Source organism: Tenrec ecaudatus, chromosome 13, assembly GCF_050624435.1.
Source record: "Tenrec ecaudatus isolate mTenEca1 chromosome 13, mTenEca1.hap1, whole genome shotgun sequence".
Lineage (NCBI taxonomy): Eukaryota > Metazoa > Chordata > Mammalia > Afrosoricida > Tenrecidae > Tenrec > Tenrec ecaudatus.
In genome coordinates, this window is record NC_134542.1 from 67,295,103 (window position 1) to 67,583,460 (window position 288,358).

The 288,358-nt window shown below is 41.4% G+C and overlaps 3 protein-coding genes and 1 pseudogene across 12 annotated transcripts; 2 read left to right on the forward strand and 2 right to left on the reverse strand.

Annotated features, from left to right (window-relative positions):
• Window positions 1-15,349: 15,349 nt before the first annotated feature.
• On the reverse strand, window positions 15,350-16,000 carry LOC142424215 (peptidyl-prolyl cis-trans isomerase A-like). Its single transcript, XM_075529333.1, has one exon. It carries the CDS (start codon window positions 15,876-15,878, stop codon window positions 15,384-15,386), a length of 495 nt encoding a protein of 164 aa, XP_075385448.1. The 5' UTR covers window positions 15,879-16,000; the 3' UTR covers window positions 15,350-15,383.
• Window positions 16,001-18,195: 2,195 nt separating this feature from the next.
• DCAF17 (DDB1 and CUL4 associated factor 17) lies at window positions 18,196-52,127 on the reverse strand. 4 transcript variants are annotated; one of them, XM_075529326.1, is made up of 14 exons: window positions 51,928-52,127; window positions 50,588-50,691; window positions 47,830-47,920; window positions 45,279-45,415; window positions 43,236-43,314; window positions 40,165-40,254; window positions 38,117-38,221; window positions 36,970-37,075; window positions 32,877-33,019; window positions 31,757-31,866; window positions 28,123-28,210; window positions 27,008-27,091; window positions 24,805-24,960; window positions 18,196-23,662 (listed from the first exon to the last, which is right to left on the reverse strand). In XM_075529326.1, the coding sequence occupies exons 3-14, from the start codon at window positions 47,887-47,889 to the stop codon at window positions 23,489-23,491; spliced, it is 1,332 nt and encodes a 443-aa protein (XP_075385441.1). In that variant the 5' UTR covers window positions 47,890-47,920; window positions 50,588-50,691; window positions 51,928-52,127; the 3' UTR covers window positions 18,196-23,488. The 4 variants fall into 4 exon arrangements, with proteins under 4 accessions (XP_075385441.1, XP_075385437.1, XP_075385440.1 ...); XM_075529322.1 differs by lacking the exon at window positions 51,928-52,127 and adding an exon at window positions 51,093-51,428; XM_075529325.1 differs by lacking the exons at window positions 24,805-24,960; window positions 51,928-52,127 and adding an exon at window positions 51,093-51,455.
• METTL8 (methyltransferase 8, tRNA N3-cytidine) lies at window positions 51,731-189,697 on the forward strand. 7 transcript variants are annotated; one of them, XM_075529327.1, is made up of 13 exons: window positions 51,874-52,011; window positions 100,055-100,107; window positions 103,113-103,170; window positions 110,550-110,636; window positions 112,425-112,579; window positions 145,500-145,591; window positions 168,785-169,155; window positions 171,765-171,814; window positions 175,980-176,043; window positions 179,415-179,554; window positions 187,928-188,034; window positions 188,170-188,235; window positions 189,463-189,697. In XM_075529327.1, exons 4-13 carry the CDS (start codon window positions 110,589-110,591, stop codon window positions 189,609-189,611), a joined length of 1,242 nt encoding a protein of 413 aa, XP_075385442.1. In that variant the 5' UTR covers window positions 51,874-52,011; window positions 100,055-100,107; window positions 103,113-103,170; window positions 110,550-110,588; the 3' UTR covers window positions 189,612-189,697. The 7 variants fall into 7 exon arrangements, 6 of the variants coding, with proteins under 6 accessions (XP_075385447.1, XP_075385442.1, XP_075385446.1 ...); XM_075529331.1 differs by having other exon boundaries at window positions 168,899-169,155; XR_012779357.1 differs by lacking the exon at window positions 187,928-188,034.
• On the forward strand, window positions 91,681-92,941 carry LOC142424559 (elongation factor 1-gamma pseudogene; annotated as a pseudogene).
• Window positions 189,698-288,358: the final 98,661 nt, after the last annotated feature.

Consider the following 288,358-nt stretch of genomic DNA (forward strand, 5'->3'; position numbering starts at 1 on the left):
AATGCATGTGGTCAGGTGCACTAGATCTTCTCCGAGTCTCTTCCATCATCCAAGTTGGAAGCAATCAAAGGCAGATGCCAGGTTCTACTTCCATAGAAGGATTCCACCTCTCTGTGGGTTCAAGTTTGTCCTTGCCCTCATTTCTGCCTGTGTTAGGCCGGGTTGACCAGAGAAACGCATCTAGTAACACTCATGTATATGTAAGAAAGAGCTTTATATCAAAGAGTAATTGTATATTGAGAAAACATCCCTGCCCAGCCCAGATTAAGTCCATAAGTCCAATATTAGACCATATGTCTGATACTAGCTCATAAATTCCTCTTTAGACTCACCTACTGCATGCAATGATGCCGAATGCAGGAAGATTACAGACTGGAAGGTGAAAAGTCTTATGGATCCAGAGGTGATGGAAGCATCTCAATGCTGGTGCAGGTCTCCATGTGGATCCTCAAGTTCTCCAAATGTCTCAACAGCAGGTTAGTGAAGCAGAGAGAGAGTGGGTCTGGCCTCCAGTGAACTATTTATCTCTGTTGCTCCTCCAAATGCAGTCATCAAGTTGCAACCTGATGCACAGGCTAAGCTCCACCCCTTCACTCTTAATACCCTCAAGTTGACAGGAGATTATGTAACTATCACAACGCCTTATTCACCTTTCCTTCCTAACTTCAGGCCTGCTAGCTACTGAACAGGCACGTAAGAACTGTCATTTTATATAGACTGCGCTTACACTTGTGCAAAGTCAAATCCCTAAAGAACAATCTATGCTACTATTAATCTGGTTCTCTGATCCAATCCTAATGATTACACAATTCATAACTATTTCCTTAGGACAAATTCCCAGAAGTGTAAAACTAAGTAGACACCATTAACTTCCATATTTCCTTAAATGTTTTTTGTTGAAAAAAATTTATAAATTATCAAGAATACATGATGGAGGGAGGGAAAAATGATGAGATGATACCAAGGGCTCAAGTAGAAAGAAAATATCTTGAAAATGATGATGGCAACAAATGTACAAATGTGCTTGATACAATAGATGGATGTACGGATTATGATTAGCTGTACAAGGCACCATAAATGATTTTTTAAAAGTGTTTTTTGTTATTGTTCAAGTTTTGAGTTTAAGTGGTGCTTATGAAAACTTCCAGCTTATTTTTTTTTTTACAAGTTTAAGAAACTTCAAAATCAGGTGTTTTTGTCTGCATTGTGCCAGGATTTTTTGCCCATTATTTTATTGGGGGCTTTCACAGTTCTTATCACGATCCATCCATCCATCCATTATGTCAAGCACATTTGTACCTTTGTTGCCATCATCATTTTAAAAACATTTGCTTTCTACTTGAGCTCTTGGTATCAGCTCATTTCCCCCTCCCTCATGAACAGTTGATAATTTATTATAAATTATTATTTTTATCATGTCTTACATTACTGTTGTTGATCCCCCTGGGAGGGGGTTATATGTCAATCGTTGTGATTGGTTCCTCCTTTCAACCCCCTACCTTCCCTTTCCCTTCCTGGTATGGCTACTCTCATTCTTGGTCCTCAGGGGCTTATCTGTCCTGGATTCCCTGTGTTTCCAGCTCTTATCTGCACCAGTGTACATGGTAAGTTAGAAGTGGGGTCATGATAATGTGTGTGTTGGGGGCAGCATTAAAGAACAGAGGAAAGGTAAATGTTTCGTCAGTGATATATGCACCCTGGCTGTCTCGTCCCTTCCTTATGACCCTTCTGTGAGGGGATGTCTAACTGTCTACAGATGGGCTTTGGATCTACATTCTGATCACCCTCGTTTGCATCAAAATGGTTTTTTTTGTTTCTGTTTTGGTTCTTCTGATGCCTAATACCTGATCCCAACTATACCTCGTGATCACACAGGCTGATGTGCTTCTTCCACGTGAGCTTGGTTGCTTGTTAGCTAGATTGTGCCAGGATTTTTAATGACAGTGATGACCACTGGACCGGGGTGCTCATGACAGTAGCAAGACTCCAGAAAAAGTAAAATTCAAGGGGAAGTTGCCCAAGGTAGCAAAGTCTCCCGAAGGTAACAAAACCTTTTGGATTCTGTTTTCTGTTAAATGCAAAAATTCTTTAGGTTTCTTCTACTTACATTGGAGTCCTGCCTCAGAGTCCCTCACTGATGGCTGGTTGACCACTGTGGTTCCGACTGTTAGCACTTAACCTATTTGGAGAGCTGCTTTATTCCTGCTTTCTCCATGCCCACGTTTGGCTTACCTGTTGGAACATACAGGCGATGTCATGTAGCATCGTGTACTGAACGATTCAAGGGGGCTTCAAAAGGTTTATGGGAAAACACCCCATTATCTTTTGTTTCCCCCAGAACAGTGAAGGTACCTCAGGTTGGCGCTTCCTCTCAGGGACTCCATTTTTTGCCCTGGTGTTTGCGGTCAGAGCTTTTGGACACTGTGTTCTGTCTGTTGGGCTTGGTATTCACCCATGACCATCAAAAGTGAGGTCTGTTCTCTCAGGGCCTCCCCAGCCTGGTAGGCAGGCTAGCTCTGTTATGAAGTACATGATTATATTCATTGGCCTCAAGGAAAGGCGTTTATTCTCCATGATGTGGGTGGACCAATCCATTTGGTGGAAGGACTCTGTTGCGGGGAGTATTCTATCTCGATGGTTGACATTCTTGTCACCTGGCTTATGGATGGGGGGCATGAGACTGCAGGCATCTCTAGTAGGTCACCTGACCTACAGGTTTTGGATTTTCCAATCCCACTGCCCTGTCCCCAGAAGGTTATTTTGAAAATTGAAACTCAACTTTCTCTCTCTACATGAGTTTGACTCTATGCATTTACAGTTTACTCTTACTGGGTGTGTTTCTCTAGAGAACCCTAAGACAGGACTTCATGACTATAATTTTAAAAGATGAAACAGAGTTGGGTTCAATCAATAATGTACCAAATTAATGATTATAGCTTACCTTCTTAAGGCTTAGCTACAATTAAGTTTATGAATGCTTCAGAGCCTGGGCTAATTTTCCATCATAAAAATGCCATTGGTAAGGGCCATTAACCTTACAGTGCAAAGAGAATAAGATAATCAAATACTGTATATTCTGTTGCCCGTTCTAGCTATGTACATTCAATTCCATGACACCTGATCTATAAGAGGACTTCAGACTTCCATGCTTCATTAAATTAACTTCAAATAAATCATTCATGAGCTTAATGACTAGACTGAACTTTTGGTCAGCAGTAAAAATTAAGATAAAAAAATCGTTGTGAAGCGTGGCTCTTTATGACCCCATTGCCCTTGAGCGACCCTACAGGGCTCAGTAGGACTGCTCTAAAGGGCAGTTTCCAGGGCTATGAATCTTTACAGGAACAGCATGCGCTCACGGAGTGACGGGGGGACGTGAACCACTGACCTTTTGGCTAACACCCAAACAATGTAATAGAGTTCTTGATAGGGGAGGAAATATGATATTCTTCTAACTGTAAACACTTGGGACACTTGCTAGTTCAATATTTCGTCCATTTTGGCTTTAATATTTCAGATGTATTTGAAAAGTTTGATCACCCCCACAAAATTCAACAACTTCTTTTTCAATAGGGTCAGTGAAATATCTGAATTATTACGCTGCATTTACATTTGTGTGTTGCCAAAAATAAACATGGTCTCTCTCTTTTTTATTTTATTTTTTACAAATATTCCATATAGTTTAGTATTTATAAGCAATATTCTTCAGTAAATAGAAATATGTGATCATATAAAATGATACAGTCACTGTGGAAAACAGATTGGCAATTCCTCAAAAAGTTAAATATATACTAACCACCTGACTCAGTAATTCCACTATAGGAATAGACCCCAAGTGTGGAAAGCAAAGATTCAAAAAGATCCCTGTACATCTGTGTTCACAGCAGCATCATTCACAAAAGCCAAAATGTGGAACAGCCCACGTGCCCGGCAGCAGAGGGATGGATAAACGAATGTGGTACAAACACACAAGGTCGTATTGCCTGTAGCTGTCGAATAGATTTTTACTTAAGAGAACCCCATGTGTTAGAGAACCTTTGACCCCATAAGGTTGTCTTAGCTGTAATCTTCACGGACGCAGTTTGCTGAGCTCTTCTTTTACGTATCTGCTCAATGGATGCAAGCTGAAAATATTAGCAGCAGCTACTTTTAGATTGGTAGGCAACCTCAAATGGCTCCCGCCACTTGGGGATCAAAAAGAGTATTAGTCAGCCAGTAAAAGGAATGATGTTCTAATACATGCTTTCCCATGGATGAACCTTGAAAATGTTTTGCTGGTTGATATAAGCCAAACACAAAAGGACAAATATTGTGATTCCACTTCTGGAAAATTCCTAGAGTAAGTGTAAGTGTAGAAACAGAAGTAGATTCGGGGTTACCCTGGGCAAAGAGGAAGGGGGCATAAAGTGTTAATGCTCAGTGGAAACAGTTTGTTTAGGATGATGGTTGTACATTTTGAATATAACGAACTTAAAATGGTTCAAATCAGTCTTAAGTTGTATATGTATGCATTTTACCATAATAAAATCCAGAAAATAAGATAGTCTCACATGGCAATGTATCAAATACCTAAAAATAAGACCAAAGGATAATAATTTTAAAAAGACTAAAGAAATATGTATAAGACCTCTACAGAAAAACTAAAAAATATATTTTTAGGAGCAATTGAAAATGGCCAAAATAAGCAGAGGGATGACCTATGTTGCTGTATCAGAAGACTAAAAATAGTAAAGACGTATTTCTCCCTAAATTTTGAGTTCACACAATCCCAATCAAAATTGCAGGGAGTTAATTTTTATGGAGTTGACAAGATGATTCTAATATATATATATATAGGTCAAGAATATCTGTGATACTTCTGAGAAAGAATGTGCAAGGACATAGTCTATTAGATATTAAGACATTTATAAATCTTTAATAATTAATACAATTTATATTGATGAAAATCCTGAAAAGCAAGCCAATGGAACGGAATAGAGCCCACACGTACTCATAGCCAGCACAGTAGAGCTGCAGGAGAGAAACAGGGTTTCCACGGCTATGCCTTTTATGGATGCAGACCACCACCTCTTCCTCCCATGGAGCAGCTGGTGGGTTCAAAGCACTGACCTTTCAGTTAGCAGCAAAATACTGGAGATGTGTGCCACAGGACCGAGTCCCATATTGACACCTCATTTATGAGAAAAGTGGAATGTATGATGCCAGATGATTCAGATGTTTTATTAAATTCAAAGAGAGAGAGCACTCCCATAATACACCACAAACAAAAATGAATTTCAGGTGGACCGTCGCTCGTAGGTGAAAGATAAGGATCACAGAGAGAAAGGTCCTAAAGAGACCCAGAGTGGGAGGGAGAGGATTTACTTCTGAACACAGTCCATGTCTGTGAGGTCCTGCTAGAACGTGACCCAGTGACACGGGGACATAGCGGCTCAAAATAGTGTCTAGTTCCAAAAAGGAATCTAGACCCCTCCCTGCAATCTTAGACTTGCCAGAAAACATTTACTTCTTTGGTGATCCTGATCATAGGATCAAGGGGCTCCACTGATATGTGATTTCCACATCACTTCTTGACACAGACCAATATCAAATGGGGAATTTTCCACCTGCTTCAACACCTTGGAGATCTGCTCTCTGAAGGGTCTCGCCCCAAACCCCAAACTGAACTCACTGCCATCGAGTTGATTCAGACTCAGAGAGACCCTGTAGGTCCAAGTAGAACTATTCTTGTGGGTTTCCGAAAACTTTTCAGTCTTTTTTTTTAAACTTTTTTTAAAACTTCAGTCTTTTTTATTGGGGGCTCATCCAACTCTTATCATAATCCATCCATCCATCCATCCATCCATGGTGTCAAGCACATTTGTGTATTTGTTGCCATCATCATTCTCAAAACATTTGCTTTCTACTTGAGCCCTTGGTATCAGCCCCTCATTTTTCCCTTCCCTCACTTTCCCCCTCCCTCATGAACCCTTGATAATTTATAGATTATTATTATTTTGTCATATCTTACACTGTCCAATGTCCTCCTTCACCCACTTTTCTGTTGTCCATCCCCCAGAAGCACACCAGCCTGTGTGATCACAAGGTGCTGAAGGGATCAGATATCAAGCATCAAAGAACAAAAAATAATACCATTGTGTGCTCACCTCCCAGATATGATCGCTGAAGACAAATGGGTGCATAAGCAAATGTGGTGAAGAAAGCTGATGGTGTCCAGCTATCAAAAGATACAACATCAGGGGTCTTAAAGGCTTGAAGGTAAATAAGCAGCCATCTAGCTCAGAAGCAACAAAGCCCACATGGAAGAAGCACACCAGCCTGTGCGATCACAAGGTGTCGAAGGGATCAGGTATCAGGCATCAAAGTATAAAAAAAACAAATTGTTGTGAATGAGGGGGAGTGCAGAGTGGGGGACCCAAGACCCATCTGTAGACAACTGGACATCCCCTTACGGAAGGGTCGTGGGGAGGAGACAAGCCAGTCAGGGTGCAGTGTAGCAACAATGAAACATACAACTTTCCTCTATTTCTTTAATGCTTCCCCACACTCCCCTCCCACTATCACGATCCCAATTCTATCTTACAAATCTGGCTAGACCAGAGGATGTTCACTGGTACAGACAGGAACTGGAAACACAGGGAATCCAGGGCGGATGATCCCTTCAGGACCAGTGGTGAGAGTGGCGATACTAGGAAGGTGGCGGGAGGGTGGGGTAGAGAGGGGAACTTACAAGGATCAACATATAACTTTGTAGCCTTGAAGGGATTGAAAAGCCTCTCTGTCCCTGGGGGAAGTTGGTGGCTTCCGATTGCTGACCTCCTGGTTGGCGGCCCAGGGTGCCCCGCGAGTGCTGCTAAAAAGAACGCTCTGCTTCTACATCCCTCCCTCCTTGTACATCTACTGATTCTTCACCACTCACCAAGATAGTTCTCGAAACCTCCAAGATGAAATACGCGTCACCACCATCTCCCGAATGCATTGTCCCTTAAGAATGACTGCACGACAATGCCCTTCTGTCTCTCCCTCAGCTGAATTTACAACAGACAGCTGTAAATCATCACAGTGCTCACTGGCATGGACACGGTCCTGACCAGCTGCCCTCCTTGCCTAACACATACTTTTTAACAGGTGTTAATCGTTGGTCAATGCATTTCGTTTTAGTCCTGTGCCATTCGAAGCACGACAATGAGAAAGGCTGTTCTCAGACAGAACCCTCGGTGAACTCACCGATCAAACACATGCAGCAGCGACAAAGGTTTCCCACCACTGTCAGCTCCCCCCACCATCCAGTCCCCGGTCTTTCCAGCATTGCGATCACCACTGTCCTGTCAGATATGGTTGCTGGTGTCTAAGTACGCATTTTGGAGGGCACTGGTGGGTCTGTCCTTGTGATGACCGAGAAGCATTCTGAGACATGTTGGGGTCGTCAATTAAGTTCAAAATGAGTAGCAGGTATTTACCATGGCTGTTGAAATTCTTAGATTCTAAGACTGAGTTAATAATTGTTCAGAAATTCATAGATGCTCTAACAGCCACTACCTTGCTGTCAGGTTTTTTTAGGGCCGGTATTTAGAAAATAGCAGGAATTATTTCCACAAGATCAGAAGTTAATCTGTAGATTCATGCATGTTTATGGATTGAATGCCGACTAAGAGGCAACTGGATACCTAGGCAACAGCCATTCCTGCTCTCTCACCTCTTAACAAGCCAGCTCATGCAACTAGTCCTGCTTTTCAGGGCGCCCAGTAAAGAAGTTTCTCACATATTTTTACAGCTATTTATTTTTTTTACACATGGACAGCTGTTGACTTGTAGGCTGATTTTATCACCTTTCCAAAGCATTCAATCTTTGTAATTAAAAAAAAAAAGCAAACGTTCTTCTTCCATGTCATGGATTAATGTAGTAACTGAGTTATACAATTATAACCACACAGATGGAATTGTCCCTGTTTTGTAGTCAGACCACGAGTATAGAGGAGAGCAGCCGTGAACCTGCAGGTTTATTTTATTTGGCTATGCAGCTGTAGCTGATAATTAGAACTAGTAGGGCCATTATTTTTAAAAATTGGAATATTTGGTCTAAGGGAGGAGACGAGCCAGTCAAGGTGCGATGTAGCAACGATGAAAAATACAACTTTCCTCTAGTTCCTAAATGCTTCCTCCCCCTCCACTGTCATGATCCGAATTCTACCTTGCAAGTCTGGGTAGACCAGAGGATGTACACTGGTGCAGATAGGAACTGGAAACACAGAATCCAGGGCGGATGATCCCTCCAGGACCAGTGGTGTGAGTGGTGATGCTGGGAGGGTGGAGGGAGAGTGGGTTGGAAAGAGGGAACCGATTACTGGGATTTACATGTTACCTCTTCCCTGGGAGATGGACAGCAGAAAAGCAGATGAAGGGAGACGTCAGACAGGGAAATATATGACAAAATAATAATTTATGGATTGTTAGGGGCTCATAAGGGAGGGGGGAGTGGGGAGGGAGGGGAAAATGAGGACCTGATGCTGAGGGCTTAAGTGGAGAGCAAATGTTTGAGAATGATGAGGGCAATGAATGTACAGATGTGCTTTATACAATTGATGTATTATGGATTGTGATGAGTTGTATGAGCCCCTAATAAAATGATTTTTTAAATCTACTAACAAAAAATTAGAATATTAAACATAAAATCACCATTTCCACCTTCTTAAAAGAAAAAAAATGCTAGAAATACGGGACTTACGCAAAGCATGGATCTCACTGAAGAATGTTACCCCTTGGAGATTGACTTACACTTTACCTAGGGTTGTACTGAGATGGTTCTCCTCTTTACCAAAGAACAGGACCTCCGCAGTCTCAGCAACCAGGAAAGTATATCCCCCTCACCCCCCCCCCCCGGGCAGGGAACAAATGAGCATCTCCTGCCTGGAGGAATCTCACCTGTCCAGGTGACATCATCATCGGCTATACATCTGGATAGAACTCTGAAAGCCTGTACCACCAACATGCTGTGACCCCTGCATCTGGGGACCACATCTCTTTCTCTTTTAAAATTTTTTTACTGTGAACGGAATGCAAGTTAGAGATAGATCATCAGTTTGACATTCAACAGCTCAGACCCAGTTTGCCTGAACACGTACATTGCAATCCCCTCAAGTTCCATTTCTCCTTCTTTCCTGACTCTCTGCACTTTGTCTCTGGGGAAACGCTCTCCTTTCTACCTGAAGTGCTGGATTATTGTAACACGGAGGGGAGTTCAGCTCTAGATCTGAAAGGTGGCTAAGGGCCATACATAGTCTTGGGTTTCCACCACTCCCAATCCAACCAGCCTGGAGGGGACCATCACTTCAAAATGACATAAACATTTCTAATAATACTCCTCTGATTTTGTTTTTGCTTTTTTCTTTCCAGCATTTATAGCATGGTCCTGTTTGATGTAGGTTGGTATCAAAAGAGGGACTGAGACCAACTTTAGTGGCTAGATTAATTTGAGGGAGACATAAGTAAGCTAGAGGATAAAATATGACAATGAAATAAAGAGGATAACAATAGGGCCATCCTTGCTCAGGGAATGGGATTTTGTGGATGAAAATGAAAACTTGTCCCAGGGAGCACATCTGTCCATTGCCCTCTTGATTATAGAAGTATGGCATTTAGATAAGGAAAAGTAGGCAATCCAAAATGGACACACTTAGAATTTCCTGGACCACATATGTCTCACTTTACTCATAACAAGGAGCTCTGTTGCCCTAGTGGGTTATGCACTAAGCTGCTAACCACAAGGTCGGGAGTTCAAAGCCACCAGCTTCTCCTTGAGAGAAAGATGAGGTTGTCTGCTCTCACAAAGATGAAAAGTCTCAGCAACCCAAAGGGGCAGTTCTACTTTGTCCTGTAAGGTAACTATGAGTTGGAATCTACTCGATGGCAATGAGTCTGGAGTTGGTTGCTCATAACAGACTGCATTAGCCCTGTTGTCCAGGCACAATGATTTAGAACGGTTCCTTACATCCTTTCAAGTTCTGCGTGTGGACAATAAATGATATGCTCGCCCCAGCTCTAGCCAAAATGGCAGAGGCATCTGACACAGTCTAGCAGTGACAGTGCTGGATCAGGAATTCTGGTGCTTAAGGGAGACCAAGACGAACTGTGGATCCCGGTGTGTGCCAATGGGATGTTGGCATATTGTGTGGCAGCAGGCTCAGAGAGCTCCGGTCCATCCGAGACTGGCAGCACATTTGCAAGCAGACATTGTGTAAAAGCTGAGGGTTCAGCTGGAGGGGGTTGGAGCTGGGGAAGCCTTTAACTCTCATTGGCTTTGTTCTAATAATAACGAGGAAGCTTGGGAAACCAGCTGTTGGAATGCTTAAAACATTGCAATCCTCTTTGAGCAAGCTTAGCCAGTTGGGTTGCTCTTACAGACAAACCTTAGGAACCTCTGCCTCCAGAGTATATGATTTTTCAGAGAAAAAAATAAAGTGCTCACAATAGAAAGATTCAGAAATTAGTTTCTATTAGAACAAACACCCTTCTAAGAGAAATTAAAAACAACAACAACAACACTTCCAGGGAACCATGAAACTGTTATTGGCAAAAGCGTACATTAAGCTATTTCTTCTGAAAATTCCATTTGAGATATCAATTTATGAGTACATTATGATCTTGGCAGGTAAAGTGTCTCAAATATGAATATTTCCAGTGACTCTCTTTATGAATTTCATTAACTGTATATTTCATCACTTTCATGGTGACCCAAGATATCACAATATATTAAACTTAAATGGGTTCAGGGCAATATTACTAGGATAATTTTATTTATCTTTTCTGTAGGCTTTCTGAACTGAGATAAGATAAGGAGAAGCTGACTCAGAGTTTCTCCAAGGTTATAAATTCCAGGAGAAAAATATTCTTAATGTTAATATTCTTGGCTTCTGGCCCTGGCTTTTGTAGTTTCACCTCTCTCCTGTAAAACATGGAGCAAGGCTATAGAGCTCAAGCACTAGGAATCCAGACAGGATCACGTAGCACCGACAGGCCTAATACTGAGAGTGGACAGGCAGGTTAGTGTACTCTCGACCTACCTGTGATAGTTAAGGTTTATGTCAACTTGGCTGGGCCAGGATTCTTAGTGGTTTGGCATTTAAGACCGACTAATCCGCCATAAGATCTCCGTGAAGGTATGGCCTACTTCCACAGGAAGGAGATGCTGTGGGAAAGCTTGTTTACTTTTTTGCTAGGTCTGGATTTGCATCTGGCTTATAGATCTCTAGTTCCTTTGGACTTGAGTCAACTGTCTGCCATACTGCCTATCAGTTCCAGGAGTCATCAACAGCCTGCCATCTGACCTGCCAGCCTTGGATTCATTTGTTTCTGCTGACACAAGTCTCTCGCCTTCCTGCCAATCTTGTTTATCAGTTCCCAAAGCCACAGGAATTAGAAGCCTCCAGCCTAATACTGACACATGAACTTGCAACTTGCCCGCTTCTACAATTATGTGAACCTTTCCCTCTATATAAATATCTATTTCTATCTATCTATCTATCTATCTATCTATCTATCTATCTATCTATCTATCTATCTATCTATCTATCTAAAAGCTTCACTAGTTTTGTTCCTTTAGAGAACCCAGCCAAAGACCCTACATAAACTGGAAGAATTAGGAACTTGGGGTAGAAATCTGGGGAGATAAATTGGGCAGCCCAGATGCAGGAGCCAATGGATATGCAAATGAAATCCTTTTAGTAACACCAACTCCAAACAAAGAATCTGAAGCATTTAAATTCCCTCACCATGTCAAGACTGCCTGCAATTTACCTTAGGGATTAAGAATAATCTTCTGATGCAGGTTCCACCAGGAAGCCCAATTCTGGTTAGCTTGATAGCATACTGGCAAAGCTAGTACTTGGGATTTTGTTGCTCCTACTGCTACTACAGGGAGCTCTGGTAGCTAATGCTGTGGTTCAGGGGTGCTGTGTATAGGTTTACTGATGGAGGGATGAATGCTTTACTATCCATTGAGTGTAGATAAGGTAGGAAGTATAGATTATGGTATAAATGGTTTAGAGGATTGAGTTCTGAATAGTGGTGAGGAGGATGTTTAAGTTTGTGAGGATTATGTTAGCGGGGTCTTTATTGTAGAGGATGGTCAAGTTTGTGAGGATTATGTTAGATGGGTCTTTACTGTAGAACTATGGTAACTGAATAATGAAGGCTGGATGATCTTTATTTGTTAGTGTTTTTATGTAATTGGACTTATTTGGGGGTGGGCATTAGGCTACTAGAATTAGGGCAGATAATAGTGAAATTAGAAAATAAAACAGAGCTTGACCAAACAGAGTTTTGGCTAGAGGTGAGACTGGAAGCTATTTAGGGGAATAACTGATATTTTTGGTAACTCTTTTTTTTTCTAGCCACGTTAACTCGAGTGGTACAGGGAAAGTTGTGGCTAGCAGTAAGACTTGAAAAAGGAAAAATTGGTACATAATTAGGGAGCAATAACCTGGCAGCATAGTGGGTTATATGTTGGCCTGAGGACTGCCAGGGCAGCAGCTCAAACCCACTGATTGTTGTACTCCTGTACAGATTGTCAGCTTCAGAAACCCTTGAGGGAAGCTCTACTCTGTCTGATAGGGACGTTATGGGGTGGAATCGACTTGAGGACAGTGAGTCCACTACTCCTCCACCGTCTCCTTAGACAAAATGACTGCTCCTTTTTTTTAGAATGTTGACGATGCAGTTCACAGTAGAAGGCAAATATTGGGGCAAATGATCAATCTATGTAAAATGTACATAGATCTTGCACTAAAACTCTGACAGCATAATTTACTGAATCCTGTGTATTAATAGGAGAAAGAAACTTGTGGCAAGGGACCAAAGATGTCTGGAAACTGTGAAGGCGGAAAGTCATTTAAGTGTAATGAATGTGACACTACTAGAGCACACCACAGTATAACTGTGACAGCAATCTTTGTGAATTCATGATTGTGGAACTGACATGTTGTGGTGCAAAAAGGAACTGTCTCGTTTAAAATAGTTAGACATTTGGACTCTCCAGTTGGTTTATCCCAAGACTTCAATGTAATTCATCATAGTAACAGACTGAAAAAGGAAAAAAAGTCACATGGTTGTCGCAATCTATGTATTTTAGAAACACCAACCTTTATTCTCCAGTGAAACTCTCAGAACACTAGAAACAAAAGGGAACATCCTCACCCTCATAAAGGAAATCTATAAAAGACTTACAGCCAATCCTATTCTTAATGATTAGAGGCTGAATGCTCTTGGCTGTGCCGCGGATGATGCGAACTGTTAGTAAACCAGGTTGCTACCTGGAAGGGTGGCAGTTCATCCAAAGGCACACTACTCTGACACACCTGGAGTCACCAGGAGTACTAGAGAAACAAATCATAAAGATGGAAAGTGGATGCTTGTTCAACCTCTGCCACCTGGTAGTTTTACTTCCTTGACTAGCCAGAGGTCAGATATGGCCAGGCAGTTTACTTTGTTGTTTTCTGGAAAGAACATGGGAATTTAACGTTTTGATTAACATATATACTCATGTACATAAGCCGAGTTTTCCGTACATTTTTATGCAGTTTTTTTTGTGGTAAAATTAGGTGCCTCGGCTGATATTCAGGTTGGTTTATACTCAAGTATATATGGTGTTTTGTTTGGTTGCAATCTTTGGTTATTCCTGTTTGAAATGGTGAAAATGAACGTCATTAATATATATTTTGAGCTCAGTGGTGGAAATCACTCCTTGAATTTCTCAGAGACCATGCTGCTTAGTGCAAAGGGCTGACAGGTCAAAATCAGTCAGAGGCCTAAGGTAAGGTGACCAGATGTCTGCGTTTGGCGGGACAGTCCCGATTTTTAACTATTTGTCCCACGGCATTTTAAAAACTCCAGATTTTTGGAAAGAATGCATGACAAGCTAGGGTATACGGTTTTCAGCTGCCATATGGCTATTTCACCAGGATATGAGTTAAATTTATCAGTGGTGTCCCGCTTTACCAATATTAAAATCTGGTCACCTTAGCCTAAGGCCCTATTTTGAATCAATGGAATAGTTTAGATAAGGATTAAGATAAGCTAAATAAGGATTGAATTCAGCTGTTTTAAGAAATGAGTTTAGTATCTGATTCTACTTTGTTTGTACTCATTTCCTCTGCTTATTACTGTTGATATAATGATTGATAGAAATGATTATTGGGAAGCACGAAAATAGAGAGCTTGTAAACTCATTTGTCTCCAGCCATTAAAATTGGAACTTTAAATGGGTTTAGGACACGCCTACAAAGAAGGCTCTGAAAAGCTAAGCCCGTGTCTTCAGTGCTCAGGACATCAGAAGGTGAAAAAACTTGCCTAGTGAGCTGTTGACAGATGGAAGGAAAAAAAAGGAACTCTTTGGAATTTTGAAATTTGAATTAGTTGCTTTTTTTTTTTAGTTGCTTTTGTTAGAAGCTGGAAAAAAAGTCTGGAACCAAGAAGAAAACTCCTCTCTAGGACTGAATTTTAAAGAGAGCCTGTGGGCAGCTTGAAATGCTTGCTAGGTGACCACCTGGATCCACTTGTTGAGTAAAAGTGGGAGAAAAGCAACACTAGAGTGATGGGTTGAATCTGGCCACTGACACCTGTGGACCTGGTTTACAGGAAGTAGAGAAGACTAGAGTGGGTTGACTGGTCTGAAGCTCATGACCTAGAACAAGGGGACTAGGGTAGCTGAGAAATTGTGACAGGACTCATGGTCCAAGGTGAGGCAACCAATGGGCACCCTGGTGATGCTAAGTGAGGCGGTCCACATTGAGTTGACCAGAACCTGGCCAGATGAAGAGAAGATTTTTGAGCCTGTGAACTGGTGCATACTGCTCCTGACTTTATGGAAGGCCTGTCTTGATTTGACTTTGCTTTTGGATGCAGACTCAAAAGGTTCCAACTGGAAGGAAGATTCTTCACATCAACGAATATGATTGTCTCCTCAGAGCACTGGGTTAATGTAAGTGGGCAGAACAGAAATTGGATCCTCCAAATGGGGCATAAAGGCATTAAGTGGGTGGCTTACAAACGTTCACAGGTGAGGGGATATATAGAATTATAGGATTAAGGTGTAGGTGTCACTTAACTGCAATTGTTAGGCATAGAGCATTTTTGTGTTGTTCACTTATAGAATATTGTGTTTAAATGTGGCTTTGGCATATTTTTTATTGTTTATCTTTTATTTCATAATCATAAACTTAACTCTGCTTTCCAGCTGGACTCAGGGGAATAAGGAAAGTCGAAGAGCTGGAGTGAGAGCACAGATGACACGATACTGCAAGCACACGGGGAATAGAAGGGTGGTTTCCCAAGCTACACAGGAATGGTCTGGCGCTTAAGATAAAACAGAAAATTCTGATCACATTTAATTAGAGTTGTCCACAGTCAGCAATGGTGATCTTCTTGCTGGTCTTGCCATTCTTGGACCCACAACGCTCCACGGCTTCCACAATGTTCATGCCTTCTTTCACCTGACCGAAGACCACGTGCTTGCCATCCAACCATTCAGTCTTAGTGGTGCAGATAAAAAACTGGGAACCGTTCGTATTGGGTCCAGCATTTGCCATAGACAGGATGCCAGGGCCTGTGTGCTTCAGGATGAAGTTCTCATCTTCAAATTTCTCTCCATAGATGGACTTGCCACCAGTGCCATTATGGCATGTGAAGTCACCACCCTGGCACATAAACCCTGGAATGATTCTGTGGAAGCAGGAACCTTTGTAACCAAAACCTTTCTCCCCAGTGCTCAGAGCGCGCAAGTTTTCTGCTGTCTTTGGAACTTTGTCTGCAAACAGCTTGAAAGAGACGTGGCCGAGGGGCTCGCCGTCGGCGGCTATATAGAAAAACACAGTAGGGTTGACCATGGCTGGGCACAGCAGGACCAGACAAGACTACAGATTCAGGCGGCAGCATCTGCAAAGCCCTTTGGTATATTTTTAAATTGTATGCATTTTAGTTTTATTCTGTTAGGTACAGATATGATCTTATTGTTTTTTAAAAAAATTATATATGGCTAGAGTTGTGTAAAAGCGTCAAGTTGACAAGGGGTGGTCTGTGGCAGTTTAGTAATCTGTTGTCAACTTGAGACTCTTAAGAGCGAAGGGGTGGAAGTTAGCCTGTCAATCAGGTCTCAGCTTGATGACCTCATTTGAAAGTGCTAAGGCGATAAATAGCTCACTAGAGGCAGGACACAGAGATACTCTGCGAGGCATTCCTGTTGACAGACACATGGAGCTATGCTAGAGCCCTGGAGCTGAAGGAGCCAGCCACACGGAGACCCCTGCCAGTGCTGAGATGCTTCCGCTGCCACTGGATCCACAAGATTTTCCACTCATTGGCCTGTGATCTTTCTGCATTCGGCATCATTGCATGTGTTGTGTGAGTCTGAAGAGGAATTTATAGACTGGTATTGGACATTCGGGCTAATATCGGAGGTATGGACTTGAACTGGATTGGGATGGATGTTTTCTTTTTTTGGGGGGGTGTTTTCTTAACATACAATTACTCTTTGATGTAAGGCTTTCTTATCCACGAATGTCTATGAATTTCTCTAGTCAACCCAGACTAGCACAGATGCCAAATGTCTGATCCCGAGAACAAAAATGAAGATAAATAGGACTTCATAAACATTAGAAACGATTGCTCTTGGAAAGACAATGAAAATGACAAGCCAGATGGAGACAAAATATTTGAAAATCCCCCATCTGGTAAAAGATTTGTATCTAGAACATTAAAAATCCCTTACAATAAGACAACAAAACCAAATTTTAGAAAAGGACAATAGATTTTACTGTATCGCCGAGGGCAAAAAACCATAGATATATCAGATAAACATAGGGAAATATGCCTGATGGGGAAATATAAAGTGAAACTACACTGATGCCACTGCTTGCCTACTCGAATGCCTTACACCAGGTCTGTATGACCATACCAACTATTGGCAAGGAACTAGAACATTGCATTGTAAAGTAGCTTGTTGTTATTTGAGAAAGCAAGTTTGTGTGGATCCTAATGCTTTGTGAAACTCAAATTCAAATACTGTCTCTAAGAAAGAATGACCTCGTTGATAAAAAAGGGTAACCGTATAATCAATAAACAACGAATCATAAAGGAATGATACCAGTGTCTACAAAGACAGAGTTAAAGGTAGCAGAGACATTCCAAAAGCTTTGACTAATTTCTCATTGCTATTGTCTATAAATCTCATGGGATTCTACAGTCATGTTCTGGGTACGGGATTCTACAGTATTACCTCTATAGATGCTGAGCTTTCTTGTTTTCCCAATTATACCTCAAATGGCGATGAGGAAAGGAACTGAACCTACATACTTTGGAACAAACTTTGTAATACTTAAAATTGAGAACCCAAAAAAGAAAGCCAGGGCTGCTAACATTTTGGGCATCTCTAAAACATGAACACTCCATTTGGTATCAAAACATATGTGCCCTAAAACACATGAGTTACTGGGGTTAAATGTAGTACTTTCAGCTTAAAGCACAGATTTACTGGATTTAGAAAGATAAAATTCAAACTTCATAGGTTTAAACTCTAACCTTTCGAGGAGAGTTACTTTCTACTTTTATGCTGATGCTGTATTGATGTGGCTGCTTCTCTGGTGCCAGCTGGCGCAGCTCCTGGAGTCCCACGGAACACTTGCCTGTGGGCCTCCTGAAACCCAGGTGTGTTCTTCAACACCTCTCTCCGTTGAGGAAGTAATCTTTGGTGAGCAACGTGTTCTATATTTGAGAGAGTGACCTAAACTGACTTTAGGTTAATTATAATCACAAAGAAAGAGTGGCCTCATCAGTTTGTGGGGGTAGGATACAGGATAAGGGGTAACTTATGAAAGGCTGCCTGTCCCAAGTAGGAACAATCTGAGTAAAAGGTAGACATCACCACACACCTATCATAAAGACAACACATGGAGAAGACTGACAAGTGCAAATATTGGTAAGATGTGGAGCAACTGGAACTCTCGTACGTTGTGAACAGGAACTTAAATGACACAATCCTTTGGAAAAAAGATCTGACAGCTTCTTTTTAAAATAAACATATACCTATTCTTCCACCCAATGCCACTGCGTTGACTCCAACTCAGTGATCCTAACAACTTAGATATTTATGCAAGGGAAATAAAAGACAGAGGTTTACAACAAGATTTGAACAAGATCATAGCAGCTTTATTCATAATAGTAAAAAAGTAAGTACAGCCCAAGTGTCCACCAACAAAAGAGAAAAACAAATATACAATAGAATATTCAGTAGTAAGGAAGGAAATATTGCTACATGCAAGATGAATAAATCTCAAAAGCACATGCTGAGTGAAAGGAGCATTAGGCTTTGTATAATTTAATTTACATAAAATGTTAAATATGCGAAAGAAAAACAACAACAATAGTGATTTCTTCTGTAAGACAAAGTTTCTATAGAACACAAGGACCAGGAACTGCCTGAGTCTTCCCTGGGATTCTAAATGGTAGACGATTTGTGCAAATATGATGAGAATATAAAAGTTATTCTGGAGGAGGAAGATGCGTTTTATTAAGAGTAATCTATAAATACTGGAGTGTTTTTTACCGCCACAACAGGAGAGTAGCTTTTGGTACCATTTTTACACCACTTCTAACCTTGAATGAAGAGTTCTCTTTTCTATCATGTTTTGAATAAGCCAGCTGTGGCTCAAACATCATTGTCTACAATTTAGACATTCCAGCATGGCTAAAAAGTGCTTATATTTCTATATACCCAATGATGTATATAATTGCAACTCTCTGGTGTAATGGTTGCTACACACTGGGCTGCGATCTACAAGGTTGGCTGTTCAAAACCACCTGCAGCTAAGGAGAAAGGCTGGAATTCTTACGCCAATAACCTATAGGGGCTGCTATGAGCTAGCACTGACTCGACGCAGCAAATTTGGTTTCTGTAAATGTGCTCTCCATGGAATGCAATAATATCTACTACTTCTTGTGAGGTTTGGAGGAAATTTGGCACGTTTCTGTTTAAGAAATCTGGATGTGCCTCCCATTTCTGCACTGATAACTTGTGGGACTTGGGGCAGTAACTTCTGTGAGCTTCCCACTTTCCCACTGTAAGGCCAGGCTGGGAAATAGAAGGTCACTACGTTTTTAGGGTTATTAATATTAAATGAGATTATCCACTTTACACGTATCACAGTCACTAGTAGGAAGAAATGACTCAATAAATACAAGCTACTATTCACAAAGAGAAGGTGTGTGAGGCAGTGTGGAGTACCTTAATTGGTTTATATAGCACAATAGCATCCCCTCACTAGGCAGCTCAAACAGTAACCGTAATAGGATTTAATTTCTTTTCCCCCAGAATTGAGACCTGTCTTTGGAAGTCAAGGTGCAATGAGCTTGTTACACTAAGGAGGTTATAATACCTAGTGAAAGGTAGAGATGTACTTATTATCAACTTCAAAACATCTGAACTTGTGGAGGTAAGTGACTCTGCTTTACTCAACAGTGCGTTAAACATTCAGGACTGTTACTCATTTGTCATGTCACTAGCACCTGTTACCCATAGGTGGGCCTAGAACAGGCGTTCACAAACTACGGCCCATGGGCCACATGTGGCCCGCCGAGGACATTTATCCGGCCCGCCGGGTGTTTTTGCCCCATTTGTTTTTTTACTTCAAAATAAGATATGTGCAATGTGCATAGGAATTTGTTCATAGTTTTTTTTTTTTTTAACTATAGTCCGGCCCTCCAATGGGTCTGAGAGACAGTGAACTGGTCCCCTGTTTAAAAAGTTTGAGGACCCCTGACCTACAATCTCCAAAACTTCCAGGTGTAAGGGGGAGAGGGGTCAATGTAGGGCCATAGGATATTAAGCACCACATTCCTCCTTAACCCCAGGAGAATGAATGAATGAAATGGCTCACACCTGGCAGGTGGCAGAAAAGACAGATGAGAGCCAATGTGGGAAGATGGGAAACCCATAGCCTTTGGGAAACAAGATGTATTCTCTCCTGCTTTGTGTGGTATCGTGAAATCTCCCATATTCTTTGCTATCTTCTGTGTCTTTTGGCATCATCTTCTGTCAACCAGCCTGCTTAACTATCAGTCTGCAACCCCATATAATGTTACAATCATGACAAAGAATGTTATCAATTGGTGCGTAGCTCCTTGTTTGCTATGCTGCTCACAATTGCCTATTGTCCTTTAACACAAGGCACAACTCCCGTCTAGTTCATATGGCACCTGACTGACAGTGTGACCTACTGGGGTTTGACTGTGGTCAGTTCATATCTAGACTCTAAGTAATCTGCTTCCTCTGCTCACCAAAAATGTAGCCGGAAAATCTTAGGTATTTCGCAAGTGTCTTTACGAGCACGTGAGCCCCATGTTTACCATTTCATTAAAAAGAAGGTGATGGCTCGAGAGAGATAGGGACGCTCAGCAAACAGCTTTGAAACAAACTCGACAGAATCGAAGTCTAATGACACCCCTTTCTGAGATTTTCTTGGGAGGGGGAGTAAACACCCTGCTTTTCAGTGGCCCATGTCTGCCGTACAATGGACACAGCATGGGTTTCTTTCCTTCCTCAGGCACCGTCAGGCTGTTCCCTCTTCCTGGACTTCTTTCCCTCAGGACACACACTCACTGGCTGGATGATTTAGAAAGAACTAGAGTGTCACTGAAAGACATGTTGTCAGGAGGGCCGTCTTTCTCTGGACAAGGACATCATAGCTGGACACGTTGAGGATGGATTGCTGCAGTGGCTGCAGCAATGGGCTCAAGGAGGACAATGGGGAGAGGGCACAGAAGCACGCAGTGTTCGGGTCTGTTCTACGGAGGCTGCTATGAGTCACGGCTGACGTCGGGACTCCTTAGAGCAGCAGCAGCAGCAACAATAGCTACTGAAAGTCTGGGGCCTTATCCACTACACCACAGCACTGACTCCTTTGTAATCAGAGTTATTTTTCTAAACTGTCTAGAAATCTTCAGAAATCATATTAAACAATACTTTTAAATATGCCTAAATGAAGAGAAAAATTTCAACTAGTAGATATAAATAACAAGGATATGATTTAATACATGAAGGTAGTTTTATCCATCTTGCTCACAATATAATCATTTCTGCTCTCCCAGTTATTATATAGGATCACATTCAGCAAGATTAATTTTTATCTCATATATTTTCCTTTGTTTTAAAAGGGCAGTAATCCTTCTTTTCTATTTTACAGAAGAGTTTTTGTTTTGTTCCCTTTATTTTTAAATTTGTGGGTCCTGCGACTAATTCTTTAAGGGTTGGAATAACTAACACCTCTCGTTAGCCCTGTTGATCATAAGCTTGAAGTTTATCTGGAAATTGTCAAGGGCAGAACTAAGCAAAAGTCACATCCTTCTAAACAAAGGATCAAGCCCAAACTGGAGGAAAAACAAAAAGATTTTACTATAAATTATCCAAGGGATAATTCTGTATTTTAATTTTCTTAAAAGCGAATCAAATGATTGCTACTACTCTTTCTCTTCTATTTTTGTTATTCTTTTGATACTGAGTCAGAGAAATGTGCTGGACATGTTTGTTGCAAGCAACTGAATTTCTCGAACAGGAAGCACAAAACTGTTTTTTACTTAACATCCTGAAGTATGATTATCTGCACTCAAGGAGCATTCTAAGATCTATTCTAGCAAAGAAAATACTCATGACCCAAGATTTTCTCTAATCAGCCAATTTTCAAGCCAGCAAGAAATGCTCTTGACATGAAAAAAAAATTATCAAGGGTTCATGAGGGAGGAAGAGTGGGGCAGGGGGAGAAATGAGGAGCTGATATCAAGGGCTCAAGTAGAAAGAAAATGTTTTGAAAATGAAGATGGCAACATATGTACAAATGTGCTTGACACAACGGATGTATGGATGGATTGTGATAAGAGCTGTAAGTGCTCCCAAGAAAATGATTTATATATACATAAAAATGCTCTTGAGATTTTATCTATTCTTCTCCAGGGAGTGGAATTTATTCAGTCTGGGGTATCTGTATCTTATAGTTTTAACGTGCTGTAAGACTCACCAAATAGAAGGTGGGTTGGAAAGGGGGAATCGATTACTAGGATCTAACATGTGACCTCCTCCCTGGGGGATGGGCAACAGAAAAGTGGGTGAAGGGAGATGTCGGACAGGGCAAGATATGACAAAATAATAATTTATAAATTATCAAAGGTTCATGAGGGAAGGGGGAACAGGGAGTGAGGGGAAAAATGAGGAGCTGATGCCAGGGGTTTAAGTGGAGAGCAAATGTTTTGAGAATGATGAGGGCAATGAATGTACAAATGTGCTTTACACAACTGATGTATGTATGGATTGTGATAAGAGTTGTATGAGCCCCTAAAAAAATTATTTAAAAAATAAAATAAAACAAAAAAGAGTCATCAAATAAATAGATAAGTGAAATGAGAATAACACCCTTAGATGTACTAAGAGCTAAGCAGGCCTCATACTAGAAAAAATTTCACTTATTCAATGGGAACGTCATTAAAAAAGATAACTTGGAATAATCTTAAAGATAATCTTAACTAAGATAATTTGGGAACTAGAGCCAATTCCTGAGATTCTTTACAAATGTAAAACAAACACACTATTATGGATTGCATTGTGTCCCTTCAAAATGTGTGATGCAAATCCTATACCCCTAAACCTGAGCTAGAATCCCACTTGGGAATATGACTTTCTTCGTTAATTAATGAAACCATGTCAGTGTCAACTATGTCTCAAGGTAATCACTTTTAGGATATAAAATGAATAGCTTAAGTACAGAGGAAGCAAAGTGAACAGAGACAAGAGCCCGCCCCCAGAGTCCAGAGAGAAGGAAGCCTTCTTTTCTTGTCCGAGGGTCAGTGGCCTGAATTTGGACGTCTAGCTTCCTGCACTGCGAGGAAATAAACTCTTTAAGAAAGCCACTCACTCATGGTATTTCAGTAGAGCAGGACCACGAATACTACAATGTATACATGCATGAATAAGGTTTTAACAAATAAAACATGTTGACACATTTTTGGCTCAAATGTATATGCTTTCACATTACAGATCTCATTTTTCATCCTTAAATGAAGCTCAGCATAGAGGATACAGGATATATCTGTCCTTCTTATGTTTACCTATCAAAATAACACGCCACCCTTTAAGATCCACCTTAAACACTTCCACATCAATGATCCTCTAACAATTAAAATTCACTTTCCCCTGTAGTTCACATTTGTATTACTATCTTGCTCGAAGCCCCAAAATGCTAAACTTCATGGGACATCATTTTCTACATCAACCTTTACATAAAAGGAAGCTGTCAACACTTTCTGGAGCAAGAGCTTAAAAAAGAACCAATAGTCACCTAAAGTCAACACAAGACCTGTTCTGGAAAATCCTGGAAGACTTGCCATACACATAATAAAAAATGAAGACTAGGTATAGCTGCTGAGGAGCCTGGCTACAAGTTTCACAAGTTATATTTCAATACTTAAAAGTCTCTCCCCTTTTAACAACTTCTTCTGTGTTCGTGGTTTCTTCGCCTTCTTCCCCTGTGTCACATACCATCTGGTACACATAGCAGCTGAAGACCCTGTTGGGCTTCTGTTCAATGTGCAGCACCAAGTCTCTGTCAAAGTAGACGTCATGGCTATGTGTCTGTAAGGAAAAACAACCCAATGGGATTTCTGTCATGTAATCACATTCACACTGCCACTAGCATGTCAGGGCAACTGTGCCGGGGCTCAGTGATGGAATGCAAATACACACTGAGAAGCAAGGTCTATTTTTTATGGATACGCAGATTATGTATGAGACACCCTGGCACAAAATGGAGCAAATAAAAAGAACCCGAGATCCAGGCATCTGAACCAGGTTCTACAGTCAACACTTCTGTCTCATTATGTGACTTTGGGTAAGCTGCTAAAGCACTCAGATTCTATAGATAAAACCAAACTCATTGCCATCAAGTCAATTCTGACACAGCGTGACTGCTTAGACCCACCTCTGCGAGTTTCTGGGATGGTAACTCTCTAAGGGAGTAGAAAGTCTCATCTCTGTCCCATGCAGTGACTGGTGGTTTTGAACTGCAGCTCTTGTAGTTAGCATGCAATGTGTAACCAATTCACCACAAATGATTCTTGAAATAGCAAGGACTGGGTAAGATACTGGGAAATACACAGTGTATGCTGTTCTTATAACCGTAATATTCTCTTCTTACCAGAAGAGCAAACTAAAACTTCCAAGAAGGCCTGGGATCTCTAATAAGCTTAAACACGATCTTTATTCAATAAGCGGAAATTAATGGCAGTGTACTCTTTTATTTTTAAAAATGTTACTAAACTAATAAGATGGGAGAAAATAAGGTAAGGAATAAGACATCCATCATTAAGGAGGGAAAAGCTTTGTCTTTCTTAAGGTGCATCGATAATGAGGCATCCCATAGGGGAGCAAGTTCTTAGAAGGATTTACTTTGTCCTATCCTGGTGATGTAGTAGTTGCACGTTGGACTCTAACTGCAAGGTCAGCAGTTTGAAATTTCTAGCTACTCTGCAGGAAAAAAGATGAGGCTGGTTCTATTCCCATAAAGAGTCACGTCTCAGAAACCCACAGGGACAGCACTCCTTTCCCTGTCCTATAGGGTTGCTATGCGTTGGAAACGACAGGCAGTGGGTTTTGGTTACAGAATAAGAGACTTCTTCATGTGGTCACTGGCCTGAATCTGGGCCGACACAAACACAGCAGTGTTGATTGCAATATATGTCACCTACAAAGGAAACACTTTAAAACTTTGTACTAACCACATCCCATGATTCCACTAATGGAATGCTTTTAAGCAAAGTTCCGTATTCATTACAGTGAAAATCCAGGTGAGCTTTTCCTTCAGCATCTAGTTGTGTAACGGCTACCACAGAGAGTAAATCCAACTCATCTTCATAGTCCACAATTTTGAAAGTCTCAAGGGACAGGTAGATAAATCAAGATGAAAAAAAAAGAGAGAAAATACAGTTACTCAGTTAGGACAACAGCTACCTCTGCAGTTTATTCTATTATACAAATACAGTGGAAGGAAGAATGAATGGATGGGAAGAAAAATAGCAATGTCTCTAATTGGATGCCCAAGAAACATTTTTGGGGTGAATGTGGGGCAGTGGAAGAAAACACTTTCAAGCACTAGCCTATGAAAATTTAGAGAGCGCTATGACAAACTCAAAGTAGAAATGAAATTCTCTACAATAACAGCAAACCAGAGCTTCTCCTATGTCCAAAGAGGTATTTAACTATTGCTTCTGACATGTGTGGTTGGTCACCTATTGCCAGACAGGACTAAGCAGATGAAGTTCATTTCCTAAGATCTGAAGATGACCCCCTGAGCTCTGAAGATGCTCACACACAAGCATAGGCATTTCAAAAATGACCTAAAGCCCATCATATCCTATTTGTGATGCTGTTTGCTATCAGTTTAAACTCCTTTTTGGTTTACCCTCCCTTAACAACTCCCCAACACACATAGAACAAGCAAAAAAAGGCTGCTGCTTATACTTGAGAGAGAGGATTAGCAATGGCAGTTCAACTCACAAAATAAGGCAGGGACAAAAGAGGTTAGTCAGGAGAGGCAAAGACTCTTTAGAGAAAGCCTGACCCTAGAACTCTGCCTGTGACCCCAGGGGATTCACATGGGAAGCAGATCCATGCCCAGTGCCAGCAGTGGGCCCCGGGAACCGTGGCTCATTGCTTGGTACCACTTAAGGGCAAGCGCAGACGTTTCTCTGAATCACCACGTACTAACTAGTCCACTCGCATTTCGTCAAATCACCTTTCAAATTCTTTTACATTTTCTGCCTTTACTGCCTCAATCCATGGGGAAAAAGTATTATTGTGGCTCCTTTATATTTCCTCTTTTGCACTGTATTTTACTTTGGCCAACTTCAAAGGGTGACTTCTTATTTGAGCATAAATTTAACAGATTTTAGTTACAAACCCTTGAACTTTTCCTTTATAAGCTAAACATTTCTATTTCTTTTCATCTCTTGCTACACAGCATCTTTCACTTATTTGCCACCCATCCAGCCTTAACTATTCTTGCTACTTTCGGTAATTTTAGCATGTTTTTTCTGGAATTTAGTTTTACATACAAAGTATTTTGCTTTGTTCTCAATTGGTTTCTATGGCCAAAAAATGAACAAACATGGATTTTATTTTTTGATAGCAGTCGCATACTAGGCAGGTCACCTTGGACCTATTTTAAAAGTTTTTCAAAGAAAAATACCACATGAATTGACAATTCTTAAAAGAGTATTCCAGCATTTCTATATCCATCCACTCTGACTCACAGTGACCCTTTGGAGGAATGGCCATGTTAACATACACAAAACAGTTATATAGTCTAAATAAACTTAGTTTTGGGGCTAGTGTTTTATTTTAGGCATGATCAATGTTGGCTGGTTTATAATACTTCTCATGCCTCTTCAAAGGAAAAGGATACCTAGGTATAAGATCAGTAACTAATAATGCCAAGTTGAAGATGGAGGTCAAATTAATTTCCCACACCCTGTCGTTTCCTTCTTTCTTGACCTATAAACATTCATACACATATCCGTCTCATTAAAAAAAAGGCAGCCACAATAAAACGATTTAAAATAACAACAAAATAAAACAACAACAAAAAAGGCTAACGCCATAAAGTCAGGACATAACTACTCACGGATTCTCTACCAAGAGATTGCATGGTGTGCATTAATGAAACAATTGAAAATGTTATCGTATTTTTCAAATAATTTCATTCCTATAAACCCTTCTGCAAAGACACTTTTATGAGTAATTTCACTCTGAAAAGAAAGGGTGGTGGAAGTGCACTAGATCAAAGCACCCAGTGCCGCACCCACTCAGTCTGCACTGCAACAGCCGCTCACCCCTCCCTCCTTCAGTCTGGGAAGTCGGCTGCGGAAAACCACAGTGGAAACACACACTGGTTCTGTTTGTTGTTTCTGGTTCAACTGATACCTCTTGTTCTGGGTCATCATCCAGACGGTTAAGGAGTTTTTTGACTACCCGGCCAGAAGCTGTCACAGTGATTAAGTTGTCATCCTATCATACGGAGAAAAAAGAAATAAGTATGACAAAGTTAAATTACATAAAGTCAATGGCAGAGTTCACAAAAACCAAGTTGGTAAAACAACACAAATCCACAAGTCTCTCCTCAATTGAGAAAATCTGGAACCAGATTCCTGATCCTCCATGCTGGTAAAGGAAGCCCTGCTGGTGTAGTGGTTATGCATTGTGTTGCTAACTACAAGGTCAGCAGTTTGAACCACCAACCACTCCTTGGGAGGAAGATGGGGCTTTCTACTCTCATAAAGACTTAGAGTCTCTCAGAAACTTAGAGAGGCAGTTCTACCCTGCTGTCCTATAGGGTGGGTGTGAGTCGGCATTGACTTAACGGCAGTGAGCTTGGTTTGGGTTTTTAAGCTAGTAAATATGCCTTAGCACAGAGCAAGGAAGAAATGGGCATGAGTGGGATTTCCCTCAGCACAATTTCCTTCATGCTTTTAATTTGTGCATGAAAGAATAAGTACATCCTGGAGTCAAAGTCTGACTCATGGTTTTTAAAGATGTATATAAACCCTTACTAAGTTTAAACAACTAATTAGATGCAAATGTTGATAATTCATTAAAAAAAGAAAAGAAACAGAAGATCAGGGAGCAACCCAGAAAGGGAATAAAAGCAAGTAAAAGATAAATTCCATATAACCAACTCTTTTCAAATCTCATGTGTACATGGAATAGGAGACTGGCTATCTATATAGATGGGGCTCTGGTGGTTTAGATGCTTTGGCTGCTAATCACCAGGACAGCAGTTTGAAACCACTAGCCGCGCCTCAGCATAAAGACGGATCTTTCTACTCCTGTAAAGAGTTCTCCCACGGGCCGTTCTACTGTCCTAGGGGTCACTATGAGGTGGCACTGACTAGACGGCAGGGAGTTTGGTTTAGGATGTAAACAAAATGCAGACGTCTATACGGTTCTGATATTCTTTCAGTCACACTCAAAGGCAAACACAACTGTACATATTTTCCGTTAAAATGATAACAAAAGGTTTAAACGTATTCCTGACTTACTCGGTTCTCCCTGTTGGCCAAAATGACAAAATCTTCCGAGATTTGATGTTGGAAACTATTATTTTCTATTTCAGTTAGCTTTAAAACCCTGAAAAGGGAAAAAAAAAAAAAGTATTCTAAGAACCTAAGACTTCAATCTCCAAAAGTGCCTAAGTCAGCCAATAAAAATTATAGTAACACTTACTTATCTTTTCCTCCTGATTCCTCTGCAGTATTTACTTATCTGATCATGTAAATGCCCACAAACTTCTTCAAATTTAGATATTTTTTAAAAAAGAGAAATGTTGAAACAGTGACAAGAAGTACTATTAAAATCGGTAATGAAGCAGCTTGCTCAAAGTTATGTCAAAATTCAAGCTGGTTTAACCAAAGTTACTCTGAAGAACCTTTTCCGCCATTCTGCAGTAGGTCTTCATGTGTCCCCTCCACTGATGGTAATATTTGAATTTCTGAAGAATGAAACGTGGTAGCTGTGAATCATATTTAAAGTTCAGTAGCAGACAGACTGGATCAGCAACTTACCGTACACTAAGAGTGTGCATGGTAGCATAATATTTAAACCACAACTGATTTAGTATTCCTCTCCTTAGGATATTGAAAGATTTGGGATTTCTGAGTGCATATAGCCTTTGAAGATCAGGCTCGCTAATCAAGGGAAAGCACAGTACCTTATTTCCCACCCATACAAATCTGTTCTCAGTAAGAAGCTTCCAAAGCACAATGCTCACAGCCCAGAGCCCTAAGTCAGAAAGAGAGGACTTCGGGGTGAAGTGGGAAAACCAGTCAGCGGTGCTAGCGGCGTGATGTCGGAATATATGGCATTTTAAATAGCTCATCTAGTTACTTCAATTAGGAATAGTTTAAAAACATACCTAACTACCAAGGCCTGGCAAAAGGGTATGCTGAATCCACTCAGCAGATCGTCACTTCCTTAAACTCAGGCTACTCTTATAGACTAAAGCTAAACGCAACATCATTTTTTTAAAGTTATAATCTTATTTCATTAAATTCTTTCATCTGCCTTTAACAGAAACGGAGTGACAGACTAACTATCCTGAAGCATTCAGGACTAAAGTCAGCAGAGATAGCTCTTCTTATGCTACAAATATTTATTGCACTCCACTGTGTGTGAAGCACTGTGCTCACTCAGTGCTGGGCTTCTGGGTGTCAGCAAGGCAGCTTCCTTCCCAGCCATTATGCAGTTTATGACTCAGAGTTAGACAATGAAACAGTCGCATAAATAACCCATTAATTAAAATAGTGGCAGGTGCTTCAGAGAAAGAATGTTCAGGGTGCAATGGATGTCAGATGGAGGAGCTATTCTAACCAGGGTAATGAGGGGAAGTCTACATGAAAAAAAAAAAAGTAAAATTAGGGCATAAAACATGAATAGAAATTAGGCAGAACAGGTGAGGGAGACTGACCCCAAAGAGGAAGGAGCCTTCTGAAAATACAGCAGGAGTGAGAAGCGGGTCTTTGAGATCATATGCTAAGTATGTTAGTCTTTATTTTAACAGAAATGAAAACCTATGAAGAGGTCAGTTGATGAGGTTTTGGGATCTGGCTGCTGAGTGGAAACCCACTTTGAAAGGGCACGAGCAGATTCTGGGAGCCCTGTTGGTGGAACATTACTGCAGTCCAGGCTACGAATGGCAGGAGTCTGATCAACATGACCAAAGTGCACATGGCAGATGTAGCACAAAACATGCCTGTGTGTGTGTCTAAGAATATATGCGTGTGTACACAAATATCAATGAAAGACAAGAAGGCAAGAAGGTGTCAAGAATGATCCCAGATTTTCCATATAAGACTAAATGGGAGGTTTGGGTTAAAGATAACAATTTTGGAGTTTTGGCGAATGTACAATCTTGGAAGCCAAGGTACTAAAGAGAATTATGCAGGATGGGGAGGTACCATGACACAGTCTAAATTGGGTAAGTGATTTTATCCAATAATTATAGGTTGGCTATCAGAGGAAGAAGGTTCCTTGGTGGTGTAGTGAGTTAATCAATGGGCTGCTAATCACAAGATTAATGGTTTGAACCCACCAGCTATTCTGAGGAAGAAGGTGAGGCATCTGTTCCTATACAGATGTACAGTCTTGGAAAGCCGAAAGAGCAGTTGCACTCTGGTCTATCAGATCACTATGAGTTGGGCTGGATTGGAGGGTAGGGAATTTTTGGTTTGGAGAAGGAAGAGTATGAGATGATACTAAGCCAGGTAGATCCACTACAGAGGAAAATGACTCAGGAGACCTGTGCGATCAAGGAACCCATACGAACAGTGCTTCAGGGAAAGAGAGGCCAGCTGTTTAACTTCTGCTGATGCCCTGAACGCAAACTGAGTAACATAAGGTTTACTTTAAACAACCTACTACTTCGGGGGTAAACGCTGTCTTTCAGAAACAAACAAATCATTTCACAATCATTAGTCCTCGAGAATTACTAGTTAAATCCTAATGAGATCGGGCCAATATGTACATCTCCTTTTGCTCATATATCACCCACCAAAGAACGTACTCAAATGTAGTATTTACAAACAACAATGATGAGGCTGAAAAAATCCAGTCAGTTTTTTTAAATGCCAGCTTCAGTGGAAATTCCCTATTTCAAACTAATTATTTACCTAACTGGCTCAATAGTTAGCTGGCAAAATTAGGGAGGCCATATTTGCATATATTTATATAGAAATACACTGAGGTAGTGGATGGACTTCGAGCCTCTGCTCATACCCTCCCTCAATGCAAGAATATTTTGTTCTAACAACCTGGCATTCCATGATGCTCACTCTCCTGACACAATTGCTGAAGGCAAAAATGGGTGCATAAGCAAATGTGGTGAAGAAAGCTGATGGTGCCTGACTATTACAAGATATTGCACCTGGGGTTTTAAAGGCTGAAGTTAAACAAGCAGTCATCTATCAGAGAAGCAACAAGTCTACATGGAAGAAGCACACTTTCCTGTGCAATCATGAGGTATTGAATGGATCAGGTAACAGGCACCAGACAATCCAAAACAAACAAAAAACCGTATTGTTAAGAATGAGGGGGGTTGTAGCAGAGACCCAAAACCCATCTGTAGACAATGGGACGTCCCCTCACAGAAGGGTCACAAGGAAGGGATGAGTCAACCAGGGCACAAAGTAGCACCAATGAAACACACAATATTCCTCTGGTTCCTTGAGGCTTCTTCGCCCCCCTCTATCATGACCCCAGTCCTGCCTTTTACTACGGGCTAGATTGGAGCATGTGCACAGGTACAGATAAAAGAATCCAGGAACAGGAATGGGAGTAGTGATACCAGGAGGGTAGGGGGAAGGTGGGGAGAAACATGGCCACCACCCTCTCATCCCCCAAAGAAACTTATCAAGGGGTTACTAGGGTGGGAGGGGGAGAGGGAGAGAAAATAGATGAGCTGATACCAAGGGATCAATAGAAAGTAAATATTTAGAAAATCATGATGGCAACCTATGTACAAATATGCTTGACACTACTGATGTATGGATTGTTATAAGAGTTGTAAGAGCTCCCCCCCCAAATAATATTTTAATTGAAAAATGCATACATACATGCATACACATAGGGAGGCCAGTAAAAGCTACCAAAACCTACTTGTAACTTAAAGGCAATACTCACTTGACCTGATTTGGGCCAACATGGATTATTCTACCAGAAGCATCGGGATGAAAATAGATCCAGTCAGATTCTAGAGAACAACACTCCATTTCCTGGATCCCATTTTTTGCCTGAGGTGGGGGAATGAAGACAAAGATTAAGAGAAAATCAAATAAAAAATAAGGCAACGTAGAAAAAAAAGTGACAGAAGGATGCACACGATATTATCAAACACCCAACCTAGAGCAGCAGGTTTTCAGGACAGATAAAAGCTTGAATGGAGCCTTAAAAAATAAGCAGAAATACCTAGGAACCCCACCCCCCCAAAAAAAACCAAAACCAAACAAACCAAAACAAGAGCTGCCCTGGAGTTAAATGTAATTGGTGAGCCATGGATGTCCGAGGGGAGCTGTGCTCCCTAGAGTTCTCATGGGCCGGTCTTTGGGGAAGTAGATCACCAGGCCTGCTTTTTAAAACATCTCTGTGTGTACTCAAACCTTTAACCTTTCGGTTATTAGTCAAAAGCATTCACCATTTGTACCGGCCAAGAACTCCAGCTAGAACAGAGCCAGAAAAAGCAACAGCACAGAAGTGCTACACCAGACAGCGTGCATACGCATTCACAGGAGTAGGAGTCAGAACTGAACTGGGAAGTATTTCTAGCCATGATACTGGAGAGGTGCACTGAGGCTTTGTCATAAGGGCTTTCTATGGGATGACAACAATTATTTTTAAATTACAATTTAACATAGTTTCTGTATCTAATCAATGAATTAATTTTAATTTTTATAAGCAGCCCAATTGTTTCTAATAGCAAAGGTAGCATTATTCCACTTTACATAAAAAAATTCAAAGCAATTAAGCATCACTTATAATTATTAAAATTAATGTGTCCATTGTGACATTAACTCCAGATGTCCCTTTAACATAAAACATGTACACACAATGCATAGCTTCCTTTAAGAGAATATCCTCTTAATTATAATACATGATGGAAACATTATCTTGATTTATGTTTAATACTACGTAGCATTACACCGATTCCTGTGGTTTTTATTATTTGCTCACGTTAGAGATGGAGAATAAATCATTTATGACACAAATTGACTATTAAAGAACGTCTTGATTGCTCATGATTTACCAAGGAATTGTCTTTTAGGGCACAAATATGGAAAACTCCTTTCTGTGTCTTCTTGTTAGGTGTGATGATATAATGCCACGGATGGCCACCGATCTGAAACGTATTCTCCAGGGAGCACACCTCAAAGAGCACCGGGGGCGTGTCTGTGGAAATGGGCAAAAGGAACACATTAGCTTCTCCAGTCTGCTGGCCTTGGGCCAGTCATTAACAGAAAACAACCTTATAGAATTTCAGTAATGCCAAATATATTTCAAAGAAACAAAAAAGAGGCTTGTTTGCTAAAAAGAGATCGAGAGAAAGCTAGCAGACAACAAATGCTTAGGCTATGAGTCAACTTTCTAGACATCTGTTTTTAGGATAAGCATGTGTGATCTGCAGCTGTGTTGAGATAAAAAGGAAGCTGAAGGTACTAAGGTGGCAAAAAATGATAAAGCAAACCTAATAAACAGTTTTCATTTACATAACATTTGCTAACTCTAATACTCTGGGTTCGCAACTCTCCTAACAACCTTACTAGAAGTTAAGATCTAATAATTCCTTTAAATGTGTGGAAAAGGCCTTTGATAGCCTGTACCAGTGGTTCTCCACCTTCCTCATGCTGTGACCCTTTAATACAGTTCCTCATGTGGTGGGGACCCCAACCATAACATGATTTTCGTTGCTACTTCATAACTGTCATTTTGCTACTGTTATCAATCAGGTGGCCCCTGTGAAAGGGTCAATAGACCCCCAAAGGGGTTGCGACCTACAGGTTAAGAACTGCTGTCCTGGACTAACAGGTCCTATGAACAGCAAATTCTAAAAGAGTAGTCTTTTGGGAATTCCTATTGTACACGAAATATCAGTCACAATGAATCAACCACGTAGGATAGGACCTCCCACCAAAACAAAATGCCATCAAGTCAATTCTGACTCATCTCGACCTTACAGCACAGGGTAGAACTGCCTCTGAGTTTCCGAGATGGTAACTCTTTACCGGAGGAGAGCTCTCCATCTTTCTCCCTTGGTACAGCGGTGGTTTAGAAAAGATGACCTTTGGGTTAGCTGTTCAACTCCTAACCACAACATTACCCGAACTCTTCATGGGCCTCACACAACAGCCCCGAACAAGTTCACTTTAAGGTAGCTCAACTCAAATGCATCCAGCTAATTCTGAACCCAACTTTTGGTAGAACATACACAAATCTATGCTTAGAGAAATGCACCGGTGACAGCTATGTAGCTTTGGGAAACACATAGTTGGCTGAACAGGTGGCTAATCTATGGCTCCTTTGTCCAGCCTTCTCTAATTTAAACATTAAATCTTTGTGTCTCTGAGCACATCGCTGTGGTAAAGGGGCTTGTCTTTGAGAGACCATGCAAGTAAGACTGACTTGATATCTATGTAGTCTATTATGTCTCTCCATAAAGACAACTTTTCCTTGCTTTCATGCAACGAGGGAAAAGAAGGGAAACACTGACTGGCAAATTGACAGCCTTGAGGAATTAGGGAGAAGGTGAAACATAAATATGCTGAAAGAGAATTTGTGTTTTGTTTTCCTATTCCTTTTATTTTTTTCCAAAGCCATTTTATTGGGAGCTAATACAGATATATCGTCCCAAAAGGGTTATTTAAAAAAAAATCATTTTATTGGGGCTCATACAATTCTTATCACAATCCATACATACATACACCATTGTGTCAACCATACTTGTACATTTGTTGCCATCATCATTCTAAAACATTTGCTTTCTACTTGAGCCCTTGGTATCAGCTCCTCATTCCCCACTCCCATGAACCCTTGATAATTTATAAATTATTATTATTTTGTAAGTCTTACACTGTCTGATGTCTCCCTTGATCCACATGTCTCCCCTTCACCCACTTTTCTGTTGTTTGTCTCCCAGGGAGGGGGCTATATGTAGATCCTTGTAATCAATTTCTACTTTCTACCTCACTTTCTCTCCACCCTCCTCATATCGCCACTCTCACCACTGGACCTGAAGCGTTCATCTGTCCTGGATTCCCTGTTTCCAGTTCCTATCTTTACCAGTGTACATGCTCTGGTCTAGTCAGATTTGTAAGGTAGAATTGGAATCATCATAGGTGGGGGGGGGGGAAGAGGGAGAGAAGCATTTAAGAACTAGAGGGAAGTTGTATGTTTCATCGTTACTATACTGAACCCTGACTGGCTCATCTCCTCCCAGCAAACCTTCTGTAAGGGGATGTTCAGTTGTCTACAGATGCGCTTTGGGTCCCTACTGCACACTCCCACTCAATCACAATGATATGACTTTTTTGTTCTCTGATGCCTGATACCTGATCCTATTGACACCTTGTGATCACATAGTCCAGTGTGCTTCTTCCATGTAGGCTTTGTTGCTTCTGAGCTAGAAGGCTGCTTGTTTATCTTCAAGCCTTTCAGACCTCAGACGCTGTGTCTTTTGATAGCCAGGCACCATCAACTTTCTTCACCACATTTGCTTATGCACTTGCTTTGTCTTTAGTGATCACGTCGTGTTGGGAAGGTGAGCATCATGGCATGCCACTTTAATAGAACAAAGTGTTCTTGCGTTGAGGGAGTACTTGAGTAGAGGCCCAATGTCCATCTGCTACCTTAATAACTAAACCGATAAATATATGCACATATATCTATATCCCTGTCATCATATATTTACATATGTACATGCCTGTCTTTAGACCTCTATAAATGCCCTTTGCCCCTAGTTCTTTCCTCTATTTCCTTTTACTTTCCTCTTATCCTACTATCATGCTCAGCCTTCATTTGGGTTTCAGTAATTCCTCTTGGTTACATTGTCCTTGATCAAGCCCCACCAGCTCTCTTACACCCTACTCACCACCGATTTTGGATCACTTGTTGTTCCCTTGTCCCTGGGTTTATTAACACCACTTCCCAAAAGAGGTATTTTTTAAGTAATAAGAAAAATATGAACACCATAATAGAAAAATAGGCAAATTACTATATATCTTTCTGGGAGTAATAGCCTCATCTTTGCCCTGTAGAGACGCCGGTGGATTCAAACTGCTGACATTGTAGTCAGCAGCCCCACAAATAACCAACTATACCACCAAGGCTCCTAAAATAAGAATTTTCTGCACCTGTCTCGTGACTCGCTTACAAATACAGCTTACAGACATATGTGGGGACCACCTTCATTTGAAACCCAGGGACTGCCTATAGTTTTGAATTTTAAATTACATACACATTTTAAAATTTTGAAGACAAAATTAAAAAGGAAAGCAAACCCCAAAGCTGAAAATAAGTGGAAACAAATAATTCTAATCATGACAAACTGGTAATTACACAGAATAATGATTTCAAGTACACTGACCATATTATTACACTGATTGTACACTTAAAAGACCAAAGGAACTAAAGCAAAATCTTAACCTCACTCCAGACATGTTTTCAGTAGTAACACTGGAATTGAAATTATGAATTAGAGATTAAAAGATTAATAAAAGTTGTTGGGACATTTTCATAGTTACCAATATTAATAAAAATATAAAGTAAACAAAGGTAAAAATGGTTATATTTGAAATATGATAAAGAACTTGAGTTTTTGTTCTAATGTATTTCCCAGCTGTTTATTGAAAGGGACTAGATGTAAATGAGTACAACCAGGCCACGCATAGTCTCTAATGTCATTCTCTACTAACAAGGCTCTAGGATGGATCTGGGACAAGGAAAATACAAGGCAAACTTGAGAGATATTCTTGTTCCAGAAAGCTTAGGAAAGGAAGTGCTTACAGATCATTTGGGTATGTCCAAATGACCTATTTGATGAAGTTGCCACGGTTCTAATTTGGGTGAATTTGAGAATCATGAAGAATAATAACCACAAGGAGCCTTGGTAGCACTGTGGGTATGGCATTGGACTGCTAACTGCAAGGTCGCCAGTTCAAACTGAGTTCATTGCACAATCTACAGATTTTTGTTGACATCTATTAGATAGAAAGGAATCTGCTGTATTAAAGGTAAAATAAATTGATGCACAATTATAAGAAAAACACTTTGGTGATTGTATTAGGTAACTATTCATATGACCACTTATTTTCTGAAGGTGAAAAGATACTATATAGTAGCCATACCTGTGATTTTAATATTACAAGGAATGCCAAAAGGAGCCTCTCCTACAGTTCCAGTAGTCCCACCCCATCTGCATGCACACCCTAAGTCAAGTTTCTGTTGCATGAACTAAAAACAAAACAAAACACAAATGGTGGCTTTAGCACCTGCTTATTTGCTGTCTGGAGAGAAAAGAAAAAAAAAAGAAGCAAATTCACACGTATGAGGCTAAGTCAAGAAGTATTGTTATGAAATACAGAAACCATTATTAAACAAAAATATCAAAATGTGACATAACCTTCATCTAAGTCTATACTTTTCTGAAAATGTTGCTTTTATTTCTCTAATCCTTTTCTGCAAAGAATTCAGTGCAGTTTTGCCCTCTCCAAGGGCCTCAAAGCGTGCTCAGTGTAAATGAGTTCTGGTAACAAAAGTAAGTGTGAAGGAGAAAGAACCGGGCTGTCGGTGGCTAGGGTATGGCTGCCCATGACATTCTTGTAGGAAAGCTCTTGCTACTCTCAAAGAATGAACAGGTACAAAGACGAGATGGGAAATAAAATTTCCTGGGCACAACTCTCTTGGCCTTTTTCTTACCAATGCAGTTTCGATTTCCTTAAAACTTGTTCATAATAAGCCCCCAATATCATCCTGTGTCCTTTGAGAAAAATTACGATAGGTTTTTTTAGAACCTCCCCCAAAACAGTTACCATCATTTCCTGAGCAGACTTTTCCCTTGAATTGAACTGGCTTAGATCCCTTCAGAAGGCATTGTTTTGATTGGATCCTTTTGTTGAAGGCACACTAACGAGACCAAGACAAGTATGTTACTGAAAGGACTTGTCTGCAAGCAACCACACCACTAATCTTAGAGACATACTGGAGCACGCTTTGTTCAGAATAAACCGTGCATGTACGCACTGGAATCTCAGTAGCAGTACTTGTTGAGTTACACTTGTCTACTTGTATAAGGGAGAAAATGGCTTTATTTGTCCAAAGGCTTTCCTGCTTATCTTCTTAAGGTCTCTTACAAGTTACTTTTTCTACATTTGTACAGTATAGAGCTGAAATCTACAAAATAAGCATTAGGCTCTAAAAGCAAATCACTAAAAATTAGTTCTCAGCCCCCAAACTCAACTTAGTTATAGTATGACAAATTTTTGTTTTCTCTACCTGTTCGGTGATGCCTTGGAAGCTATAGAGTCTGACCAGTCCTGAGCTGTACATCAAAATCAGTATTCCATGAGATAAGGTAGCATCTGTAACGTTCCCGAAAATCTGGGGGGAAAGGTAGATATCACCTGAGAAAAGACCCGAAGGCCAATCCGCTGACTCTTCTCAGTGCCTGTGACACTGCTTCATTTTCAGGTCACCTCTATGCCCTTGGTGCCTAGCCTTACCACTTTAGTTTCGTTTAGCAACCAGAGACTAGGGTGCTATTAGCGGTAAGCGGGGAGCCGCTGGACTCTTCGACTGGCACACAAATGGCAAAGTAGCACATATTCCTCAAAAAGGAGATCGCATTCATTTGTTTATCTCCTTCAGGGCTTTGCCAATACCCATTAATAACAAGCCCGATTCCTCACGCACACAGGAATATGCTGAGTCCACTGAATTCTACGTGAATACTTACTCTACTACATGTATCATACTAGGGATTCATTCTTCATGTTAACATTTCTTTAGGTACTGACATCATTTTTAGCGAATTTAAAGGTGAAAAGATTGGATCAAGGACAATTTTATCACAACCTTCTTCCTGAATTTTGTCCTTAGTCTTATAAAAATCACTCTTTTGATAAAGCAGGCACCAAGCTGAGCTCAAGGAAGTGACTGGCTCACTGTCTGGCCTTTTCTGTCTCAGGGCTATGCACTGGATCCCATCGGGAGTCCCTCTGGAGTTCTGATAAAGAACTTGATTCTGTGCCAATCTTAATATTTAACAAACACCAACAGACAAATATCCATAGCAATAAAGAACTGAGAATGAATTAAAAATCTGTTTATATTTCTACTGACGACAAATTTTTAATTTATTGAAGACTTATTGTCTCAATCAATAGCTTACTGCATTCTAAAACTGGACACTATTATATACGCTTAGTGAAAGCTGTGCTTCAATTGGTAACCGTAATCAAAATTAAATCCCTCAAATGATTACCTTGGCCATGTAAGAATACACAGAAACAATTCATGACTTTGGCTAAGTGTTCCTTCCTGCTGCAGCATGTAGTAAGTATACACAAACACTTAGTTCACAAGCACAGAGAGAAATGGTTTCTCTCGGTCATCTTTCAGAAGAATAAATATGATCTGCATTGACTAGCTCATTCACAGACCCTGGCTCCCTGCTCTGAAAAGAAGGGTTTGTGTGATGACTGCTATACGATCAAGTAGCCACCCTGGGTTCAAACCTCAGCTCTTACTGCCTTCAGGCCTGGGAGAGTTGCTTATCTTCCTGAGTGAGTGAGTTACGTGACAGGGCTTTAAAAGACGTACACAGTGTCTGGCCCAGTACAAATAACAAGTGATGGCTAACATTACTCTTCAGTCTTTCTTCAGTTTAGTAGAGTACGATTATTTCACATCAGCAAGTTTCACTACCTTCATTTTGTTTACTAATGCGAATTACGGGACAATCACGATCTTGTCCTCTAGAATATCTTGGATGTTTAATAAAAGACTAATGCAATCAATACCTATTTTCCCAGAGTAAGTCACAATTTAAAAAAGGAAATTAGAAAATTGTTGGTTTATTTTTTCCAAAGAAATTAATCCCTTCTTAAAAATCAACAACATGTTAACAACAAAACCCCAAACTTGGAAAATGTACACATTAATTAAAAGGCTTATTTACACACCATAAGCCAGGGTTGAACCTATATCTTATCCTGAAAATGAGCATTTTGCCGCAGCTTTTCACTTTTTCTGAATAATCATTCTAACAAGCTTTGCCATCTGCTTTCTGAAAAAAAAAAAAATCTTATTCATTTGTGGTTTTCTGAAACGGTGTTTGCTAGTGACCACAGCAAATCCACACTATCCAGCGCAACGACGTTGAGGAGCACAGGCTCTTCCTACACTATTTTGTTATAAGATAAGCCAGGTCAGCATACTTTTTATGGCCAGGGCACATTCCCGATACACGCATAATTAAATAATGATATTACCTTATTGTCATCAAAATAAATCATGTATTTAACATAGAAACAAGCTCTTACTTTTTTGTTGATCTCCAAAACCCCAATGAGTGAAAAGGGGAGAACACGGAACACAGCGAGGTATAGCAATACAGACTGCTGAACGCCAGCCTGCAAGAAAAGATTGAAATTGCAGGTGGCTCTGAAAAGTCCTGCAACACACTCTTAATGAGTTGAAAATAGCCATCTGTCCTCACATGTGGTGAAAGAGAGGATCTCATGAATTAGAAACATCCATCCTTTGGACTGCAGGAAGGCACACATGTTCACAATGCACTCACTAAGCCATCAGCCATCCAGGGGCGTGCACGTGCACACACACGTACAGCAACAAAAGCGAACCTAACAGTAAACGCTTCTTAGGAGCAAAATGCCTATTGTAAACTGGTGCTCACAGTATCAATAAACCACCAAGCGAAAAGACAGGGAGTCATGGTGCTCAGACCATGATAGACCATAGCACCACAGCAGCATGAGCAGCAGGTCCACGTAAAATGAGGAACATTAATGAAACAGCAGCAACGGAAACTTCAGTGTTTTCTCTATGTGGAATGGAAAGCTCCCTTACTTTGAAGAGCAAGGCCCAATCAAGTTCTTTCCCATCTGAAAAGTTAAATAATCTGTTGTACCTCTCCAGAATGATTTTAAAGATATTTATTAAATTTGTAGTATGAAGGGTGCCTGCTACAGGCGGACTGCTTCCAGAGAAGCCTAGAGATTGGGCCGTCAAGAGCACAACCAATATGGCTACAACTAAAAGTCAGAAAACAAACAAAAACATTCTCTGGGTTAAAGCTCAAAAGATTCTCTTCAAAAGGGGTGAATTTTGACTGAGCAAGATCTTCATGGTATGAATTAAGCTCCTTCCATTCTCCTAAAACCCAGAAGAAAGATAGTTTGTATATCCTCACCAAGAGGTAGTAGTCAGTTGGAGACTGTTGGGAAACATAAGCTAGGATGCCGAGGTCCCACCAGCCTTGTACTAACATGAAAACCAGTTGTCATGGTCAACTCTGACTCACAGCAAGCCTACAGAGGCCCAAACAGTACTCTGCAGCACAGGGTTTTCAATGCTGTTTCTGAAAGTTGAGTCCTATGCCATTTTAATTAGTAGTTAAGTTGGTTAACTGTTGCTCATCCAGATGACAATAGAAAAGCTTGAGTTAATGGTGCTCAGTGGGTTGGTTGGAGTAGAGGTAGGTTGAAGTTCTTGCTCTTTAGGAATCTACATTCTTCAAGAAAGGCAAATGAGACAAGATACTCAGAATTAATTCTCAGAAAATGTTTGACTGCTTTGTTTTACTATTTTGCTGGCTGTGAGGTTTCTCTCACACAAGTGGAGAGGGCGACATAGTAGGTGAGAGAATAAGAAGCCAAGTATTATTAAGAGGGAATGGCCAGGTCAGTCTGTTTCTCTAAGATTTTCATACTTAATAAATCACATCCATACCTTTTCTCTTAGATTCTTAGGATAAAAGGGTGAGAAGCTATCATCTTATTAATGTGATGAAAGCTGTTATATAGGATTCATGAAATAGTTTTAATAAAATATATCCAACAGATCTAGAGCTGAATTAATTAAAGAAAAAAATTCCAGCCTGGAGTAGAAATTCTGAAGATTCCTATGAGCAAAATCTTGAAGGATGCAGGAATCATCAAAAGAAGATGGCATGGATACAGTCACTGCGCCAAAAAGAGCTGGTTGACATCCAACCATATTCCTGGGTTATCCGACTGGGCACATTAAAATTACAAGGGTCCTTAAAAAGTCACGGGGGGACAGCAGAAGAGTGTTAGAGGGAGAAGTGGCCATCTGAGAACTGCTGCTGTGACGACAGAAGAGCACTGCGGAGTGCGGGGGTTTCTCGAGGCTATCCCAGGCAAAGCAAAGAATTTTCCCTTAGAGCCGTGAAAAGAAGTCTTTTAAAAATAATTGCTTTTAGGCACTGAATTTGTAGTTATCTGTTATAACAGCAAGAGAAATCTAATGTAGGTAGTCAGTTCAGAGGGGATAAATACTGGAAAATTTCTGACAAGACAGTGTTGGTGAAGAAAAATGTTGGAATTTGAGTTCAGCTAAAAAGTTAATTTAAAAAAATCAAAACTAAAATACCCACCCAGAAAGTTTACAATGAAAAGTTAAAGAAATAAAATACTTTTTAATTGCCAAACGAACCCTCAAACAAATGTTAAGTGGCCAACTAATGATTTACGTGATCCAGAAGAAGTCCCGAGAGGAGAATGAAAAGCAGGGTTTTCAGTCAGGAGGCACGCTTACTTGGCACAGAGCAGATGGGGGTCCAATGGAGGATTAGCAAGGGAATGCTGGGTGCTGCCATCTCTGTAAGGGTAAGTTAGAGGAACTCCTTAATTGTTCAAGAGGAATCCTAAACTTGTACATGAACTTTACTTGCCAGCTCAGTGTTACAAGAACTTGTGAATTTCTAGAATAGGTAGTATGGCGTAGGGTATAAAGCAGGGACACTGGATTCGAGCCCAGGTTCTCCCACTTACAGCACTACGCCTTTGGATTAAGTTATTCTACCTGTGTGGGTCCCAATTCCTTCACTTATAAAATTGAACACGAATACTACCTACCCTAAGAGTCCTGAGGGTTGAATGAGTTGGGCCCGTAAAGCAAGCACACAGTGCTTGATTATTTTTCGTAAGGGACACTGGTGAGAAAAAGCTGATGTCATTCAATTACAAGTAAACTGCCAAGGTGAGATAGCGAGTAAGCTATTTGTTTTTCTAGATGCCTAGGGCCACAAAGAGGAAAAATCTAAGGGCAGAATCTCTACCTAAAAAAAGAAAAAAAAACAGTGCTCAACATGTTTTTTTCTATTTTAAGGTCACCACCAAGAAAAAAATTACTTGCTATGTACTCATCTAGTCAAAGAACTGGACTAATTTTCAAGTCAAGAAAATCTTAGGTAATTCTTGAAAGAAAAAGAGTGAAAGAAACTACCTACCAACCTCCACACCATGCTTCAGCAGTCAAACACGATCAGTTCCTTAATAACAAATTTATAGACAAATTTCTAAGGACACACAGTCAATCTTGCTTTTATTAAATGCTTAAAGGTTAGTACCTGGCGGGCCACTGCTGAGACTTTGATCTGAGCTGACTTGATAGTAATGACTTCTTGGGGCGTGTCCCAGTTCAAGTACCTTTCAAAATAAAAGGTGCCAACTTTTACTCATTTAGATCACTTTACCTACGCTTATAAATCAAAGTATGAAGAATATTTTACAATGAAAGCTTTTAATTACCTAAGTAATAAAAGCAATGAAGTTTATTTATTAATCTGTCAATCAATAAAAAACTTGAAGCAGCTCCTTTGAATCCCTGTATTGGGTAAGACATACAACGCGAAACCCTTAAGACGCATAGCCCATTGTCCTCGAGTGAGTGTGATTCAGTGCAGGACAGAGGGGGGCTGCCCATAGGGTTCTAGGATGGTGACCTCTCTCTCCTGGATAGATTACGACCTCTGACATTTTGGTTAGCATTTATGCACTTCACCACTGTGCCAAGGAGCCTTGGGACGCTCAGCGCCTAACCAAACGTTCAACAGTTAAAATCCAGCAGCTACTGCTGGACAAAGCTGCGGAAGGCTGCTGTTCTTATGGAAAACGTACAGCCTTGGAAACCCTATGGATTAGTTCTGCCCTGTTCTATAAGGTCGCTGAGTTGGAATCCATCCAACGACAATGGGTTTTATATAGTATTTAAGAGCAAGGCAAAAAGCTTTGCTAGTTATAAAATCATAGAAATCCTTTCAAAACAAAACTATCGCAATAAGAAACTACTGATTCTTGATATATCCTACATCTAGGACGACACACTTCTGAAGACGGTGTTTCCATTCCTCTAGGGTTAAGTAACGGGCTGCTCACTGCAACGTCGGCAGTTCCAACCCACTAGCTGCTCTAAAGGAAAACAATGAGGTTGTATGTTCCCATAAAGATAAACCGTTTCGGAAAGCCCAAGAAGCTGCTCTATTCAGTCATTGTAAGAATTAATTCTGTGGCAGAGAGTTTTAGGGCTTTTTAGCCCCAAAGAATTCTGGGATGTCATCTTCATCCAAATGGCAGTTTGAGTAAGTACCCTTGAGGGACTCAAATCATGCTTCTTTGCAGTGTTCTTAAGAGTTTACAGCAGGGGTCCTCAAACTGCGGCCTGTGAGGATATTCATCCAGGCTCCCAGGTGTTTTTGCCTCTTTTGTTTTTTACTTCAAATAAGATATGTGCAGTGTGCATAGGAATTTGTTCAGTTTTTTTTTTTAGAAACTATAGTCCAGCCCTCCAGCGGGTCTGAGGGACAGTGAACTGGCCCCCTGTTTGAAAAGTGTGAGGCCCCCTGGTTTAAAGAATAAGAAAGAAGTCGGAAAGGACAAGTTTGGGCCTGTAGGCTGCCTACCCAAATCCTTTAGGACAACCTCTGGTGCTCGCAAAGAAGAAGGTGTAGAGCTGGGTTTGAAAAAAATCTCATTTCCTTGCCAATGCAATTTCCAATTTTCTTAAAACTTCTTCATACTAAGCACTCACGGTCACTTTGTGTCCTTTTTGAAACTCTATCAAGATTATCCAGTTGAAACTCCAAAGAAATAAACAATCAGAACCCTCTGAGCTGACTCCTCGGCCTTGAATTTAATTGGCCCAAACTTGGAAGCCACTGTTTTGACTGAAACTTTTTTTTTAAAGGTACCCCAAGAGACTAAGACAAGTGTATGTATATTCACTCCAAAAATTTACCTCTAATTTAAAAACTGTTAATAAAGTTGCACTAGGCATTATGATTGCACTAGGCATTATTTTAGCTAAAAGAGACTACTCTTCAGGAAAACCTAGCAAAAATATATCCTATCTATACAATACTATTTGTAGAATGGTTAACACAAGAGAATTAAAACAAATTTTTTTTTTCATCTGGAAACTACTATAGGTTAGGTACTTGTGAGGGACATACAACGCGATACAAGATCACTTTCTATCCTCGGATCTTCAAGTGTAGTTATGAGGGGAGAAAAAGAGGGCAGATTTATAAACCTGGCTCCCACTGTACACTAAAAGAACTGAAAAGAACTATATAGTTCCTGGGATTCAAGTTTTAACAATAAAGTCTTAATACCTGAAATTGCAATAGGAAGCAAGATATATCTTCTCAAGGACTTTTCCAGTGGCTGTAGATATCCGATGCAGCCAATTATGGGCAGTCAAGGCAATGAGTGAGGATTTATAATCTGATGGACTGGGAAGTAGTTCTCCCTTAAAAAAAAAAAAAGTAAAAACAAAACCACATGGTTAGGAACAATTTACAGCAATCACTGTCCAGGGAAAAGAGTTAACCACTTAAATAGTCACATGAATAAATAAACCAAAGAAGTAATATTAAATGCACAAATAAAGACAAGGAAAGATAAATTAGGGGCAATTATTTTAATAATAAATTAAAATAATTTATGCACAAAACATTCAATGTCTGTATACTGTCTGAATTAATTTCTTATTGCTGTTAATTTATAATTATTATAATTTAATATTAAACACTCAACAACTGTAGTTGTTTTACCATAGTGGGTGCATTAATGCGGCTGTTGTGGCTAACAAAAACAGCTCCATAATGCCAGGTATAAAAAAGCCTGGCAATTAAAATCAACTTCCAGAATACTTGTTCTTTACTTCATGACTCTTTTTCCTATTGATGGGAGTTAAAATGGCCAAAGTACAAATTACCCCATTATTTACACTGGTTCTTCAAGCTCAAATGACAACCTGGAATCCAGAATCAACACAGCCAGACAGGAGCAGATGGACCTGGTTTGATGGGTAGAGATAACCTGTATCACTAGGGAATTACCCCCAGAAAGGGAGAGGACGGCTGCTTGGGTGCTCTGACCCTTGAGGAGCTACCACAAGTGGAAGTCTAAGGCAGGAGGCAAAAAGAGAAGCCAAAAGTTCCACTTTGATTTTGGAATAAAAGGGTAGATCCAAGAGAAAAGCTGAGAAGCTAAAATTCATCTAGGGATTTCTTACACTAAACAAATGAACAGAAGAGGATGAAACTGCAATTACTTCACACGAGGATATACTCCTGAAAATTTGTCTTTCCTTTAAGCTTCAGGGAGAGAAATAGGGCAGTTTTTCTTGTTTTTAAGCTTATTCAGTACTGTCTTACAATGAGGATCCCTGGTGGCATAGGAGGTTCAGTGTTGGTGGTTTGAATCCATCAGCCACTCCACAGGGAAGGTGAGGTCACCTGCTCCTGGACAGCTTCACCGGCTCAGAAACCCTAAGGGCAGTGCTATGTTGTCCCACAGGGTTGCTGAGTCAGAATCGACAAGTGGGTCTTATAATGTTTACAGGTAGTGAAGTAAATGCATTCATTCTATGGCGTCTATCTACACACTTTCAGGGATATATTAAAGTTTAAAAAAGAATGTACTCATTATACCTTGCCTTTTAAAAGAGGGCAGCATTGAAGCAGCATATATAATGGCTTTGAAATATTTTCCGAAACCAAAGTGGCTAGCTACTAATTTAAAAGCGGTTTAACATTGCTATGTTAGCAACAACATGCTTTCTTTTAAGTGGAAAATCTTGCTTCATTTCAGAAGAGAACAAAATGTTTATAGAGAAGCGATTATAGGAATTAGGTGATGAGAAACTTTATTTTTGCAGGTCTGCTCAAATCTTTACTGTTTTAATACGATGTCTTAAAAACTTTTCTCAATTAAATTTGTTTTCACTCTTAATTGAATGGATTTAAAAGGTTGAGAGCCCATCAGAGCACTGCTTCGATGTGTATTTAAGTACAGTACTTTCATGGGATGGTGTCGTGTATATAGTTGCTGGAGGAGTTGGGAGTTATCAAAGGGCAGTGGAAAAACAAGTGTAGGACATGCTGAGTTTTAAAAATACAGCAAATATTTTATAGAATGTTCAATACACTGCTGTGGATGGTGATTGTCATATTTCCCAAATAATGTTTAGCGTTCTGAGAAATGTTGCAGCAAATTAATCAGGCCTTTGAATTAAATATGGTGGTTCTTTAGGAAAAATAGAACACTCTGACACATGTCAAAATAATACTTAAAGATAAAGGCTTTACTTTGAATCTACTATTAAAACCTTTTTTAAAGGTCCTTGTTTTTACAGAAAATTAGTTCCCTACAGCTGCTGCTTTTGTTCTCAGACATTAACTCTCTCCTCATAGAAGGTTCCTTTTTAAATACTAGAAAACTAGATATCTATGTTTTTTCATTTTTTGTTCTCACTGGGATATGTAATACATCAAGTTATAAACTCACTTTTATCAGATTTTTACATTTTCTAGTGTTTTGAGATTTTAAAATGTCATCTAATTTTCAAAATATATTCTTTATGTTGATACATAGTCCCTTACAATAAAAACTACTTCAAGAGGAATAATGACAATCGAAAGATGTTCTCCAAAAAATGAGCCATTAAGTTTTTGAGCCAAATGGATGACTGGTTACACACATGGAGAGTAAGACCCTCTTCACAAACCATGACAAAAGATATGTTCTCTTCTTGATTTCTTGGAAAAATTCTAAAGTCATTATGATATTTCCATTTTGTTCCTTTACTGACTTTATTAATAGTCACCACTTTGAAGCAAAAACTGCTCTAGAAACAAATGTTCTAGAAGCAAATCTTACCACGGGACATTCCCACAATAAAGCATCCTCTATTTTTTCTGATTTGGAACATTTTGGCATTTCATAAAGTTTTCTTGGCTTTGCTGCAACACTAAAGAAAGGAGGAAAAGAAGGGATTATTCTTGATAACCAAAAAAGTATTATCTCAGTTGTGAGTAAATTTTTTTTTCTATTCAGAGATTTCAAATACCAAAAGACAATTTCTTTTGTTCTTCTCTTAACTAAATATAAGGTTGTTTTTTTTAAACCTCATAATTTACTTTATACATCATGAGGGAGGGCACTTGAAAACTATATTAAAATAGTTGTTAACATTATGAAACTACTAAAAATAACCACTTATTGACCCTTTGGTGCATTTCTTTCCAGTTTTTCATTATATGTAAATACCAACTGAACATTTTCCAAAATTGGATCATACTGCATTCTTTCTTTACCTTTGAGATGTAGTATCTTTTTACAGAATTTCATAGACTTCATACACTATGGTTCCATTATTTTTAAACTGAAACTTTGTGGATCAAAAAGGGGCTCAATATTGTATTTACTTTGAGATAAAGAATAGTATCTTACTTTTAATTTACACTTCTTGAATTGCTACATGGATTTCTTTTTTTCCCAGCTGCTATATTGGATCCCTGGTGGCATGTGCTGGGCTGCTTAATCTAAAGGCAGCAGTTAGAAAACAAGAGCCAGCCACTCCTGGTTAGAAAGAAGAAAGTTTCTACTCTCACAAAGAGTTACAACTACATAAACACAGAGGTATTTCTACTCTGTTCTATAGGGTTGCTGTGAGTCAGCATCAATTTGATGGCAGTTAGTTCAGTTTTTGGACATTTTGAAAACAAAATACTATTGAAGAGATACACTTTTCAGGGTGACTCTTCTGGTCATCTTTAATATTCTTTCACTGATTCAAAGGTTTACACCAAAAAGAACTTCACAGGGAAACAAAGCAGTCTCACATGTAATTTTAACCTCTGGAATAAACTTCCCCGTGTGGAATGCTGAAAACGTGCAATATCTAAGACAATTTTGTCAGGAAAAAATATATATAACCAGGAAATCATCGATATGAGCTAAAACGTTTAATTGGTTGAGGAAAAAAAACAACCAGAACAGAGTATCCCTGCTATAAGCAGTTGAGATCATCACATTAAAGTTTTGATCAACTTGTGTATGGTACAAACTATTCAGGGTTTTCTTTTATTTTTTTTCCAGTGTGGATTGGGTTTTTAAAAAAATCATTTTATTAGGGGCTCATACAACTCATCAAAATTCATACATAGATTAATTGTGTAAAGCACATTAGTACATTAATTGCCCTCATCATTCTCATAACATTTGCTCTTCACTTAAGCCCCTGGCATCAGCTCATTTTTTCCCCTCCCTCCCTGCTCCCTTTTCCCTCATGAGCCCTTGATAATTTAAATTATTTTATCCTATCTTGCACTGTCCGACAGCTCCCTTCACCCACTTTTTTGTTGTCTGTCCCCAGGGAGGAGGTCACATGTAGATCCTTGTAATCAGTTCCCCCTTTCCACCCTACCCTCCCTCGGGAATTTCTTAAAAGGGAAAGCTAAATGATGGGTTGTTATTCATTTAATTGGCAAGGTAGTTTGGATAGGTTTATTAAGAGTTCATGTCTGCATTCTATAGGCTAGTTATGGCTCCTCAAATTAGCTAGACTTTTTCCAGAACTGACTTTATCAAAAGTTTTTAACTTCTGTGAAAGGTGAAATAAATTGAGACATTGTTAAAAACTGGACTGTTTATCGTTAGATCACCAGTCAATTATCATTTACTCTAAAAAGTTTCATTAAAATGAGCACTGCTAAATTGGGCAAACTATGAACCGGGCAATACATAATGCTAATTTGGATGTGTATGATAATGGCATCATCACATCACATCATATCTTTGAAAAGGTCCAAGACGTCGGACAGGGCAAGATATGACAAAATAACAGTTTATAAATTATCAAGGGCTCATGAGGGAGGGGGAATTGGGGAGGGAGGGGAAAAAAAGAGGAGGTGATGCCAGGGGCTTAGGTGGAGATTAAATGTTTTGAGAATGATGAGAGCAATGAAATGTACAAATGTGCTTTACACAATTGGTGTAACTATGGATTGTGATAAGAGCTGTATGAGCCCCTAATAAAACGGTATATTTAAAAAAAAGGTCCAGATTCCCACTTTTGCATGATAGCATGAGTTCTGCAGCCATGCTCTTCAGTGAAAGATGGCAGAAATTATTTAAAGACAACCATTTAAAATCTCTAAAGATGGTCCTGGGGCAAATTAAGCATTTGAATAAAATTCATTTAACTTTGGTAAGAATGGCTTATAAAGTTGATTGTAATTTAATATGTAAACGAAGGCACAATGGTATTGTCTTGTCAAATCAGGAATACCAATAAAGAGAGAAATAGTAATAATAAAGTCACTAGAGATTCAACAGTAGATATATTGAATTTGCATTAATGTCGAGGTCTGGTGGTACTGTGGTTATGAATTGGGCTGCTAACCTCAAGGTCAGCAGTTCAAAATACCCAGCAGCTCCATGGAGAAAGGAGGGGGTTTTCTACTGCTGTAGAGTTACTGTCTTGGAAGCATACACAGGTAGTTCTACCCTGTCCTATTGGGTCACTGAATTGGCATCAATTCAATGGTAGTGAGACTGGTTTCGATAGAACGTAGAGGTTTTTTTTTAAAGAGCATTAAATTAAAAATATATAATAGTTCACCCCCAAAATTACCTGCTAACACAGAACCGATAATTATCAAGATATATTCTTCCTCTCTCATAGGCTATTGGCGACCTGGAATGGGTGGTCCAAACATTCTTAAACTTGGTACTTTCCTGAAAGATACATAGATTCACGTTTAGAGGATTCATAAGCCCCTATTGTGCACTTTTTAAGCTGAATAGCTCAATTCACAGTTTATAAAGTAACCTCACGTAGGCTTATCTCAAAACATGACTGTATTTTCGCTTTTTTTCTCACATTGTAATTACTATTAAGTGGGGCGACCAACTTTTAGAATGATTGCCGGAAGACGTGAGAAGTTAATAGGGAAAGGATCTAGAGCCCCGTAATTAGCTACTAACAAATCACCCAGGTTCGGGAATGGATTCCCCTCCCCATCCCAAGCGATTCTTTACAGCGGAGCACTAAGCGCATTAAAAACTGCACCCCGACAGGAAGGGGTACTCTGGCACTCCACTGCTGGTCTCTCTGCTCCCGGCCGGAAGGCGGTCACCTGGCACACCAGCACCCGCAGGATGCCCAGGTTCGTCCTCTGCACCACACCGGCATCGCGCGAGAAGAAGCCCAGCGCCCGGCGGCTCAGCTGGAGGCAGACGTTGGGCTTCCGAGTCCGGCCCATGGAGGCTCGGACGCAGGCCGGGGCTTGAGGCAGCGAGAGAGGGACGGGGTCCGCACTTCCGCTAATGGCAGCGGCTGCTCCCGAGGTCTCTCAAGGCCCACACTCCGGGTCGGGCCTGGAAAAAGCTACCGTGGGCAAAAGGCCGGGGAGCAAGCCGGCGAGGCAATGGAAGGCAGGCTCGGCCCCGCCCCCTCACGTACAGCCCCGCCGCCGGAAACTAGGGCAGGAAAAAAACCTTCCCAGCCTGCTCTCGTGGCGCCTTCAAACACTTCCCGGTTCCAAACCAGGTCGTGAACAAAGCCACACGTCCCTTAGCGCGTGGCCTGTCGGGGACGCTCCCTCACCGGGAAATGTAGTCTAGCGCCTGGTTAGTCTCAGAACTACAATTCCCACAAGTCAGTGGGAGGCAGGGGCGGGAAACGAGCTCTGCCTTAGGCCCCGCCTCCCACTCGCGTGGCTCCGCCTCTACATCTCTCTGCGACCTGTCTCCGCCTCGCGGCCTTGCCCCGCTCTGGAGTCTCCGCCCCCCGGTGCGTGGGTGAGGCTGCGCTGTCACGCGGACGCGCCTTTCCGGGTTTGCACGTGGGCGCTGGGCATAAGTCGGGGGCCTCAGTGCTGGCGCTTCCTAGTCTCGGCTCCCCGAGTGTATCCTGCGCCCAAAGATACCTCCCTCTTACCCCGACACCCACGACGCCTCTCAGGCCCCTACCTTGACTCAGGGTGGTCCGTGCAGGGCGTCAGGAGGCGGCGCCGTGTCGAGCGCGACCCCCAAGGCAGCGCCTTGTGCTCAAAGGTACGCCCGTGGCTTTCCCGTCAGCCACACGCCGGAGGTTGTGGACGAGACTGAGGGTTCAACATTTTGGGAATACAAACGCGATGCTTTTTGTTTTATGAGTTAGCGACGATGGAAGTTGCTGTTTTCCCCACTAAACTAGGATTGAATGACTCAAATTACTCTTTCCAGAGCCCCCCCCTTCCGGCCCCCCGCGTGTCCCCCCACTTCCCGTTTGTGGCCTGCGGGAATGCTGGCTGGTTTTTCGCTAAGAGTTGCATTTTCCTTCCTCTGGCCTCCAGTTTTCCTTCAAGAGAATGAAACAGGAAATGCTTACATTTTTAAAATGTTTACATTTTTTACTGCACTGTCTTTAAGATAGTCCGCTTTGTTTCTGCTAAGTCAAAGGTAATTGATACCTTGTTAATTAGCTCTGCCTGTAGGTTCAAAGATCTCATCCCACTGAAGTTTCAGTAATCTTGTACCAAGTGTGCCCCCTTGTTGTGGCAAAGCCCTTGAAGTGAGGGCTTTGCCTCTCACACGGGAACTTGGCATGCTTATTGCTCATAGGTACCCAACCAACGCTGAATGTCAAGAGGGATTTCGATGGCATCTGATTGGTGGAACAGTAAGGACAGGCCTGGGTTAGTGTGTCTGATCTAGTCACAATGTAAGTGCTTAGTAAAACTCTGCCATCTCTCCAGCATTTCCTTCAGGGCCTAAACTTATGCTGATTTTTCATGACGAATTTACAGCATACTATAGAGTGCTTTGTATATTTTTAGAGAGTGCTACAATAGTCAATTTGCTAATTCATGAATGCAGCTGTCACTGAGGAACTGGGACCCAGAAAAGATAACAGGATTCTCTTTAGTTGAAATGAAATTCAAATCATTACTAGATTGGATTCATCATCTCTCTTCTCTCTCTCCTCCTTCCTCTCCACCCCCACTTGTTTGTCTTCTGTGGTCGGAATCCTACTCTTGATTCGTGATCTCATCTGTCTCATCTCCATTTTCCCTATGTAGTTTAGGGTCTCATTCTTTTACCAAACTTTTAAGCCGCCCACTAACTACTGTCTGTCTCTTAAAACTCCTTCTATTGTCAACCCACTAACTCCCCCTGCCTGCTGTGGAATTGATTCTGGCTTAGAGCAATCTTATTTAGTTTCCAAAGTCGTAAATCTTTAAGGCATCAACGAGCCACAGCTTTCTCCCACAGAACAGCTTGTGGGTTTGAAACATTGACCTTGAGGTTAGCAGTTCAACACTTACCTAATAGCACCATCAGGGCTCTGTCTTAGGTACTTTCAATTCCAACTGTCCATCCTTCTGTCACAGGAACCTGAGTGAAGTTGTGGGTTACTTGTTGGGCTGCTAGCCACAAGATCAACAGTTCAAAACCAACCATTCCTCAGAAGAAGGATAAGGTTTTCCAGTCTCAGAAACCCAAAGGGCAGTTCTGTTTTCTAGTATCGCAATGAGTCAGAATAGACTCAATGGCAATGTGTTTTGTTTAGACCCCGCCATTGAATTTTCCTAAAGCGCAAATCTATTATTTCCCCATTAAGATTTCTCACTGCCTCCTAATTAATCATCCATAACAGTTTTTCTCCCAAACCAGTAGGTTCTCAGGTGCCTCTATTCTTAACTTACAACATTTTCTTTTTTAAAAAAAAAATGTATTGGGGGTTTGTACAACTCTTTTCACAATCCATACATACATCCATCGTGTCAAGCACATTAGTACATTTGTTGCCATCAACATTTTCAAAACATTTTCTTTCTACTTGAGCCCTTGGTATCAGCTCATTTTTTCCCTCCCTTATGAACCCTTGATAATTTATAAATTACTATTTTTTTATGTCTTATACTGACCGATGTCTCCCTTTACCCACTTTTGTGTTGTCCATTCCCCTTGGAGGGGATTATAACTAGATCATTGTGATGGGCTCCCTATGTCTTCCCCATGTATCCCCCACCTTCCTCTTCCCCTCCTGGTATGACTACTCTCAATATTGGTCTTGATGGGGTTTATCTGTCCTGGATTCCCTGTGTTTCGAGCTCTTATCTGTACCAGTGCATATGCCAGATTTGTAAGGTAGAATTGGGGTCATGATAATGGGGGGTAGGGGAAGCATTAAAGAACTAGAGGAAAGTTGTATGTTTCATCAGTGCTATACTGCACCCTGGCTGGCTTGTCTCTTCCTTGTGACTCTACTGGAGTAGAAAGCTCAGTCTTTCTCCTGGGGAGTGGCTAGTGTTTTTGAACTGCTGACCTTGCAGTTAACAGCCCAACTAGTAACCAGTACACCACCAGGGCTCCTTTGGGACTCCCTAGCCCCTCTTCTTTAGCCTACTGTTCAATTCTCTTCAAAATTCACTGCAGGTGTTACTGTAAACTTACAAACTCTTCCTGACTCGTCCATTAGCAGCCTTGTCTCTTCTTTCGTGCTACTCTGCATGCGCTGGCTGTGGCTTTACAGTAGAATTGTCATTTGTCAAAATTATTGGGCAAAATAATAATCCACTGCTGTTTCTGCCAACGAGCTTTAGTAGAAACTGAGCAATAAATGGTTTCTGCAAGCTTAGCCTGCTTCCTAAAACGTGGTTAATGAAAAGGCAGGTTGAATGAATGCATAGCCTACTCTAAAGTCTATTTATTTGTGTGAATCTATTATTGGCAGCTAAGTGCTTGTAGTATCCATTCAGATTTAGCCTGCCCTTATAAGTCAATAAGAAATCACAATATTAAAAAAAAAGAAATCACAATATTAATGTAATCAAATAAATTTAGATATTTAAATTCCTGCTAGTTCTAATATAAAGTAGATACTCCCCATTTGTTGAAGATAAAGTCACAAGAATAGACACTGCCAGTGGCCGTTTAGGATTTGGAAGTGACGTCTCAGTTTGGGCCATAGAATAGGCATTGGTTCTTTTTTCATTTCTGTGTGTATGTGTTGTTATTATAATACTTAGTCAATCTAGCTATGCCATTTTAAAGAAAAGGAAGAGAAAATAGGATTTCAGAGGTTAATAAAAACACTTTTTCCTTCACATACTTTACTTAAAGAAACAGATGAATAGATATATGAAATGCTCACGTTATAAAAGTTGAACATTTATTCAGAGACGTTAAAGAGATTTGAATGAAGTTCACAAGAAGCCATTTAATCATAATGTAGTTATTGTTCATCTGGAGGGTGTTAAGAACTATTTTGGCATAAGATGTAATAGTGAACAGGGTTCACAAAGGCTTTAATAGGGGAGATACATAATTAATAAATAGCTAGCTAGGTAGGAGTCCTTGTATGGTGCAAACATTAATGAGCTTGCTAGCAGGAAGGCTGGTGGTTTGAGTGTGTAGAGAGGCACCCCAGAAGACCTGATGGTCTGCTTCTTAAAAATCCTCTATTGACAGAGCCCTGAAGCACAATTCTACGCTGACACACATGGGATTGCCATGATTTTGGAGTCACCTTGATGAGCATAAGTAACAAGACTCTTGAGTAGTGATGAATGCTGTGAAGAAATAAAATAGGGTGCTGTTCTAGAGAGTAGTTGAGGGACCTGCTTTAGTCAGGGTAGCCAGGGAAGGCTTCTTCAAACCTGTTTCTCTGAGAACATTTTAAACCTTGAACCACATCTGTCCTCAGAAGTCATCTTTAAACAACAGTTTTGCTAACTCCATTGGGGTGGTGGCGTGTTCATTTTGAGCATTATATTTCTTTATAGAATTACTTATATGAGATCAAATTAACAGCAGTACCTGTAAAGCCTAGATGAAGTTTGTTTTTGTGTGCTGTTGAGTTGATTCAGACTCATAGTGACCCTCTGGGACAGAGCAGAACAGCCCTTGGGGGGTTTTACAGGAGCAGATTGCTACGTCTTTTCTTCCACAGAGCTCCGGGTGGGCTCTAGCTGTTTAACTAACAGCCCAGAATATGACAACCATTGTACTACCAAGGCTGCTGCTGCTCCTTTTATTTTTATTTTAAACTATTATGAATTGAGTGAAGGTTTAGAGAACAAATCATCAGTATTTCATTCTACAATTCATACTTTTTTGTTGCTTCGTCTCTTTTACTGCAGTTCCCTGCCTGCAACACCACTCACCCCTCAGTGCTTCTTCTTTTTTTTTTTTAAATTAATTTTTGTTGTTTTTAAAAGTCATTTTATTAGGAGCTCATACAACTCTTTTCACAATCCGTACATACATCATTTGTGTCCAGCATATTCGTACATATGTTGCCATCATCATTCTCAAAACACCTGCTTTCTACTTGAGCCCTTGATATCAGCTCATTTCCCCCCTTTCTCCCCACTCCCCCTTCCCCTGAACCCTGGATAATTTATAAATTATTATTATTTTATCATATCTTACACCATCCGACCTCTCCCTCACCCACTTCTCTGCATCCATCCCCCCAGCAAGGAGGTTATATGTAGATCTTGTCATCTGTTCCCCCCTTTCTCCCTCACCCTCCCTCCACCCTCCCAATATCGCCACTCTCACCACTGATCCTGAGAGGCTCATCTGTCCTGGATTCCCTGTATTTCCAGTTCCTATCTGTGTCCAGTCAGATATGTAAGGTAGACTTGGGATCATGATAGTGGGGGTGAGGAGGGTGGGGAAGCATTTAAGAACTAGAGGAAACTTGTATATTTCATCATTGCTATACTACACTCTGACTGGCTTATCACCTCCCACAGCCCTCTGCAAGGGGATGTCCAATTTCCCCCAGATTGGCCCTTGGTTCCCACTCTGCACTCTCCCTCATTCACAATGCTATGATTTTATTTTATTTTTTGGTCTTTGATGCCTGATACTTGATCCCTTTGATGCCTTGTCATCTCACAGGCTGGTGTGCTTCTTCCATGTGGGCTTTGTTGTTTCTCAGATAGATGACCCCTTGTTTATCTTCCAGCCTATGGGACCCCAGATTTTGTATATTTTGACAGCTGGTCACCATTAGCTTTCTTCACCGCATTTGCCTATGCACCCACCTTGTCTTCAGCGTTTGCGTCAGGGAAGGCTGGTATACTTCTTCCATGTGGGTTTTGTTGTTTTTTACCTAGATGGCCGCCTGATTGTCTTCAAGCCTTAAAGACCCCATATCATTTGACAGTCAGGCACCATCAGCTTTTTTTTTTTAAAACATTTTATTAGGGGCTTATACAACTCTTATCACAATCCATGCATATACATACATCAATTGTATAAAGCACATCTGTGCATTCTTTGCCCTAATCATTTTCTTTTTTTCCCCTCTTTTCTTTTTTTTAACATTTTATTAGAGGCTCATACAACTCTTATCACAATCCACACATATACATACATCAATTGTATAAAGCACATCCCTACATTCTATCCCCTAATCACTCTCAAAGCATTTGCTCTCCACTTAAGCCTTCTGCATCAGGTCCTCTTTTTTTTACCCCTCCTTCCCTGCTCCCCCCTCCCTCATGAGCCCTTGATAATCCACAGATTGTTATTTTGTCATATCTTGCCCTATCCGGAGTCTCCCTTCCCCCCTTCTCTGCCGTCCATCTCCCAGGGAGGAGGTCACATGTGGATCCTTTTAGTCAGTTCCCCCTTTCCAACCCACTCACCCTCCACTCTCCCAGCCTCGCCCAGGCACCATCAGCTTTGTTCACAACTTTTGCTTATGCACCCACTTTGTCCTGAGCGATTGAGTCGGGACAGGCTGGTGTGCTTCTTCCATGTGGGTTTTGTTGTCTCTCAGCTAGATGGCTGCTTGTTTATCTTCAGGTCTTTTAGACTTCAGGTGCTATATCTTTTGGTAGCTGGGCACTGTCAGCTTTCTTCACCACATTTGCTTGTGCACCCATTGTCTTCAGAGATCGTGCCAGGCAGGTGAGCATCTCAGAATGCTGAATTGTTAGAACAAAGTGTTCTTGTTTTGAGGGAGTACTTGTGGATGGGCCCACTGTCCATCTGTTTTCTTAATACTCAACCTATAAATATATGTACACAGATCTACTTCCCCCTCGCCGTATATAAATATATTTACATCTTTATATGCCTGTATTTAAATCTCTATGACTACCCTTTGCCTCCTAGTTCTTTCCTCTATTTCTTTGTACTTTCCTCTCATCCAAGTATCATGTTCTGCCTTCATTTGAGTTTTAGGAATTCTTCTCGGCTACATTGCCCTTGGTCCAGCCCTGCCAGGCCTCCTAAACCCTCCTTGACACTGATTTTGGATCACTTGTTATTCCCTTGTCCCTGGGCTTGTTAACACCCACTTCCTTTCCCCTGCCTCCCCTACCCCATGTCCTCCTGGAACTGTCATCCCATTGTTCTCTCTTCTGACTTGTTTATTCTGCCTCTCCCTTCCAGGTAGACATGCTATGTACTATAACAAGACTGAGTACAACAAAGCAACAACCGAAAGTAAAACAATAACTACAACAACAACACCACACACACGCATACACACATAAACGTATGAATAGTTCAGTTCTGTTTGTTTTCCTTCATGGGTGCTTTCCAGTCAAGTCTGATGGGGCTCCATGCCCTGGCACCGCCTCTATCCCTGGGGACTTCATTGCTCTGCTCCCCTGCTGCTCTGCTGCATGCCCCCCAGAGGCTGGCTTCGGAGTGGTGAGTTCATGGCGGGCACAATTCCTGCCGTGTGTCTCTAGTGTTGTCCTCAATAGTGCTGTGGGTCAATGAGAAATGCTGTGTCCCGGGGTGGGGCTGGCCTTGTAGATATCTCTGTGCATTGCTGTTCTGAGTAGGAACATTGTCTTCAAGGCTTGGTGAGCCAGGATGTGCTTTACTCTTTTCTTTTTTTCTCTCTATCCCTCCTTGTTGACTCCTGTGTGCTCTGACCAGACCAGTCCCTCTTCCCCTCTTCTTGAGCTGTAGCTTCAGTGCTTTCCTCTGAAGTGAATTCTTCTTGGGGGGAGGGTGGTGCTGTACACTTAGTTGGTAATGGGGTCGGCCGCTCAGGCCTCTCTTATCGGTTCCCTGCTTCATGTCAGTGTGTTGCGTTCTTGTCTTGGAGCTCCAGGTTGAAGTCTGGTCCTTCTTTCCCTGTGGAGATACAATCAACAACCTCTCCCTGTGTGGGTTAGTGGCCTGTTCCCCCGGCTACCCATACCTTTTTCCCTCCTCCCTTTTAATAGGCTACCATATGTGTCCCTGAGTTTAGTCTGGCCCCTGCCATATTACCTGGACCTCACCCCAGGGACATATGTGTACAGCCTCTTCTTCCCTCCACCCTTTTGAATTTTTTTGAGCTTATCTCAGCGGACTCATGTAGTATTTGTCCTTTTGTGCTTAGCTTACTTCACTTATCATAATTTCCTCCAGTTCTTCCCATGCGGCGATATGCTTCATGTGTTCATAACTGCTTCTTAGGGATGAGTAATACTCCATTGTATGTAGGTACCAGAGTTTTTTAATCCATTCGTCAGTTGATGGGAATTTGGGCTGTTTCCAACTCCTTGCAATTGTGAACTGCGCTGCGACGAACACTGGGGCACAAATGTCTGGCTGTGGTTTGTTTTTTGTCTCTTCTGGGTATATGCACAGGAGGGGGATTCCCTCAGCGCTTCTTGATGAGAAGTTTCGGGCCGGTTGTTATACTTCAGAGTGGATGTGATGGCAATGTGTGGTTCTTAAGTCTAAGCCAATAGTGATGAGACAACATGGGTAGACCAAAGAACCCTAAACTCACTGCCATCGAGCTGATGCCCACTCATAACAACCCTGTAGGACAGGGTAGAACTGCCCCTGTAAGTTTCTGATACTGTAACTCTTTACAAAAGTAGAAAACCCCATCTTCCTCCTGAAAAGCAGCTGGTGGATTTGAACTACAGACTTTGCGGATTACAGCCCAATGTGTAACCATGGCTCTGACCTGGGTAGAGATAGCAAGAAAGGTGACACAACAAGAATTTAAGCAGTGTCATTGAAAGGTACATGTAGAAATTGTTGAATTTGTTTATGCTCTCCTGTGTGTATTTTCACCCCATATTGTTAAGGCTCTGTCAGACGGCTAGTTGAGTACAGAGTTCCCAAGGCCAAACCAAGTTTGGATTATTCTGAACTGACCAGAAGGGCTATGTGGGGTTTAGTGAGCACAAGGAAAAGGAAGTTGAGAGGCAAGGACAGAGACATGTTGAACTTTGTCGGCCTGGTACAGAAGGGGAGTGATGTGATCTACATTACCTTATAAGATCATTAGGACTATTGAGTGGAGAATGTACTGTGAGGGTTCAAGGATAGAGGCAAGGAGGCAGGTGACTACCACATTGGTCCAGGAAAAATACCCAGACTAGGAAAGTAGTAGGAAAGAAAGAGTAGTGGACAGATTTTGGGATGTATTTTGGAAATAGTTGACAGGACTTCAAATACTTGCCCTGTAGTCGAACATGTTGCAAGAATGGACCTGAAGGATGGAGAAAAGAGAAGCAGCAAATAGAATCACAGTAGAACCAAATGACTAACAAGTACCCTCAAGCTCCCTGGAACAAATGGCAAACAGGACACTGCTGGCTGGCAGGGAGTTGCAGTAGTCCTGGTGACAGTCACCTTAAGATATATATTTTTAAATTATTGAGGCTTTTGACCATAAATTTGGCTCTTATGTTTTTTTCTATGTACTTGTACTTCACTATTTGTCTGAGCATGTAGTAAATACATACATATTCAAAGTCATGAAAGATTTTGAAGAAATCAATAGCAAAGTTTTTAAACCAGTCATCTTGCTTATTAAAATACTTTATTCAAAAGAATGTGTATAGAAAAAATAGCATAATGTATATATATTTTTTAAATCCATTGCTGTTGAGTTGATTCTGACTTATAGCAACCTTATAGGCTAGAGTAGACTACTTCATAGTATTTTCAGGGCTGTAACTTTTATGGATAGGAGCCTGCGTAGCACTGTCAGGTACGCATTGGACTGAAGGTCAGCAGTTCAAGCCCAGCAGCAGCTGCTCCATGGGAGAAAGATGAGGCCACAGTTTGGGGGGTTCCCACTGGTCTATCCAGCTAGTAAACCTAGTCTCTTAGATTTGGGGCTTTGTTCTTTATTTTCCCCCCACTCTGTTAAAACCTTTCTAATGTGATTCTTTTCAAAGCAGTTGGGCGTGGTTACTTGGTGCCGTCTAATTTTGCTCTCAGGGTCCTAGAGGCTGCAGTTTGTGCGGCCCACGAGTTCAATGGACTAAACGTTTCTATATGCTTTTAGATTGTCATCACTGGGAGAGATCTGTAGTTGCACCTTAGTTGCATTAAGGCTGCAACAATGGGCTCAAGCACGGGTACAATTGTGAGGATGGTGCAGGACTGGGCAGCGTTTTGTTCTGTTGTGAATAGGGTCACTATGGGTCAGAACCAACTCAACGGCACCTAAAAAACAACAGTTGTATTGGAGTTGTGTTATATCTATAGATTGCTTTAGGTAGTGTTGACATGGTCACAGTCACATTAAGCCCAATTCATGAGCATGGTATAGTCTTCCATTTATGCAGGGTTTTTGGTTTCTTATAGTAGTATTTTATAGTTTTCACTGTGGAGGCCTTTTCTTTGTTTAGATTTATTCTTAAGTATTTCATCTTTTGAGTGGCTATTGTAAGTTGTATTGTTTTTCTTGATTTCCTTTTCAGAGTGTTTTTTGTTACTATAAAGGAATCTGACTGATATTTATCCATGGATCTGTACTTTTCTTTTTTTGCCAAATCTTTCACTTAGTCCCAACAACTTTCTTGCCTAGGCTTGGGGGGATTTTCTGTGTATCAGATCATATAATCTGAAGAGTGAATTTTACTTCTTTGTATGTATGCCTTGGGTCCTAATGGCTTTCAGCAACAAGCATTTATTATCTCATAGTCCCACAGATTAGAAATCTGGGTTCTCTGTTCAGGTCTCACAAAGCTACAATTTTGTGATTAGCTGGTACTGTCATCCTATATGAGACACGAGGTCCTCTTGTAATCTCACTGGTTGAGAGTAGAATTCTGTTCCTTGTACTTGTAGGACTTAGATCCTTGGTTCCTATAGCTCACCAGCTCTTTCCTGTCACATGGCCCTTTCCACAACATGACAATTTGCTTCTTCAAGGCTAAATGGATTCATATAAAAATAGCCTAATCAAGGGAGTGATTATTCCACCTTTAGGGAGGGGAGAGAGAGAGACACTAGTTCTTTCACATATCAAGTTTATATTCAAGGGGACTTAAAAAAGTTTATGGGACAATGGAATTAAAAGCTCATGGGAATTTTCCATGAAGGTTTTGAAGCCCCCTCGAGCATGATTGGATCTAATTTCTAGTGTGTGTCTTCTGCTCTGTCGTTCTAAATATCTTTCCCTGGCCTAGTTCTATACCATGTAAGTGCTATTGTCTTATAAGACAGTTTGATCTCTGGTAGGGCAAGCCTTCCACATTCTTCTTCTTCAGAAGTATCTTTTTGTTTTGTTTTTTGGCTATTTGCCAAAAACATATTAATATATGTTTTACAATTAGTGTATATTCCATGAATAACCCTACTTTTGATGGGACATTAAATTTGTAAATCAATTTGATGAGAATTGATATCTTTGCTATATCAAATGATCTCCATGCAATTAGATCTTTTAAAAATATCTTAGTGAAGTTTTATGATTCTTCCTTAAAAGATGTATGTATTTTACAGCTTTCTATGTAGTCTATGTATTTATATTGTGTTCACTGTTGTAAATGGAGTATTTTAAAATTAGATTTCCTACATCTAGTATGTAAAAAAATGCAACGAGCTCTTTGTATGCTGATATTTTATTCAGTAACCTTTGACAAACTTTATTTTTTAATTGTTTATTAGGGGCTCTTGCAACTCTTATCACAGTCCATACATACATCAATTGTGTGAAGCACATGTGTACATTCATTGCCCTCATCATTTTCAAAACATTTGCTCTCCACTTAAGCCCTGGAATCAGGTCCTCATTTTTCCCCCTCCCTCCCTGCTCCCCCCTCCCTCATGAACCCTTGATAATTTATAAATTGTATTGTCATATGTTGCCCTGCCTGATGTCTCCCTTCACCTACTTTTCTGTTGTCCGTCCCCCAGGACACATGCAGATCCTTGTAATCTGTTCCCCCTTTCCAACCCACCCTCTCTCTTCCCTCCCAGTATTGCCACTCTCAGCACTGGTCCTAAAGGGATCAACTGCCCTGGATTCCCTGCATTTCCAGTTCCTATCTGTACCAGTGGTAGTCCTCTGTACTAGTCCTCTGCTCTAGCCAGATTTGCAAGGTAGATTTGGGATCATGGTAGTGGAGGGGAGGACGCATTTAGGAACTAGAGGAAAATGGTATGTTTCATCGTTGCTACATCACACCCTGACTGGCTTGACTCCTCCCCGAGACCCTTCTGTAAGGGGATGTCCAGTGGCCTACAAATGAGCTTTGGGTCTCCACCCCGCACTCCCCCCTTATTGACTATGGTAAGATTTTTTGTTCTGATGATGCCTGATACCTGATCCCTTTGATTGCAAACAGGCTGGTGTGCTTCTTCCATGTGGGCTTTGTTGCTTCTGAGCTAGATTGCCACTTGTTTGCCTTTAAGCTTTTAAGACCCCAGACGCTATATCGTTTGATAACCAGGCACCATCAATTTTCTTCACCTCATTTGCCTGTTAACCCGTTTTGTCTTCAGCAGTTGTGTTGGGAAGGTGAGCATCATAGAATGCTGTGTTAGACAGGGTTCTCTAGAGAGAGAAAACCAGATTGCTGATAATTATATATATATTTATATTTTAAATAAAGATAGACATATATATATAACACAAGAAATGAACTGTTAAATTATAAACAGATAGATATACAATACAAGAAATGAACAGTTAAATTATAAAGCAGTACAAATAGCTCAGTGCAACTCACTCCTGTGAGAGAGCTGTGAGACACTGGCAGTCCTCCAAGTCTTGAGGGCCGCCAGGTAGTCCTCTGTAGAGAGAGCTAGGCTATCCCAGCACAGGCAGCAAAACAGCAAGGCAGGTCACCAACTGCCAGGCGCCAGCTCAAGAGATGTAAATTTCAATCGCGTGGTCTTAAAGGGACCTCAACTTACAGTGACACAGTCCACAGGCTAGACATCCCACAGGTCGTGTAGCCTGTAAATTGAGGCACAGAACAGGCAAGGCAGCTGCACATTGGTCTGATGATCAAAGAGCAAGAGACAAGAAAGGCGAGACTCACCAAGCCATTTATCTCTCTGCCCTTCAATTAATCCCACTTGTGTTTATCAGCCAGGCTGGCACAATAAACTATCTCAAATGTCAATTTAATAGAAGAAAGTATTCTTGCATTGAGAGAGCACTTGAGGGGAGGCCCAATGTCCTTCTGCTGCCTTAATACTAAACCTATAAATATGTGCACATAGATCTATTTCCCCATCCTCATATATAAATATATTTGCATATGTACATGTCTTTATCTAGACCTCTATCAATACCCTTTGCCTTCCAGCTCTTTCCTCTATTTCCCTTGACTTTCCTCCTGTCCCACTATCATGCTCAGTCCCCACATGGGTTTCAGCAATTCCTTTGCTTATGTCCCCCTTGATCATGCCCTACCAGGCCTCCTACACCTTCCTCACCACCGATTTGGATCACTTGTTATTTCCTTGTCCCTGGGTTTGTTAACACCACTACCTTTCCCCCCACCCCTCCCTCTCCCATGTCACCCCGGAACTGTCGGTCCTGTTGTTTTCTTTTCCAGATTGTTCATCCAGCCTATCTTATTTAGACAGACCTGTGGAGATAATAGCATGCACTAAAACAAGACAGAGCAAAACCAAGCAACAATAACAACAAACCAATGACAAAACAAAACACAACAAGAAAGAAAAGCTTGTCGTTTTTCAAGGACTATTTGTTGGCCCTTAGAAGTGTTCTCCAGTCCAGTCTGTTGGGGCATCACGCCCTGGCCCCAAAGTCCACCTTCAGCATTCCCTGGGGACCTCGCCGTTCCATTCCCTTGCTGTTCTGTTGCACCCTATTAATGTTTTGCCTTGGTGTGGCGGGATCAGATTGGGTGCAATTCCCACACTGTGTCTCTGGTGTTGTCCCTTATAGGGCTATGGGTCAGTGAGGGGCGTCACGTCTCATCATGGGGCCGGCCAAGTGGTCCTCTCTGTGGACTGGCTGCTGTAATTGGGAACATCGTCCTCATGGCCTTGTGGGCCAGGATGTGCTCCACTCTCTCCTCCTCCCCCTTCATCTGCTCCTGTGTGCTCCAATCAGATATGTCCCTCTCCCAGAGCTGCCGATTCAATGCCCTCCTTTGAAATAAATTCTTCTGGGGGGAGGGGCAGGTGTCCACTTAGCAGCCCCACAGACCTCTCCACTGGTTCCCTTCTCCATGCCAGCATGTTGCATTCACATCTTTGAGTGCTGAGTTGAAGTGTGGTCCCTTTTTCCATGTGGAGATGTAAACAATACCCTCCCATTGGGTGGGTTAGTGCCCTGTGCCCCCACTACCCATTTCTTTTTTCCTTTCCCCACCTCCTTTTTAGTTGTCTACCATGTGTATCCCTGTATTTGGTCTGGTCCCTGCCATATTATCTGGTCCTCACCCCAGGAATGGACAAACTTTCTTTTTCATAGTAAGAATTGTCATTGTATTTTTCAAGGTGAAGGATATGGAAATTCATCCAATTTTTATGCAAATAGTTACAATCTGAACAAATTGTAATAGTTTTCTTGCTTTCTCGTCATCCTTGTACAAGTATTTCTTTGTTTCTTGTGTTGGACAGAGTCAGGGATTGTAGTCATCTTTGTCTGATTCCTGTCTACAAAGGGAATACTGTTCATGTTTCATCATTAACATTGTAGGGTTTTGGTAGCTACTTTTTATCAGGTTGGCAAAATCCTCCTCCATTCCACATTGCTAAAAGTTTTGTTTATTTGACTTTAAATCATAAGCGGATGTTGAATTTTCTCAAATGTTTTGCTCTCTCTCTGTTGAGATGGTCATCTGACTTTCCCCCCTTTAATCCGATAGTGCCATAATTATATAAATATATTTTCTAATGTTCATCAAGTTGGAGTTTATTTAGATAAGTGCTTGTGGTGTGTTTTCTTTTGTGCACACTGTGGGATTTGGACAGCTGCTGACTTTGGGCTCATTCGCTCTCTGGCTCTTGATCTCTGCAGATTTCTTTCTTTTTTGCTGGCTCAGTGGTGCATTTATTATGACACTTGAGAAATGTATTTATCCAATTTTTCAGGTCATTTTATAGCAGAAAGGTTTTTAGGATATCTGGTCCACCAGATTACTTCCTTAATTTGTTGTGGAAATGCTTTCATGATTTAAATGATCACTTACCACCATTTCTGTTTTCTTTTCTTCCTGATTCACAACTACCCCACCCCAGCCAGTCTCCCTGTATACACAGAGAGAGGAAGGAGGCAAAGTTGTATAGTGGAAAAACATGATCACGCCAGGAGTCAAGGGCATGAGGTCTAGTACCCGCATCACCACTCAGTGAGATCTTGAGGAAGACTACTTACTCTCTCTTAGTTTTGTTCAGGGATCTGCTAAGTGGAAACACAGAGGATTGCAGTGAGAATTCCACAGATTTATAAATGTGAATGTGTTATGGAAGTTGTGAGAGGAAGGAATTAGTAGTAGTGATAATTGCGTAGACTCTCTCGTAGGAAATACAACAGGGGTCTTAGGAAGAAGGAAGAGTTAAAAAAAAAAGCAAGAAGTTAATTGGGTGACACACAGGGGATGTTTTTTATGACAGTGAAACTACTTTGTATGCTATTCTTAGAGGTAGACACATGACAGTATACCTTGTCAAAACCCATCTAACTTCATGGCATCAGGAATGAGCCTTAATGTATTAAACTTTTTAAAAAGTTTCTTTAGGACATGGAGGTAGCTTCCTGGAATGAAGTGTAGACTGGAACAAACAAACAACAACAACAAAAAAAAAACAAACCAGTTGTATTATAAATGTATGAAACAACCTTCCTGAAGGTGGTGAACAGAATATGTGCAGGCCTTTGTAACTTGAGAAGTGAGTGTAGTAGTCTAGCACAGTAGTATAGCACAGGCAAAAGGAGCTATATATAAGCACTATACTTTCATTGGCAAAATTACTTTCCATAGGTGTACAAGTAACAATTCTGAAATACATACCCCTCCCCCAAACAAACAAAAAACAACCCAACTCACTGACCTCCAACTCAATACTGATTCATAGAGACCCTTATAAGACAGAGTAGAACTACCCTTCTGAGTTTCTGAGATGGTAATTTTTTACGGGAGTAGGAAGCTTCATCTTTCTTCTGAGGAGCAACTGGTGGTTTCACACTGTTGACCTCACAGTTGGGAGTCAATGTGTAACTACTATACCCACGTATAGGTGTATCTATATGTATGTGTATGTACATATATATGTGTATATATGTGTGTATGTGTATCAGATCAGAGATTTTTCTTGATTCAAATGGCTTCAGAGGTTGACAAATCCAAGATTGGCATATCAGCTGCTGTCTCATGGGGTTGTGGGATCTGGTAAATCCCAAAATTGACAGATAAGGTGACAGGCTACCGTTACACATCTCAAGAACCGGAGGTCAGAGAAGGACAAGTTGGATGCAGGATAAAGAGAGGGAGAGCATTACCAAAACTTTCATGTATGTGGGGGAACCTTCCCCAAATTGGAATTTTTTTCAAAGCTCTGTATTTAATTTTTTTTTTTTTTACAAAATAACCTTTTCAACATCAAAGTACTTTCCATTATACTTAATACATTTGTCAAATCTGCGATTCCATTCTTATACCTAACATGATTCAACTAGTGTGTATACAGCTAAAAACATACTAACTTCCTTTAAATTTTATCACTTATAATAAGTAATAGAATAAGTGAAGGAAGAAAACAAATACTTGCTAATAAGATTCTCAACACAATGGATGGACATGGTGGCTACAAAAATGGGATCAAACATAGCAATGATTATGAAGGTGACTGAGAACCAGGCATTATTTCTTTTATTGTATATTAGTTCCCATTGTCCCATTAATTCCACTCTTTCATTAATGTTTAAAGCACTGTCAAGAGTAAAACAAGGAAGAAATACTAAAACCCTTAGTTACATGGTTGTAGTTGGTCTTTAGAACTACTTCCACCACCCAAGCCATATTCCCTTGGCACTTAGTAAGCACCTCAACCACTGTGTGGTTCTTTGCTTGGTGGCATGACCCACACCTTCATTCCCGAAGGGGCTGAGCCCTTAGAGCCATGTTGGAATTGAGTTGCTGCAGTTTTCCATTGACTTTAATCACATGACCTGGTAATTCTAAGAAGCATCCTAAGGCATCGTCTATATTTCAGACATATTAGTCTTTATCTTTATTATGTAGTATCAGTTTGGTTTCCCCTTGGTAAACAAGATCAGTCACATCAACATTACAGTAACTCCTTTTTGACCCTATTGATCCAGAGGCAAGGAGAGCCCAGAGTGGCCAGGTAGCATTCTTAAGTTCTAGTTCAATGGAATCAGTTTTATGTCTCCTGGTTGGAGCATTCTTCTTTTTGAAACTAAAACCTCTAGACTTACAGAGCATAGGGTCACAGGGACAGTATCAAACATTTTACAGGCGAGTCACTAGCATAATAGTGATGTTTCTCCAATTTCCACCCCTTGATTCCTGGACCTGTGAATCCTGGTTATTGGAGAAACAGCACCATATATTATTGCATACTGATTCAGAGAATATACATCCTCCTGGAGAACATTGCCTGAAATCTGCCATAATTGTATCTTTAGAAGGCCATCCCATTGTTCTATAAAGCTAGCTCCATCAATGGGCTCAGGCATTGGAACAATTGTGAGGACAGCCCAGGACTGGGAAGTGTTCCGTTCTGTTGTTCATTGTGTTGTTGGGTCGAAACCGACTTGATGGCACCTACCAACAACAGTTCCTTCAAGTTGGCAGGGAATGTGATAGGGTTAGTGAATTCCATGGGCACAGGCCCATTAAGTGCATTCCTTTATGTGAGGCAATGCTGTGTGGGATAGCCTGTAAGTCTACCTATGGTAGTTTGGGCAGAAGCATTGCATGCAGAGAAATCAAATCTGTACACAGAGTAGGTGTCTTTTCTCAATAAGAACAAAATACGGTCCTGTTTATGATGGAAGTAACCCAATGCAATCAACCTGCTACCAGATTGCTGGCTGATTGCCTTTAGGAATGGTTCCTATTTAGTGGTCTGTGCTGTGGGAGATTGAGTGCTCAGCAGTGGCTGAAGCAAGGTGGGCTTTAGTGGAAGTCTGTTGCTAAGCCCATGTGACATCCATCTGTGCCACCAGACACATGGCCACTCTGTTCATGAGCCCATTGAGTAATGACAGGAGTGGCTGCGGGAAGATGACGGCTGTTCATCCTCTGTCAACAGCATTACCATGAGACAAAAATACCATCACTTTGGCTTATTCAGAGAGATCTATTTATAAACCTATCCTCAGTTTTCCAACCATGTTCCTTCTAAAATCCCTAACTAGCCAAGTCATTAGCCACAGCATCAGTGTATAGTCACACATCTGACCATCTCTCCTTCAAAGCAAAATGAACCAAGTTTGGGCCAGTGGGAGGATTTCCCTTTACACTATTATTCAAGGAGGTCCTAGAAAAGGCTGCAGTGCTGCCACTGTCCACTTCCAAGAGGTGCCTGCGTATCCTGTAGAACCATCTGTAAACCAGACATGGGTCTTCTTCAATCATGAGACCAAGCAGGCTGAAGGAAGGTATTATGACATGAGTAAGGATCATGGGCATTTGGGTCATTTCCTCTTACAATGTACTTGTACCTTCAGGTCCTGCTTGAGTCCGATCTCCTTTATACAACTCAAGCCGCACAGTGACTTGGTGGCCTATGTCAAGCTTTCAGTCTTTCGGAAAGCCCGTAATAAGCCAAACATGTTTTCTCACAAGGGGAGTAATTATCTACAGAGGATGGTAAAGCATTGCTATAAAATCCTAAGGGTCTGTAATTTGGTGTCCACCAAGGACTCCAAACAGTCCCTCTTCTTGTTTCTGACGCTCCAAGCACCATTGGACCAGCCAAGATCATATGGCCCAGTAGGCAGAATGACTTGCACGGCAGCATAAAACTGTTGCAAAGCCTTCTTATGTTCTGGGTCCCACTCAAAACTAGCAACTTTTCAAATCGCTTGTTAAATAGACCAGAGTAGAATACCCAAATGAAGGATATTTTGCTTAGATCACTGTGACATCTCGTAGAACAGAAAGGCGATCTAGATCCTTGCAGACTAAATTGTGACATAGGTTGGAGAGTTGATAGACCGATGAAGTAAGGCAGTGAAGGTAAACTGCTTATGGTGGAGAAAAAAAGTCATTAATTAGATTAATACCAAAAGATGTGCTTATTTGTTCAAGAGAATGACATCTACGGTTGGAATCACTGCCTGGTTAGGTTTAGGATAATCCATTATAATTCTCCAAGATCCATCTGGTTTTTATTGTTTGTATGTTTGTTTTTACAATGCCAAATAGGCATGTTGAATGGAAATATGGTAAGAAGCACCACCCCTGCATCTTTTAAGTCTTTCATAGTGACAGTAATCTCTCCAATCCCTGCAGGAATGTGATACTGCTTTTGGTTTAGATGCTTCTAGGTATGAGCAGTTCAGATCTCTTCTACTTGGCTTTTCCTAATACCTCAATCCACATATCATGGATCCAATGTGATGACCCACCTTGCTTGTTGAAAGGTAAGGATTTTAAGCACTTCCTGATGAAGATCAAGGATTGCAGCCTTCAATCCGGATTGAAGTTTAATGTAAAGAAAACTAAAATCCTCACAACTAGACCAATAGGTAGCATCATGGTAAACGGAGAAAAGGTAGAAGTTGTCAAGGATTTGTCTTGCTTGGATCTGCAATCAATGGTCATGGAAGCAGCAGTCAAGAGATCAAAAGATGCATTGCATTAGGTCAATCTGATGCCCCAAACTTTAGAGTGTTGAAAAGCAAAATGTTACTCTGAGGACTAAGGTGTGGCTGACCCAAGCCATGGTATTTTCAATAGCTTCATGCATATGAAGGCTGGACATTGAATCAAGAAGAACGAAGAGAATGCATTTGCACTGTGGTGCTTTAGAAGAATGTTGAAAGTACCATGGCCTGCTGAAAGGACAAACTGGTCTGTATTAGAAGAAGTATGGCTAGGGTGTGCCTTGGAAGCAAGGATGGTGAGATTTTGTCTTACATGCTTTGGACATGTTGTGAGGAGAGACCAATCCCTGAAGGAGGATGTCATATTTGGTAAAGTGGAGGGGCAGCAAATAAGAGGAAGGCCCTCAACAAGATGGATAGACACAGCAGCTGCATCAGTGGGCTCAGGCACAGGAACCATTGGGAGGACGGCACAGGACTAGGCAGTGTTCGGTTCTGTTGTACACAGGGCGGCTATGCGTCACGCCGACTTGATGGCACCTAGCAACAACAACAAAAACAGCAAGAACAATGAATTGTTTCCATGTCGTTGATTTTCTTCATTCTGTTTGCTTTGGGATGGGGAGAGACCAGTAGTTATACCTTATATAGTTTCCCATAAGCTTTTAAGACTACAGTTACTACTTAAGTAAGTAGGGTGTAGAACATTTTCTTTGTAGACTATGCTATGCCAATTGACCCTGAGGTCCTCTTAGAATATGGTCCTGAGCCTCTATGCCCAGTAACTCTTTATCTCCAGGTATTTGGTATGGCCAAGATGTTTTTATAATTTGACCCCTGTATGCTATTCTATATTCATGAATATATTTACAATCCATATAAAAGCATATGTAGAAAAATTCTCTGTGAAGCCTATATATATTCTTGAGTGTAGTCCTATTTGCTTTTTCACATTCACATAGCTCATGTTTCTATGTGTCTACTTGTAGATTATTATTACTGTTATTGCAAGAATATATATAACAGTGTCAGGGGAGCCAGCTCCTACCAAATCATCACGGGTCCGGTAGGCACCATTGTACAACGATAATAAGTAAATATTATAGTAAAGTCATAGAAAATAAGAAGAGATAGAAGAGAGATTGAAATAACGGAGTCAGAAACATTTCATGGTAGCATGCTCACCTTAGCGCCTCTTGGTGGTACATGGCAGGAGAGAGGGGAAGGAGAAGGAAGACAAGGGGAGAGGGGACAGAGGATCAAGAGGATGGAGAGAGAGCCAGGAGGAGAGAGCCCTTTATTTCTACCCAAGGCTATATATCTTTGGGGAGGGGGTATAAACCCCCTAATTACAGGTGAAGACATACATCACAGGAAGGGGTTGCACTAAAGGTAAGACAGTAATGAGAAGGGGACAATCTAGGGATATACATGCAATAGGAAGGAGAGGGATTGGGGGTACACATGTGACAAGATGGGCGGCTCCTAGATTCAGGATGGCAGCCTAACTTTGGACATCACTGAGCAGGTTTGGCTTGTTCTCTGGCTTTCCCTGGAAACAATTACTATCCTTATCTGTAGGGTGTGAGCCTCACCTAGAGTGGACCAGATGCCTTCAGGGAGAATATCTCTAAGCTTCTGACCTCCCACCACGTGCTGGGTGCTGGCAAACAGCCTCTAATGTCTGGCATATCTTTGGGGAAGACAAAGCTGGGGAAAAGTCTTTTTACACCCCACATAGCCGTATTGACCTTTACCTCTTATCCTCCCCCTAGTGCATTGGTTCTTGACCTTCCTAATGCCACGGCCCTTTCATACAGTTCCTCATGTTATGGTGACCCTCCCCCAACCATAAAATTATTTTCTTTGCTACTTCATAACTGTAATTTTGCTACTGTTATGAATTGGGAAACGCCTGTGAAAGTGTCATTTGACCCCCAAAGGGGTCGTGACCCACAGGTTGAGAATCACTGTCCTAATGTCTTCCTTTGTTTTGACCACTTGGTGCTGACCTCACCTTTGTTGTATAATGCCTTTCCTTTCTCTCAGGTTAATGCGTATCTGCTGTTGTTCTTGTTGGGAGGTGCTAAGGAGTTGGTTCTGACCCATAGCGAACTTTTGCACAACAGAATGAAATACTGCCTTCTTTCCCTCCCCCTCTCATCCCTGGCAGCCTTCAAATAATGTTTCTTTCTGTGTGAAAACCTTATTTGACTTTTTATCATATTGGTACTATACAATTTCATCCTTTAGTGATTGACTAATTTCATTGCACATATGTGCTCCAGGTTTATCCATATAGGAGGTGTTTTTCAGATTCATAATGATTCTTTAACATTACCTCGTATATCATTATTTATGTATGTCATAGTTTACACTTTCATCAGTTGATGGGCACTTGTATCCATCTCTACACTATTGTGGATAATCCAATCATGAGCGTGAGTGTGCATATAGCTGTTCATGTCACAACTCTTATTTCTGTAGGAAGTATATCTGGTAGTGGGATTGCTGGAGATCATATGGTATTTCTGTTTCCAACATTTTAGGTAAATTCCATACTATTTTCCATACTGGTTGCACTGTCTTACAGTTCTACCAGCAGTTATGAGATTTCCACACTGCCAGTATTTGTTGTTTTCTGGCTTTGTGAACTTTGCTATTAATAGTGGGTGAGAGAATATCTAATTTTTATTTTTGATTGGCATCTATCTCATGGCTAATGATCATGAGCACTTCTTTGTGTGTTTGATAGATGCCCAAGTGTCTATTTGTATCCTCTGCCCATTTTGCATTGTTTTCCTTTTTTTGGTTAAGTTATTAAAGTTTGTATAAATTTTAGAAATTAGTTTCTTATGTAATGTGTTGTTGCCCCCCAAAATGTTCCCAGTCCTTAAGTTCTCTCTTTACTCTTTCTGTAAGTTTTTCTTTGTATGTGTGTTTACTTTTTAGAGGTTCTTGTCCTGTGGTTTGCCTTCTGTGGTTTTTTTATTTCCTGATTCTAGTTATGTTTAATAGTATATCTGTCATTTACTAGGGTCCTAAGTTTGTTCTTTTTTTATTTTAGTTTTAGGTTTTACACTATGTCTTTGGAACATCTTGGGCTAGTGTTTGTACACCGTGCCATATGGATCCTGTTTCATTTTTGCCAACACTGTTTGTTAAAGAGACCCTTTCTTCCTCCATTTAATGGGTTTCAACTCTTCATCAGAGATCCACTGTTTTTAGGCAAATAGATTTACTTCTGAGTTCTCTATTCTGTTCTGTTTGTTGATGTGCCTTTTAGTATACATTTTTGGCAGTGTAGAGGGGTCCTCATTCAAGGGGACCTGACCTCCCCTTCATTCAAGCTATTGTGGGTCTGTAAACTGGGTGAAGTCTGAGAATTGACTCTCTGTTCTGGCCATTTAAATTCAATTACTTTTCTCTTGATCTAGAATTCTTCTACTTGTACAGATCAAGTAAATGTTTAGTAGACATCCCATCTCTTTCACTCCTAAGAACACCATGACTGAGTAGCTACTACCATTAAGTCTATTCCCTTTAAACTATTCTGATTGCTGCTCTGACCCCGCCTTCCATTATGGTAACCATACCGATCTTGACCTTGCCAACTAAGTGCCATTCCTTGGGTTATACCCCATGAGCCTAATCAGCCTTGTTGATGCCATCGAGTTGGCTCTGTTTCATAGCGATGCTATGTCCAGCAGAACGAAACACTCCCTGATCCTGTGCGCTCTGCACAGTTGTTCTTATGTTTGAACCCATAGTGGCAGCCATTGTATCAATCCATCTTGGTGAGCGTCTTCCCCTTTTTTACTGACTAACCAAGAAATGTCCTTCTTCAGGGACCGCTTCTCTTTTACGGATAATATTTCCAAAGTATGTGAGACAGAAATGTCACCGTCTTTTCTTCTAAGGAGCATTCTGGTTATACTTCTTCCAAGATAGATTTGTTTATTCTTCTGATAGTCCATGACATATTCAATATTCTTTACCAACACCACTTAAAATATTTCAATTTTTAATTAGTCTTCCTATTCATTATCTCAATTTCCTATACATATGAGGTGTTTGAAAATATGGCTTGGGTCACGTATACCTACTCTTCGAAGTGACATCTTTGATTTTTAACACTTTAAAGGAAATCTTTCCCAGCAGATTAATCCAATGTAATAGATCATTTGATTTCTTGACTGCTGTTTCCTTGGGTGTTGATTGGGGGTCCAAGTGGAATGAAATCCTTCACAACTTCAATCTTTTATTTGTTATGATCTTGCTTATTGGTCTAGTTGTAAGAACATTTGTTTTCTGGTGTTGAAGAGCAGTCCATACGAAAGGCTATAATCTTGATTGTCACCAGTCCTCTTTCTAGTATGCAAAGTTGTGTTATCTGAATATCACAGGTTGTTAATGAACCTTCCTTCAATCTTGGTGCCTCATTATTCTTCCTATGGTCCAGCTTCTCAGAATACTTGCTCAGTCTTGTGTAAGTATAGTGAAGATATCAAACCCTAATCAACACCTTTCCTGACCTTAAACTATGCATTATCCATGTGTTTTAGTCAAAGGACTTCCTCTGGGTCTATGTTCAGGCTCTGGGTGAGCACAGTTAAGCAATCTGGAATTTGCATTCTTGCAATATTAATCACAATTTGTTATTATGCACAATCAAGTGGTTTTGCTTACTCAATGAAAAATAGGCAAACATCTTTCCAGTATTCTTTACCTTCTCCATCTGACATCAGCACTGATATTTCTTCCCCCAAATTTTTTATTGTGAAAAAAGTAGGAGTTCCTTTCAGATAATCATTTTTGCATGCAACAATTTATCAAACCTCCAAAAGGTTCACCGGATCCCTCCTCCTTTTCTCCTCTTCTCACTCTTGTAGATTATCTTATCCTTCTAACACTTGTCTACCCGCTGGCCTACTGCTTCCCATCACCTTTTTTCTCCTCCTACTTCTGGTAACCATCAAAGTCTGATTCTTTTGGTATGGAAAAGCTTTCTCTTGATTTTTTTCTTGTGTAACAATGAGCTCATACAGCCTTTTGTGATTTACTCAGTATAGTATTTTCCAACCAATCTATGTCCTGAAGTATTTCACAGTTTCATTATTACTCTTTAGTGATGCATAGTATTCTGTTGTGGGTATGTATCATATTTGTTTATCCTGATGGGCATTTGGTTTATTTCCATTTTCTTGCTATTATGAATATGTACCTATACCTATTCATGCTACAGCTCTTACCTCTTGAGGGTATCTACCAAGTAAAGAATTTGCTGGTCCATACGGTATTTCTATTTCCAGTTTGAGAAAGCGCCATACTGCTTTCCACAGTGGCTACACAGGTTTATAGTTCTGCCAGCAGTGTTTGAGGGTTACAGTCTCTTTACATCCTCTCCGGCATTTGTCATTCTCTTTTTTTAACTCTGTTATCAGTGGACATATGGCGTGGATCTCATCATTTTGATTGCAACTCTTGGATGGCTAGTGATCATGAGTATATCTTCATATGTTTATTGACCTCCTGGATGTCTTCATTGGTGAACTGCTTGTTCGTTTCTTCTGCCCATTTAAAAAATTCTATTACTAATCTTTTTCTTGTTGAGGTGTTGTAATTTTCTATAGATTTTTGAAATTTAATCCCTTGTTAATATATCATTACTTTCCCCCAAATCTGGGAGTTCTCTTTTAACTCTTTTGATGAAGTCTTCTGATGCACATAAATCTTATTTTTAGGAAGCTGCAGACTTCTGCTGAATGTATTTTTCATTATGTGTGATAGTACGTTTATGCCATGTACTCGGGCCCTTAAGTTTGTTCCTACTTTCTATTTATGACCTTTATAGTTCTAAGGTTTACATTTAGGCCTTTAATCCATATTATTCATTTTTATAGATTGAGTGAGGTATAGGTCCTGTTTCAGTTTTCTGCAAGTGGAAATTCAATGTTGCCAGCACTGTTTGTTAAAGAGATTGGCAATGATATTTCTTGTCCATGACCTTTAATGAAACTGGCTTTATTTTCTGTTATTTCCCTGCCCATATACTGTTGCCACCATTTTTGAACTACCTTTAGAAAAATTCTATTCATATATGGTGTTAATAATGTTGATTAACAACTTCTGTATTGTTTTTCATTACCTTTGGAATGGTCACATAGCAGACAACACTTATCTGTCAGTTTGTCATGCTGTGGTGGCTTGCATGTTGTTGTGATGTTGGAACTGTGCCACAAGTATTACCACTTTTGTAATTAGATGTCTTAATTTATCTAGGAGCAGTTCCCATTGTCAAATGAGACTTACATAAGCAGCAAGCATAGCAGTGTGGAGAGTTCTACACAAATTTGTTCCTCACCATGTGGTAGAAGGTGTGCCGTCTGTGTACTCTATAGATGGTGTGTGAGTCTAAGCTGATAAATCTCTGCTAATATGTTCATTTCTGTAAGCCTTGGATTACTTTCTTCTACAGTATACCAAGGCAGGCCTGGCATTTCAGCTTGCAATTAATGTAGACCCCCATTCCATCTATACTTCTGTGAACCAACCAAATACAAACTAGATCCTTACCTAACCTCCAGCAGAAACACTGAATGAAGGATCTGTGCTTAGTCGTAAGCATCGGTAAAATTCAGACTGATCCAATTTATATTCTTTGCACCATTATCCTACACCCTTAATAGCCATTTCTACACATATTCCCCAGGTCTCTTTTGTTAGAAAATTAAGCAATTCTCTTGTAGTTCAAAAAATAAGGAAGGTGCTCCCCAAAGAACCCACATTGGAAAGAACCTCCAATGGTCAAAGCTGAAGCAATTTGAGCCACAATTTGAAATAGTAATGGATTTTAAGTGGAGTATGAAATACATATCCATGAGTCGATCATAATATAAATAATTGGCTGAATAAACAAATGTGGGAGAAAATATGACTCTTCCATGCAAAAGTGACTCATAGCTCCCACTCTTTGCATGTGGGCCGTGCATAGTGCTATCCTTTCAGAGCTAAAATAAGGAAAGGGGGAGAAAAGCATAATTCCACAGCAGAGAACCTGACAAACACTTCTTCAGCCCAAGATCAAAATCAACCAAACTGAAAAAACACACTCCCTGCCATTGAGTCAACTCCAACTCACAGCAACCCTGTAGGACAGAGAAGAGCTGCCTCTGTGGCTTCTGAGATTTGGAATGTTTACGAGAGCAGAGAGCCTCATCATCAAGTGATAATTATATTGATAGGATGGACTTTAGATGTGATCTACTGAGAATGCTGTTTTATGTCTAGGATCTTCCTCCTCCAAACCATAACCCATTCTAATTGTGAGAACACCACCAGATAGATCCCACTTGAAGGACAAAATAACTGGCCAGCCCTGCTCAGAACTGTGAAGATCATCCAAAAAAGGGAGATTCTCAGAAACTTGCAGAGCCAATAAGAGCATAGGCGACCTGATGAGTAAATGCAGCGTAGGGGCCTGGGTGGAACCTAGAACAGGTCGAAATGAGTGACATCGGAAGAACGTGTGGACTTTCGTTAGTATTTATCAGTATTGGGTCATTCATTGTGGCAATTGTACTCTAAGATGCTAATGATAGGAGAAACTGGATGTGGTTTCTATGAGAAAAAACTACCGTATATACTCATGTATAAGCCGAGTTTTTCAGCACATTTTAAATGCAATTTTTGTGGTAAAATTAGGTGCCTTGACTGATATCCAGGTTGGCTTATACGCAAGTATATATGGAATACAAGTATCACAAATTTTCTTTAATATAAAACTTTTAAGATGAAAATTTTACATTAAAGATGCTGTATTATAAAACCGAACCAGCTATAGGGGCAGCCTGGCTTAAAGTTCAAGAAGATGGATGATCTCAAGGGTCAGACTGGCTGGGTTCAGATTTCTGACTCACAATTTGCCAGCTGTCTGGCTCTGATTACCCTAAAGAACCAGTTATTTCTTTGTGCCTTGATGTGATTATCTATTACATTAGTTTTTTTTGGGGGGGAGGTTAAATATGTTAATATATATATACCATCTAAAATAGCACACAGCAAAGCCACCCCCCCACCCCAAACTAAATCCATAGTAGAGTTGAGTCAATTCTAACTCATGACACCCCCATGTGTATTAAAGTAGAAATAATGTTTTCTCAGGTTTCAATGGCTATTTTTGGAAGTAGATCATCAGTCCATTCTTCCAAAGGTGAACTCAAACTTCTAGCCTTCTGGTTAGCAGCCAAGCATGCTATCCAGAGTCACACTATATGAGGGTCTACTCCCTCCCTGCCAAAATGGAAAAAAGCTCCACTGGGCAGAGCTTTCTTAGTACACATTTTCCCCACTAGGTAAGCATCAAGCAAACTTGCTCTGAGTTAGTGCACTCAGTGGTGTCACCTGGGAAGGTTCTCTTTGGTCACAGTGAATTTTTTTCTCAAAAGCAGTTCCCATAAACTTGTTTTTTGTGATGGCCAATTTAAGAAAACAGCATGTGGCTGTGAAGTTTTGTTTCCTGCTTGGGAAAAATGCAGCAGAAACTGTTGTGATGTTGAACACAGCTTACAAGGACAGCACTGTGAGAAAAACTCAAGTATACGAGTGGTTTTCTTATTTCAGAAAAGGTGAAATATCGATTGATGACAGACCTTGTTCTGGATGTCCAGTCAACTTCCCGAACAGATGAAAATGTCAACTCATAGTGCATTTGGAGTTTGTTCCACCAGGTCAGACTGTTAATCAAGCTTTCTATTTAAAGGTTCTGAAAAGATTGAATAACAGTATGCAAGTGTGGGAGTGGGATCCTGATTTGTGGCAGATGGGGGACTGGTTTTGCCACCACGTCAATGCACCTGCTCACACGGCCATCTCAGGGCACCAGTTTTTGGCAAAAAAGAGCATGTCTCTCTTGCCCCACGCACCTTACTCACCTGACCTTGCTCCTTGTCACATCTTTTTGTTTCTGTGAATGAAGACGGCCATGAAAGGATAGAGATTTGATGATGTAGAAGAGATGAAGAAAAAAACCAAGTGAGGTGCTGTCAGCCATCTGTGTTAGTCCAGGTAGACGAGAGAAACAAATCCAGAGACTTTCATATGTGCATAAAAAAGAGCTTTATATAAAAGAGCAATTGTATATTGAGAAAATATCTCAAACCAGATCAAGTCCATAAGTCCGTTATTAGCCCATATGTCTAATACCAATCTACAAATTCCTCTTCAGATCACGAAACACATGCCTAATGCAGGAGGATCACAGGCCAGTGGGCAGAAAGTCTTGTGGATCCGGTGGCAGTGGAAGCATCTCAGTGCTGGCAGGGGTCTCTGTGTGGCTTCTTTAGCTCCATGGCAGTAGCGTAGCCCCATGTGTCTTGTCAGCAGGAATGTCTTCTAGGGAGTGAGTGTGTGTCCCATCTCTAGCAAGCTATTTATCTCCTTCATACCTCCAAATGAGGTCAACAAGCTGCGACCTGAGTGAAAGGCTAAACTGCACCCCTTCACGCTGAAGTTTCAAGTTGACAACAGATTATGTAACTATCACAGACATCCAAATAGATGAGTTTGAAAAATGTTTCCAAGAATGGAATCACAGCTCTGACAAATGTATTAAATGTAATGGAGAGTAATTTGAAGGTGATAAGGTTGTTTTGTAAAAAAAAAAATTAAATACATAACTTTGGGGAAACAAAAATCTGATTTGGGGGGCTGGGTACCTCCTCATATAACTATTTTATTTTTATCACGATTACCTTGCTGATGGTTTAGGTTTGGAGATGTCTTTAACTAAAGCTGAATCTTCTTTTCTCTCTTTTGACATCCTGGTTTTTCAGGATGTCATACAATAATAGTATGCCGGATACTTTATTCAAAAAGGCCCAGGGTAGGATCCTCTAGACCAGTGGTTCTCAACCTTCCTAATGCTGTGACCCTTTAATACAGTGCCTCATGTTGTGGTGACCCCCAACATTGCTACTTCATAACTGTAATTTTGCTACTGTTTTGAATCAGTCGACCCCTGTGAAAGGATCGGCCAACCTCCAGGTTGAGAACTGCTGCTCTACACTGTAGAGACTGAGAAGGAAGCCTGGCAAGATCTAGAGAATCTAAGAGCCTGGTTTCAAGCTGCAGAAAGAGTGCTGACTGGGTGAATACAAATACTTTTTATGGGCATAATGTGCTACACTTAGAAATTTGGTAATTAACTTTATTTTGTGTTCAGTAGGCTCCCATAGGAAATTAAAATGCCTACTTCCCTGAAAAGCCTCAAGAGAAAAGCACAACTCCATCCACTGGGTTCAGTGTCAGAGACTTTGATGATAATTGAAACAAAAACAGAATATACATGTTTAGGGTTATTGCAAACTCTGTCTAGAACCCAAACGAGTTGTTTAGAACACTTCTTATAGAAGAGCACCTGAGGTGAACTAGGATGCTGAACAGAACACAGACCCGGGGAAGGGCGACTTCAGAGCCTCTGGTAGTTAGGCAGTGGAGGTGACTCGTGTAACCTCTTTGAACCAAGCTCGACTCAGGTATCTGTAATATGGTGATAACACAAATGCTTGTGCTGCTTTCCCGCCATCTTCCTCATTCCAGGATTCTTGATAGGAGGATTAAGTGTTAAAAAGGAACCCTGGTGGCATTGTGGGTTAAGCATTAGGCATTTTACCATGGAGTCATTGGTTGACACCCACCAGCCCCTCTGCCTGACAGAGATGAAGCAGTTCTAGCTCCATCGTGATTTACAGCATTGGAAACCCCTGGAAGTAGTTTCACTCTGCCCTACAGGGTCACTGTGGATTAGAATCACCTCGAAGGCAATGAGTGGGTAGGTGTGAAAATAAATATGAGACCCCTTTGTAAGTTGTAAAACCTGTACAAAATTGCTTGTTTTAGTGATTCTCAGGTTTTCAACAGTAGTAAAAGTCTAATGGGACTTTTAATCATGTTAAGTGTTGCAGTCATCTGAATACCTATACTTAGTTATTTATTAAGCAATTAAGTGAAATCAGTTGAATTTGATAGTCTTTTAATGGAATATTTTCTCCCAGCCCATTAGTTCTTATAATGTTTTTTGTTGGTGTAACAAAGGCAGACATTGTTTCAGCCTGGAATTGTCTTTGTTAGGTGGTTCTTTGTGGAAATAATTCCTAAATTTCTCATGGAAATCAGCTGTACAAAGAATACAAAGGTGCATCCCAGTGATTAGGAGCTTCTCCTCCTGAGGACACACGTTAGCTTTCTTAGCGTGAGGCTGACCAGCAGAGGGTGCCCATGCTTTCCTTGCTGCTGACTTCAGCTTCTGGGCTGGGCCAGCTTGATCTGTGCCATCCATCTGTGTTTGCCTCTGATGATTAACAAGAACTATACTCTAAAAGAAGGGATTCTGGCACATCAGAGACTTAGTTACCAAATGGAACAGGAGAGCAGACATACTGTCAAACAGCAGTGCACCAACAACCTGCCATCGTAGGCAAGTGGGGTATCTATGGAGAACTAGAATTTGGCGCTGTGGTGGGGATCATTTGCTTGTTTTCCACCTCCTTCTACGTCACTTCCCCCCCTCCCATACTTTCTTTTTTTCCTTAAGGTTCTTTGCTTCACCTTTTCAGCTTTGACAGCCATCTTCCTCACCTGGTTTAACATTTGACTTTCTAAAGTAGCCTTCTACTGGATCATCATCCTGGACCCAGCCAGCCTCAGCACCATGTCTGGGATCCATTTGACAGGCTGTTTTAGATTCAACAGCATCTTGTCCTCTGTGTAAGCGGGTGATGGCCAGAAGCTTTGAAACCGTGCTAGTAGCACTTACTGCCCACACCATCCTTTTCCTCTTCTCCCCTCTAGCATGGGTCCGTTAGCCACAGATGTTCTATAAAAACCACTAACATGCAACCAAACCCTTAGCAATTCTGACTCCTAGGAGCCCGATAGCACAGAGAAGAGCTGCCCCACAGGGTTGCCAAGGATGCAGCCTTTACGAAGCAGACTGCCACATCTTCTCCTGTGGAGCAAGTGACTTGGGGGGTTTGACCACTGACCTTTTAGTTGGTAGCCAAGTGCTTTAACCATGGTGCCACCAGGGTTCCTTGAATATTACCTAGACTTCGAATTTTTAGTTGAAAATATTTGAAAAATTTTTAATGTTTTTGAATTTTAAAGGTAATTTCAGATTAGTTAGAAGGAGAAAGGAATATTTTTAAACATATGAAGAAGGAAATACAGTGAAGCCTGTGAGAGCCAGAGTTTGATGGGCACTTTTCTGGGTTCCACAAGTTGTCTGCCTCTGACAGGATACAGTCTCCCACTCTTCCCTCACTCATTTTAATGGGAAAACTCTGAGTTTCCCCCCTCTGACAAGGTCCCTTTTGCCTTACATGCATTCTGGCTTTTATAGGTTTTACTGAAGAAGTAAGTACCTCTTGTGATCCTGTCAATCAGAGATAACTAGTACATTTCTCCAAACTTTTTCTGTCCATCCACATAATTGGTGGTATATAAATTACTTTTTAAAATGTGACCATATTATGGATACTCTTTTGTACCTGATTTTTTCATTTTACCTAATAAGTGATAGATGTCTTTCCATGCCAAGAATTTGAATCCTAAGAAGATTTTAAACTGGCTATTTACTTTTCCTGTACATGGATATATAATCACTCATTTTGTTAGTCCTCTAAAGATGAGATTTCGATTGTGTGGAGTTTTCAGTATATGTTTAAGCAGTGCTGTGACAAATCCTTAATGTGTTCTCCTGATTATATTCTTAGGGTATATTCCTAGAAATAGGATTTTTTCCTCCTATATTTTTCCTTAGGAATCTTGATGTGTATTGTCACCTCCCTCAGGAGAGATCTCCCACTGCAGTGCCTCTCAGTAAGCGAGGCTGCCTGTGGCAGCTCACCGCTGCTCGTGTTTCCCCATTGCCAAACCGGCGGTTTACAATTGATGGCGTTTCCGACATCCATGCCACCTCAGATAGCTGACTGACGGCCGCGGCTCTTAGACATCTTTCTCTCAGGCCACCTTGACAAGCTTAAACATTAGAGCTGTTCGTCCACCAAAAAACTTTTGTTTCCATGGCTCGTATTTATAGATGTTTACTCTGTTAGGAGGTATATTAGGAAATGTTAGAATTATTTACTAAGTAATTAAAAATAACAATTATAAGTCTATTGTGTAATGTTTTTACAGAAAGGCCTTTTCCAAAAGAAAAAGATGATGGAGAATAGTGGTATTGGTTTATGTTTTTGAAAATCTGTTTAATGTCTCGCTTATGAGAAGATGGTTAGATTCTCCTGTCTGCTTTTGCATTAAGTGTATGGTGATTTATTGTTCTGGCTGGGGTAGGTGAAGCAAGTCTGATCTCACACAGATATATGAGGGTGTTTCAAAAAGTTTGTAGAAAAATGAAAGAAGGGTGGAAGATTTCTTTTGTAAGTGTAAAATAAAGGAACACCCATTGGATACCAAAAAAAAATTTAAAAAAAGAAAAATGAAAGAAGATAATGGAATTATTCCATGAAATATTTGAAGCCTCCTTGTATAGGCAATTAGTTAGTAAAGGGAAGAGTACTTTAATAGTCTCTGACAATAAAGTTGGATGTTTTCCTTCGATAGTAGATCAAAATCCAGTAAGTGATTGTTTCTCTCTGTTTCCAAGGTTTATTCAAAGACTCGTAGAAAATATTCCCAAGAAGTGAGTTTTAATCCTTATATTCTTCCTTTTCTTCATCCTGGTTAATTGGGAAGTAACATAATTCATTACTTTCTTTGCTGCTGGTGACCATGCACAGCCAAGCTCATAGATCCTTCTTCAGATATTTTTTTTGGGTGAGATATTTCAAGTTCCTTTTGGAAAAAGGCACCTCAGAGGTTGCAGTAATCTTGCTCTTGCTTCTTTTCAATGGTTATAGCCCCTCCTCCCTGATGACCATTCACCTTGATTCTTTCTTGAAGACACTGCTCAGACTGGGCCGCCTGCAGGACTCCATCTTCTACAGCGTGGATGCAGTCAGTCAAGGGTCAGCCTCGGACTTGCTGCTGCTGCTTTAAAAAGAATTTTTTTAATAAATAATTTTTGCTTTTTTTTTTAACCTCTTCACGACAGGCTTTTTCACAGGTGCCATGGAGGCAGCCAGCTACCAAGGGATTTTGGCAAACTGCCAAGTGCTAGTTTCTTGAAGATTAATCAATATGAAACCTAAAACCACATCATTTAACTCATTTTTTTTCTTGGCAACAATAATGACCATTGGTCTAGCTTCCCTTTGAATAGATCCTTACCCATGTATGACTTTATTATCTGGAGGATGTTGGTTTACTGTTGGTCTTCCAATGTTGATACATCTCATCACATTATTATCAAAACTATCTCATTCTCATCACAGTCGAGTTTGAGAATTTAGAAAGTTATTAACCTCACAGTGGAGGATTAAGTTTCCAGAATTCCTTTTTTTGTTGTTGTTTTTTGTTTTGCTTCAAAGCGTGAACTTTACCAGTGACGATCTCTGGCAAACTTCAGTTGTTTGTGAGAAAATGCCAACACTCTCCAGATAATACAGTCATACAGGGGTAAGGATCTCTTCAAAGGGAAGCTGTGTCCATGTAACCCGTTTTTACTGCGTCATCAAAGATATGCTTACATGAAAGTGACCTTGTCTTTCTGTGAGTGCTGAGGGCGCGACAGCCATTGGTACAGCTTGGCGCTACTGCCTTGATTGAGGCTACAGTGCCATCAGCTTTACCCACGGTCATCTGTGCATCCTCAGTGCAGTTGTCAACCGGGAAGGAAAAGGACAGATAACCTGCTGGGATATTGTGAACATAATTCTGACCTCCCTGAGAAAGTCTTGGCGGTCCCCAGGGGTTCCACACTCAGAACTCGGCTGAGGTAATCTTAAGCAACCCATTCCTTCACCAGAGATTAGTTTTAAGGGTAGGTTGTTACCGCGCCTGGCAAGTGAAATTTGAGAGTAAGTCTGTTGGGGAGCATCTGAGAAAATTTGCTAATACTTTAAAAAATTTTTTAATCATTTTATTGGAGGCTCATGCAACTCTTATCACCATCCATCCATCCATCCATCCATCCATCCATCCATCCATCCATCCATCCATCGTGTCAAGTACATTTGTGCATTTGTTGCCCTCATCATTTTCAAAAAATGTTCTTTCTACTTGAGCTGCTAATTCTTAACATGAGACATAGTCGCAAAGAGAGAGTCCTTTCCTCCTTCTGGATGTGCCAGGCCATTGTAATGCAGAGGGAACTTTTTTTCAGTTACGAGAAATAATAAATTTCTTATTTTAGTAAGGATAAAAAGTACTTTTCGTTACTTGCAGTCAAAAGCATGCCCAAAAGGACATTTCTCTTGTTATTAGTGCGATGGACACTTTTGAGCGTGTAGTGGTCATTTGCATTTCTCTTATGAAAACTGTTCATTGCCCTAGTCCATGAGGTTATTCTCCATATTATTTCTTAAGCATTCCTTATATAGGCTCACTGAGGTCTAATTCTGGATCTTTAAAAGTTTAATCTGGGATCGCTTCTCAGCCTTTTGGCTAAGATCAAGTGTAGTTAAAGTTTAATCTGGAATTTGACTTAGTGTAAGATTGGAGTTAGGAGTGTAATCCTATATATATATTTTCCCATTTTGTTAATACTTTTATCGACTAGACCAGTTTGTCATACAGATCACTTATTACTCCACGTAGTACAAATGGAATTTTTATGTGTGTTTTGACTAGTTTCTGGACTTTATATTCTGTTCCATTGTCTTGCCTGTGGTGCACAGGCAGTGGTGGGAGAAGCTGCTGGCTCCTTGCCTGTTTCAAGGCAGCAGTACCAGATTGCACAGGAGGTCATTGTCTTCCTCATTCTGGCAACAGAGGCTTGATATTGTAGTTACGCTTGCTTTATAGTGTGCTGTAATGTCTGGAAGGGCGAGTAGGTTCCCACCCTATCCCTACCCCACCACAACCAACATGACTCATTTCCCTTTCCAGCATTTTCCTTCATGGTTATTCTTCCAGATGAGCTTTAGGATTATTTGTTCAAGTTTTCCCCAAAATGCTTTTTTGGAATTTGATTGTATTTGCTTTAAATTTATAGGTTATGTTGGCAATCATTTACATTTTTATAACATTGAGTCTTCAAGTCCAGAAAACTATGTCTTCCTACTTATTTAAAATTATCTTCCATTTTTCTCTGTAGAGTGGAATAGTTTTCTTTATTAGTCTTATCAGTATGACTAAATATAATTCTAGGTACTGTGTATTGTTATTTTTTGTTAAAATTCTGAAAGGACTCCCCCAACCCCTCATATATTTTCTGTTTTTGTCACTGGTATTTTCATAAACTAAACACTTTTTTTTAAAAGCTGTCTTTCATATTTCTAGGTAATTTCCTTTAAAAAGTATTTATAAACACTGTACACTTAGGACACTATAATTACAGTATTTAGTTTGTTAACTTGATTTATAAGGTAAGGTTCTCTTAAGATTGATTAAGGAAACAGAACATTACCAGAAGCTTTATATCTAAATTAATATGCTCCTTCCACACTGGTCATGGTAGGAGTCTACACATTTACAGCAAGAAGAAGAATGGGTATATATATAAACATAAGGATATTATTCTAAAACAAAGGGTTTGCCACTATTGATTGAGGAAGGATGTTAAAAAGAATTAATCGTTCACTCAGAAAATATCAGAAAACGGAATTTCAAACGTATTTTGCTATTATTGGAGTTAACCATAATGTCCTAAAGAGACTTATTTGAAGGGACAATACTTATTTTGATGTACAAATTCTAGTTTATAGTTAATACTACTTTATAGACACACCATATGTTGTCCGGTGGTAAAGAGAGGGCTGGCAGATTTTATAGTGCTCTTTTTGTTGTTTTAAAGTAATCATCATTTAATCAGATTGTTTTTGTCTTAAATAAGATTCAAATTGCCCTGGGCAGTATGGATTGGCAGTGTTTCAGCTGGGGGAAATGGGATATGCAAGTTTTCTAAGACCATTTAAAGCAAACAAGCAAATTTCTTTTCATCTGACTTACAAATCATCTTAAAAATAACACCTTTTATAGGCTGAAGATTACTCTGATTTCTACACAGAATATGGCCTTTGGTGGTTAAGACTATAACTGATATCTTCAGCTCTTGTTAAGTAACTTGCTGTGACATTGTCCTTCATAGTGCTTTTCTAAGCCATTCTTAACTATATTTCCTTTATAGTTTCCTTGGAAAGGTCTATTCTGTGTTGCTAGGGAATGCTTGTACTCAGAATTCTGTGTCTTTGGTAGGAGCCAAGATGGTGCTCCTAATTATTAATTTCATTGTGTAATTTTTCTTTTCAATATTTAAGGGATGCCCTTTGAAGTGTTTCTGGAGTTGACCGAGTAATCATTTGACTCTACATTTGTGAAGTACTAGTTTGTCATTTTCTTCGTAAGAACTTTTTGACTTAAGAATCACTGTCATGGTTTTTCAAAGGAGCCTATGGATTTAAGCAAAGTGATGCCCTTTCCCGACATCATGAATGTTCAGGTGACTGAAACAGGATTTACTCTGTTTGGGGGTCAGGATTCTCTACTCTAACCTCCCCCATTTCATGTGAGATTAGTCTTTCACCTACTTGGGGTGCTTAAACTAAGAATTACCTTAGGGCAAGGCTTAATCCTGAGCAATTCCTGAAGTTTGTGGAATCAACAAGATTACTGCTGACAATAATAGCATCTAACATTTATAAGCACTTGCTATACAACGGGCACTGTGCTAGTTATTTACTATACCTATCATCTCCGTAGGGCCCTGCTGGTGCAGTAGCTAAAGTGATGGGCTGCTAAACAAAAGGTCAGTGGTTCGAACCCATCAGCTCCTCCGCAGGAGAAAGGTGTGGCAGTCTGCTTCTGTCAAGAGTTACAGCCTTGGAAAGGCTCTGGGGTGGTTCTGTTCTGTCTGGTTACTATGAGTCAAAACCCATTCAGTGGCAGCAAGGGTTTGGTTTCTCATTTCCATTTGGTTTTTCAACTGTTGACCATTTTGGTTAGCAACTGAGCAAGCACTGCTTGCTCCATTGCTCCACTAGGTCTTCTTAGCGCTGCCTGTATTTTTATTAGCCACATATTGTTGATGAAGTTGAGATTAGCAAGATTAAGTATCATGCCAGATATTAAGTGGTAGTAAAAGGCAAACCCTTCACCTCTACCCTAAATTGCCTTCCATAGAGAATGGAGGTGATTGATTCTGGCCTACATGAGATATTTTTACTCTAAAGGCAGAGTAAGAGTAGAATTCTCTACAACAAAATGTCTAATTCTTTATTTCTCAACCTTGAGAAACATGTGCCGTTAGGTGTTGCTGAGTTGATTTGTGACTCACAGAGACTTCATATGACAGAGTGAAGCTACCCCAGAGGGTTTTTCTAGGCTGGAATACTGATGGGAGCAGATCGCTAAGTCTTTGGTGCCCAGAGTTTGAGGTGGGTTTGAACTACCATCCCTTGGGTTAGCAGCCGAGTGCCATCAGGGTTTCTGGATGGATGTGCAGGCCCTCATTTAAAGGAAAACAATTCTCAGGCTTGTGGGTTGATCCACAAGTATTTTACTTTATTGTGTATAAGCCCAAGGCTAGGTTAAAAACTCTCCTCATACACAGACCTCTTACCTATAAAATGAAAATAAGTCCACACATTACAAAACCAACAAAATGCAAGTTAGCAGCATTATCAAGTGACTGCTGGTGTTTTACCAAAATCAAATTGCAGCTCCTTTCATCAACTGACCAACATCTCACCAATTCTTCTGACTTCAGCCCCTCTGTGCTGTTGTGTGCTGTGTCCTCTCGGTTCCCTCAGCTTTTCTCTGCTCAGCCCCTGCAGGATCTCCTTCCGGTCTGCTGGACAGTCAGAGATGCATCCTTTACACACTCCATCTGTGCTTCGTGTTGCCAACAGGACCATCCACTCAAACTCCAGAGCTGGAATCCAGTAGCAGTTCTTCATGTGCTGCTATTGATGATGACATTTTTAGATTATTACCATAATCAAGGCACAGTTTTTTAAAAATGTTTTTGACCCCGCCCCCCACTCTTCTCCCTCCCTAGGTAAAAAGCCGATTCTTCCCCTTAAGGTCCAGAGTATCTCAGGAGGTAGCAAGAAAGCCAAACTAGCCACCATTCCCGTAGAAACTTCCCCCACCCTGGTTTAGAGTAGGAGGCTTCCGTCCCCTTCCCGCCCCTTCAAGCAGCAAAGCACCAAAAGCACAGTTCTGAAAAATTGTCTAGGACCTTAGTTTGAAAAACCTTGTTTTAACAGATGTGTCTAATGGGAGATTGTTCCTGAAGAGAGAGGGCTGGGAATCTATTTCAATGGCCTCCAGAAGATTAAAATAAGGTGGTAACTAGGGAGTGCAGGTTCTAGCTCTTTGTCAGTACTGAAACATTGCTCTTTCATAGGTTTCGTGGCTAGTGGTTTAGCCACACTTATGGTCCTCTCATTCAAAGCAGTATTCCATTCTCATTGCTACAGTGTTATGATTTTTGCTAATAAGTGACAACAAATACAGTCAGAGGCTCTTTCCTTTTCCATTATAAGGATACCACTCATATTGTATTAGGGACTACCCTATACCAGTATAACCTCATGCTAACTGATAAGCATCTTTGAAGACCGTGTTCCCAAGCCAGGATTACATTCACAGGTACCAGAGATTAGACCTTCAACATTTCTTATCTTTTTCAAACACAAATCAATCCATAATCATAGAATCCTTTTCTGCCATCTAGCTCCTTGCTACGTTTCCAGCTTTGTGATCACCACCACACCTATCTGTCCTTCACATTACAGGCTTTCAATTTGATAGTAATCCCGCATGATTGTCCTGTGTCCTTTGAGAAAGTTTTACCAAGATGTCTACTTTGGAATCCCCAAAACCAGTTGCCGTAACCTTCTGAGCTGATTACCCTGATTCTGAGCTCAGCAGGTCCCTTTGGAAGCCACTATTGGACCTTTTTTTCCCATCCCTTTTTCAGAAGGCACCTGAACAAGAGTGTACAGTCAGTATATTACTGAAAGAACTTGTCTACAGCTATTCACTGATTGCAGTGATATTTAAGCATGCCTTGGAAGAATAGGAACTTCAGTATGTATGTATGTATGTATGTATGTATGTATGTATGTATGTATGTATGTATGAACAGGAACTTCAGTAGCACTACTTTCTGACTTACGATCAATATAACTTATAGCTGTTGATGTTGACCTTGATAACCTGGCCAAGAGTTCCTTGGGTTTCTTCCCTGTAGAGTTCTTCTCTCCTTTATATACTGTACTCTTTGGAAGGAAGCTATGTATAATGATATATAGCCCACTTTTAAGGAGTAGAGACTTATGTTTCCCCTATTTGAGGGCAAGAGCATCTACATAAATTGAGCAAGATTCTTCTGCACAAGAAGGTTTTAAAATTTTCCTCCATTCATTTATTTCATCTGATTCTTTATATAAGTATGGTGGGGTCATGGATATTTATTTTAATGTGTAGTATAGTTACCTCTACTACACATTTTATGAAGATTGCTTGTTTATATCTCATTCTAATCCGTTAAGGGTCTTTAAGACAGGAACCAAATGGATTTGTCTCTGGATTACCAGCGTATGACAGTAATGGATAGTATATGAGTGGGCTTTTAAAAATTCATGGAGCCTTTCCTCTGCGGAATCACCATGATGGCTGGGACCCTGCACACATATCCAGAAAATTGCTCAGTACAGTGGAGCTCAGATCCGCGTGCTCTCTACACCACCCCACTTCCACTTCAGCCAAACCAACCGCACCCCCGAATTTCTCCACAAATTCCCTGGTTGCAAGGTCCCAGCCTTTGAAGGTGGTGATGGATTCTGTGTTTGAGAGCAATGCCATTGCCTACTATGTGAGCAAAGAGGAGCCACGGGGAAGCGCCCCAGAGGCAGCAGCCCAGGTGGTGCAGTGGGTGAGCTTCGCGAGTCCCACCAGCCAGTACTTGGGTGTTCCCCACCTTGGGCATCATGCATCACAACAAGGAGGCCACTGAGAATGCCAAGGAGGAGGTGAGGCGAATCCTGGGACTGCTGGATGCTCACTTGAGAACCAGGACTTTCCTGGTGGGTGACTGAGTGACCCTGGCTGACATCACAGTCATCTACACCCTCTTGTGACTCTACAAACAGGTCCTAGAGCCTTCTTTCCGCCAGGCCTTCCTCAATACCAACCACTGGTTCCTCACCTGCATTCACCAGCCCCACTTCTGGGCTGTCTTGGGAGAAGTGAAGCTCTGTGAGAAGATGGCACAGTTTGACGCTAAAAAGTTTGCCAAGATCCAGCCTAAGAAGGACAACCCTGGAAAGAGAAGGTACCCCGGAAGAGAAGCAGAAGGCCCAGGTGGAGCAGAAAGAAGAGAAGAAGGCCGCGGCTCCTGCCCCTGAGGAGGAGATGGACAAATGCGAACAGCGCTGGCCGCTGAGCCCAAGGCCAAGGACCCCTTTGCTCACCTGCCCAAGAGTCCCTTCGCGCTGGACGAGTTAAGCGCAAATGCTCCAATGAGGACACTGTCTCAGTGGTGATGCCACATTTCTGGGGGCACTTTGACAAGCAAGGCTGGTCCCTGTGGTATGCCGGGTACTGCTTCCCCGAGGAGCTGAGCCAGACACTCATGAGCTGTAACCTCCTCACTGGAATGTACCAGCGACTGGACAAGCTGCGGAAGAATGCCTTCGCCAGCTGTATCCTCTTAGGAACCAACAGCAGCAGCTCCATTTCGGGGGTTTGGATCTTCAGAGGCCAAGAGCTGTCTTTCCGCTGAGTCCAGATTGGCAGGTGGACTACGCATGGAGGAAACTGGATCCTGACAGTGAGGAGACACAGACGCTGGTCTGAGAGTACATCTCCTGGGAGGGGGCCTTCCAGCACATGGGCAAAGCCCTCAACCAGGGCAAGATCTTCAAGTGAAAGGCCTGCCAGTGACCGAACGCCTGCATATGCCCTGTGGGGTGATGGATGGGGGAGGGTCATTAAAGGAACCTGAGCTGATAGGATCGCTGAAGACAAATGGGTGCATAAGCAAATGTGGTGAAGAAAGCTGATGGTGCCCGGCTATCAAAAGAGATAGTGTCTGGGGTCTTAAAGGCTTGAAGGTGAACAAGCGGCCATCTAGCTCAGAAGCAAATAAGCCCACATGGAAGAAGCACACCGGCCAGTGCGATCACAAGGTGCCCAAGGGACCAGGTATAAGGCATCATGCAAAAAAAAAAAAAAGATATAAGTGTGTGTATGTATGTGTATATATGTGTATATGTATATATGTATGTGTATATATGTATATATATCACTATTAAATGAAGGGGGAAGTGCAGAGTGGAGACCCAAGGCCCAAGTGTCGGCCAATGGAGATCCCCTCATAGAGGCATTTAGGAGAGGAGATGGGTTAATTAGGGTGTGAGGTAGTATCGATGAAGAACACAGCTTTCCCCCAGATCCTGGATGCTTCCTCCCCCCAACTACCATGATCCGAATTCTACCTTGCAGGGCTGGATAGGACAGAGGCTGTACACTGGTACATATGAGGGCTGGAGGTACAGGGAATCCAGGGTGGATGATACCTTCAGGACCAAGGGTGTGAGGGACGATGCTGGGAGAGTGGAGGGTGAGTGGGTTGGAAAGGGGGAACTGATTACAAGGATCCACATGTGACCTCTTCCCTGGGAGAGGGACAGCAGAGAAGGGGGGAAGGGAGACTCCGGATAGGGCAAGATATGACAAAATAACGATGTATAAATTACCAAGGGCATATGAGGGAGGGGGGAATGGGGAGGGAGGGGGGAAAAAAAAAAGAGGACCTGATGCAAGGGGCTTAAGTGGAGAGCAAATGCCTTGAGAATGATTGGGGCAGGGAATGTATGGATGTGCTTTATACAATTGATGTATGTATATGTATGGATTGTGGTAAGAGTTATTTGAGTCCCTAATAAAATGTAAAAGAAGAAAAAAAAAAGGAACCTGAGCAGTGAAAAAAAATTCATGGAAAAATGGAATTCAAAAGTAATTTTTCCATGAATATTTTGAAGCCCCCTATTATTCTAATATTTTACTAGAATCCTCTTGAATGAAAATATCAGAAGAGCTAATAAGGGCTAACATACAAAAGAATGTCTTCTTTTCATTGATTATGTTCACTGTTGCCTCAAGGATCCAGGCTCTCCTTGTGAACAAGCATCCCTTCCAAGCTCAAGGAAGAGGCAGGATGACTTGGTGCCAGTAAACTATCGTTGTCTTAAAAGAAGCAGACTTTAGTCCTTTGGCAGCCTTGTACTTGTGATGTCAGGTAGAACTGTGGTCACATGGTTTCTTCGGCTCCAAGGGCAGCTGGAAAGGTAAACTTTTAGAGAGACTAGAAGGTCAGCAGCAAAGAAGATCCTCATGGACATGGATGGGCACAGTGGCTGCAACAGTGGGCTCAGGCAATTTTGAGGATGGGGCAGGACAGTGTTTAGATCTATTGTATATAGAGTGGCTATGAGTTAGTACTGGCTTGATGGTACCTAACAACAATCATCTCTTGAATAAGAACAAAATATGAGATAGAGTTAGGTATTACAGGAGGTTACTGTTTTGTCTGAAAAAAAAAAACAACCAAACAAACATGTTGCCCTCAATATCAACTCACAGGAACCCAATAGAATAGGGTAGAACTGCCCTGTATTGTTTCCAAGGCTTTAAATATGGATGCAGACTACCACATCTTTTTCCCATGGATCGGCTAGTGGGTTTGAACTCTGACCTTTGTTACCAGCTGAGAACTCAGCCACTTTTCCAGCAGTGCTCCCTTTCTATCTAAAAAGAGACTAGGAAATCAGTGCTCTTGTTTCCTATTATATAAAGCTCTGAAGTTAGACAGTAGGCCAGTCCAGGAGGGGTGACCCTAATGGAAGCAGAATCTGACTGTTCTTGATGAAAAGATCAAGTTCATTTCATAAGAATCTAATACATGAAGAAAAAAAAAGAATCTAATACATGCTGGCTAACCTGTCCATATCCTGTAGAATTCTATATTGCTCCCTTCCAGCTCTTCTCCAGTGGAAATTACACCACTTCCTCGAATTTTCCTTTTCCTTTTCTGAACTTTTACTCATTGCCTCCTGTGGTACGGCAATCAAATTTTACCTGCAGGTCCATGTTTGCCTTGTTTTTTTGCAAGTTATAAGCAATTGTAGTTCTTTATAACCGAGTGTATGCAGTGCAACAGCCCCTGCCTGCCTAAGTTCCATGTTGCTATTATTTTTTAAATTATGGGATTAGGATATTTTGATTTATGGAGGTTGTACTTACATTTTTACATATACGAATGATATCTAACTATGACTTAATTTTTTTTGCAATATTCCTTTCTCTGACTAAGTAGCCATATTGACATATTAGTCCAAACACAGGCGGGTAGATCCCTCACATGGGTATACAAATCTCCTGCCATTTCATGTACCTAGAGACATCTTCAGTGAGTAGGGAAGCAGAAGGTTCATTTAAAGCCAGAACTAGAAGCATCTCATCTATGTGAGTCTTCTACTACGAGCCCTGGTAACATAGTAGATGATAAATTGAGCTGCTAACCACAAAGTCAACAGTTTGAAACCATCAGCTGCTCATCTGAAGAACGATGAAGCTTTCTGCTCCAGCAGAGATTTACAGCCTCAAATCTGCAGGGTTTCCTCTAGGATCTCCTCTGCCTTCTAGGGTTGTCATGACTCAATCGATGGCAGTGAGTTTGACTTTTGAGTTTTTCTACTAGAAAGTAGACTTTGTAAGGACTGATAAGCCATAAAGTTAATTTTATCAGCCCAGCAGATACAATTAACCAGTTGCCTCAGATTCAATTCACCTCCTGTGCATCAGAGCAGAGCTAAGCGCTGTAGGGTTTTCAATGGCTGGTTTTTCCAAAGGACATGCCAACCTTTCTTCTGTGGGGCTTTCTGTGGACTTGTATTAGTCTAGGTTGACTAAAGAAACAAATCCAGAGGCACTCAAATATGTGTATAAGAAAGCTTTCTATCTCCAAACCTGCATTCATTGGTTATTGAAGTTTTTATAAGCTGGCATCGAAACTGAAACAAAATTGTACCAATTTTTTAAAAAACGTTTACAGTATAATACATGTCTCTCTGAAGCAAACCAAAGATAAATTTTCTCGTGGTTTTTGCTGCCTACCTCTGCAGCACTTGAGGAGGATCTTTTTATACATTTGTACTTGTAATTGATGAAAAAATAAACCGATTGCAAGTCCCTGTTTTGTTTTGAATCTTAAACCATGTACCAAGTCTTTGGTCCAAATGATGCAGGATAAGTTAAATTTAAATTGCAATACATTAACCATTATGAATGTGTTTCTATAAGTATAATTATGTTGAAATAAGGTTTGTTTTTTTAGAATAATTTTCGTGGGGGGCTCGTACAACCCTTATCACAATCCATCCATCATGTCAAGCACATTTGTACATGTGTTGCCATCATTATTTGCAAAACATTTACTTTCTGCTTGAGCCCTTGGTATCAACTCCTCATTTTTCCCTCCCTCCCCACTCTCTCCTCCCTCATGAACCCTTGATAATTGATAAATTATTATTATTTTTCATGTCTTACACTGTCTGACATCCCCCTTCACCCACTTTTCTGTTGTCTGTCCCCCAGGGAGGGGATTATATGTAGATCTTTGTGATTGGTTCCCTCTTTCTACCCCACCTTCCCTCCACCCTCCTGGTATTGCCACTCTCACCACTGGTCCTGAGGGGTTTATCTGTCCTGGATTCTCTGTTCCAGTTTCTATCTGTACCAGTGTACATGTTCTGGTCTAGCTTTATTTGTAAGGTAGAATTGTGATCATGATAGTGGGTGGAAGGGAGGAAGCCTTAAAGAACTAGAAGAAAGTTGTATGTTTCATCATTGCTACACTGCCCTGACTGGCTTGTCTCCTCCCCATGAGCTTCTGTAAGGGGATGTCCAGTTGTCTCTGGATGGGCTTTGGGTTCACACTTCGCCCTCCCCCTCATTCATAGTGATATGGTTTTTTTGTTCTTTGATGCCTGATACCTGATCCCCATGGACACCTCATCACACAGGCTGGTGCACTTCTTCCATGTGGACTTTGTGGCTTCTCAGCTAGATGGCTGCTTGTTTATATTCAAGCCTTTAAGATCCTAGACACTGTATCTTTTGATAGCTGGGTACCATCAGTTTTCTTCAGCACATTTACTTACGCACCTGAAATAAGGTTTAAAATTTTTTAAAAAGATTTATAAATAAAGAGTAATTGTATATTAAGAAAACATCCCAGCCCAGTCCAGATCAAGCCCATAAGTCTGATAATAGCCCATATGTCTGATAACAATCTATAAAGTCCTCTTCAGACTCATGAAACACATGCAATGACACCGAATGCTAGAAGATCACAGGCCAGTGGGTGGGAAATCATGTGGATCCAGTAGCGTCATAGACATCTCAGCACTGGCAGGGGTCTCCACTGGGCTTCTCCAGCTCAGGGCACTAGAGTAGTTTCATGTGTCTTGTCAGCTGCAGTGTCTCCCAGGGAGTTAGTCTGCATCCTGCCTCCAGAGAGCTGTTTATCTGCTTAGTGCCTCCAAATGAGGTCATCAAGCTATGACCTGATTGACAGGCTGAACTCCACCCCTTCATACTTAATCCTCTCAAATTGACAACAGATTATATCACAAACACAGGACTCAAAACTCCAACCTTTCCCTTAGCAGCTGAGTGCATTAACTGCACCACCCAAGACTTGCCAAATCTGGGTAATTGGATTATCTCCTTCAAACGTTTCTTTAACACGAAGCAATGTGAAGGACCAGGTGGATGGGTTATAGCAGATTTCATTCTGGGCCGGAACAATGTTTTGGAGACAGTAATTAGAGTGATATACCACCCAGATATTTTTGATTGAGGTGGCTTTGAGATGATCTTAGATGAAACCCCTTGAAAAGGAATGATTTCTAAGTTCCCGAAGCCCCTTTTCGTCGAGTGAGTGCTTTGTGGAGCCACCTCGGAGGGCCCTGGAACGCTAACACTAAGCATGAGATTCCCATTTTGAAGCTGCCGAGTGACTGACGTCATAGTGATCAAAGTGCTCTGCAAATACTTAGTATAATTATTGTTGTTGTACTGTGCTCGCTAATAACCTTATTTATACCCTGAAATTATAATCATCCAAAGAAAGATTAAAACAAGATGTGAGCTGCCTGAGCCGTTTGCCTTGCAGATGGTCACCCTCGGAGTTCTCTGAAATTGCCAGGGTTAATTGAAGCTTCAGTTTTCATTGCAGTGTACTTGGTGCTTAAGTGTTTCTTACCTGTCGGCTCACACTATCCAAAACAGTAACAACAATAGCACTTTAATTTGCTCTCATTAATGCTAGCCTCCCAGGTAATGTTTAGTGCAGCTCTATCTAGATGATGTTTGCTTCTCTGAGTGGAACCTTTGTACCAGCTTCCCAGCTGAGAAGAAAAGCTAAACAGTTACAAAGGCAAAAAAGCATGAATGTTTCATCGATTAATTTATTTAGAGGATGCTCAGAACCCAAGGAAACATTGAGGGGAGTTAACTTTTAAACGGTTGGTAAGCAGTTAGTGTATGATTTACAGCAGGCTCTTTCCCTGGGGTTTTAGTGAGCTGAGACAACTGGGAATCATTCTTGAGGAGCCTTACAAATAGTTTTTGCTTAGAGCCAGCTAAGTTCTCCAAGGATAATCATTATAGATTCACACAAACAGCAGCACTGTTTGCTCTAGTTCTTTGATGTTCCTCTAGTAGTGTTGAGATGTGAGAAAGCAATCAGGATCATGATTAAACAGCAAAGGAAATTCCCCAGTACTCCTGGGTGACTGTAAAAGTAGGAGACCAATAAGAAGAGCTAGGTGTTAAAATGTTACAGTATTCAGGTGATGCAAGAGCCTTATGCTTGTACCTTGAGATTTGAGTATTGGAAAGAAAATGATTGTGCGCTCCTAAACTTGGGGACTGGTGCCTCCCAAAGGCATTGCTCATGATTTGATTAAATCCCAAGAGAAGAGACAGTTGAGACAGAGCTAAAGGAGAGAAGGAATTCTGGGCCTTCTCAAATTAAAAAAAAAAAAAGTTCTAACAAGTTAGCAAGACTAGAAAATCAGTACTGTGGCCCTTCTTGTAGAGGTAGTATTCAAAAATAGAATTTAAAGGGGTGGATTGTATACTATACAAATTCTCTATACCTTAACAAAGCTGTTAAAGGTGGGTGAAGGAGTGGGAAAACCCAAACCCATGAGCATGTTAGACTACTTGGGTTCAAATTGTAGACTACAAGCCCTCAGTTATTAGTTGGGTTTTCCCTCTGTGATATGGTTATTAAAGTAGTACTCCTTCATGGAGAATTCAATGTAAAGCAAAATAATGCTTATTACTGTCATTTTTGGGTGTGCTGTCAAGTCAATTCCAACTCAAGACAGTTTTTTTTAAACGTTTTATTAGGGGCTCATTCAACTCTTACCACAATCCATACTTATATCAATTGTGTAAAGCACATCTGTACATTCATTGGCCTCATCATTTTCAAAGCATTTCCTCTCCACTTAAGCCCTTGGCATCTGGTCCTATTTTTTCCCCCTCCTTCCCTGCTCACCTCTCCCTCATGAGCCCTTGATAATTTATAAATTATTATTTTGTCATATCTTGCCCTGTCAGGCATCTCCCTTCACCCCCTTTTCTGTTGTCCGTACCCCAGGGAGAAGGTTACATGCAGATCCTTGTAATTGGTTCCCTCTTTCCAACCCATTCTCCCTCTACCCTCCCAGTATCACCACTCACACCCTTGGTCCTGTAGGTATCATCTGCCCTGGGTTCCCTGTGCCTCTAGCTCCTATTTGCACCAGTGTACATCCTCTGCTCTATCCATACTTGCAAGGTAGAATTCGGATCATGATATTGGTGGGGGGGGGGTAGGGGGAAGGAAGCATTTAGAAACTAGAGGAAAGCTGTATTCTTCATTGGTGCTACATCGCACCCTGACTGACTCATCTCCTCTCCTAGACCCCTCTGCAAAGTGATCTCCAGTGGCCAACACTTCCCCCTCATTCACTATGGTAAGATTTTTTTTTTCTGATGATACCTGATCCCTTCGACACCTTGTGATCGCACAGGCTGGTGTGCTTCTTCCATGTGGGCTTTGTTGCTTCTGAGCTAGATGGCCGCTTGTTTATCTTCAAGCCTTTAAGACCCCAGACGCTGTATCTTTTGATACCCAGGCACCATCTGCTTTCTTCACCTCATTTGCTTATTCACCCGCTTTGGCTTCAGCGATTGTGTCGGGAGGGTGAGCATCATAGAATGCCAATTTAATAGAAGAAAGTTCTTGCATTGAGGGAGTACTTGAGTGGAGGCCCAAGGTCCTTCCACCACCTTAATACTAAACCTATAAATATATGCACATACATCTATTTCCCCATCCTCATACATATATTTGCATATATACATGTCTTTGTCTAGACTTCTATAAATGCCCTTTGCCTCCTAGATCTTTCCTCTGTTTCCCTTAACTTTCCTCCTGTCCCACTATCATGCTCAGTCCCCACCTGGGTTTCAGCAATACCTCTTCATTACATTACCCTTGATCATTTCCTACCACGCCTCCCACACCCACCTCACCACCAATTTAGATTACTTGTTCCCTTGTCCCTGGGTTTGTTAACACCACTTCCTTACCCCCCATCTCCCCCTATCCCATTTTCCCTCCGGAACTGTTGGTCCCATTGTTTTACCTCCAGATTGTTCATCCAGCCTATCTTATTTAGACAGACCTGTGGAGATAATAACATGCACAAAAGCAAGACAGAGCAAAACCAAGCAACAATATACAACAAAACAACAACAAACCACTGACAAAGAACAAAACACAACAAAAAAGAAAAGCTTGTAGTTAGTTCAAGGATCATTTGTTGGCCCTTAGTAGTGTTTTCCAGTCCAGTCTGTTGGGACACCACGCCCTGGCCCCAAAGTCCACTTTCAGCATTCCCTGGGACCTTGCTGCTCCATTCCCTTGCTGTTCCGCTGCACTCCCCCAGTGCTTTGCCTCGGTGTGGTGGGATCAGGTTGGGCACAATTCCCACACTATGTCTCCGGTGCTGTCCCCTACAGTGCCATGGGTCAGTGAGGGACATCATGTCAAGACAGTTCTATAGGACAGAGTAGAACTGTTTTACAGGGCTTGGTAGGCTGTAATCTTTATGGGAACAGATCACCAGGTTTTTCATATAGTGATGGCAGCGTCATTCATATGTTTCTCCTGCAGAGCCACTGGTGAGTTTGAACTGCTGACCTTCAGTGAGCAGCTGAGTTCCTCTTAGTCAATATGCTACCAGAGCTCCTGAATAATACATGTAAAGAACTTAGGACATTGTACTAAACTTTGTTTTTCAAATTGAGATTTACATAAAAGAGAAACTGGAATGGCTCCTTTATTACCCCACTCCTCAGTTTTTGCAGAACATAGTGTTTCATTTACTGTAAATCCTTTTTATAATACATAAAACTATATGCTCTACAAAGTTAAAAATTGCAATTCTTTAAGTAGCACTTTTACCCCCAAGTTTTCAGCCTCAAATATCCTTTCCTATATGTGTGACTTTTTCCAGTAAAGTACGTTAACGTTTGTTGGATAGTAAGACAGATGCGTGACTCATTGTGGGAAGGGCTCCATTTTAATGGAAAGCAAAGCGTCAAGCCAGAATTGCCAGGTGGGCCAGAGAGCTCTCCCTCAGAAGTCTTCTTTTTTTTGCTGTGAATCACAAGGTAGTGGCAGGAGGCCCAGAAAATGGGTATAAAACTCTACTCTCCTCAGGCTGATAATTATGCTGAGAACCCAAGTAATTATGTACATATTTATGAGGGAGTACCTTCCAAACAACCAGAATTGTGCCGGGTAGAGTGGAGTCTTCATAGTATGCATTTTTCCCACTAGGCAAGCATCGAGCAGCTTGCTTTGAGTCAGTGCACTCAGTGGTATCCCCTGCTAAGGTTCTCACTGGACACAGTGAATGTTTTTCTTAAAAGCAGTTTCACTCGATTCTCGTTTTTTGTGATCACCTATTTCAGAGAAAAGAGAGCTGCTGTGAAGTTTTGTTTCCTGCTTGGGAAAAATGCCCCAGAAACTGTTGTGATATTTAACACAGCTTACGAGGACAGTACTATGGGAAAAACTCAAGTATACGAGTGGTTTTCTTGTTTCAAAAAAGGTGAAATGTCAGTTGATGACAAATCTCATTCTGGACGTCCGTCAACTTCGCGAATAAATGAAAATGTTGATTCATAGTGCATTTAGAGTTCCACTAGGTCAGACTGTTAATCAAGCTTTCTATTTAGAGGTTCTGAAAAGATTGCATAACATGCGACAAAAAAGGCCTGATTTGTGGCAGACAGGGGACTGGTTTTACCACCATGACCATGTACCTGCTCACGCAGCCATCTCCGTGTGGCAGATTTTGGCAGAAAACAGCATAACTCTTGCCCCACATACCTTATTCACCTGACCTTGCCCTGCGTGACTTCTTTTTGTTTCTGCAAATGAGGAGAGACATGAAAAGGCTGGAATTTGACCGATGCGAAAGAGGCAAAGAAAAAAGCAAGGGAAGTGCTGTCAGCCATCCAAACAGATGAGTTTGAAACATGTTTCCAAGAATGAATCACAGAGTTGACAAATGTATTAAGGGTAATGGAGGATAATTTGAAGAGGATAAGGTTGTTTTGTAAAAAAAACAAAAACATAGCTTTGAAAAGAAAAATTCCGTTATTTGGGGGTACTCCCACGTATATTTTTGCATTCTAAAATAGGTGTGTACCTGCCATCACTTGCAGCTTTCAGGAAATTTGTCAACTGTTAGTGACCTACCTCTGTGTACTTGGTAACATAGTAAATGCTATTGATAATGAGACTATCAGTCTGGGACTTGTATGAGCTTTAGTTGCTTGCTGGGTCTATTCCTTGATGATTGCTTTAGTCACTCGACTATTCGTGCATTAGTCTTGCCATTGCGATCTCAGAGGGCTATTCTCTTAAAGCTGTACTCATTTGATTTCATTTTGACCTTGACAGGACCCAAGAAGAAGAACTATCACCATATGATGATGAGCTGAAAGTGGGAATTTAGAAAGTAGGTAAACAGCATGCCATTTGACTCTGTGGACTAGAATTTGATATGGCAGAACTCTTGAGCTAAATTAAGTCACAGGTTGGGACCACAAACCCTGTCAGGTGCTTACAACAGTAAAAACTCTTCTCATACTCTATGGAGATTCCTATTGCCTTCCACAAGTTTCTCTGCTCTGAACTGGAGTCCAAAGTAAATATCAGCCTGAGTAATGGCAACACACCTAGAAATTTCCGAGCCTGGAAAGTGTCTGCTTAGGTTGACCTTTTTTAGATATCCTCAGTTTTATTCCTGGCCAATACCTGGTGGCATGAAACTGTAACAGGAAGCAGTAAGTTTATGAGGAAACTTTAAGGTATAAATGCAGCCAATACTTCATTTCATGCATATGTACTGTTTATTCAGGTTCTACTGGCCTTATGAAATGAGTTGGGAAGTGTTTTCTGAAAGAACCTGTATGAAATTTTTACTGTTATTGCTTTCTAAATGTTTGATATTCACTAATGAAGTCAGTGGGCCTGGAGTTTGTTTTTATAAGGAGGTTTTTAAGATGTTTATTTTCTTTGCTTCTATTTGTAGATTTAATTTATTTAATAAATTGGGGATATTTACATTTCTTGTGTTGATTTGGAAAGTTGAGTTTTGAATGAAATTGTTCTATTCATCAAAGTTGAATTTATGGAACTAAATTGTCCCATTAGCTTTTCACTCTCTGTTAGGTCTGTAGTAATGTTCTGCTTTGCATGGCTATTGGAAACTTGTGTTTTCTGAAATTTAAATGTTTAACATCAGCCTTGATAGAGGTTTATATTTTTTTTACTAATCTTTTCAAATAACTGTTGTTTGGCATTATTTTTCCCTGTTAATTTTCTATTTTATTGATTTTTGCTTCTATTTTTATTTTACTACTTCTGTTTGCTTTGGGTGTAACTTACCCATTTTCTTCTTTTTTATTTTATTTTTTAGCTTTTTAAGATAGAAATTGAGATCATTGGTTTGTAATCTCCCTTTTTCTATAGACATTTAAAAAACTCATTTTATTGGGGTCTCGTACAACTCTTATCACCATCCATCCATCCATTCATTGTATCAAGTACATGTGTACTTTTGTTGCCCTCATCATTCTTAAAACATTTGCTTTCTACTTGAGCCCTTGGTATCAACTCCTCATTTTCCCCTCCTTCCCTGTTCTCCCCTCCCTCACGAACCCTTCATAATTTATAAATTACTATTTTGTCATGTTTTACACTGTCCAATGTCTGCCTTTACCCACTTTTCTGTTGTCCGTCCCCCAGGGAGAGGGTTATATGTAGATCCTTGTAATCCGTTCCCTACCTTCTCCTTACCCTCCAGGTTATGCTTCTCTCATTAATGGTCCTGAGGAGTTATTCTGTCCCAGATTCCCTGTCAATACAGACATCTCTTTTTTCTTCTCAATACACACATCTTAAGGCTGTAAATTTCCCTCTAAATACTGCTATAGGTACATTCTACAAATTTGGAGATTTTGAGCTTTCATTGACATTTAACTCAACATATTTTAGAATTTTCTTTAAGATTTAGCCTATGATCCATAGAGTATTTAAAAGTGTGTTGCGAGAGGACAACATGGCTGGCCCCACTATGAGACATGATGCCCCTCACTGACCTATGGCGCTACAGGGGACAGCACCGGAGACACAGTGTGGGAATTGCACCTGACCTGATCCCACCACACCGAGGCAAAGTGCTGGGGGAGTGCAGTGGAACAGCAGGGGAATGGGGCAGCGGGGTCCCCAGGGAGTGCTGGGGATGGACTTTGGGGCCAGGGCATGGTGCCCCAACAGACTGGACTGGAAAACATTCCTAAGGGCCAACGAATGATCCTTGAACTGACTCTAAGCTTTTCTTTCTTGATGTGTTTTGTTTTGTTCTTTGTCAGTGGTTTGTTGTTGTTGTTTTGTTGTATATTGTTGCTTGGTTTTTTCTGTCTTGCTTTTGTGCATGTTATTATCTCCACAGGTCTGTCTAAATAAGATAGGCTGGATGAACAATCTGGAGGTAAAACAATGGGACCAACAGTTCCGGGGGGAAAATGGGATAGGTGGAGATGGGGGATAAGGGAGTGGTGTTAACAAACCCAGGGACACGGGAACAACATGGGATCCAAATTGGTGGTGAGGGGGAAGTGGCAGGCCTGGTAGGGAATGATGAAGGGTAAGGTAACATAACGAAGAGGTATAGCTGTAACCCAGGTGGGGACGGAGCATGATAGTGGGACAGGAGCAAGGTCAAGGGAAATAGAGGAAAGATCTAGGAGGCAAAGGGCATTTATAGAGGTCTAGACAAAGACATGTACATGCAAATATATATATGAGGATGGGGAAATAGATGTATGTGCCTGTATTTATAGGTTTATTATTAAGGTGGCGGAAGGACCTTGGGCCTCTACTCAAGCACTCCCTCAATGCAAGAATACTTTCTTCTATTAAATTGGCATTCTATGATGCTCACCCCCCTGACACAACTGCTGAAGCCAAAGCAGGTGAACAAGTAAATGTGGTGAAGAAAGCTGATGGTGCCCGGCTATCAAAAGAGATAGTGTCTGGGGTCTTAAAGGCTTGAAGATAAACAAGCGGCCATCTAGCTCAGAAGCAACAAAGCCCACATGGAAGAATACACCAGCCTGTGTGATCACGTGGTTCTGAAGGGATCAGTTATCAGGCATCAAAGAACAAAAAATCATATCATTGGGTGCACACCTCCATGATACAATCGCTGAGGACAAATGGGTGCATAAGCAAGTGTGGCGAAGAAAGTTGATGGTGCCCAGCTATCAAAAGAGATAGTGTCTGGGGTCTTAAAGGCTTGAAGGTAAACAAGCAGCCATCTAGCTCAAGCAACAAAGCCCACATGGAAGAAGCACACCAGCCTGTGCGATCACGAGGTGTCGAAGGGATCAGGTATAAGGCATCATAAAAAAAAACACAATCTTACCAGAGTGAATGAAGGGGGAAGTGCAGAGTGGAAACCCAAAGCCCATTTGTCGGCCACTGGAGATACCCTCCCAGAGGGGTCTAGAGGAGGAGATGAGTCAGGGTGCTACGTAGCACTGATGAAGAATGCAGCTTTCCTCCAGTTCCTAAATGCTCACCACCACCACCACCCCCCAACTACCATGATCCAAATTCTACCTTGCAAGTCTGGATAGAGCAGAGGTTGTACACTGATGCAGATAGGAGCTGGAGGCACAGGGAATCCAGGGTGGATGATACCTCCAGGACCAGGGGTGTGAGGGGCGATACTGGGAGGGTAGAGGGTGAGTGCGTTGGAAAGGGGTAACCAATTGCTGGGATCTACATGTGACCTCCTCCCTGAGGGACGGACAACAGAAAGGGGGGGTGAAGGGAGACGCTGAATAGGGCAAGATATGACAAAATAATAATTTATAAATTGTCAAGGGCTCATGAGGGAGTGGGGAGCAGGGAGGGAGGAGAAAAAAGAGGACTTGATGCAAAGGGCTTAAGTGGAGAGCAAATGCTTTGAAAATGATGAGGGCAAACCATGTACAGATGTGCTTTATACAATTGATGTATGCATATGTATGGATTGTGATAAGAGTTGTATGAGTCCCTAATAAAATGTTAAAAAATAAATTTTAAAAAAGTGTGTTGCTTAATTTCTAGTCATGAGACATAAAAGCCTAGATATCCTATTGTCATCAGTTTGGATTAAAAAGCAATATCCAACATTTTTCTTCTTATAAGAGAAGGACTTTAAATGTAAATATATCAATAATATAAAATAATAGGTAAATAACACTGCATAACACTCCACTACCCCTAACAGTGAGTGGAGCTCTGTAATATATAGAGTAGATCACAGGTAGTCCTTGACTTATAGTGGGGTTCATTTCTGACAACTCTGTTGTAAATTGTTTCTGGCATAAATCGAATACTTCTTTTCTTTTTTTCAGTTTCCACTACTATTATCAGTATCTCTATAACGTTTATTAGTATCTCTATAACTCCGTGGAACCCTGGTGGCGTAGTGATTATTCATTGGGCTGCAATCAGCATGGTCAGCAGTTCGAAACCACCAGCAGCTCCAAGGGAGAATGATGAGACTTTCTACTCCTGTAAACAGTTGCAATCTCAGGCCCATCGGAGGTTGCTATGAGTTGGCACTGACTCGATGGCAGTGAAAGAGTTGTAACTCCAATCTTAAGTTGTCATGGGGTTGGAAACATGACTTATAAATTTTTATACATATTTTAATGTATACATACTTAAAATCATTACAGTTTACTCTGATGAAGAATGGAGCCATGTTGTAATTTGATCAGCTGCAGTGATAATTCCACTTGTGGATAGTTCTGGATCATTCCCGGGAATGCAGATATGCAGAGTTGTCTGCATTGTCCTTTTCGTTTTAGCTTCCTATGTTTCTTGGCTACATCTCACTGCTGCCCAAATCTCCCCGTCAGCTCTAGCAAAGTGACTTATATTTGGGTCCATGTTTTTAAGCAACTGAAGCCCCTGGTTTAGTTTAGAAAAAACCCTAGTTAATCCTTTCTCATTATTTCTCTTTTCAAAAATCCATTAGGTCCTTCTTCATTATCTATGACCTATACCACATCAGCAATATTAAGTTCTAAAAACAGATATCTTGTTCATCTCTTCCATCATATTATCCTGATCAGATACTTGGACTGTATGTAGTCACTTAACTCATCAATTTCCCCCCTATTCCCTGCAAGCATTTTCCCATATTTTCCTCCCAGGGAGATGCAATGCTTTAGGAACGCTGATGGTCATAAATGTGGTTTGTCATCAACTGAATATGTCAAAATTGGTGACTACCTGTATTACCAGAGATAGAGGAAGTTAACAACAACAACTGCTTCAACGACTAGTATTTAATATTGCTATCATTTGGAATTTGCTGACTTGTTTTCTAGCCCTGCATATGGTCTATTTCATGTTCCCTTGAAAAAGAACGTGTATTCTGCTGTTACATACGTTGTTCTTTCTGTATCAGTTAAGTTGAAGTGTTCATAATGCTCAACTCTTCTATATCCTTAATGATTTTTAAAATAGTTTCTTGTTGCTAAGAATTTATTTCTCTACAAAGTTCTGTCCATTTGTGTTTCATGTGTTTTGAACGTCTGTTAGCAAGTATTTGCACACATAGGCTTGTTAAGCCCTCTTAATTAATTGATTCTCATTATTAAATGTCCTTCACTACCTCTGTAATAACATTTTTCTTAAAGTTTACATTATCTAATAATTAGAGTTCCACCAGCTTTCTTAGTTATATCTTTCCATGATGTATCTTTTAACATTTTTCAATCTACTTGTGTTTTTATATTTAAAATGCTTCTTTTATGTGTAGTTATGGCTCGATCTTGCTTTTTGATCCAAACTGATAATTTACACTTTTTAAATTGGTGTCTGCTTACATTTAATGTAATTATTGATTAGCTGATGTTGTAAGTTGCCTTAAGTCGGTTCCAGCTCATGGTGAGCCCATTTGTGCCGAGTAGAACTACTCTACAGGTTCCTGTGACCTATGAAAGCAGATTGCCAGGCCTGTCTTCTGAGGTGCCTCAGTGATTTGAACCACTTCCCAGCTGGTAGTTGAGTGCTTAGCCATTTGCACCACCCAGGGACTCTCAACTATTAGTATGGTTGAGTTTAAATACTCCATCTTGGTATTTGATATCTATTTATTCCATCTGTTTTTACTTCCTCTGGCCTTGCGTTCCTGCCCTCTTTTGGGTGAATTGAATAGTTTTAGCTATACCTCTTTCTGCTAGTTCACATAAAAATGCTTTTTATTCACACAGTTTCGTTATGCAAACAGTATCTTAGTTAAATTTATCTTCAAATTAGGATCTTGCTAGGGGCTTATCAGTTTTATTAATCTCTCCAATGAATCCACTTTGACTTATAGAGGATAGCAGAGATTAAGTTTCTTGACTAGAATTCCGTGTGAAGTTGGCTCTGCCCTTTTCTCCCTTTTCCATCATAAAATAGAGCCATGGCTAACATTAAGCTAAAATGTCAGTCATAAAATAAAGCTCATACTTATTTATGATTGTAATCAATTTAATTGGAGAGCTACTTGTATGTCTCACTCTTCTGTCACTTTCTTTTCCATATGACAAGGATTCCAGGAGTCACCCTGAAACGTATTAAATAACTCCCCATTAAAGCTATGTCTGACCAAGGGTGTGAGGGACGATGCTGGGAGAGTGGAGGGTGAGTGGGTTGGAAAGGGGGAACTGATTACAAGGATCCACATGTGACCTCTTCCCTGGGAGAGGGACAGCAGAGAAGGGGGGAAGGGAGACTCCGGATAGGGCAAGATATGACAAAATAACGATGTATAAATTACCAAGGGCAAATGAGGGAGGGGGGAATGGGGAGGGAGGGGGGGGGGAAAGAGGACCTGATGCAAGGGGCTTAAGTGGAGAGCAAATGCTTTGAGAATGATTGGGGCAGGGAATGTATGGATGTGCTTTATACAATTGATGTATGTATATGTATGGATTGTGGTAAGAGTTGTTTGAGTCCCTAATAAAATGTAAAAGAAGAAAAGAGAAAAAAATGATTAGGGTAAAGACTGTACAGATGTGCTTTATACAATTGATGTATGTATATGTATGAAGTGTGAAAAGAATTGTATCAGCCCCAATAAATTGTTAAAATAAAAAAATTTAAAACAAAATTTAAAACAAAATAAAACCCTTAACTTATTGTACTTAAAAAAAAATTTTAAAAAATAAAATTAAAAAAAAAAAAGCTATGTCTGCCAAGCTTCATTTTGTGTTATCAATCAGTTAATTAATTCATAAGCAGCTTGATTATGCCCCTAGAAGCTTACAATTTAGTTGAGAATGCATTTATATAATTTATTGTGTATTTATTTATATTATATCTGATAATCTATACATTTATTACATGTTTATGTAAGGAAAGAATACATAGCAGTTGTGGGGCTGTTTGTGAGCATTACAGGCAATAAATAAATAAAATAAAGATGTTTGTGTGGTTACTTCTAACAGTGGCTGTCTAACCAGGGAAATTGCCGAACATGAAGGCCCAGTCCGCACTCTCCAGGGACTGACAGTCTGCAGGGCACCCACTTCTCTGACATTTTCGTGAATTGCCTAGTATCTCATCTGCTTCTTACCATTTTGTCTCTGACCATCTACAAAGGTTCTCAGTCGTTGCTAGTAAGACAAACTCTTGCTTTCCCCCACTCCTTTCTTTTCTTTCTTCCTCCTGCATATATATTGTTTATTTGAAGATTTGAATTTCAATTTTGATTTAACTTTCCTGGGTGGAAAACATTTATATCCTTGTACACATTTGAGTATAAATTGCCTCTCTTTCTAGGTGTAATCAGTTTCTACTCTTCAGCATACAGAAGATTTTATGAATAATATTGAATGCAGAGAGAGAGCTCTAAAAATAATTGTGCAGGTAGGGTTTTGTTAGTTGCATGTGGAACACTGGCAGGGGAAGGGAACAAAGGCACATCAGGGTGAAGGTAATGGTAGGCGGAGCATTTCATTTCATTTGCCGCAGCCAAAAGCTTGCATTAAGTGGAGAAGGAAAAACAAACAAGAAACGGGAGCATCTGCACTAGCTATTGAATGCTTCATTTCTCATCACTGTTAGTCACATTTGAATGGGACCATTACAGTCTTTTTGGTGTGTATAACTAAGCCTTTTTTCTGTTTTCAGTAAGTCCCGAATTTAACGTTTTCAAGAGCAAGGAAATGTTTTTGACATTCTACAGATCATTTTGGAATTCATAGTCTTAAAACTCATTGACTTTCAGTAGTCAAGGGGTGTACAATACATGCCATTTTTATGCCGAATAGCACTTCCAATAGTGTGTAATGCGTATTATGTACACACACCTTTTTGCATCTATTTCTACCTGACAGCTTACACCATTAGGCTGAATTCAGCTGTCATGAACAACGGAGTGGGGGTGAAATGCTAAGCTGTGTACCAGTGGATTTTTTTTATCTGGAGAGCTTCTTTTGGATACATTTCTCTAAAGATTTTAAAGTGATGTATTTACCAGTGCATAATTAGATTACAAATCTTTAAATACTTAAGTTGTTCTTCTAAAAACAGACAGCAGTTTGTGCTAATCAATTGACAATTATCTTGAGTAGGATTTCAGCACGCACCTTACAGGGACATCTATTCTATTTCTGTATTCCTGACTATGCTTCTAGGTTGCTAGAATGTAGAATCTCAGTGTAACAGTAGAACAGCTGAGCATTTAATCATTGCATCACCCGGGACCCGTATGCTTTGGACATATGCAAATTCTCAAAAACACAAAATTGACTGTGACTTACGAGCATCGCCCATGTCACATACTCAAATATTCCTTTCCCTTCTCTTGGCCTGAAAATGCGTCAGAAAAGAGGCTAGAATGCCTATGCTTCATTTTAAAATTTTAATATTTGTGTTTTCTCTAAGGCTATAAGACTTTTAGATCAGTTTTTGCTACAGGGAAGCATTGCAGCATTTCGTTTATATTAACTAAGTTTCATACCATTTAGCTAAGCTTGGGGAACGAGATTCAGTAGGTTTACTTTCGTACTCTACTACTAACTTGGGTTTTTGGTCCTGTGGTTAAAACAATATTCCCTAGAAATATGTTTGTCTAGAATTCCCAAAAACAAAATAGTAAAATATCTTTTTATAAAGTTATTTTTAATATCCAGATATTGGACTTACATACTTTGGTTTAAAAAAAGCAAAGAAAATAAATACAAATTAACCCCACTGCCATTGCGTCTATTCTGATGCCCAGCAATTCTGTAGGACAGAGTAGAACTGCCCCATATGGTTTTCAATATTATAATTTTAAAACGTAGACTACAGACTACCCATCTTTCTCCAGCAAAGCCGTTTGGGGGTTTGAACCACCAAACTTTTGCTTGGCAGCTGAACATTAACATTTAACATTAAGTCCCTTTATGCTATGGCTATGTGCATCTATACCCCAAAGCAAACTGGTATGTGGCTTATCGACAAATCCAGTGCCACACACTCAGATGCTCTCTTCATTTCTCTTAGCATGCAAAGAGGAAAGAGGCTGTAATGCCCATGTTTCATCTTTTTAAATTCAATGTTTGTGTTTTCTCTAAGGTTGTAAGACTTTCAGATCAGTTTTTGCTATTAGGGAGGTGTTGCAGTGTTGAATCTCTATTGACTAATTAACAACTATTTGTAACTTCCCAGGTACTGGCTAAGATGAATGCGATTTGGAGAAAGTCTGTTTCCTGTCTAAGGATAGGAAAGGTGCCGCACAGATACAAAAGTGGTTGTCACCCAACAGTTCCTCTCGGATCTAGGATTTTAACCGATCCAAACAAAGTATTTGAACACAACATGTGGTGAGTGAACTTTTTAGCTATATTAAACATTGTTGTTGGTGTTATTTTAATTTCGTTCTAGAAATGGATTTTTGAGACTGATTAACTAAAATATGTTGTTGTTCTTTTCTTAGGTATAGGTGATTTAGTTCCAATTCATAGTAATACTGTGTACAACAAAATGAAACACTGCCCACTCTTTACAATCATTGCTAAGTTTGAGCCCGTTGTTTTAGCCACTGAGTTAATTAATGTTGATGAGTGTCTTTCTTTTTTCTGCTAATAAAATTCAACATGCATGATGTCCTCCTCCAGGGATTGATCCCTCCTAAAACCATGTTTAAAATATGTGAGACAAAATCTCACCATCCTTGCTTCTAAGGAGTATACTGACTGTATTTCTTCCAAGACAAATTGTTTGTCTTTCTGGTAGTGTATGTATGTTTAATATTCTTTGCCAACACCATAATTCAAATGCATTGATTCTTCTTCACTTTTGAATTCACTGCCCAGCTTTGAATTAAATGGAGCCTTGCTTTTTGTCGATGTCCCAAACCAGTCTGGACTTCTTTCTTCTAGACCACCCACCTGTCACAGTGAAGGCACTGAAAACACCATGAGTTGGGACAGGTGCACCTTCGTCCTATAAGTGGCATGTTTGCTTTCTAGCATTTTAAAGGACTCTGTTGTAGCCCAGTGCAGTACATCCTCTGCTTTCCTGACTGCTGCCTCCATGGGTATTTATTAGGAATCCAAGCAAGATGAAATGCTTGACAACTTTAAAATGTTCTCTGTTTATCACGTTCTCTATTGGCCCAATTGTGAGGATTTGGGTCTTCTTTCCCTTGAATTGTAATCCACATTGCAGGCCGTGATCGTCATGAAATCCTCTTTGCTTTCGTGTCATCCGTGCACGTCAGGTTGTTAATGAACTTCCCTCCAATCCATGATGCCAGTTTCTGCTTTACATAGCTCAGCTTCTTGGATTATTTGTTCACCAGACAGATTAAATAAGTATGGTGTAAAGATACAATCCTCACACCTTTCCTGAAAACTGTGCAGTGACGCACTCCTCTGTCTGAACAACTGCCTTTTGGTCTGTGTACAAGTTTTCCATGAACATAGGTAAGTGTTCTTGAACCTTCATTCTTCACAGAGTTATATATATAGCTTGTTATGATCCTTAGAGTCTAATGCTTTTTCACAGTCAGTAAACCATAAGTAGACATCTTTCTAGTAGGCTCTGCTTTAGCCAAGATCTATCTTTCATCAATAATAACATAATATCCGGGAGGGTGGAGGGAAGGGGAGGGAGAAAAGGGGAACAGATTACAAGTATCTACATATAACCTCCTCCCTGGGGGACGGAGAGCAGAGAAGTGGGCAAAGGAAGATGTCGGATGGTGTAAGATATGACAAAATAATAATAATCTATAAATTATCAAGGGTTTGTGGGGGAGCAGGAAGGGAGGGGAAAATGAGCTGATACCAAGGGCTCAAGTAGAAAGCAAATGTTTTGAGAATGATAAGGGCAACATATGTACAAATGTGCTTGACACAATGGATGGATGTATGGATTGTGATAAGAGTTGTATGAGCCCCCAATAAAATGATTTTTTTATAAAAATAACATCATTCCAAGTTGTCTTCTGAATCCAGCTTGAACTTCTGGTAGTTTTGCATTGGTGTACTACTACAACCATTTTTTAATGATCTTCAACAAAATTTTACTTGAATATGATATTAATTACATTATTAGCTAGTATCTTCATTCTGTAGGATCACCTTTCTTTGGATTCGCCAGATTGTCTTCCAGATTTCTTGTCGTAGATGAATGCGTGCCCCCACCTCCCTTCATTTATTCATGCGTGTCAATTGATATTCCATCCATCAATTTCTGGAGCCTTGATTTTTGTCAGCACCTTCAAACCAGACTGGACTTCTTTCTTCAGGGCCACTAGTTCTAGATGATATGCTTCTTCCTGAAATGATCGAATGTTGGCCGATTCTTTTGTGGCACAGTGACTGTGTATTCCTTCCATCTTTTTTTCATGTTCCCCATATCATTCAATATTTTGCCCACAGAATCCTTTACTATTTCAACTTAAGACTTGATTTTTTTTTCCAGCTCTTTTAACTTGAGAAATGTCAAGTATGCTCTTCCTTGTTGGCTTTCTAATTCCAGGTCTTTGCACATTTCATTTCAATGCTTTATTTTGTCTTATTGAGCTTCCCTTTGAAATATTCTGTTTAGCTTTTTACTTCATGTTTTCTTCCAATCATTTTAGTTTTGTAATCTGTGTTCAAGAGCATGTTTCAGAGTCTTTTCTCATATCTGTTTTAGCTTTTTTTCTTTCCTGTCTTTTTAATGACCATTTGCTTTCTTCGTGTATGATATCCTTAATGTCATCCACAACTCATCTAGTCTTTGATCATTAAAGTTCAGTGCATCAAATCTATTTTTGAGATGACCTCTCTAAAATTTAGTTGGGATATATTCAGTCATATTTTGGCTTGTGTGGACTTATTTTCATTTTTTTCAGCTTCAACTTGAACTTTCATATGAACTATTGATGGTCTGTTCCATCGTCAGTTCCTCATCTGTTCTGACTAATGACATAGAGCTACTCTTTCATGTTTTTCCACAGATGTAGTCAATTTGATTCCTGTCTATTCCATCTGGTAAGGTACAGATGTATATTTGCCCATTATGTTATTTTAAAAGGGCACTTATAATGAAGAAATTGCTTGTAAAATTTGATCATACCATCAACAGTTTCAATTCTATTACCAAGCCCATATTTTCCCACTATTTATCCTTTGTCTTTGTTTCCAACTTTCACATTCCAGTCACCAGAAATTATAAATGCATCTTGATTGTGTGTATGTTCAATTTCAGGTGGCAAGTGTTGGTAAAAAAAAAGATCTTGATTTCTTATTGTCAGGGTTAGCGGTTGGTGTGTAAATTCGAATAATAGTCATATTAACTGGCTTTCCCTATAAATGCATATATATCCTATCACTGATAGTGTTTTATATCAGGATAGATCTCAAACTATCCCTTTGGCAATGAATTTGACACCATCCCTCCTCAATTTGTTATTGCTTCCATAGTATGGTTGTCTGATTCAAAATGGCAATACCAGCCCATTTCAGCTCACGGAAACCAGAAAACATGTGCTTCAGTGGTTATGCAAAGGCATTAGACTCTGATGAGCATAACGAACTATTGGTAACATTATGAAGAATGGGGGTTCAAGAACACTTCATTGTGCCCAAAGGGATCTTGTCCCTGTCCAAGAGGCAGTTGTTCAGAGCAATTGGTGTCTGTACAGTTTTAAATCAGGAAAGATGTGTGTCAGCATTGTAGCTTTTCATCATACTTATTCAATCTGCATGGTGAGCAAATAATCTGAGAAGCTGGACTATATGAAGCAGAACATGGCATCAGGATTGGAGGGAAGCTCATTAACAACCTGGCATATGCAGATTAACACAACCTTGTTTCCTGATAGCAAAGAGAACTTGAAATACTAAGCTATGAATGTCAAGGACTGTAGCCTTCAGTATGGATTACAACTCAACATCAAGGAAACCAACATCCTCACAACGGAACCAATAAACAACTTCATGATAAACAAAGAATATTTTGAAGTTGTCAAGGATTTCATCTTGCTTGGATCCACAATCAGTGCCCATGGAAGCAGCAGTCAAGAAATCAAATGACATATTACACTGGGCAAGAACAAAAATACAACTGCTATCGAGGCCAAGTCGACATATTATGACCCTATAAGACAGGGTAGAACTTCCCTGGTGGGTTTCTGAGACTAACTGTTTACAGGAGTAGAAAGCATCATCTTTCTACTACAGAGCAGTTGGTGGTTTCAAACTGCTGACCTTGAAGAACTCAGGTCAATGCATAACCACTACACCACTAGGCCTCCTTGCATTGGGTAAATCTGCTGCCAAAAAAAAAAATCTTTTAGAGTGCTAGGAAGCAAAGATGTCACTTTGAGGACCCAGGTGGACCTGTCCCAAGCCATGTGTTTTCAGTCACCTTATAGCTTGTGAAAGTTTTATCAAACTCACAAACCCAGACCCACTGCCATCAAGTCTATTCCAATTCATAGTGACCCTATAGGACAGAGTAGAATTGGCCCTTTCAAGTGTCTGAGACTGTACCTCGTTACAGGAATCGACAGCCTCATCTTTCTCTGTGGAGTGCCTGGTGGTTTCTGACTGCGGAGCTCACAGAAGGGCTCCTTGAAATCTGGATAGTGAATCAGAAAAACTGGAGAAGAATTGATGCATTTGTTTTATAGTATTGGCAAAAATATTAAATAGACCATATATTATCAGAAGAGCAAACAAATCTGTATTAGAAGTCCAGTCAGAATGTTCCTTTAAAGCAAGGATGACTAGACTTTGTCTCACTTTGGACATGTTTTTAAAAGGGGCTGGTCCCTGGATAGGGACATCATTCTTGGTAAAAGAAAATATCAGCAAAAAGAAGATACTCATCAAGCTGGATTGACATAGTGGTTGTAGTAGTGTGCTCACACTAATCAGTTGTAAAGTTGGCACAGAATGGGCAGTGCTTTGGCCTGTTGTACTTGGGTCCCCAGGAATTGGAAATAACTACATGTCACTAACAGCAACAGCACCTAGAATATGTATCTTCAAGTGGTCCATTGAATTTTTGATAACTTCCAATGTTCTTAGATTTACACCCAATACATATGGTCTTCTTCTTCTTATTTTATTTATTTATTTTTAATCGTTTTATTGGGGGCTCATACAACTCTTATCACAGTCCATACATACATCAATTGTGTAAAGCACATTTATACATTAATTGCTCTCATCATTCTCAAAACATTTGCTCTCCACGTAAGCCACTGGCATCAGATCCTCATTCCCCTCCCCTCCCTACTCTCTCCTCCATGAACCCTTGATAATTTATCATTTATTATTTTGTCATATCTTGCCCTGTCCAACGTCTCCCTTTACCCACTTTCTGTTGTCTGTCCCCCAGGGAGGAAGTCACATGTAGATCTTTGTAATGGTTTCCTCCTTTCCAACCCACTCTCCCTCTACCCTCCCAGTATCGCCCCTCATACCACTGGTCCTGAAGGGATCATCCGCTCTGGATTCCCTGTGTTTCTAGTTCCTATCTACCAGTGTCCATCCTCTGGTCTAGCCAGACTTGTAAGGTAGAATTGGGATCATGATAGGGGGGAGGGGTGGAGGAGGAGGAAGCATTTAGGAACTAGAGCAAAGTTGTATTTTTCATCGTTGCTACATCACACCCTGACTGGCTCATCTCCTCCCCAAAACCCCTCTGCAAGGGAATCTCCAGTGGCCTACAAATGGACTTTGGGTCTTACTCTGCACTCCCCCCTCATTCCCTATGGTAAGATTTTTGTTCTGATGATGCCTGATACCTGATCCCTTCAACACCTCGTTATCGCACAGGCTGGTGTGCTTCATGAAGGTGAGCACACAATGATATGATTTTTTGTTCTTTGATGCCTGACAACTGATCCCTTCGGCACCTCATAATCACACAGGCTGCTGTGTTTCTTCCATGTGGGCTTTGTTGCTTCTGAGCTAGATGGCCACTTGTTTACCTTCAAGCTTTTAAGATCCCAGACGCTATATCTTTAGATAGCTGGGCACCATCAGCTTTCTTCACGACATTTGCTTATTTACCCACTTTGTCTTCAGCTATTGTGTTGGGAAGGTGAGCATCATAGAATGCCAATTTAATAGAAGAAAGTATTCTTGCATTAAGGGAGTACTTGAGTGGAGGCCCAATGTTCTTCTGCTACCTAAATACTAAACCTATAAATGTATGCACATAGATCTATTTCCCTATCCTCATATATTAATATATTTGCTTATATACATGTCTTTATCTAGACCTTTATACATGCCCTTATTATTAATGAATGTTTGCAGTTGTTTCTTCTAATTTTATAGAAATATTGTAAAGTTCCCAAAACTCTATGTACCTTATCATGACTTCATCACTTTTCATTTTGATTCCCTTTGAAAATAGTATTGGGAAAGTGAGATTTTGTGGGTACTTTTAGCAACTTTGGGGTTTTATGGTCCCTCTCTGCTCACTGCTGATAACAGTTGGTCAGAGCATCACTGGTGTGATACATCTCTAGGTGAGGACTCCACCTACTCCACAGGCGTTTCCATCTTTTACAAACACTTGTTAAACAGCAAATGTGTTTTCAGTGCCCACTTCAAATCTTAAGGGTCCTGTGAGTATTATAGATTATATGTCTTATTAGAATTCCTCAAAGTTGGAAAGATACTTGTGATTGAACAGTCCAGAAGATGTCTAAAGGGGGTGGGATAGCTGAGACTAGGAACTGAATCTGTCTTATTTCTTCTGTCTCCAGTACACAGCAGTGACTGGCATGTAAATGTGTGTTGAAGAATGGTTTGGATGTGTAAAGCTGGAATAAGGACATTCCAGGTGGCTAGAGCAGGAGAAAGTCAGGGTGTTCTACTCCCATAAAGAATTACAATCTCAGAAATCCACAGGGGCCACTCGTCCTTGTCCTATAGGGTCACTGTGAGCTGGCATCGACCTGAGGGCAGTGATTTAGGTTTTGAGTTAGATGGGTAGATGGTCAAAAAACACAAACAGATGAGGCAGAGGCATTTTAGGAGACAATAAATAGGACAGTCTGCCTAAAATAAAAGTTCTCCTAGGAGATTTACCAAAAGAAGATTGTGTTATATAGGTCAGATGTACATGTGTAGTGTGCAGCCAAGATTTTTTATCTTGAATCTAAAGCCGAAGTGTTAAGTATTAGAAAGCCACTGATGAGAAATGGCAGTCTGCATGTCATTTTACATAACTCACGTCATTGTAGGAAACAGTATGTGAGTGTATATGTAAAGTATGTGTATATTATATGTATGTGAAGGTGCTTCAAAAAGTCTTTGGAAGAAATAGGAGTGTGAGTGCAGATCCTACCATGGTGTGCCAAACCTTGAGGGCAATGTAACCACATGGAGCAACTCATGCACAGAGAGGTCTATAAGGGCATGCCTCATTCAGAGCCAAAATGACACCCCCACCCTCGAAGTATGTGCTATAGAGGACCACACTAAATCTACAGGTTGGGAGAAGAGCCAGCCCACCATGCCCATACAGAAGCAAACCAAAAAGGATAAAGAGAGAGCAAGGCACTAGACCTCATACTAGCACACCAAGGCCTGAAGATAATGGCCCTGCACGGAGCTGCTAAGACACAGAGAGGACTGTAGGACCTACAACTACCCGAGACATGATATCCCCTCGCTGGAGCACACCACCACAGAGGGTAGTACTGGGGACACACGGCCGGGAGTGAGTCCAGTCTGACCACCCCACAGTGGGGCAGACCAAGAAGGGAACCTAACAGATAGGCAACGGAAGCCAAGTAAAGCCACAAGTCCCCTGAAGAGCCCCCGCCCCCCAAATAGACTTCCCAGGACCGGTGGGGAGATAGTCATAAAGATCAGCAGATAGACCTGAAATTATGTATGCTTTTTCGTTTTTTAAAAAAAAATTTTGCTAGTTTTTTGGTTGTTGTTTTTTCTCTTTTTATTCAATTTTTTTGTTGTTGTTTCTGTTAATGCTGTTTTGCCTACCAATATAAGATAGGCTTGGGAAGCAAGCCTGAGGAGAAAGCAAGGGAACTGACAGTTCTAGAGGGAGATTGAGGGAGGAGGAGGCGGGGTGGGTGGGGGGAAGGAGTGGTGAGCAAACGCCATTGTCAAGAGTAGCAGCTAGGGAGTTAAAAGCAGCAAGGAGGAGGACATAGAGATTCCAGTGGTGTTGAAACAACAGCAGTCTAACTGAGAGGAATTACTAAGAGGCAGAAGAAAGGTGAGGATGATGGTGGGGCAGGTGGAAAGTAAAAGGAAATAGAGGAAAGATCTAGGAAGCAAAGCTATGGAAACTTAGGTGTACACTTATGTAAATCTATTAATTCATAAAAATAGAGGTGTTAGCCTATGTACATATATTTATATGGCAATACATTAAGGAAGTGGACAGACTTTGGGTCTCTGCTTAAGCTCCTTCCCCAATCCAAGGACATTTTGTTCTAACAAACTGGCATTCTGTGATGCCCACCCTCCCAACATGATCCCTGAAGATAAAATGGGTGCATATGCAAATGTGGTGAAGAAAGCTGATGGTGTCCGGCCATCAAAAGAGATAACTCCGGGGCCTTAAAGGCTTGGAGTTAAACAAGTGGCCATCTAGCAGAGAAGCAACAAACCCACATGGAAGAAGCACACCAGCCTGAGTGATCATGAGGTGTTGATGGGATCAGGTAACAGACACCAGAAGACCCAAAACAAAACACATTGTTGAGAATGAGGAGGTCAGAGCAGAGACCCCAAGCCCATCTCTAGACAATAGGATATCCCCTCACAGAAGTTGTCACAAGGAATGAATGAGTCAGCTAGAGCATAGTATAGCACCCACGAAGCACATAATATTCCTCTGGTTCTTTGAGGCTTCTCACCCCCAACTATGATGACCCCTGTCCTGCCTCTCAGTTCTGGCTAGACTGGGACATGTACACTGGTACAGATAAGAGCTCACAGCACACAGAATCAAGGCCAGATGACCGCTTCAGGAACAGAAATGGGAGTAGCAATACCAAGGGGTTAGGGGGAAAGTGGGGGGAGGAATGGAGAAAGGGGGAACCAATCTCAATGATTGACGCATAATTTCCCCTCAAGGGGGATGGACAGCAGAAATATGAGTGAAGGGAGACAGTAGTTGGTGTAAGATATGAAAATAATAATTTATAATTTATCAAGGGGTCACAGTGGAAGGTGGGGGGGAGAAGGAGCTGACACCAAGGGCTCACATGGAAAGTAAATATTTAGAACATGATGATAGCAACATATGCACAAATATGACTGATACAATTGATGCATGAAATGTTATAACAGTTGTAAGAGCCCCCAATAAAAGGATTTTTTTAAAGCAGTGTTGAAAACACAATGAAGAGATAATGGAGTAGGGGAAAAAATGAGGAGCTGTTACCAAGGGCTCAAGTAGAAAGCAATGTTTTGAGAATGATAAGGACAACAAATGTACAAATGTGCTTGACACAGTGGATGGATGGATGGATTGTGATAAGAGTTGTATGAGCCCCCAATAAAATGATTTTAAAAAAAAGATAATGGAGTTTTTCCATTATTTTGAAGCCCCCTCCTTCATCCACTTATATATCTAAATATATATTAATTCACATATATAAATTCAAAGTAATGAAGCCCTGTCATTCATTCATTCATATAAATATATGTAAGTGTTCACAAATATTTATTTTCATATATATATAAAGGAATGAATGAGAGGGCTTCAAAGTAAGGGGAAAATTCAGCAAATTGTTTAACAAATACATATAAATATATATATATGAATCTATATGGTCACAAATATTTATATATGAATTTTGACTACTATCATCATATAGGTAATTATATGATGTAAAATAAAATAAGCCCTTTTACCAGCCAGCTAAACCTCCAGAGAAACCAGACTCAGGCAAGCTTTTTGCGTCCCAGATTTATATATTTATTGCTGTCTTTCCTCAATGGACTATCACAATGTGGCTGTCTGTGTTCTCTTTCTCTATCTGCTACCATCTGCTGTTTTCCCCAAGATTCCTGCCTGGTGGTTTAAGTTCTGTTTGTCATAGATGTTCAGGGAAGCAAAGGTCATCTAGTTCAGTGGTTGTCCAACACTATGGACTAACTTTAGGCTAGCTGCCCAAGAATCCTTTGGAAATTGCTATTTTAGTATGGCCAGAAATTTGATTTTTGAAAAACTCAGTAATTCTCTTGAACAGCCAGGTTTGGGAACTCTTGGTGTGGTTGAGTAGTTTCCAAATTTTTCCTCAGCTGCAGAATTTCTTTCCCCACGTGAAGTCTTAATGAAATCTCAGTATTTAAAAGATGGAACAAACTGCTGTGAATGAGGCAGGCTTGTAGCTCTACCTCCCGCTCTCTTCTCTCCCTCCGCCTCTCTCGTTCTCATACTTTAGGGTCTTTAGGGCTCTTCTCATCATGAATGAAAAAATGCTGATCTCGTCCATCATAACACACCCACTAAGGCAGTGGTTCTCAACCTTCCTAATGCTGGGACCCTTTCATACGGTTCCTCATGTGGTGGTGCCCACCCACCCACCATAAAATTATTTTTGTTGCTACTTTATCACTGTAATTTTGCCACTGTTTCGAATCAGGCGACCCCTGTGAAAGGGTCGTTCGACCCCCAAAGGGGTCGCAACCCACAGGTTGAGAATTGCTGCCCTAAGGGATACATCCAGCCTATTCCAGAATGCCCCTAATAAACCCTCTCTCCAGGTACATACGGACTATACAAGCAAGAGTGAAAATAATCTCTGCCCAGGAAAGAGGACGGTAGTTGCTTCACACTCTTTCCTCATTCACCCCCTCGCCCCTCATTTTTGCTTAAAGAGAAGATTTTGAAAAGAGGTTTGCGCTGCCCTTTAAGTCTAAGTTCTGTCCAAAATATTTTACTTCATTATTTTCTCTTTCATATGTATATTCTTTATTTAATTTAGTTTTTATTTGTTTATTTTTAAATCATTTTATTGGTGGCTCTTACAACTCTTGTTACAGTCCATACATCACTTGTATCTGACATATTTGTACATATAGTCCATTTTTCTTTTCCATTTACTTTCCATTGAGCCCTTGGGATCAGCTCCTATTTTTTTCCCACCCCACCCTCACCCTCGTGGCCCCTTGATAGATTGTAGTTTGATAATTATTTTCTCTTTCATGTTTAAGAGTGATGTTTTCTTTCTCTTGACACATCTGATTTAAGATGTTTCTAGAAATGTACATCACTTTTCTGTCAAAGGTTTTCTTCAGAAATGTCCACAGATCAGTTTGTCCTTTAGCCTGTAGATCCTAAGAGCTATTTATGTCTCGAGACTCTTACATCTCGAGAGAAAAGAGAGCGATCCCTTTTATCCTGTGAAAGATTTCCTTCCAGAGTCCAGGTATTTGTATTCCTATTATTCATATCTGCCTATAGTTGATGAATTATACTTAGTATATTTGTAAATTTCTTGGGCTCTGACAGGAAACTGTATTCAAAATGCTTTTCAGACTGTGCCCACAGATCAGATTTGTCTCCATTAAGCAACTTGTGGAATTACTTGAGAAAACCACTCATTTCATAGCTGTTCACAATTTAATTATGTAGGAGCTTTAGAGAAGCCCTGAAATATTTTTAAAAAGCAGTATGTACTTGTGTCATCATGGCTAAATCAGTAAGGCAGGTGGCTTATAAGCTTTTTGGCATGACCCACAACTAGTAGTTTAGTTTACATCGTGGACCAGTATGAAACAGGAACAAAGGCTGCTTTAAAAAAAAAAGGAACCCCATGTGATATGTGCACCAATATTTTGTATTTATTCTGTTCTTTTTCTTTCTCTTTTTTAAGTGTTGGCTGGACTAGCTAAATTAATTTAATAATTCACTAAAGGGTTGTGACCATTGGTTTGAAAAACACTACACTAAGCCCTTGATAAATCCAAGCTGATGCCTATATGTTACAATATGACTTTTTATGACTTGGTTCATTTAAATAATAAATGATATTTTGAGAATCTCATCAGGATTCAGATTTCAAGAATTCATTTTTACTATATAATACAGAATTTTACTATATAATACAGAATTTCCTTGTACAATAATTTATTCATAATTTGGTTTTTCTTCCCCTTTCATACCTAGTTTTTAAAAATATGGTTAATAAGTATTTTCTTAGTTTATCTCCATCATGACAGTTGATAGGAGAGGCAATACTCATATAAAAAATATTCTGGAAGCTAGACTTGCTAGTTGTCTAATTTCAGGTGAGGCACAGAGAGACGAAACAGCTAATAAGACAGCAGTTCAAAACCACCAACCTCTCCGTAGGAGAAGGACGAACCTTTTCACTTGTAAAGTTACAGTCTCAGAAACCCACGGGCAGGTCTATCTTACAGGGTTGCTGAGTCAGCATCGACTGGATGGCAATGAGTGAAAGGGTTACTGTGCAGAGTAAATGAGTATATAATGTAACGTGTTTATGCATAAAAAAGCATCACACAAGATATTATTATTATCACCATTTTCTAACGTGTATCTCAGTTACTTAATGTCTGTCTTCATTCTTCGACTATATTGTTCTTCAGAGAGGAAATTGGTGTGTCTCTCTTTCATAACTATATTCCCTATATTTTAGACTCTGGCAAGGACTGGAAACAGCCATTGAAAATAAAGGATCTTACTTCAACAGGATTTCAAAGCAAACCAGAGTGGTCACCATTTTCTAGGGTTCCATGATGACTTATGAAGCCCCGGGGAAATCACTTTAAGAATAGGGTACATCCTAAATAAGCAAGTGAAACCTGGCACATGATGACTCTCCTCGGTCAAACCTGTACCCCTTTGCCGTTTTCTACCCTTCTCATACAGTTCACTTGGAATCGATGCAATTTACTGTATGGCAGTTATACCTCAGTAAAGCTATTAAAATACAAATAAACCTATATATATGTTAAAAAACAATGTAACAACAGGAATGAGAGAAGGCTGTATATCCGTTCATAGCAAGAGGTGGTTCGGTCATTTAGTGAAAAGTGAATATTAAGGAAAAGTATAATTTTGGCTTCACTTTTGTTAAGAAATTCTTGTACATGAACGATGTACATACATGACAAATCTTTGTGTATACACAGACAAAAAGTGGAAAGTTCACGCCACACTGATGAACATTGGCGTTGCTTGAATTGTAATGTTAGAAACAAAGAGTGCTTCCATTTACACACCTACTCCCACCTTGCAGTCTTCCTGATAAATTCTGTGTTCGTGAACACTGATTACAACTCAGCAGAGCGGTGAGTTCTAGAAAATCCTCTGCATCTTGGGTCCCCAGTCCACAGCCCAGTGTCTGATACCTGCAGGCTCTCAATAAACGTTTCATTAGAGATGTGGGTGTTGTTTTCTTGCAGCAGCTGTGACCTCCAGTCCAGTGTGGACATAAGCGGGAAACCACAGGTTTTCTCTGTGTCTGTCTTTTTAAGTTACTTTCTCCTAGGTAAGAAACTGATTTACTGAAAAAACCCATCAGCTCAAGTGTTCATTACAACCGAAAAGGAGAAGTAGGAAGCCAGGAGTTAGAAACACAAATTAGCGTCAATGAAAGAAAAGAAGATATACTTGAAGTTGCTTCAATTATTAGCTGATATGTCTATAACAACCAAGTGCATCCATTTGGGGACTCGCACTTTTCACTGATTAACATCTCTGAAATCATGACACTTCTTGCAATCGATGGCATCTAACAATTGTAATTGGAAGTGTTTTTTTCTCTCTTGCTGGTTCAGAAAATAATGGCGTCTTAGATTTGATGGAGTAGGGTAATTATAATTTGAGTACTTAATTGTACACTGGCTTGAGAACAACCACTCTTATTTTTACTAAGGCAACACTGAGACACACAAAACTTAAGTGATTTCCCAGGACTATATATCCAGGCTCAGCAGCCCTGGTGGTGTAGTGGGTTAATTATGATTGGAATGCTAAAGGAAAGGTGCACAGTGCAAACCCACCAGCAGCTGAATGGGAGAAAAGATGAGGCTGTATGTTCCAGGAAAGATTTCCGGTCTCAGAAACTCTATAAAGCAATGGTACTTTATTCTACATAGTTGCTATGAGCAGGAATAGCGGCGAGTCTGTTCATCAAAGTTAACATAGTAAAACCTTTTGCTATACAGATTTAGCAGGCAATGGGTATATATAGAAAATCCGTTTAAGAACGTGTGCGTGCATGCGTGTGGGAAAATGTTCAACCTGCACTGCCATAAAAGGAAGGCAAATTAAGGTAGTAAAGTAGCTTTTTAGATCTATTATTAAAAAACATTTTAAAGAAATTTTAATACAAACTGTTTTGTTTGCAACTTGGCAAAACAATAAAATAGCCATAGTCTTCAACCCAAAATTCAACTTCTTAGAGTTTGCTTATAAAATGTTCATTTAAAAGAAGGAGATACTTATTTTAGGATCACTAATAATAATGTAGGGTCCTGGTGGTATAGTGACTGGGTTGGGCTACCAACTGCAAAGTGAGCAGTTCTAAACTACGAGCTGCTCTGTAAGAGCAAGATGGAGCTTTCTATTCCCATAAAAAGTTAGTTTCTGAAAGCTACAGGGCGGATCCAGCCTGTCCTGCAGGGTCACTATGAGTCAGAGCTGACTCAACAGCAGTGAGTTAGAATAGTAGTGTAAAGAACACTTTGCCTGCCCGACAATAAAAGAATATGATAATGCCTACTATATAGTAGTTTTATGGGCATGAAGTTATTTATAGTACTTCTTTTTAATGTCTGTAAGATTTATTAATCTCTTTCATGCCAGGTATTGGTATTGGCCATTTGTGTTTTCTTCTTTTTGGTCTCTATCACTCCTATTAGAAGACTATCAATTTTACTAATCTTTTAATAAATCCATCTCTATTATTTATCAGTGGTCTGTTTCTAGTTTACTCATTTCTTCACTAATTCTTAAACTCTCTTTTTTCTCCTTTGAGTTTAATTTGCTTTTATTTCTTTCTTATGGCTCCTTGAGGAAGAAGCTTATATCATGGATGTTGAGCTTTTCATTTTTTCTAATAAAAGAATTTAAGACGATAAATTTCTTCTGAGTGTTTTTAAAAATTTCACCCCACTAATTTTACTGTGCTTTATCCTCATTATCATTCAGTTTGACATATGCGTGGGTTTCCAAAAGTTTATGGAAAAATTACAATATCTTTTCATTTTATTTTTTCCCAGACTTTTTGAAACCAGCTCATGTTTCAAAATTTTACCCTTGAATTTGTTCTTTGATGGTTTAGAATTGTATTACTTGGAGCTTTAAATACATTAGAATTTCCTTAAAATTTTATTAAGTTCCAATTCAATTACAATGTAATATGAGAAACTAATCTGTAATTTCAGTCTTTTAACATATTGAGATATATTCTGTGGCCTGGCATGTGGCCTATTATAGTGAACATTCCATAAAACCTAACACCAAACTCGTTGCCATTGAGACAATGCCGAATCATAGTGACCCTGTAGAACAGGGTAGAACGGCCTCAGGAGTTTCTGAGACTGGAACTGATTATAGGAGTGGAAAGCCCTCTTTCTCCCAAGGAACTGCTGGTGGTTTCAATCACAGGCCAACCACTATGCCACCAGGAAACATTGTACGTACCCTTAAATATCTATATTCTGCAGTTAAGGTGATTTTGTCCTTTTTTGTTTCTTCAGTTTTTGCTTCATGGATTTTAAACCTGTTAGCTGCATACACACTTAGAATTGTGATAGTGTTCTAATGAATTGACTCATTTATCATTGTGTAATATTCTTCTAATTTAGTGATATCCCTTGCCTTGAAACCTACTTGATGTTATAGAGGCACATCAGCTTTTTTAGATTTGGAATTGCATGCTGTATCATTCTTCCTCTCTCTTATTTGTACATAAAATAAATACATATACATCCTTATGTATACCTAAGAATCACTGAAATTCTTTAAGAATCATCTGTGATCGTGTTAGAATATAGGACCCCTATTAGTCAGAACCAACTCAACACTATTTAGTAAGGTCAATAGTGGTATTGTTGGTATTAGATGCCATCGAGGTGACTCTGACTCTAGTGACCCTATCTATGTGCAACAGAATGGAACACTGCATGGTCTTGCTCCATCTTCATAATTGTTACCTTGAAGCCCATCATTGCTGCCACTGTTTGAATCATTGAGGATCTTCCTCTCTTCTGCTTATACTCTGCTGGACCAAGCATGATGTCCTTTTCCAGAGACTGGCATTTCCTGATAACAAGTCCAAAGTATGTGAGACAAAGTCCTATCACCTTCACTTTTAAGAGTATTTTGCTCTATTTCTAAGACTGAATGGTTTGATTTTCTGACATTTTATAGTACTTTGAATACTCTTTGCCAATATCGTATTCAAATGCATCAATTCTTCTGTGGCCTTCCTTATTCATTATCCAGCGTTAACATGTATATAAGGATATTGAAAATACTATTGGTTGGGTCAAGCACATATTAGTGTGTAGCCACCATTTATGTTGGTGCAAAAAGGTATTTTCACTAATCATTGCTCTTGCAAAAGTCTGTCATGTGATCACCAGCTTTGTTTCTATCCCTAAGACTATATTTATAGCTACTGATCCTTCTCTTTTCTCCAACTTCCACATTCAACCACCAATAATAATCAGTGCAACTTCACTACATGTTTGATCAATTTCAGACTGAAGTAGTTGGTAAAATTTTTCAATTCCTTCATTACTAGCTTAGTGATTGATGCTTAAATTTGAATAGTTGTAACACATTCTTTTCGGGGAAGGGCAGGAATCCACTTAATTTATGGTGCTGGGGCCAGCCTCCCAGACCTCTCCACTGGTTCCCTCCTCCACGCCGGGATATTGCATTCACACCTTGCGACACTGGGTTGAAGTCTGCAGCTCCAGGAGATGGACATATCTGATCAGAGCACACGGGAGCAGATGAAGGGGCAGGAGGAGAGAGTGGAGCACAGCCTGGCCCACCAGGCCGTGATGATGATGTTCCTGAGTAGAGCAGCCAGTCCACAGAGAGAACAACATGGCTGGCCCTACTATGAGACATGATGCCCCTCAGTGACTAAGGGCGATACAGGAGACAGCACCGGAGACACAGTGTAGGAATTGCACCTGACCTGATCCCACCACACCGAGGCAAATCACTGGGGGAGTGCAGCGGAACAGCAAGGGAATGGAGTGGCAAGGTCCCCAGGGAATGCTGAAAGTGGACTTTGGGGCCAGGGCGTAGTGTCCCAACAGACTGGACTGGAAAACGCTCCTAAGGGCCAGCAAACGATCCCTGAACTAACTACAAGCTTTTCTCTTGTGAACTGTTTTGTTCTGTTCTTTGTCAGTGGTTTGTTTTTGTTATTTTGTTGTCTGGTTGTATACTGTTGCTTTGTTTTCCTCTGTCTTGTTTTCGTGCATGTTAGTGACTCCACAGGTCTGTCTGAATAGGACAGGCTGGATGAACTATCTGGAGGAAAAACAACGGGATCGACAGTTCCGAGGGGACTTGGGGTGGGGGTACGGGGGGTAAGGAAGTGGTGTTAACAAACCCAGGGACAAGGGAAAAACATGGGACCCCAAATGGTAGAGAAGGGGGAGTGGCAGGCATGGTGGGAAATGATCAAGGGTAAGGTTGCTTAGAGAAGAGGTATACTCTAGCCCAGGTGGCAATGGAGCATGGTAGTAGGGCAGGAGGAAAGTCAAGGGAGATGGAGGAAAGAGCTAGGAGTCAAAGGGCATTCATGGAGGTCTAGACAAAGACATGTACATGCAAATATATATAGGAGGATGGGGAAATAGATCTATGTGTCTATATTTATAGGTCAAGTATTAAGGTGGCAGAAGGACCTTGGGCCTCTACTCAAACACTCCCTCAATGCATGAATACCTTCTTTTATTAAATTGGAACTCTATAATGCTCACTCTCCCGACACAACGGCTGGAGCCAAAGTGGGTGAACAAGTAAATGTGGTGAAGAAAGCTGATGGTGCCCGGCTATCAAAAGAGATAGTGACTGGGGTCTTAAAGGCTTGAAGATAAACAAGCGGCCATCTAGCTCAGAAGCAACAAAGTCCACATGGAAGAACACACCAGCCTGCGTGATCGAGTGGTCCCAAAGGGATCAGTTACCAGGCATCAAAGAACAAAAAAATCATATCATTAACTGCACACCACCATGATAGGATCGCTGAAGACAAATGGGTGCATAAGCAAATGTGGTGAAGAAAGCTGATGGTGCCCGGCTATCAAAAGAGATAGTGTCTGGGGTCTTAAAGGCTTGAAGGTGAACAAGCGGCCATCTAGCTCAGAAGCAAAAAAGCCCACATGGAAGAAGCACACCAGCCAGTGCGATCACGAGGTGCCAAGGGACCAGGTATAAGGCATCATGAAAAAAAAAACAACGATATAAGTGTGTGTATATATGTGTATATGTATGTATATACCATATTAAATGAAGGGGGAAGTGCAGAGTGGAGACCCAAGGCCCAAGTGTCGGCCAATGGAGATCCCCTCATAGAGGGGTTTAGGAGAGGAGATGGGTTAATTAGGGTGCGAGGTAGTACCGATGGAGAACACAGCTTTCCCCCAGATCCTGGATGCTTCCTCCCCCCAGCTACCATGATCCGAATTCTACCTTGCAGGACTGGATAGGGCAGAGGCTGTACACTGGTACATATGAGGGCTGGAGGTACAGGGAATCCAGGGTGGATGATACCTTCAGGACCAAGGGTGTGAGGGGCGATGCTGGGAGAGTGGAGGGTGAGTGGGTTGGAAGGGGGAAACTGATTACAAGGATCCACATGTGACCTCTTCCCTGGGAGAGGGACAGCAGAGAAGGGGGGAAGGGAGACTCCGGATAGGGCAAGATATGACAAAATAACGAGGTATAAATTACCAAGGGCACATGAGGGAGGGGGGAAAGGGGAGGGAGGGGGGGAAAAAAAAGAAGGACCTGATGCAAGGGGCTTAAGTGGAGAGCAAATGCTTTGAGAATGATTGGGGCAGGGAATGTATGGATGTTCTTTATACAATTGATGTATGTATATGTATGGATGGTGATAAGAGTTTTATGGGTCCCTAATAAAATGTAAAAAAAGAAAAGAGGAGAAAAAAATGATTAGGGCAGGGACTGTACCGATGTGCTTTATACAATTGATGTATGTATATGTATGAACTGTGATAAGAATTGTATGAGCCCCTAATAAATTGTTAAAATTAAAAACAAAAAACAAAAAAAAATTTGAATAGTTGTATTAACTGGTGTGATAGTTATATAATCTGTTGTCACTTTGAGAGGATTACGAGTAAAGGGGTGGAGTCTAGCATGTCAGTCATTGTATAGCCAATGAGGCCTCTGTGGGGGCATGGCCGTCCCCTGAGGATTCTGGGAATTCCTGTATTTCCTCCTGGGAGACTGGAGACACCTTCTTCTCTCAGCTTACTCCGTGAGAGACGCTTTACTGATAAGACACATGACACTACACTCAGACCCTGTGCCTTGGGAACTGGAGGAGCCACGTGGAGACCCCTGCCAGTGTTGAGGTACTTCTATTACCACTGGATCCACAAGACTTTGCATCCACTGGCCTGTGGTTTTCCTGCATGCTGCGTCATTGCACGTGTTTCATGATTCTGAAGAGGACTTTATAGATTGGTATAGAACATATGGCTAATATCAGACTTATGGACTTGATCTGGACTGGGTTGGGATGTTTTCTCAATATTCAACTGCTCTTGTATATAAAGCTCTTTATAATATACATATGAGTGTTTATGAATTTGTTTCCCTAGTCTACCCAGACTAATACAACTAGACTTTATAGGCGTGTATATATATTAATTATCCTATCACAGACAGCGTTATACTTCAGTATAGATCTTAAAATGTTCTTTTTGACAAGGAATGTGATGCCATTCCTTTTTCTTTCTTTTTTTTTTATCCCAGCATAGTAAACCATGATTATCTGATTCCGAATGACCTATGCCAATCCATTTCAGCTCACTATTGCCCAGGATATCAACCTTTTTACTTTATATTTCATTTTTAATGACTTTTCATTGTCTTTGATTCTTTCATACATTCCACATTCAGATAATTAATGGATGTTTGTAACTGTTTCTCCTTTTGAGACATCTCTGTCAACAAATGAAGGTCTCAAAAGCATGACTCCATGTCCGTCATTAAGGCCCATTCTACTGGGAGGATGCACCTTTCCCCAGTCAGGTTTTGAGTGCCTTCAAACCTGCAGTCTTCATCTTCTGGCGCTGTACCAGACACTGCTAGTCTTAAGGTTTTCAGTGCCTAATGCCTCAAGAGTACACCGGCTCTTCCTTCCTTGTTTATTCTTATTCTGTAAGAGTCATCATTGTGACACTGCTAATATTTTAAATACTGGTGGCAAAGCTTCCCAGCATCACGCAACACCCGCACCGTCACAGTAGGACAGAGGGACACACAGTGAATTCATAAAGTTTAAATATACCCTCTTGCTGTTTTTAAATTTTTAATCATTTTATTGGGAGCTCTTAGAGATATCATAACATTCTATAGTTCAATCACATCAAGCAGAATTGTACAATTGCTAACCACAGTCAGTTTCAAACATTTTCTTTCTTCTTGAACTCCTTGGTATTGCCTGCCTTTTATCCCCCTCCCCCACCATAACCCCCTCGGAACTCTTATTACTATGATTATTTTTTCCATCTCTTTCTCATCCAATATATGCCTTACCTGTACCTTTTCTTTTTGCTCTCCTTTTCCTGCCTCTTTTGTGATAAATTAGTACCTTTTTTGCATCTTCTTTTCTGTACTAAGTTTTTAGTGACACGTTTGCATCGTTGTCTGGAGGTTATGCTAAGGCTGCACTTTTGAATATTTTTGCTCAGGACCTCTTGACACTTAAAAATTTTGAGGAGCCCGAATACTTTTCATGTATGTAGATTGAATCTTGATGTTTTTATTTTAGATATTAAAACTAAGATCTTAAAATACTTATTAATTCACTTTAAAACAATAAATCCATTGCATGTTAACATAAATTACATATTATAATAAAATACCTATATATTCTCCCAAAATTTAATACACAGGATTGTGTTGTTTTAAATGTTTGAAAATCTCTGTAATGGATGGCTTCATGGAATAACATAGATTCTCATACCTGCTTCTACACTCAGTCTGTTCTGATAGATTGTTTAGGTTTAATTATATTAACAAAAAATGCCCACAAATTATGTAATTGTAAGGGGAGAGTTTTTAACCGTCTTTTCAGATAATTGTGGCAATTTTTCATGCTACTACATTAGCTTTGGCAGGAATAGTTCTTTAAGTGTAGTAGCAGTATGGAATATGAAGCAATATCAATGAACTTTTGTATTCTGCTGGATTAAAATTTGCTAGTCTGTCTTGTACTTGGGATGGATCTATTACCGATGCATCATTTTGTAACATCATGCATGAGTAATTTGCAAAAGATTGGTTTTCTGATTTATGTAGCTCTTCCAAATGTTGACACATTCCGTTTAAAAATCACATTCATTAATATCATTAGTATTAACAGAAAAATCTTTTAAATATCAGGAAACTGTCAGATTCATGGCTTAGGAAACAAAAATTTTATAAAATTCTAATATTTGCTTGAAAGCATAAAATTTATCTCTGGCAACAAATGCTGTCATTTGTTTTTATCTTGAAGTAATAGGCTCATTTCATTTACTTCCAAGAAAGTATCTACCAAATACATAAATCTGAATATAATTTCTCTATGATAATTCTTTTGGCCAAAAATAGCATTCCATGAAAAAATTAGCCAGTTCAATTCACAATTCAAACATTGCACAGTGCTTTTCCATGAGTCGTGCTTAAGTATGCAGCAAAAGCATTTTATGTATGATTCCCATTCTGCCACACAGAATATTAAAAAGATATACGTACACTCAAAGGTCAAGATTTGATAAAATCTATAACTTTCATTGTTTTATCAATAAAAATGAAATTTTACTTTTATTAAAAATGGTACATGATTTACCATCATATATATGTATAGTAGTAGAGAATACAGTAGCTACTAGTCCTGTCTTGGGGCCACTGCCTTGTCTTATACTTAGACAATAAGAATTTTACCCACTGGGTTTTTTTTTGTAACATCGGTGCACATAATTTATTGAAAATCCCGGTTAAAAGCTTAGTGGTAGTATGAAAATTTCTTGGAATCAGTGGGCCACCTGGAAGGGCAGACCCCACTTTGAGAACCACTGCTCTAGAAATTGTAATATGTTTCCTCATTTAGTAAGTCAACTTTGAATAGATTGACACACAACACTAATTACAGAAAACCTAATGAACTGTAGGATGACATCAAGAACATCATGCATGAAGAAAGCAAAAAAGCAAAAAGAATTAAAAAGACAAGAAAGAAAGATCAAAGAGAATGTCTAAAGAGACTCTGAAACTTGCTTTTGAATGTAGAGTAGCTGTGGCAGTTACATCATCTCCTGTCAACTTGAGCAAAGGGGTGGAGTCTAGCCTGTCAATCAGGTCACAGCTTGACAACCTCATTGGAAGGTACAACAGAGATAAACAGTTTATTGGAGGCCAGAACCATTCTTTCTGCCTTCCCTTTCTTGCTGTTGAGATACTTGGAGAGCTGGAGACTTGTGGAGACCTGCACCAGCAGTAAGATGCTTCCACTGCCATTGGATCCACAATACTTTCTACCCACTGGCCTGTGATCTTCCTGCATTTGGCATTATTGGATGTGGTGCTTGATTTTAAAGAGGAATTTATGGACTAGTATTGGACATATGGGCTAATATCAGACTTATGAACTTGATCTGGACTGGGATGGGTTATATAATTTTGCATAAAATATTATACTCGTACAACTAATTTCATTTATCGACCCTCTAATCTTTGTAATACTATTGAAATTTAGTTTCTCCATGTGTTATAAGTGCTGTATTTCAAGGTTATCAATTTTACTATTTATAATGAATCATTTGTTTCTAGAAAAATTGAAAAAGAATTTTTAAAATTTTGTGTTAAATTTATCCACATATTTACCTTTTCTGTTCTCTTTATTTCACCCTATAGATCTGAGATGGCACCCTGGTTGCCAAGTGGTGCCAAGATTGCTAGCCAAATGGCCAGTGGGTTGAGTCCACCAGTGCTCTGTGGGTGAAAGATGCGATGGTCTGCTTCTGTAAATAAGTGTAGCCTTGGAAACTCCTTAGGGGAGTTCTCCTCTGGCTAGTTAGAATTCACTGTGAGTTAGAATTCACATGCTAATGGATGTAGATCCTAGTCTCTAACTGGTACCATTTTCCTCCAGCCTGAAGGACATTCTTTAATATTTCTTGTAGTGGAGATTCTGTCATTTAAAAATTCTTTCCATTTAGTTTTACTATATATAGAATTCTGGGTTGACCTTCTTTCAGTGCTTCAAAGATATCCTTCCTTTGTCTTATGGCATCCATTGTTTCTGATGCAAAGTCAGCTATCATTAAGCTGACTTTGTTTTCCCCTGTGTATAATAGCTACTTTTTAAGGTTTATTTTTATCTTTGGTTTATATAAGCTTCTTTATATTTATTTTGCCTGGTATTTGCCCTTTGTTTGTTAATCAGATTACTTGAAAACAAAAATTCAGCTAGTATTTCTTTAGTTGTTTTTTCTTACTTGTTCTCCGCTTCTTCAGTATTTGGTACTTGTGTGCATTACACAATTGGTATGATCGAAGGTGTGGATAAGCTGACCCTCAAGCAGAGTGCATGGAAGGTGAATTATCTCCATCCCTTTCCAGTCATCCCAGGAAGAGGCAGTCTCTCTTAGGAGCTTGCGTGAGTGTGTTCTTGATGGAGATCCCCGTACTGAGTACAGTACTCAAAAACCAAACTCATTGCCTTCAAGTCAATTCTGATTCATACAGGGGGGGGGGGGGGGGCGGGGTCTCAGAGTCATGTCCTGAGTACCTTCCCATGACCAATCTAGTCAGCTCTTCTATCTAAAAATGTACGTGTTCCCATGGTGATCATGTTCTCTGCTTCTGTAGTCCCAACTGTAACCATGATGTATTGATCTGCCGCCAATCATGAATTTGTGACCGTTTCCTTTGTTCCATGCCTTATTGAACTGGCTTCCTGACTGTGAATCCTTGGATGGCATTATGGCCTCGTGCTAATGGCCTTCCTCATCCAAATGATGTGAGTCATCTTTGATCCTTTTAAAGACTTACTAAATGTGCTCATTAAATTGTATTTGAGATTGTGGTCTCTTTTGCACCTTACAATAATAGTTAGACCTAACATATAGTAAATGACAAAGATATGAAAATTTACTTAAAAAAAAAGTTTGCTCTCCACAGTTTCACTGGATGCTTTGATTTATATCTGATTATTAAAATCATAATAAACTATAACACATGCAGTAGAATTTTCTTTAGGTTAGGTTTCTGAAAACAAAACAAAAAACTTAAGTGTTCAAGGAAAATAGGTGTATATGTGTTTTAATTTTCCAAACCCAATCAACTGCACAATTAGACTGTTCATGCCATCAACTTAAAATTCAAGCAACTATATAGAACTTTGTTGAATCATTCAACTGTGTAGAAGGAAGAAGAAATGGGAGCATGTGTGTTGAATTTATATCTATCTATCTATCTATCTATCTATCTATCTATCTATCTATCTATCTATCTATCATCAATCTCCACTGCCATCAGGTTGACCTATAGAAGCCACCTTGTAGAAAAGAAGATGCCCCTTCAGGTTTCCAAGAATGTGATCTCTTTTCCTCTTAAAACTTTTGATTGTGATTTGAGTAACGTTTTTCAGAACGAATAGGTCTTCCATTCGACTGACCATACACTTTTAGTCCCCACAGTGTAGCAGCACTCTTCCTTCTTCCTTCCTTCTTTCCATCTGTTCCTGCCTTCAGAGCTCTGTCTTTGAACAAATGCTGCCCTTTTGATCTCATGGGATTGGTGGTGTTGAGGAGTGTGGACCTCACTGGTGTTACTGTTCACCTCATAGGTCTGTCTGTTATTTGGCTGAAAGGTGAGCTGTGATGGTGAGTTCACTTCCAGGCCTGAAGGTTGACAAAGGGCCATAGTTTTGGTTTCACCAAGAAAGTAATCTTAACAGAAGCACATCGCCACATCTCTCGCTCACAGAGCAGCTGGTGGGTCCTAACAGCTGCCCTTCCAGCCACTTAACCACTGTGCCAACAGGGCATACAACTGACATAAGACTCATGAATAAGAAAGACATGGAATAACAATAGTAATCTGTAATTAATCAAGGATTCATGAGGGTGGGAAGGTGGAGGAGAGAGGGGAAAAAAGAAGAGCTGATACCAAGGGCTTAGGTAGAAAGAAACTGTTTTGGAAATGTTCATGGCAACATATGTACAAGTGTGCTTAATAGTATTGAATGATGGATTGTTATAAGATTTGTAAGAGCCCCTCAATAAAATGATTAATCTAATAAAGAAAAAAGGAAAGCCATGCTCTCCAGTAAAAAAATAAATAAATAAGACTAATAAAAGCCACATTTGAAAGAAAATTCCAGCCATGTTGGGAAAATTTGCCATATTCAAAAATCTTACTTCTTAGATTTCTTTTTCAAATTTTCAGGAAAAATATTCAGTAAACATTTCTCAATTCTCTTATTTTGTTATTCTTCAGGAAATAGATCTTTCTTGTTTTTCCCCCAAGAAGAATTATATAAACTTTTGAAAATGATGAAAAGACATCATTAGAGGTCTTAACATACAATTATACAACTAACTTTTTCTGTAAATATAACTTTTAAATAAACAATTATTTCATTAAGGGCTCAAGTAAAAAGAAAATGTTTTGGAAAAGATGATGGCAGCATATGTACAAATGTGCTTGACACAATGGGTGGATGTATGGACTGTGATAAGAGCTGTAAGATCCTCCAATAAAATAATTTTTTAAAAAATCAGTTGAAACAGCTTTATAGTAGTTAAGGACATTTTAGGATAGTTCTCTTTTATTCCCACCATTGTAAGAGAATAATTTTTATTTCACTGTTTTAATCTTCAAATAATATGTATATCATTTTAGATAGTTATAATTATATATAACTCTGTTTTGCCTTTTTAAGCCTGGTGGTATTTCATAAGCACTTTTTCCATGTTGTTACATAGCCTTCATATTTATCATTTTGAATATCTACTGAGGTACCATAATTTTCCACTGTCATGACACTGAAATTTGTTTCCAGTTATTTGCTATTGCATTTAGTGTTCCAGTGAATATCCTTGAGCATTTAACATCTCTGTTCTTTTGAGTTACCTTGTTACAATAAATTCAGAGCAGTACAATTCATAGGTCAAATAATAAGAACCATTTTTTCCCTTTTGCTCTTCTTGGTGGTGGTGGTTAAGTACCTAATTATTTTCAGCTTATTTATTACTTATCTCTGTGCTTAAATTCTGTGGTAGTTGTATTTATTACTTATGCAAACATGAATGATTCTTATTACTGTTGGTTGAATTTTGTACACGTGAATTAGACTCATCTAATATAAAGAATTTCCATAAAGCAGCAGGTCTGGAGGACATCCTCATAAATACAGTAGGCGCATTCTATGGATTTCTGTGGGGATTCTGTAACTGCACAGAGGAAAAATCTGTTCCGCAGGAGCTTAGGGTATAATATTCCCCTCTCTTAGCAGTTAAGAAAATGAAGCAACATAGAACAGAGTAAGGAAGTTAGAGCAATTTAAGCAATAACTAAATCTATTAAATGCTCAGGAAGAAGCAAGTTAAACTAACAGTTTTAAAACAAATTCTTAGAGCTGAAGGCCACGGACACGCTCATTGCCTCACAGTTTGATTCTTCAAAGGGAAATGGATTGCTCAATTTTCTTTTCTGAATGCTGGAGAAATTTGTAAACGAGAAATTTGTTTCCAGCCTTAGCAATACTCTTTTTTTTAAGTTAATGACTTATTGCCTTTAATGTCATAACTACCAGGTAGTAATATTCGCTATATATTTACACATACCACATATAAAATACAGTTGCCAGCCACCAGTTGTACACAATTACACACATATGTTAAAGTAAGTCAAAACAAAGCTCTATTCTTTCCTCATTCATTTAAAGCAAGTGACAAAACTGCTTTGTGATTATTTGCCTTGCAGAAGGTTGGATCTTCTTTGAAATACTGGTGAATAAATTTTGATGAGATTTTTATTTTTGAATCATGATGTATTTTCCCCAGGGACTTCAGTGTACCAGTCTTGATCTTCCTCAAAAGAAAGCCCTTTCTCACCTTTCAGTGATGTCTTTCCAGCCGGGTCACTGGAATATGCCTTCTGACATCTGATTCCATAAACATGACTAAAAATAGGCCCAAGCTTATCATCATGCCCCCCAAGCTAGTTCCTTAGTTTGTCATTGTTAGCCTTGCTTTCCCAGACATTCCATGTTAAAACGTCACAATCATTTCTGACTCTTTCTTTTCCTCTCTCCCAATATCTCATTCATCTCCAGCTCATAATGAAAATGTTTTTCAGTGACTCTTTCCCCACCCCCACCCTCACTTCCTCTTTTCCACGGCTGTGAGCACCTTCGTCCTGGAAGCCATTATTTCTCCTCCATTACAGCAGTCTTCTAATTGGTCAGCGTTCCTCCTGTTCCTCCACCTCCACCACTTATGCACGCACCTCAACTGTTCTACCCACATTGAAGATCCTGACGTGTGATCAGTACTCAGCTCCAATTCCTTGGTGGCTACCCAAAAGAATCAATCAAAATAGATTGTTTTCCATGGTCAATTTGAACTCACAGTGACCCAACAAAACAGGGTAGAATTGTCCCTGTGGGTTTCCAAGGCTGTAACTCTTGATAGGAGTAGAAAGCTTCGCCTTCCTCTGTAACAGGGGCTGGTGGTTTCAAACTCATGGCCTTACATACCGTAGCAGCCTAGTGGGTAACCATGGTACTACAAGAGATCCTCCTGTTTGGCTATCTATATTCTCAGCTTTGTAATGATTACATGTGATTGTCCCACCTCGTTCCTCCTAACCTGAACCCAAACCTTCTCTATAAAGCCTTTCTGTTTGTCCCAGCTAGCATTTGTTGGCTACATTCCCAGATATCAGTTACTAACCATGTATGCGGCATTGTGTTATCATTTGCTTCTTGTTTGTCTGCCTGCACCGGTAGAATGTAAATCATGCAGGGTAAGGATTGTGTCTTAAATCTCTTAGTATCTCTCGTTGCTTTTGTCTATAATCAGGGGTCCTCAAATTGCAGCAGTGGGCCACATGCGGCCCGCCGAGGACATTGATCCGGCCCGCCTGGTATTTTTGCCCCATTTTGTTTTTTACTTCAAAATAAGGTATGTGCAGTGTGCGTAGGAATTTGTTCATTTTTTTAAAACTATAATCCGGCCCTCCAGAAGGTCTGAGGGACAGTGACCTGGCCCTGTTTAAAGAGTGTGAGGAGCCTGCTCTACATGAACAGAGGACTGGTTGTGGGGATGGACCTGGGAGTGAGAACAGCCTGGGGTGAATTCAGTTTCTGCCACTGACCAGCTCTGTAACTTTGAGCAAGTTAGGACATTTCTGTTTCCTCATATGGATTAAATAAGAAATATATATGTATGTAATATTCTTAGCACAGAACCTGACAGAATAACTAATGACAGGTAGTGCTTATTATTGTAGTAATTACGATCACACTAAGTGCTCTGTTAATTCTTATTGACTTGTCTTCAAGGATTTTATAGTTTATCTTTTTTTCATCAGTTAGGTGACTACAATATAAACTTTAACATAAGTTTTTTTAAAATCGTTTTATTGGGGGCTCATACAACTCTTATCACAATCCATACATCAATTGTATAAAGCACATTTGTACATTTGTTACCCTCGTCATTCCCAAAACATTTGCTCTCCATGTAAGCCCCTGGCATCATTACCTCATTTTCCCCCCTCCCTCCCTGTTCCCTCCTCCCTCATGAACCCTTGATAATTTATAAATTATTATTTTGTCATATCTTACACTGTCTGACATCTCCCTTCACCCACTTTTCTGTTATCAATCTCCCAGGGAGGAGGTTATATGTAGATCCCTGTAATCAGTTTCCCCTTTCCAAGCCCACCCTCCTCGTATCACCACTCCCACTACTGGTCCTGAAGGGATCATCTGTCCTGGATTCGCTGTGTTTCCAGTTTCTATCTGTACTAGTGTACATCCTCTGCTCTAGCCAGGTTTGTAAGGTAGAATTGGGATTATGATAGTGGGGCGGGCGGATGTGGAGGAAGCATTTAGGAACTAGAGGAAAGTTGTATGTTTTATCATGGCTACACTGCACCTTCACTGGCCCATCTCCTCCCTGCGACCCTTCAGTAAGGAGATGTCCAGTTACCTACAGATGGACTTTGGGTCCCCACTAACATAGGTTTTTTCCCTTATATTTGTCTAATAGATTGTATGGAAATTGAATCTTATGACTTAAAAATTACTTTTTACAAAATAATTTATAAATTATCAAGGGTTTGTGAGGGGAGGGGGGTGGGAATGAGGAGCTGATACCAAGGGCTCAAGTAGAAAGCAAATGTTTTGAGAATGATGATGGCAACAAATGTACAAATGTGCTTTACAGAATGTATGGATGTATGGATTGTGATAAGAGTTGTATGAGCCACCAATAAAATGATTTTAAAAAGGAAAAAATAATTTTTAAAGTTGATTTATTCTGAGGAATTGCTTGACTCATGTATTCTTGTCTGTTGCAACTCAGGAAGTGCATTGCAAACGTTCATTATAAAAGCAGAATCAAAAAATTACTCTACTTTTTATTGGTATGAAATATTTCATCAATGATTAACAAGGGTGGGGAGGGAGGGGAAAAGGGGGAGCTTATACCAAGGGCTCAAGTAGAAAATGTTTTGGAAATGATGATGGCAACATGTACAAATATGCTTGATTCAATTGCTGTATGGAATGTTATGAGCTGTAAGAGCCCCCAATAAAATGATTTCAAAAACAAATAAAGTAAAATAAGGCCTACAAAAATGTTTCTATTCCAAGAAAGTCATTTTTTGCAGCAGAAATAATATTAGCATATATGAACAAAAACAACCCATTGCCATAGAGTCAATTACAACTAATAATGACTCAGTAAATCTGCCTATATGTAATTTCAGTGTAAATGAATATATTGGCAATAGTTAAGATAATTGACATGAAAAACCTATCCAATTTATATATAAATTGGATATAATTTATATATAATTGGATATAAAATTTTTTAATTGCCATTGAATCCATTCTGACTCATAGTGACTCTGTAGGGCAGAGCAGAACTGTCCCATCGGGTTTCTAAGGCTGTACGTTTGTTGTTGTTTTACTCAATAGTAACTTTATTGTTTGGGGGTATTTTTATTGTTGGGCTCTAAGTTTGTACAGGAACAAAAGCCTCACCTTTCTCCTGAAGAGTGGCTGGTGGGTTCAAACTGCTGACTTTGAGATGATAAGCAGCCCAACTTGTAACCTACTATGCTACCAGGGCCCCTGTTAACAAATACAGGAAAGCACAAATTTTTTTTAAGCACAAAATATTTTAAAACTCTCCTCTCTATGACAACAGAATAAAATATACTAGTATTGTCAAAGGAGCATTAAAAGACCTATTAAAGAATGCCCTATTAATACATAAAAGGCAATTGAATTAAGTGGAAAACAGCAAACTCTACCAACAGCTAAATAATGAGGCACCAGCATGTTCTAAGGACAATACGAGGGGGTACTAAAAAAAACAAACAGAATTGCACAGGGTGGAGAGAAACTTTCATAGTCTGCATTTTTCCCAACAGGCGAGCATCAAGCAACTCCCTCAGAGTTAGTGCACCTCATGGTGTTGCCTGGGAAGTTTCTCTATGGTCACAGTGAATTTTTTTGTAAAAACAGTTTTGCTTGAACTTCATTTTTAGTGATGCCCATTTTAAGAGAACAGTGTTGGCTGTGAAATTTTGTGTCCCTGCTCAGGAAAAATGCCACAGAAACTGTTGTGATGTTGAACAGCTTACAAGAACAGCGCTGTGGGAAAAACTCAAGTGTACAAGTGGTTTTCTCATTTCAAAAACGGTGAAATGTCAATTGATGACAAACCTTGTTCTGGACAACAGTCAACTTCCTGAATGGACAAAAATGTCGACTCGTAGTGCATTTGGAGTTCATTCCATCAGGTCAGACTGTTAATCAAGCTTTCTATTTAGAGGTTCTGAAAAGGTTGCATAACAGTGTGCAACAAAACAAGCCTGATTTGTGGCAGACATGAGACTGGTTTTGCCACCACGACAATGCACCTACTTTTTTTTTCATATATTTATACTACATTTATTATACATTTATAAAATATTTTAAATAAAATATACAACATATAATATATTTTCATGTAAAAAATTAGGAAGTACAGCTAAGAACAAAGAAATACATCAACACCCACTGCATTCTTCTCTCTCCCTCTCTTTAAATCATTTTATTGGAAGCTCTTACAACATTCCATGCATCAATTGTGTCAAGCATATTTGTACATATTCGTTCTTCTCTCTTAAGCATTATTTTTTTAAATGTTTTATTAGGGGCTCATACAACTCTTATCACAGTCCATATATCCATCAAGTGTGTAAAGCACATCTGTACATTCATTGCCCTCATCATTTTCAAAGCATTTGCTCTCCACTTAAGTCTTTGGCATCAGGTCCTCTTTTGTTTTTCCCCTCCCTCCCCACTCCCCCCTCCCTCATGAGCCCTTGATAATTTATAAATTATTATTTTGGCATATCTTGCCCTGTCTGATGTCTCCCTTCACCCCCTTTTCTGTAGATACTTGTAATCGGTTCCCTCTTTCCAACCCACTCTCCCTCTACCCTCCCAGTATCGCCACTCACACTCCTGGTCCTGAAGGTATCATCCTCCCTGCATCCCTGTGCATCCAGCTCCTATCTACACCAGTGTACATCCTCTGGTCTAGCCAGACTTGCAAGGTAGAATTCGGATCATGATTGGTGGGGAGGGGTAGGAAACATTTAGGAACTAGAGGAAAGCTGTATTCTTCATCGGTGCTACATCACACCCTGACTGACTCATCTCCTCCCCTAGATCCCTCTGTGAGGGGGTCTCCAGTGGCCAACAAATGGTCTTTTGGTCTCCACTCTGCACTTCCCCCTTCATTCACTATGGTAAGATTTTTTTGCTCTGATGATGCCTTATACCTGATCCCTTCCACACCTTGTGATCGCACAGGGTGGTATGCTTCTTCCATGTGTGCTTTGTTGCTTCTGAGCTAGATGGCCGCTTGTTTACCTTCAAGCCTTTAAGACCCCAAACGCTACACCTTTTGATAGCCAGGCACCATCAACTTCCTTTGCCACATGTGCTTATGCACCCATTTGTCCTCAGCGATTGTAACGTGGAGGTGTGCCCCCAATGATATGATGTTTTGTTCTTTGATGCCTGATAACTGATCCCTTTGGAACCTCGTGTTCACACAGGCTGGTGTGTTCTTCCATGTGGGCTTTGTTGCTTCTGAGCTAGATGGCCGCTTGTTTATCTTCAAGAGTGCACCTACTTATGCAGTCATCTCAGTGCACCACTTTTTGGCAAAAAAATAGAATGCCTCTCTTGCCCCATGCACCTTACTTACCTGACCTCATTCTGTGCGACATCTTTTGTTTGTTTGCCACTTCTTTTTGGTTCCAAGAATGCAGAGGGACATGAGAGTACAGCGATTTGATAACTTGGAAGGGGTGAAGAAAAAAAGGAGGGAGATGCTGTCAGCCATTCAAACAGATGATTATGGAGTTTGAAAAATGTTTCCAAGAATGGAATCGCAGATTTGATCAATGTATTAAGGGTAATGGAGAGTACTTTGAAGGTGATAAGGTTGTTTTGTAAAAAATTTTAAATACATAGCTTTGGAATAAAAATTTCGTGTGTGTGTGTGTTTGTGTGTAAGTACCCCCTCATATGTCAGCAGTCATTTCCAAGCGGTGGCTGGGGCTTACAGCACAGCCAGATTCAAACCAAGGCACCGCAGGAGTTTCAGAGTTGTACACGCACGTTTAGAGGAACATCGGACATGAAATAGATTCATTGAACGTGGCATGAGTTCATGTTATTTGTCTTGGCTTAATCCAGAATGAAGGATGTGCTCCATTTTCTTCCTGAAGCATAATTTAACATTTTTATTTTTCTGTTAGGGATCATATTCAATGGTCAGAAGAAGAAGAAGCGGCAGCCAGGAAAAAAGTAGAAGAAAACTCAGCTGTGCAAATCCTCCTGGAAGAGCAAGGTAACTGACTGCATGTGGTGACTCCTAGGGTCAAACTTTTCAATTTGACCTCCAAGGGACTCAGTTCCCACCTTAGTGTCTATTCATTCCTAATTGTGCCATTACTTTGAGACTTTCTACCTATGCCAGTGTGCTTGTTCCACTTGGGAGAGGTCTTGGTTCTTCCTTTGTACTGGGACTAAAGTTAATGAAATCAGTGGTAGTTTCACCTTCTAATTGGTCTTTTGGACGCTATGATATTGCTTTTTTCCCCCTGTTAAACACACACAGTAGTATTTCAAACAAGAAATGTAAATAGAACTTTAAAAATTTCCTCTTGCTACATTTCCTTTAGCATGCTTTTATCCATTTCACTTTCTTGGATCTTTCCACAAATTTAAAATGTTGGACTTTTAGGAAACTTAAAGTTTCAACAAGGATTGAAGGTACTTTTCTTACAGGACTTTCGAGTTTAAGTAAATCAGCCCTGCCAATCTTCAAAACCAGTGGTGGTTTGAAAATTTTGATTTATGCCCTTTTAATCACATAGCCAGGAATACAGACTTTCCTCAATTTCTGTACCATCTAGATAGGATTTTTATTAACCTTGTGTTTCTTAAAAGGATTTCTCCTTTAGTACAGTTTGGCTATTTTCTTTCTTCTTTCAAAAAAAAAAGTCTATTGAAGTGCTACACACAAAGAAATGAACACAAATCTTAAATGGATTTTCACAAAGTGGACACACTGACGTTACCAGCATATATCTCAGAAAACAGAAAGTACCAGTAACCCAGAATCTCCTCTATTCTTCTTTCCTATTATAATAACCCATTTCCCACCCTGTAGCCCACAAAGAGCAATCTCTGTCCTGGTTTCCAATACTGTAGATTGGTTTTCCGGAACTGTTTGGTTCTTGTTATCATCATTTCTCAATCATCTCGATAGCAACATAGTGTCACTGAGTCAAAATCTATGACTTAAGAGCCAAATCTGGCTCTCGGCCTGTTTGTATCAATAAAGATTTATTGTAACCACAGGTACACTCATTCATTTAAAAATGTCTGAGGAACTTTTAAGGTGTCACCACTGAGGCGAATAGTGGTAACAGAAACCATATGGCCTGCAAAAAAGAAAATATTTACTAACTGGCCCTTTACCAAAAAAGTTTGCCAAAGTTTTGTTTCTAGATCTATCAGTTGCCCTAAAACTCCCCAGGTAAAGATATTTACATTCCTGTGTAGAAGCCAAGTATAATAAAGATCACATATATTACTGATCAGTAACTATTGTCCTAGTGACTTTAGTCTACAATTGAGGCTGAGATTGAAAGCCAAGGTAGCTATGGAAACTGAGTTAATGAGACATTAGTTCCTTTACTAGTGAAGGGGACGGTGGTGACCTGTCTCAGCCTCTGGCATCCTTTGCTAGTCCGTAGCTCCAGTTCTCTTTGCTCATCTTAAATATTAATGCGTCTTCCCGGGTGGGCGGGAAGAGCCGCTGATCCTCGCGAGGGCCGTGCTGTTTTGATGAGTTCTAGCTATGCATTCCGAGAGGGCTGGGGTGGGTTGAGGGTGCCGATCAGCCAGCGTTGCATTCCTCTGCAGAAACTCTCACACGGTGTCGGAGGAGTATTAGCCCTGCTGCTTTGCCAGCAGCTGCACAGACATATTTTCCACATTACTCAAGCTTCTGCTGAGGCCACCTGGATATGACAGTGGGAGTCAAGCCCAAATGAATGAAAAGTTATCTGTCATCTCAGTTCATTTTCAGGATATTAAGAATTATCCACAGTATATTTCCTGACAATGTAAGAAACTAAAAAAAAAAGGCTTTTTCAACTTCTTTTGACTATTTCTCTTTAGAACATGAATAGATGAGCAGCGCTGATAATGTTCTCTTAAAGGGCTCTGCATATGGCTGCCTGTTTTGGCCTATTTGTGTTAACAATGAACTTGAGTGAAGCTAATGAGAAGGTTATTTTGGGGCCTTGGAAACTGCAGTAAAGGAAAATGACAGTTCCCACAGAACCATAATGTGACTGAAATAGAAAGGTGGTGACTGGCCTCTCTCTATAGAAGCAGGAAAAGCAGGCTGTGAGCACTGATGACACTGCTTGGAAGCATTGGGTTTGCTTATTAGCATGTCCAGTCTCTTTCTGAGCAACTTTTCGGTCTGCGGTGGAGACACAGAACAAAAGATTCCATTTGAAATTACTCGAAATGGTAGCGGTTCTGCTGGGTCCCATGTATGTCCCTTCTATAACTCTGCTCAGTATGGTAGACTATGTGCATGTCAGAGAACTGATAGAGGGAGCGGAACACATTATGGGGTGACCGTCTCATATTTCAGCAAGGATGACTAGTATAACCATGCTAAGTCTGATGTGAGGATCCCCTCCCACCCCCGAGGAACTATGTTGCATGATGGGACCTTATTGTGTGCTGTTTAGTCAGTTCCTGCCAATACCAAAAAAACCCCAAACCTGTTGCCATTTGCTTCTGATTCATAGCAGCCCTCTGCGATAGAGTAGACCGGTCCCAGAGGGTTTCCTGGACTTGACAGAAGGGGTCATCGAGGCACAGTGGCTAAAGTACTCCACTGCTAGCCAGAGGCTGCCGGATTCCCCCCCCCGCCCCCAGGCTCTCCACATTAGAAAGAGGTGGCATACAGCTTTCATAAGGATTTCCTGTGAGGTCACTATGACTCGGAACCGACTTGGCAACAATAGATTTGGTTTTGTTTGTTTGCCTTTGGTAATCTTTATGTGAGCAAATTACCAGGTCCTTTTTCCTTTCGGGGTGAGCTGCTGGTATCTTTGACTCACTGACCTTTCAGTTAATAGCCAAGCGTTTCACCAGTTGTGCACCACAGGACTTATTGATGGAGCCTGACCGTGAAAAAGGAATACCTTCCTACGCAGTGAGTCTGATTTCTGTTAGAGATTAGATCCACTGAGGGTTCTGATTTAATAATTAATGCCTCTGATGAATATAGGTCAAGGTTAATCCATTTAAAAGCTCTGCTCCCAAACTTTGTTAGATCCTCAAGGAGTCTTGACATGCTTACATATCTACCTTTGTCTTTGTAACCTACCCTCTCATTTTCTCTAGATTCCTGTCTTTGACATGCTAAGTTTTCTCATATCACAAGTGTGTCATTCACAGATTATATACATCCTGAGTTCTCTCTATTGACCTTCTCTCATTTGAGTGCCACTGGGAAGAAATAGTGGCTGTTTGCCCTTGTGGTCAACTCTCCAATATATTTCTTGCAATCTCTATTTATGTCACTGTCATGGTTAGATTTTGTGTCAACTTGGTTGAGCCAGGATTCTCAGTCACTTGGCACTTTGCTGTTGTTGTTAGACTCGACTCTAACCCATAAGGATCCTGTGTACAACAGAGCAAAACACTGCTTAGTCATGCTCCATCCTCACAATTGTTCCTATGCTTGAGTCCATTGTTGAAGCAACTGTGTCAATCCATCTTGTTGAGGGCCTTCCTCCTTTTCTCTGACCCTCTTTTATCAAGCATGATGTCCTTTTACAGGGACTGATCTCTCCTCACAACATGTCCAAAGGACGTGAGACCAAGGCTCACTATCCTTGCCTCTAAGGAGCACTCTGACAGTCATACTTCTTCCAAGACAGATACATTTGTTCTTTTAGAAGTCCATGATACTTTCACTATTCTTCCCCAGCACCACAGTTCAAAGGCATTGATTCCTCTTTGGCCTTCTTTATTCAATGTCCAACTTTCACATGCATAGGAAGCAATTGAAAATACAGTGGCATGGGTCAACCGTACCTTAGTCCTCAAAATGCATCCTTGCTTTGCAGTACTCTATAGAGATCTGGTGTAGCAGATTTACCCAATGCAATGCATCATTTGGTCGCTTGGCTGCTGTTCCCATGAGCATGTATTGTGGATCCAAACAAGATGATATCCTTGACAACTTCATTTTTTTCTTCCACTTATCATGATGTTGTCTCCTGGTCCAAATGTGAGAATTTGGACTTTCTTTACACTGCAACCCATACTGAAGGGAGCAGGCCTTGATCTTCATCAGTAAGTGCTTAAAGTCCTCCTCACTTTCAGCAGGCAAAGTTGTGTCATCTGCATATATCAAGTTGTTAATAAGTCTTCCTCCAATCCTGATGCCACATTCTTCTTCATGTAATCCAGCTCTCTGATTATTTGCTCAGCATACAGATTGAATAAGTACAACGAGAGGCTTGTCACTTAAGAACTAGTAATCCCCCATGATGTAACTTAATATAATTCATAATGGGATCTGCCATGAACAGCTAATCATTTGTAAGAAGATTCAATCACAGCCCTGAGGCAATCAATTTTAATCGATTTCTTACAATTCCTCAAGGGTATGGTCTGCTTCCAACATCGGTAGTTGCTATGGCAAAGCTTGCTTTTGACTGAGCCTGGATTCTGTATCTGCCTATCACAGGATCTGTTCTTTGGATAGGAACCAATAGCCTGTTATCTGACCTACAGACCTTGAATTCATTTGTCTCTGCAGCTAAAAGCATGACCTGCTGTCCTTGATTCACTCACTTTTGCAATCACTACTCTGTCACCTTCTTTCTGATCTTGGGTTCAAAAGCCCCCATTGCTACAGGAGTCAGGAAAAGCCTCTAGCCTAACATCTGATGCACACACAAACCTGCTCAGATATGGACTTGCCTGCTTCTACTCATACAAAATGTGTGATCCATTTTCTTTATATGAATTTCTCTCTCTCGCTCTCTCAAGTTTATATAACATATACAAACTTAACTGATTTTGTTTCTTTAGAGAAGCTAGCCTAAGACAGTTTCTCCTGTCACACCCATTTCCCATTTCTTACCTACTGTCTCAACTGTTGATAAGAATAGAAATTAGAATACTATAATAATTCTGAAAATGTATCCATCATTCATAAAAGCTTTTGTTAAGATATGGTATGTTTCATATCTGTGATTAAAATACATAGCAAATAATGCTTACTCTCTGTGTTAGGCAGGGTGAACTAGAGAAACAAATTCATAGACGCTCTTATGTGTATGAGAGTTTTATATAGAGATTAATTGTATATTAAGAAAACATCCCAACTCAGTCCAGATCAAGTCCATAAGCCTAATATTAGTTTGTGTCTGATACCAGTGTATAATTTCCTCTTCCGATTCATGCAGCACATGCAATGATACCGAATGCAGGAAGATCACAGGCATGTTGGTGGAAAGTCTTGTGAACACTGTGGCGGTGGAAGCATCTCAGTGCTGGTGTGGGCCTCTACATAGCTCCTCCAGCTCTAGGCTCTGGTTCGATCAGCGTAGCTCTATGTGTCTTGTCAGCAGGAATGTGTAGCAGAGAGAGCATGCCTGGCCTCCAGTGAGCTATTTATCACCTTTGCACCTCCAAATGAGGTCATCAAGCTGTGACCTGATTGGAAGGCTAAACTCCACTTCTTCATCAAGTTGACAGATTATGTAACTGCCTCACTCTCATTTGAGAAACTTAAAAATTGTTGTCCACAATTTAAAAATCTGTTTTACTGTGAATTAGGTGAAGTTTTACACATCAGATCATCAGTTTTATGTGTAACAATTCATACTTATTTTGCTTCAACTCATTCATTGCAATCCCCTCAATGTACCATCATTTATTATACTACCTCCTTGTGTTTTCTTTTTCCATTTCTCTTTATTTTTTAACCCTGTGAACTTTGTTGTTGGGCAAATGCAGTCCTTTAAATCTTGATTGTTTGCTTATTCTTACAAGAGTGAGTTTGGTTCCCGACCAGAAAGGTGACGAAGGATCATTGTCTGGGGGTCCCACCAATCTCTATCCAACTAGTAAGTTTAGTCCCTTTTATAATTTTGAGTTCTGTCCCACATTTTCTCTGACTGTCTAGGATTTTCTAATATCCTTTTTAGAGTAGTTGTGGTAGTAATAGCTGGGCACCATCTAATTCAGTGGTTCTCAACCTTCCTAGTGCCGTGAACCTTTAAGACAGTTCCTCAGGTTGTGGTGACCCACAACCATAACATTATTTTCATTGCTACTTCATCACTGTCATTTTGCTATTGTGATGAACTGGAAGATCCCTGGAAAAGGTCATTAGACCCCCAAAGGGGTCGCGACCCACAGGTTGAGAACTGCTGATCTAATTCTTCTGGTCTCAAGATTATGAAGACTGCGTGGTCCGTTAGTCTATTGGACTAATTGTTTCCATGTGTCTTTTAATTTGTATCACTCTTAATTACTCCATACAAGGAAAAATCAGTAGTTAAACTTTAGATGACTGCTCACAGCTTTTAAGACCCCAGTTGCTACTCATCAAAGTAGGCTATGGAGCATTGTCTTTGTGACCACAAGAGGCCAATTGGCCTTGGTGTCTCCCAGGACTACGGTCTTGATCTCCCAGGCCCAGCAACTCATGACCTCAAGGCATTTATTTATATCTAAGAAGTTCACATAAGTTAGCCCTTTGTATGCTCCACCATGATGAAGTAAAAGAGCTGAACAGAAGAAATTTAAAGGGCTGCTCCAGAAAATAAAGTTTTATGATGAAATGTGCAAAGACTTGGGAGTCAGAATACCAAAAAGGAAGAATACCCTTAGCATATCTCAAGCTGAAAGAACTGAAGAAAATATGTAAGCCTAAAATTTTAGTATTGATACAGTCTGTGGGCAAAATATTGACATTGCAGGAAACATCAAAAGGAGATGAAAGGAATGCACAGAGTCAAGGCAACAACCAGAGCGGTGGCCATTCACACAGCTGAGGAGGGGCGCGTGATCAAGAACCAACAGCACTGAAGGAAAAGTCCAGTTGCATGGAAATAATTAGTGAAAAACAGGCTCTAGGAATTGATAGAATACCAACTGAAATGTTTCATCCAGCTGATAAAGCTCTAGAAATGCTCATCTATGCCAAGAAATGTTTTAGTGAGCTACTTGACTAAATAACTGGAAGGGATACAAATTTGTACCCACTCCAAGCAAAGATGATTCAACAGAATCATCCAATAGTGTCATTAATATCCCGTGCAGGTGAAGTTTTGCTGATGGTCATTGAACAACTGTTGCAGCAGTACATCAGCAGGATTCAGCTGTGTTCTATTGACATTGCAAAGGCATTTGGACTGTGTAGATCATAACAAATGATGGATAGCACCGAGAAGAATGGTAATTCCAGAACATTTCATTGTGCTCACGAGGAATCTGTACATGGATTAGGAAGTAGTGTTCGAGCAGAGAAAGGGAATACTGAGCATTTTAAAATCAGGAAAGGTATACATCAGGATTATAAACTTTCTCTTTACGTATTCAATCTTTATGTTGACCCAATAATCCAAGAAGTTAGACTGTGTGAAGTGTGGGGGAAGGGCCAGCCCCCACCACTAATTGCGGGTCCGGTATGCGCAATTGTACAATAATAATAAGTAAAGATTATTGTAAAGTCATAAAGAATGTGAAAGATAGAAGAGAGATAGAAATAATGGAGTCAGACACAGTTCGTGGTACAATGCTCACCTCAGCCTCACTTGGTGGTCCACATGGAGAGAGAGGGAGGAGAAGGAGGACAAGGGGAAAGGGAACAGGGGAGGAGGGCGAGCTGACGAGAGGCCAAGAGGGGAGCCCGAGAGAACTCTTTATTGCTAACCCAGGCCTATATACCTTTGGGGGGGCATGCAAGCCCCTCATTTCAGGGAAAGACATATATCACAGGAAGGGGTTGCACTATAGGTTGTACAGCAATGAGAGGGGGACAATCTAGGGATATACACGCAATAGGAAGATGAGGGATTGGGGTACACATGTGACAAGAAGGGCGGATCCTAGATTCAGGATGACTGCTTAACTTTGGATGTCACTGAGCTGGTTTGACCTGTTCTCTGGGTCTCCATAGAAACCATTATCAGTAGGGTATAAACCCCACCTACAGGAACCAAGCTAATGGTCACAAGCCTTTAGGAAGAAGTAGCCCATTGTCCTTAACAACAGGGAACAGGCCCTACCTTAGTGGGACCAGACAGTTGTCTGGCAACTGACTGCCTTCAGGGAGGATGTCTCTAAGCATCTGGCCTCCCCCATATGCTGGCAAAAAGCCCCTAATGTTTGGCATGTCTTTAGGGGAGACAAAACTGGGGAAAAGTCTCTTTATAATCCCACAGTGAAGAATAATGTGGCATCCGAATTGGAGAATGGCTTGTCAATGATACCCCCTTGCTTGCTTTAAGTAAGGACTTGAAGAACTTGCAAACAAAAATAAAGGACTTCAGTCTTCACTATGGAAAATGTCCTCCTTGGAAGTGGGGATAGCAAGCTTCATCTCACATACTTTGGACATGTTCTCAGGAGAGACCAGTTTCTTGGGAGAGACATCCTGCTTGATAAAGTGGAGGGGCAACAGAAAGGAGGAAGACTTTCCATGGGATGAATTGACAAAGTGGCTGCAACAGTAGGCTCGAACATAAGAGAAACTCTGAGACTGGCGCATGACTGGACAGTGTCTCCTTCTGTGGCGCATTGGGTGGCTGTGAGTATGAACTGATTCGATGCTTGATGGCACCTAACAATAACAACACACTCCACCACATTTATGGAGATCTTTGCAGCCAAGGTAAACACACACATATACATGCCCTCTTGTCAAACCTCTATTTATTTGGGGGTATACTCCTACACTCCCTCCCACTGCTGTTCAGCCTGTGTGCCCTGCCCAAGCATCTATTTGTAGATCACTGCTATTGCAAGATTGTGTATATAACAGTATTGCCATTGTTGCTGTTACCTCTTGCAAACTCCTAATTGATGCCACTTTCATTTTTACCTAATTTATCTTATTATGCTTTGTCTTCCCCTTCTCCAAAGTTAACACTTCTCTAGTTTCAGGCCAATAACTTCTCCTCTTTCCCTGGTAACTATCAAAAACGTTTCTTTTAGTGTGAATATTTTTTCCCTCACTTTTTATAATAGTGATCTCATATTTGTCCCTTTTGTGATTGACCAGTTTCACACATTGACTGTTGGATGATTGGGATGTGAAAATTGGAAGGATCAATATGATAGTTAGATTTTATGACAACTTGAATATCTGTGAAAGTATATGGATGGAGTCCAACCTGTCAATCAGGTGGTAGCCTGGTGATGCAAGAGTCACTGGGAACTTTTCTTCCATCCTCCTGCTCTTTGCTTTTCTCTTCACTGAGATTCTGTGTCTGCCTCCAGAGATGGTCGCATATGTCCAACCTGGAGAGCTGTTGGAGTCCTGCCATGCTTCCACCATTCTTGGATCCACCCAACTCTGCACCCAGTGGCCTGTGATCTCCCTCCTTCCCACTTCACTTTTCTGCATCATTAGTCTGCAACTATGTGAATCTGAAGAGGGTCCTGGCTAGCATCAGATGCATGAACTTGAGTTGGACTCAGCTGGATGCCTTCTTGATATAAATTACTTCTTGAAATATATATAATGTCACTGGTTTTCATTCTTTAGACAAAGTAGCTTAATATGGTCAGTGATAGAAAATAAGACCTTGGTGATAGAAATGAAGCTGGAGAAATCCCATAACAGAATTTTACAAGACCAATGACTTCTCTATTGGGAATACCAATTCCACGGGAATATGTTTCCGTGCAACAACTGTATGCACAGGTCTCACCAGATGGGGTACACAGGAATCAAGTTGATTCTGTTTGTGAGAAGAAATGGTGGTGAAGCTCAATATATATCATATCATCAACCAAAACAAGTCCAGGGGCCAACTGTGAAGCAGACCATCAATTGCTCTTGTGCAAATTCAGGTTAAAGGTGATAGAAATTAAAGCAAGTTCAGGAGAGCCAAACTACAACCCCGAATATATCCCACCTGATATTCTGAAGAACAGACTTGTCATATTGGACACTGATGACCAAAGGCCGGATAAGTTCGTGTGATGACATCAGGAGCAGTAAACATGAAGAAATCAAAAGGTCATTGAAAAGAAAGAAGTGATCAAAGTAGCTATGGGAAGAAACTCTGGAGCATGTTCTTGAATGGTGAGTAGTTAACAAAAATGTAAGAAAACCTAAAGTAAACGAGCTGAACAGAACATTTCACAGGGCAACCTGAAAAGACAAAGTAGAATATTATAATGAAATGTGCACAAGACTTAGAGTTAAAATGACAAAAAATGAAGAAAAAGCTCAACATGTGACAAGTTGAAAGAAGACTTGAGTAAAGTTAAGCCTCATATTGTAATATTCAAGTGTTCTATAGACAACATGTCAAATGATGCAGGAATCATTGAAAGATGATTTAAGGAATACATGGCTTCTGTACCAAAAAGAATTGGTTAATATTCAACCATTTCAAGAGGTAGCATATGATCAAGAACCAATGAAATTTAAGGAAGAAGTCTAAGCTGCACTGAAGGCATTAGCGAAAAAACAAGGCTCCAGGAATTAACAGGATGCCAATTACAATGTTTCAACAAGCTAATGAAGCACTGGAAGAAGCTTTGGTCTAGCCAAGAAATTTGGGATACAGGCACCAACTGACTAGAAGAGATCCAAATTTATGCCCATTCCAAAGAGAGGTGACCCAACAGAATGTGGGAATTATCTTACAATGTCAATAATAGCGTATGGAAATAAATTGTTGCTGAAGGTAATTTAATGATAGTTGCTGAAGTACATTGACAAGGAGCTGCCAGAAATTCAAACTTCATTCAGAAGAGGAGGTGACATTAGGGATAATATCACCAGTATCAGATGAATATTGGCTGGAAACTGATAATATCAAAAAGATAGTCACTTGTTTTCTTGACTCTGTAAAGGCATTTGAGCATAGTTGTGAAGAAAGGATATTCGAGAGCGTTTCATTGTGCTTGTGTGGAACCTGTACCTAGATCAAGAGGCAGCCATCCAGACAGAACAAGGGGATACCGTGCGGTTTAAAAGCAGGTGAGGCGTGTGTCCATGTTGTATCCTTTCACCTTCCTTTTCAACCTGTGTGTTGAGTAAATAACACAAGAAACTGGCCTGTATGAAAGATAATATGACGTCAGAATTGGAGTAAGACTTGCAGTATGCAGAAGGCACAAACCTGCTTGCTGGAATCAAGGAGAACTTAAACCCCTTGCTGATGAAAATGAAAGACTTCAGCTTTCAATATGATTGTAATTCAGTGTAAAGAAAACCAAAATTCTCACAACTGGACCAATAGACAGCATTCTAATAAATGGAGAAAAGACAGAAGTATATTTATTCCATGTATGAAGGCCCTAAGGTTGGCCCTGTCTTTTCATTTATTATATTCATAGTTCTGGGTCTTATATTTAGAGCTTTGATCTATCTTGAGTTTCTTTATGTAAATACTGTGAAATTTGGCTTTCTGTTTTAGTCTTCTGTAATTGGATATACAGTTTTGCCAGCTCCATTTATTAGACTATCTCTCCTCCATTTCATATGTTTCATCCTATTATAAGAGATCGGCTGTCTCTCAGTGGATAGATTCATTTCCAGGTTCTTAATTCTATTTCATTTGTCCATGTATCTATTATTATTTTGACTGTGGTAGTTATGCAGTTGGTTTGAGATCACAAAGTAGGAAACCTTCTTTATTCTTTTTTAGTGTGAGGTGTGTCAATTTCCTCTTCATGGAACAGTTGAGGGCAGATCTGCCTAGTGTTCTCTCTCTATCAATGCTCAAGATGTATACGAGTGGGTAGTTGCTCTTGCCCAGTAGGGATGGCTGCAGAAACTATGGGTGTGACTGGCCATGTTGGCACAATTGCGCTCGCTGGTTGGATGGAACAACAACAACAATAGAAAAACAGCACCATCACCACCACCACCACCACCACCATCACCACCACCACCACCACCACCACCTCCACCTCCACCTCCACCACCACCACCTCCACCACCTCCACCACCACCTCCACCTCCACCTCCACCACCACCACCTCCACCACCACCACCACCACCACCACCACCACCTCCACCACCACCTCCACCACCACCACCACCACCACCACCACCATCACCACCACCTCCACCACCACCACCACCACCACCACCACCTCCACCACCACCACCATCACCTCCACCACCACCACCACCACCACCACCACCCCCAAAAATGGAGAAGAAGGAAAGAAAAGTAGTTAAAAATAAGAAGGGAAAAGTAAACAAACAACACCAAGAAAAAAAGAATTTAATGACTAAAAAGAAAACAAAAAAGAAAGTAATGACAATGGTAGAGAGAACAAGAAAGAAAATACAATAAGAAAAACTAAGAAGCGAGGGGAAATGAAAAAGAAATAGTAAAGAAACTATTGAGAGAAAGGGAAATTAAAAATGGAGTGATAAGGAAGAAAAGAGAACTAGAAGGAAAGAAAAAGGGAAGCAAAAAGAAAGGATGAAAAACCAGGACAGGGAAGGAAAGGGAGTAGAAAGGGAAGAAAGGAGCCAGGGAAAGAGTGGAGAAAGGATGGAAGGAAGGGCGAAAGAACACTCTGAGGATAGGGTACTTGGTGTGCATAGGCACCTTCTGCCAGCTAAGGAGCTCCTAGAGTAGGGTGGAAGCACGGGGGCACTGGTCGGAGATGGAGCTCAGATGTTGCTGAGGCTCAGGGCATCTCACTCTGCAATAGTTCATGCCAGTTTAGATGGTGGCTGAGGTCATGCCTCTGTTCCCAGAAAGAATTGTTTTGGGTCCAGGAGCTGCTGAGGCTGGTTATGGAAAGAATTGCAGGGGTGGCCAGGGATCTGACACCGTGTGTTCTGCCCGTCAGCTACAGGAGTGACGTGCCCCTGCCTGCCTTTATTGCAGCTAGGACCTAAGGCTGTGCCAGGGCTCCCTGTGTTTTGGGGTAAGGTCACTGGCTGCGTGGGGCTGATCATTGTGTGTGTGAGGAACGAGGGAAGACCGTGTTCCTGCATGGCATAGCAGTCATTAGTATGCCAGGCTACTGTCCGGACGTCATGCTGCTTGCTTGCAAAAGTTCATGATGGCCACACCACAACAGGCTAGCCAGCAATTCATCTGTTTCCTCTGTGACTGCCTTGTCAGTGTCTTTTCTGAGTCAGTGTTCCATGGACATCTTGATCCTTTCCTCTGAAGCTTACAACTTCAAGACTGTCATTAGAATCTATTTCATTTGGCGTATCATGTGTTTGTTATAGAGGGTCTGCCTAGTTTGCCATCTTGCCAGCATACTTTTTTTAAAGCCATGTTAATTCAGAAGAATGAGAAAGACATATAGGAGTCAGCATGATTATATTGTATAATTTCTTATAAAAATCCCCATTGTGTTATAGTTCAGCTGGCTAATTAGCAAATGTAATGAGTTTTTAAAACTTAATAATAAAAGCAACTGCTATTGTTATCTTCTTGTAAATAACTGCCTACTTAGGGGATGTTACCTATGTCAAACAAAAGATCGAAAGAGTCTCACTGCACCTTACCTTGTGTGTATCTTAATACTTGAGAGGGGTAGAATGGAAAAAGTAAAAGTTTCGTGTTCTTAGAAAATTTGGGTGTAGAGTTGTTTATAAATTTGCTTTGGGAACTTAAAATTTCATGAAGTGCATTTAGAACCATAATACTGATTTCCTACCTAATATTTTTCTTTTTAATCAGAGAACTTTACCAGTGACATGTGGAAATTTCCAGCTTTGAGGGTTCAGGTATTTACATAACTGATGTGTAAAAATAACTTTAAATTGCTTTTTGTTACATAGCAACTTAGAATAAATTTTCATAATTCATATTAATCATCATATATGTCAGAGATACATAAATGGTTTCATTTCATTTCTTTGTTGTGATATTCAGTGTGATTCAGGGAGAATCCTGAATATTTAAGTATGGTTAGGGTGTCATATTCTTTTTCCCCCTCAGCGGTATTGAATTTAATAAGGGAATAATTGAGAAGTTGCTTCATCCGGCACTGTTTACACAGTTCCTACATCCTTTATACTATCACCAGCATCTAGCAATTAACTGTGATTCTCCAGCCTAGCAAAGTAAAAGGAAAAAAATGCTTCTCCAAAAAGAATTTATCGTTAGTATGTCTGTGTAGGCCAGTAAACAAGATGAAGAAAGGTCGTGGATCATTATTGTCGTGAACTTGCAAATGAACCCAGGTTGGACTACAATTTTGATGGCGAGCCCAAGAATTAACTCTCCCAGTTCTTCTGTTATCACAGTTACTCTTGTGTTTCTGGAAATTACGTTATGCACTGAAAGTGTGCATTGTCTCTTAATCATAATCATGCTGAGTTTGATTGAGTTTCCGTAGGATCTCAGATGGCACACATTACTAAGGAACTATGATGTTGGCAACATTGATCAGAGATGTTGCTAAAATTAGAAATATGAAGTGTGTCTGTGTAAAGGAGGGTAGGGGTCCAGCCAATTAATTCTATTCCAGTCCATCCTCCTCCTTTGTTCTATTTCCGTCCCACAAACCTGTCTGTTCTTATGGAGCATTTTATGTTCTGGCTGATTAACATCATTCCATTGTATATAACTTGCACAATTTATCTTTTATGCAATTCACAGAATGAGGTTTCGTTCGTTCTGCAGTTCGGATCTGTTTTCCTGAAGGTGAATGCCTACCAGCATTAGTGTGACAATTTGTTTTTAGTGATTATAAGTCACTAAGCTTTGAAAGTTCGAGCTTTCACTGGTCTGGAGGAGAGCGGGGTTGTCTCATGGGTAAGCACTTGGGCTGTGGAATCCAGGTGACTTTGTTCCAGATTCAGGCACTGTGCCTTCAAACTGAGCGCCCTTTGGGACATTTTAAAAATCTCTTCTAACCTTAATTAAGGATCCTTGGTGGTGCCGTTGGGTAAGAACTGGACAACTAACTGAAAAGTTCAAGGTTCAAACCCACCACCCCTCTGTGGAAGAAAGATGAGGTTGTCTGCACCCACAAAGATGAACAACTTTGGAAAAATCTATATTGGGTAGCCACATGTCAGAGTCAACTCAATGGCAGTGGGTTTTATTTTTTAACCATTAAGGAGCCCTGGTGGTACAACAGATTATTAATCAGCTGCTAACCTAAAGGTCAGCAGTTCAAACCCACCAACCTCTCTAAGGGAGAAAAATGAGGTAGTCTGCTTCTTCCCTAAATTACAGCCTTGGGAACCCTACGGGCAGTTTTACTCTGTCCCATGAATTGGAATTGACTCAGTTGCTACAAGTGGGAACTTTTAATTTTTTTATCCTGTCAATTAGAATAATTGTATGCTGATCTCAGATTATTGTTAGAATTAAATAGAAAAATCCGAGTAAAGCGTTTGACATAGGAGCTGGCACATAAGCTCTTAGCATGTATTATTGTTTTTACTTTAATGTTGTTATTGTCATAAGCATTTATGCTATTTTTTTCTCCTAATTCTTGGGTTGAAGATACTTGGGAGCATATATTTGTGTAGAAGTTGACCGTTATCTTTTAGTAGTTTTGTTATTGTGGTTAGGTGCCACTGAGTTGATTTTTGACTCATAGTGACCCTACATGACAGAGTAGAGCCGCCGCTTCAGGTTTCCTCAGCCACAGTCTTTACTGACATGGCCTTCATGGCATTGCGGTATAGCACTCAGCTGGTAATCAAAAGGTTGGTGGTTCAAATGCACCCGTTGCACCTCAGAAGAAAGACATGGCAATCCTCTTCTGTATAGATTTACTCTTGGAAACCCACTGGGCCAGTGCTCCTCAGTTTGACCAGGTTGGCAAGTGTGGGAATCAACTCCACAGCAATGGATTTGGTTTTAGAATTTTCTCAGAAGCAGATTGCCAACTTTTTCTCCTAAAGAGCTGCTGAGTGGGTTTGAACCACCAACCTTTCATTTAACAGGTAAGCACTTCATGATTGCTTCAGCAGAATTCCATTTTCTAATAGTAATCGTGTCCTTTTTGAAGACTGCATACCCTAGGGTTGAGTTTGCTTGCTTGATATATGTGATTTCTGACCCAGTTGCAGTCATGCCCTCAGGCTCAATTCTTATTAATGTACAATTTAAAATAGTAGTACTGCTTTGTATTTAAAATATAAATATGATCCAATATTTTGTCACTTGCTGAATCAGAATTGCTCGCCATAAATTCATGAGGTTTAATAGGAAAATACAGAGAGTTTTGAAGCATGAATTGGTTTTAAAGCATTTTAGTTCAACCACCTCACAATTTCTTTACATGAAGAAATGTCTTGCTTGAATCCATGATCAATGCTCGTGGAAGCAGCAGTCAAGGGGTAATTGACGCATTGCATTGGGTAAATTTGCTTGTTGCACAAAGTCTCTTTAAAGTGTTGAAAAGCAAGGACCCGGTGGTGTTTCACTCTGTTATACAGAATTGTTATGAGTTGGAACTGACTGGATTGTACCTAACAACAATAATTATTAAATTGCTACCATTGTTCAAGATTTTCTTCTGTTTGTAATAGATTAATATAAATGTAGATACATTTACAGCATTATGATCTGCATGTATATATGCCATTCTGTGTGACTGATTTCCCCTAACATTTTTTTTACTTTTAATTTATATGATTACTTAAGTTCCCTTGGTTTGATGTGTTGTAGTTGTTTGGGCATCCTAGGTTGTTAGGCATTTGAGCTACTTCCCACTTTTTCTTATAAATAGAACTGCTTCGAGCATCTCTCATCCAAGTTCCCTCGTACCCCAATTAATTTTTAAGGGAATAGTGCTACAAAAATAATCAAAGGATAGCATTACATTCTAGTTACTGAGAGACTCAAGTGCACTTCACAGCATCTTGGTATTAGAAAATCAAGTTCTAGAGATTTGACTACATGTAGCTATTGTTACTGCTTGCTTTTTGTTAGACTGAGGCTCTTGCTGGCATAGAATGAGTTCCAAAGAGAATGTATAAGGTAAAGGAAGAAGAAAGAGGGTTAAGAAGACTCTGGGGAAAATTTTAATTCCTCTTGATCTTCATAATGTTGCATTATTTTCATGTACAATATATCAGGTACACTTCAATTTTTTAAAGTAGACATAGGACTATTTTAAAGATAAATATACAACATCATTGTATTAATCATAAATAGGCTTCCTTCCATTAGTGCAAATGTGAACATGTGTTTCTGACTTCACCATAACATAATTCTTTTGTTACAGAGTTCCACTTTCATTTCTCAACCGTTAGATACAGATGGGAATTTCTGTCTATATAGCAGTCCCACTGCCAGATACAGTTCAGCCTTGATGGGAAGGAGGCCTTGTGGCCAAATGGGCGGAGGCCGTGGTACAAGGCCATCAAGCCAAACATGGAAAGAAGGAAGGGAAACTGTCAGAGGCTCAGACCAGGGCTCTGGGAACAGAGATGAGCCTGACTCCCCGCAGCTACTTCTCCTCAGGATCAGGGCTGCTTTTAAAGTAATGGGAAATGCATTTTTAAACTTCAGTTCACTTTAATTATCTCTTTAATAGTTTCTAGATTCACATGCCTAAAAATTCAAATGAAACTTCGCCTCTATCTGCAGTCCCCAGAAATTCAGTGTCCCTTCCTGGAGCTGACCACTGCTCCCAAGGATGTGTTGACCCTAGCAGAAGTAGCCATACATACACAAGAAGTATGTAGGAAAGAAACGTTAGAGCTTAGTGAAAAATTAAAAGGTAACGGAATTTTCCACAGACTTTAAAACTCCCTGTGTGGTGTGTGTGTGTCCGTGTGGACACGTGCATTTTATACGAATGGCAGCACAGTAGGCACGCTGTCATACACCTCGCCTGCTCATGTAACACAATTGTGGAACGTTTTCTGTCAACAGAAGATTTTTTTCCTTCTTGAAAGTGTTTTTTTTAAGTCATGTGTCCCATATTGGATAAAATTCATCTGTAACCCAAGAATTAATCCTGGTGCAAAATAATATCCGAGAAATATGTGATTAAATAACAAGTGAGCGGGTGGCTTAGTTTATTTAAGGGGTACAGATAGCAGAAGGTCATAAGATAAGAGTTTCCTGGAGCCCTAAAACGGTTGGCCTAGCCCTGGGATCTAAGGAAATCTGAGGATGGCAACACAAAATGCGTGTCCGTTTTAAGAAGACATCAGGAATTTCCGTTCAGGCTTCATGCTGAGAGAGGGGAAGAGGTATGTCTGTGGAAGTAGGAAGAGGAATGAAGTTGTGGGCTGGTCCCTGGACTCCAGGAATCGGCAGAGGTGGTTCTCACTGAGGGCAAACTTCCTGTAAGATAATGAAGAAAGCCCACAGTTATGAGTAGCAGAACATTAGGAAGATTTCAAGATTAGACTGTAGAAGATGGTTTGCCGTGAATATATTCTCACAATCATTTTGTGGGCCAAACAAGATAGAAACAGATTTCTGCTAAAACCCCTTTTGTAGTTATTGAACTCCGCATTGAGTGAAATATTAATGATATTATTTAATAATGTTTGTATTTCATTGAATTATCGAATAGGCGCAAACATGAGTTTCTTTCCATTGGCTTATGAGGTAGCTGTCTTCTGAATTTCTTGGTATAGATCAATGAGTACTTCCCGTGTTACATTTATTTGTTGAAACACCTAAATTGGTATTCCATCAATTTCTTGTTTTTACCTCAGTGCCTTATTGCAGGTTGGACTTCTTTGAGTATCATCAGTTATTGAAATTTATTACCTTCTGAAATGGTTGACTGCTGACCAATTTTTAAAAATAATTTTATTAAGAGCTCATACAACTCTTATCACAATCCATACATACATCAATTTTGTAAAGCACATTTGTACATTCATTGCCCTCATCATTCTTAAAACATCTGCTTTTCACCTAAGCCCCTGGCATCAGCTCCTCATTTTTCCCCTCCTTCCCTGCTCCCCTTTCCCTCATGAGCCCTTGATAATTTATAAATTATTATTTTGTCATATCTTGCACTGTCCAATGTCTCCCTTCACCCACTTTTCTGTTATCCGACCCCCCAGGGAGGAGGTCACATATAGATCCTTGAAATCAGTTTCCCCTTTCCAAACCCACCTTCCCACCACCCTTCCAGTATCTCCACTCACACCACTGGTCCTGACGGGATCATCTGTCCTGGGTTCCCTGTGTTTCCAGTTCCTGTCTGTACCAGTGTACATCCTCTGGTCTAGCCAGATTTGTAAGGTAGAATTGGGATCATGATAAGGGGGTGGGGGGTGGAAGCATTTAGGAACTAGAGGAAAGTTGTATTTTTCATCTTTGCTACATCTCACCCTGACTGGTTCATCTCCTCCCCAAGACCCTTCTGTAAGGGGATGTCCAGTGGCCTACAAATGGGCTTTGGTTCTCCCCTCCGCACTCACCCCCACACCCCTCATTCACAGACTGGTGTGCTTCTTCCATGTGGGCTTTGTTGATTCTGAGCTAGATGGCCGCTTGTTTACCTTCAAGCCTTTATGACCCCAGACGCTATATCTTTTGATAGCTGGCTACTATGAGCTTTCTTCACCACATGCTTATGCACCCTTTTGTCTTCAGCAATCGTTTCAGGGAGGTGAGCACACAATGATAGGATTTTTTGTTCTTTGATGTCTGATAACTGATCCCTTCGGTACCTCTTGAGCATGCAGACTGGTGTGCTTTTTTCATGTGGACTTTGTTGCTTCTGAGCTAGATGGCCACTTGTTTACCTTCAAGCCTTTAAGACCCCAGATGCTGTATCTTTTGATAGCCAGGCACCATCAGCTTTCTTCACCACATTTACTTATTTACCCACTTTGTCTTCAGTGATTGTGTTGGGAAAGTGAGCATCATGAATGCCAATTTAATACAACAAAGTATTCTTGCATTGAGCGAGTACTTGAGTGGAAGCCCAATGTCCATCTGCTACCTTAATACTAAACCTATAAATACATGCTTATAGATCTATTTTCCCATCCTCATATATAAATCTATTTACATATGTACATGCCTTTATTTAGACCTCTATAAATGTCCTTTGCCTCCTAGTTCTTTCCTCTATTTCCTTTGACTTTCCTCTTGTCCCACTATCATGTTCAGTCATCATTTGTGTATCACTAATTCCTCTTGGTTACATTACCCTTGATCATACCCTACCAGGCCTCCTAAACCCTCCTCACCACCGATTTGGATCACCTGTTCCATTGTCCCTGAGTTTGTTAACACCACTACCTATCCCCCCACCTCCCACTCTCCCATGTCCCCATGGAACTGTCAGTCCCATTGTTTTCTCCTCCAGATTGTTCATCCAGCCTATCTTATTTAGACAGACCTGCAGAGATAATAACATGCACAAAAACAAGACAGTGCAAAGCTGAACATTATACAGCAAAACAACAACAACAATAACAAACTAATGACAAAAAAAACACAAGAGAGAAAAGCTTGTAGTTAGTTTAAGGACTGTTTGTTGGCCTTTAGGAGTGTTTTCCAGTCCAGTCTGTTGGGGCACCAAGCCCTGGACCCAAAGTCCACCTTCGGCATTCCCTGGGATCCTTGCCGCTCTGTTCCCTTGCTGTTCTGTTCTGTTTCCCTTAGTGTTTTTCCTCGGTGTGACAGGATCAGATTAGGTGCAATTCCCACACTGTGTCTCCCGTGTAGTCCCCTGTAAGGCTATGGGTCAGTGAGGGACATCATGTCTCATAGTGTGGCCGACCATGTGGTCCTCTCTGTGGACTGGCTGCTCTGAGCGGGAACATCATCCTCAAGGCCTGGTGGGCCAGGATGTGCTCTGGTCTCTCCTCCTACTCCTTCATCTGCTCCCGTGTGCTCTGATCAGACATATGTTGACCAATTTTTTGTGATATAATACCCTGTGTATTCCTTCCATCATTATTTGGTTCCACTTTTTTCACCTACAGAACCTTCCTTAATTCTTTTTTTTTAACAATTTATTGGGGCTCATACAATTCTTATCACAGTTCATACATATACATACATCAATTGTATAAAGCACATCTGTACAGTCCCTGCCCTAATCATTTTTTTCTCCTCTTTTCTTTTTTTACATTTTATTAGGGACTCATACAACTCTTATCACAATCCATACATATACATACATCAATTGTATAAAGCACATCCATACATTCCCTGCCCCAATCATTCTCAAAGCATTTGCTCTCCACTTAAGCCCTTTGCATCAGGTCCTCTTTTTTTTCCCCTCCCTCCCCATTCCCCTCTCCCTGATGTGCCCTTGGTAATTTATACATCGTTATTTTGTCATATCTTGCCCTATCTGGAGTCTCCCTTCCCCTCCCTTCTCTGCTGTCCCTCTCCCAGGAAAGAGGTCACATGTGGATCCTTGTAATCAGTTCCCCCTTTCCAACCCACTCACCCTCCACTCTCCCAGCATCGTCCCTTAATTCTTACAACTTGAGGCTAGAGTTTTTTGTGTTTTTTTAATTAATAATCTTTTTATTGGGGCTCATACAACTCTTATCACAATCTGTACATACATCAATTGAGCAAAGCACCCTTATACATTCGTTGCACTCGTCATTCTCAAAATTTGCCTTCCACTTGGGTTCCTGGAATCAGTTCAGTTTCCCTTTTTTCCCCCTCTCCCTCCCTCCCCACTCTCCCCTTCCCCCTGACCCCTTGATAGTTTATAAATAATTATTATATCTTATCTTACACTCCCCGGCGTCTCCCCTCAACCACCTCCCCATTGCCCATCTCCCAGAGAGGAGGTTACACATAGATCTCTGAGATCGGTTCTCCCTGTCTACACCCCCTTCCATTCCTGGTGTCGCCACTCCCACCGCGGGTGTTGAGGGGTTCGTCTGTCCTAGATTCCCTGTGTTTCCAGATCCCTACTGCACCGCTGTACATCCTCTGGTATGACCAGGTCCGCAAGGTAGAATTGGGGTCATGATGATTGGGAGGGGAGGAAGCGTTCAGGAACTAGAGGAAGGTTTTGAGTTTCATTGTTGCTACACTGAACCCTGAGTGACTCATCTCCTCCCCACTACCCCTCTGCAAGGGATGTCCAGCTGTCTACAGATGGGCATTGGGTCCCCATCACGCACTCCCCTCATTCACGGTGATGTGATGAGGCTAGAGGTTTTTATTTAGTTCTTTCCCATTGAGTAATGCTGAGCATGCTCTTTTGGTTTTCTAATGCAGTCGTTGCAATTTTCTGTTCAGTTCTTTTATGCCATTATATTTCCATCACTATCTACCCTACGTTCCAAAGCAAGTTAAAGAGTCTCTGCTGACTACCATGCTGGTTTTGTCTTTCTTTCCTTTGCTGTGCTTTAGGGGCCTCATGCTTTCTTCATGTCTAAAATCCATGATGTCACCCCACAACTCCTTTGCTCTTCAGCCCTTAGTGTTGAATGTGTCAAATCTATTAGGGGGATTGTGTCTAAATCCAGGTAGAATGTATTGAAGATTGAACTTTGGCTCTCAGAGACTAGTTTTAGTTTACTTCAGCTTCAGTGTGAACATGTATATGAGCAATTGATGGCCTATTCTTTGAACCCTGACTTTGTTCTGACTGAAGATTTTTTAGCTTATCCCTTGTCTCTTACTACAGATATAGTCAAATCTATTCTATGTGTATAGTTGTTGAAAAATATTTTTTTAATGAGTAAATTGTTGGTCTTTTAAAATTGTATTAGACATTATTCAACATCAGTTCTCTCTTCAAGACCATATTTTCCAACTACTGATCCTTTTTCTTTCTAACTTAGTTTCTAATCCCCAGTAATCATCAATGCATCATGATTGTGTGTTTGACTTATTTCAGACTGCAGAAATTAGTAAAAAAAAAATCATCATTTTCTTCATCTTTGGCATTAGTACTTACTTGGTGCATAAATTTGAATAATAGTCATATTAACTAGTCTTCTTTATAGGCATATGCATATTACTTTCACTGACAACATTGTACTTCAATATAGCTCTTGAAAGTTTCTTTTGATAATGCAGTGTTGGCCCCTTCAATTTGTCCTTTCTGGAATAGTAGACCCTGTGATTACCCAATTAAAAATAGCTAATACCAGTCCATGTCAGCTAATTCCTAGAATACCAATCTGCAAATGTATCATTTCATTTTGTTAACAACTTTAAATTTTCCTTGATATTTTATGATAGTAGAGTTATTCAATAGCAAATATAATTGTTATAAGTGAGAAATGAGACTTCTGTTTAATACAACTTGCGTAAATTTAGCCATTAAGATTATAATGGTAAATATAATTCATAGTAATATAGGACTCTGATTTTTCTTTTCTCTATTTTAGTTAAGTATGAGAATGATGCTAGTAAATATTGGGACACATTTTACAAGATTCATAAGAATAAATTTTTCAAGGATCGTAATTGGCTGTTGAGGGAATTTCCTGAAATTCTTCCAGTTGATCGAAAAAGTACAACGAACACAAGAGAATTATCCTTGAATCATGTGAAAACTAATATGGCAAGTTGCCTCTCAAGAACGCACTGCTCTATACCTGAAGAAGAAGAAGAAGCCATGACAGGGAATGCTGGCTCATCAGGAGGTCCACGCTGGACAGGATTTGATTTTTCCATCCAAGACTCCGAGGAGCACAGAAAAACGCCTCTGAAGACAGACTTGTTTCCTGGTGGCAGTGCCACTTTCAGAATACTAGAGGTACTGTACCTCACGGGCGAGGACAGGAGCTGGCAAACATTTTATGTTCCATACGATTATTAGTAGTCGGTGCATCCCAGGGGGAGATAATTAAGTCTGAGTAAATAAGTGTTCAGTAGACATTTGTGCATGAAAAGTGTTTAAAGGTCTCCTATCTTTAAATCAGTCAAGTTTTACACTTGCAATTTTAATTTTGTTTTGCATTCTCTTTCGCTTGTATCATTTCCTAACTTGAGGGCTGTTTTAATTGCCAACAAAGTTTTGGCCTTTCTCTCTCTCTCTCTCTCTGTGTGTGTGTGTGTGTTATTACCCTTTTGTAGGTGAAATAGAAATAAGTGAGATACTTAACTTGTTATACACTACAGTCAGCCTTAGATTTTCTTCTTTTAAGTAAAAATTTTCTTTTTGCTTATTAAGGTAGAATAGACTCATTACAGATAATCTTATACTTAGTAGATAAGAGAAGATAAATCCACAATCCCACAAACACGGGATTTAACCACTGTCAAAATATACTGTTACTTATTTATTTATATGATTTTTAGGTAGTTGAGCTATATATTACATGCATTTTGGTTGTGTTTTGTTTCTAGTTAATATTATACGATAAATATTTTCCCTACTTTTAAGAATTCTGTATAAACATTTTTCTTGACTGTAAAATATTTTATTAGGTGTAATACTGTAATGTTGCTAATGTATTTTTACCTTACTGAGCATTTAGATTGTTCAGGTGTTCTGTGAATATACTGTAACTGCATTTTGGTTTATTGTCCTGCATTAGATGTGCTAGTCCAAAATTTATGAAGAATGTTGATACTTTTAAAACACATTGATAAGTACCAATTCCTCAGCAGTGTATGAGGGGTACCCCCCAAAACAAAAATTTTTTAAAGCTATGTATTTAATCTTCTTTACAAAAAAAAGCTTATCACCTTCAAAGTACTCTCCATTACACTTAATACATTGGTCAAATCTGTGATTCCATTCTTGGAAACATTTTTCAACCTCATCTGTTTGGCTGGCTGACAGCACCTCCCTTCATTTTTCTTCACCTCTTCTATATTGACAAATTGCTGTCCTTTCATGTCCCTATCATTCGTGGAAACAAAAAAGGCACACGGAGTGAGGTTAGGTGAGTAAGGTGCTTGGCCAAGAGAGGCATGCTGTTTTTTTTGCCAAAAACTGGTGCACTGAGATGATTTCTTAAACAGGTGCATAGTTGTGGTGGCAAAATCAGTCCCCCGTCTGCCACAAATCAGGCCTTTTTTTGTCACACACTGTTACACAATCTGTTCTGAATCTCTAAATAGAAAGCTTGGTTAACAGTTTGACCTGATGGGATGAACTCCAAATGCACTATCCCCTCACATCTTAAACAACAAATGAGCATCGACCTGATCTTTGATTTCACCTCAATGAGCTTTATTTTGTGATGATGGTGTCTTCCCCTGACTTGATGGATGTTCTCTTTCAGGGTCATAAGAATATCACTATGTCTCATCACCAGTAATGACCTTGGAACTGTTTTTTCAAAGCAAGGCATGTTTCCACTTGAAGCAATTTTTCCTGGTCAGTCAGAACCCAAGGCATAAATTTCACAGCGACCCCTCTCGTTCCCAATCTGTTAGTATTCGCCGAGCCAAGCTCCAGGATAGCTCAGATAACTTTCCCATCTGTCCAATGGTCCGTAGTCTCTCTTTGAGCACAAGTACACAAATGTCATCAATATTTTTGTCCATTCTGGAAGTTGGTAGACATCCAGAACTAGGCTTGTCATCAATCGACATTTTACCTTTTTTGAAATGAGGAAACCACTCATACACTTGAGTTTTTCCCATAGTGCTGTCTTTGTAAGCTGTGTTTAAAATCACAAGTGTTTCTGAAGCATTTTTCCTGAGCAGGAAACAAAATTTCACAGCTGTATGCTGTCCTCTTAAATCAACCATCACAAAAAACGACATTCATGTAAAATTGCCTTTACCAAAAAAAATTCACTGTGACCAGAGAGAACCTTCCCAGGCAATGCCACTGGGTGCACTAACTCAGAGCGAGTTGCTGGATGCTTGCCTAGTGGGGGGAAATGTATACTATGAAATCCACCCAGGAGAACTTTATCCGTTTTTTAGGGGGGGTTACCCTTTGTGTGTTCATCATACTCTTTATTGATTTGAATGTTGTAATTTTGGTGCTTTCTATTTTGATAGAAATTTACCTTCCTAGGATTATAAATAAGTGATATTGTGCTTCAAAAATTTAAAAGCCGTTTGTACTTCTTTTGTTTCTGTCCACTTATTTCCAATACTCCTTTGTCTTGGCTTTTTATTGTTTTGTTTGTGAGCTCTTTTATCATATCTATTGCACATATTTTCTTCACACTGTGTCAGTCACCTTTTAATTTAGTTGATTTTAGGCTTTGTTGTGCAAAATCTTAAAATATTTCCCAATGTTCTATTTGATTTATCCCATGGGATTTTAAATCTAGAAATTCCTTCTTTACTTAGCGAGCTGGCCCATCTTCGTGTGGTGTGTTTTGGGGCAGAAAATCTGATATTAATGAGAAAAGTGTAGACTTGTTTTCATGGCGTTTGTTTTTTATTTGATCTTAGGTTGGCTGTGGTGCTGGAAACAGTGTCTTTCCGATTCTGAACATCTTGCAGTAAGTTTTAAAGGTTTTTTGCCTACAGAATTTTACATATATATGGGATGTTGAGAAATTCTGGGAGAATATTGTCATGCATCTATCAGTCGTTTTATTTAATTTCCCTACATTTTATATGTCTTTGTTGGTGAGAATATACATAGCAAAACATACTTCTATTTCATAGCTCTACAGGTACAATTTAGTGACATTGATTATATTCTTCAAGTTGTGAGACCATTCTTAGCTTATTTTTTACATTAACATACACTCTATATACTCCGGGGATCCAAGGTTCCTATCTAATCTAGCTAATTGGCTGTTGTCAATTTGATAACCTATAGGTAGCTCTTAAAAGAGTATAATGTTCAAAGCTGACTTTTACTAATTAGGCTAAATCATTATTTGGCTTTAATATACCTTCTGGGATATTTTGGGTTTAAGACTTAGAATATTTAATGATAGTAATTTTAGGGATTCATCTGTTTTCCGTGCCTCCAGAAAAGTCTAGAGTCCATGAGAATTTTAAATTCTTTTCTGCATTTCCCCTCTCTGAGTAGTGTTCCCCTAAGGAATCTCTGGTCAAAATGTTCAGTCATGGTAGCCACGAACCATCTAGTCGCCAGCAGGGTTGGTTCTTAGTTCTCCTATACGTAATGACGATGCAAAATTGATTAGAAGTGTCTTAGGACTAGTGGTTAATTTCACGTGAACAAGTGATTACTCTAAAAATAGTCTTGGACATCACCGTCTCCCACAGAAGCTCACCATGGATCAGAGTTGTTTCTAAACTTCTGTTTGTGTGGATGACAGAATAAAGGAAGAGCAGGAGATTTGATGCCTAAGTTAATCAGTGAATTACTCATAGGGATTCATTTGTGCCGCTAAGATTTTCACTGTCACTTTACACGCAGAGAATTGAGTTTAAAGCTGACACCTTGACCTTCATTTTATTTTGTCATCACTTCTGCAGTAACACTCAGTATAAAACCTTTGCATGGCAAATGATTGCATCTACATTTGACATTATTTGGAGATAACCGGAACTAACCCTAAGATTGAAGAAACCAGAAGTAAATGCTGGGGGCAGAGATGGCCCCCTGACCCACCCTTCCTGTTCACCTCCTTACCTATGATTTTTAATATTTCAAGATAATGAAGAAGAAACTTACACTTTGCAGAACTTTTCAAACTCCTTGTACCTGGTATTTTCAAGGTTTATTTTTTAAAGCTTCACAATTTCCATTCTGAAATCAACATAAGTGCATTGCAAAGCAGTTGAATACTAGACGGGGGGAAGAGTTCATTCACCATCTGCCTCATCTTAACAGAACCAAGGACAAAAACTAGGTTGTATTTTCATTCTAGTCTTTTCTCCCTGCCTTTCTTTAAATTTAATGAAGCTATTTTTAAAACTTTTTATTATGAAAAATTTGAAGTATACAGAAGGGTAAAGAATAGTATATTGAATTCCCACATATCTACCATCTCAATTCAACAAATTTAACTTAATGCCAACATCATGATATTTTATTCCTAAATGTTTTGGACATATCTCCAAAGTTTAAGGATATTATTCTAAGCCAATATTGTTGAATTCATTATGAATTCATTATGAATACACTAGTCTCTGGACAGAAATTTCCTTTCCTCTTATATCAGCACCGTAGTGACCTCTGAACTGCTAATAACATATAAATGTAGCACACTGGCAGTTGATTGGCTGTCATAAGACTTTCAGATTCATCTTACAGCATTAGCATGTTATTTCTCTGTCTTGTTTCTCCAGCCACCATTTAGGCAGAGACCACATCTTAGCTCACCGGGTTTTTCTCAGGTTGCCGAGCACAGTGCAATAAAGACAGCACTCAGTATGTACTGACTGACTGATACCTCAGATTCTCCACTTGCTGGCTGTGTTGCTCCCTTCGTCCTTCTCCCTCCAACTAGCAGTTGCATGCTTGTGCCTCTTAATGTCCTGACGCTTTCTTCTTAACATTTTTTGGGGGAGGACCTCAAATCCATGTTTTAAAAATCACATTAGCTCTCAGTAACTTGAGATAACGAATTAATCTTAAAAATGCATCCAGTGATTAGCCTTCCAGCAGGAGGATTAGACTTCTCTCCCCCGCTCCACTCCTACGAAATTATTTTTTACTACTTTTACAGAGTATAAGATTAATGTTTTACATTTTCAGAATGGTGTACCATAATTGAACCTCTGGAACTGATAGGTCATATCATTTTCCAAGGATCATTTAATTCTTAAGCCCCATGCCAAGAAAGTGCTTGGTGGTGTGTGGTGGTAGATTTTAGTGATAGTTACACCTGTTTGATGGGAGAAGTGCCAAGGTAGTCAGCTGACTCTACAAAAATGGTTCTGGAAAGCCATTGAGTGGGTCACAAGACTTCAACTAGGGCTGCGGATGCAGCATGAATTCTGCCCCAGAGGCCACACTACTGCCCTGCTAGGACACGTGGCAAATGCATGTGTTCCCCTTGAGCTACTGCACTCGTGTAGCTGATGGGTGTTCAGTCTCTACTGCCCAAAGGCAAACTGCATCACCTTTTCATAATGAGCTCAATATACCAGTGTCCCCCAAAGAATTTTCAGTTGTAGAAAAGTTTTTACAGGACCATGTTAGTTCTTCAGTTCCTGGAAGGCAGTGGAAGATCTTGAATAATTCAAAGATGTTCTTTCAGTAATAGTAACATCACTAGTACTACCGACTAACATTTTTTGACTGCTCATTCTGAGCCAGGCAACTTTCTAGAAACTTTACAAATATTAATTCAAGTCTCACTATAAGCTTAAATACTTTACTTACCTGTATTTTAAAGCTGGGAACACAAAGTGCAGAGACATTTCAGAACTATCTCAATGTCACACAACTAAGTGGTAGAGTCCAGATTCAAATGCCAATTGGGCTCCAGAGCCCTGGCCCTTAGCTATATCATACCACACAGTGACATAGGCCTCTAAGCCTTAACTGAGAGTATTCCAAATGCATGTGACTAGCAGCAGATGATAGGTTACAATTAGTTGGACTGCACAGGACAGGAAGCAAGCCACTGAATAGAAAACACCATTTTTATATGAGGTAGCTGAGAAACGATCCACTCAGTAAGATTCATCCTCAGGTAATTTCCCCTTGTCCCCAATTACCAATCCCATCCTCTTTCAAAGCTTTTCAAGGCACACTTGAGTGCCTGCCCGACCCGCACCCCTATATATATCATATGAAACCAACCGTGCCCCTTACTAGATGATACATGCATAGTCCATAAGAGCCAAGACCATACTTAGAATTATTGTCTAATGACTTTCTCACCACTCTGTGATTAAGACATGGCAGGAGGTAACTTGACATAAGAATATCTACATTTTGTTAGAATTAAATTTAAAAGCAACTGCATTCCCAGACAAAGTCAAGTTCACAGACTTTGTGGCGAATCCAGGAGTTCTATTTCCATGTTGTCTGTGATATCCACCTTTGTTTTAGAAGATAGTGCCCCGTGTCAGGGCATCCAAGGCCCAAGAGCCAAATGAACTGTGCAGATGGGAAGAGGAATGAAACATCAGGGGACACGGGGTGCTCTGGGTCCTTGGAGAAGGAAAAAGCTAGGCAAAGCCAAGAGGACATGCTGGATGGAGACATAGAAGAGTGTCTGTGGTGGATGGGAGGAAGATGGAGCAGAACTGAAGGAAATGTGAGGGAATGCAAGCAGATAGACCTAAGTAATGAAGGCCTTAAACCCTAGACAGGAATTTGAAAGGTGCCCTGTTATTAACGCTAAATCTTTGTGATAGTGTTGGTTCAGATGCAACCTGAAGACAACCATACACCTACTATACCCACTGCAATCGAGTGAATTCCAATTCCCAGCAACCCTAAATAGAGTTTAGAGGCTTTTCATCTTCATGGGAACAAACAGCCTTATCTTTCTGCTGAGCAACAGCTGGTAGATTTGAACCACCAACCTTGCAATTAGTAGTCCAACACTTACCCAACAGCACTGCTTATATAGGAAAACATATCTACAAATAGGAAATGACACGCCAAATGTCATCCAGAGTTGTATTAGAGAATTAGCTAATAACAAATCAGACCAATAGTTGTCTTTCTTCTGTAGTTTGAATATATCTGGACTCTAGACTAAACTGTTCCTTCTGTTTTCATAGGAATATGCCAGGCTCCTTCCTTTATTGCTGTGATTTCTCTTCTGAAGCTGTGGAGCTAGTGAAGGTAGGCCTTGCATTTTCCTTAAAGGGACCCCATGTAAGACTGATTTACTTTGCTGTTGAAGTAATTCTGTTTCAATGTTTCTGAGCCAAAGGTTAGCCATGACCAGTTTTAAATACATAAATCATTTTGTTGGGAGCTCTTATAATAATCCATACATCAGTTGTATCGAGTACATTTATACATATGTTGCTCTCATCATTTTCAAAACATTTTCTATCTACTTGAACCCTTGGTAGCAGCTCTTTTTTCCCCTCCCTCCCCCACCCTTCCACCCTGTTGAACCCTTGATAAATTATAAATTGTTATTATTTTCATATCTTACACCATCCACTGTCTCCCTTCACCCATGTTTCTGTTGTTGTTCATCCCCCTGGAGGAGGTGGAGTTAAAAGTCAATCATTGTTATTGGTTCCCCCATTCTTCCCATTCTCCACCCACCAGCCCCCTACCCTCATGGTATCACTACTCCCATTCCTGTTCCTGCAGGGGTTATGTGCCTTGGATTCCATGTGTTGAGAGCTCTTATCTGTACCAGTGTACATGCTCTGGTCTAGCTGAATTTGTAAAGTAGAACTGGGGTCATGACAGATGTGGGGAGGAAGCATTAAAGAACTAGAGGAAGTTGTGTGTTTTGCCGGTGCTATACTGCACCCTGGCTGACTGATCCCTTCCTTGTGACCCTTCTGTGAGGGCATGTCCAATTGTCTTCAGATGGGCTTTGGGTCTCCACTCCAACTCCCTATGTTCGTATTCATATGATCCATGACCATTTTTAACTGAGCTTTTGTGATTTCTGAGAATCGCATCATCAACTGATGCCCAGCATATTGCCCTGAACAGTGGAAGTTGTTTTTAAATCAGAATAGCTCTCTAGGGCCTGGTACATCAGAATGACCACGAACTAGCGTGTAGGGGTGATCAGGAAGAGTGATAGCCCATAAGTAATCATGGTTCTGTTACCATTACTGCATTTCAAATAAAGACCAAGCAGAACTTGTTTAAGTTCAGAGGAAGTCAATTAAAAACCCAAAGAAGAATAAATTAATTAAAAGAAAGCAAAACCTGTAAATAGATCAAGGTCTGAGCCCCTAATAAAATAAAAAAAAAAAGATATACAGCCTCAGAAACCCTATGAAAGTGACTTAATGGTACTAAGTTTGGATTTTTTATTATGTAATTACCCTAAAAACCATAAATATAGTATTATGATGCACCCCTCAAAAAAATAGATCAAGGTCTGATTTTTGATCTCTAGGTATGTCCTTCAGTGAGGTCCGATGGGGTGCCATGCTCTGGCCCCTGAGTCTGTCCTTTGTACTCCCTTGGGGGCTCCCTGCTCTGCTCCCACGGTTGCTGTGCTGCATGCTTTGAGTGGTTTGCTTCAGTGTCACAGGGTCAGTCTGGGCCAGTCCCGAAACTGAGACTCCAGTGTTGTCTTCCTTAGGGCCCTGGGCCATCAAGGGATGGCATGTCTCGTAGTGGGATCAGCCATATTGTCCACTCTGCCCATTGGCTATACAGAGCGGGGATATCGTCCTCCAGGCCTGGTGGGTCAGGATATGCTCCATTCTCTCTTCCTCCCTCTTCATTTGCTCCCATTTGCTCTGATCAGAAATGCCCCTCTCCCCTAGCTGCAGCTTCAGTGCCTTCCTCTCAGGTAAATTCTTCTGGGGGGAGGGGAAGTTGTCCACATAGCTGGTATGGGGGGAGGCGAGCCCTCAGGCCCCTCCACTGGCTCCCCACTCCTTGCCGGCACACTGCATTCGCCTGGCACTGGCTTTAAATCTGGTCCCTCTTTCCCTGTGGAGACACAAACAACACCCTCCCCATGGTGGGGTCAGTGAGGCTGTAAGTCTTTATGGGGGCAGACAGCCTCATCTTTTTCCGTGAGTGACTGATGAATTTGAACTGGTGGCCTTGCGGTCAACAGCTCAGTGCACACCCCACTGTGCGACCAGGGTTCTTTTTCAAACGGCCTGAATTGCAAGGAAACCCCTGGGGGACCTAGGCTTGTCAGCATTTATGGCGCTAGTGGTCTTTAACCTTAGAATGAAAAGATAATTTTAGAAAATGCAAAAGGAAAGGGAATTCTAACTAAATGTGATTAAACACATGGAACTTACTTTCTGATGACAAGTATAATAATTATTCATTCTTGACATTTTCTAAAAGCCTGAAGGGGAAGGGGAAAATTCACCTATATAACAGCGCCTATGCAATTTCTGCAAGACCCTATATAGCACAAATGGTTAAGTACTAGACTACTAACCGAAAGGTTGGTGGCTCAAACCCACTCAGTACATGGAAAGTAGTCCAGAAGGTAACAGCCTGGAAACCTCTATGGAGCAGTTCTGCTCTGCCCATGAGTGCCTCTTACCCCAAACCGACTCGGTGGCAACCAGCAATAACAACAAGGCGCTGCCTCCAGTCAATCTCAGCTGGAATTTTGGTCTGTATCCTAGTGTTTGGGGTTTTTATAGCAATTTTATTGGCATATAATTAACATATCATACAGTTCAATAGTTCAGTTATAATATAAAGAGCTGTACAATCATCGCCACGATTTTAGAACGTTGTTTTTTTCTTGTACTCATTGTTATTAGCTCCCCATTTCCTGTCAACTTCCCCTACCAGGTCAGCAAGAAACCATTCATCCAGTTACTGTCTCTATAGTTACCTATCCTGGATTTCTTATGCAGAAACCATACAAACCCCCCAACTAGCAATAGCAAAGTAAAACAGAGCAACACTCAATCAAAAAGAAAACAGGAAATATTAAAAGACTAGAACAAATTTACAGTGTATCAAAGGGGGGCAGGTGGTGGTTTTGTTGGCATTTTGTGTGTGTCTACAAATGTGTGTGTACTTTGTTTTGCTGAGACATAGTTCATAGACTGTAAAATTTACCCTCTCAGAGTACACAGTTTGGTTGTTTTTCAGATAGTCACCGGGCTGCACAGATGCCACCCCTATCTAATTTTGATTGTGCAGAACGGGCGGTCTTTATTTTAAGCCAAAGGACAGAGTGGAGAAGCGGCGAGAGAGACGGCTGAGGACTGCCTCAGTGCCTGGGAAACGGGAGGGGGAGGCCTGCAGCAACTGTGCCACCTGCCCCGGAGAGTTTGCCCCGCCTCGCTTTTAAAATTAGAGAGGGATTTCAGAGTATTTGTTGTCAAGGCTAAAGGCTACACTTAATTTTTTTTTCGGCTGTTCAAAATAATTTCACAGAGGACTGGTTTGGAAATAAAGTGCCTTCAGATTTACAGAGCAAAGGTACGTTGGAAAGAAAGAGACTTGACCTTTTTATTTACGGAAAGATCCTGGAAGTCGCCTAACTGCGGTCTTTGCTCTTTGTTCCTTCATCCTGACAGTCACACCCATCCTACAGGGCAGCCCAGTGTTCTGCCTTTGTTCACGATGTATGTGCTGATGGCGTAGCCTACCCCTTCCCAGATGGGACCCTGGATGTCGGTCTCCTTGTCTTTGTGCTCTCCTCTGTGCATCCTGACAGGTAAATGAAGACGAAAGGGCAGAGCAAATGTGTGAAAGCTCCTTGATCGGTCGCGGTTTTCAGAACCATCAGAGAGAATGACAATTCCTGAATTTATTATTTAGTGAACTGCATTATGTGTGATACGCAGCCTTTTAAATGCAGCACTTCCCCACTCAGATTTTCAGAAAGAAACTGGTCAAACTACGTCATTAGCGAGCTTTCTGTCACTGTCAGAATGAAGTGAGCGTACTCTGCCAAGACACATACCTATTAAAAGTGACAGTGCTTCAAGGAAATTACCAATTCCGAACAGACTAATAGCCTCCCAAGAGGGAAATTGTACTTGGTGATCAGAAACAAACATCTCAGATTTTGCATCTTCCTGAATGTTCGCGAAGATTGGGTCTGTTGATGGCTTTCATTTTGATTGGATTAAAGAAGACCAGGAAGGAATTAGGGGTTATCAAGATTTGCCAGATTAACTTGGGCCCTTTATAAGCTAGGGCTGGCTCCACGCCACCATTTAAATGTCGACAATTTAACATTCCATTCTCATCTAAAGTTCTAAAACCGTAAGCATCGCTTTTCTCTAGAGAGGAAGTAGAAAGTGAGATGACCGCAATGAAAATGATCACTTCTCTTAATATCTTTCCCCTTTGTGTGTATTAAAGCACATATGTGGTGAGTTCAGAGGTTGCGTAGCATTTGTAAGCTTTCTTAAAATTGGTTTTTCATGATTCCCCAATAATAGACAAAGATATGACCTCAGTGACTTTTTCATTGGATAATTTTAGCCCTTTCCCAAAGAAACTGGGTTACTGTGTACTTTTTTTCTTTGTAATTACAAGGTCACTAGGACCCATATATATAGTCCCTTTCCCTCTCACAGAGATGCATTCTTTGGTGGCATTTTGAAGGACAAATTAGAGAACCAACTAAAGTCTAAAGCAAGGTATATTTGCACCGCATGACTTATATCAGGTTCCATGAAGCTTCTTTTTACTCCCTGCCTCCATACCTATTTCTTTTGGCTAATCTCTTGATACTGTTGGCATTGTTCATGTTCTAGCAGAAAGCCATCGTCTCTGTATTTTGTTTCCTTTTATGAATAGTTGAAAAGACGAAGTAGGTGCAAGATTTCCTATTCAACACTCATAACAGGAAATGTTTAGATTTTAAGTAAGACCGCAAAACACACTATTTGAAATTAGTGTAGACAGTCTATTTTCTCAGGATTTGAATTGAACGTTAAAGAGAAAGCAGATGTCTCTGGAAGACTCCTTTTGGAGTGCAGTATGTTCACTCTTTATTTATTTATTATAAAATGAATTGAAGTATGTCACGTCAGTAGCCACTTTTCTTTTTCTGAATATTTTACTGTGTTGTAGGTGAAAGGTTACGTGGCAGATTAGATTCCTGTTCAACAATTCTTGAGCACCATCTTGCTCTGGTCTCAGGCTACAGTAGGCTGTGGTTTGTGGGGGACCATGAGTCCTGGAGACTAATTATTTCCTTGAGTCTTTGGTTTCCTTCATTAAACTTTGCTCCAGATGGAAGGAGACTGATAGTTGTGTCTTAAATGGCTGTTTCTTCATATATTTTAAATAAGAACCTCCTTCATTTTGTTATTACCTTCCCCCCCCATTTCTATGATTGACTTTTTCTCTCTTACTGTGATTAAGGAACCTTTTCATATTAGAATCTCTTTCTTCTTTTTGAGATGAAAGCATTTATAGCTATAAATTTCCTTTTAAGTTCTACTTTAATTTCATTCTATAAGTTAACATTTCATTTTTAAAATTCATCGGCAGTATTTTCTAATTTCCCTTTGCCTTCTTTGACCCATTAGTTGTTCAGAAGTGTACTGTTTAATTTCTGCAGATTGGTGAATGTCCCAGATTTCCCAGTCATTGATTGCTAACTTAATTTCACTATGGTAGGTGCCCGCACTTTTCCTATTTTTCATCTTTGTTGAGTTTACGGAATGTATATCCAGACATGTGAGCTGGCCTGGAGAATGTTCCTGTGCACTTGAGAAGAATGTGCCCCACTGTTGCTGGGTGGAGTGTTGTGCAGATGCCTGCAAGCTCTAATTAGTTTATAAGTTGAAGTCATCTCTTTCCTTGTTGATCTTTTACATGCTTGCTCTATTATTGAAAGTGAGGTATTGATTTACGATTGCCTGTTTTTCCCTTTAATTTGGTCAGTAGGGGCTTCCTGTGCTTTGAGGTCTCATTGTTCGTTGCACACCGTGGAAAACCCATAGCTGTCAGGTAGCTGACATAGCTGTCATGTAGCGTCTCATCACGCCCAACAAGGCTGAGTAGCACCCCCCTATAGGGTTTCTTCACAGAAGCAGACTGCCACATCTTCCCACTGAGCAGCTGGAAGGGTTAAACCACTGGCCTTTCGTTTAGCGTGGAAGCACGTAATGAGCGCACCACCCCAAACCTTACAATTTGCATATTGCTTATAATTGTTATAGCTCCCCGATTGATTGACTCTTTCATCATTCAAAATGCTCTTTACATCTGATAATATTCTTCACGATTTGAAAGTACTTTAGAACTATAGATGTCCTAGTGGTGCTGTGGAGGAAGCGTGGGACTGAGAACCACAGTCCGAGCTTCAAGCCCAGCAGACCCTCAGTGAAGCCGCCCACCGCAGGATGATTCAGGCTTTCCTGTGTAGGAGCTGACATCAATTCAGCTCTGGGGGGTTTGGTTTTTTCTGGTTCGTATAACCATGCTAGCTATTTTATGGTTGTTTTTCCATCCATTTACTTTGATCGTAGTATTTCTTTGAGTTTGAAATATGTCTCCTATATATAGTATTTAGTTGAATCTTATTTTTATTGTGGTTAAAAAAATTAATTTGATGGTCTGCCTCTTGATTACTTAATCTATTCACGTTTCATGTTATTTGTATCATTAGATTTACATCTGTCCTCTGCTTTTTATTTTATGAGTGGCGGCAGGGAGTGGGGCGGGTGGTCCCCTATTTTTCTCCTTTACTGCTTCCTTTGTATGAATTCAGTATTTTCTAGTGTCATATTTTAATTTCTTTAAGGATTTTTAAAGTTATTTTCTTAATGATGGTTCTAGGACTTCTACAGCTAATCAGAATCTACTTCAGATTTATATTAACTTAATGCTAGTGATTTATAGAACGTTTATTCCTATATATAGCTAGTCTCTCCCTTTTTGTTATATATGCTGCTATACATTGTTAATATCAGTTTACATAATTGTGTTTTTTAACTGAGACAAAAGAGAAATGTATAGCTTCATGGAGTTTACATATTATTAACCTTCTTATTTGTTAAGTCTGTTTTCCATTTCTTTCTATAGATCCACATAACCCTCTGGTGTCATTTCTTACTTCCAGTACAGTTATTCTCATCCAGTTTCTTTGGACTATGATTGTCCAGTATATTACATTTCTATGTATTATAGGCCCCTCAATACATTTTTATGTATTATAGGCCCAACAATATACATGTTTATAGGCAATTTATTTTTAAATCAGTGAAGAGAAGAAATATTACAATCATGTTCTATTTTTGAAATTTTATTGTGGTGAAATATATTAAAATCTTGCCACATTAATAATTTTCCAGTATGCACTTCAGTGACATTAATTACATTTGCCCTGTTACTGTGCAACCATCACAAATACCTATTTTCAAAATTTTTCCATCAAACAGAAAGTCAATACCCCTTAAGCAATAACTTCCTGTTCTTCTCTCCCCCAGCCTCTAGTATTGGCTAATACATTTCCCACGACATTTGTGTACTCTGGATGTGTAAATAAGATCAGACAATGTTTGCCTTTTTGTCTGTAACTTATTTGACTCTGCATAAGGTTTTCAAGATTCAACCATGTTATAGCATGTTGGAGGACTTTATTTCTCTTTGTAATTGAATAATAGTCCATTGTGTGTATATATATATACACACACATACACACACATTTTACTTAGCCAGTCATTTGTTGTTGGACACTTAAGTTGTTTCCACCCTTTGGAATAATGCTTCAGTAAAGACTGGTATACAAATATCTGTTTGATTCTTTGCTTTCAGGTCTTTGGGGCATATACTTAGCACTGGTTTCTTTCACTCTCCTTTGCTCTGGACAAGAAGAGACCAGTAGTTGTATCTTAAATGACCACTCACAAGCTTTTAAGACCCCAGACACTACTCACCTCTCATTTGTAAAGCGGTGTCGTTATAGGGCAGATGGATTCACTTTGAAATACACATATTTGGCTCTTGGTTTTTCTGCATTTTACTTCCTCGTGCTTGTTTTACTAATATGTGCATCAATATTTTCCTTTGCAGAAACATTCATCTTGAAAGTGAATATCTTAAGGTTTAGATACTGTGTTATTTAATTGCCAAAGCCCAAGGACATATATACAATGTGAAAAATAACCTGTAATAAAGTAAACAGGCAAAACAAGAGAAAAAACCACTTTTAAAACGGAGCTTTTCACCTAATTATGTTGCCTCTTTCTCCCCTATTTCTCTCTCAGCTTAGTAAGTACTTTCATCTTCTCATTACCTATATTGCCTTTGTAACCTGACATAATCTAGCTTTTACCTCACTAGTCCACTGAACAGTGTTTTAACTAGAATGAATTTATAGATTATCTGGTTCTCAATCCCTTCTTTTTTACAATAAAAAATCCTGAGGCTCTCAGTGGCTTGGAAAAAGCAGGAACTAAAAAGATAGAGCAGGGCATCCACGCTGCCATTTGCCGTTCTCAGCCCATGACAGACATCACTGGTCAATGTTGTGCTCTGTCATTTCCATTGGGCCCTCAGAGCACTTCTCAATATATTTCTGTAGGCAGCCAATGCCAGTCTCTCAACATTGATATGAGATCTAGAATCTTTGCCACCCCGGGCCCATAATCACATATGAATACATGAACACTCAACCATAAGCACGAAATCTAGGGCAGTTACAAGGTCTGTATCTAATTGAGAGCTAAATGAGTAAGTAGTAAATGTCACAAGAATACAAAGAAAGAGAGAGAAAGTGGTCCTTGGAGCTTGAGCAGCCTTAAAATAGATGGACACTAAAGAGAGAAGTCTTTGAGGGGAACCCCAGGAGCAAAGGCATGGATGATTGCTCAGAGCCCTGCATTCACAGTGTCTAGAACAGAGGATCAAATTGGCAAGTAGTGAGAAAGATGCTGGAAAGATTTTGTGGGGTCAGTAATCACAGGTATTAAGGACTCAGTTGTGAAGTTAAGATTTTATCCTATGGTTTACAATAATGAAAAAAATTTAATTTAAATCATTTTGGGGGGAGTTCTCACAGATGTTATAATAATCCATAAATCAATTATATCGAGCAAACTTGTATATATGTTGCTATCATCATTTTCAAAGCATTAACTTTCTACTTGAGCCCTTATTATCAGCTCCTCTTTTATCCCTCACCCCCACCACCTACCCACCCTCATGAACCCTTGATAAATGATATATTATTATTATTTCATATCTTATCCTATCTGCTGTATTCCTTTGCTCACATTTCTGTTGTTCATCCCCCTCAGGGGTGGGTGGGTGGGATATATATCCATCATTGTTGCTTCCCTCTAAATCATGAAAAAAAATTTTTTAATTTTTATATCATTTTATTAGGGCTCATACAACTCTTATCACAATCCATACATAACATCAATTGTATAAAGCACATTTGTGCATTCATTGCCCTCATCATTCTCAAAACATTTGCTCTCTACTTAAGCCTCTGGCATCAGCTCCTCATGTTTCCCCCCCTCCTCCCCACTCCCCACTCCTTCATGAACTCTTGATAATTTATAAATTATTATTTTGTCATCTCTTGCCCTGTCCGGCATCTCCCTTCACCCTCTTTTCTGTTGTCCATCCCCCAGGGAGGAGGTTATATGTAGATCTTTGTAATCGGTTCCCCCTTTCTACCCCACCCTCCCTCCACCCTACCACTCAAGGGATCATCCGCCCTGGATTCCCTGTTTCCAGTTCCTATCTGTACCAGTGTACATCCTCTGGTCTAGCCAGATTTGTAAGGTAGAATTGGGATCACGATAGTTGTGGGGGAGGAAGCATTTAGGAACTAGAGGAAAGTCCTATTTTACATTGTTGCTACATGGCACTCTGACTGGCTCCTCTCCTCCCCAAGATCCTTCTGTAAGGGGATGTTCAGTGGCCTACAAATGGGCTTTGGGTCTCTACTCCGCACTCCCCCCTCATTCACAATGATATGGTTTTTTGTTCTGATGATGCCTGATACCTGATCCCTTCCACACCTCGTGATGGCACAGACTTGTGTGTTCTTCCATGTGGGCTTTGTTGCTTCTGAGCTAGATGGCTGCTTGTTTAACTTCAAGCCTTTAAGACCCCAGACACTATATCTTTTGATAGCTGAGCACCATCAGCATTCTTCGCCACATTTGCTTATGCACCAATTTGTCTTCAGCGATCATATCAGGGAGGTGAGCACACAGTGATAAGATTTTTTGTTCTTTGATGCCTGATAACTGATCCCTTCAACACCTCGTGATCATGCGGGCTGGTGTGCTTCTTCCATGTGGACTTTGTTGCTTCTGAACTAGATAGCCGCTAGTTTATCTTCAAGCCTTTAAGACCCCAGACACTATCAGCTTTCTTCACCACATTTGCTTATTCAGCCGATTTGTCTTCAGCGATTGTGTCAGGAAGGTGAGCATCATAGAATGCAAATTTAATAGAAGAAAGTATTCTTGCATTGAGGGAGTACTTGAGTAAAGACCCAATGTCTGCGACCTTAATACTAAACCTATACATATATGCACATAGATCTATTTTCCCATCCTCATATATAAATATGTGTACTTATGTACATGCCTTTTTTAGACTTCTATAAATGCCCTTTGGCTCCTAGCATAATCAACATTTAAAACAGAATGTTATTATTAGGTGCTATTAAATAGGTTCCTATTCATAGCAACCCCACCTACAACAAAAAGAAACAACCCCTGATCCTCACAATTGTTGCTGTAGTTGAGTTGATTCTCGCAGCCACTGTGTCGCTTCCTCTCTCTGATGGCTTTCCTCTTCTTCACTGGCTATGTCTACTTGGTCAAGCAGGATGACCTTCTCCAGACTGGTTCCTCTTGATAAGATGTCTAAAGTAAGTGAGACAAAGTCTCACTATCCTCTCTTCTAAAGTGGCTGTACTTTTTCCAAGACAGTTCTGTTCATTCTTCTGCAGGCCATGGCAGTTGGGATAGTCTTCCCCAGTACCATAATGCAAATGTTTCGATTCTTCTCTCGTCTTCCTTATTCACTGTCCAGCTTCCCCATGCATAGGAGACAATCGAAAATGCCATGGCCTGGGCCAGGCTCATCCTAGCCCTCAAAACGACATCTCTGTTCTTTTAATACTTGAAAGAGATCTTCTGTAGCAGATTTGCCCAAACACAACACGCTGCTCGGTTTCTTGCCTGCTGCTTCTAGGCATTGCTTTGAGCAGAATAACTTGTTCAGTAATATGCAGGAAGAATTCATAAGGAGCATAGTGAGGAAATTTTTCCATTTAGGAATTTTTTGCGAAATTTTTCCATGTTAGGTAATATTTCCATTTCTAAGCCTGAGAAGATAGTGGCTTGTTCTAAGGTTGTATCAGTCAACAACAAAAAAACAATGTTGAAGGTGTCTTGTAAAAAGAAGAGAATTAGATGCTCGAAGGCCCAGAGTGGAGCAGATGGCTCATATGCGTGGCTGCTAACTGAAAGGTTGGCGTTGTAAGTCCACCCACAGGTGCCTTGGAAGAAAGGCCTCATGATCTGCTCACAACACAATCAGCCATTGAAAACCCTGGGGAGCACAGTGTTGCCCTCACACACGTGATTGTAATGAGTTCAAGTCGGCAGTTAGGGTAGCTGGTCGGTGCTGATTAATGGTTGTGGAGAAGCTAGTGGGAAATAGAAAAATCAAAAGGCTCAAAAGATGGCTCCAGGGTGTTACCCTTGGTGAATTGTGGTACCTTTGGACTCAGTAAGGCAGTCCGGAGGAGGAGCCAGTTCTGTAGAACAGATGATCCCTGTTTGGAACTGTACAATTTGGTATTGCTCTGGCCCATTTTTCACCTTGACTTGGCAGTTCCACATCGCCATCTTACATCAGCTTCTGCAGCCACCCCACTGGTCATCTGCGTGATGTCTCAGTACTCGGCGCCTTTTGAGTCTGCTGACTTAGCAAGGGGTGTCCTTCTTTCCTTCAACACAAAACACGCTTGTTTTTGTCCCCTTTGTTTTTGTCCTTGGCCTTATCATGCTTTTCATACGCTGTCTTCTAGAAAGCTAAACCTGTCATATAAAACAGAATCTTTATAGAGTATCTTATTTTGTTTTCTAAGGATGCAAAGTGTTGTAAACCGACTGTCCAAGTTACTGAAACCTGGGGGAATGTTGTTATTTCGAGACTATGGAAGATATGACAAAACTCAGCTTCGCTTTAAAAAGGGTAATATTATATTTTGTTTGAAGGTTGTTAGGTTCATGTGTTTTAAAGAATGCTTTGTTTATATTTCATGTCAAGTTTGGTTTTGTTTCAAAAGGAATACTAAAGTTTCTCTTTTCATGGTGACTTGTTTTATAGGGTGTTGTTTGTCTGAAAATTTTTATGTTCGAGGAGATGGTACCAGGGCATATTTCTTCACAAGAGGTATGTTTGCTTGCAAGAAGAAGTCATTAGCTGTTAGAATTCTCTTTGGTTACTAGCTTCAAAAAGAAATTCAAAAGCCATAAAGTGAGGCTTAATGATTGATTAAACATCAGATATTTTCAGAATTTGGTGCCTGTCACATGGTCGAGGTAAGGCCTTGTAGCCCTTTTCCAGTGGGAGCCGTGTCAAGGCCACTTGTTTCATCCTCACCCAAATAAAGGGAGACTCTGTTTTACTCTGAAGCTTCTACTCGCCCAGCCTGAGGTGGGAAATGATGACCTGCCACAGCCAAAGGAGGGCATTTGATTTTATGAGATTACTTAATCTTGTGACAGTTTTTGTTGTAAAAATGCATTTTTGACAACACAAGTGAATCCCGCACTTAAGGACTTTGTCCAAACTTATGTGAGATTTTCTACAAATAAAAAAACCTCAGAAAATAGGTACCATTCAAAATAATACAAGCTGCAGTCACTAGTTGGGGTATTGCTGTTTCTATCTGCTGACTTAACCTGCATAGACTTGGTGCATTCGTGTGAAGAAGAAACCCAGGGGGCGGTGCCAGCTTCCTTCACCACTTTGAGATAGAGACTGTTTGGGGGATGAATGAATCCTGTTCCACCATTCTACCAGTGTTCCACTGTTCCTTTCTGTGCTAGTCCAGGTTGACTAGAAAAACAAATTCATAGACACTCATATATGTATAAGAAAGAGCTTTCTATAAAAGTATAATTGTATGTTAAGAAAACATCCCAGCCCAGTCCAGATCAAGTCCAATATTAACCCATACATCGATACAAATCTGTAAATTCCTCTTGAGAATTACACAGCACATGTGGTGATGCTGAATGCAGGAAGATCACAGGCCAGTGGGTGGAAAGTCTTGTGGATCCAGTGGCAATGGAAGCATCTCAGCACTGGCTTGAGTCTCCACATGGCTCCTCCAGCTCCAAGGCTCTGGCTGCCATCAGCATAGCTCCATGTGGCTTGTCAACAGCAATGTCTCCCTGGGAGATGAATCAGAGAGAGTGTGTATCTGGCCTCCAGTGAGCTATTTATCTCCGTTTGTGCCTCCCAAATGAGGTCATCAAGCTGCAACCTGATTGACAGGCGAGACTCCGCCTGTTCGCAAGTTGGCAGGAGATTATGTAACTGCCACACTTAGAAGCCTCCCCAGCCCGTCTCCAGTTACATGTCCTATCTTTGATTGCCATTTTTCTCTCACAGGGGAAGTCCACACTATATTCTGCAAAGCTGGGCTAGACGAGAAGCAAAATCTGGTTGACCGTCGCTTACAAGTTAATAGGAAAAAGCAAGTGAAAATGCACCGAGTGTGGGTTCAAGGCAAATTCCAGAAACCCCTGCACTCCAACTAGCTCCAGCTTGTGTTTCTCACTTTCTTCCGGGAACCACACTCTGTGCCGTGTTAAGATTAAAAACCCAGATGATTGCTCTATTCACAGACTTTTGCGAAGCTTTCATTTCTTAAAAGACAAATCAGAAGAAAAGAAGAGAATATCTATATGGTACTGTCTTATCATCACTGAACTCGTTTGTGGGTATTTCAAGTACATGTTCATTGATTTGGAAATGTACGCTGGATTCTGTGTTTTCAGAACTCCGGGAGACATGCTATGCCCAAGCTTGTTTTCGGTTTATTACATCTAACCGTCTTTGTTTGTTTTAATATTTCTTTTAAGAATTCAGTTAAATTACACTGCTACGTGGCAAATAACTTATCATTTTTTAAAAGTGGAAAAAATTCCTCTGCTTTGTTTACATATTAGACTTAGTAAGTCAGCTCACAAATATAGTCAACCTGTCCTCCATTGTCTGCTGACAGCAGGGAGGCAGCGGGCCTTGTTTCTAGGGAAAGGCTGAACCAAGCCAGACCATAGTATGTTATTTTTTGTTTATTGTTCTTCTGTTTTCCCCAAGGCTTTTTTTTTAAGCTCAGAGACTAATATCTGAAATGTAATTTTAGTTTCTTTTTCTTTTCCTAAAATTGAGGAAGTATGGCCTATGCTAATATTATCTCCCAGCTATTCTTAGATGTACAAGTTGTTCCAGGCTCTCTTTAAGACCACTGTCATACCCAAGAAAATGCTAAAATTGTACCAGTTAAAAATGCATGTATCATCTTGCCTCAAAAGTCTTAATAGTTGGCTTGAAAATTATACTACATATAAATGGGCTTTCTAAGACTGGACTTCATTCAATACACAAACAGTTCCTGAGCACTTACACTGGGTTGAGTTCTATGGAATTGTAAAATAAAGGCCCAATCTCTAACTTCAGGGAGCATACATAAGGTCTAGCTGGCAAGGCAACGTATGTATACCCCATAAATCTAAATCATAATCTCAGATAATACACAGCAAGGATTAGAGGCCTTATGACCAAAAGTGGGGACTTTGAGTATACGCCACAGGGATCTAAGAAAAGTAAGCCATCTCTTGAAAGGATGACCATTGGAGTACTTCAGTCTCAACTTGTTTCTTTTTTTTAATTCACTTCCAGTTTGATTTGCTGGAAGAATATGATTGGTCCAACTTGGGTCATGGATTCTCGTCACAGGCAGGGACTGCTTAACAGATAACACCACCAGAATGTATGGAATGGAGGAGAAGTTGTTCAAAGGTAAATCAAGGCACTGCTATCAAAAAGAGAGGTAAAGATGGTTTCCTGTCACAAACAAGACATCTTAAAGCTAACCAGTTGCCCTCAAGTCGATTCTAACTCATAGCAACCCCATGCAAGTTCAAAGTAGAAATGCCCTCCAGAGCATTTCAGTGACAGCAGTAGTGATAACACTCCCAAGGGTAGAAGTGAGTCCATTTGTGAAAAGACGTAGAGAAGAACCTGAAGGTAAGTGTCAAGCTGATCCTTGAATGTACATTCTCAGAAGATGATCAAACAAGTCTTGGAGTGGGAGATTCATGATGAGAAAGATGGGGGGTGGCCAGCTCTGAATGGCAGCTAAGGTGTTGAGTGGTCAGCTGTAGATTAGAGCCATCTGAGGTGAGCTTGCTTGTTTCTGTGTAACCTACCATGACATGCTAGGATTGCCCTGAGACTGCTTTATAAGTAGTGCAGAAGGGAATGGAGTGAGGAGGACGTCAGGGGTGAGGAAGACCACGTCATGCCTCTGTAATAACTCGCTTTGGTGGCAAGTCCTCAGAAACACAGTATCAAGGTTTCTGTTCAAACATGCATAAGTCAGTCAATGTCTAAGTTAATTTTTTTCTGAGATTCTCAGCTCAGTTTTATCTCATAATTAAAGTATACATTTAAAAGCCAAATTAGTAATAAAAAGATTATATACAACAAGGGCAGTTTAGATACGTTACGTTGCTATGGGAACCCCAGCACATCTTCTTGTGTCTTGATTCTAAAATCATGGCCCTAGGTAGTTTTAAAAACAGCAGAAGGTAAAATTATTCTCACATTCTCGCACATGTAAATTGTACTGTCTCTCTTAGTCCTAAATAGCAAATTCAAAGCCAGCCTCTTGACTGGCACAGGAAAATTCAGCTTTATGTATTACAGCATGTAAGTTAACCTTTAGAAACTTCAAAAATGCATGAACCAAATTTGGACTGTGAGACACAAACTGGGCTCTTTTGGGCCCGGTCCAGTGTAGCTAGACGCACCATTCACCGTGGCTATGGAGTGGGGCCATTCCCACCAATGTGTTCTGCTTCTCCAAGTAGCCTCTTGTTGTCTTAGCTACCTGAGTCACTCTCTACTTAGGGCTGGCTGCTTGCAGGGGGTGGGAGTGAATGGAGACTTTGGCAGAAAAAGAGAAGAGCAAGACCTGGTTTGGAATTTTCCCCATAGGTTTTTAAGCCTTTGTGAAGTGTTTGAAATGGTTTTGCTTGGACATCATTTGGAATATTTGATAATTGCATGAAACTCTATTTTTCTCCTCACAGCAAAAGGCTAGGGCCGGAGTTTGATATTTAAAAATTCCTCTTCTGAGGGAGCTGAATTTCAAAAGAACTGTGTTCTTTCTAACAGAAAACGGCTTAACTTCATCTCCTTATGAGGCAGAAACAATGAAATATCATTTATTAAAAACACACCCACCATTTTACCCAATTTCCCAAAGTTCCCTTTTGAACATTGTTCAACTGTGAAAATTCTCACACGCAGAGAACCGTTTCTGACGGTGGTAAGAAAAGCAAGATAACAGTTTCTCTTTAGAAAAGTTTTGCATTCAGAATGACACGTTGGTCGCGTTGAAATCCCCCAGTGAATGTTGACTTCTGAGAACTTCCTTGCCTTACTTCTCTGCTCCGTATGCTGTGTCTCTAAACGGCGACGTGTCCTGGCCCTGCCATTATGTAATCTGAGTAACCCTGTACCCCACGCTACAGGAAAACTTGCCCTGTGCAAGTTGCGGGCCTCCTGGGGGTAAAACACAACGAGCTGAAGCACTTGGACTGTTAAACTTCAGGTAAGTTAAAGCAAAGCTCTGCCCAGCGCTCCCTGCTGCATTCCAGTGGTTTTCCGCCTCATCAAAGCCAAGTCCTGAAGCTTGAATATAGCAGCATTGTGGCTCCTAATTGGTTTTCATGTTTATTATGCGCCTCACAAGTGCAGATAACTTCACATTTGCATCTCTAATAGGGCTCTCTTTCAAAGCCCCTGCTCCTTCTGCTTCCTGCCTTTGTTAGTCATCAGTAGGCTACATGTCGCTGTGGTGGTATTTCTCCCGCTTGTACAAGGGCGATACGTGCACTCGACAGCACTGCACGCATGTGCGGCACCTTCAGCACCCGGCCAGGCCGAGGGGACTTAGTCAGGGGTCCGTGAGGCTACATGAGACAAAGGCATTGCCTCTGAGCCACACAGGAAGCAGGGGTCCCCGTGCCGGGGAGTCACTCAGCTACTCTGAATGCCACTGTCTCATGTACTGCACATGCCGCTTCACTTACTCTTCAAGCCCCCGCCAATTCATTTTTATTATAGCCATCAAACAGATGAGATGGGGGTTCTGAGATGACTGGGACCTTGCTCAGGATATCACAGCAAGGATGTGCCAGAGAGAGAATTTAGACCCCAAACTGTCTTAGCTCCCCCAACCTCTCTCTCATCCTCTATGGGCTTTACATCTATAGTCTCAACTGCAGCTAGGAGGGGAAGGAAGTTCCTGGCCCAGCAGAGAATTCCAGCAGTGGGTGGGAGGTTGGCTCAGACCGCCTCCGAAATGAAGGCCTGGTCTGGATGCAGGGATTCTGCAAACTAACTGGGTTGTGGTTGGCCGCCTTGTCAACGGGTGGAAAGGAGCAGAAGGGAATGACAAAGCAGGAAAGCTTCCATCAGTCCCTCTCCATCTTCCCCAGCCACCACCCTTCCACCCCCTTGGTGGCAGGCTTCCCGGTGCTTTAGCACCCTGCGCTCATCACTGGCACATTCCTCACTTAAAGAATGAAAAAAATCTGTGCTGCAAGGGGCTGCGGGGTGCAGGGTGTGGGGAGGCCCTTAAAATGTCTTCAAAGGGATTCAGCACTGGCACAATCTAAAATATATGAACTCAGGTGGTGTCAATAATAAAATGTGAGTGCAAACATCTTTCTTTAAAACATTGTGTGTACATTAATGCCACATTAATGCCACTTCAAGCATGAAATGTTGAGCCTTTCTTGGAATATGGTTTGGGATTTAGGAAGCACAAAGGCACCTGTAAGATGGTTCTGATGTAGCTATAAATAAAAATAGCAGTAAAATAACAGTTGCATCTTCATGTATAATGAATCTTCTTCTGTGGCCTCAAAGCTACAGAGAAGAGAAGGCCTGCCAAAATCTGCCTTTCATTAACATGTGCCTTAAATGACAGGGAAGAGGTGTTGAAGATAAAATTACTTTTCCCTCAGTTATGAGTCAGCAACATGCGGCAACAAGCGAGTAATAATAGTTCTGTGAGTGAGTGGCCATGGAGGGGTGGAAACACAGCCGCCTTCCGATGGACAAAGGCAGTGTGCACCTGCAGGGGAGACTACAGACCCCGGAACACCATCCGGAGTTGTCTTAAGAGCTCAGAGACCCCCCAACTCTGTCAAAGCACAGTTAGTATGAAGGGAAGGGAACACAGAAGAACCTTGAAGACCACTACCCACCTGACCTGTTCCTGGAGCTGGACAAAGACAAACTACACGTCACCCCTACTGGTCCAAGAGTTAAAAAGGGCCCAGTTTGGCCTCCACTCAAGCACTTACTCAATGCAAGAACACATTGTTCTATTAAATTGACATTGCAGGATGCACACCTTCCCATCACGATTGCTGAAGAAAAGTGTGCATAAGCAAATGTGGTGAAGAAAGCTGATGGTGCCCGGCGGCTATCAAAAGATATAGCGTCTGGTGTCTTGGAGGCTGGAAGATAAACCAGTGGCCATCTAGTTCAGAAGCAACAAAGCCCACATGGAAGAAACATACCAGCCTGTGGGACCACAAGCTGTCAAAGGGACCAGGTATCAAGCATCAATGAACAAAAAATCATATTGTAAATGTGTAAGTGCAGAGTAGAGACTCAAAGCCCATCGGCAGCCAACCAGACACCCCTTACTGAAGGGTTGTGAGGAGGAGATGATCTAGTCAGGGTGCAGGGTAGCAACGAAGAAACATATAACTTTCCTCTAGTTCTTAAATACTTCCAACCCCCACCAACCACTATCATAATCCTAATTCTACATTACAAATCTGACTAGACCAGAGGATGTACATAGGCACAGAGAGCAACTGGAAACACAGGGAATCCAGGACAGATGTCTCCTCTAGGACCAGTGGTGAGAGTGGCGGTGCCTGGAGGGTGGAGGGAACATGGGGTAGAAAGGGGGAACTGATTACAAAAATCAACGTATAGCCTCCTCCCTGGGGGATGGACAGCAGAGAAGAGGGCAGGGGGAGACATTGAACAGTGTAATATATGACAAAATAATATCAATTTATGAATTATGAAGGGTTCATGAGGTAGGGGGAGTGGGGAGGGCAGGGGAAAATGAGCAGCTGATATTAAGGGCTCAAGTGGAAGGCAAATATTTTGAGAATGATGATGGCAACAAATGTACATATGCGCTTGACACAATGGATGTATGTATGGATAGTGATAAGAATTGTACAAGCCCCCAATAAAATGATTTTTTTTAAATTCCACCATCAAAAAAAAGGGCCCAGTTTGTTTCCACAGTACATATGATTCCAACCACTTAACCTTTAGTGAGGAGCAGCCAGAGTGTGTGAAGGAATAAATGCGTGCTAACATTCCATGGAGGTAGAAGGGCGATCAATACGTGAGCACGGTGACTTCAAATCATGTCCAGTTAGCTATGTCCGTGGCATCCCAATGACCTGCCACTTTATCTTGGGTTTTCTCTCGCAGGTGGACACTCGGGAGAGCTGGGCCCGAGTCGCTGTGCTTTTCTCTCTGATGTTGCCTGCCAAAGAGCGCCATTGGCTCCCTCAGAGGGCCTGCGCACTGCCTCTCTTAGTTTGGCTGATAAGACTCTTGTGATGCTTGTGAAAATTTCTTTGGCAATGTTTCCGACCCCTTGCCCCTTTAGATGACAATTCCTGGCTTATGGCACACAAGCCAGAAATCTTGTTTTGTTTCAACTGTTTTCTCAGTTAATTCACCCGTATCAAGTATGGGAGGTTTTGAGAACCCTGGAGAAGGGCCATCACCCTTTGGGTCCTTGGAGTTGTCGCATTGGGAAAAACGCGAAACCTGCCGTGAGGGCCTCAAGTGAGTGGCCAGGTGCTGGGCGATCCGTTGGATGCGTTGTTCTTTCTGTCAGGCCACATACTGAGCACAAGCCCCATGGAGCCATCACGGCTCCTTTGCTCCCACTTGCTGCCTCCAGTAACGAGCGTTCTCTGCCGCTGGCTTGCTCTACAGACTGCTGGGCGGAGAGCATGGCACGGTCTCCTTCATTTCTCTCTGCTCCCCCCGGGCGAGCGGACTTCCACTGACAATCACCTGCGAGAGAGTGGCTGAAACTGCCCGCGTGGCATGCTGCATTAAAGCAAGAATACAGTGTCTGTCTCCAAGGAGAATTGCTTTTCGCCTTGCTCATACAGCATCCCCCTCATTTATGTATATATTCCACTTGGAAGCTCTAGGAGATATTCTTAAAGGTTTTGAGTTTTGGTGGTGTTTTTTTTAAATGCAAGTCAAAGGTAGAATCCAGATAAGTATTTACTCTGTTTCTCCTTCCTGTGAGCGTCTCTGTAATCAACCAGCCTTTCTGAGCAGCTCTTCACTTGCAGCTTTGTTCCCTAATGGAGCACTGGGGCCCTGGAGATCTGTGAGACAAAGCTTCATTATACCCATCCTGCTTCACTCCCTCTCTCAGCCTTGCTCTTCCCCACTCGCTCTCCAGGTGCTGCTTTCTCTTGCCAAATAGTGCAAGGCAATACTCCTGCAGCTCTTTGGTTTACTTTAGGGGGAGGGAGCCCCAAACATCAACCCAGGCTTTCCCCTTCTGGAGTGCTGCTCATTTCCTGACTGGCCTTCAAAGGTTGGCTCAGTTGCAACTCGGGGATTTGTTTTCTGCCCAGAGTGAAAGGTGCTGGAGGCCCAGCAGCTCCACGGGAAGGAGAGCCGCTGCTGCTCCGTCCTGGACACACTGGTGCTACCCCCTCCCCACCACGTATCCCTCAACGCTGTAATGTATAGACAATTTGTTTGCACTCATGAAGGTCACTTCCAGTACATGGCCACGTACACAGACAAACTCTCAAGACAAAGTCATTGCTCTTGGCTGTTTTCCACCTGCAATGTGACACATGCAGGCCTTAGATTTACCCCATCCTCGCTGGCAGCTGCCTTGCCTGTTATAGAAGGTGCTGTCACACCAGAGGGAGAAAAACAGGGCTTTCTACTCCCGTAAAGAGCTACAGCCTTCAGAAAGTCTCAGAAGCAGTCTTACCCTGTCACTATGAGCATCGACCCGATGGCCTTGAGTTTGGGTTTTGGTTTTGGGTCACACCAAAGACATTCGACCCATGCCACCTCACCTTCTAGGAACCCAAGACTGCCAGGGGAAAGCAGCAAACTTCTCTCTGACGTATTTACATCAACGTTGACTCTAGGGATGCAGCTCTATATGATCGTTGTAACTGCTTATAGCTGTATGTTCATCCTGGCCTGGGGGCCTTTATTCGTCATTAGCTCTTCCAAGAGCCAGGTTTTCAAAACCTGGAGATGACTGCTACACATTCATTCATTTTTACATGTGAAGAGATGGTTGGGCTGGTGAAGTTAAACAATCGGAATAGAAAACCCTGACTTCCAAATCAAAGATCTTCACACTAGGGGGTAAGCATTGCCTTTCCTTGAGGACTTAAACTTAGTAAAAGGAAATAGCGTGGCAAATAAAACAGCAGGTTTAGGGGGTTGAGACAAAGATAACTTGGCGTAGACACGATCCAGCTGAAAGAAGCGTGAAGAAATCCAGGACCAGCCATTGCTCTGAAGCTCAAGCAGGCCCTGGCGGCACTAGGAAAGGCTACCTCCAGCCTTAAAGGGTTTGCAGTTCAGCCAAATGTCGCTTCGTTAACCCCCCACCCCTTCCCCCACCAAGAACAAAAGTACTGGGTGGTGCAAATGATTGGGCACTTGACTGCTCGCCAAGGCACCTCAGACGAGAGGCCTGGCAGCCATGAAAACCCTGTGGGGCACAGGTCTGCCCTGCCACACTTGGGCGATCCGAGTTAGAATGGCTTTGGGCGCCCTCCTCCCCACTGAAAAAACAAAACAAACAAAAAACACCTCCTTGCAAGGTCTGGGAAGACTAGTGCAAAGTATTTGAAAGGAGTCTCAGAGAACTCACTTGTGAGCTTAAGGGGTAGGAAGCCTGCAGGGGGCAGAGGCCATGAGCTTATTTTCTGTTAACTTGAATGTATACTTACACCACAGAGTGGCTTACATTTTGTTCTTGCCACTTTTTAGAAGACCAAAGACCACTTTTATGTAAGTCTTCCTTTTGATTCCAGAGACCTTGGACTTTTGTGTTTGGTTTTCATTGTGCCATGTCCCAAGCAGGAATCTAATAATCCTTCATAAACCTGGGGAGATGGCTTACCATTCCAGGAGAGACATACCCAGAGAGGGGTGGAGGCAGGACAGATGGACCAAGCTAGAAGATGGCCCTGGTGCTGCAGGTGAAGGAGGAAGGGCTGGCTCCTCCGGCGCCGAAGGGAACAGCTTAGGTATCAGGATAATGGAGTCACCAGGTGATTCAAGATCTACTGACCTTCTGCCAGGACATGAGTGGAGGGCAAGCAAGGATTACTGCCTAGAAGAGCCATCTAGAGAAGCACACAGTTAGGAGTTACCACCATCTGTTGAGACTTAAGAGAAGCCCGCTTTAAGAACATCCCTAGTTTTCCTGCACACATTTTAAACCAACTGAGAGAAGCAAAGTCATCAACAGATGGAGATGGAAACATTAGCTTAATTAGTGATAAAGCTGAGATGGGAACAATTAACTTCCTAACACTGAACTCTAGAATTGGAACCCACATGGGACAGTTACAGGACTACTGTGGGCCTGGGCCTGGAAAGCCATGTATGTAGCAGCTAGCTATCCGAAGAAAGACTGACTTCACCATGCTGACTTCCAATCACGTAGGTAAGTCACATTCCCTCCCTTCCCCAGGAACAAGGAGGGGGGCAGTAACAAGGCCAGGGGTCAGATACCAATTGCTGTTTCTCCATATGGAGTGGGGATTGCCTACAACCTTCCAGATGGACTGGGTATAGTATAACCCACACACTGAGGCTGCACCCATGGATAATAGACCACGTTGTCTCTCTGGTCCCTTGCTGAGTAGTCTGTCCAGAGAGATACATTGTCAGTGGTTCTTCAGCACTCGGCTATAAGCCAACCTACCTGGAGTATGAGCATTTGCCTTCGTGATAAACAGAATCTTCGGGGGATAGGTGGCCACATGCACATGGCTGGAATATTGGAAACTAGAAGCAAAACCATTTCCAAGGTGAGTTCTATCCTGTTCCAGACTTCTTCTGGAACCCACACTACTGTCAGTCTTTATTGGACTGAAATACATGACTGGGCACCATTTCTACAGTGACTTTCGAGATGAATATCTGGCACTTCTAGACCAATGCTTCTCACATTCGCTGAGGTAAGGGACCAGTTGTTGCTTTCAGGGTTTTTTTGGTCTTACTTACAGTCTGTCACAGACCAATATGTTTGTAGAAATATCACATAGAAAACAATGGTATACATCAGTTTCTAGCAGTTCGCTTCTCTGCTGTCCCCAACAATCTCTCCTTATTACACCACATCCGCCCATGAGGACCAGCTACATGTTGGGCATGGCTGGGAAGCAAGGGATGAACAAGAACAAAGACAAAATGCAAGTCTCAAATTTGTACCACTAGACTCAACAGATAGGAAATGATTCCGTTACTGGACTTACCTCAAAACAGGCTAGGAATGAACTAATTCACAGACCAGTACCTAGTCACAGCCCACAATGAGTTTAGACTCAAAATCAGCTTTGTGGTACTGGTCCAGTTCTGCTCATCTCAGTTTATATGGTGCCAGCTCTTGGCTCTTGACTGAGAAATGGCTCCGTTCATGTGCTCAGTTGCTTTTTCTCTGATTCTTTTCGCACAAGTGGTGGTATTGAGCAGAGAAAGCCACACACGACATCACCTCACTATCACTGAGACTCTACTGGTTATTGCTCCACTTGCTTATTTAATTTTTAAAAATATTAACCCTTTGGGAAATATGTGATTAGAAACAAGATGGTTTCTATCGTGACTTCAAATGGAAAAGGGAGATGACTCTGTTCTTTTGTTCAAGTCAAAACACAAGAGTTTTCTCTGTGTGTGTTTTCCCACTGAACAGTATGATAGATGCTAGATTGATGGCAACCTCAAGGAACATAGAGAACTTGGGGAAAGGCCAGAGACAGATAAAAGATTATTAATAGTTTGTTTCTAAAAGACCATGATGAGAAGCAGAAGAAAATGTGTTTGTTTATCTGGGAACAAGAGTATGTTAGAAGATGTGATTGATCACTCCCAGGTAGAAACAAGTGTAAAAAGGTTCTCAGGAAGGAAATGTGAAATTCATTTGTATTTAAATTGAATTCTAGCGTCACCATTGTTGATTGTAGGACCTTCAGACAATATCTTGGAGCCACAATGTCTTCAATTATAAGGTGGGAATAATGTTTAACTTGCTGATAGGACTCAATATAGTGCTCGGGTTAAGTTGGGGGGGAAAATAGTAAGAACGGCTACTCCTGTAAAGAGTTACAGCCTCGGAAACCCACATGGGCATTTCTGTCCATAGGGTCGCTGTGAGTCAGAATTAACTCAATGCCGTGAGTTTGGAGTTTTGACTAGGGTTACAGCTCATACATGCACAAGTTTATTACAAACAAAAATGTGTTTAAACATGTATCTGTGATCAGGGGATGACTGCCAGCAGGTTTTCTCAGTAATAAACTTGCTATCGTCCCAATGGAATGCCTTCCCAAAAAAGTGACTTCCAAGGAGAGCTGTGGGGCAGTTAAATTCAAAGCAGAGAAGATTATAGTGACTTTTTTTTTGGATTCCCAAGGGATGTTTAGTGGGTTATACATTGGGCCGCTAACCACAAGGTCAGCAGTTTGATACCACAGGTTGATCTTCAGGAGTATGGCAAAGCTTTCTACTCGCTTAAAGATTCACACCCTAAGAGACCCACAGAGGCAGTTCCACTCTATCCTATAGTGTCAGAATTTATTTGCTGGCAGTAAGTTTGATTTGACATTGATAGGTTTTCTTGAAAGACAGTAATCAAAGGGGCTTATTAATAAGTTTTCAGAAAATGGGACTCTGGACTGGTGAGGAAAAGACCAGGGAAGTACCAGCAAGGACGTTTTTCCCATCACCACAGTGCGCTTGCTCACTCTCCCAGGGTAGCGAGGGCTGTCCTATGAAACTGTCATTGGGAAACCTTGCCCCGTCTACCTAGCACTGTTCTTGCCCCTTCACATTTCTATTTGCTCCCCAAAACTCAACATTTAAAGGGACCACACGTTGAGCCCCTTGAGGGTGCCCGAAATGCTGTTCTGACAGTTTAAATCAAAAGCATCACATTCTGTGGTAAAGACGAGAGAGAGAGAAAAGCATGGCCTTCGAAGTGCATCGACTTGAAAAGCAATAACTTCATATTTTTATATTATTTTTAATCGAGGTTCTACAATTTTTTTCTTTGTAACAAAACCTTTTGACTTACCCTCATAACGTGCCAGGCATTGCGCCTGAACATGGCTGGTACTCAGTTAATGGTAATTAATATAATCATTGATGAGCACTTTGGGTGTTTTCCTAACAAAGGAGAGTGGTGAAGTCTGTCTCTTTGGAGGAAAGGAAGAAGAACGGATTCCTTCTGAAGTGGACATAACTTTAATTAGCATGAGAAATTGGGCCTCACTATGAAACTGTGGGTTTGCTGATTTCAAGAAGTCATGACTATTTCTTTGGATATGTTCAATTCAATATACAAACATGTTATTAGTTCCCCCTGCTTGTCAGAAACGGTACCAGACACTGATCATACTGAATCAGAGACTCTGCTCCTTAGATATTGAGCAGATGTTTGTCTGCGATGTAGTGAACACATCTTCCTTATGTTTTTTGGTTCTAGTTAGCCAGCACCATCTGAGCAAAACCTTTGTCCACCAAACTCTATCGCTTCAATTGGTGACCTTGTTTTTGAGACCCTCCACGATGACCTCCAAGAACAGATCTCACTGTGTGTCTCCTTAAGAAGCAAAACAAAGGATGTGAAATAGGTCTTCATGCGGCAAACTCTCTATACTTGCCCTCTGGCAGCCCAAATTGTCGTTTTTAAATACTGCATCTATTTCTGTGCCAATCCACTCTTGCCATAGCATGTAAGGACCTTCACTGCTGTATCTCTTAGCACCATCCGGTAGCCTCACAATCTGTACAACTGGTCACCATTGCAATGAGAGCTGGACTCTCCAAGAGATCTGCAAGACCCCTTCCAAGAGTCCAAGGTCTGCTATAAAGCCCACCCATTATCAGGCATTTACCTGAGAGAGCCATTCAATCCCAGAACAGGTGATTCACTTCCTGTCACAATCAGTCCCTGATCATCGCATATACTAGTCCCTGTGGCCATCAGTTTGGCAGTTTCATGAAAAGATAAAGAATTATAATTTCAAGGCAAGCCAACCTTGCCATTGAGTAAATGCTGACTCGTAGTGACCCTGTAGGACAAGGTATACCTACCCCTGTAGGTTTCTAAGACTGTAATTTTACAGGTGTGGACTACTTCATCTTTCTCCTGAGGAGCAGCTGGTAGTTTTGAACAGCTGACTTTGTGGTTAGCAGCCCAATGCATAACCACTACACTACCAGGGTTTCTTATGACCCAGCAATTTCATTCCTATGTTTAAAAAAACAGAAAGCCGGGCCTCACACAGACACTTGTAACCAATGTCCGTAACAACACTATTTACAATAGCCAAAAGGTGGAAGCAACCCAAGTATCTATCGAAGGATAGCTGGGTGAACAAAATGTGGTGTGGGTATACAATGGAATATTAGTCAGCCATAAAAGTAAATCAAGTATCTATACATGCTACAACATAAATGAACCTTGAAAAGATTATTAAATAAAGCATTACTAAATGAAATAAGCCAGCCGTCAAGGTGTCTGGTTTCACTTCTGTAAAACGCCTTACATAGGCAAATGCACAGAAAGAAAGTAAATGAGTGGTTACCTGGGACTGATGAGAGCAGGGTCTGCAGTTATGGCTTCATGGAGACAGAGTTCTATTTGAGGCAACAAAAGGATTTGGGCAATAATGGCTGCCCAACAGTGTGGATGTAATTAATACCACTGAATTGTACACGTAAAATAGTTAATATGGTGCATATGTGTATTGTCGTCTTGCCCCTCACCCAGTTTGCAGAAGTCTATGAGTGAGTGAAAGCCCAAAATCCACTTGCAGATTCCCCATGTGTATTGAGTTCCCATTGAACTCCCTTGGACCTCTGACCAGATCTGTGGATAGTTTTGTCCTCAGTGAACTGGATATCTGGCTGCCGCAGATCTCTCTCATGGCCATTGAGTCAGTGCTGACTCATGGCAACCCTACAGGACGGGAGCGAATGCCCCTGTGAGTTTCCAGGACTTTAACTCTAAATAGGAGCAGAGAGCTCCATCTTTCTCCCAAGGAGCAGCTGGTAGTTTCAAACTTAACATTTCCCCCTTTTGACTTGTTCTGGTTTTCATTATTTTCTGCTTTCTTTTGGATTGAACACTCTTGGAAAAAGCATCAGCCCTTTTGGTAGCCCGTGGGTTGGACACGATGGATAAGTAGAGAAGACGGGAAGGAAAGTTGTTACACTCGACTTTCAACACCCACACACACCCCACACTCTCACACCAAGCCAAACAAATAAAACATACTGCCAGCTAGTCAGTTCTGACCCACAGTGGTTTCCCTAGAGTTTCCAAGTCTAAATATTTGCAGGAGCAGAGAACCTCATCTTTCCCCCTGTGGAGTGCGTGGTGACTTTGAACTGCCATCAGTGCCAGGGCTACTTTCCAGTTCCCCTCACATGACATAAAAGAGGAACCTGAGCATTTGGTCAGAGCCTTCGTTTGAATTTCTTCTTTTTTTAAAAGTTGTTTTTCTTACTGATCGCATGATCAGTACATAACCACCACTACCCACCCCCCAAGGGGACGAACAACAGAAACCATCGGAGAAGCGGTGGTGTGATAGTGAGTTAGTTAGTTTATTGTGCCAACCTGGCCGATAAACACATGTGGGGTTAATTGAAGGGCAGAGGGATAAATGGCTCCGTGAGCCTCACCTTTCTAGTTCTCCCGTCTCTTGCTTTGTGATAGCGCACCAGGGCGCAGCTGCCTTAGCCAGTTCCTGCTTCAGCTACAAGGCCCACTTCCTGCAGGACATCCCCAAGGAGAAGCCACATGGACCTACCCTGATACAGCCCTGGGTGCTTGAGCAACTATATGGAGACTCCTGGCAGCGCTGAGATGCTTACACATTCACTGACTCTGCTTTTCTCTTTCAGTCGGCATCATTGCGTCTGTTTTGTGAGATAGAGGAGGACTTTGTGAATTGGTGTTGGACATATGGGTTAATAGATTAATGTTGAACTTGTGGGCTTGGACAGCACTGGGTTGGGATGTTTTCTTGATGCACACTTAACCTTTATATAAAACTTTCTCTTATACATGTGTTTCTGTGGATTCTGCTTCTCCAAAGGACCCAGGATAACAAAGATATTAATAATAATTTATAATTTATCAAGGAGCCACGGGGTGGAGAGAGAGGAGCGAATACTAAGGGCTCAATAGAAAGTAAATGTATAGGAAATAATGATGGCAACATATGTACAAATATGCTTGATACAATTGATGTATATAGCTTGTTACAAGAGCTGTAAGAACCCCCATTAAAATGACCTTTTGATTTAAAATTATTATTAATTGGGAATTAATACATATATTACATACCACAAGCAATTTCCACCAGATTGGCCCCACCACCACTTGGAGTCATTTAATACTCACCGTGCCTATGACTTCTATGTTTTCTCCAGCCTCTTCTCACCTTTTCTTCCCTTGCACCTGACCTTTTGGAAGGCCCAACCAGAAACCATTGTAATCTAATGTGGCTTATAAATAGAGACTCTCACCTGTCAGGTGGGTCTGTCTTTTTCTGGGTACCTGCTTTCCTTTTGTGGTTACAGATGAATGGATAAGAGTCTTTCTGATAAGCCCATGTAAACATTTCTTTATTCTTCATTTCTATCCCAGAAACTGGTTTTAAATAGATTTAAATAGATTTTCTAGCTATTGTTAGAAAACCTTTTATTTTTTGTACATTTGTGAATGGAATTTAATTGATTTATCAAATTTTAATTAAATCCCTGCTGTGACCATCACAGGGAAATGACTAGCAGCTTTCCCATTGTTATTGGAATACTTACCTTCTTTATAAATATTTTGACATTTTTGAAATGCTAAAAAGATGCATGATGTGTGCTGCACAGTTAAGAAGGAGACAGGACTCTCGCCTTGGCATCAAGCTGATTTCAGGTGGGGAAAGCAGGCCACTGATAGTGCAGAGAGAAGAAAGCAGAATGAGGTTAACAAGAGCCATTTCCATTGATATAGGAGATAGACAATGGGACCCTAATAACTTAATCCCCCTGCAAGATTAGTGATTCTAAGTAATCTTGGGAGGTAGAATTCCATCTCCTAAAATAATATGTGTCCTTGAGCAAGTCAGTGTCTTCCTGCCTTATTTATCTGTAAAATTGGGAGGTTGTACCAAGAGTCTGTTAATGCCCCTTCCAGCCCTACAAGCGAATGCTTTCATGAATTCTTGGCTTACCTGTGTATGACCAAACGGCGTCTTTGATTTCTTTCCTCACTCATGAATTTGCTGTTAGAGGAAATCCATAAGGGGGCCTTGTGGAACAGTGGTTGAAGTGCTAACCCAATGGCCTGCATTTCAAACCCAGGTGCTTGGTGGGAGAGATGTGGCAGTCTGCTTCCATCCAGATCTACAGTCTAGGAAACCCTCTGGGGCAGTTCTGCTCGTCCTCAAGGTGACAGCCCGTCAGAATGGACCGGCTGTCATTGAGTTAGGGTTTGATGTATGGACAACAAAAGCAAAAGTAGTTAAAATTAGGAAAGAAATGCCCTTACAGTGATGCCATCCATCGTAGCATCTCAAGGGCTTTTACTCGGATGCTCCATCCTGATTCTTGAACGCAGGTATATGTCACTTTACATTGTTGCAACCCTAAGACGGGTGACTTTTGATCTGTGACTTACTTGGTGTTAAACCTGCAAAAGCCAAACACTGTCTAAAGTAGACGCCTGTTAGAGAAGGAAAGCTGATACATTTTCTGCTAACAGAGAGCACGTTGGGAAAAGGTGGTAAACGGCGAAAGGCCCCAGACATACAAGTCAAAGCAATCTTACCAAGTTCTGTATCTCACAGGTTTCGAGATGTATATTGCTACCACTAGCATAATAAGTATAGTTTAAGTGACTGCACAGTATTCCATTTCATTCTTGAAACATAACAAAACAAAGACCACTGCTGTTGATTCCAAGTCACGGTGACTCCCTGTGTGACCAAGTAGAACTGCCCCACAGAGTGTTCTTGACTGTAATCCTTATGGGGACAAAGTGCCAGGCCACAAATTCCACAGCGCCTCTGGGGGGTTCACACTGCCAGCCTCAGGTTCATTGATGAGCATAAACCATTTACACCATCCAGGGACCTGTTAAGAACCATCGTTTTCTCCACTTCTTAACTACTTCCTATTTTTTTAAATATGGACTGTACCCACCTTGGACGATGCCGAGATGGTGCCACCAATGTTTCATTGACGGCTCCCTTGGAGGAATCCTGGTGGTGCCGTGGGGGACACACTGGGCTGCGAACTGCTGAAATCACCAGCTGCTCTTCTGAAGAATGATGGGCTTTTCTACTCAGCTAAAGAGTTACAGTCTCCAAAAGCCAACAGGAGGCAGTTCTACAAGGTCCTATAGGGACATTCTGAGACTTGACTCAATGGCAGGGTGCTTTTTTTTCTCTCCCTTGAATAATTTTCTAAGACTGCATTTCGAGAAATGTGATTCCTGAACTGGAATGTGGCTCACGTCTTGGGAGCCTCTTTATGGTTCCTTATAAATCCCAAATCAAACGCATTGCCATTGAGTGGATGCTGACACATAGTGACCTTACAAGACAGGATAGAACTGCCCCTGTGGGATTTTAGGATGATAGTTCTTTACAGGAGTTGAAAGTCTCATCTTTCTCCCATAGAGAGCTGGTGGTTTCGAACTGCTGACCTTGCTGGTTAGCTGCCCCAAACCCCGCTATGCCACTAGCATTCCTTATGGTTACTTATAATTACTGATAAATGACTGAATGTCTAGACTGATTTACATCACTGCCACCTTACTTGAGAGTGACAGTCTAAAACAGCCACCCCAAAGGTCCGGTATAACATGACGCATCATTGATTTGATTTGCATTTCGTTGGCTATTAGCAGTCGTGACGTGTTACCATTTGGGATTGCAGTCTGGCTTGTGTGGATTGTTTTATTTGTGCTCTTTTCTCACGGATCCGGCTGTGAGACCACAACCGTAAGCAAGTCACTTACCTGCCTGTGCCTCGGTTTTCTCCTCTATACACAATAATAGACGCGATCTCATTAGGTTGTTATCAGGATCAAGTAAATCACTAAATGTAAGGCCTATCATATAGTACCCAACGTGTGGAAGGCCCTCCAATCATGCTAATGTCAGTACTAGTGGAAGTATTGGTCCACCAGCTGGCAGTTTGTCCTTCCGTGATGGCTTGTCAGTTGCCGAATACCAGAGCTTCGCTACCAGTGTTTCACATGCCAACTCTACCAATGGTGGACAGATTTTTTTTTAAGTGGAGCTTCCCAACTAAGACAGGCTAGGAAGAAAAGCCTGGCGATCTACTTCTGAAAATTACTGGACAGGACTTCAATGATTACAGCAGCGCACTGTCTGACGGGTTTGCGTTGGTTCCATGATCAGGCGAGACCAATCGCCCGAAGAAGGTGAGGTGTTTGGTGAAGTGGAGTGCTGGCAAGGGGAGGGAACCCCTTTGTGAGGGAACCCCTGGGTTGGCGCAATATCTGCAGCAAGGATCTGCGGGTGATCTGGAGGATGGCAACGTATCGGGCAACCTTTCATTCAGTTGGATCAAAGGTCAGCAGGGATGGAACCAACTCTAGGCAGCTGTCAATGTGTCTATTTTTCTGAAAGCATTGGTGTTAGTTATGTAGTAGAACATTAGTGGTTTTCCTCATAACTTGTGATTTTTTTCTAGCCCTTGTATAAATACCTAATTATTTTTAATGAATGTATAAGAGAGACCCTCTATGCTCTAGATGGTATCTTTGGTTCCGCTGGGCTTGGGAGACTTGCTGCCCCCCTTGCTGCTTGCTTTTGCATGTGTCCATGCATGTGCAGCATGGATGTGAGGATCTTCCCACAAGTCTCCCGAACACAGGGTCTATGCAAAACGTCTTCTAGTGAGGTGACTGCCCGACAGCACTGAGAATGGGATGCCTAGCTGCACTGACAAACTCTCTGGCCAAGCCACTTCGAAATGGAAGAAGTAAACAAGCCCAAAGCAAAACCAAACCATGGACATACCCGCACTTACAAAACGCAAAACAAACCAGGAGCCCACACGCACATTACAAACAAAAACCACAGATGGTTTCAGCCAGAAAGATGAAAGAAATCCCGAGCCATGGAAATTTCTCTTTAAGCGTAGTTGGTTCTTTGTGCGCAGTTGCTGCCCGAGCCCTGGTATACTGAGCTCGAAATGGGAACCACTCAGAGGAAAACCAAAAAGGGTGACATCAGTAAATTGCCTTTGGGAGTAAGGGGGCCTCTGGGGTCCACATCATGGATGGAAGTGATCCTTCAGGATGGAACAAAGGCCCCCCCCCAGAAGACGCAAAGTGAGCCCTTTTCAAGATACAGCTCCCAGCGAGCAAATTGATGGGTGAGGTTAACGAGCAACAACAACAACAACAACAATAATAATACTAGTGGAGGAAGTGAAGAAGCCCACAGCCCAGACAAGGATTGGAAAGTATTTAAACTGGATCATGCGCTCTGTGTGTTGGCTCTGAGAAAACAGAAGGTGAACTTTGGAGTCGTAATCAAGGACGTGGTCTCAAAGTATGTGCAAACAGTGCTGGTATGGAGAGCAGATGCCAACACAATTGCCAATGGGGACCACAACATGAGAGTTGGAGTAGAGACCGAGAGAAACCACAGGGAATTTTTGTGGAAAGCTCGGCACTGAAAATGATTTATGGTCGATTTAAGAGGGAGACAAGGAAAACAAGACTACAGCGTATACTGTCTGACTGCCGCCGACAGAGAGTGTAAACAGATCGCCGCAGCTTTCCAACCTCCTGGAAATCAGATCCCTCAGCACCCAGAAAGGCGCCAGAATTTTTGTCTGTTAAATACAGACCTCTTTTCTGCCTCTAAGAATAGTTGTTCTCTTTTCCTCCCCCTTTACTCTTTGGGCATCCTTAAAAATCCCGACCAGCTATTAAGCGCTGTGGAGTTATCCCAAGAGATCTGTAAGGAACGTTGGCACTTCCTAAAAAGGAATCCGAGGCACTTCCCACGAGGCCCCCGGGCTTGAAAGTGGTCTGCCTTATAGTGTCATTATGATGCTGGGAAGTGTTTTTGTGTGGGCAAAACTGAAGTTGGATGGCTCATAAGGATCAGGTGAATCTCGCAAATGTACCTAATGAAGTGGGCCGAGAGGGACTCGAGGCAGAAACGATGGGATCTTGGGATCTCGAGGAGCAGAGGACCTGCAGTGCTCGCTCTCCATCAGGAGAAAGAACCTCCTGAGCTACCTCATTAACCAAAAACCAAACTCACAAAATCAGTGCTGACTCAGTGACCCCTGTGGGTTTCCGAGTCTGTAACTGTTTACAGGAGTAGAAAGCCCAGTCTCTCTCCTGCGGAGCTCCTGGTGGTTTCAACCTGCCAGCCATGCGGATCACAGCCCAATGCGTAACCACTACACTTCCTGGTAGGGAGGGAGAATTTGGAAATGGGAGAAGATGGGTGGCAAGGCTTGCACATGACAGGCATAGGCTTTGGGAAGGCTGCTGTCGCCGCTGCTGCTCATTAAATCCTCGGGACCACTGGAGAAGTGAGACTCATTCATACCAGGACAGTAGAAGAAGGGAAAAAATAATTGCCACCAAAGGATAGAACAATGAGCTTTAACACCTGGCCAGTGACAACACTTAGTGAAAATGAAAAGAAACAGATGAGATGGGAAAAATAAGACTGGGCTTTGTGCCCATGAACCTGAGCCAATGAAATCAACCAACAGTGGCCGTAGTCACATTACCTTTAGGTTCACCTAATGTGTCTGTCATAGGCATGTTCCCACACACATCACCTCTCTCTCTCTGACACACACACACACACACACACACACACACACACACACACCCTTCCAATCTCACTGCCATTGAGTCCCTTCTGATTCATAGATGCCCCGAGGACAGAGTAGAATTGCCCCTTTGGGTTTCTGAGCCTGTAAACCTTTATAGGAGCAGAAAGCTTAATTTTTCTCCTGAGGAGGGTCTGGTGGATTTGAACTGCTGACCTTGTGGGTAACAAACAGCCCAACCTATAATCCACTATTTGTTGTGAGGCTCCTTTTCCACCCTCAGCCTCCCCTTATTCCTGGACCAGAATAACTAGGGATATCCAAGTGTGCCTTTGGTGGGCTAGTGTCCATCTCAGATTTAAATCAAGCAAGAAATGATACAGTTAGGGCAGATAGACCAGTAAGGATTCTCTATGTTGGCTTGTGTTCTCACTCTATCCTCTTCTCTTCTTGGCAGAATCCTAACAGGGTCCGTTCTAATGTTACTTATTATCTTCTCCCTCTCTAAACCCACAGGAGCCCTGGTGGTATCGTGGTTAAGCATTGGGCTGCTAACTAAGGTCAGCAGTTTGAAACCAAAATCTGCTCTGAGGGAGACAGGTGAGGCTTTCTACACCCGTAAAGAGGTACAGTCTTGGAAACCCACTGGCAGTTCTACCCTGTCCTGTACAGTCACTATGAGTCAGTGGGCTTGAGTTGAGTTCTAAATCCACTGGTGAAAAGCACTCCACTAAGGTATCTTGTGCATATCACTGATTATGAATTTACTGCGTTATTATGTAATGTTTTACCTATCTATCTATCTCTTTTACATAACTTTATGATAGCTGGGACAATATATATTTTTAACTTTCTTATGAATTGGGTGAAGAGTCAACAATTCATTCACATTTTGTTTGAGCGCATCTGTTGCCATCCCCTCAATGTGTCACACCTTATGATAACCACACTTCCTACCTGTTGCCTTTCCTCTTTTTTTCCTGTCCTTTGAACTCTGTCCTTAGGTAAATGCCACCCCCTTGATCTTCGGTGGTTGGTTATTTGAAGGTGTGAATACCACACATTGCTATTGTTCCCCTTATAGGCTAAAAATTTATCCACAGGGTGTGTTCAGTTCCAGACCTGAAAAGTGAGGAAAGGCTAAAGGGTCCTAGTCTTGGGAGTTTTACCAGTAAGCCTGACCACCAGTATGTGACCAGTAAGCCTGGTTCTTATTTTTAGGATTTTGAATTCTGACCACTCTATCTAGGACCTTCTAATGTGATCCCTTTCAGAGCAGTTAGTAGTGACAGCTTGGCACTATCTAGTTCTTCTGATCTCAGGCCTGTGGAGACTGACATTTGCAAGGCCCGTTAGTCCACTGTACTAATTGTTTCCACCTGCCTTTAGATTTTCATCACCATTGTCCAGATCAGGAGAAGACAATGGTTACACCTTAGATGTACCTGCTCATGAGCTTTTAAGACCCTACAGGGAGAGTATCTTTGAACCACTGACCTTTTGGTTAGCAGCAGAATGCTTTAACCACTGCCCCTATAGAAGGACCCACTTACTGCCAAAGCCATGGAACCAAAGCAGGAAGAGGACCCACCTTTAAATCTTTCGCTCTTTCCTATTGGCTCTGTGGAGTCAAATGCCAGAGGCAAGGACTCCTGAAAGATGCAGTCCTTAGGGGTCACCTTCCACCTCCATGGACATTAAGTGCAGAGAAAAATGGAGAATGGACTAAACAGGAGAGACTAGGTAGTGGAGAATAATTATCACTGGGTTCAATAAATGTGCTGAATGAATGAATGAAATGAAACTAGCCAATCAGAAGAGAAAAGGGGACAGTGTGATTCATTTTCCCACCTGGGATCATTTTACAGCAATGTTTTTCAACCGCTGTGACACTTGGGATTGAGTGAAAGTAGTATAGGGATTAAATTTATATGTATTTCTAAATCTTTAAAATACTGACAACATACACACCCAAATGTGTTAGATATTATCATTTTAACACGTTGGAAATAAGTAATGTGTCGGCTTGTACCGCCAGGCAAATTTGGTTTTGTGTAAGCCTAAAATTAAGACTTCTCCTGTCTTTGTCATGTATTTTACTTGAATATCTTAAATGTCTCATTAATTAAGCAGGTTTAGGTCTAAAGGGGTTGTGGAATGAGGTATACTAATGCTGTTTGATGGATCTTAGCTGAAAGCAGAGATACCAGAAAGCTGTGTACCTGTGTTATATTGACTGTGCATTTGACTACATGGATCATAACAATGTATGGCTAGCATTTCAAAGAATGGAAATTCCAGAATGCTGAATTGTGCCCATGTGAAACCTGTACAGAGACCAAGAGGCAGTTGCTTGCACAGAGCAAAAGGAAACTGTGGGTTAAAATCGGGAAAGGTGTGCATCCGAGTTGGACTTTTTTACTATACTTATTCATTCTGGATGGTGCACACATGATCCCAAAGAACTCAACTTTATGAAGAACTCAACATCAGGATCTGAAGAAGACTCCTTAAGAACCTGAGATATGCAGATGACACAACCTTACTTCCTGAAAATGAAGTAGGGCTTGAAGCACTTACTGATGAAGCTTGTCCCTTCACACCTCAGAATTAGACCAATAAGCAACATTATGATAAACAGAGGAAAGATCGGACTTATCAGGATTTCATTTGACTTGGATCCAAAATCAACACTGATGGAAGCACCAGTGAAGAAATCAAAGGACAGATCGCACTGGGAAAATCTTTTGCACAAACTTCTTTACAGTGTTAGAGAGCAAAGGTGTCATACTGAGAGCTAACATGCACCTGGACTTCCAGTCATCCCCTATGCAGGCAAAAACCGGAAAAGACATACTAACGAGGAAGTGAGGCGTTTGGACGGCTGTGCCGGCCAAGCACGCTGACTAGGGCATGGACTGCAAAAGAAAGAACAAGCGTGCCGTAGAAGAAGTACGGCCAGAAGGTGAGACTCCAGCCTACAGACTGCCCATCACAAGGCACCAGTTCTTGGAGAAGGACATTACACTGGCTAAAGGGAAGAGTCTGTGAAAAAGAGGAAGCTTCCTTCCTTTCTTTCTTTCTTTCTTTCTTTCTTTCTTTCTTTCTTTCTTTCTTTCTTTCTTTCTTTCTCTCTTTCTTTCTTTTCTTCAGGGAAATCGCAGGGGTCAGCACAACCAGAGTGCAGTGGGTGAGCCTCGCCCTGGGAAAACCACCTTCGTGACCATGGCATCTCCCTGCCAGGGAAGTGTAAAGAGGAAGATTCTTAACGAGATGGATTGGCACGGTGGCTGCCACACTGTGCTCAAACAAGCAACGGAGTGAAGATAGCTCCAGTGTGCGCATCGTGCTGGCCCTGGGGTCACCGTGAATCGGAACAGATTTGTGAGCACCGAACAACAGTGACAAGAAATCTAAATCAATATGTTGTAAAGATTCCGGTCGGCACATGTCCACTGACATGACATGCACACGAGTGTAGCAGCGCAGCTCATGGGCACAGCTCAGTGACAGTCCGGAGCAGGCAGAGGCCAGTGGACGGCGGCGGCAGCCAGAGCTCAAGCACAGATCCTCATGCCTCATCATGTTACATGATGTTATAGCATGTGCATGGAGGCATGACATCCTGATGAGAAAGAATTACACCATCATGGATATTGGTAGTATCTGGAGGCCTGGCGGAATAGCGCGTATAGATATCGGTCGCAATTTAATATGTGACGCACTTTTGTCTATTTGTAGCTGCTGTTCTCTGTGTCTGGAAGGTTTTCCCATCAGTTCTTGGTAACTGTGAGGTCCGAATGTCCCTCGGTCCTTTTCATCTCTCATCCATTGGCTCTCCGCTCAATGTTGCCCCTTGCCACCTAGCATCTGACTCAGTTCCCCCTCTCCATTTTCTGTTTCAGCCTGCTTGCCTTCACAGCACTTTCCCCAGCTTCTGACTGTTTCATGATCTCTTATCAGTTTGGGTCTCTGTTCTTCACAAGAACTTCAATTTCTCAGGGTCAAGGATTCCTTGTTCGCCACTGATTGTCCAGAGGCTGGACTAATCTCCGACCCATAGTAGGTGCGGGTTTCCAGTGAGCAGGGAGTCCTGGTGGCAGTGGTTGCCAGTCGGGCTGCTAACTGCAAGATCAGCAGTTTGCGAAACTACCAGCCACAGTAGAAAGACAGGGCTGTCTGTTCCCATGAAGAGTGACATGCCGTCCTGGAAGGCACAGGGGGCGCTCTCCCCTGTTCTAGAGAGTCGCGGTGAGTTGGAATCCACTTGATGGCAGTGAGTTTGGTTTTGGTCTAAGAGGCTGATTATACAGAAGACAGAAGGGGTAACAGATGGAGCGGAGGGGGTAGGGGCCAGCTGAGAACCACTATTAAAAATTAAATTATGTACTTACACTGAAATAAAGTATATCGAAAGCGAAGGCTGAAAAATCTAAACTCCTTTATAACGTTATTACATTTTTCTGTGTTCTTGTGATTCTTTGTGTTGATTGTACCTATATTAGCGGTGTGCTACTGGCCCCTCTCTCCCACTCGACATTGTATTTGTAGCTTGAAATCGCCGGGTGGGAGTACTTAAACACAGATGTCAGCCAGGCATTGTCTTGTTGTGCGGGGCACCTTTGAAATGTAGGGACGCGGGAGAGAAAATGCTCATAATGGAGAGAAAACCCAAAGTCTGTAGCCATTTCCTGGCAAATATAAAAAGATAGAGGCAATATTTTTCCACTTTTGAAAACTACTCTCTAATACAGCAAAAAAAAAAAAAGTCCCTTCATCACTGATGAGTGTGTGACATTCCCATGTATGCTTTTGTTGTTTCATTTTTGTCTTATTAATTAATGTAAACCCAAATACCAATCAGTATTCATGTTGGATCTATACTCAGTCATCAATCGCAACCATAAGTGGGACACAAAAGTATCGCATAAGAATCAATTAGCTATTTAGAACTTATAATAAAAGAGTATTCTGTATTTAGTGTTAATTATAATATCAACACAATTTCATACTAGTAACATTTTAACAAACATAAGTTTATGCATTTGTGATTTTTAAAATATTTCTAAATTTTATGTAAATTTGTATTTTTAAAATATTCTGTTACAAGGTAGATAGATAGATAGATAGATAGATAGATAGATAGATAGATTAACTACACAAAGGGGCTTCCAAAAGTTCATGGAAAAATGAAAAGATAATGGAATTTTTCACCAAACTTTTTGAAGCCCCTTCCTCAATTTTACCTTTATGTGTCTATCCATATCTTTACCTACATTGTCAATGTTAAATGCCTCAAATAGGTTTTCAACTTTTAGTGACCCCACATGGCAGAGAAGATCTTGACAGAGTGCCAAGGCTTACCTCTGAGGAGGGGATTAAAACAACCAACCTTCTAGTTAGCAGTTGACAACTCATCCATTTTCACCACCAGGGCTCCTTATTTGTATGTAGATCTATGCTGTTTGTTTGCTTGCTTGCTTTTGGGTGTACCAATTGATAAACATGTGGGCATAGCACTAGGTTAAAGAATTAAGTGGAGAGGCAAGGATGGGCACAGGGGCAGGGAAAAAAATGGAGGGCTTAACAGGAAAAATGGATAGATATTTGTGTTGTGTGGGTGGGTGGGGAGGAAGCCACCCTCCAAATTCCTTGCCTCTGAGATTGAAATAATGGTCTGAGTGGCTAAAAGAGGAGGTGAAGTAAGACTGAAGTGGGCTTGCAGTCTTCCATAACACACGATTTCGTTTCAAACATTAAAACAAAATAAAATCTCATGCTGTGGTGAAGAAGTTTACTTTAACAAGAATATAAGGCCCCCTCTTCTCTCCAGCTGGGAAAGATATGGGAAAGAATGTCCTTCCGAGCAAGTGTAGAGTTGGCAAGAGTTCTGTGAAGTCCTCTTTGGCAATACCTGCTACATGTGGCAGGGAGGGGCAGCACTGTAAGAGGCATTGATTCATTTACTTCTCCCAACAGCCCGAGACGTCTGCTGTGACTCTCTCCTGGGGGCGGACTACTGAGGGATAGAAAGGTTGAGGAACCCAGTCACGGTCACTCAGCTATCATGGAGTCGCACACCCAGGGAGTCTGGCCTGAATTCTTTTATTCAGCAAGGGTCCATATTTATATTTGACATTAAGTTTTTTTGACTCCAGGCCCAAGACACCAGTAATAATACTAACATTTATTGAAAATGTCCTCTGGTGCTGTGTTTTGTGTGAAATATTGTCAGTATTATTACAATAATCTTAGGAGGCTGATACTACTATCATACTCGTTTTACAAAAGAGAACTTTGAGACCTCCATTGATGAAGTGCCATTTCTAAGATCACAGAGTCACAAAGTGGCAGGATAGGAATTTGAACCTCAGCTCTCTACCCTAACGCTCGATCACGTCTAGCATGGTCTGAGATGAAACCTACATTTTCCACCTGTGATTTGGAGGAATATGCATTTGCCAAGACCATTCATATCCCCTCGGTGGAGCACAGCAAGACAGGTTTAGACAGATGAATCCATTCTGAGCAGAGGTCACCTGATAGCCGGGCTTACTCTAACCTGTGTCCTTATATCCTCTCCCAAGGGTGTTTTTCTTGGGCCACAAACACAACCTTATCATTTCCCTAATTCGGGCTTCTTTGTTCAGAATACCCGTGTGTTTAATGTGTGCATGTCTATCCTCTCCAACATTTGGTTGACTTTTTAATCTCTCTGACGAACTGGTGTGGAAGGCTAACCGTAGGCCGGGCACTGTGCTGAGGTTTGATGATAAGGATAGCCAAAACTCGGTCACATCCCTCGAGGGATTTGCTGGGCAGAAGGGACACAGCAAATAATGACACCAGTCTGTTAAGTGCTTGGGACTGGAGTTTTAGTCTAGTCGTCAGAGACCTGAAGAATGGTGTTGCTTTATCTAATTTGGCTTTTTTATTACACACTCGTCCAGGTTTTCTCACGAGGACTTCTTTTTCTAGTTGCTTCGTCTCCTTTTTCTTTCCCTTCATTTTATTATTTGTGCAGCCAGCTCCAGATTATACGTGTGTGTGTGTGTGTGTGTGTGTGTGAATTTTGTACAATTTCAGTTCAAGCTCCAACAACTGGAATCTGGATTTAATCCTCCCCATCATCAGTCCTGCCCCCACCTGATGAATGCTCTCAGGGAAAAGGGATTAGCTGTAACATGCGTCTGGGAAAGTTGAATCACACCATCATCGTTCTTCACCACTCCCTACTCCCCTGCTTTCTGTACAGTTTAGGCTTGCTTCCAAAGCCACATCAGGAATCGTTTGTTGTTGTTTATAATTTTAATTTTCTGAATCCTCTGCCCCACCTCTCCTGCCATGGATATTGCAAAATAGATGTCCTTTGATGTCTTCCCTACCTTTGCTGGTTGTGTGGAATGCGCTTTTGAAATTCTTCTTTGGGAGCATTCTTCTTCTTGTTTCTTTAATCCAAATTTACCTCCTCAATGCCTATCACACTGCCTGGGACATGGGATGTGTGCAATAAGGAAATGTGGAATTAAATTCTAAATGAAAGGAGAGGGAGGTGGGGCATCAGTGAATCATGTGTGTGTGAACAATCTGGCCATATTTGTATTTGTGAGTTCAGTTCCTGTATTATGTGGTCCTCGAGACAAGTGACGGTTCCTGTTCTTTGTACCTTCTTCTACGCCACGCTCCACACAAGAGCTGGTCCGGAACAGAGGCATGACCCATGCTGACTGGATAAAGAAGGAACGAATGACGAAGCTCACCAAATATCTGTTGTTGATGATGATGAAGATTTCTATGAATAATGTGACCACTGTAAGCGTTTTCTGGAACAAGGAGTAGATAGCTTAGAGAAACAAACGGTAAATTCTATCAGCCCAATATCTATGCATTGAGCTAACTCTTCCCCTCAGAGCACATGCCTTAAAGTGGGTCTGCCTGCCTGTTTTTGTCTCCTTTGTGCATGAAATGGGAGCAGAAAAGTGGCTGTGGGATTTTTTGTTAATGTAGTCATTTCCTTCCAAACACTGGAAAAATGCTTCTCTTTTATAATTCCATTCTATTGCCATTGCCTCTGTGCTTTCACATTGAAATTCTATAAACCGTCCAGTTAATGTGGACATGCATAGTAAGTGGGCCCAGATCTTATTCTAAATGGAAGCCAGAGCGAGAGTGTCCAGACACCAGGAAAGCATAATTACCCAGCGAGCGGAGTTGTTTTTTCTGGGAGGGCTTTTATCAGTGTCTGTGGAGCTCCAGATGCAGGCTTCAGCATTAGAAAAGGAGAAAGATTTATGAACCACATTTCTCTCTCTCTCTCTCTCCTTCTCTCTCTTTCCTGGGGAAAAAGAATAATCTTCCCCTTTGCAAAAAGACTTGGTGTGTGAGCACATCCCAACCCTTCAGGGAAAAGAAGAAAATTATACTGGAAATCTAGACATGCTAAAATAATATTCGCCCCAAATGGGGAATGATTGATTCTTTCCATATGCTCTTATCCTATTTCAATTTAAATTAATTTTCCAGGAGTCATTAACCATCTCTGCAAACGCGCAGGGTTTGCTCCTGAAGCTGGCTGCGGCAGCGCACCTGCAGTCAGCGCGTGGCTGTATGGCTAATCCGCAGGAACCGAAATTCATTCCACTGCCACCGCCCAGCGGTCCTCAGGAGCCCCTCCTCCTGTCTGGTTAGCCTCCACCAGGGGCAGAAAACGGGCTGACAAGGTTGAGAGAAATGTTTGAAGGTATTTCCCCCACCCCCGTGTTCAATCTTTTTCTCTTAAAAAAAATTTTGCAGGTACAAAAATTCCATTTGTCATTTTTTAATTCCAAGGGCGATGGGTGTCTTGGTGTCTCAGAATTCAGGACAGGTCGGCAGCTGGGACACGAGATTATGCTTGCAAGTCATGGCAGGTGCAGAAGGAGGGCAAGCAGTTAAAAGTTAGGTCTCTCTCTCTCTCTCTCTCTCTCTCTCTCTCTCTCTCTCTCTCTCTCTCTCTCTCTCTCTCTCTCTCTCTCTCTGTGTGTGTGTACTTCCTTTTCTTCTGCTAGACGAGGGCACAATGACACGAGCTGAATCCGTTATCTCCCAAAGCTGAGCTGCTGTCCTTCCAGGAAAAGGGCTGGATGACTCAGCCCCTGTTTCCAGGAGCCTTATTTGGGTTCTTTTGTGCAGCCGAAAAAAAATTGCTGAGCGCACCCTCTATTTGTTTTGCGATTTGCCTGCCGGGCACATGACTTGCTATCTACCCCGCTTTCAATGGATGGTCTTTCCACTGAGCTTTTCACATGTCTATATTTAGAAAACCATGCCGGATGTATAAGATGGACAAATTAGGGGAAAGCCAAGGGCCTGAAGGGGGTGGGGGGGGAGGACTGGAGACACAGGGAGCCTTTCCAATGGCCGCAGCCTCCCCCGGCACGCGGGCTTGTGTTCCCGCTGACCTTTCCAGAGCTTTCACTGTGTGCTGTGGAATTCGTCAATGTGGAGAGGAGGAAAGGGACAGGAGCCAAGGAAAACATGGCTCCAGTCATCTGTGGCATCCGAGGCGGGAGCTCAGCCAGGGCCTATCCAGACACTGTGTGAGAATCCAGGGCGGGGCGGGCTGCACAGGGCAGACCCACTGGCTAGCTGGCCACGTGGAATCGCCTGTGTTGGAACCTTGGTGAGGTCAAGGATGTCTTCCTGACCAGGAGTGGTGTGTGTGGCTTTCCTGCAAGCTTAGGGCTGGGGATTCCTGAGGTGGCTGTAACCAGAACAAGCTCAAGTCTGTTGCCACTCCGATGTGAATGCTTACAAAAGGACCACAGGCAAAGACTCAGAGATACAAATCAAACGGAAAAGCAAAGAACGAGGGTGGAGAGCCTGAACGTGAGAAAATAATGACGGTGACATGGACTGGGACCTTGACCTACGGGGTTATAAAAACTTCATTATCCGTTAGATGGGATAATAGGTGTCTTTGTTGATCTGGGAGACCAGTGTATGTGGTCCTACTTGTGGTTGGTCTCTTGAATGCTGTACGGTGTATTGAAAAGTTGTAGTTATCTGTTACTTACTTACTTGCTGGCTCGTTTTACACGAGACCTAGCATAGGAGCACACCCAGTTGGGTACTTAACAGATAGCTCCTAGGAGTTGCCGTAGCTACTAACTTACAGTCACAGTGGGTTATGCATAGCCATTTTCCTTGGTATTAAAAATAAAATGAAGGAAGGAAAAAATCTACTTAGCAAGGAATAAATGAAAATAAATAAAACATTTGGGTAACCTTAAGCTACTTCATTTGTGGGCCAACAAATATCTTCTCTCAAAAGTTCAAGGTCTGCTCGTGGCCAGAAGCAGTTACACGATCAGGACACAAGCAGTGGGGTGATGAAGCAGGTCCTGTCAGATCACAGCTGGCTGGTCAGACTTTTGCCATGAGGCTAGTTCTAGTCAGAACATCAGACTGTGGCAGTAGGTATGCAAAGGTAACCCCCGAACAGCTACCCAGTTAATGGAGGTGCGTAAGTACTTGCCAGCCCTGGGTTCCCTTCTGGTTTCTTGAAGGTCTCAGACGCAACGTTGCCGGAAGTGTTTCGCTTCAAACCAGGGGCCTGGGCTTTCTCGGGGAGGGAGAGTGAACACAGCGTCTCTCCAGGCAGAGGAGTGCAAACAGCACTGCCTTAGTCATGGTCCTCTGGAGTAACAGAATCAGCAGGCTCCAAGTGTGGAAAGAGAGGTTTATTTTAAGGAATTGGCTCACGTGGTCATGGGAGCTGCCAGGTCCAAAATCCTTAGGGCAGGCTGGGAACTCCAGCAGTCTTGAGTTCAAAATCTCTACAGAAGGTGGCTGGCTGAAGCTCAGGCAGGATTTCTCTGTCTTGAAGCAGAATTTCTTTTCCTGGAAATCTGTTTTTGTTTTGTTTTTTTCCTTTTAAACCCTTCAACTGATTGGACGAGGCCCACCCAGATAACCTTTCTCACTGCTATCGAGTGGATTCTGGCTCCTAGAGATGCTGTAGGACAGAGTAGAACTGCCCCCTAAGGGTTTCCAAGACTGTACCTCTTTGCAGGAGTAGAAAACCTCATCTTTCTCTCTTGGAGCTGCTGGTGGTTTTGAACGGCTGACCTTGCACTTAGCAGCCCAATGCACAACCACTCTACCACCAAATTATCGAAATTAATCTCCTTTAAATCAAACAGACTATAAATGTTAATCCTGTCTACAAAATACTTTCACGGCAACATCTAGACTAATATTTGACCCAGGAAACTGGCCACCATAATGTAGCCAAACTGACACATAAAATTAACCATCACAAGCATTCTCTTAGGAATCCAGAATCTGGAATTCGAGTCCTGACCCCAATACTTTTTTTAAAAAATCATCTTACTGGGGGCTTGTACAACTCTTTTAACAATGCATACATACATCCATTGTATCGAGCACATTTGTACATTTGTTGCCATCATCATTCTCAAAACATTGGCTTTCTACTTGAGCCCTTGGTATCAGCTTCTCATTTCCCTCACTCCCTAAACCTCCTTCATGAATCCTTGATTATTTATAAATTATTATTTTTCAAGTCTTACACTGACTTATGTTTCCCTTCACCTACTTTTCTGTTGTCCGTTCCCCTGGGAGGGGGTCATATGTAGATCATTGCGATCGGTTCCCCTCTTATCCTCCCACCTTTCCCTGTTCTCCTGGTATCAATACTCTCAATATTGGTCCCTGGGGGATAATCTGTCCTGGATTCCCTGTGTTTCCAGCTTTTATCAGTACCCATGTACATGCTCTGGTCTAGCCATATTTGTAAGGTTGAATTGGAGTCATGGTGCGGGGGAGCATTATCTTCAGTGATTGTGTCGGGAAGGTGGGCATCATGGAATTCTAGATTATTAGAACAAAGTGTTCTTGGGTTGAGAGTGTACTTGAGTAGAGGTCCAATGTCCATCTGCTATCTTAATACTTAATTTATAAATATATGTACATAGATCTATTTCCCTATCATCATATATAAATATATTTACATATGTACATACTTGTCTTTAGACCTCTAAAAATGCCCTTTGCCTGCTGGTTCTTTCCTCTATTTCTTTTCACATTCCTCTTGTCCCACTATCATGTTCAGCCTTCATTCGGGTTTCAGTGATTCCTCCTAGTTACATTGCCCTTGATCAAGCCCTACCAGGCCTCCTACACCCTCCACACCATTGATTTTAGATAATTTGTTGCTCCCTTGTCCCTGGATTTGCTAACATCCACTTCTTTTCCCCTGCCTCCCCCTCTCCCGTGTCCCTCCGGAATCATCAATCCCATTGTTTTCTCCTCCAGACTGTTTATTCCGCCTCTTATCTAGATAGACCTGCAGAGACAATAATAAGCACAAAAATAAGACAGAGCAAAGCAAAGCAAGAAAACAAAACAACAACAACTAAAAAAGAAAAGCCTATAAATAGTTCAAGTCTGTGTGTTGAACTTTATGAGTGTTTTCCAGTCCAGTCTTCTGGGGTGCCACATCCTGGCCCCACAGTCTATTTTTCATATTCCCCAGGGACTCGATTGCTGTGTTCCCCTTACTGTTCTGTTGCACACCCTTAGTGTTCCATCTCAGTGGTGGGGTCAGATCAGACACAATTCCCGCACTGTGTTGTCTCCATTAGTGCTTTGGGTCAGTGAGGGACGGTGTGTCTTGTAGTGGGGCTGACTCAATGGTTCTCTCTGTGCATCGGCTGCTCTGAGCAAGAAGATTGTCCTTGGAGCTGTGTGGGCGAGGATGTGCTCCGCTCTCTCTCCCTCCCCCTCTGATTGTTCCTGTGTGCTCTGATCAAACATGTCCTTCTCCATGAGCTGTAACTTTAGTGCTGTCCTCTGAAGTGAAATCTTCTGGAGGGATGGGGGGAACACTTTTATCAGCTTCATCTCTCTGGACTTCAGTTCTTCAGGGCTATCAAGAGGTAAACTAGGGTGGGGAGGGAGGAACAAAAAGAGGAGCTGATCAAGGGCTCAATAGAGAGTAAATATCTAAAAAAGAATGAAGGCAACATATACACAACTTCTCCTGATGCAGCGATGTATGGATTGTGATAAGAGTTATATGAGTCCCCAGTAAAATGATCTTTTAAGGGTTTTTGTTTTGTTTGTGCTTTAAAGAGGTGAACTACTTCCTCGGGGTTCTTCAAAAGACAGTCATTGGGTGAAGTGGCCAGTGACGTCATGGAAAGAACAAAGACAGGCTTTAGAAACAGATGCACGCGGTCCGTTCTTCTGCAAATACTCACTTAATATCTGCTGTGGGCCACGCACTGTTTACGTGCTAGAGATGAGGCTCACATTTTAAAGGAAGCCAATGCAAATTGACCTGGGCAAACCATTCAGCCCTCAGGTTACTGCTTCTGTGTTGTTGTTTTTACCTCATTTTCATATAAAACTATAATAATGTTTCAAGATTTACTGTCAGGATTAGAGACAACAATATTTAAACAAGCTACTATACAGTGGGGTTCCATTAATGTTGTACAGGTAATATTGTATAATATGGGAAATGCTCTTACAATCATATAATGCTCCCCAGATAAATGATTCAATGTTCTTGCACCTTTCAAGCCACCTACCATCACAAAATGACACTGGAAACTTCATCTTTTGTTCTTCCCCTTATTTCCTGGAAAACAGCTTCCTTTATTAAAGGGATGCTTTCTGAGTCTCGACTGCGGTAGGCCTTAGACTGGCAGCGTGAGTATGGAAATAAATTCTCTAGGCTCATAACAGCAGACACCGACATGTCACCAGGGCTCTTACTTTATGAGAGCTTATTCTTCTGGAGTGTATTTGGTTATCAACTGCTTAAGAAGAAAGCAAGCAAGCTAAGTAAAAAGCCCTCTCCTTGGCAACTGAGTTAAGCTCAAGTGTCACTACCCGCCCAACCCACTGCCCTCGAGTCATTGCGGACTCAGAGCAGGTGCCCTGTGGGTTTCCAAGACTGTAACTGCTTACGGGAGTAGAAAGCCCAGTCCTCCTGGTGGTGGTTTTGAACTGCCAACCATGCCGATTGTAGCCCACCTTATAACCTCTACACCACCAGGGCTCCCCTCCAGTTTTACCAGAGAAGCCTAAAGCTCTGTCTATAATATAAGATCCCTGGCAATCACACTCTAACCCCAGATGAAACAGACCTGAGAACACACGTGTTCTATGGCTGCCCAAGAAGTAGATGTTGAAACTGTCAATATCCTCTCCACACGAGAAAGTCAACCCGGTTCTTTACTGCATCCTGCCATGTGACCGGCGTTAGTCCAAATATGTCAGGGGATGGAAGTGAACACAAGAAGATGCCCGCAAAGGATGCAGAGCGGTGTAAGCTATGATTCCTGCCCTCAAGATAAGGGGACGTACGTTCAGGGACGCATTCCAGAAAAACCTGTTTAGTCATCACAGCCTTTGAGTAATTGCACTCTGTGCTGGGCCTCCTCCACAGGAGGATGAGCATTTATGAAGCATCTCTGATGTGCCAGACACTCTTTGTTTACGTCATCTCAGTTAATTCTTCCACCAACCCTATCAGAAGGGTATAATCTTTGACCTCGAGAAGCTCAGGGCCCCGAGAACAACCATCCAAAGTACACGAAGCAATGCTATGAAGAAACAAGCCCCGAACAGGTGCACACTGCAGAGGATTGAGGGGCTCGTGGCCTAACACAGCACCATTTGCCATGGAGTTCGTGTCCACTCATAGGCGCCCCAGGTGTGTCAGAGTACAGCTGTGCTCCATTGGGCTTTCAGAAATAGGTCATCAGACCTTTTCTCTGAGGAACTTTTAGACAAACTCAAATCACAACCTTCTTATTGGCAGCTGAATATATGAATAATGTCTACTGCTCAAGGACCCCCAGATTCACAGGGGCAGTGGAATTCTTCTAAAGCAGGAACAATGTGTGTGAAAGAGTTCGCCACACACAGGTAAGGAGTAACAGCACGGACTTCAAGGAGTGCAGGAACTAGCTGAGTCCCAGGCTTTCCGACCACAAAGTTGTTCCTGCAACCGTGAAGATTGGCTTCCCTGAAATAATGGCAATGGGGTGCAGTTTTTTAGCCCAACTCATGGTGCACGTGGGACCTCCTTTGTAACTTGTCTGTTTTGTTATGGAAGTAAGTCTCTTCTGGCCTCTGCTCCGTTGTAAAGCCAGGAGTGGGTCTTTGGGCTGATACCATGCTGCATCTTGATTTGTTTTCTCCTGGCCTGAGGTTGGGAAATGGGAAGCAAGTTGATCACTTTCAAACCCCGCGGTGGACGTGGATACACAAGGTGGCCTTCTCAGAGCTTGCTGCTGTGCACGGGAAAGGTATTACAGGACGTTGGTTAAACTCCGAAGTGAAGAGCCCAATCCGTGGCAGCTCAGATTGCAGATCTGTGCTTTTCCAGCTGGGGGCCCTGATCTTTTCACCCGTGCACCATGGGACTGAGCCAAACACCGAGAGGCAGGGATATAGGTATTAAAGGAGAGGCCATCCAGGAGAAATTCAGAGAGGGCTTCTTGAAAGCCAAAACCCCAAACTAGATTCACTGCCGCTGAGTAAATGCTGACTCACAGTGACAATAGAACTGCCCCATGTGAGTTCAACTGCCCCATGTAACTCCTCACGAGAGTTGAAGACCCCGTCTTTCTCCCTCGGAGTGGCTAATGGGTTTGAACTGCTGACCTTGTGCTTAGGAGCCCAACATGTACCATAATCTGCTAAGGCGCTAGGGCTCCTCATAGAGCAGGGAGGTATAGCTCCACGGGCAACCTTGCAGAGTGAGGACCACGTAGAGAGAGGAGAGTTAGCAGCCGGCTACTTCTCTAGTTTGCTCGCCATTGCCCGACCCAGCCATCTAAATAGGGAGTCACTGAGAAAATTGCTATTGTTGTTTTCTCCCTAATAAATATTGTATACAGGTCCCACTAACTCTTGGAGATCTGTGGTTATAACCAGAAAATAGCCTTTATTGAAATCACAGAACTTATAGATGGGTAGGAGGCTAGAACTTGAACCAAGGATAGTATCATAATAGTAATACATACTGGGGATGGTTACTGTATGCTGGATGCTGTGTTAAGCTCTGTATTGTGAATTATTTCCAATTCTCTTCAACTATCTTATGAGGTTGTTGCCAGCGTTATTTTCATTTTAAGTTAAGGAAATGAAGACACAGAGAGGGATGATGACTTGACTTGTTGGCCAGGTCATCTGCTTCACAGCTTGTGTCACTGACCATTTTTAGAAGCTGGCTTCTTTAAAAATAATTATAACAATCACACTGTGTGATCTAATTATAAAAGTAAGCCATGGTAGGATTTAGGTAGAGAAACCAAAATTATTCATACTTTTTATCACCTAGGGATAACTTTTATGAATATTTGGGTCCATTGCCTTCTAGAGATTAAATTCCATATGCAATTCTCTTTTTAAATAATATAACACTGTCTGTGACTTTGAAAATGTATTATTACAATTTAAGAATCTTCCCATGTTATTAAATATTCTACTAAACTACAGATTTTAATGGCTGCAAATATTCCAATTATCTGGGAGCACCCTCATTTACTTTAAACCCCCATAATGTTAGACCACTAGGTTAGTCCCTGTGTTCCTGATATTTCTGTTTTGATTTATTGGAGATTATTCAACCTGATCTTTCATGCGTCTCCTGAGCTGCTTGAAAACAGGCTGACCTTCTACCAAAGGGACTGTCCTTTAGCCCTGCCCCATGCTCCCAGGTAGAAAACATCCCTAAGCCAGTAAAGGAAAGTGAGAACTTTGAAAAGTGTCCTGAGTGAAAATTCTCACTCGGGTTCTTCAATCTCATTCAGGTTTTTTTTTAAGTTTATATACAAATTTTCTAGTTTTATAAGTAAAATTTGTTTCTCATAAGGAAAGTAGAACATACAGATAAAAGCCCTAAGGATCAAACGCACTGTCATCAAGTCAATTCTAACTCATAGGATCTTACAGAGTCTAGACCGACCCTGTGACTCTCTCAAGGAGTAGAAAGCTTCAGTGTTCTCCCTCAGAGCAATGGTGGTCACAGCTGCTGACCTGCGGTTAGCCGCCCACCAAGTACATCACCCACTGTGCCACCAAGCTCATCCTCCTCCTTTTCTTAAGAATGTGGATCTTTCAACCTGAGGTGCCAAGCCCCGAGGGCAACATACCGGCATGAAGCAGAGGACTAAAGAAAGGTCTGCAGGGCCCGCCCAGTCCCAACTACATTGAACCCCTTCCCAGAAGAATGCACTACAGAGGGCAGCTCTGAAGAATCAGCCCCGGGAGAGTGGCTGGTCTGCCCAGACCACACAGGAGCAAACTAAGAGAGAGAGAACCACATTCTGGCCCACCAAGCCACGAGGACGACATCCCTGCTCAGAGCAGCCGCTGCTCAGAGAGGACCATGGGGCTGGCCCCACCACAAGACACTACACCTCTGAACTGACCCACAGGACAAGGGGACAGCACTGGAGACAAGGTACGGGTATTGTGCCTAGTCTGACCCCACACACACACACCAGAGCAAAACATGAAGAGAGTGAAACAGAGCAGCAAAGAGAGAAAGCAATGAAGTTCCTGAGGAATCCTGAAAATAGACTTCACAATAGGTGGGCGGGGCGTGGCACCTCGCCAGCTCTGATTGAGAAACAATCAGAAAGAGCAGCAGACAGACCTGGAAGTATTTATAGGCTTTTTTTTGGTCTTTTTCTTTTTCTCATGTCTATCCATATAAGATAGGCAGGATAACCAATCCTGACGAGAAAACAATAGGGCCTACAACTGTAGTGGGATATGGAAGAGGAGGAAGTGGGAGAGAGGGAGGGAGGAGCCAACAAGCCCAGAGACAAGGGAACAAGAAAAGATCTAAAATTAATGGCAAGGATGATGTAAATGCCTGGTGGGGTTTCATCAAGTGCAGTGTAGCCAAGAGAATGTAGAATGAAGGTCGATCATGATAGTGAGGCAAGAGGAAAGTAAAAAGAAATAGAGGAAAAAACTAGGAGGCAAAAGACATTTATAGAGGTACAAATATGTGCATGCACACATGTGAATATATTCATAGAGATTAAAGTCTATGTACATATATTTAAATGATAAGTATTAAGATAGCAGATGGAATCTGGGCCTCTACTTAAGAACACCCTTAACACAAAAACACTTTGTTCTAATAATATGGCATTCTGTGATGTTCAACCTCCCAAGATGACCACTGAACTTAATATGGGTGTATAAGCAATGTAGTGAAGAAAGCTGATGGTGCCTGGCTACTAAAAGACATAGCATCTGGGGTCTTAAAGGCTTGAAGTTGAACAAGCAGCCATCTAGCAGAGAGGCAGCAAGTCCACATGGAAGAAGCACACCAGCCTATGTGATCATGAGGTGTCAACGGGATCAGGTATCAGAAGACCCAAAACAAACAGCCATTTTGATGTGAACGAGGTGGGTCAGAATGGAGACCCACCCAAAGCCCATCTGTAGACAGTTTGACAACCCCACACATAAGGCTCACATGGAAGAATGAGTCAGCCAGGGTACAGCATGGCACCAACGAAACATACAACCTTTCTCTAGTTCTTTAATCCTCCCCACCCACTATCATGACCTCAGTTCTACCTTACAAATCTGACTAGACCGGAGCATGTGCACTGGTACAGATAAGAGCACTCAACACAAAATCCAGGACAGATAGCCCTTCAGGAACAGTCATGGAATTATCTATACTATGAGGGTAGGGGATGGTGTGTGAAGTGAGAGAAACAGGGAGCTGACTACAATGATGGACGTATAACAACTCCCCACTGCCCCCAGGGGATGAACAACAAAAATGTGGGTGAAGGGAGACAGCAGACAGTGTAAGATATGAAAGTAATAATTTATTAGGAGTCTATGAGGGTGTGAGGCTGGGGGAGGGAGGGAAAAAAAGAGGAACTAATACCAAGGGCTCAAGCAGAATGAAAGTGTTTTGAAAATGATTATGGCAACATATGTACAAATGTGTTTGATACAAATGATATGTGGATTTTTATAAGAGCTGGAAGAGCCTCCAATAAAATGATTTATTAATCTAAATAAATTTTAAAATAACATGGGCCTTGCTTCCCATATTCAGAAGGCAAACTCTTTGATGGCTTAGACCTCTCTGAAAACACAGCAATTAATCCATGGTAGGTGTGGCAAGTGATCATGGAGAACCGCTGTATATTTATGAAAACATAAATGAGTTAAAAGTGAATCAAGCCTAGGGGTGAAGAAAGGGTTGAGCAGAAATGAGCTATCATTTGGTATGAAAACCTAAACTTATTGTATGACCCCCTAATAAAATGATTAAAATAAAAAAAGAAAACCTAAACATATTAACACAAGAAGATATTCATAATATATTGGTAAGTAAAACAAACAGATAATAAGATATTATCAAGTATGGGAAGATGCTTGTTTGTCAGTTTCTCTTACTGTGGTGGCTTGCTTATTGCTGTGGTGCTGGAAGCTATGTCACCAGTATTTCAAAGGCCAGCAGGGTCACTCAAGGTGAACAGGTTTCAGCAGAGCTTCCAGACTAAGAACAGACTGCAAAAGAAATAGGCTGTCCATTTCCGAGCGTTCGCTTCCAGAAACCTTTTGAACGACTGCAGAACACTGTTGGATACAATTCTGGAAGATGAGCCCCTCTAGTTGGAAGTAAAAATACAACAGAAGCAGAACCCCCTTGTCAGAGTGGAGTCAGTCGTCATGGACTAACGCCTTCAGAACCTTCATTTGCTGATGGAGAATGACTGACAATGACAAGAAACAGCTGCAGACAGCTATTATTTACTGTCACGTGGAATATATGAAGAATGAATCTAGGAAAGTTGGAAGTCATCAAAAATGAAATGGAACTCATAAAGATTGATCAATAGCCCTGATATTAGTGAACTGAAATGGATGGTTATTGATCATTTTGAATAAGATCGTCACACGATTTACTATATCAGGAATAAAAAAGTCAAGGTCAATACCATTACACTAGTCGTCAGAAAAGAGCATTTCTACATGTATCTTGAAGTCCAATGCTCTTTGTGATAAGGTGATACCTATATGAATACAAGGAAATCCAGTTAATACAACTAATATTCAAATTTGCACACTACCCACTAAAACCAATGAAGAAACTGACAAAGTCGACCAACTTAGATGCACTGATGGTGGCTGGTGATTGGAATGGGAAAGCAAGAAACCCAGAGGAAGAAATAGTTGTTGGAAGATTTGGTCTTGGTGATAGAAATGAAGCTGGAGATTTTGTGATAGAATTTTACACAACCAATGACTTCATTACAAATACCTTTTATGAATAGCATAAACAATGACTACACACATATACGGCACCAGATAGAGTACAAAGAAACCAAATTGCCTGCATCTGTGGGATGAGACAATGGAGAAGTTCAATGTCAGCAGCCAAAACAAAGTCAGGCTGATTTGGAATAGAGTTTCAATTACTCACATCTAAGTCCTGGTTAAAGTTGAAGAAAATGAAAGCAAGCCTTCAAGTGCCAAAACAAGACCTTGAGTCGATTTACTTGAATTCCAAGAACATCTCAGGAATAGATACGAACCATTAAACACTGGTTACATTAGACCTGATGACCTGTAGGATGACATCAATACAACATACGCGAAGAAAGCAAAATGGAAAGAAACAAGCGAATGTCAGAAGAGACTCTGAAACTTGCTATTAATTGTAGAGCAGCTAAAACAAATAGAAGAAATGGTGAAATAAAAGAGCTGAACAGAAATGTCAAAGGGCCTCTCTAGAACACAAAGTAAACTTTTATAATGAAATATACAAAGACCTAGAGTTAGAAAACCAAAAAGCAGCAACATGCAAACACAACATCCATCAAGCTGAAAGGACTGAAGGAAATGTTCAAGTCTCTGTTGCAATACTGAAAGATTGTATGGGCAAAATATTGAAGGATGCATAAAGCATCAAAAGAAGCTGGAAGAAATACACAGTCACTGTGTCAAAAGGAACCGCTGCTCTTCAAGAGGTAGCATATCATCAAGAATCAATGGTACCGAAGGAAGAAGTCCAAACTGCACTGAAGGCAGTAGCAAAGAACAAGGCTCCAGGAATCAAGAGAATGCCAACTGAAATGTTTCAGCAGGGTGAGGAAGTGTTGGAAAACTCACCGATCCATGCCAAGAAATATAGAAGTCAGCTCCTGGCTATCTGACTCAAAGAGATCTATATTTGTACCCATTCCAAAGAAAGGTGACCCAAAAGGATGTAAAAATTACTGAACAATAGCATTAGTAACACATGCAAGTCAAAGTTTGCTGACGATCACTCACTATGCTCACAACATTCCGTTGACAGGGAGTTGCCAGAAATTCAATCTCGATTCAGAATAGAAGGTGTAACAAGGGATATCATTGCTGTTGTCGAATGGATCTTGGCTCAGAGCAGAGAATACCAGAAAGTAGTTTACTTGTGTTTTATTGACTATGCAAAAGCATTTAACTAAGGTGAAGCATAACAAACTATGGATAGAAATGAGAAGAATGGGAATTCCAGAGCACTTCATTGTGCTCCTGTGGAAACTATACATGGTCCAAGAGGCAGTTGTTCCTAGGGGAAAAGGGAGTACTGCACAGTATAAAATCAGGAAGGTTGTAGCCTTTCACCATACTTTTAAATTGTGTGTGCTGAGCAAATAACCTGAGAAACTGGGCTCTCTGAAGCAGATGCGGCATTAGGATTGGAGGAAAGCTTCGATACTCAGATGGCACAACCTTGTTTGCCACAAGCAAGGAGGACTTGAAGCACTTGCTGATGAAGATCCAGGTCTACAGTCTCAGTGTGGACTGCAATTCAAGGTAAAGAAAACCAAAATCTTCACAACTGGATCAATAGACAACATTATGATGAATGGAGAAAAGATTTATGTTGTCAAGGATTTCATCTTGCTTAGATCTACAATCAGTGCTCATGGAAGTAGCGGTCAAGAGATCAGTGTATTATATTGGGAATCTGCTCCATGAGACTTACCCCCCAAAATAACCCCTTTTTTATTGGGAGGTAATATGGATATCATATCATTCTATAGTTCAGTTCCATCAAGCAGTGTTGTACAATTGCTGTACACAATCAGTGTCAAGCCTTTCTCTTTCTTCTTGAACTCCTTGATATCAGCTCCCCTATACCCCACCCTTCCCCACTGTATCCCCCAGGGACCCTAATTCTACTTGTTGCCTGTATAGATAGCTTCATCCGACCTGGGTTTCATATACCGGGAAGCAGAAAAACACAACAACAATTCAAGAGGGCCACCCAATGACAAAATACATCCGAGCTAACCCCGAATATAAAGAAGAAGGAGAAAAAGCTAAAACACAGAAAATTTTGAAAACCAGATCAGGCCCCACGTGTACAGAAGGGGTCAACTGACAAGGTTTTAACTGTGCAGGTCAGGTTTATCATTTTGATCTCCTGTACTCATCTCTCCTGTGTACTGCTTAGTAACCAGGTTATTTCCTTCCCTCCTTTATGGATAGAAGGAAATCACTGGAGATTTATTTCCTGAATAGATCTCACAAATGTATCTTGGGCTGGCACTGTCCCCCATGGCTTTCTGCAAACCAGAATCTCACAAGTTGGGCTCTGATACTACGCCTTCTTCAATTTTGGATTATATGATTTGAAATCCTTTGGTCACTGATGTCAGAGTGCTTCTTCCATGTGGACTTAGTTGATAACTTAGTTAGAAGGCTTCTTGTTTGGAATTTTAAAAAGCCAGGGGAGAATCATTCCCTGGGACAGAAGAAAAAGAACGGGTATATTAGCAATATGACAGAGTCAACCTGTATTTCCTGATCCTGTGAATGTACCCAGCCTAACTCTTGAGTAAAGGAGTACAAAAAGACATTATTCAAGGTGTCATGTATTGTTGGCACATCCTGTGAAGTGAAATGACTACAAAAATACAGAAGATCTTAAGTATTGAACAGCAAGAATGCCGCTTTGAGTGTTAGGGTCACCTGACCCAAGCCATAGTATCTCCAATTGCCTCATATGCAGGGGGAAATTGGATAGTGAATAAGAATGATTGATTAGGAATCAATGCAATTGAATTACATTGCTGGTGAAGAATATGAATCAGAATCAACTTGATGGTGACCTAGTGGGTTACACATTCAGTTGCTAACGGCACACTCAGCAATTCAAAATCACTAGCCTCCAAGTAGGAGAAAGAGTTAGTCTCAAAAACGCACAAGGACAGCTCTACTCTGTCCTGTAGGGTCGTATGCTATGAGTCAGAATCAGCTCGATGACAGTGAGTTTTAGCAACGTGGGGAAAGAAACATGGAACCGCTGAAAAGTGAGCACTTTGCTCGCTCATCGGCATGCTGATATTGCCGAGGAAGAGAGGACAGGCAACAAAAGCGGACACGTGAAAGGTCCCTGTCTAGTCGTCCTTGTCTGACCTCCGCCTAGAGCACACTCTGCTCTCCTACAAACATTACACTTGCTCTAAGGTGAACTCATACCCACTGTGGGCGGGGGCCATTACTTCCCTTTGAACATAATTTACATGGAAAGTATCCCATGATTCCTCTAGAAGTGATTTTGTATGTGTGGATGCTTTGGAGTAAAACATCCAAATAATCTTACGTTAGTGACCTTTTGACATTGATCCTGTGGTTACATCAAAACTACATCGAACAACTCTAATTTGTGTAAGTAGCCCCAAGGTTACATCATGGGGAAAGATTCAAAACTTTTCCCCTCATACAAAGATGCCTGCTTTCCACACTGGTATTCAGCATAATACTGGAAGTTCTAGCAATTAGGAGATAAAAAGAAATTAAAGATACCCAAACCGAAAAGAATCATCTCTCTCTTAACACAAATGACATGACCCTATACCCGCAGCTCCAACTCCCAACAGGGTTTCATTTGGACATTTCTATCATATATCACTTCTGACATAAGTCAAATATCTCCCCCCCCCTTTAGTTTTCATCATCATTGCCTTTTACATCAGTAAATAGGATTAATATATACATTAATCATTTTAGCTCTTATAACAATCCATACATCCATTGTGTCTAGCACATTTGTACATATGTTGCCATCCTCATTTTCAAAACATTTTCTCTCTACCTGAACCCTTGGTATCAGCTCTTCATTTCTTCTTCCTTCCCCCCACCCTCCCTCATGAGCCCTTGATAATTTATAAATTATTATTATTTTCATATCTTAGACCAACCGCTGTCTCCCTTCACCCCCGTTTCTGTTGTTCATCTGCCTTGGGGGTAGGAGGTGACGATTATATGTTGATCATTGTCATCTGTTTCCCCCACCTTCCCCTCACCCTCAAGGTATCACTACTCCTATTATTGTTCCCGAGGGATTCCCTATGTCCAGCTCTTATCTGTACCAGTGTGCATGCTCTGGTCTAGCCAGATTTGTAAGATAGAAATGTGGTCATGATAGGGGGGGAGGACGCATTAAAGAATTAGAGGAAAGTTGTATGTTCCATTGGTGCTATGCTGCACCTTACTGGCTTGTCCCTTCATTGTGACCCTTCTGTGAGAGGATGCCCAATTGTCTACAGATGGGCTTTGGGTCTCTACTCCGCCCACCTGCTCCCATCACCCTTGTTTGCATCAACATCAGTATATATTTAAATCTACGCATTATTTGTCTTTGGGATGGGAAAATTTCATGTAAGCTTACAGATGTATTTTCATATACACATAAATACATTAAAATATACACATCTCAATAATGTCTTTTAAAAATTATTATTAGAAGATCATTTTATTCACCTGATGCAAGTGATGTATGGATTTTGACAAGAGTTGTAAGAGTACCGAATAAAATGATCTTTTGGATTTAGTTTAGAACACTGATCCTAGACAGCAGGATTCTAAACAATAAATCATAAAACTGAACATCTGAGAATAATAATACCAAGTAAAGTACATGCTGCAACATTGTGTAGTACATAGTATTAATGATAAGATGTCGGGGGGGATGCAAAAGCAAATGTTTATAAGTCCATTTTGTCAGATGTGGTAAGTCAGAGGCAATCAGTGTATAGATTTTAAAAATTCACAAGAAACCACCAGAGCTAATAAATAAATTTAGCAAAGTTTCAGGATACAAGAACAACACAAAAATCAATGAGGTTAACATGCATGAGCAATGAACACATGGAAGATTAAGGGGGGAAATTCAATTTATAATAGCATCAAAAAAAATAAAATACCTAGAAATAAATTTAGCCAGGGAAGTTAAAGCCTGGTACACTGAAAACTATGAAATATTACTGCAAGAAACTAAAGATACATAAATAAATGGAAAGACATCCTGTGTTTGTAGATTAGAAGGTTTAATATGGTGAAAATAATGATACACCCAAAGCAATCTACAGAGTCAGTACAATTTCTATCAAAAGTTCAACAGTCTTTCTTTTTTGAGAAAGGGAAAAGCCAGTCCTCAAATTCAAGGGGCCCTAAATAGCCAAACCATCGTAAAAAGAAGAACACAATAAGATGTACACTTCCTGAGTTCAAACATACTATAAAGCTAAAGTAATAAAAAAAAAAGTGTAGTACTGGCATAAGGATAGATAAATAGACCAATGGATTAGAAGTAAGGGTCCAGAAATAAACATATACATCTAAGATAAATAGAATTTGACCAAGGTGACGATGCCATTTGATAGGGAAAGAATCATCTCTTCCATAGATGATGTCAGGGCAACTGAGTGTTCACAGATTAAAGGATGAAGTTGGACTCATAGCCACACTGTCTGTGGAAATTAACTCAAAATAGGTAAGTGGTAAATGTCAAAACTCTTAGATTGTGTTAAGAGTTGTATGAGCCCCTAATAAAATGGTATTAAAAAAAACTCTTAGAAGAAAACATAGGGTCAAAGTTATGGGGCCTAGTTTTAACAAAGGTTTCTAGGATATGACACCAAAAGTACAAACAACAAAACCAAAATAGATAAATTGAACTTCAAAGAAGTCAAAAACTTCTTGACATCAAAGGACTTTACCGGTAGGGGTAGCCAGCCCGACAACTAATCACGGGTTCAGTAAGCACCATTGTACAGTTGAGGTATATAAAGATTATAATAAAGTCATAGAGAGTAAGAGCATTAGGAGAGAGAGTGAAATAAAGAAGTCAGACACATTTCATGGTAGCATGCTCATCTCAGCTCCTTTTGGTGGTACAGGGAAGGAGAGAGAGCGATTTATTGCTAACCAAGGTTTATATATCTTTGGGGAATGTGCAAGTCCCCTATTACAGGTAAAGACCTATATCACAGGAAAGGGTTTAATTATAGGTATTACAGCAATGGGAAGGAGACAATCTAGGTCTCTACATGCAATAGGAAGGGGAGGGATTGGGGGCACACATGTGATAAGATGGACAGATCCTGGATTCAGGATGGCAGCCCAACTCTGGATGTTACTGAGCAGGTTTGACCTGTTCTCTGCCTCGCCATGGATGTGAACCCCACCTACAGTGGGCCAGGCAGCAGTCTGATAGCTGAATGTCTTCAGGAAGAATATCTCTAAGCATATGATCTCCCATCATGTGCTGGCAAATAGCCTCCAATATTTGGCATATCTTTGGGGGAGACAAAGCTGGGAAAAGTCTTTTATATCCCACATTTACCAAGAAAGTAAAAAGGCCCCACCAAGCCCTGAGGATGATATTCCTGCTCAGAGCAGCCAAAGCACAGAAAGGATCCCACTATGAGACACAGCGTCCCTCACTGACCCATAGCACTACAGGGGACAACGCTGGAGACACAGTGTGGGAATTGTACCCGATCTGACCTCACCACACTAAGGCGAAATACTAAGGGTGTGCAACAGAGCAGCAAGGGGAACAGAGCAATGAAGTCCCCAGGGAATGTCAAAAATAGACTTTGGGGCCAGGGCATGGCACCCTATCAGACTTGACCAGAAAACACTCCTAAAAGTCAACAAACAGACTTTGAACTATTTACAGGCTTTTATTTTATTTTTATCGTTGGTTTTTGTTTTCTTTTGTTGCTTTGTTTTACTCTGTTTTGTTTTTTGTGCATATTATTATCTCTGCAGGTCTATCTAGATAAAATAGGCGGGATAAATAATCCGGAGGAGACAACAAGGAGACTGATGGTTGTGGGGGGAAGGTGGGGGAGAGACACAGGAGAGGAGGATGGGCGGGGGGAAGTGGGTGTTAACAAACCCAGGGACAGGGAACAACAAGTGATCTAAAATCAATGGTGAGGAGGGTGTAGGAGGCCTGGTAGGGCTTTATCACGGGCAATGTAACAGAGAGGAATTACTGACACCCAAATGAAGGCTGAACATGAAAGTTAAAGAAAGTAAAGGAAATAACTAGGAGACAAAGGGCATTTATAGAGGTCTAAATACAGGCATGTACATATGTAAATATATTTATATATGATGATGGGGAAATAGATCTATGTGCATATATTTATAGGTCTAGTATTAAAGTAGCAGATGGACATTGGGCCTCTACTCAAGTACTCCTTCAATGCAAAAACACTTTGTTCTATTAAACTGGCATTCCATGATGCTCACCTTCACATGGTCGCTAAAGACAAAGCGGGTGCATAAGCAAATGTGGTGAATAAAGCTGATGGTGCCCGGCTATCAAAAGATATAGCATCTGGGTTCTTAAAGGCTTGAAGGTAAACAAGCAGCCGGCTAGCTGAGAAACAACAAAGCTCACATGGAAGAAGCACAGAAGTCTGTGTGATCACGAGGTGTCGATGGGATCAGGTATCAGGCATCAAAGAACAAAAAGTCCGATCATTGTGAATGAGGGGGAGTGTGGAGTGGGGACCCAAAGCCCATCTGTAGGCAACTGGACATCCGTTCACTGAAGGTTCATGGGGAGATGAGCTAATCAGAGTACAATATTGCACTGATGAAACATACAACTTTCCTCTAGTTTTTAAATGCTTTCTCCCCCAACTATCATGATCCCAATTCTACCTTACAAATCCGGCTAGACCAGAGTATGTACACAGGTACAGATAAGAGCTGGAAACACAGGGATTCCAAGACAGATAAACCCCTCATAACCAATAATGAGAGTAGTGATACGAGGAAGGTAAGGAGAAGGTGGGGTAGAGAGGGGGAACCAATCAAATGATCTACATATAACTCCCTCCATGGGGGACGGACAGCAGAAAAGTGGGTGAAGGGAGACATTGGACAATGTAAGGCGAAAAACAAAGTTTATAAATTATCAAGGGTTCATGAGGGAAGGAGGGAGGGGAAAATGAGCTGATACCAAGGGTTCAAATAGAAAATGTTTTGAAAGTGATGGAAACAAACATACAAATGTGCTTGACACAATGGATGGATGGATGGATTGTGATAAGAGTTGTATGAGCCCCCAATAAAATGACTTAAAGAAAAAAATACTTAGTGTTCATAGGTCTGATATTTTTCTCCCACTCGGTAGGCTGTCGCTTTACTTCCCATCAGATAAGGAACACCGGTTCGGCTGCTGGAGAAGCAGTGCACTTCGAATTGCTCCATGGGAAATAGTGGAGGGTATCTGCTCCCATACAGACTGACAGCTGGAAACCCCCTTACAGAGGCATCGTGCATTATAATCAACTGGATGACAGTGGGCTTGGGTGGGTATAGATCTGATAAAAACTTAATAACCAGAATATATAAAGAACGCATACAGCAAAACAATCCAATAGGCTAAGAATTTGAATAGACATTTCTCCAAAAACTCTGTATAAATGATCAAATAAGCACATGAAAAGATGTTCAATGTAATCGATTAATAGGGAAATGTAAATCAAAACTACAATAAAATACCACTTCACTTCCACTGGAATGGTTATTGGCAGGGAAAAAAGGGATTTAACAAGTGTTTGTGAAGATGTATACAAATTAGCACTGGTGCTCTTGTGAATGCAGAATGGCTAGCCACTATAGGAAACAGTTTCTCGAAAAGTGAACACTGAATTACCATATGACCCAGAAATTCCACTCCTGAGTGTAGCTGAAAAAAACCTGAAAGCAGGGACTTAAACAAGAACGTGCACACTAAGGTTCATGCACAACAATCCAAAGGGAGAACTAACCCAACTGCTGATCAATGGGTGAATAAATAAACAAAGGTGGCACAGACATCCAATGGGATGTGTGATTTAGGCCATGGCAGGGAGGAAACCTGAAGACATTATGCTGAATCAAACTTGTCAAGTACAAAAAGATACATAGTGTATGAGCCCTCAAACAGACCAACGCACAGATGAAATGTGTAGCTTTGACCAGAGGTTGCAGAGGAGGGGGAGGAGGAGGGGAAGGATTGCTTAAGGGTACTGGATTTCTTCCTTGGATGATGAAAGCATTTGGAAATAGTGGTGATGGTTGCTTAACATGGGGGACCTAATTAATGTATATTCAAAACTGTTATCATGGTGAAGTGTTTCTTGTTAATATTTTACCATAAAAATATATTTAATTTGATAAGTCACACTTCTGGAGATAAATGAAACAGTGCATCAGAAGTCCTCAAAGTTTGAGCTAAATCATTTTTGGGGAGAAAATATTTTCAAAACTATCTCTGATAAAGGGCTTATATCCAGAATAGTTAAAAAGAATTCTTAAACCTTAGTAAAAAGAAGATCAACAACCCAACTCCAGAAAAAAAAAAAGATGTAGCAAATAAGCACATAAAACGTTGTTCAATATCATTAGTCATTTGTCATCGTTAACTGCGGTTGTGTTGTCGACTTCAACTCCTGGCCCCCTTCTGCACCACAGAGCAAAAGGTTGCTCACTCTTGCCTCATGCCCATCAGCAGAGCCTGTGTGAGCCCAGGCTTGTGGCTGTCGTGCCAACCCAACCCTCTGAGGGTCTCCCTTGCTCTTGCTGGCCCTGTACTTCACCAAGTGGGATGTTCTCCTCCAGCAATGGCCCCTCCGATGATGCCTCCAAGCTGGTGCGGTAGACCCTGTTCAGTGGTCAACCCAGGCTTCCTGTGGCTGATTGTGAAACACAGGTCACAAGGCATGTCTTCCTGGTCTGTCTCAGTCTGAAAGCCCCACTGGCGACCCGGCTGGTACTTGAAACACCAGGGAAATCGCTTCTGGCCTCCTAACAGCAGGCGAGTCACCACAGTCTGGCAAACTGGCAGACAGGTGGTGGCCCTCGTCATTAGGGGCATGAAAATGACAGTAACAATGACATACCACTACACCTACTAGAATGACAAAAACGTAAGCGATCAACACACAGTCCCAAGTGTTGACGAGGGCATGAGCGAGCACCCCCGATGGTCAGGCACTGCTGATGGCAATGCAAAGGGGGACCTCTACTCTGGAAAGCAGAGCAGCAGCTCCTGCCGCAGTTAAACGCACACTTCCCATCAGCCCCAGCCATTCCACCCCTGAGGACTCACCCGGAATCGTACGGTGATTGAATCACACCGAGATTGATGTTCAAAAGCTAATAATAGTTTTATTCACAATCGCAAAAAAAGAAACACATAATGTCCATCAATTGGTAAATGAATAAACAATTTGCACGATACCTGTATAATGGGCTACTACTCAGCAGTAAGCAGGAATATACTATTGATACACACAACAACATGGATGAATTTCAAGAGCATTATGCTAAGTGGAAGAAGCAGAGGTCCGAGACTACATACCATGTGATGCATTTATACAACATTCTACAAAGGCAGAACCAGCGACAGAAAACAGACCAGGGGTTGCCTGGGACCAAGGAAAAGGGGAGTGGGTTTATGTTGCAGAGGCAGGATGGAACTTTCTAGGATGGTCTGTGTTCTATGTCACACTTGTGGATTTTGTTGTATATACATTATCCTTCCATAATGCTGATTTATTTTATTTTAAAATTAAGTCATTCCTTAATTACCCCAATATTTGTATTCCAGAGACTGCTAATGGTAATAAATAGGAGCACCCACCACGGCTGCCAAGTCATTTCCGATTCCTAGTGGCCCCGTGGGACAGAGTCGAAGTGCTCCCTAGGGCTTCCGAGGCTGGAAGTCTGTACTGGAGCGACAGCCTCAGCATTCTCCCCCAATAATAACAAACAGCAGCAATTAGTAGATGTTTAACAGGGGGTATGTAGAATGGCCTAAGTCTCCTCCTTCACTTGGTCAGCGTACATTAAAAATAAGAAGGGGAGGGGGGCTTAATATAACTGTTTGCTTCACCTCAGGAAGCCACAGTGGCTGGTTTGATCTGAAATGGAAAGGGGACAAATATGGGGATGATTTTAGTTCAGATGTATCCACTCCTTTTATTATTCCAGAGCAAATATTAGTGGGTTGAATGAATCTCAAGCTGTAGACATTTCTCAGGTCTATTTTTAAACTCAAACTGGCTCTCTCCCAGAAAGATGAGAGACAAATATCTACTGGCAGTAAAGCCTTTACCTTTTTCTCATCGAATTTTCTGAGGAGATTTACCAAAAAAAAGGCTCTGAAAAATCAGAACAGATGGAACATTATGAAGAGAACTGCAAAACAGAATACTTCTCAGGGTGCTGAGGAGAAAATAAAATGCACCAAAAGACCTTGGGTTCTGAGGGGTGGGGGTGAGATTTGTGTGTGGTGTTGTTGTTGTTAATCAGTTGACTAGAGACGAGATATCAGATGTAGTAAATATTTGCCTTTCTTTGAAGGAACTGAAAACAATAAAAGCCCCGTCACATGAAATTGTTCTCAAGGTTGGTTTATAAGGCATCTGTCAAAAGGATTTTCATCTTAAAAGAATCATTAGAATTCTTCTAGGCAACAAGAGAGTTTAGTGATTTGAGGAATGTTGAGAGAATTGATAAAAATACATATATTGCTCATTAACATCTGCTCTCTTTTCTCCTGGTCATCCTTTAAACAACAACAAAAAATTCAATAAATGCCATACCATCTCTCTAAGGGGGAAGAGGTGGAAGAGAAAATTCCAGCTATCACAGTCATGTTTTGTCCACATCAAAGCTTCACAATGTGTCCTCACACACAGATGAATCGTACTGGAGTGCCTGTCTCTTCAACAGGTGAGCCATGTGAGGGGCCTGGGCTCAGCTCTCAACGGAGAGGGTGGAGGGATCTGAGTTTGGCCTCCACTTCCCACTTGGCCATGACTCATTCATCCCAGATTTGTTGCCCAGCCATTGGGAATGAGGCAGAGTGAGGGAACACGTTGCAAAGCCTGTAAAATAGACTCAGGAGATAAAATAATTATTTATAAATTATCAAGGGTTCAAGGGGAGTGGGGAGCGGAGAGGGAGGGGAAAATGAGCTGATACCAAGGGCTCAAGTAGAAAGCAGGTGTTTTGAGAATGATGATGGTAACATACATACGAATGTGCTGGACACAAATGATGTATGTACAGGTTGTGAAAAGAGTTGTATGAGCCCCTAATAAAATGATTAAGAAATATAGACACAGGAACATGGTCGGTCCCAGAAAAAGTAATGGGATAAAAATGGAAAATATAGCAGTGACGTGTTGCCAAACAGATACAGTTGGTTCATGGTCCTTTTTGTTTTCCTACTTGCTACATCCTTCCTGAGTTTCAAAGGGATGAGACAAATAAAATCATACTTCGTTATCAATAAAGAGAGCAGGTTGTAAAGGACTTAAAGACCATCTTAAGAAAAACATATAGTAGGGGAAGGTACCTTTGGGTAAGAAAAAAAATTCAAAAGAAGAGCAGTGGAAAACAATACCTGCAAAAATCTTCATTCAAGGGAGGTGAGAGCACCGTTCCTTGGCTGAAGACTCTGGGGAAATACCATGCTGACAAAGCCAAAGGCAGCAGGAAGCCAACCTTCAGTCCAGATGAGTTATCGGAAGGTCTTCAGGCTGGTGGTTTGGAGCACTGGTCTTTCCACCCCTGAGGCGGTTTACCAAACTTCGAGGAACTGGCAGAAGTCTCCAAACACTCTCCAACATCATATCAGTGGGACTCTACAGTTTGAGAAAGGCCAATGCATGCCTAGCACTCTTGGACAGAGCGGGACCAAAACACGTATGTACAGTGTTTCAAGGACTCAAAAATGGGTGGCAACCATTATGTCTGTGTCTTTGAATGTTTTGAAGTTCAGGGTTTGTGCTGAGAAGATGATCTAAACAAGAATGGCCAGGCCTGCTGCAAATGGCTGCTTGAACGAACAAGAGGATCCCGGGAAACCCACCCTGGGCTCCTGTGGGCTTACCTATGTCATTTCCTCTAAGAGAGTACAACTATCCTCTTGCTTTGATCATTTGACAAATACATCTCCTCCAGCGACTCAGGGTGAGCTAAGATACTAGGTCCATTTCAGGTCTATGTCAGAAACTAGGCATTGGACTTGAGTTCTCAAGGAGAAAGATTTGTTAAGGAAATTCTTTTTCTTCCCTACTAAAGAAATATTGCATCAGGTAAATCTGCAGCACAGGACCTCAATAAAGTGTTGAAAAGCAAGGATATTACTTTGAGGACTAAGGTGTACCTGACCCAAGCCATGGTATTTTCAATCATCTCATATGCATGTGAAAGCTGGACATTGAATGAGGAAGACCAAAGAAGCATCGATGTATTCGAATGATGCTGCTGGAGATAGAATATTGAAAGTACCACGGATTGCACAAAGAACCAGCAAAGCTATATTAGAAGAAATACAGTCAGAATGCTCTTTAGAGGCAAGGATGGCAAGACTTTGTGTCACATGCTTTGGGCATGTTGTCAGACGAGACCAGTCCCTGGAGAAGGACATTATTCTTGGTCAAATAGCAGGACAACAAAATAGAGGAATGCCCACAACAAGATACATTGACTCAGTGGCTGCAACGATGGCCTTGAACATGCCAATGATTGCGCAAGATCAGGAACCGTTTGGGTATACGCAGGGTCGCTATGAGTCAGACTGACTCAATGGCACGTAATAACAGCCAAGAAGCACTAAGAAGTCTCTCTTCTTTTACTGCTATTGGATCATCGCACTTAGTGATTTACTTGGCAGATACTTTCTTTGTATGGACTTGGTGTGAGGCACTGGGGTAGATACTAGGCATAAAATGGCAATGATGGGGTTGATATTCTAATCGGGGTATGCCAAAGTGAAAAAGTCAACAAGCAATGTAAAGTGAACTCTGAAGAAACTAGCCAGAAAGTGGTCAGGTTATGTAGCCAAGATTTGAGCCAGGTAGGCTAGAAAGAGTCAGCCATATTAAAAACAAACAAATAAACAAACAAACCAGGAAAGGCTGCTTCAAGCAGAGGGACCAGCAAATACAAAGCCCATGAAGTATCAAAGAATGTGGCATGTTCTAGTGTGGCTGGTGTATGGTAAGGCAAGAGAAGAATATTAGATGGAGGTGAAGGAACAAGAAATTTGAGTTTTATCCTGAGTACAATGGGGTCTTAGTGTGTTAGGCAGGGTTCTCTAGAGAAACAAAACCAGGACACTAATTAACAGCTAATTAATCCACACAGCAGTACAGAGGGCTCAGCTCAACTCACTTCTGTGGAACAGTTAATGTACTGGAAGTCCTTCAACTCATGAGGGCTGCAGGGGCCATGGTCAAGGAAGCGGACAGCCGAGTCTTCCCTCAGGCAATGCAGGCAGAGTCTGCCCACAGGTAGCAAACAGCAGGGTGGATCCCCAACAGTCAACAGCTCAGGAACTTAGAGAAGCAGGCCCTGATGGGATATCGAACTCCAGCAATGCAAGGTAACAGGATCCACCACCCTCAACTCAAGCCAAGTATGCACCAGCAGTGTGGCGAAGCAGGCTCAAAGGAGCCTCAAGCTCTAGCTACATGATCCATGTGTTGGCTTGTCCCATCGGTAGTGTAGCTCACAAGTTGAGGCAGTGAACCAGCTAAAGCAGCCATAGGCTGGTCTGATCACCAGAGGGCAAGAGAGAGCCATTTATCTCTTTGCCCTCCAATCAAACTGCAACCTGATTAATTTCACATTTTCCTATTGGCCAGGTTGGCACCATAAACTTATCAATCACACTTAGTAAGATTAGATTGACTGTCAATATGGGAAATGTATTGGAAGGGGACTAAACTGGAAGCAACAGGACACATTAGAAGGTGTAAAGTGACGGTTGATTTGTGTTATGGAGACACATTTATCCCAATGAAAAGTGGAATCTATATACTTACATCTTAAGTCTGGATGGCCTTAGGACTGCTTCCCCCAATAAAGTACAGTGGAAATGAGCCAGGGATTTCTGAAATGACACCATAAAAGGCCATGCAGTTTCTGCCTTGTCTATGAAGACGCTTGATTTGGGAGCTCAGATTCCATACCACCTTCTCGTGCTGTTTTTCACATATCTCCTCAGCCATCTGGCCAGGCCTCAGTTTTACTTTGTCATAAATCAGGAGCCACCATGTCCCGGGAGCCTGGAAACGGAAAGTATGTTTCTCCCACTTGGATGATTGAGGCCAAAGCAGGGAAACTTTCCAGGAGGAAGATCTGCAGTCCTTGTGAGGGTTCCCTTCACACACTCCACTTGTGCAGAAGACTGGACATTTCAATGTCCAGAATCATTGTAAAGGAGGGGAACTTTGTTGGGTGGGGACCCTTTGGGCACATCACACTGGGAGTAGCCTGCCTCGTGGTCGACTGGAACAGAGGCCTGGACCAAAGAAGCAGCTGAGGGGCAAAACAGGGTTCTTCTTGGGAAATTTAGGGCACTCCTTCTTACAAATATAACTCCAGAAACTCAGAAAAGAAGAAATGGAGAAAGACAACTCTCAAGTTGGACCTATGTACCCTTTTGTGCCTTACTGTTTCTTCCAACAGTTGTTCTGATCCGTTCACCAAAAGCCCCAGGAAAGTTGATGACATCTGGTGGATGACGTTCTCAGGTGGAATAATTTGGATGACTTCGATTTCTTGCCTATACTAACCACGCCATCATGACCAGGGACGCAACCATGGAACTTCCACCACCAACAACCAAATACCTTGCCTTTTCACCATGCCTCATATTCATTTAATGAGATAAAACATTTTCTTCTGCAAGGATGGCTTACAGTAGAGCATATTGGTTAAATAAACAGGATGGTTATTATGAGAGTCCCTTAGTAAAATCCCCTCTGTGACACCTAAGGACTCTTGACACCACATTATGTAAAAACAAACAAACAAACAAAAACCTCATGGTGAGCAGATGAAAGTAGCAGGCTGTGACATCTGTCCATTGTTCTTTAGGAAGGCACATACCTTCTCTTTGTCCTTTCTCAGATGATCAGCTTTACATTTGCATCAAGGGAGGGGAACATGGACAAATCTCCTACTTGGCTTAGAAATCATGCTCACTCTGTATGTTTCTACAAACAAGAGTGAAGAAACCTGCCCCACAGTGACTCAAATGAGATAAGAGAATTGGACTTTAAAGACCCTCTAAGGCCTTTGATTTCTGCCTTAAACAAAGGATTACAACACTCTGCCCCCTACCCCTTCCCACTCATTGGAAATAGCCACCCAGCACTGGCTGTAAGGGAATACGCACTCTGTCTCCTTCCAAACTGCAAGCAAGAGCTACCGGTTCCTGGACCTGGATCTTGCAGAGCACTGCAGAATCACACTGCTGGGCAGTTGGCGAGGCACAGTGGGGTTAATTCCTACCATTAAAATAATGATAAGAATAATGAACATTGTAACAATTGTATTGAGGTATAACAGGCACATAGTAAGCAGTGTGCACGTGTATATCATTTAATGTCATGATACATTCTGTGAAGGAGAACATAATATGATTTGGATGTTGCACAAATGAGGCATCAACTAAGTCGACGTGGAAGAAACACACCAGCCTGTGTGTCTAAAGGATAATAAAATCCAAATCCGAAGGAGGGGACGGTATCAGAGCTTAAATTCTGAACACCTAGTTTGCCAAAGGCTGTGGATGAGAGTAGAAGCCCCAAATCAATTCGTAGTATTCCCACAGGAATACAGCCTCTGGGAAATCCCTCTGAACACGGTCTATCAGACAGAGACCATTGTAAAGTCGCTTATGTCAGAGGTAGTTAGGATCAAATGTTCACTGGGTCTCCCTTTTGACCCATTATAAAGTTGTTTCCCTTTTTCATTTTTTCTACTTTATTTCTGATGGAGTTTTCTATGTTTTGTCTAATCGTTGCTGTTATTTTTTGTTTGCTTGCTTCCATTTAGTGTTTTGTGTGATTTCCTGTATATGAAATCCAGGGTCAGTAGATCTATAGCGACAGTAACTGCATTCATAACTGCTCAGGGCGTGGCAGGTAAAGATGTAGGGAAATGAGGAGCTAATAACAATGAGTAAGAGAAGAAAAGGTTCTGACATTGATTGTGATGACTGAAGAAATCATACTGTGATTGAACAATTAACTTGTACGGTATGTGAAATATATGCCGATAAAACTAAGACTCTAATTCCAGTCCCCTCAACACCATGTATGCTGTTGCTGCCCTGCTCGACCTGGAGGCGAGAGATCTTTGGCAGGAGGAGGAGGAGGAGGAGGAGGAGGAGGAGGAGGAGGAGGAGGAGGAGGAGGAGGAGGAGGAGGAGGAGGAGGAGAAGGAGAAGGAGAAGGAGAAGAAGAAGAAGAAGAAATAGAGCAAGAAGAGGGCAGGGCAGGGCAGGGTGGGCCGAGCTGCCTCCTGTCCACCACCCAAAGCTCAGAGCCACATCCTCTGCCACACCTGCCTGTATACCGCCAGGGCCTAATGCCGTAAGAGAATGGGTTTGGACTCTTAAAACCAGTAGGGAAATTATAAAGAAAAGGAGAGGTGCTTTTCCAGTGGACCTCACTGCCGTGGAGGTGATTCCGACTCGAGCTGTCCCTGTGGGTTTCTGAGACTGTAACTCTTTCAAGGATCGACAGCCTCCTCGTTCTCCCATGGAACAGCTGCTCGTTTTGAACTACTGACCTTGTGGTTAGCCCAACTAGTAACCAACTAAGCTACTCGTTTACTCTGTGAGAACACAGACATGCATACAGTTGAATGTTGTCTGAATGGACATTAAGTGAAAATACCTGTGTAGTTGACATTTACTATTTTACAACTTTTGGCTTATGTGTGTGTATACATAGACATACATAATACATATATACACATACATACACACACATATATATATACCTATGAAGCCATCGTCACAGTTACCACAGTGAACATATACAAAAAGGTTCCTCCTGTCCATTTTATAATCTTTCTCTCCTAAACTGTCTCATCTTTCTCACTCAGCATGGAAACCACTAATCTGCTTCCTGTCATTTTGTATTAGTTTGAATTTTCTAACATGTTACATAACACGTGCTCTCTTTTTGGTGTGTCTTACGTAAATAGACGTTTGGGTTATTGGTGGTTAGGGACTTTTGCAAATGAAGATGCTGGGGGCAGTCATGGACAAATCAGTGGGTGTATGCTTTCTTTGAGATAAATATCTAGGAGTGAGTGGCTATATCATATGGTAGGTGTATGTTAACTTTTTTAAAAACTGGCAAACTGTTTTCCAAAGTGGTGGTGTACCATTTTATCTTCCCACCAGCAGTATGTGAGAGTTCGAGCCCCTCCATCTGCTCAGTAACATTTGGTATAACAGTCTTTTGAATTTTGAATTTTAGGCATTATAATATGTATGTGGAGTTTCTAGCTGGTGTAAACCTGGCCAGAACTTCATCAGTTTTATTGACTTCCTCAAGAATCAGCTTTCTCGTTTCTTTGATTTTCTCAACTGGTTTTCTATTTATATTTTGTTGACTTCTATGATTATATTTATTATGTCCTTTCTTCTGTTTCTTCGGGGGTTTGTTTGCACTTGCTAGTTTCTCAAAGTGGAAAAGTAAGTCATTGATTGGACATCTTTCTTCTTTTCTTACATAGGAATTTAGTGCCATAAAATTTCACCCAAGTACTTTCTTAGCAGAATCCAACACATTTTATATGTTTTATTTTCATTTGGGTCAAAATGCTTTCTAATTTCTCTTTAATGTCTTCCTTTTTCTAACCTATAAGCTTCATATTAAAAAATCCCACTCACAGTGATCCTCTATAAGGTTTTCAAGACTATACATCTTTATGGGACCATATAGCCTTATTGCTTTCCCATGGAGCAGCTGGTAGATTTGAACCAGCAACATTACAGTTGGCAGCCCAATGTCTATCTGCTCTTCTCAAAAAACAAAAACCCACTGCCTTCGAGTAAATACCCACTCACAGTGACCCTGCAGGAGAGAGGAGAACTGCGCCTGGGGTCTTCCAGACTGTAACTCTTTATGGGAGTCGAAAGCCTTGTTCTTCACCCACCAAGCAGCCGGTGTCTTACACGAGGAACTGTGTGGTCAGCAGCACAACGTGTAACCACCGGGACACCAGGGTTCCTGTCTCTGCTCTTAGAAGTGTGTAATTTAGTTACCAAATATTTGGGAAGTTCATGATTTGTCAAACATCAAATATTGTCAAATATCATAATTTTTAATTACTAAATGTATTTGGTTTGCTGTATAGCCCCAAAAGTAATCTCTCTTGATAGCTATCTATGTGCAATATAAGAGAGTGTTATTGTGCAGAGCTAGACCAACTTTCTATAACTATTAAGTAGGTTAATTTGGCAATGTTGTTCAAATCTCATATTCTTAATATTAATGATTGAGAGATATTGAAATTTCAATTGCTCCTGATGGAGTATCATTTTGAGGCTATGTTTTTAGGTGCATAACTCTTTAAAATGTTATATCATGTCAACGAATTCTTGATCATGTGCAACTTCCTAAAATGGTTGAACATCAGCCAATTCTTTCTAGTCCAACAGCTGTTTATTCCTTCTATCTTCTTTTGATGTTTCCTGCATTATTCAACATTTTTCCATAGAAACCTCAATATTTCAGGGTGAGACTTGAATATTTCCTTCAGTTCTGTCAGCTTAAGAAATACTGAATCTGAGATACCCTCATACTCGCACAAATTATGGATAGTGTTGCAAAGAATGTGAAAACCAGAACAGCTCATCGTGCTCCTGTGGAACCCGAACACAGATCAAGAAGCTGCCCATGGACAACGCAAGGGGATACTGTGTTTTATAATCAGAGAAGGTGTGTGTCTGGGTTGTTCACCATAGTTATTCAACCTGTATACTGAGCAAATAATCCAGGGATCTGGACTATATTGTTTTAAATGGCATCAGGTTTGAAGAAAGACTCATTAACCATCGGTGATATGCAGATGGCACTATCCTGTCTGTTGAAAGTAAAGAGGACTTGGAGCACTTAACTGATGAAGACTGAAGACTACAACCTTCAGTATGGATTAAACCTCAACACAAAGCAGACAAACGGAGCTCACAACGGAGCTAATAGCAACATCATGATACATGGAGAAAGGAGTTAAGATGTCAGGACTTCGTTTTATTTGGATCCATAATCAGTGTGTATGGAAGCAGCAGTCAAGAAAGCAAACAATATATTGTATTAAAAAAATCTGCTCTTGACACAATGGATGGATGTATGGATTGTGATAAGAGTTGTACGAGCCCCCAGTAAAATAATTTTTAAAAGAAAGAAAATTGCCCCCCCCAAAAGAAATGAAATCTGCTCATAAAACTAATTAACATTTAAAAAAAGCAAATATGCCCCTTAAAAGACTAAGGCGTGTCTGACCCGAGCCGTACTGTTTTTAATTGCCTCATATACATTCAAAAACTGGACAATGACCACAGAGATGAAGAAGAATTGATGTATTTGTATTGTGATGTTGACAAAGGATATTGAAAGAACCATGCATTGCCAGAACGAAGAAATCTGGTTTTGGAAGAAGTACAACCAGAATGCTCCTTAGAAGGAAAGATAGTGACACTGTGTCTTATGTACTTTGGACACATTATCTGTAGGGATCATTGTCTCGAAAAGGACATCATACTTGGTAAATGTAGCAGTTACAAAATCTCCTGTCAATTTGAGCAAAGGGGTGGAGTCTAGCCTGTCAATCAGTCGCAGCTTGATAACATCATTTGGAGGTGCCATGGAGATAAGTAGCTCAGTAGAGACCAGACTTAGTCTCTCTGCCTTCCCTTTCCTGCTGTGAGACACTCAGAGAGCTGGTGGAGACCCATGCCAGTGTTGAGATGCTTCCACTGCCACTGGATCCACAAGACCGTCTATCTACTGGCCTCTGATCTTCCTGCATTTGTCATCATTGCATGTGCAGCATGAGTCTAAAGAGGAATTTATGGACTAGTATCAGACATATGAGCTAATATTGGACTTATGGACTTGATCTGAACTGGTTGGGATATTTTCTCCATATACAATTGCTCGTTTTATTTAAAGCTCTTTCTTATACACATATAAGTGTCTATGAATTTGTTTCTCTAGTCAACCTGGACTAACACAGTAAAGTATAGGGTTAATGAAATAGACCAAAACCCTCAACAAGAAGGATTGACTGAACAGTGGGCTCAAATATAGTAACAATTTTAAGGATGTTGCAGGGCAGAACCAGACAGTGGTTTGTTCTGTTGTAGAGTCAATATGAGTCAGAACAGATTTGATGGAGCTTAACAACATTACTGATACAGTTAAGTTTAAATATTTCTTCTTGTTCTTTGTTTTCTATCTGACTTGTATGTTCTTGAATCACCCTTCCCTCTTTTTTTTCCCTACCTTCTTCTGGAATAATTATGCTTTCTGGTTCTATTTTAATTCCCTTGTTCATTCATTAACTGCAATTCTTTGTTATTTTAGTAATTGTTTTAGTATGTGTAGTGTACATGTTTAATTGATCACAATCTACTTTCAAATTCTACTAATTCGGTGCTACTATAAAACTCCCAAACCAAACTCATTACCATCTAGTCCATCCTGATTCATGGAGATCCTATAGGACAGTATAGAACTGCCACTGTGGGTTTCTGAGACTGCAATCCTTTGTAAGAGTAAAAAGCCTCATCTTCCCCCCACAGAGTGGCTAGTGGTTTAGAACTGCTCATCTCAAGGTTAGCAGCCCTAAACATAAGCACTATGCAACAAGGGCTCCTCCTGTGTATCAGAAGAATCTTTGAATAGCATAATTTCATTGCTCCCCTCTCAGCACTTATGATATTGTTATCATCTTTTAGGATATAACTCAGTGAGTAGCAATACAATGCTGTATTTGTTTAGGCTTTTAATTATCTTTTAAAGATATCGAGACTATGAGAAAAATCTTAAATATTTGCCTGTGTGGTTGACATTTCGTTTGCACTTCATTCCTTTATGGGTATTTAGATTTCTGTCAAGGGTCCTTTTTATCTCTGTCTAAAGAATTTCGTGTAGTATTTTTTTTTCCTTTAGTATTTCTTGTAGGGCCGGTCTGTTGGCCGTGAATTCTTGCAGCTTTTGAATGTCTGAGAAATCTTAGTACCCTAAGCATGGATTTCCTGGTGATAGTTTATTTTTCTTTCAAACGTTTAAAAATGCTGCATCCTTGTCTTAACTGGCATAGCTTCCCATGCGGGAGCAATCATTGCCAGCTCATCTCACGTTCTTTGGCCACGTCATCAGGAGGCCCAGTCCCTGGAGGAAGACCCTGTCACTCTCCAGAGCATACCTTTTCCCTGGCTGCGTGGAGGGTTTTAGTCACTGATTTTGAGTCATTTGCTCATGCTGTGTCTTAAGTGTCACTGATCTCATCTTTCTCGGGCTCGGAGTCCATTGGGTTCCTTGAGCTTCTTGTATCTATAGATTTCTAGTGTTCAAAATTGGAAAACTGACAGCTGTCATTTCTTCAAATCGTGTTTTTTGTCTGTCCCTCTCCTGCTTTGGGTATGTTATACAACTTGAAGGTATCTCCCAGGACAGTGGTACTCTTTGCCTTCTTTATCATCCTTTTTTTTAAGCCTCTTTTTTCTCTGTGCTTCCTTTGGCATCATTTCGATTTCTAGGTCTTTAAGTTCGCGTACCTTTCTTTCTTCCATTACCCTGTCCAGTGGAAGCTCCCTCTCCATTGGACGGCAGTCCTGGCTGGTGCAGTTCACATGCTTGTTGCTCACCCAAAAGTGGGAGGCTTGAGTCCATCCGGAGGCATTCAAGAATAAAGGCCAGTGACCGACTTCTGAAAACCCAGACATTGAAAACCCAGTCAAGTCCAGTTCTGTTCTGAAGCAATGGGATGGCCTGGAGCAGAACCACTTGAGGGCACTGTTTTTTATACGTGTGTCTCTTCCACGGCTCTGCTTAACCTTTCCAACATCTGGAAGGCAGTTATAAGTAATCATTTTAACCTTCTTGACTCTAATTCAAGGAGCCCTGGTGGTATAGTGGGTGAGCACTTGGCTGTTCACGCAAAGGTCAGCGGTTTGAACCCACCAGCTGCATTACAAGAGAATGATGAAGCTTTCGTTAAAATTTACAGCCGTGGAAACCCACCCTCTGGGGGGGCCTCGACTCTCCCGTCCGGTTGTTAAGCATTGGAATTCGATTCTGCGGCAATAAGTCGTAGGTCTCTAATTCTAACATCTGTGTCGGTTTTAATTGGTTGATTTTGCTCCTCATTATGGTTTATGTTTTCTTGCTTCTTTGCATGCCTGGCAAGTTTTTACTGTATGCCAAACATTGTAAATTTTACCTTATTGGGTGCTAGATGTTTTTGTATCCCTATAAATATTTTGAGCTTTGTTCTGGGATGCCGTTAAATTACTCGGAAACAGATCAATTATTTTGTATCTTGCTTCTAAGATTTGTTAGGTGGGCCCAGAACAGCATTTTGTGTCGAGATAATTATTCTCCACTGGTGAGGCAAGGTTCTACTTAGTACTCCACTAACTGCCTATGAATTATGAGGTTTTCCAGGCTGGCTGGAGCAAACAGACAGGATTCCTGGCCCTGTGTTAGCACTGGGCACTATTCCTTGAATCCCCTAAGCTTTTGCTTCCTCCAGGCCGGCCCGTTTCCTTGCGTGCATGGACAGAGGAGTCCCTGCCGGAGAGCCGAGCAGAGTTCTGTGGAGCTCGTTCCCTCTCTATTTTGTGAGACAGTTGCCTTCTGATCTCGCCAGATGCTCGGGCTGCCCTCAGCTCTGAGTCTGGCAGACTCCTCCTGGATCACCCCTTCCAGCGCTGCAAGCTTGAAACTCTCCAGACAGTGAACTCTGCCAGCCAGAGGACTTGTAGTGAGCGTCATTGCCTAGTGGCCAATGATCTCATCCATTGTGTTATATTTGTCTAAAGGTTTGGTTGCTACAGGCAAGGCCATTCTGCTTCCTATTGTGCCATTGATTACTAGAAGATGCTGCAATGTAAAGAGAAGGTGAACCCTCTGCCTTTGTTGCTCTTACATGCCACGGAAGAGGCGCCAACTACCGGCAACGAAGGAAGTGCCGTGCCATCCACGCCGTCATGCGTGAGCCCTTTCTTGCAGCCACTGGGCCGACCCATCTTGCTGAAGGTCTTCTTTTGGTTCACTGCTATACTCGGTATGATGTCCTTTGGCAAGCACTGGTCTGTCCGGGTAGCATGTTCGAAGCAAGTGAGATGAAGTCGTGCCATGTTCATTTCTAAGGAACATTCTGGCAGTACTTCTTCCAAGAAGGACAGAGTTTTTGGTTTGGTTCTCTAGCACTTCACGGAGCTTTCAATAATCTTCCCCAGTGCTGTCGTTCAAATGCATCAATCCTTCTTTGGTCTCCCTAGCCTTCCACTTGCCTATGGGAAGTTAAAAACACCATGGTTTGGGCGCTAGCCTTTCTCAGCACTTCAAAGATGTCTGTGCAGCAGATTTGCCCGGTGAACAGGGAGTTTGATTTCTTGACTGCTGCGTCTGTGTGCATTGGCTGTGGATCCAGGTAAAACGATAAACTTGACAACTCCAATCTTTCCTCCATTTATCATGATGTCATCTTTGATCCTGTGGTGAGGAGTTTGGTTTTCTTCACATTGAGATGCAATCCGTACTGAAGGCCGCAGTCTGATTTTCGTCAACAAGCGTCAAGTCCTCCTTGCTTTCAGCAAGCAGAGTTGGACCATCTTCTTTCTAGTTGCCTCTAAACTTCCACGCATCGTAGTCAACAATAATAAGTAACTATCGACTCAGAGAGAGAAGGTCAATCCTAAAACCGAAGTGGGTTCATCTCCGGAGCAGACAATTCAACAAGGCTGGAAGGGAGATAACTAAAGTGTAATGTAAGAAAGTTCCTAAATTGTGGAACCCATTGTTTCAGTCACCTGGTACTGCTGCTGTAACAACAACAACAACAACAACAATCTCACAATGGGTGGCTTTACAGAACAGAAATGATTTCCTCACAGGTTAGGAGGGTAGAAGTTCAAGTTCAGGGCGTGTCTCCACGGAGATGTCCTTCTTTGTTTCAGCTCATGATAGCTGACCCTCCCTGGAGTTCCTGGCTTGATGGATGCATGTGTATATCTTCATATGATGTGTACCCCCTGGTTGATCTGCATCTGATCTGTTCTTTGTAAAAGACAAACATGATTGGGACCTGGGCCCACCCTACCTTGTTGATACGACCTCATTAGCATAGCAAAAGCATAATGCCAAAGAAGGGTTATATGTGTAAGTATGGGAGTTAAAATGTCCACACTTGGACCCAATGCAATCCACAATACCCTCCCTCTTTTGCCCATTTCATATTCCTGTCCAGAATGATCAAGGAAATCCAATTAAAGATTGGGCTCTCACCTGGGAGTGCTTCCTCAAAGGAAGGGGAGCTCATCCCAGACAGTAGGAAAGCCAAACAAGCCAGGGACAACGCCTGTTAAGTTTGAAACTTGCTCTTACCCAACCGGGAACTCTCCTGTGATGGGCTCGCTCTCTGCTCCCCTCACTCAGCAGAGACTCACTATGAGTCCCAGCCTCTCCTGCAGCTGTAGCATTGACATGTGAGCTGAGACCCACCAATCAGTCCCACCCACCCGAAACGAAGACTCGGTAGCTTGTGATGCACGCGGGAGACACCGCTGAATCCATTTTGGTGAGGTGCGAAGGGGTGCGCTGAGGTTCTGGAGGCAGCCGCCCCGCGTTCTCCCTGCAATCGAGTCTACTGTCTGGCTTTAGAGTGTCCGCAGCACACCAGGACCTCGAACTCGGAACCTCCCTGAACCAGTTCCCTGTGGGACTTCCTGGCTGTGTTGCCTCTGATCCCGGTTCCCTAATTCCCTTGAAGTCCGTGCGGGTCGCGCTGTTATTAGGTACAGGTCAGTCCCTTTCAGCTAATTGTGGCCCGCGCGCCCAGAGCTTCTCAGCTGGAGCAGGGGGTCCCTCCCACAGAGCCGCAGGCTGGGTTTGAACTCCCATCGTCCAGTTTAGTTTGCAGCCCAGTGTTGAACTGCTGTGCCGCAACGACTCTCTTGAGAGTCCTAAGAGCCTCCAGTTCAGGGATGGCAGACAGTTCCCGTGAAGTGCTAGTTAATCACTCCGTCAGGCTTTGGGCACCATCATCGCCTCTTGGCCGCTCCTCGGGTTGTGTCCCTGCAGCAGGCAAGCAGGTATAGATAGGATGGCCATAGATGGGAGGGGGGGGGTGGGGGGCGTGCTCCAATAACATCTCATTTATGGACCCTGAAATCTGAATTTCATACGATCCTCACAGGTCATGAAATAGCAGTCTTGTTTGTTTGTTTGTTTAATTGTTTTAAAAGGTTAAAAAAATCATTCTTAGATCATGCATCATGTAGAAAATAAGTGGTTAGGACTGTCGTTTGCTGACCACTGCAAAAACAAAATAACACAAAGCATTTCTTTTCTGCTCAAGCGACCTATGGTTGGCTCCTTATTTGGGCAGATATAATACAATTCATTTGTGCCTCTGTTCCACAGGAAGCTTATTCTTAAGACATGGAGATAGACAAATACCCATCTGCTTTTTTTTTTAACTGCCAGAAAAGAATCATCTACATAAACATCCACGGGTCACCTGCTGCAATTTTTAGCAACCCACAGATTCCTCGCATAGTTCATATATTCCCAGAGTCTCCTGATGAAGAAGGATTTTAAATAGAATTCCCCCCTCTGTTATAGATCCCTCCGCTCTGCAGAGCCCTTGCTCATCTGAGTGAGCTATTTGTTTTGCTGTCACCTGAGCCACATGACTGTGGATAGACACAGCTCAGCGGCCCAGCTTTCCCGTAGCCCAGCTTTCCCGTAGCTGACAGGAAAGATGCGTGAAATAAGACACACAGAGATGGCAATAAAATAAGTAGACTGCAAGATGAAGCGGCTGATTCCCTGGACTCATTTTAAGGTGAAGATAGGAAACTACCAGCACACACGGAGAGCCTGCACTGACCAGCATTGGCAGTGACATTTTAGAGTCTATTTCTTCCCATCCAGACGCTTCACTACGAGACCCAGCCTCTGATTGCATTTTCAAATCGAGTACCTTGCCTAATAAAAATATGATGCCTAGCAACAGAAATGAATTAAAACCTAGGCTTAGCCAAACCAAAGCTGTGTAAGAAATCCTGCTGGACAGCATGCCTGACACAATTTGCAATTCCTCTTGTCCTTTGCTTACACTATCTCCTGGTTTATATTCTGGGGTGAGAAGAGTCTCATCAGACTGAGGTGATTTGACTTGTCAAGGGAACAACAAGAAGGTAGAGACTTAGACTAGAAGGCCGCTGCCTTCGCCTCTGTGATGGGTTTTGAATGTAAAGGATTCCCGTCTGAATTAGGGACTTGCTCCACCTTGGAATATTTAATCCCCAATTTTACTTTTGAAATTATAATAATTAATTCATTAGGAGAGATATCAAGCCAGTGTTATTCAGGGCCCTGGAAGAAAGACCTAAGATTGAGAGAAAACCAAAGGCTTTCCTAAAAGCAACTGCAGTGACCAGCCATGTTGATGGTATGTGCCCGTGATGTGATGTGATAAGAAGGACATTTTACCTCTGTGGTCTTCTTCTCAAAAGTTCCTAACTGCAGTCCAGTCATGAGGACAAAATAGCAGCTCACAATTAAAAGATAGTATAGGATCAATACTCCTCAAAACCATCACGTTCATGAAGAACCGGGGACATTTGAGAAGCCGTCACAATCAAGAGGGTTCTATGGAGACATGGTGGCTAAATGCAACATGGCAACCTGTTTGGGACTCTGGAACAAAGAAGACTGAAAGAACCTGAGGAACTGCCAATAAACTACTGACTAATAATAATATGTCATTGCTTCACTGTATCAAATCAGTGGGGGTGAACTGCTGTATGCGGGCTTTTGTAGCCGTGGTCGCTGTGGCAGAGAAGGAGGTACTGACACTGGCAGGATTCAGTTGTGAGTGATGGTGAACAGGGTTAATGGTGAGAGCCATCCTGCTGGATATAAAATGAGTCATTTCAGAAGCAGCAAGTGGAGAAGATCACTACCATCGGGAGAGATGAGCCAGGAGCGGACCCCAAGGGTCCCGTGCTTTAAACCCTCTTGACACCAGAGGAGCAACAAAGGGATGACAGAGGAGAGGCAGCAGAACCAGGGAGCCAGAGCATGGGACACAGGGGTGGACCTCCCAGCCATCCCTGGAGTAAGCAAAACGGAGTGCCTTCAAGCTGACTTGTGGAGTAGGGTGCCACTAGCCACTTAACTGGGGGAGCTAGGTTTACTGACCCATGGAGCTAGAGCAGAGCACCTTTGAGGGTGAGGTGTATGGAGAGTGGTGTGCCCTTTGGCCATTTATTAATAGCCTTAAAAGAACTTTGTAACATTTCTCAAGTAGGACAGAGACCAGGTCAAGAGGCTGCTCCAATTGACCAACTTTGCCCTGAGCATTTCTCACCTACATTTAACCTGTTAACTTTACTAATAAAATCCATTATTGTGAGTTCTGATCCTGTACTTTAGGGGGGGGGGTGTCTTTTTTGTTTTTACTCTGTGAGTTCCGTATGGCCATTGCAATAAATTATTGGACCAAGCTGACAAGTAGAGAGTGGTATCAGAATAAATAATGCAGGTTGGAGGGTGGGAGCGGGTCTGACCTCAGTTGTATAGGAATCAGCCTTGGGCAGCTGAAGCTGATGTCGCTGATCTTCCTTCTCCTTTGGGTAGCTGGAGGCGTCAGGTGTGGCCTCCACGTTATTTCTTCAGATTGATGGACACATAACCCACGACAAGGGATCCCAACAGACCAGTGACCAGGAAGATGGCACAGGACTGGATGACGTTTCTCTGGTACACAAGGCTGCCAAGTCGAAGTCAGCACTAGGTCCACCAACAGCATGGCCCCAGTCATTGTAGCCAATGAACCAGAATGATCTAAAATAGGATCCTTAGGGGAAACTGGTATGTAAGCGTTCTCTGAACTAGTTTTACAATAATGCTGCAAATCACAAACTGTTCTACAATAAAGCACTTTTGTAAAATAACGTTTCTCTTTGCTAGACTCATACTCCTTCACATACAGCCAAAGCCAGCAATCAGTCTACTGAGCTCAGTCTTGATCTGTCTGCTACACCCAAACCAAGCTGGCTGCCATGGAGTCAATTCTGACTCATAGCGACCCCATAGGACAGAGTAGAACTGCTCCTGTGTAACACTTTAGGGGCAAGAAAGCCTTCTCTTTGTCCCATAGTTTCAAACTGCCGACCTTGCCGTTAGCAGGCTGGGGCCTAACCACTACACCACCAAAGCTAGGAGCTATAGCAACCTCCCTGATGATCAAGCAAGCAGTCTTTAAAACCAATTCAAGACAAAAAACGAGAAAGAAAGCAGTGGATACAAAAGAAGAACTTCCCAATGTGTGTGTTATTTGTCGGCCTGAATGGAACATAATCTGTGTGCCACTCAGAGATGGAAGCCGACCTTTTATTTTGAACACAACAGCTGCTTGCCTGCAGTAACAACAATCATGGCCTTAGACAGCCCCTCTTCCAAATTAAAGGATGGTCCTTGAAGTTCTCACTCAATGCCCATTACTGTTTGGGGGTGGATATCCTGGGAGCTGTGATTTTTCTTTACTCTTTACTGAGTTGAGTTCTTACATAAAGCTGAGGCAGTATCAGGAACTGCACTGTATTCTGCAGAGTAGGCTTGCTTTAAGAATGTTATTCAGTACAAAGACTTCCTCTGGGAGTTTTATGAGAGAGAGCCTTTCTGATTATTCCTCCATGTCTGTGTTGTTAGCTGTAATTGCTCCTCTTAAGATAACCTCACAGAGGTCAGCCTTAAGCAGAGGACTGATTCTCTTGTCATGCGCTGCACAATTGGTCGCAGTCGATGGTAGGCTGCAGGCGGAAGGAGGACGCTCTGGGTTTGTCTCTTTAGCAGGAAAGCAAGTTGACTGAGAAGCTTCTGTCTGCAGCCTGGGGTCCGGTCTTCAGGGTGAAGGGTCTGCCCTGAAAGGAGCGGCTCCCCTGGTCATGAACTGAGTTCCCACAGAGCACTTTTGGGGGTCACCTTTTTTGTTTTTGCTTTTACAATAAATATGTATGAAGAAAAGGCGAGGAAAAGTATAAGACTAGATTCCAACAAACTCAATCTCTTCCCAGCTTGGTCATTAATTGGGCCTTATACCTGGGCGAGGTATTGGCTCTCTGTGCCTCAGTTTCTTAAACTGTAAAATTGAATTCATGAGACTTATCCCAATTATCTCAGTGTGATCATGGGGATCGATGCTCCTAATAGGTGCCAACATCTTTTTTCATATTCAAAATACACTGCAAAGCCCCAGTTAAGTACTTAAGGAGCAACTGCTCAGGATTCCAACTTGCCCTGCAAGTCGCCTAAGACGGCATCTCATTAGGACCAAAGTGTCAGAAGCTACGATGTGGTCACAGGTTTCACTCCACAAAAACAAATTCTGACTGATTTTTGGTTTTTGTTTTTAAAGAAAAGTCAGAGAGAAAAAAGCTGTTTTGAGAGAATAGTGACTAACTCCCGCAATCACCAGAAGGGCTATAAACTGGGTTAAGAATAAGGGGGGCAGGTTGCCCATGCCCCCTCCCATGTCACCACACGGTGCTCCCCACTTGAGGTGGTTGTTGAGCTCCCTCCCCCATGCCTCCCGCCCCTTCTGGAAAAAATTATTTGTGATAACTCTGTCTTCGTGTCACTAGCTCTGGGTCACTGATTGAGAGCAAGAACACATGTCCGATCAACTCTGCTGATATCATGTGTGAGCCCTGACTGGTAACAGTGGCCAAGCGTTGGGCTGCAATGGGCATGGTCAGCAGTTGGAAACCACCAGCTGCTCCGCGGGAGAAAGATGGAGCGCTCTACTCCATTAAGCAGGTACTGTCTCAGAAACACACCGGGTGGTTGCTATGAGCCAGCATCTACCTGATGGCAGTGAGTGAGGACTATTATGTGGCCCAAGGCAATCTAGCATTTCTGCTTCTGAAGGGAGAGGTGGAGGTGGGTTCTGGTTCCAACTAAGACTAATAAAGCAACATTCAGCAAACATCGGGAGGAGGGTCAGCTGCTGAATACCGTCACTTCACACAGAGAACACCTGCATTATATATTTTGTTTGCACACCATGCAACCTCCTCGCACATTCATTTCCTTTGAGTAGTATACATAGTGTAGATGGGTGCACATCTCTCGCACGGGCACATTGTGTTCCCTTCACCCGGTTCTACTTTGACACACTGGGGTCGCCATGAGTAGGAATCAACTCAACCGCAGCGGGCGTTTGGTATGGCACTTTTGGCAAGCATGTGCACATCAAAGCATGCGGTGGTGGATGTAGAAGCCCCCTCGAGGGGGACGACCAACAGGCCTGTGCGTGAAGGGATACATTGGACGGTGTAAAATATGGGGAAAAATGTAATTCATTAAGGGGTCACAAGGGGGGTAGGGTTGGGGAGGGAGGGAGTAAAGAGGAGCTGATATCAAGGGCTCAAGTAGAATGCCAATGTTTGGGAAAGGATGTGGGCAGCATCTGTACAAGTTCGCTCCATGTAACTGACTTATGGATTGTTATCTTATCTGTAAGGGGAACCCTGGTGGCATAGTGGTTATGTGCCGGGTTGCTAAAGACATTATCTGTAAGAGCCCCCAATAAAAGAGATCGATAAACAACCCAAAACATGCAGGACATGCTCCGCCTAAACGACTTCGACACATCTTGTTCGGTGGCATCACTTACCTTCGCCACCTCGCGTCAGCACTCGCCTCCCTTCTTTCTGCTCCAGCTGTTCCGTCGCCATTCATTGAACCACTCCCCCTCCCCTGCCCCTAACCTTCTCAAGGTGTTTTCCCACTACTGTTGCTCCCACGTTGGGGACTGTCAGGGAGCGGAGACCTGCTGTTGGCAGGAACTGCAGACCTTCTTCTATCAGAGCTGGCCTCTGTCCCGGGCAGGGCTCCCTGGTGCCAATGGGTCCACTTGTCCTGTATGGAGCCTGCTCTGACTAGGCTTGCTGCCCTCTCACTGCGGCCCTGGTCTCGCTAGCCAGGTCTGACACCCGCTGCTAGCATGCAACTAGGTCACGGCTCTCTCTCCACTTGGGGCAAAACCCAGCAATGAGGCAACGAGAGAAGAAGCGGGAAAGACCACAAAAAGGGCCGCACTGCAGTTCAGACTGCTGTGCTCCATAACGTTGACCAGAAATCCCCCTGTCTTTGCCTGGAAGATAAGTGGCCCCAGTTGCCAGGGCGACGCATGTCTTGGTATGACGTCAGCTCTCCTGATGTTGCTCTTTCCAGCGCTGGGCACACTGGTCGGTGGTGAGGTCTGAACACGTTAACAACTGATTCGCGGCCCTGATGACCATTTTAAGTATAAAAAAGTGATATACTGAAAGGAAATTTATTATTTCTACAGTTAATTCCTACATAAGAACAATAAAAGTGATACACAAAACTAGATTACAAGAGTTTAAAAATATTATCGAAAACATCTTAAATAATACCTGACCAAAAACCAATATTCATTCAGATTAGTTCCATATTGCTTCTTGGTTGGTGTCCTCGCTTGCAATGTGCCTCACTTGTATCTCAGTAGGAGCTGTGATTTATTCTCCCCCTCTCGTCACTGCAGGAGTGGGGTCCCATTCCTTTAGAGGTAGGCCGCTTGTGTTTGCTACATCAGAAACAGGTGACTTCTCCAAGTCTCTTACGTTCCTCTCTGGAAAACCCTCTCCACTTCCGACGCACTGGCCACAGCTTTTCTGACCAGATGTTTAGCTCTTTGAACACTTTCAGGAATGGCATGATTCCCTCCTAGTATCTCGTGGGAACTTGGGGGCAAAGCACAAAGCTGAGACGTATGCTAGCAAGTCACCCTCTGGCTGTTTGGCACTTTTCCTCTTTACGTGTCTGTTTTTCTGAAGTAATGAATTCAAGGGAATAAAAAGGAAGGCTTTCATCAACAGTATAACAACCTTTATGAAATGCTTAAATAAATACTACAAGCATAATTCCATCTAAGTGATATACTTGTGGACGGAATGAACATTACTTCGGGCACTAAGAAGACGCTGTTTGCACAGATGAAAGTTCAAAAAGGGTTAGGCTATTATTAAGTGGTGATGTCCACATCGGTGGCTGCACAGCCACCCACCTGAGAGGGAACCCTAATTACAAGTGCCATTTTAACAACCCATTCGATGAACTCACCAAACAAAACTAGGTTCAACCCAGCTGACTCTCACCCACGCCACTGGCTCGTTCCCTTCTCAGAAATGTCCCCTGAGCAGTTATAAAGGAGTCTTCCGGAAGATGCCGATGCAGCCTTGAAAGGCTCCTTTCCTCCTTTCCATTGGATGACAACAGAACTGACATCCAGATCGGAACACGGCCCTTCTCAGGCTGACGTTTTCCAGGAGGCTGTGCGGCCAGAACACTGCAGAATTAGGCCAGCGGGGAGGCTGCCGCCCTTGTTGGCACCCAGGCCTTTGTAGGCCACGAGGGGAGACTATGAAGTATGTGCTGCAGAAGTTATTTCCAGCGCTGTGAGGATTTAAGCAGTTCACCGTTTTTAGCCAGAGGAAGCTTGGGTTTCTTTTACTACATTGGAGCAAATGTTTAAAAAGAGAGCACATTTCTCAGATGACTCACGTGGCTCAAAGTGCTTACTAATTGCTTCCCTGCCTGTTCCCCTCCCTGGCCTTTGGCAGGCAGCACGCAGATGAACTCTTGCTTCCATCCCTCCCAAGCTCTGAGTAACTAGCTCTTTTGTGCAGAACGGGTACTGGAACCATTGCTTGTTTGTTTTGATGTAACTGTTTGCTATTGTGCCCATTGCAGTCTCTGGTGATGTCGTGTCTCGCCATGGGGTTTCCGTGGCTGATCTTTTTCAGCAGGACAGCATCAGGCTTGTCTGCAAGGCACCTCTGGTTGACATATACCTCCAACCTTTTGGTTAGCAGTCCTTTGGTGGTATTGAGGCTGCCCTGAGGGTAAGTGGTTACTCACTGTCCTGCTAACCACAAGGTCAGCAGTTCAAAACCACCAGTCACTATGCAAGAGAAAGATGCCGCTTTCTACTCCCATAGTTACCGTCTCAGAAACACACAGAGGCGGCTCTCCTCTGTCTTATAGGGTTGCTGTGAGTCAGAATTGACTCGATGGCAGTGTGTTTGTTGAGTCGTTGTTTTGGGGAGTGCAGATGGTTAACATGCTCAGACGCTTGTAGGACAGACAGGAAACAGGTGCTTCAAGGTGCCAGGGGATACCTTATGACATCATCTGGCCAACTGGGAAGGAATGGATCCCACCCCAGCTTGCTTAGCTCCATCACCATGAGTGTGATGTATCAAACTGGGGCGTTCAGTGTAGCCAGCCTGCCTGAACTCGGTTCCCAAGCGGTCCTCATCAAACTATTCTGTAGAGTTTCCTTCCCAGGGAGCTTTGACATAATCTCTTTTCGAAAGGATTTTCAGTCGTTTGGCCCAAGGTGTAATGATCTTTTAAGTTTTGCTCTGCTAAAACAAGGCCTATTTTGGTCAAAAGGCATCTTTTAAAAAAGACTTCCTGAAGTTAGTTCAGATCTTGTCATCATGTAAATGGAAATTACGTATAATGGATTACTGTTTCGATAACATAATTTTGGAGGATGATAGATAGGGTGGTCAGCCTTCCAAACCCCAAACCCACTACCATGGATTCGATCCCCCATTCATAGCGACCATAAAGGGTTCCCAAGCCTGTGAACGTCATCGAAGCAGGTTGCCACCTCTTCCCCAGATGGAGGGGCAGATGGGTTTGAACAACTGACCTTTGTGTTAGTAGCCAAATGCTTCAAACATGGTGCAACCATTAGGCATATATAATTTATTGCTATTCTATATTTGTAAATCTTTTTGGACACATGGAATCCCAGTTAGATACTTGCTTCTTTCAGGGCAGCAAGTTGGCCCTGCCCCCATTGCTAGAGGCCTTCCCTTTCCCAGGCTCTTTCCCCCATCCCACTGCTGGCCTCCGTGGTCCATGAATAGAAGGGAAGCCCCGTGGGGAGGGAATGGCTGAGCTTAGGACTGGGATTTGTGTGTTGGGTCAGGATGGGAGGCTTATGGAAACAATGACTGTTCACTTGATCAATCATCCACCCCATCTGAAAATCAAGACAGGGCCACTTTCTCTTCTGGGTCACCAAAGAGACTGAGAGAGCCCTCTGGCTGCTCACCTAAGCTTCACTATAGAAATCAAGGCAGGCTGAATTGCATGGTGTCTGAATTGTTTGCCAATAAAACCGTTAAAAAACAAATGAAAAAGAAATCAAAGAAGGTTGAGTTCTTTAGTCACCTAGCACCTATTAGGAGCATGGGGAAAGAGGGCAGAAATGGGCCCCGTGGCTCCAGAGTAACCGCGGAAACGTCAGTCTCAGGCCTCCTCCCTCTCTTGTCTCTCGTCCTTTCACTCACTGAAAAGAGGGCCTTCCTTTGATGGCGAAAAGATCGAGACTTAGAGCACATGATGTTTTGGTTTTACATATATTTTAACCTTCTCCACCTTTGATAGGCTCTGGAGACTATATTTTACATAAACTGCCATATAGATCAACCAGCTACCAAAAGATAGACTGTATGAAGCAAGTTAACTCACTCAATCTTCAGAACAGTTAATCCTGAGAGATTAACGATTACTATCCTTAGTTTTGAGATGAAGCTAGTTGGGAGAGGAATTGTCACGTATCTTATTCAAGGTTGCATAGGCAGTAAGAGACCAAATGAAGCTTCGAACTCAGGCTGTCCAACCCCAGCGCCTTTATGTAGACTCTCCTTCTCAGCTGTTTTTAAACCTAACAAAGTTACCAAACAATTATGGCGAGGGATAAGCTATCCAGCTCGAACTTCGCTGTGGCATAAACTTCCACTGGCGTGTCGCTTGCTACTGAACAGTAATAAGGGATGCTGAATGGCCCTACGTCTATTTTTTTTCCTTCGATGAAAGTTGTTTGAAGAACAGTCATCCTGAAATAACAGTCCTTAAGTTCTGCATTTCTTCCAGGTCAAGAAAGGTCAACTTTATGATTGGGCCTCTCACTCAGAACATCGTGACCTTCTTAGGACATTCCGGTCCACGTGCCTTTGCCAGTTCTCATCGGAGTGCAGACCCGCTCCAAAGTCACTCTTCATTGCCTGCTGTGTGAGAATGGAGCTGGGCTCTGTAAGTACATTTCCTCTGCCCAGAAAACACAATGTGAAGCTTTGTCAGTAGAGTGTGCTGGAGGGACCCTGCAGGGGAAGGAAGTTTTCCTTCTAGGACCCTGTGGGTCCTGGGGGTGGCACCTGACAGGTGGTAGGACTCTCTGGTGACTAGCTTAAGCAATGATATGATGTGATTCTCCAGCCCTGGACTCCCACCAGGGTGGTCAGCTGCAGCCAGCAGACAGGAATGCCCCTTGGCACCCCTAAATAGCAGTTTCATGTTGGAATGCCAGGGAGACACCTCCCCTTTAACAGTATTTCCTGGCAGGGTGAATTTCCAGCAATTCTTACTATCATGGCACCACAGGGACTTCTCTGCCTTTCAGTGACTCATAGTCACACCCTCCTGAAGAGGTCTGGTTCTCAGTCTAGACTCTTCCTGGGTGCTCTATTTCAGCCCTAGAGACCATGGCTACTCCTCAAATCTGGTAATACTAAATTATCTTCAAGTTCTCCATACCTCTCACTAGCCATGGCCTCCTGACGCCAATCCTCTGCTGTGATTAATAATGTGTTTCTGTATTTGAATTACTAGATAATTCCCGTCTCCAGATTGGAATTTGACTGATCTGGTGCCTGGGCAGTACAATTTAGGAGTTCTGGTCACATAGTGGATGCATGTTGGGCTGCAGTCTGCATGGTCAGCATTGCAAAACTACCGTCTGCCCTACTGTCACTCACAGAAGGACAGACTTTCTACTCCTGTAAGCAGTTACGGTCTCAGAAACTCACAGGGGCAGTTCTATCTGCTCCAGAGGGTCTCGATGAACCAAAATTGACTGATGTCAGTGAGTTTTGTTTTCATGTTTGTTTATTTGTTTTGGTGGCATAGTGGTTACGAGTTGGGCTTGCTGCTAACTACAAAGTCAGCAGTTCGAAACTACCAGCCTCTCCATAGGAGAAAGATGGGACTTCCTATTCCCATAAACAATTTCAGTTTCAGAAACTGACAGGGGCAATTCCATCCTGTCTATAGGGTCCGTCTGAGTCAGCATTGACTCGATGGCAGTGAGAACGAGATTGCACAATTTGAATATTGGTCCTCTTTAGCTATCGAGTTCAGATTATGAAACAATTCTGTTGGATCAGGATTCTTCTGACTATTAGGAGCAATCTAGTTCAAATTTGCTTAAATAAGTAAGTAGTCAATTGATTTAAAACAACACCACACCTCAGAGAGGGCTGGGATCATGGGCTTAGGGAATCAAGCGATGTCAGAGCGCTTCTGTTCTGTCTCTGGCTCGACACGCTGTCTGTTCCCTCCTGCGTGTAGTGGCCTCCAATCTGAGCCGGCGTGTAGCTAGACCCTTAGGGACATTTTTGCTTATGCTTCTTTATTCTATTTGGGAGCAAGCACTCCAAATGTCATTAAAGGCGGGTAGGGGGGGGGAGTGGGTTTTTTTTCTCTTTAATCTCCAGTTAAGACAATCTTGCCAAAAACCTCTTGTCTTGCCTTGGGTCATGTGCCCTTTCATGGACCAATCACTATGGCCACACAAATAGGATGGGCTGGGCCTATCCTGGGCCACATGCTCTGCTCTGTGTCTAGGAGAATGGAGATTGGCAAAACCCAAAAGATTCACTTGTTTAAAGTGTTAAAAAGTTCAGTTTTAATTTAAAAAAAGGGAAGAAGTGTTGTTGGGAAGATATTATTATTATAATAATTATAATTTAAGATGTAGACTTGTTTCAGGAACTGAAAAAAAAATTGTGTCCTTGATTTGTAAAAGCAAGCAATATATATTTACAATATATATTTACACACACATTTGTAAATAGATACACATATATGTGTATGTATGTGCACATACATATATGTACACCTATACATACTTTGATGGTTTAAAAATGGTAGTAGAGCATCCTTCTTCACCTAGTTGACCATGCTAAGAGTTGCCCGCACATTCCCCAGGGCAACTGAGTATGTGTGACAGCTATTGTTGCTTGTCTGTCAATGACAGCCCCTCCCATATTCTTTCCAGTAGAATACTGGCCGTGTACTCAGCAAAGGAGCTCTTCCTTATCCCTGAGGCCAAGGGTTATTGTAGTAACTCTGTTTCCTGCTGTTGGCTATCTAGGAATGGTCCGCACATTGGTGAGGTTCAGCTGGTTTGCACGGGCTCAGTAGAACTGATATTTAATTTTCTGCTGAGTTTACTGAACTGGTTGTTAAAATGGCACTTATAAATAGGATTCTCTCTAAGGCAGCTGGGCAGATGCCAATGTGGAAATCACAAGTTTATATTTCTCTCTCTTTTTGAACATTGATCAGAGAAGCAGCATTTTCTAAACACCCACAGCAATGTTCATTCTATCCATAGGTATAAAAGTCAGATGGAACTATGCTTGCAATATTTAATAATTTCATAAAACTAGTTATGTTTTTGGTGAAATGCTACATTTGTGTTTGTTTCTTCAGAAAACAAACATATAACGTAAGGAGAAAGGGGGCCAAACAACCAGAGGGCGACGCACTGTCATTCATTTCAGCTTTGTGTTACACCCCAAATTCCCACAAGATTTTATGAGTGAACTATGTAATTCCTGCAGGTGTTCAAAGAGCTAAAGATGCTGTCAGGACAAATGATGTAAGTTCAGAGGGCAGGTGTGGAAAGGGTTTTTTCAAAGATGACCATAATATGCTCAGAGAAGAGAAATCCCCTGTTTCTAATGTATCAAACACAGTGACTATTGTCCAGTGGGCCCCCCTGTAAAGGGATGGGATCCTTTACCTACAGTGAAAAGATGGTTAAAGATGACTCACACCACCGATGATGCTCAGATAAAAGCAAAGAATATTGCAAGTGAGGGCACAAATCAAGAAGCAAGAGGGACGTATCTTGAGAGTTTTATTATTTTTGTCAGGTATTCTTTAATATTATTTCATTAATATTTTAAAACTCTTGTAGTTCTGTGTATTTAATTTTGTTTTCTTATTTAAGTGTTAATTGTATGAAAGAATAGGCTGCCTTTTGGCATATCCTTTTATATACTTAAAATGGTCATGAGGGCAGCAAACCAGCTGTTAAATTCTTTGACTCCAACCACAGGATATATGATACAATTCTAGCAAATAAGTCCCATGGAAGACTTTCCTGGTGTGAGTGGGGCCTTCTGGGAAAGGTTTAGGTGCAGAGAGGAAATGGCCTTTTAAACTTTCTTTACCTTGTTGGGAGAGAGAGAAGGTACCTACCGATGTGGCAGCCATGTTGGAAGCATGATGAGACAAGCAAGAGGACAAAACCAAAATAATAAGAACACAGAAAAAGCCAGAGTTCCTTATTGACATGATTGAGCTGCTAGTAAATTCTGTCCCTTTTTAAGCCACTTTTAGTTAAAATTCAAATTCAAGACCTCACTTATCAACAGGTCTACACTAAGAAACAGCATATTGACTTGGAAAAGCAGATACTTTGTCTTAAGAGAAAAGAGGCATGATAACAGTAAGGGGTAATAAAATCCCTCTAACCTCAGAGTCCTTCAGTGTAATGGAGTCAACTGCTGCACCTAATCGGACACCTACACATGTAGCTATCACCAACAGACAGTGTGCGTCACTTGATACAGGGAGACGGCCTTGAAAAGGCCAGCGGGTGGAAAGACCACCTTTTCAAAGCAGTGTCATTTGCCAGGGAGACACAGGTGATTGAAATCCATGAAAACGTTCACGGTCCATGTAGGCAGCGCTCCTGTGTCATGTCATCTGCTGGGCTTTTCCAAAACTATGATGGACAGGTCATTCCACCGGTGAGGAATGCCTTGCATGCAGCTGTTTGGGTTTCTCTCTATAGGAACGATGTCTTCCTTTTACAGTTTTCCTATACTTCCCATTCAGTCCTTAAATATTTCTGATTCTTTATGTGTACATTCTCCATGTCTCTTCGTTATAAAGATGGCACTTCCTCAGAGGCCAGGTAGAACAGAAAGTATGTGCTCTTGTCTCAGTATCGTAGCTTCAACTCTTGGTTCTGCCACTTACTGTCTTTGTAGCTGTCTTAGGCTGGGTTCTCTAAAGAAGGGAACCAGTGAAGAGACTATAGATAGATAGAGATTTTATTATTAAAAGATTATTTTATTGGGGGGCTCTTAAAACTTTTATAACAATCCATACATCAATTGTATCAAGCATATTTGCACATATGTTTCCATCATTCTTTTCTAGACATTTACTTTCTATTGAGCCCTTGGTATCAGCTCCTCTTTTTTCCCTCCCTCTGCCCCTTGTGACCCCTTGATGAATTATAAATTATTATTATTTTTATATCTTACACTAACCACTGTCTCCCTTCCCCCATGGTTTCTGTTGGTTGTCCCCCTGGAGGGTGTGTGTGTGGTTGTGTCAATCATTGCGATTGGAGAGAGAGAGATTTTAAGGAAATGGCTCACATGGCTATGGAAGCTACCGGTCCCAAGTTCACGGGTGAAGCATCAGCTGAGAGGCTTCTCCTGACTCACAATTTTACAGGGACTGACAGACCCCAAATCAACAAATCTAGAAGATGACTATATTGACTCATGAAGCTACAGGAACAGCTGAATCCCAAAATCTGTAGGTCAGGTGGCAAGCTGCTGCTCATGTCCCAGGAAGTAGAGATGGATGCATGACAGGCCCGGTGCAGCATTGTGAGAGGGTGTGCTCTGGCCGGGCATCCACACACTCGTCTATGGGATGAAGATCACACTTCCAAGGGAACTCCCTTTTCTACAGATTGACTGCTCACGTTGGAGCACCAAATGGAGGAGAATCCCATTATACCTGACAAAGCCCTGAGAGTCAACCATGGTGACACGTACTCTTAGCCATCACGGTAATTTTCAGCAAGTTACTCAATTTCTGAAACTCAGTTCCTCTCCTATTAAATGCAGAGTATGATATGTCCTTTCACTCGAGCATCACTCTTCCTTTATACAAATCACTTTATTGGGGGCTCTTACAGATCTGTAACAATCCATCATTCAATTGCATTGAGCACACTTGTACGTATGTTGCCATCATCATATCACTCCTTTTTATGTGCTTTGTTTACCTATAAGTTATCACATTTAGAACTACACCAACTGTGTTAGTCCGGGTAGGCAAGCAAAACAAATCCAGGGAGATTCATATGTGTATAAGATTCATATGTGTATATACAAGAGCAATTGAATATTGAGAAAACATCCCAGCCCATTCCAGATCAAGTCCATAAGTCAGATATTAGTCCATATGTCCAATATCAGTCTATAATTTCCTCTTCAGACTCATTAAACACATGCAATGATGCCAAATGCAGGAAGATCACAGGCCAGTGAGTGGGAAGTCTTGTGGATCCAGTGGCAGTGGAAGCATCTTAGCAGTGGTACATGTGTCTGTGTGGCTCCTCCAGCTCTAGAGGGTGTCTCCATATGGCTTGACAGCTGAAAGACAAGCAGAGAGGGAGTCCCACCTCCAGGGAGGTATATAGGAGTTCCCAGAATCCTCAGGAGAAGGCCATGCCCACACAGAGGCCTCATTGGCTATGACCTGATTGACAAGTTAGACTCCACCCCTTTGCAAATTGATAGATTATGTAACTGCCACACTGACCTTAAGTTATATAGGGATTTTAGCAGGAACCGAATATTATTTCTTCATGCTCAGTGCTCTCTTCTTAGTAAGAACTTGATTTAAGTTCAGCAAATAACAGATTGGCGCACAAAATAAAGGGTAAGACTATGAGTACAGTGCTTCATTTTCTAAACAGCAACATTTATAAAAAACCAAAATGTCAACAATTACTCTAGAGCAAAGGAGAGAAGATGAGAGAGCAGGGAAATTAGGTTCCTGGAAATGGAGCAACCAGAAAGGAATCGATTAAAATGTTGGCACAGTGCGAAAAGGGTGACGAATGCCGCCGAACACGTCGTGCACGCATTGTCAAATGGGAGCTTAAGTCGCTGTGTACGCTTTTACGAAAAACAAGATAAATATTTTTAGAGAGATTTCATGAGCTCCATTCAAGACGTTACAAAAACAAATAGTGGTGGGAACTCACATTCATGGACTAAAAATGAAGACACAATGTTGTTGTGAGCTGCCACCCTGGTGACGCTATCTGGTGACATAAAAGGGAATGAAATCTTTCCTGGCTCCATTCCATCTTCACAATCACTGCCTGGTTGGGGTTCCACCAGACAATATTTTCTCCTGATTCACTGAGTTTTCCCTGGTTGACGTTTGGAAGTGAATTGTCAGGCCTTTCTCCCCAGTCTCTCTTATTCTGAACGCTCTGCCGAAGCCTGTTTACCATGGCTGACCCGACTGGTATTTGAAATAGCTCTGAGCATGACAGCAACATACAAGCCACCACAGTATAGCAATCTGACACGTGGGCGACGGGAAGAAAGAGAGAGGGAACCTTTTCTTTTGAAAGACTCATAAGATAGATAAATTTTTCAGTGACCAATCAAAAATACACAGAACTCAAAAGTGACCATATTAGGAATGAAAGGGATTCATAGTTACAGATATAGAAGGAAAACCTAAGCACAACACATTATTAGTGGGGTCCACTGGAATGGCCCATATTCAACCAGTTAACCTTTCAAAACTGCAATTTCACTTCACTATGAACGACCAAGGTGAAGGACAAGGCTTTCTACTCAGCTCAAGAGTTCCAGCCTGGGAAACCCACAAGGCAGTTCCACCCTGTCCTAGAGGGTCGCTGTGAGTCCGAATGGACTCGCTAGCTGTGAGTGATTTCAGGGACGGGGAAGGGTTATGAGAACAACCATGTGACCCACCATGAAGCCAAACATTTGAATACATACCTAAAATAATAATTTTCTAGATAACTATCCACAAGTACCAAACAGACATCTTAAAATATAATATACTTATAGCTACTGAAAAAATTAAATTATTTCAAAATATCCATTCTTGAAATAGAATAATACCCAATGTATAGCCTAGTGTTAGCAAAACTTCAAAAAGCAGTAGATAATCTTGCGACCAGGAGAACTAGATGGCCCAGTTGGCACAACTGAACGTTCTGGTCAGGGAGACAGTAGAAGGATCCTGACTGAAAGGGAGTAAAAGGTGGAGCAAGACTTCAAATTCTTAATCCAGACCTCCTCAGCCCATTGAGAGGGCAAGAGTACCATGACTAGGGCTCTGAGTTAAAATTATCCCCTGAAGTCACTTTTAAACTAAGTAACAGCGTCACCCATGAGTATTGCATTATTGGGCCGGGAGGAGGGGGGCGGAGTGGGAATTATATAAAACAAAAAAGATTGACAGTTATTTTAAACCATAGATGAAAAGGTTGGAAGGCAGGGAATTTAAGTAATAAAAGCAAAATAAGTTGAACAGAAATAACAAGAAAGTTGATACAGTGGGAAGGATGTAACCAATGTTACTGATCATCATGTTTAGAAAATGAAATGGGAGCGAGCATTGCTGTGTAGATGTCCCCCCAAATACATTAAACTATTAATGTTTAAAAAAACAGATGACACTTGCACGCGTGTGTATGAGGATAAGGAGACACACCCTGAAATGATCATGACGGCAATGTTCATAATACTCTAAATGGTTCATGAATGGATAAATCAATTGTGGGAGAGTCAGACTGTAGTCAAAATACATAAATCAGAGGCATATATTTCAGCATAGACTCATCTTACAATATCAGTGGTCAGTGGGGGGTGGAAACAGTTGTAAAAGAGAATGTGTAATAGGACTCTTTAAGCTAAAAACTCTGTGGTGATTTGTTATGTCAGCTGAAGGAAATTAATACAACGTCTCAAAAATTAATAAATGTCATGTTTGGGAAGTGTATAGGTATTGTTCTGCATATTATCTCTAGAGATAGATTTGTGTTGTGTACCTATAGTGGACGGAGTCTCTGGGTAACATCAATAGGAGAAATTAAATCAACGAAATAAAAATGAAGAAACGATATTGTTGTTTACTACCATTGTGTTGGGGCTGCCATTGTGCTTGACGGACTACTAACTGAAAGATTGGCTGCTCGAGGCCCCAGAGGCATCTGAGGGAAAGATCTGATGGTCTGCCTCTGCAAAACCTAGGAGAGCTGTTCTACTCTGTACCCATGTGGTCGCCATGGCAACAGTAATGGCTTTTGTTTGTTTTATAGGTATAGGGGAAGGTTAAAGTATAGGTGAAAGTGAAGCTGAAGGTATCAGTGGCCATCAAGCCTACAGTGAAACACACCTTCCAGCTGCTTTTAATCCAGAATATACATGCAGACTCAGAATGGAGAGTCAGTCAATCCTCCGCTCCATTTTCTTCTTTGCCTAACTCTGATAGCTTACCAAAAAGTTATTTATAGTCTTTAAATCTGGTGTTCTTTATAGCATATTTGAAAATCCTATCAAGCCCAGAATCGGCATTTTAAAGAATGATTACAAAACTCATTTTATTATATCTTTATTATTTAAACTGTTAGTCTGGGTAGACTAGAGAAACAAATCCAGAGAGACTCATATGTGTATAAGAAAGAGCTTTATATATAAGAGCAGTTGACCATTGAGAAAACATCCCAGCCCAGTCCAGATCAAATCCATAAGTCCTATATTAGCCCATATGTCTGATACCAATCTATAAAGTCCACTTCAGACTCATCAAACACATGCAATGACACTGAATGCAGGAAGATCACAGGCCAGTGGGCGCGAAGTTTTGTGGATGCAGTGGCGTTGTAAGAATCTTAGCACTGGCAGGGGTTTCGATGTGGCTTCTCCAGCTCCAGAGGTCTGGCTCCATCAGCCTCTCCATGTGTCTTCTCCACAGGGATGTCTCCAGGGAGTGAGCTGAGAGAGTGTCTCCCACCTCCAAGGAGGAAAAATAGGAGTTCTCAGAATCCTCAAGAGAAGGCCATGCCCACGCAGAGGCCTCATTGGCTATATCCTGATTGACAGTCTAGATTCCACCCTTACACTCATGATCCCCAAATTGACACCAGATTATGTAATTACCACAAAACAAAGCAATGAAGTTATTAAATGTGTTTTGTTGCAGTCCAATGAATAAAAGGAGTTGAATGGTGGACTTCAGGAAATAGAAGGCTTCAAAAATTCAGTGACAAAACGGAATTAAAAAATAATTTTTCCACAAACTTCTTAATGCCCTCTCACATACTAGGTTTTTTTAAATAATAATAATAATTGCCTTCTACTAGTCTCTTTACAATCAGTCTTCATGACTATTAATTTTCCTGGGATATAAATTTGACCTGTAATGTGAGGTCCAAACAGAGGTGGCACCTTATTAATATGAGTGGAACTTGAAGGGCACGGAGAACAGCAAGCTCTTTTGCACAGTAGAACTTACTGTTGCAGTCACTGTTCATGCACCCATCCACCTACCTGCCTTTCTCTCGACCTCTTTCCATGACTTTCTCTCACCTATACCTATCCTTCTCTCTCTCTCTCACACACACACACACACACACACACACACACACACACCTGTCAACTTTCTCTGCAGTTCACCTTGTCTGGGACCCAAGATAGTGTAGAATACCTGGTGAGGTAGCACTTTTAAAACTTTGCTCAAAATAATAACTAAACCAGGAGAAGATTTTAATCAGGAAAGGAAGGAATCCTTCGCAAGGCCTTCCTTTGTGTTGCAACGATGCGATCCGTTGGCACCTTTTCTCCTAAGGAAAGAGCTTCCTGTGACACAAGAACAGAGGCAACTCTCATTTCTCCTGAGCACTGAGGGTCAAGGCCCTGAGCACTCAGTTGCTAGCTGAAAGGTCGGAGGTTGGAACCCACCAATAAGCTCCATAAGAGAAACACCTGCAAATGTGCTCCCATCAAGCCTACTGCTTAAAAAAAAAAAAGCCCTATGGGACACTTCTACTCTGACAAATGAGGTTTCTCGGAGTCAAAATCCACTTGACAGCACCTAACAATTGTCATCAAGGAGCCCTGGTGGCGCAGTAGTGACTTGTTGGCCTGCTTTCCGCATGGTTTGCAGTTCAAACCACTATGAATCAGCATTGACCTGATGGCAGTGAGTTTGGTTGATTTCATTTGATTTTTTTTTTTTTGGAATAATAGTAATCAGGGTCAGCCAACATGATCCTGCTCTCTCATGGTTACCAAAGGATGAGTTTCAACTGAGGATCCGTAGTGACCCACGCTTCCCAAAACTGGATTCTCTCCCAGCTTTGTACTGAATAAGTGAATGCAAGTCAGTGTATTCGAGCTGAAGCTTGAGCACTATGTTTGTGAAAGACTGTCATCTACAGAGAGAGCCCTAAATCCATTCTGAGTCTCCACATCTCTTCAGCCTCCATGGAGGTCTTTCTGACCCTGGACTAGCAATGTAGAAACGCTCTGTCCCGGGGAAAGTGAGCTTACTGCAATTCCCTTGACCAGTCCTGGGTCAGGACAACCTTGCCCTCCAGAACTCGCCTAGGCACGCCCTAGATGGAGTTGGAGGTATTAGGGTCACATGGTTATGTCTCATAGCCCAACCAAATTAGTCAGATAGCTCTGGACCAATATTTCGTAAACTTTTCTAACCTACCTTTTCCAGTCACAGTCCTCCTACTTGGTAGTCCCATGTGTGACTGTGATGTGCGTGTGTCATGGCGCTTTTATGACAGTTTCCTTTGTGTTCAATGTCCTATTTAAGTCACCTCGTGACTGTGACTAACGAATGAATTGGATTTCCAGTTCTTTCCTTTTGAGGTCTGACAGCGCCAGTCCCTTTGTGCCAAGAAAGCCCCCGATGGTCTTGGACAATTCGGTGGGAAAGCTTCACTAGGAAGATCCATGAGCGAGAACCTGAGCGCATTATGGGAAAAATGAAAGTTATGACACCATATTGTTCCCTAAGCTGGAGAAGTGCCATGCAGCTCATATAAATGCCCTTTCAGCTCAAGATCTGCCAACTTTCTCCTGTGTTTCTGGTGTGGATTCCCAAGTGAGTCCATTCCACTGGGACTTCAGGAGGAAGGGAGTCAATTGGCGGAGTAAGCAGGCACTGATAGGAATATCTGGTTTCCTGAGAGAAAGACAGAATGTTTGCATTACAAAGTTAAACCACTAGCTTAAGAAAACATAGAGGTGGCTGGGTGTGGCAAGCAGATGGGTCCTAGATTGGGACCTGAAAAGTGGGTGGTTCAAACCTACTTAAGGGCCCCTTGGGAAGGCCAGTGCTCTGCTTCTGGAAGGTCACACACAGCCATGAAACTCCAGGGGAGAATTTCAGTCCCACACTCCAGAGGGGCCATGAGTCAGAATCTCCCTAAGGCAACTAACAACAGCAAATTAAACGTTATCTCCAGAGTTCAAAATGCTATCTTCATGGATTCAAACAAGTATCATCTAAGAATATAAACTCATTCCATCTGTGCTGACTCACAACGACCCTATGGGCAGAGAAGAATAGCCCCTGTGGATTTTCAAGTCTATGAGTCTTTATGGGAGCACAAAACTTCATCTTTCTCCCATGGAGTGACTAGTGGGCTTGAACTGCTGACCTTGAGGTTATCAGCCCAACTCACAACCCACTACACCAGGAGGGCTCCTTGCCTAGTGATATAAAGTTAAGTAAAAAGACAGGTCATGTTGCTTAAACGCTTACGACTTTGGAGCCAGAAAGTTGTAAATTTAAACACTGGAACCATCATTTGTAAACTGCATTATCGTGAGAAAAGTGATCTCTCTGTCTCAACATGCACATTTGTTAAGCGCCCATAATGATACCTCCTTCATAAAAAGAGCTGTGAATATTAAATAGGGTAACATCTCCAAAATGCCTTGTGCAGTTCCTGCCACATAGCCTCTTCACAGGGAAAGGTCAGTGTTATGATTAACTCTACGAACAAAGGTAGCGGGCTCCTCCGAGGTACCTACCAGGCCCTGGGGTATTGTGCCAGGGAGTCTGGAATGCTGTGAGATTGTTTAGTCAAATGTACTATATTAGAGAGAACATTTGTTTGTGTTGCGTTTCTGGTTCAATGACTAGCTCACAGAAATATGACTGGAAGAATTGTAATATTTTTCTGACTGCCCGACTGTGCTAAGGTAGTGAGTTAGAAGACTTTCCATTGCAAATGAAAAAAATCGAATTGGCTAAAGCAGAAAATCAAAACAAAAATGATTAACTCATGCAAATGGAAATGCCCAGGAGGGGTGTAGCTTCAGCAGTATTTGGATCTTTCTGCTCAGCTTTCCTCTCCATTGGCTGGGTGGTCAGATCAGTCCTCATGAAGGTGTAGCAAAGATTATAAGCAGAAACACTGCGGGGTCCTGCGCCACCCCCCCCCACCCCACCCCCCCTTATCACTATTGTTATGCTTGAGCCCGTTGTTGCGTTGCTGCAGCCACCGCATCAATCCATCTCGTCGAAGGCCTTCCTCTTTTTTCACTGCGCCTCTACTTCACGAAGCTTGATGTCTTTGTTTGGGGATTGGTCTCTGCTGGTAACATGTCCAAAGTGTAGTAGGCAAGTCTCGCCATTCATGCTTATTGGCCCATGCTAGCTGGACTTTTTCCAAGACGGATTCATTTGTCCTTTTGGCAGGCCCCGGCACTTTCAATATTCATCACAACCACCATAATTCAAATGCATTGACTCATCTTCGGTTTTCTTTATTCAATGTTCAACTTTCACATGCATGTGAGGCAATTGAAAATACCATAGCTTGGGCCAGATGCAGCCTAGTCCTCAAAGCAACATCCTTAATTTTCAACATGTTTTTTTCAAGGGGTCTTGTGCAACAGATTTATCCAATGCAGTTCATAGTTTGAGCTCTTGACCTATTGTTTTTGTTCCATTTATTAGATAAAGAAGATATTTACTAATAGTTAATCTTTTATTTATTTTAATGAATTTATAAGTATACTTATATTTAAATAATTCCTATTTATTAATAGCAAAAAATGGAAAAAAGTTCTCATGAGCCCAAATTGGATCACATACCTATCCCTACACTACTAGATGGATAGGCGAGGTGGTCTGCTAATGAGCCAGGTTAGGATCATGGACTCATCACTAGTGCCTGGAGGTGGAAGATGGAGGAGCGCCTCACCTGCTCCACAGTCCATTTTGACTCATGTCACCTGCATGGATGACAGAGTAGATCTGCCCCGTTGGGTTTTATTTGGTATAATCTTTATGGAGGTACATTGTCTGGTCTGTTTCTCTCTCGGGGGGTGGGGGGCTGCTGTGCAAGTTCAACCCTCCAAGTTTAGGTTAGTGTTTGTGCACACACGGTTTGCAGCATCCAAGGAGGTCGATGTGCAGCTCTGACTCCATTGAGGCTTACAGCGATCCGGTGGGACCGAATAGAACTAGTCTGTGGTTTTTCCAGGAGGGAATCACCAGGTGGTGTTCTCCTGCAGTAGTTGGTGGGGTCTAACAGCCCATCTGTTGCGTGGCAAGTCCAGCGCTTGACATTTGTCCCACCACGGTGTCTCAGAAAGGGAGTAAAATCGCCGCCAAGGAGCTGATTTCTACTTAGAGCAGCCTAGAAGACAGAGGAGATTTGCCCGTTTAGATTTCCAGAGCAGAAGCCTCATCTTCTACCCACACAGCAGCTGGGAGGTTCAAACTACTGACCTTGAGTCCAGCAGCCCAAGGGTGGCCCAGTGATAGGGAGTCACAAAGTATAGTAGCGCATTTTTACTTAAAGAAACGGATGGAGATGACAGTGAGATAAAACAAACAAATAAACAAACGTCCCCAGAGGTGTCATACGGGAAGAACTACAACTTTGACAGGGAAGTTAAAATCAAAATGACCAAACTATTCTCTGGTTCACTGCTACAGAGCGAATGCCTATCTGCCCCATGGTGGCCACTGAAATTTACTCTCTGATCCTCTTTCAAAGAATTTATGTCAGTCTGACTAGTAATGTATTCTTGGGTGACAAAAAGGTGGCCCACTCCATGACGATTCATTTATCAGCACCTGCAAATAAACAATTTACATTAGAGGGTTCCCCTCAACTGGATGTTTTGTGTGTGCATGACCACTATCCTAACCAGCTCATATTAGACAGGGCATTGCCATCTGTCACTTTACTTGGATGAAATATTTCTGGAGGTGGCTTGCCAATTTCAGGCAGAATTATAGAACTAATGAGTTTTTAGTGGCCATATGCACAGAGTATAATAATAGCAGGTTCTAGGCAAATGTTGTCTACTTACTTCTGGAAGTGCTTCGCCCCATGAGAGCAGCAGCTGCCCAAGGCGCTATTAAGAAGCCTGTTTTCTTCATAAATCTGTACAGTGACACAGGGTCCTCACATTCTGCTGAGATGATTTTTATAGAGAAAACATGGCCTTTGTTATCCTGTTTCTCTTGGAGTTTTCCGTCTCTGTTACATAGAGACTGGCCCTTGTTATGTCAGAACACAGTACCACATGCCTTTTTTGGAAATTTGGCCTTTTGTGAAATTTGTGATACGTCTTCTGCTCTTTTGATGCCTTCAAGATTTATGTGGGGGGGGGGAAGCAAACCTGATTTTAATTCCAAAGCTCTGCTTGCTACTTATGTTAGAATTCCTGTTCATTCTCAGCCAGTTTTTTGTGTAGAATTCACTATAACAGTCAAGATAGGTTAGATTATGTGGTTGTAACAAATGGTCCCCAATTTATAATCACGAAAGCTTATTTCTCATTCTCTACATGCTCCACCATTTCCCACAGATTACTATACACCCCGTTTCCTTGGGCCCAGTGTATTGGTGCCAGCATCTGAGGGTAGAACCACAGTGACAGTGAACTTGATTGGAGTTATCTATGAGAATATGTGAAATCCAGGCATATTGAATCTAGTAACTAAAAAGTTGCCTCTTAGCTCTAATAATAGAAAATCACTGATAGAGTCTAGAAACGATGGCAGTGCAATAACATCAGCGTACCTTGTGTCCAGATCCTGAATCCTAAACTCCATTTTCCAAAGAGGAAAGACTGTCTTCCTTCCTGTAATTTTGTGGTAACTTCTGAAATCAAGAAATGTTCATACTCCAATGATATTCTTTTACTTTTTTTCCAAGATTGTTTTGGCTTTTCTGGATGTCTGCATTTCCATATGCACTTTTGCATCAGCTTGTCGAACTCTACAACAAAATCCAACTAGGATTTTATAGCAAGTTTTGATGCGTTACGTCAATTTTGGTCGTATTGGTATATGAAAATATTCCATTTTAGCTGATACCAAGGGCTTAAGTAGAAAGCAAATGTTTTGAGAATGAGGAGGGCAACAAAAGTACAAATGTGCTTAAGCAAACAATGAATTATGTATTGATTGTGATAAGAGTTGTATGAGCCCCCAATAAAATGATTTTTAAATTCCATTTTAAAATTCATGAAGGTGGAATATCTTTCCATTTAGTTAGGTTAGTTTCTTTCAACTGTATTTTCCTGATTTTCAAGTATTTTTTCCTAAGTATTTTATTCTTTGGGAAGCTGTTGTAAATGAAATCATTTTCTTAATTTCACTTTTCAGAATAATAATTTTTAATAACAAATACTTAGAAATGCCCAGCTCAGCAGCTAACTTGCTGCCGTGTGGTGATTTTCATGTTGCTGGGATGCTGGTTGCTATGCCACTGGCATGTCAAATACCAGCAGGATCTCCCCAAGTCAACAGGTTTCAGTAGAGCTTCCAGACAAAGAACAGACTAACAGGAGAGATTAGCCAGTAACAATCTTATCAATAACAGCAGAACATTGTCAGATACGGTGCTAGAAGATGACACCCTAGATTGGAAGGGACTCAAAACAGACTTGAAGAGCTGTAGACCATACTGATGTGAATGCAGTGAAGTTTGGAGACCTTCAATCGCTGATGGGGCACAACTCAAAATGAGATGACATCGCTGCAAATACCCATTAATCAACAAAGCACAGGATGTGCAAGGTATGACTCTAAGAAAACAGGAAGTTGTCAAAATGAACTGGAACACACAAATATTGATATCCTAAGCATTCATGAGCTGAAATGGATTGGTTTGGGTCATTTTGCATCAGACAATTACTTATTTTCTATACTGGGAATGACAAATTTTAGAGGATTGGCATTGCATTCATCATAAAAAATAATGTCTCAGCATCTTTATTGAAGTACAATTCAGTCTATGATAGAATAATACTTATATGCCTATAAAGAAGTCCAGTCTATACAACTATTATTTAAATTTACACACTAAATCAGTGATGAAGAAAATTGAAGAATTCAACAAGTTCTTCAGTCAAAAACTGATCAAACATTCAGCTGCATTGATATTATAGGCAATTTGAATGCAAAAGTTGGAAACAAAAAGAAAAGACCAGGAGTTGAAAATATGGCCTTAGTGATAGAAATTAAGCTGGAGATCACACAATGGAATTTTGCAAGGCCAGTAACTTTTGCATTGCAAATACCTTTTCTCAACAACATAAATAGTGATGATATGTGTGGGCTTCCTCAGATGGAATATACAGGAATCAAAATGACTACATTTATGGAAAGAGACAATGGAGAAGCTCAATATCAGCAGCTAAAACAAGACCAGGGGCTAACTGTGCAATAGATCATTGATTAATCATATGTAAGTTCAAGTTGAAGCAGAAGAAAATTGAAACAAGTCTACAAGAGCCAAAATAAGACTTTGAATATATCCCACTTGAATTTCAAGAACATCAAAAGACGCATTGCATTGGGTAAATCTGCTGCACAAGACCTCTTTAAAGTGTTGAAAAGCAAGGATGTTGCTTTGAGGTTGAAGGTGTACACATGGTTCAATTGCCTCATATGTTTGTGAAAGCTGGATATTGAATAAGAAAGACTGAAGATACATTTGACTTATGGTGCTGGTGAAAAATACTGAAAGTACCATGAACAACCAATAGAAAAACAAATCTGTCTTGGAGGGAGTACATCCAGAATGCTCCTTAGATGCAAAGACTTCATGTCACGTATGTTGAACATGTTGCCAGGAGGGACCAGTCCCTGGAAATGACATCATGCTTGGTAAAGTAAATGACATCATGCTTGGTAAAGTAAAAGATCAGAGGAAATGAGAATGACCTTCAAATAGAAAATCGGACACAATGGCTGTAACAATGGGCTTAAATGTAACAACTGAGAGGATGGTCTCAGAACCAACCTGCAACAATTGCAGGAAACAGTCTCAGAAACCCACAGGAGCAGTTCCACCCTGTCCTGTCATGTTCAGATGAGTCAGAATTGATGAATTGATTCCTTGGCAGTGAATTTTTGTTTTGTGTATATATATATATATATATATATATATATATATATATATATATATATATATATATGTATGTATGTAATTTCCTTTTCTCCACAGTATTTTCGATTCGATACCATTGACTAGACTAATAATATTATTATTAGAAATACCAAATTTCCCATGGAGGTTATTTATATTATTTCTCAAGATACTGATAATACCGCCTCTAAAGTGACCCAGGAATGTATATAAACTTTAAATGTATGAGTAGATTTTGAGCTTAAACTTAATCATAAGCCTTAACTTTAAAACAATTAGTTCTTATGATTGGCCCTACTTGATGCTTGCCCTTAAGAAGTGATCACTGAAGATATGGGTGCTATAGCCAAGTGTGGTGAAGAAATCAGATGGTGCCTGCTATCAGTAAGAATGTTGTCTGGGGTCAAATATCTGTCTGAAAGTAAGCAACCATCTAAGTGAAGTCGCAGCTAAGTCATCAGGGAAGGAACACACCAACCCAAGCAGTTTAAGAATGTAGTTGTCAGGTACTGTCAAATCAGTTCAGATCCCAAATGCATCCATTCTTTGACCTTCCTTATTCATCATCCAGTTTTCGCATGCATATGAGGTGATAGAAAATGCCATGGCTGTGTCAGGTACACCTTAGTTCTCAAAGCAACCGCTTTACCTTTAACACTTGCAAACTGTCTATTGCAGCGGATATCCCCAATGCAATACATCACTGGATTTCTTGACTGCGACTTTTGTGAAGGGTGGTTGTGGATTCAAATAAAATGAAATCCTTGACAACTTCAATGTTCTTCTCTACCTTTCTTGATGTTGTTTATTGGCCACTACCTGAGGATTTTTCTTTTCTTTATAAATTGTAAGCTATATTGAAGGCTGTATTCATTGATCTTTATTAGTAAGAGTTTCAAGTCCTCTGTTTTCAACAATAAAGTTGTGTAATCTGCATGTGGCAAGTAGTTAGCTAGTCTTCCTCTAATCTTGATACCATGTTGTTCTTCATATCGTACAGCTTCTTGGATATTTGCTCAGCATATAGATTGAATAGTTATGGAAAAAGATATCACTCTGACACACACCTTTCCTGATTTTAAATCTCTTGTCCTATTTGAATGAGTCATAGATTTTTCTTTTGTTTGGTTTTTGGGTTTTTTGGTTATTGTTGTTGTTTTGTTTGTTCATTTGTTTTGTTTTTGATGCATAAATTATTTCCAATTTGACCAGTGGAAGCCCCTTCAGACTGTGTCTTAGTTATCTATTGCTGCTCTAACAGAAATACCAGCAATAGATGCCTTTAACCAACAGAAATTTAGGAGGTGATAGTCTGAATTCAGGGCACCAACACGAGAGAAAGACTTTCTCTCTTTGTGGCTCTACAAGAAAGTTCTTGTTTCCTTTCCGTCTCTGTGGGCTTTGTTCCTTGGAGTCCCCTGGGTCCTGGCCTTCCCCGGTGTCCAGGAGCTTCTTGGTGCAGGAACCTTGGGTCTAACGAATGCACTCTTCTCTTGGCCCTTTCTTAGTGGTCGAAGGTCCTCTTCTCTGTTCTACTTCCCTCTACTTTCTTAACTTTTAAGATAAAAAGTGTCCCCAGATCACACCCTAAGGAAACTCTCCTTACATTGGATCAGTGCTGTTCCCTAAGTAAGGGTGTTGTATCCTACCCTAATTCTCTTACCACTGATTGGCTGGTCACAACTGATCCCATCATGGAAGTGGTTCTCAGCCTGTGGGTCCCCACCAATTTGAGGGTCAAATGACCCTTTCACAGGGGTTGCCTAAGACCATTGGAAAACACATATTTCCAGTGGTCTTAGGAACCGAGACACAGCCCACATGCAGATGCGCCCGCATAAGAGTACCCAGCATGAAGACTGTTACCCATGATACACCATGCTTCAAGACAAAATTTTATTTGTAATTAGAAATAAATATTTTACAATATATAATGACACATTGTTTTGTGATTAATCACTATGCTTTATGTTCAATTTGTAACAATGAAAATCCATCCTGCCTATCAGATAGTAACATTATGATTCATAACAGTAGCAAAATTACAGTTAAGAAGTAGCAACAAAAATAATGTTATGGCTGGGTGGGGGTCACCACAGCATGAAGAACTATGTTAAAGGGTCATGGCATTAGGAAGGATGAGAACCACTGGTTTATATAATTACACACCTGCCGAATTACATCATTACATATGCTAGTTGCCCATTGAGAGCCACGGGCCAGCCAAATGGACACTATTTCTGGAGAACACAATTCAATCTGATCCCTATAACTTGATTCCTGGGGCCACATCAGTGAGAATGCAGAGTAAGGCCCTTTAAAAAATCCTCTCCCCATAAAAGAAATGAGGTCCCCGGCCAAAAATGATCAAAATAGTTTTGAAAACTGAAAAGGTACCCCAAACTCGCCACAATCTGAGGAGTATTTAATCAGTCATCATGGCTGAATGTTGCTAAGGGCAACGAGCTTTGTGGGGCTTCCAACTTGCCCCACACATGGGAATTGTGTAGAGTCACAGCTTGGTGGTTGCCTTCGACACCAGCACGCCCGACTCACGGTGAAACCCAGCAATCTAGCAGCCGCTGCAGCAGGCACGTGGGTTGGCACTCCTTAAAGGCAGCATTAGTAGAGAATTGGTATTTGACCTGTTTGACAGTTCCCTGGAAACCCTAACTCAAAAATGCATGTCTGTATTTGATCTCATAGATGCTCCCAATTTGAATAGCCTTATCCCCAGAGTATTTGTTGAAAATAATCTCTAAACAACAGCAAGGAGTGGACCTCACAGCAGATGCCTGGGCTTGCAGTAATAGTGAGGGCAAACAAGAAGCTGATTTAAAAAAAGAAGAACCTTTAAAAGAGATGGAAGCTGAGGGAATGAAATGTGCATGGGGGTTGTGCAAAGTGCTGACACATTCCTGAGAATCTAGAAGGCCATTCATCTGCATCAGACAGCACACATGCCCAGGAAAGACCTCAGGAGGCCCTAAGATCTCACCTCTGTTTGACTTTGAGTTCTGGCAAGCGAGTGAAGGTGAAGACGGATTTGTAAACTGCCTTGCCAAGGGCTGAAGTCACGCCCCAACACATTCCCAGAATTCCTCAGCAAAGTTCTCAGAGTCTCATTTGGTCCATACACTTAAGGAACTCTCGGGCCAATCATTATCTTAGCACTAAGTTAACCAAGCAGAGAACTCACTAGCCACACATGACAAAAAATTAACTCAGGAAACTCACTAAACAAACAAATGGCAATAAAACCACCACTACCACCAGAACAAACAGTACCAATAGCCACTAGGAGTTGAAGAAAGGAATACGATTCCCAGAATTGTTATATTATTTTACATGTCTAATTTTAAAAAGAGAGAGAGATGCTGAGAAACAGGAGAGTATGGTCCATACCCATGGGTGGGGGGAATCAATAATGAAAAACACACAGAAACCAACACTGAAAAAAAACACAACACAAAAAAAATCAAGAAAAAAAAACACACCACAACAGAAATAACAACAAAAAATCAGCTATTTTAAAATATGTTCAAAGAACGAAAGGAAATCATACCTAAAGTGTTAAAGTATAAGAATAATATCTCACCAGATCCATGTACCACCACCACACCACCAGTGAGTGGTTGCTGAGTGGATTCTGAACTCATGGACATCCCATGTGTATTGGAGGATAACTGAGCTCCTTAGGGTTGATAGTGGGTGATTTCTCAGAGTAGATAGCCAGGCCTTCCTTTTGAGGCATTTTTGGATGAAACTGAGCCTTCAACCTTCCATTTAGTAGCTGAATGTGTTAACCATTGCACTACTCTATGACTGAGTCACTTTGAGGACTAAAGTGTGCCTGACCCAAGCCATGGTATTTTCAATGTCTTCATGTGCAAGTCAAAGCTGGAAAATGAATAAAGGAGACTGCAGAAGAATATATACTCAAATTATGGTTTTGGTAAAGAACACTGAATATACCATCTGTCTCAGAAGAAGTACAACCAGAATGCTCCTGAGAAGCAAGGATAAGCAAAATTTTGTCTCACTAACTTTAGATATAGTATCAGGAAGGAACAGTCTCTGGAGAAGAATAGCACACTTGCTAAAGCAGAAAGGCAGCCAAAAAAAAAGGGAGAAAGGTCATCTGTGAGATGATGGACACAATGGCGACAACAATGGGCTAAAACACAAAAATAATTGTGAGGATGGTGCAGGACCAGGCAGAGTCTCATCTTGTACAGTCACCACATGTCAGAAGCAACTC

Coding starts and splice junctions, on each gene's coding strand:
- METTL8 (XM_075529327.1), top strand. CDS start 110,589: ATGAATAATATTGAATGCAGAGAGAGAGCTCTAAAAATAATTGTGCAG. Junction 145,592..168,784: donor AATCCTCCTGGAAGAGCAAG/GTAACTGACTGC, acceptor TCTCTATTTTAG/TTAAGTATGAGAATGATGCT. Junction 188,035..188,169: donor TCAGCTTCGCTTTAAAAAGG/GTAATATTATAT, acceptor CTTGTTTTATAG/GGTGTTGTTTGTCTGAAAAT.
- DCAF17 (XM_075529322.1), bottom strand. CDS start 51,218: ATGGGCCGGACTCGGAAGCCCAACGTCTGCCTCCAGCTGAGCCGCCGG. Junction 47,921..50,587: donor TATCGGTTCTGTGTTAGCAG/GTAATTTTGGGG, acceptor TCCTTTCTTTAG/TGTTGCAGCAAAGCCAAGAA. Junction 37,076..38,116: donor TCCAAGGCATCACCGAACAG/GTAGAGAAAACA, acceptor TTTTGTTTTTAG/TTCATGCAACAGAAACTTGA.
- LOC142424215 (XM_075529333.1), bottom strand. CDS start 15,878: ATGGTCAACCCTACTGTGTTTTTCTATATAGCCGCCGACGGCGAGCCC.